The sequence below is a fragment of the Crinia signifera genome, chromosome 2, assembly GCF_055691185.1.
Source record: "Crinia signifera chromosome 2, ASM5569118v1, whole genome shotgun sequence".
Taxonomy (NCBI): Eukaryota; Metazoa; Chordata; class Amphibia; order Anura; family Myobatrachidae; genus Crinia; species Crinia signifera.
In genome coordinates this window covers 221,156,680-221,391,522 of record NC_139218.1, presented here as the reverse complement: position 1 = coordinate 221,391,522, position 234,843 = coordinate 221,156,680, and the positions used below count along the sequence as shown (strand labels likewise).

Below are 234,843 nucleotides of genomic sequence, written 5' to 3'. Positions count from 1 at the left end.
TTCTTGGACTATTATCACTACACATTATATCTGGGTGAATGTCACATTTTGGTCTATGTAGAATATTTGACATTTGCAGTAAGTGTGGGAATGCCAAAGTGGTTGCTTGAAAAAGTGTTCTGGGAACTGCTTACTGGAAGATCATTCTCATTCTTCATTCAGAAAGATTGTTACTTGGGGGATGTTATAGTAGTCGAAAAAACAAAGATGAGAGAATGTATTTTACCTGGAACCAATGCAATGCGAATTCAGAAGTTAATGCTAGTCATATTCTGTATGCGCACACATGTTTGCAGTTTACTTGTAACTGTGAGCTTGGGCCCAAGTAATTAGTGCACCCCTCCCCCCAGAGAGCATTTGTCTGGGTGCTGAATGACACTATCAGCTATCTCGCTGGTCACTGGTTCCTGGGTAAAAGGCAATGTAGATGAAATAACGCTCCTAGCTGTTTGTAATCAAATGCAATCCATATTTTTAAAGTGGCAATCATTTATAAGGCAAAACCCACAGTTTATTTTCTTTTTTAATGATTGTTGCTTTAATAATATGGGCTGTACTTTATGTCTTGCATGAGACTTTCCAAGGTACCAATCTCCTGATCTGCAGGCATACCAGTAGTATGGTATGTGTCTGTTTCTAGAAGTGCCACAGATATGAAAGGATAGTCTCTCTCTCCCGGCATCTTCCTGTTGGCATAAGGCAGAGCATCTTAGCTAGTTCTTACAGGCTGATATGAGTCATTGTATCTTCCCATAGACCTTTCTGATGTACTCGCCACACACACAGCTTAATAGAGTGATACGAAGACATATCATTTTTAAGGACCATGGGCCAGTTACCATTCTCTGCTTTCTTATAAAGTCCATGTGTATGTACTGTCTGTATTAATACAGTAATCAGTGAGTGACTTTCCTATGTCTGTCCATGTTAGCTCAGTGAACACTGTACAACTTTGAGAGACCTTACTATCAACCCTTTAATGGAACATCCTAAAGCATATATACTAAAGCTGAGACTTGGGATCTTCCAGCTGTTAGGTATTTCTGCAGATTTAAACTCATAGATGCACACCATAATATATATAGTTTTTTGATTGTTGTTATTGAAAATATGGGGCATTTGCCATGTTTTAATGACTGCTGAGTTATTCAGGGCTAATATTAGTTGTTTGGTGGACCAACATCACAAAGTGTTTGTGTGGAAGCTTTCGTGGTTTTCTGGATGTAAATCCACATGAACAGCAGTTCCGTGCTTACCGGAGAGACATACCGTACAGTATGGAAGGCTTTCACCTCTTCTGTTACTTGTATATTACATATACAGTTGCATTATACATTGTGTGCTTCACGTTCGGCTATTTCCACCTTTTTCACCTTTCTGGCAACTGTGGGAATAATAAAGAAAAACTGTGCTGTTTTGTGTTGTAATGCCCCACTGTGTTTCATTTCTTATTTAATTGTGGGTGTCCTAACCAAAGTTACATTTACATTTAAACATGTAAACTCATAAAGCTTTAGGGAGTTGTGATCTTTCTTTATTTACTGTGTTATAATGCTGCTAAAATTCTATTTTCTGTACACCAAACTGTAGTGATTATGTGTGGCTCAGAAGTAGCTGCATTTACATAGCAGAAAAATGTCTGGCACGGCCGCAAGAGGGATTGTGGGGGGTGGGGGAATCGCTTTTTTTCTTTTTAATCCCTTTTCTCCAAAACCTTGTTAAATTAGATGAAGTGGTACATTACCTTAAAGCCTTCCCATTAATTGTGAAAGTGTGATCCATTTCCAGTAACAGGAAGCCATCATTCCACCACAAAATGGCACATTTCATTGGATGTTATTTTATTGTTCTAAACTAAAAGACTTGATGGCTATTTTTGAATCTGTCTTATCGTAGCATCCTTGTTTACAATTCTTCACAGGCACTTATGAGCAACGCTTCTTATGGTGTGGTTTCCAGGTCACATTAGAGGCGCTTCAGTTATGGAAGTGCAGAGTACAGTGATTTCACCACTGAAGTGCTCTACTGTGACTGGGAAATTTGACTGGCCATGACCTTCTATGGGACACTACACCGGTTTCTGGAAGCTGCTTATTTCTGATTTTATTATTTAATTTTGTGTTTTAAATTGATAGCCTCTCGCCAAATTACTACTATTAATGCAACATTGGTAAGCAATGAAAGCAGGACAACACTGTACAACTGTGTCAATTCTATCAAGGAGGGAGATATGCATTGCCGTGAAAATACTCCCTGTAAGGCTCCTTAAGTTGGCAGTGGATAGGCTATCTACAGTAGGACACTGACGGGCCTAGACGAGATTGCCAGCATAGTGCTAGTAGGGAGTGCTACAATTTATCACCCATCCAACCAGCCACCGCTGTAAGCTGTAACCTGGGAGGTTGTTGTGCTCTCTGTTGCCCATTTCCATCTTCAACATCACAGCTGCAGGTGATAAATGTCATTTCCCCTACGTTGGTGGCAATACTAATGGCAACTGTGAGAAACTGAAAGATGGCGCTGAATATCTTCATTATCCTACTGACCATCACTTTAAGTCACTTTCCTATCTGTCACACATCTTATCACATGGGTATAACAAAGTGACTTTCATTTTTTAATGTCTGCTATTAAAGGAATTAAGAGTGAGGGAGAATGGGATAAAATGAATTTATTTCTATGTTAAGCATTGTGATGTGTTCTGAATTATCGCTGAGGAGGAGATTTGTGAGGCTCATGCATGTAGCAACTAAAGTGGACTCTATCTTCCCTGTAAAACTTCTTTACAAATGTAATTCAGTTGTGAGGTAAGAGAAATTAATATTTATCTTACAAGAAATAAGAATCAAATACCTGTGTGTATTGCTTTTGTGTTTACAAGATGTCTCATTATTATTTTGGCTTCTATGAGTTTATCAGGTCATGTTTGTTTTTTGTTTTTTTTATAAATGTAATTGTCTTCATGTTTTGTGTACATAGTTATTCAGTATTATAGGCAAGTGCATTATTTCTGTCATTTACAATGTGTTGGTGCTCATTTGAGAAAAAATAAAGTTTTCAAATATTAAAAATAAAGAAGAAGTTGAAACTCATTTGTAAACCGATGTGGTGCAATCAGAAATGTGTGTAAGGGCAAATATGAAGATTAATTTAGTACAGTGGTCCCCTGCCTTGCATAGTATAGTATGTTATAGTACACTTGTCTCACAGATGATACTTTTTGTATGACCACTGGGTATTTCACTGAAGTGAGTTGTCCTTCTGATCAGGTATGTCTGAGAGTACAGCAGGCAATCCTCTGCTGAGGGAACACTGTGGCAGAACCAAAGATATAAACTCTAGTGCCCCCTACACACTTTTACTAAGTTTGTCAGTCACTTAGAAAATGCCCCTACATCGGTGTGTGTGTGTGTGTGTAGGGGCTATAGCGACAGCAATGTATGTTGCTATCGCTGGATGAGATTTGCGGTCAGTGTGCACAAATTTCGCTGATCGTCAGTGTTCTCCACTGAAGAACAGCTCGCACTGTGTGCGGAGCCGGCTTAGTGTAGCCAGAAAGCCCTACACACATCTGCATGTGTGTAGGGCCTATTTGTCATGTGATCAGACAGCTGCAGGCAGGAGCAAAGCATGGCAAATTACCCCAGTTTTTCTACTGCTCTGTAATAGGACAATGGGAATTACTAAAACATACAGTGGATATGTTTTTATGTTCTTTTTCCTTTTCTATAAAATAGAGTTCATACATTTCATGTGGCATTATAATGGCATCTACACAATACATAGAGCATTCTACTGACCACTATATAATGCAAATAACATATACTAAACCTAGTGCCCATATGAGAGATGCTGAAAACAAGGTGACTTACAGAGGCTTCAACCTATAGTTACCAAGCATCAATCCAGTGATAAAGACAAAGATGGAAAGTTGGTGCTACCTGAGAATGCCTGTCTTCAGATGGGAAGTTCCCTCAAAGATCCTTCTAATGAGACTGAATCCTGATAAAACAGAGGTCCTTATGATTGGACCTCAACATCAAAGGACAAGACTGCAGCATAGCCACCCAACTGGACTGACACTTGGAGGTACAGAATTACAAAACTCTGTTCATGTGTGGAATCTTGGCATGATGCTGGATGGTGGCTTGACACTTAAACATCGGATATCAGCCACAATTAAATCCTCATTCTTTCATCTGAGGAACATAGCCAGAATCAAACACTCCCAGCAAAAGAACTGCAGCGATTACAGCTTTTACAAAATGCAGCTGCCAGGCTAGTAACCAAACAGCCCCATTATAGCCACATGACTCCCATTCTCTGCTCCCTTCACTGGCTGCCCATAAAATGGCGAATCGTTGCAACTTACTGGGGGAAATTTACTAAGATGTGTATTTTACTTCACATGTGATGTTGCTATGGGCAACCAATCAGATCCGGTCTACTATCTTCTAGAGGGTGGTAAATAAATAAGAAGTAGATTCTGATTGGTTGCCCATAGCAACATCACATGTGAAGTAGAATATTTCCCCCACTGAGTTTCAAAGCCCTACATGACAAAGGCCTAAGGTACCTGAAGCAGCTTCTGATTCCATACTACCCCACCCGATTACTGCGATCTGTATATGAAAGACTTTTAGCAGTACCTAGGATCATCTGGGGGTTGAGGTTTTAGCCATGCAGCTTCGACTTTATGGAACTCGCTTCCCTGCACAGTTCGAGAGGCCCCCACTCTAAAGTGCTTCAAAAACAGACTGAAGACTTTCCGGGTTTACTCAAGTATTTCCTTCATTCCCTTACTGTAAGTATTGTTTATGAAAAGCTTTTCTGTACTTCATTGTTTCTGTATTACATTCATTCTGTTAAGCGCCTTGAGTCCCACTGGAGAAAGAGAGCGCTATATAAGTCAAGTTGTTATTATTATTATTATTATTAGTGTATTTCATTTATGATGCTTAGCACAGACAAAAAAAGGATATGTTAATGATGATAATTGCCCATATAGAGTTCATGTCAGTAGGGTTGCATGGGATAATATTAGAAAAGCCTCTCTATATAATAGACAACAGAATTCTTAACTACTGGGGACTCCTGACATTTTGGGGAGGAGCAGGGGGCTACTCCATCTAACCCCATGTCCTAGTAAAATGGGCATGGAGATTAATAATGTGAATTGTGCAGTGGTGGAACCTGTGGGTGGTTAGCCCCAGGGCCGGATTAACAATGGGCCTGATGGAGCTACAGCTCCAGGCCCACTCTCCAAATAACATGGGACCCGCTAATTCCGACCCCCACCCAGTTCCAACGGCTGCCAGTTCCCCCTCCGGCATCACAGAAGCTCAAGGTTGATCTCAGTTGAACCCAAATCGCTGGGCCTTTCATCTGCAACATAGCCCTGGGTGACAGGGAGAGGCAGAATGTGACGGGAAAAACAGTGAGTGAGGAACAGGATGACAGGGCAGCTTTCTCATAGAATAATAAAGTAAATATTCCTATCCCACCATCATTCAGCCATTAGCAGCATCTCTGAGCTTCTACTGGAGATGCTCAGGCCATACCTTTAAAAGGCTGTAATAGATCTTCTGTTACGGGATAATTCTCTGGTAATACTGTATAATAACAACACAATTTAAACACAAAATCGTGTGTAGTAGAGTTAAATGTGCTAGTGATACGTGCCTGCCTTGAGTATACTTCTATCTGAGGCCTACTGTATGTGTCCTTAAAGGGTCAGGATGCCACATCGTTATTCTTTTTCAAGATGAACCTTATTTTTTATTACCTATAATTCATTTACATTTTCCCTATTATGTTTTCGTAGTAAGGAGTAGTGGTACTGTATTAAAATACATATTAAAAAAGATTTACCCATTAACACAATATTAGCATACAGTAGCTTTCTGGGTACTTATGTAATATCTGGGCTCCCGTTTTTCTTATGAGACCACATCCCCTCCCGGGGCTCGCTTTGCTCGCCACGCTTCGGGCACGGTGGCTCGCTGCGCTCGCCACACTATATAAAATCAACTCCATGCGTAGTTGGATAGTAGGGGTATCAAAAAATGGGGTGCATTTAACATGGAAGCCCAGATAATACATAAGTACCGCTTTCTGGATTTTATATGCTGGTATTCAGAAATGGCTTTTCGTATAAAACTGTGGCTAATTACAGTTGACTAAAATGTCCCTTTGTGTAGCTGGTCAGTGTAAAAAGCACAGACACGCTTTCTGGCCACAGGGTGTGTATAATAAAATGTCCTGAAATTTCTCTAATTGCAACCTATTATATAAGTGCCCAAAAATCTGAGAGTAAACTTAATGTATGATTAATAGAAATAAATATGTTTTCACTCATGAGATCAGCATATCCATATTGGGTCAGCTTAACCCTTTGAGTGCCAACATCTCTGTGAGAGATGCACAAAATATCCACTAAAAATGCCAGCATCACTCACATTTGTTATATAAATTCAAATAAAAATGTTGTGTAAAAATAGATATTTCCTATATAAGGTAAACATTACAGGTCATTATGATGAATGAAAATGTTTGCTTGGCAATTTTAATTCCTCTCTTGACAAATTCACTTGGCACTCAAAGTGTTAAGATGGTAACACATTTAACGCCCCTTTTTTTATAAAATATTTATGGAGTATATGTAGATTATATATAGAGTTATGAGATTGACCAGATTTATATATTTGTGTTTTACATTTTTTGGGGGGGGTCTACTTCTAGGAAAAATGCTGGGCCTGCTGTAGAGTCACACATAAAGCTACTTATACCCCTTTCACATTGCACAAATAACCCTGGTCCAACCCGGGTCGACATGCTGTGTGAAGGGGCCTTTTCAAATGACTCCAGTCCAGCAATCCAGCATTCCAATAGGGTTAAAAGAAAGGTGAATTCTTGGTTGCTATGCACTGTAAGTGTGTAACCTGGGTTGTGCGACTCTGGTCCCGTTCACACTATGGGGAGGAAGCAGCAACAGCTACAAGTGCTGCCTCCTCTCCCACCCCCCGATCATACTCCACCCCCCTTTCAGACATCCGCTTCTTGCCGGGTCGCATGGCCGCAAATTCACGCTGCGGGAGATTGTTTATAGATTGTGCATGCATTCGGCCTGTTGTACGCATGTGCGAGGCCATCCTAATTGCTAGCCGTTTGGAAGTTTTAACTGAGACATTTACAGGGAGTGCTAAGTTAAAATGCACGTGTGCCAGAAAAAATGCTAGGCATGTCTAGGAAAATGCAGGTGTGCCCAAGCATTTTAAGGGAGGGTGTGTGATGTACAGTAAGGCCAGATATGCCTGTATTGTCTCTGGTTACTCTGAGCCTGCAATGATTGCTGATTGCAGGCATGAAGAAATCAACAAGTCCTCTAAGCAATTCACATGCCCCGCTAGTACAACCGTAATTAAGGTGATTGGCCAAGTACATACCTCCCAACTTTTGACCTGAAGAAATAGGGACACTCGCGCGGCTTCGCAGCGCGAGCGTCCGAAAAGGGGGCATGGCGTATGCAAATGAGGGCGTGGCTTATGCTAATTAGCCGCGACCTCATTTTCATAAGAGAATAGACGCGTCTATTCTACTAGATTGGGGGGTCTCCCAACTGCCAGCCCCCGCAGCGGGACAATGCCTGCCGCGGGTGGGACAGCGGGACAGGACCCGAAAATCGGGACTGTCCCGCTGTAATCGTGACAGTTGGGAGGTATGCAAGTACTTAAAGCATTTCACAAGCTCCATCAGTACAACTGGAAGCATGGCGATTGCCCATCATGTGTACATCTTCTCTGCTGGCACATGCCAAACACCTAAGTGGTCCATACAGTGCTAGACTTTGTGATTTTCAACATGTATCCCTCAGGGAGAGGGCAGCCAGTTCTGTTAGGCAGGTGGGCGGGGCCATAGCCGGGAAGGAAAAAGAGCCGGTTCGGGGGCATGGCCACACAGATGCTGCCCTGTTGGGGGAGTGCATACAGCGTTGCACCGCCGCTCGCCGTGCAATGGTAGGCAACCCTGGTATCCCTATTGGAGAGACATTATATCATGTTGTCTGATCCTGCAAGCCCTGTGTAATGATTGAGAGGATGACCAAACAACTATGGCAAAATGTCCTCTGAAGTTCAAACTGTTTATCTTAATTTCTATACCCCAGCAGCATATGGTACCTCTCTAAGCAAGACAAGTACTGTAGCTGGATATATTTTGGGTTTATTTCTCCAGCTGTCAGTGATGTGTCTACAAAATACATTGGAAGGTTTAATACTTTAGTTTAAAAAAAAAAAGGGAAATTTTTTTTTTTCCAGACCCGTGAATAGTGACAAAGTCAGAAGCTACAAAGTCTTGATTCCCTTTACAGATGTGTCCTCATACACTGGCTTTAGCTTAGCGAAATATCCCCTCTTGGCCATGCCAGATCATGGGCCACGTTGAGCGTTTTTCTCACTTAAAATGTGCATCTTACTTGCACACATGAAACTGGAACACAAAACTACTTTGCTAGGTTATACTGATCACTGTAATACTTCTACATCTGTGTGCAACGGAGTCTGAATTTGTATATGAGGTGCTACGAAGCAGCAACCACAACTTTATCTCACACCGAGGCCCTGATTCTAATCCATTCAGTCCCCTGCGCGTTCCATGGTTGTGCCCTGCACATGCGTATTATCAGATATGCGCATGTGCAGGGCTTCTGTGCGAGCACTCTTCAGTCCAGAACCCACAAATATAAGTCAGTCTCCATTGACTTATATTTGCGAGCCCTGTAGAAATCATTGAATGATTTCTCCAGCAGCGGGCAAATGCGAGGGGATATAGCGGCAGGGGGGTGGGGGTGCGACATCTGCACGGTAAGATCAGAATCAGGGCCCAAGTCCAGTTCTTCATCTGTGACTTGCACAAGTTTAATACCAAAGGGGGTTATTCAGACCTGATCGCTGGGCTGCGAATTTGCAGGCCGGACAGTTATAGAATGACTGCACATGTGTATGGATAGCAGCAGGCATGCAGAAGTCCAAATCCAGGGTCTTTTTTTATTCGCAAGCTGTGACCAGAAGACAGCGTTTGGAGGTGTCAGCAGGCCGTTCACTGGGCATGCCAGGGAAGATGCAGTCATGCCCAAGCATTTTCAGGGAAGGCGTGTGACGTCTGCTCCAGGCCCCGATCAGCCTGTTTCTATTGCACCGGCCGAGTAGGATCTGGGTTATGCACAGACTGCACACACTGGAAATATCATTAGACAAGAGGAGTATACTTCTTCTTTTTTTTTTTTTGCAAATTTCCAGCAGCTCTTCTCCCCGTAGTGGAGGAATGTCTGTGTTAATGTAAAGAAACCAGTACTGCAACAAAACTTAAGGCGTCTAATGCATTATTGAGATGAACCTTTTCTTTCAACTTAAACCTTGATTACCCCTAGCAGTAAATCACACGGACACATGACCTGAAATAACTCACACGGACACGTGACCTGAAATAACGACACGGACAACCACTGCATAAGTTTAAAAAGGTAAAGGGTATTTATTGTGGTATGACCCTATTGAAAGGGATGGCCTAGAGAGCGCTTGACGACCAGCCAGTCATAAAGTTAGCAATGGCGGCGACTGCAACGCCCCAACTTGTAACTGGGGCGAAGAAACCGCCCCCATTGAATTCAAAGCCAGCCTGCGCTGTGACTGTCTTGCCGCCCCTCCTAGGGCCTAATGAGGACAGTTCTAAAAGTGTCCTGCGTCCCCCCTCGGGGGCAGAACTCACCAGCCTTCCTGGCAGAGGGTGGCAATATCTCACAGTGACCACCTGTACTTCAAACTGGACTGCTGATCGAGAGCGCCCTCCCGCCAATTAAATTAAAATTGATGAGAGCCAAATTTGGTTGACGGCCAAAGGCCATGCGGTAGGATAGCACAAGGGAGGGAGGGTGGGAATCCAGACTCAAGAGGAAGATGGATGCCTGACTACCTCTTATATACCTCCACCTAAGCTACCGCCCCTTCTACACCTGATTGGCTACCCCATCTACACAGCACTTCTATGGGTAAGTGACACTCTGATTTCTATCTTTGTCATACCATCCCAAAATGCACCGACTCTTATATTCCCTCATGCCTAGGCAGCCCTCGCTCTCTCTAAGGCGTCTAATGCATTATTGAGATGAACCTTTTCTTTCAACTTAAACCTTGATTACCCCTAGCAGTAAATCACACGGACACATGACCTGAAATAACTCACACGGACACGTGACCTGAAATAACGACACGGACAACCACTGCATAAGTTTAAAAAGGTAAAGGGTATTTATTGTGGTATGACCCTATTGAAAGGGATGGCCTAGAGAGCGCTTGACGACCAGCCAGTCCTAAAGTTAGCAATGGCGGCGACTGCAACGCCCCAACTTGTAACTGGGGCGAAGAAACCGCCCCCATTGAATTCAAAGCCAGCCTGCGCTGTGACTGTCTTGCCGCCCCTCCTAGGGCCTAATGAGGACAGTTCTAAAAGTGTCCTGCGTCCCCCCTCGGGGGCAGAACTCACCAGCCTTCCTGGCAGAGGGTGGCAATACCTCACAGTGACCACCTGTACTTCAAACTGGACTGCTGATCGAGAGCGCCCTCCCGCCACAGCTGGGTTCAAAAATTGCCACTTAAAGACAATTACTGTAGAACCCAAGCCCGCCAAACCAATCAATAACTTAGTCAACCAGAGTAACACAAACCTAATCCCCTATCTACAACAACTGAAACAAGTCTTGAAGTAGAACGGCCATGCCTGATTCCGACAAGTGTACACCATCCCTTCTGTAGAAGGATGGGGTCTCCAGGGCTAAAGAGGGGTGTCTAACCGCTGTGCCTCCCATGGACGTGACCGCTTTGGAGACCGCAAAGTTGACCTTGCGTCTGATCTTCTCTAATGACTTGGGGTTTCAGCAGCCCCTCCAGTTGAAACGAGGCACTATGTCGGACCAAACTATCCGCAATCCAGGCCAAAGGCCTACCAGAGTCTTAAGATCAGCCTCGATCCTTAAAATAAGGCCTATGCTGGTTCCCCGGCCTAAGTCGTTACCTCCTAGGTGTATCACCAACACATCCGGGCGACCCCAGCGACGCTCTTTATCAGACAATAATGGTAAAAGACCATCCCACCGGAGACCCCTGACACCAAACCAATGTACTGACTTCGCCCCTAGCTCTGCCCGGGCCCTGACAGCTAACTGATGGTTGGATGCCCAGAAAATGTATGAATGCCCGACGAACCAGACAGTGGCATGAGTCGTTGAAGTGGGGGGGAAGGGCTGAAAAAGAAAACCCTAACCGGTTAGCATTCAAACTTAAACTGTATAATGCACAACGTAGGGTTAGACATATAATGCACAACATGAATTAGTACACTAGAATCCAAGTGAAGGGGAAAACCTTAAAAAACTTCCGGTGGACTTGAGGGGGGGAAGCCAATTGTAATTAGCCCACTATCGGAGGAAAAAGTAAAAAATTCCCTTCACACCGTCGATTCCGTAACGCTGCCGTTACAAAACCGATTGTAAACATAGTTTTTGGATCCAGCGCCGAAGGCGCGTGCTAAACCTTATCTAAACGTATATAAGATTTATAAGCGGAGGACTTCCAGCAGCCGAGTTGCTGAATGGCATTCACTGGAAGGCCCTCCGCTGCTGCGTTGGTGGCCGCACCAATACGGAACGAATGCGTCCCGTAGTCGGCGACCTTCAAACCCAACGCAGCCACACAGCGCTTAAACACAGCAGTGAATTGAAAGCGCGTCAAGGGTGATGCATTAGCGTGCGCGAAGAACTGTGCCGGTGATGCCGGCCTCAGAGGCAAATATGCCGCGGCAAGGTGCACAGGGCATATGTCCTCTTCTGTCTGGGACCTCAGGGTGACCCAGCGGCCCTTGCCCAACTGATCGGTCTTGGACCGGCGGATTTTGCAAAGGACTAAACCTTCCTGGAAGACCATGTCTTCATACCGCAAACCGGAATCAGTGGCACTCTTATTGGCCGCTACAAGCTCGCTCACCCTGAAGGCCCCAAAGAACGCAAATGAGAACGCCGCTCGAAAGAGTGACGCCTCCTCTGCGCTGTCCGCCACGCTCTGCACGCAGTTAATTAACTGCCTGAGCATACGCGGGTCGATTGGCTTGCGCGAATCTGCTGCTACAGGGCGTTCTTTAGCCCAACCACGCAAGGCCTTAGTCAACACAAAGGACTTGGTGGGATCACGTACCCCGCGCAATTTGGCGTGGAAGGATATCCCCGCTAGGGCTGATGACATGGCGGATTTAGACCTGCCAGCTTTGTAATGGCCCCATACGAACGCCAGCAAACGGTCATCGACCGACTTACCGCTGTTCGCCGGGGACTCCTGAAACGCCTCCCAGTCTTGCTGTGCCGCAGCGTACGCCCTACGGGTGGAGGGGGCCAGGGATCGCAATGCTAGCCCCATCATGTCTGCTCTACAATCTGCCACACAGAACATGGACAAGTAAGACCAAGGGGGGATGCGTTGGGTGCCAACTCGCGAAACTTTGCGAAGTTGAACCGAGACAACGCATCAGCTATACAGTTATCTACCCCCGGGACGTGACGCGCCATGAAATGTATGTTATGCTGCAGGCAGTGCAGCACTAAATGCCGCAACAGACGTAGGGCTTGGGGTGACGAGGTGCGCTGGTTGTTAATAGCGTGTACCACACCCAGGTTATTGCACCAGAACACGATTGTCTGGTTCGCTAACCTCTGTGCCCATAATCCCACTGCCACTATTATTGGAAAGAGTTCCAATAAGAGTAAGTTGGCAGTGAAACCTCTGTCGACCCATGACTGAGGCCATGGTGCGGCGCACCACTCCCCCTGGAAAAATGCCCCGAAACCTGTGGACCCTGCAGCGTCTGTGAATAGCTGAAGCCTGGCGTTTGGCGCCGGTTCAGAGGGCCAGAGCAGTTCCCGGTTAAAGTTCACCAGGAATGATGCCCAGACGACCATGTCGTCTCTGATTTCCCTGGACAACCTGACCATGTGGTGTGGGTCCCGTGTCCCTGCTGTGGCCCTCTCCAACTTTCGGCAAAACACCCTGCCCATCGGTATGACCCTGCATGCGAAATTAAGGGAGCCCAGGAGTGACTGTACCTGCCGCAGCTGCGCTTTTTTACGCGGCAAGCATTCCCTTATGAGCCCCAGCAATTTGCCGACTTTGTCCGCCGGGAGGCGACAACAGCCGGCCGCTGTATCGATCTCGATGCCGAGATACGAAATCACGCATGTGGGCCCCTCCGTCTTGTCCGCCGCGATGGGCACCCCAAGGGTTTGGAACACCCGAATCGCCTCGGACAACACAAAAGCGCAAGTGTCTCCGCCTCCAGGTCCCACAAAGAGAAAATCGTCCAGGTAATGTGCCACCCCGGGGCACCCTGAGGTTTCCTGGACGCACCAATGTAGGAAAGTGCTGAATTTCTCAAAGTATGAGCAGGAGACGGAGCAACCCATGGGCAGACATTTATCGAGGAAAATCCCCCCGTCTAAGCGGAAACCCATAAATCTAAAGGATTTAGGGTGTAACGGTAGGAGTCGGAAAGCAGGCTCAATGTCCAGCTTTGCCATTAGGGCGCCCCTGCCGAACCCCCGAACTAATGCCAGCACCTCATCAAATAGCTGGTATTTGACGCTGCACAACGCATCGGGGATGGCATCGTTAATGGATGCCCCATGGGGGTGAGACAGATGCTGTATAAGTCGATATTTCCCCGGAATTTTCTTGGGCACCACGCCTAACGGCGAGAAGCACAAGTCACGCACCGGGTCAGAAGCGAATGGGCCAACCATTCTGCCCAACGCCACTTCGGCCTGTACTTTCTGTCTCACCACCTCGGGGAACTCCATTGCAGATTTAAGGTTCCTGTGGGACACTACCCTGACATCCTCTGGGATAGGCAAACTAAAACCGTAACGAAAACCGTTTAACAAAAATCCGGCATCCTCCCTATTTGGGTAGGAACGCAACAGCAGCTCTAACTGCTCTATGACTATGGGGGAGGGGGCTTTACTTAGCGCCAGCGCTGTGCTCGCCCCCCGTGCCTGACTTACAGGACCTGGCCGGGTGGTTGGCTCCACAATTGCGGCATTCGTGGCGAAAACGGCATTTCGCACCCCTGTCGCACTGGAGTCATTGAATGCGAAACACCTGCCTTTGGCGGCGGGTTTGGCCGCCTTCTTCCCCCCAAGAAAGGGCTTCTTGTGTGTTGCCTCTGCCCCTGTGTGGCCCTTCCCAATGACCTCCAACCAGATTTCCACGTGCTTAAGGCCCATGGGCATTACTCGGGTGCCGTCGTGGGTCAGACGAAACTTGTAGTCATAGTCCCTCCACGCCGAGCCCTTGTAAGCTATGAACGTCTCGTTCACCAAATAAATGTACCTAAGGACATTATTGTGTTCCTCAGGCCTGGTGTCAAGGTAACATGACCCAAAAATGAGGAAGCCCTTTAGCCAGTTGTGAAAGCTCCTGTAAGGGTTTTCCCCTGCCCCAGCAGCTTTCCTGGCCTTTTCGTGTTCCTCCTTCATTTCGGTCGTCAACATGAAGACGTCCACGAATTTCCCCTTGGCTATTTTGCCTTTTATACCCTTGCGCAAGCCGCGAGATACCGCTGTGTTGCTGCAGTGCACCATGTCAGTGGGGGGCTGTGTTTTCTCTGCGGGTTTGGCCTTAGGGGCCTGTTTGCTACCACCCACCTTTTTAGCCACTGCACGCGCAACTAACCGGGCTAGCTTACGGGGGCGCCTACCGGTATCTGACCCATCACTGCTACCAGATGACTGGCCAGATGTGGAACAATCAGAATCAGCATTGTCGTCATCATGCTCACCATCACCCGGTATGTCGTCTGCCCCAAGAGACCCGGCAGCCTGAGATGTTCCCGCAGCGGCTCCTGCGGGGGCCGATGTTGCTTCAGCTGCGGAAGCCAGCGTCGTGCGTGTCGTTCGCCGTTCTTGTTCGGCTTCAAGGACGCCATCTCTGGAGGGACGTGCTGCCTCTGGCACCGCAGTCTGCTGGACGGCCGACACCTCGGGAGAAGCAAAAAGGGTTAGTGAGGCATCTGGGACACTGGGCAATACTCCCCCCCTACTGTGCTGGGCGACCACGGCGGACGTAACGGTGGCGCTGCCCGCCGCCTGGGCCCGGTATGAGAAACCCTGTGTGAAATTACCGTATGGGCCTGGCGGGTACTGCGGGGGGAATTGTTGTTGGCCTGGCCAAAGTAGGTGGGGTAATGCCCCGCCGTACCGTGGCCCTGGAAAAATTGCGGACCTGGGCCCGCCGCTTGGGGGTACCCCCAATGCGGCTGGAAGGCCTGCTGCGTGCCGGGGCCCTGAGCCGACTGCGCCGGGTAGGGCCATTGAGGTGTAAACTGTTGTCCCCCCGGCGGAAAAACCGGTGGGAAACGGGAAAATGACCCGGGGTACGGCCCCTGCGTTGCGTCCCCGCCGTGTGCGGCCCCTTGAGCTGGGGGCCATGGCCCCCCTTGCCCAGGGGGTGGCAGCTGGTGAAGCTGCTGCATGGGCCCCAACAGGGGAGCCCCGGAGGATGAGGGGCCCTGGCCATGTGCTAAACCCCCCATATGGAAACTAATGGGTCCTTGTGTTAACATGGACCCTATGTGGCCAGCAGGTGGTGCCAGAGCACTGTGAGAGGCTCTGAGGCCCCCAGTGCTGTTATCCTGCCCTCCCCCCTGCCTGGGCGTCCTGGCTCCCCCATGTATGAGGGGCCAACCAGACTCAGACCCAGGCGTGGATGGGTGAATGGAAGCCGCCGGAGTGGAGCTCCTACGCGGCGTGAGGTGACCCCCTGACCCCGCTCGCGGCTCATAACCCGCCGCGAGCAGGGAGGGGAACAATTCCGCGCTGCTCGCGCGAGGGGTAGCGGGCGGGGGCGCGGGGACGGGAGGCTGTGCACACCCCGCCCGGCGTCTGTGTCCGGACCAGGGTTAGATCCAGCGGCGAGCCAGGCGGGGAGCCGCCATAGACGCTCGCCGCTGACTGAGATGAATTAGATGCAGCCGCGGCTGCAGGGGAAGGGGAGCGGGTAGGGTCCCGCTGTACCACCAATGAGCCGGCGCTAGGCCGTGCCTCACGGGCGGTGACCCTTGCTGCTGCGGCAGACAGGGGCCTCGCTGACTCGGCGAGCCAGCGGGGAGGGGGTGCCTGACGCTGTGAGCGGCGCATGGCTAGAGTTTATTAACAATGCAGGCAAAATATTAAGCAAAAAATACTTAGCTTCCTATTTCTTTCCCTGCAGGTCGACTGTCCCTGATCCTGAAGAAAATCCAGACTCAAGAGGAAGATGGATGCCTGACTACCTCTTATATACCTTCACCTAAGCTACCGCCCCTTCTACACCTGATTGGCTACCCCATCTACACAGCACTTCTATGGGTAAGTGACACTCTGATTTCTATCTTTGTCATACCATCCCAAAATGCACCGACTCTTATATTCCCTCATGCCTAGGCAGCCCTCGCTCTCTCTTCTGGCTGTAGAACACTGTCACTGACTTAAAAGCAAAGCAATTTAAAATTGGAAGCTCTAGCAAAATGACCCTGACATATGATATTAATGTCCATCATTATTTCAATCTGGAGTAAGATCAGGAAAGACAAGGCAAGGGTTATAGCAAATTTTCAGGACTGGCTGGAAGGGCATGGTTTCCAAAATGTATAGTAATCTGATGAATGAACAATTATACATGGGAAATAAGAAACAATGCTAAACAACCATCATTTGGCAGTATTATAATTATTATTGGACTTTAAAATCCATCTGTTAAAGGTGATGCTCTATCAGGTCCTGTGAAATGGTAAGCAAGTCAGGGAGCATCTGAACCTGCCCGTGGTGGCCATCTTACTGCCTCCATGTTAGAACTGCAGCCTGTATCAGCCACCAAGTCAGCTTGGTTCCAAACCCTGCTGTCCACCACTTCCCTGAAGCCACTCTGACTGTTTAAACACCAGAGATCCCCTCTACTAAGCACTAAGGTTGACATGCATTGGGTCGACCACTGAAGATTGACATGAGCCAAGGTCGACACATAGGAAGGTCGAAATGGGCTTAGGTCGACAGGTCATTAGGTCGTCACAAGTATTAGGTCAACAGTCAAAAGGTTGACCTGTGTCTTTCATGTTTTTTTGTGCCAACAGGTGGTATTTCATGCCCTACCATCCACTAGGGCTTGGTGGGAGATTAGAATAGTGTGCTGAGCGTAGCAAGGCACTGTCCCCGAAGCATTGCAAGCGCACCAGGACATTCTAAAGGCACGGACCGGGAAGCCACTCGTAAGACGGGCACTGTGAGCAGCAACTGCTGTAATTAGGACATCAAAGCACGCCACACAGATTTAGTGTTAGCGGGCAATAGACCCTTTTGCTGATAAAGTGTCAGATTGTGCAGCTAGCGCTGTCTTAAAGACACTGACCAGGAGGTTGCACTGCGACAGGGATACAGTGTGAATTTGTCACAGTCAGCGGAGTAACTATAGCACCGCAGCCCCCGCCACCGCGGGGGGCGCTGTGCATGTGGGGGCGCCAGGGGCTGCGGTGCTATAGTTAAACCCCCCCAATCCCCCGCAGACTTACCTATCGCGCTGGTCCCGGCGACTCCGTTCTTCTGCTGAGGACTACCACAAAATGGCCGCCCCCATATAGCACACAGTTCTCTGAAACTGTCTGCTGTATGGGGGCGGCCATTTTCTGGTGGTCCTCAGCAGAAGAACGGAGCCGCCGGGACCAGAGCGATAGGTAAGGCTGTGGGGGATTGAGGGGGGGGGGTTTCATGGGCGGTGGCGGGGGTAGGGGTGCTTAGCGGGGCGGCGGCGGGCGCCCAAAACGTAGCTACGCCACTGGTCACAGTGATGAACACACTACTGCATGCCATTCCGATTTAGTGATAACGTGCAAGAGACTCCTATGCTGATACAGGAACATATAGTAACATAGTAATTAAGGCTGAAAAAAGACGTCCATTGAGTTCAACCTATTTGACTTGTAATTACTGACTTGAGTAAGTCATACCTACAGGATTCCCTTGGTGGCCAAAAACATATCCAGTTTTGATTTTAAATTCATTAACAGTAGTTGCTTTAACCACCCCTCTTCTTAATTCAGTTTGGAATTTATTTTCCTCGAGCCTCAATACATGCCCGCGTGTCCTAAGTATAGGCCTGTAGGTAAACAAATCATCTCACAGTAACATATGATTCCGAATCCTGTATTTGAACATACTAATCATATCACCTCTCAACCTCCGTTTCTCCAGTGAAAACATATTCAGCCTGATTAACCTATCTTTGTATTCTAGTGATTCAAGACCTTTTACTAGCTTAGTCACCCTTATCTGTACCTGTTCCAATTAATTGATGTCCTTTTTAAGGTGCGGTGCCCATAACGGAACACAGTATTCCAAGTGTGGTCTCACCAATGCCTTGTAAAGAGGCAATATCACATTGGCATCCCTTGAATACATTCCCTTTTAATGCATGCCAGTGTCCAGTTTGCTTTTGCTGCTGCACTTGAGCAGTGTGCGCTATTACCCAATTTTTAATCTATGATGACTTCCAAGTCCTTCTCTACAGCAGAATTTCCTATAATAACTCCATTTAGCCTAAAAAGTAACTTGTTCATTTTTGTTCCCATATTGAATTACAGGTACTTGTTTCCTAGCACGGCGCCCATCGCATACCGTACTTAGTGGTGTGCGATGCGATGCGATATTCCCGTTAAATTAACAGGAGTGCTAATACAATGAAATATCGCATAGCATTGCATGCCAGTAAATGGCATGTGATGCGATTTTTAATTGTACAAGCACCCTGATGGGTGCTTACAATGTTAAATGCACCCTCATTGTCAACGCCACCGCCACTATCAATGCCAACCCGAAGCGTGGCGACGCAGCGAGCTCGGGAGGGGCGGCGTACGCGTCCTCTGACCTTTTCATACCCTCCCTATCCACGTCAGCATGGAGTTGATTTTAGATAGTGTGGCGAGCGCAGCGAGCAGATGCGGAATATGAGCCCCGCGAGGGGACACGGAATACATGTAAAGTAATCCGTGTCCGCTCGCCACGCTTCGGCCTCGGTGGCTCACTGCGCTCGCCACACTATCTAAAATCAACTCCACGCCAACGTGGATAGTGGGGGTATGAAAAGATTGGGGGTGCATTTAACATTATAAGCACCCATCAGGGTGCTTGTACAATTAAAAATCGCGTTGCATGCCGCTATACTGCATGCAATGCAATTGTATAAGATGCACTTCGATCAAAATCGGGGGCGCCGTGCTAGGAAACAAGTACCGAATTACTTTACATTTATCAATGTTAAACTGCATTCTCCAACTTTCTGCCCACCTTTCCAGTTTAATTAAGTCACTGTGTAGTGTATATCTGCATCCTCTCCTGAGTAAGTTTCCTTACTCAATTTCGTATCATCTGCAAATTTAGCAATTTTACTCACTATATCACTTTCTATATCATTAATGAATATATTAAACAAGGTGGGTCACAATATTGAACCTTGCTGGACTCCACTTTGGACCTTACCCAGCTGGAATTTATGCCATTTACCACCACTTTCTGTCCCCGATTGTTATCTCCTAAACCTAAATTATCTAGTTTTATTAATAACCTTTTATGAGGCACCATGTGAAAAGCTTTCGCGAAATCAAGCAGTATTACGGACTTCCTCATAGAAGCTAATTAAATTAGTCTGACATGACTAATGACATGATCTATTTTTGAAGGACCCATGCTGAGCCTTACTTATCACCTTCTCCTGTTCTAAGAAATTTTGGAGACTATTGCTGTGTACACACTGATACAATCTGCATAAGATCCAGATAAGATTTTGACTATATAGTCAAAATCTCATCTGGATCTCATGCAGATTGTATGGGTTTTATCCCAAGCGATCCAGATGCAATCAAGATGCGCGCTCCCATATCTTAACCAGAAAGTCTTGGCTGCCCTGTCTATATAGTGCAGATCTGCACTATATAGTCTAAATTGAATGCAGATAGTGTAAATTGTATGCAGATAGTCTAAATTGTAATCGAATCTGGATCTTATGCAGATTGTACTAGTGTGTACACAGCATTACTCTTATTATTCTTTCTATTATTTTCCCCACAATGGATGTAAGGCTGATCGGTGTATATCGGCCAAATAGTTTACTGTTTTAAAATCCACAATGTATTCATAAAACTTATTTTTAAAAATCTCAGAGACCACGTCCATCTTAACTCCCACACCGAAGCATTTCAACTGCAGTAGGGTCTTTATAAAGCTACTGGGGTTGAAACGAGATGGTGTTTGAGCTTAACACTGTTCCTGTTCATAAAGATTTACAGTGTATTGGAGATTTAACCATTTGTTTATGAATTACAGATGCAGAGCAAAAAAGAGAGCTCACAAAAGAGATTTTTAACATTTTTTTAAACACCTATCTTTCTGTATTAATGCCTATTTCTCTATAGATTGTAGACTTGCGAGCAGGGCATTCCTATAGTTTTGACTGTATGTCCAGTTTGTTTTATCACTGTTTCAAAAAGCGGGACCTAAATGTGACCACTGCTCTTCCAACAGAGCTACAGTATGTGGCATACCCACTGATGCTATAGAATTAATTGGATCTATCCCAGGTGCCCCGCTAACACCTTCCATAGTGGCTTCCAGGGTGGCTCCTACCTGGTACCACTCAGCCTGTGCTGCAGCAAGCAACAGCGCATCTGGCGCTGTTTTAGACTGTGAGATTGGACCCACCGATGAACACAGATTTTGCATGCTGCAGGTGGCTGAATCTTGTGAGTCTGACCCTGAACCCCTGGATGTTGTCACTCAACGTAGCTGGATCCCTGAAAATTCACTGTGGGCTCTGGTCCTTGGAGACTGAGAGTGCTCTCTATATAATACTGTAAATTGTGTGTATGAGATAGATTAGATGTATTATTTATTACATTTCTTATATCGAACACAGCGCTTTACAGAGAATAGTTGAACACTCACATCAGTCCCTGCTCCAGTGGAGCTTACAATCTATATTCCCTACCACATATACACATACACACAGATATTCTAGGGTTCATTTTGTTAGGAGCCAATTAACCTAAAAGTATATTTTTGGATTGTGGGAGGAAACCGGAGTACCCGGAGGAAACCCACACAAGCACGGGAGAATATACAAACTCCGCACAGTTAGAGCCATGGTGGGAATCGATCCCATGTCCTCAGTGCGGTGAGGCAGTAATGCTAACCATTACAGATAAATAGATAGATTTATTTTTAAAAGGGCCATCAAAGAGGAAATTACGCCTCTGGGGAAGTGTTTTTACTTTACACCATTTTGGTGATAATAGCTATTATAAAACAGATCCTATTATTATTTAGAATTTCCGAAAAGCCCATTTAAAAAAATGTAAAGCTTAAAATTTGTTGTCACTAGAAATTTTACTTTATTAACTATTTACAATGACGAAGGTTGTTTTTCATAGTTTATCTATTTCTTTCCTTTAACCTTTCTGCAAATGAGTATGGCATTTTATAGGGGAATGAAGAACAACACTTGAATAATTGATAAGCTTATTGACTATGCCAGTAAGAAAGCAGCAAGAAACGCTTATATTAGCTGTGCGTGCATAGTGATTACAGAGACTGTGTCTAATAATAACCTCTAATGGACACTGAGATTCTATAAAGAGATTAAACCTTTTATCACAATGCATAAATGCTGGTGATGATGGCAATTACAAAGGACATAGATATGCACTATTCTACAGCAAGGGGTTTAACAAGGACATGCAAATGCTTGCCAGGCTTTCTGGACCATAGGGCAGACTTATTGTTTTTTAATACAAACCCCATCAATAAAATACAGGTAGAACATATTATAGGGCCCCTTTACCCCAAATGGTCACCCATGGGTAGGTAAGATTCCTCTGCGGCAGGGCAACGCCATTGTTGGCATTGGGCTAATAATAATTCCATCTGCATACTGTGTTAGACCACACTGTCAAATTCCACAAAGCATAGCCTTGAAGATATCTGGAAGTGATGCCAAGTATCTACATGTGAGTGTGAGCAGCACACCCAACCACCTGCCACTGTGTGCGGTCAATAATTGGGTCCATGTCACAGTTCTATAAAACATAATGTTAAAAGCAAACAAGGGGGGAGGGGGAGAGTGAAAAAATCACTTAGTAGCACTGGTTGTTCTCACTGGGGGATCGGATCCACCTTTAGTACATGTATGTAATTTGAGTATGGCTGCTGCCACCTTTACAGAGAGATTGTGAATCTATGTGAAGAAAGCAGAAATGTGGTGTATGTGGAGATAATATCCCCACCAGGTGGCGCTGCCACACTCAATAAGATTAATGCCAAGACTTAGTTGGAAAGATACAAATAATCTTTTTCTTTTAATAAAAGACCATAATACACATCAATAAAAATTGCGCATTCTACCTACAAATATTACACTCAAAAAGGACATACAACATAAAACATATAAGGCATGGGCTGGCTATGAGGCTTGTGGCTGCATATATAGTATCAATATGAGGCAATAATAACCTTTTTGAATGAGCAAATATTTACCAGTCCTACTTGGAATCAAAACTCTTGCTGTAATGGGTGCAGGTGACCAGGTCCTATATCTGAGCCTTTGCTGCTGCTATGACACAGTGTGATGTTCACTCCCTGCTCTGGAAGGTCAGCTCCAGGTACTGGTTTCACCCCAAACAATGTCCAGATCCCCAGTGGGATATTTGTATTCCAAAGGATGCAGGTAACTGGATGTCTAAGTGGCTAGAGCGGGCTCCAAAACGCGTTTCTCCGCCTTCCTTTCTACTCTGCGGCTTCCTCAGCTGGATCAGCTATGCAGCCACAAGCCTCATAGCCAGCCCATGCCTTATATGTTTTATGTTGTATGTCTTGTATGTCCTTTTTGAGTGTAATATTTGTATGTAGAATGCGCAATTTTTATTGATGTGTATTATGGTCTTGTATTAAAAGAAAAAGATTATTTGTATCTTTCCGACTAATCTTGGCATTAATCTTATTGAGTGTGGCAGCGCCACCTGGTGGGGATAATATCTCCACATACACCACATTTCTTCTATAAAACATGCCCAGCTTGGAAATTATTTTGAAATAAACATGAATGAAACCTGATGTAACCTGGAAAGCTGCAGGCAAACTTTTCAGACAGTATTCATCTTAGGAAGCCTATATCAGCATTCAGTCCATTGGCACACTGAATATGTTCTAAGGCAGGGGTGGCCAAACCGGTCCTTGAGATCTACCAACGGTCCACGTTTTCCACATCACTTAGCTACCGCACTGCTGTAGTTATTACTAACTGTCACATTCTCCAACCTGCTGCATTCATTCCTACTATAGATCCACAGGTTGCCTGAAAAACATGAACTGTTGGTAGATCTTGAGTACAGGTTTGGCCACCACTGTTCTAAGATGACGTGGGAGCCCTAGCTGCACAAGACCCCTCTACTGCATAGCTGTCATGGATTAAGGCACTTGGGCATTTTCTGCATGGAGTTTAAATCAAGCCATGATATGTTTAAGAGATTTAACAGAGGGAAGTACCATATGGAGGCACTTTTGGAAAACGAAGAAAGCGCAAAACTTATTTAGACATGCAAAACATTATTTGTATACAGTGCCAGATTAAGCCTTCAGGGGCCCTGGGCACTTTAGACAGGGGGCCCACTTGCACTTGTCAAGGCAGTAAAGGCAGTATAAACTTGGTCAATGGGTAACTGCAGGGGATATATATATATATATATAAAGAAAGAAAGAAATACAAGTCCTTTAGTATATAAAGATATAGTCCATAATGTTATCCACCATGTGTGCAGTTTCTTTCAGGGATCCTACCAGAGATCCAAGGGTAGACACTTGCAAAAAATGAGAGAGAAACGCACCAATGAGCCAAATATAAACAACACTTTTACTTGTTTTTATGCTCACATACATGGGGGTTTAAAATCATATGCTTGCCAGCCACATCAGAATACTAATCTCTGCACAAGATGACCCACGGTACATCCAGGGGAAGAAGCCACTCAGCCACCGACCAAGACCACGGACTCAGCGCTCACTGCTCACAGGACACAGCCACACGTGCAGGATTCTCCGGTGGACAAAAGACGTCACTACGTCGGACCAAGTAAGCCACGCCCAACGCGTTTCGTCACTGGGAAGGACTTCGTCAGGGGGTGTATATATATATATATATACACATACATACGTACCACATGAAAAGCCAGTGTTTGTCCCTCTGCACCTTACTCTGTAGGAGGCCTCACAGTCCCAGTGCTGCCTCTGAATAAAAACCCTCCAATGACTAGGCTGCCGCTGCTGTTCTCCATGGGCCTGAGAAGCGTGTAATGAGCTGCACCAATCAGAGCTCAGCACAAACGTCTCAGCCACTACACTCTGGTGCAAAGTATCATGGGACTTAGTCAACTCCCAGTGATGCACTGCACACTTGTGCAATCAGTGTGCCTTGGCTCCCGATGCTCAGCACCATTAATCATTGTCACATTAGCAGATAGGTGAAGCTGCAGTACTACCCCACTCCCATGCACAAAACATTTAGCTAAAAATAAATGTTTTTTTGAAAAATTCATGCCAACCACAGGGGGCCCCTAGCTAGAGGGGTACTGACCCCTTGTGCCCCCTTGTGCCCCCATTATAATCCGGCCCTGTTTGTATCCCTTTCCTGGTCGCTCTCCCTCTATCCTCACTCATATCTCCAACTGTCTCTCTGCTGTCTACTCTTGGATGACCCAGCGCTTTTTTAGACTTAAAATATCAAAGACTAAGCTGTCCTCTTCCCACCCTCCTGCATAAAACCTGACCATCTCTCATCCTAACCTACTGTTTATGCTCACTTATTTCCCTTCTGTGTCACCCCTGTCTGTCTAACCCTCCCTTTAGAATGTAAGCTCTCACGAGCAGGGCCCTCTCTCCTCATGTGCCTTTCTTAGAATATTTAAACCACTGCCACCCTGATGATTGCTTCAGTGTACTTGTCCTAAACTGTCTTGTGCTGTAATTCAGTATAAAGGAGAGGGTTTCTATACCTGCGCACTGAATCTATCCTTGTGTATTTCTTAGGACTAGCAGCTGCACTTTAAACGGATGACTGGGTCCGTTTATTGTTTACAGGATAAAGAGAATTGGTTTTAGTGCCTCGCTCTGTCACTGAAATTGTAACAATGGTCTGATAAAAATATAAAGTGGTTTATTTAATTGACATGTATATATATAGCAGGATGATTGCTCTTTTCAGTATATTGTCCAGTCGCTGGTGGCTGGAAGAATATACTCCTTCAAGTGCAATGATCATTTACAAATACAATGAAATAATTGACAATACACAGTGGCGCATGTAAGATGTGCCTAGAACCGACAAAACAAATTAGTATAGAAATTTAAAAAAGGAGAAAAATAGTGGTAATAAATGCAAAAAAGGCGGGGGTTGTGCACAAATAGATTAAAGCATGGATTGTGTGTCCAATATGTTGCGTGGTGTGTACACTCAGAAGCGATGTGTACACAATATTGTCTCGGTTTCAGGAAAAAATCCTGAGTTTTGGTATGGTGAAATGGTGCAGCGGCGTCCCGCTATTTGTAATCCTGTTAAGGTGGTTAGTTCCGTACAATATTGATGGTACCTGTGCGCACTATGTTTTCGTGTTCGGGAGCGGTCCTCTCTTGTGGAGGTGGCTAGGGAGCCCTGGGTCCCGGACAGGGGGTGCTACGTCCGTGTCCCGTTCAGCACCGGCTGCTCCGTGCAGAGCACGGCTGACCGAGCTACAGGAGTCACAGAGGCTGCTTCCTGTCTTGGAGGGGTGTCACGGCTCACCGTTTCAGGACGCTTAGCTATCCTTTGCGGTGACCGTTCGCCTCGTGGACAGGACCCTGCTGGTTCAACCCGCTCTCCCTCCTGTAGATACTCACCGCTGCCGTTCAACTGGCTCTGTGTCAGTCTTGCTCCGGCTTCTGCTGCGTGGCGGCGTGTGCACTAACCACCTAAACAGGATTACAAATAGCGGGACGCCTCTGCACCATTTCACCATACCAAAACTCAGGGTTTTTTCCTGAAACCGAGACAATATTGTGTACACATCGCTTCTGAGTGTACACACCATATTGGACACACAATCCATGCTCCAATCTATTTGTGCACAACCCCCCCCCCCCCCTTTTTTTTGCATTTATTACCACTATTTTTCTCCTTTTTTTAATTTCTATACTAATTTGTTTTGTCGGTTCTAGGCACATCTTACATGCGCCACTGTGTATTGTCAATTATTTCATTGTATTTGTAAATGATCATTGCACTTGCACTTGAAGGAGTATATTCTTTCAGCCACCAGCGACTGGACAATATACTGAAAAGAGCAATCATCCTGCTATATAGATACATGTCAATTAAATAAACCACTTTATATTTTTATCAGACCATTGTTACAATTTCAGTGACAGAGCGCGGCACTAAAACCAATTCTCTTTGTGCTGTAATTCGTTATGTGTTTTTGCTCATAACTATGCTTTGTAAAGCGCTGCGTAATATGTATGCGCTATATAAGAAACTGTTAATAGATAAATAAATATAGTTAAGGAAGTTTTCCTATCTTCTGTCTTTTCCTATAATTCTCAATTTACTTATGTTAAATCTGAAGCTAATTTTTCTCTTGGGCCATGTCCAGGAGGGTTGGCTACAGTCCTTTAATAATATCTGCAATTGTTGTCACCGGACCATGAAAAAAAAATATTTTAAAGCCTTTACCTTTAACATGCTTGTCTATCATTTCCTTTCTGATTTCCTTAGACAAAACTTTGCTTTCTCTGGAGCATGTTCAGTGTGGTGCACATGGTGATACCAAACAGCAGAGTCACTATTTATAGACTGAATGACTGTTTACAAGAATAAAGATGTGTGATGCTTATTCAAGAAAGCAATTAGTTTAAAATATCACTATAATGCTGCTTTCCCACTGCCGTACCGTTTAAAGAACCGGTATTTTAAAACGGTATTTAAAACAGTATTAGCATTCACATTGCACTAGATTACCGTTTTAAATACCGTTTAAGTACAATTCACATCGCAGTGAAACATTTAATGTGCTGAAGTAAAGAAAAGAGTGCCTGTCTCTTTAAATGGCCTTTTTATGGTTAAAAAGGCCCACACCTATGAAGTTTTTTAGTGTATAAAAGGAGGGGGCGGTGCCTGGACGGATCAGTGCAGCAATCATGGCGGACAGAGCACATGTCTCTTTGGATTTTGTGATTGTTTCTGCTGTAATGCTGATTGATTCAGCATGTCAGCGGATTTTGCAGCTCCTCACATTCTACAGTTTGATTAACAGCAATTTGAGGAGGGATAGGAGGCTTTATTATTTGACTGAAAGTTGGAGGAACCTGCATCAGTTTTTGAATGATATTTTCCTTTCACGGCGGGAATACCATCGCAGGAGGAGGTGCTACATGTCTGCGATGATGAACACCATCATTGGCCTCGGTGTGTCGACACAAAGAAGTTTGTGGACCCATCCACGTCCAAGTGGTGAGGTGTTCATGCACATGGTGATGAACTTTCAGGATGTGCAGTGGAAGGCGCACTTCCGGATGTATCCTGACACCTTTCTTTTTCTGCTGGAACTGCTGACACCGGCCCTCACTAGATCTGCCACCAATTTTCGACGACCGATAAAGCCCAGCAGAAGGCTTGCCATCGCTTTGTGGTGGTACGCCACTCCAGGAGAGTATCAGTCAATTTCATACCTGTTTTGGGTTGGAATTTCCACAGTGTGCAAGATCGTGCACGAAGTGACCCGCGCTTTGCTGGACATTTTGTATGCACGATTCATTCAGTTACCTAAAGGCGCACGGTTGGATGAGACTATTCAAGGTTTTCTCCAGCGTGGATATCCTCAATGTGCCAGAGCTATCGATGGGACACATATCCCCATAATTGCACCGCATGATAGTCCGGCTGATTATCATAATCGGAAGGGGTGGCATTCTATCATATTACAAGCTGTGGTCGATCACAAGTATTGGTAAGCCTTTCTTTTCTTGGTGTGGAGGAGGGGTGTATTGAACTGTTCTTGTGTTTAAAAAGAAGGGAGGCCTAGCAACTCCTCCGGGAACACAATGCTCTGTTCCTGATTTTCCCTGGTAATGTACAGTTGCCATCACCTGTGGTTAAACAGTACTTTGCTCAACCTAGCTCCCCACAGGTGCAGGCATTCATGTATTACCAGGGATGTCCAGGAACAGAACAATTTTCAGAGGGTTATGAAAGCCATTTTGTGTAAATTCTCAATATATTTTGCTTCAGCTTCACCGATGTATTCATTGGATGGCCCGGGAGAGCCCATGATGCACGTGTGCTGGCAAACTCTGACCTGTATCGGCTTGCAGAGGAGAAACAAGGTGGCTGGCTGTTTCCAAGAGAGGTAGGTACTATGTTATGTTGGTACAGTGTGTTCAAATTTTCTGCTACAAAAGTCTCCTTTTATTTCCTGGGTATGATTTCACTCACCTGTGTTTTATAAGTATGATTTATGCCAGGCATGTCCAAACTGTGGCCCTCCTGCTGTTGTGAAACTAAACATCCCAGCATGCCTTGCCACAGAATTACTATTACTGAATATATGAAATATACCAAAACATGCTTGGATGTGTAGTTTCAAAAAAGATGGCGGACCACAGTTTGGACATGCCGGAAGTAAGCGATCAGAATATTCCTTGTAAAGTGCTTAAATCTTTACTTTTTATCGCCAGCCAATTATAATTTAACTAAGGTGAAATAACTTCCAAGATTTTTTTAGAAAGTGACAGTTAGGAGCAACCTGTAACAACTTGAACATGCAAATTTTAAACCTTTTCTCTTTGCCTTTAGAAGTCCACATATCTGGATGGGGTTGAAATACCGGCTCACCTAATTGGAGACACAGCCTACCCCTTAAAAAGATAGCTCATGAAAGGGTATACTCAACATGGTATCCTGACACCGAACCAAGTACAGTATACTCACACCCTGAGTTCAGCCCGGATGGTAGTTGAAAATGCCTTCGGACGGCTAAAAGGCCGGTGGCGCTGTTTGCTGAAGCGCAATGATGTAGACCTGGAGAACATGCCAAAAATTGTAGCAGCCTGCTGCATTTTACATAATCTCTGTGAGATCAGGAGGGATGAATTCCTTCCCGAGTGGGCAAATCTGGATGTGTTACTTTACCCTGTGCCAGATTCTGAAAGTTACAGGGGTGAACGTTCATCAAATGCAGACTAGATGAGGTCAGCTATAACCTTCCCGCTTTGCTCCTTTGAAAAGTTTTTGCCCATGTTTGTTATGTATATTTTATATTTCAATAAAAAGCAGTTACGTTTTTGTTCATTCACTGTTTTATAATTAGGAATGTATATGAAATAAAGCACCAAACATGTCATGGAAAACATTCAACAAATTCACAAAACATTACCTAAAGGTAAATACTGTATAGGTTTTAACGGAATTAGCCTAATGTAGTGTAACTTGGTCCCTCAGGGGTGGTAGTATCACCATCACATGGAGGATGCCTTTTTTTCCGGGGGGGGAATGGGGTGGGTTTGGGGAGGGTTGTAATGTGTTGGAGCAACACATTCAGGCTGGGGTAGGTGATGTTGAGGGTAGGATGGTGGCGCATGGCTATATTGCGCATAAGGGTGAAATGGTGGAGGCTGGCTCTGGTCACGGAAGGACGGATGGCCATACTGGTTGTATGGTATGGGGCCATTGAATGTGAGCGATCAGGTGCAGGCAGAAATCGCTCAAACATGGCAACTTGAAAGGACTGCATCTCACGGAACATACAAATTTGAAATTCCTCGTTTCTGCATTGTGCAGCGATAGTGTCCTCATTCAATTGGGCCAGAAAGGACTGATTTAAGTCCTGCTGAGCCTGCAAATACTTTTCTAGCCGGGCCTCCTCCCGTGCTGCCATGGCAGCATCCATAGCTTCCAGCCTTTCAGCCAGGACTGAAGTCCTCACCTTCGCTGCCTGCTCTGTGCGATTAGGGTGCCTTCTTCTTGCGGGCACATTGTATACTGTGGGCACAATAGAAGCACAAATATTTCAAATTTTCAACTTTATTATGCCTAAGGCCCAAAATAAATGTACACAATAGGGAAAAAAAGAATATATGGCAGCAGGGCCGTTTCTAGACAATTTAGCTCCTAGGGCGAAGAAAAAAAATGCGCCCCCCCCCCCCCAATACATAACATGGGATAATAGAAATTACGCGCGCCGTAGGCGCGCACCGAAATAGGGGGTGTGGCTTAATTTTAAAAGGGGTGTGGCTTAATGTGAGGCGTGGTCTAGCAGGAAAACAATTACCTTATATCACACTTTTGCAACCTGCATGACCAGACATTGGTTGCTGCAGGAATTGTTATTGTCCTCCCGCACTTAGGTTGGCCGGCTGAAGGCCACACACAGTGACCTAGTACGCCTCACAGATCAAGGCCAAACAATGACAGGCTACTTAAATAATTATACACTATTTATCCGTGATGCCAATTACACATTACGCCGTACACTGTGATGACGATTACATATTACGCCGCACACCATGATGACAATTACACATTACACCGCACACCAAGATGCCCATTAGACCCCACGCTGTGATGGCAATTACACAATACTCCACACATCGTAATGCCCATTACACAATATGCCCCATGTGCCGCTGCCGCACAACTGATGCCGTTTACTAATATGCCCCCACAGTGCCAGATATGCCCCCACAGTGCCAGATATGCCCCCACAGCGCCACACATATGCCCCCACAGTGCCACACATATGCCCCCACAGTGACACAAATATATGCCCCCACAGTGCTACACATATGCCCCCACAGTGACACAAATATATGCCCCCACAGTGCTACACATATGCCCCCACAGTGCCACAAATATATGCCCCCAGTGCCACAAATATATGCCCCCAGTGACAGAAATATATGCCCCCACAGTGCCACACATATGCCCCGTGACAGAAATATATGCCCCCACAGTGCCACACATATGCAACCAGTGACAGAAATATATGCCCCCACAGTGCCACAAATATATGCCCCCACAGTGCTACACATATGCCCCCACAGTGCCACAAATATATGCCCCCAGTGCCACAAATATATGCCCCCAGTGACAGAAATATATGCCCCCACAGTGCCACACATATGCCCCGTGACAGAAATATATGCCCCCACAGTGCCACACATATGCAACCAGTGACAGAAATATATGCCCCCACAGTGCCACAAATATATGCCCCCACAGTGCCACACATGCCCCCACAGTGCCACAAATATATGCCCCCACAGTGCCACAAATATATGCCCCCACAGTGCTACACATATGCCCCCACAGTGCCACAAATATATGCCCCCACAGTGCTACACATATGCCCCCACAGTGCCACAAATATATGCCCCCACAGTGCCAAACTCACTTTTTCGTTTTCCATGCTGCTTCCTAGGGGAGGGGAGCGCATCCTGCCTCTCTCCTTCCCCTTCAGTGTGTGTACCTGAGCTGAGCCGTCAGCCATTCATATCTCGCGCCCGAGATCTGATTGGCTGACAGCGGCAGCCCAGTGACTTGAGCGAGGGGACGGAGAGACGCACGATGCGTTCCCCTCCCCTCTCCAACGTGTAGTCGGGCCGGCCGGGGAGACAGCGGCGGCGGCTGCGGCGGCTACGGTAGCTGCGGCTGCGGCGGCTACAGGGTTTTGGGGGGGGGGGTTGGGGGGAGACTGCCGGGCGCCCTGGCTGTTTCAGAGGCGGACAAGCCGTGCGGCGCCCCGGGCTGCTGCACGGCTTGTCCGCCTCTAGAAACGGCCCTGTATGGCAGCCAAATCCAAACTATGGGCCTCCATCTGTTGGGAAACTACACATCCCAGGATGATTTGGTATAGTTTATATATTCACTAGTAATTCTGCAGCAAGGCATACTGGCACTTGTAGTTATACAGCAGGAGGGCCATATTTTTGACATGCATGAACTATGGCCTTCCCTGGTAATCCAACCACACCCATCATCCAAAATCACAACTTTGCAAATAAACACTTAAAAATAGAGACCTGCACAGCAAATCCACCGTGAAATTAGTGGGGGATTTTTTGGAACAACATGTGCCGACATTTGTGGCATGGTACATGTGTCAATCTATACACCTGTTGACTTTCCGGTATATTGAAGTAATGACTAATGACCATGTTATTTTTAAATTAGCAGTAACAAGCAGTTGTACTTACTATTCCCACGCAATGGAGAAGGCTCAGTAGTTGGGGACATACGTGTGTGCCCTTCTTGGGTATCTGCCACGTCAACATCCACGGTCTGTGGCCGATCTATTTCAGGTGTCTCGTGAACATCAGGATGATGCAGATCATCATCATACAGCGATATTGAGGCAGTCGGAACGTCTGCTTCCACAGGAGCAGGTGTGGGGGTTTCGGGTACACACACCTCTGTGCATTCAGACGCTGTCTGCGTGCTTTCTGCGGGTGTGCATTCTTCCGCTGCTGCGGGACGTTTTTCTGTCGCTGATAAGCTTGATGACAGTGACAGCGGGGTGGTAAGCGCAGAATGGCCAAACAGCGACATGCATTGGTCAAAAAAACGCCAATCCATACGTCCTGCCCCACTATGGTTGCAGTTGTAGTCCGCAACCTTATGGAATTGGCGCTTAAGGGCCTTAAGCTTGTTTATGATTTGCGCTGTTGTACGGACAAATCCAGCTGCTGACAACATTTGCGCAATATTTTTATACAGGACTGCGTCCTTGACAGTACCCGTTATCTGACGCGCAATCTTCTCCTCACCTCGAATCCTCAACAGCTCCCTGACCTCTTCCTCACTCCAATTGGACATGGTATCCAGAAACCGTTAAATTATCACACAAATAGCCAAAGCAACACACCAAAAATGTCTTCTCTCTTCTACAATTTTCTCCCCACAAACTTCCTGGTTGACAAACTTCCTGGAGTGTCAGAACACAGGCAACAGCCTATCAGAGGTCTGCAGCCTGTTTTTATCACTAAATACCGTTTAAGTGGCATTCCCATTACCAAAAAAACGGCTTTGAACCGTGTAGGACTCTGCTTTTGAAACGTGTTGAAATACCGGTTAACTGTAAACGGTAAATCAACTCTGGCGCTTTCCCACTGCAGCCTTAAACGATAAATAGTAAGGAAAAAACTGCAATATACCGTTTTAGACCTGCAGTGGGAAAGGGGCATAATCCATTTACTTATTATATTATTTTTGAGTGTTACCAACAAATCTGTTCAGGAAATTTTAGAACATCTAAAATCAATAATTTATATTTATTCCCAGTGTCTTTGCCTTCATCTATTACACAGCAGAGGCATGCACGTTTACGTGAGACAATTTATTTTACTGTAACACTTTTAAGGAGGATCAAAGCATTGTTTCAGTGAGCTGTAAGTGTACCAACAGACTGTCCACATCTGTATATACTTTATTTTAATATAAAAATAGTTTTCATTATTTTAGTTCTGTTGTCTTCATTTAATGTTTTAAGTTAAAAGTATGAATATTGTGGAAGTTGTTTGATACTACACATACACAGGGCTGCCATCAGGGGGGTGCTCTTGGTACAGCTGAGACAATCAGGTGAGACAATCGGAGTTCGCGTACCGGCAGAAGCTCTGATTGGCTGCCAGGCCGTGAGTCCCGATTGGTTTACAAAGTCAGCGCCATATTTTAAATGCCTGCCAGCGCCTGGAGGTGAAGAAGCCTGCGCTCCTGGAGAAGTGGGCTTCATTCAGCGCAGGCAGCACAGCAGAATGGGGGGTGGGGAACCTGTGCTTTGCTCTGCCCCCCAGCCTCCCCCCCCCCCAAGCAGAGTCGGGCAGCCCTGCACATACATAATTTCCTGCATTTTACAGACATTGTACTTTGTTATTGTTAAAGAAGTTTCAGATTCTTTATTTAATATTGTAAGTCAAAAAAATTCCAAACAACAGCATAAAATGCCAGGCTACTCCCCAAAATGTTGTCAAAATAGTTTTTGTAGCTTTATCTGAAAACTATGCATTTATATTTATGTACTTAGAGAAACATTGGAGCTGATAGTGTACACACCCACATGACTCTGACCACACACACACAGCACTGATCATAACACAACCCATTTTCACAGTATGCCCATGACCATTTTCAGCTCCAGGCCCTTGTTGTACTTAATCCAGCCCTGGGACCCGGGACATTGTTCTGGTTTACAAGGGCCTCGGATAGCTGATGGGAGATGTTCTGTCTTACCAAAATGTAAATGGTCAACAACATGCCATGCACAGTTCAACTATCAATCATAGGTGAACTTCTTACTTTCCACAAGTGTGAATGCAGTGTCAACTGGGAAATCAAGTGCAAAGGTAATCTGGAGTGGAGTGACTATCTCTGTGGCACCAATACATGTCTGATATTATTTGTTTCATAAGTAGCTGTGCGACCCTTCAGTGACAGACACATGCACAGTACCAGAATATTGCTCAGCATCGTCCACAGCGTTCTGACCCAGTCCAACAGTTTCAGAGAAAGCTGTGTATCTGAAAAAATAATTAGATAGATAGATGAACAATTAAAAATATGCAAGGTGCGTCAAGAGACCCGGACAGTCATCATACAACCTTGCCGGCTGTGTGGTTGCTGGGCAATGACCTCAGCACACTTCACAGTCGACGGTTACCACGACAACCCGGCCGCGTCTCACACACCTGAGCGTATAATGATCACAAAGGTTTTTTTAGTGCACGCAGATATATCAGAATTTGGTTCTTCCACTGAGTCTAATGTGGTGCATAAAAAGCCTGGATGTTACCGCTGTCCAAATTGCTCTACATGTCGGTACCTTGTTGCCAAAAATATGTTTAATCATCCACATTCTTTAACGCAGTATAAGATCCTTGTGGACTTTACTATGTCGGAAAGACATCCAGAAAATTTAAAGAACGGATGGCGGCCCATTGGTTAAAGTGGCGCTGATGGGCAAGCCCAATGACCAACCAGTGGCAGCTCATTTTAGAGATAAGAAACATCAAATTTGCACTTTAAGATACCAAATAATCGATCACGTACCGCCCTCACCTCGCAGGGGTGATCGCAATAAAAAACTCCTACGTCTCGAAACTGCGTGGATATATAGGCTGGGAACAGTCGCCCCAAAGGGGCTTGATGAACAAATTATGTGGAATTCTGTGCTGTAAATATGCTCTGACAGTTCATAAAAAACTCATAAAAAAGCCAGTAATTTGTAATAAAGAAGGTACTTGCAGTTTGTTTTTAGTTATGTATATATTCACCTGTGTGTTTGTTTTGTATATATTGTGTATTTTTTGTACCAATTATGTATGTATTTTAGTATGTACATGTATTAGTGTCGTAAAAGAATATATAAAGTCTTGATTATGACAGATGTGTGTGGATACCAGCCCGATCCATGATACGCTCAGGTGTGTGAGAGACGGCCAAGTTGTCGTGGTAACCGTCGACTTTGAAGTTTGCTGAGGTCATTGCCCAGCGACCAGGGTTGTATGATGACTGTCTGGGTCTCTTGACGCACCTGAACAGGTGAGTCGATGGGGCGTGACTCATGTCAGCTACATAAGGCCAGTGTTTTCACGCATGTACTGTATGTCCTTTCCTCCTGACGACGGAGCGTGGAGCTCCGAAAACATTTGAGGCTCAATAAATTTTGTTTTGCAAAGTTCCTGGAGTGCCATGTGCATATTTCACCTACCTGCGGGAACGTGGACTGTGACCAGTATCTGAACCTTCACAAAGGCACACAGGTGGCTGTATATGCTGAGGAGAGTGCCGATCCATCCCTACAGACTGCAATTTGGTGTTTATCATCTAAAGGGATAAGGCAACCCGCTGCTTTGCTGTGGATATAAAACTAATGAACTGACTACACGTGTGGCATTATGAATACTGCAAGTTCCTATCAACCTGGCGATTTGAACATTGAATCTGCTTTATTGGAGTTTCCCAAAGGAGAAACCCTAACCTTCTCTGTGGAAGAGGCAACACAGATTTTGTTTGCTGTGGATTTGGACAGTGAAGTGGTGAGTGACGATGAATTATACCATCGTTTGCTTAAACTTTGTAAAAGAGAAATAGACTTTTTGCTCCATGGCCAATCCCTCTCAGACTATTTCAGACAAAAACTCATACCCCGTCGGTTTAGGGTACGGAATGTCCCAACTATTGGCCGCCCAGATTTCTGTCGACGCTGGGTGGCTGTTTTGAATAAATGCAGCCTTGATCTTATGTTACTAGTTATCGAGAATTGAATTGAATTGAAGATCACCAAGGATAAAATTCAAATTATCCATGACGAGTATAAACCATTGCTGAATGACCGTGAACATGATAAATTATGGACTAAACTTAATCAACAGTGTGAATCATACAAACTTGAGTTGATGAAGTTTAAAAAATCAAAACTAATAGTGGTACAACAAGATTACGAGTATAATAATGTGTACCGCTTGTTAACTGGGTCTGAAAGATCACGTCAGCAGCAGCAACCCTCGTACCAAAAGAGACGAACTTGGAGATACAAACATGACAAGCACAGTGCTACTGTATCATCATCACAAAGTGACAGTGACATTCTAATACCTGAATCTGATGAAGCAAGCACCTCTGATCGTCCCCCTTTAGGTACAGTCACACGGGGCAGGGGAGGAAGAAAAAAACAAAGAACCAGGAGAGGCGTCCAATGTGAGAGGATCTTTAAGAGCACACACCAAAGCAAAGAATTAATTTACAACTTATCGTCACGACCTTTAACTCCAAAAGGGACAGTGGTATTGAATAAAGGGCTATCATTTATACCAACTAACAAACATAGAGACTTTGATTGGCAATTGGATAATCACCGCATTGGCCGCAACATGAGATTGCGGGAACATTTTCAAGATATGCCAGCGACAGAAGATTCCCCTTCGGTGATTATGGACTTTGTGAAACGCCAACATCTTTCATCTTTTGATCCAGTGAGTCACAACCCGTCTATTAAGACCTTTAATCGGTTACTGAATGATTCCATGCATAAGTATACAGCAGCTGATAAATCGACCCATTGTAATTTAACTCAAAGTGAACAGAGAGCACTCAAATGCCTAAGTGATGATAGGAGTATCACTATCCGCCCCGCTGACAAGGGGGGCGGTATCAGGGCCGGTGCAAGGTTTCTTGGCACCCTAGGCAAAACTTTGGCTTACTCTCCCCCCCACCCCCCACCCCATCCCACACACACACACACACACACACACAATTTCCCAGTCAGTCAGGTGAAAGTGTTGTCTCATACATTTTCCTACCGCATGACTGTATTGAGAGGAAGGAAGTGTCTCTCAAAAGGTTCTGTAACTATTTGATGGGCACACTTAGGGCCTTATTTTGGTTCATTCTTTCTGACAAAATCCTTCTTAGATGGACAAAACCATGTGCACTGCAGGGGGGGCAGATGTAACATGTGCAGAGAGAATTAGATTTGGGTGAGTAATTTTGTTTCTGTGAAGGGAAAATACTGATTGCTTTATTTTTACACTGCAATATAGATCTCACTTTGAAGTAAAACCCCACCCAAATCTAATTCTCTCTGCACAAGTAACACCTGCCCCACCTGCAGTGCACATGGTTTTGCCCATCTAAGAAGGATTTTGTCAGAAAGAATGAACCAAAATAAGGCCCCTAGTGACACCCCTTTCCAGATCTTGGAGCCCTATGCAGCTGAGTATCTCGTTCTATTTCATTCTGCCTCTGATACATATATAGATATCTATATAGTGCATCTCTCATATTCCTTCACAGTTTAGTCTCTCTTAAAATAAATACTATCTCCTTTTAGTTCTGCCACACACACACCTATATCCGTTTCTATTCCCACATGTCTCACACACACACACACACACACACACACACATACTTCCTCTCACATACAGTACATACATACAGATACACTGCATCCATACATACAGTATATCTATTATTAATATGGTCCTGTTAGGAAGGGCGGGTTAGGATAAAAATACTCAATGGGGTCTGGAAGTATCTGACCGTCATTGTGCTGTGTATCGGGTTTCGTACCCAACCATTGCGCACTAGCATACTTAGCATGCCAGTGAAGTAGTTGAATATTAAATATATGCATAATAAAAGAAACTGGATAAAAAAATATGCTACAAAATAAAATAACAAAGTCCTTAAAAAAGTTTTTTGGGGGTGATCGTAGTAGGAACTGGGTAGGGGTAGTTATAGTGGCACATGGAAGCTGTGGAAGGTGGTGGGGTGAGGGTGGTAGTAGTAAAGACTGGGGGGGGTAGACATAGTGGCACATGGCAGCTGGTGGAGTTGGTGGGGGTGAGGGAGGTAGTAAGGAATGTAGTGGCACATGGCAGCTGGTAGAGTTGGTGGGGGTGAGGCAGGGCCAGTGTAAGGCTTCTCAGCACTCTAGGCAAAACTTCAACCTACTCCCCCTCCCCAAAAAATCTTTTTTTAGATCATGTGGTCATCCAATCCCCATGCCCAACCCCCCCCCCCCCCCCCCAAGTCCCCTGCTTTTCCTGGAGGTCCTCTGCACTCTCCTCTTTGCAACCCACAACAGAGTACAAGGAGGAGTATGACTCAAGGGAAAGTATAGAGGTGAGGTCCACAACCGCCACCTGCATTTAGTTCAACAAGGATCATCATAGACACCACTGATTTCTTGCTAGGCAGACTCGGTGGCGCCCCCCAGATCCCGGCACCCTAGGCAGCTGCCTAAAGCTGCCTAGTGGTAGAGCCGGCCCTGGGATAGGGTCATTAGGTCAACAGGGTCATTAGGTCGACAGTGAAAAAGTCAACATGGTTTAAAAAATAAATAAATTTTCAAGCGTCGACACAGTCAACATAGCATTGCGTCCTCTCGCATGGCTCACTGCACTCGCCATGCTTCGGGCACGGGGCCTCGCTAGGCTCGGCACACTATTTTATTCTTTCACCACGCCCTAGTGGATGGTAGGGCATGAAATACCACCTGTCGGCACATGTCGACTCATAAAACAGTCAAATAACCCCATGTCGACCGTTTGCCTGTCGACCTTCCCAATGTCGACCTAATGACCCTGTCGACCTAATGACCCTGTCGACCTAAGTCATATCGACCTTCAGTCATGTCGACCTAAATGCAGGTCGACCTTAATGCAGGTCGACCTAGTGGTGTAGACCTAATGCTTGTAGACCTAAATGCTGTAGACAAAATGACCGTATCCCATTAAACTGCACCAGCACTTTTCTTAATAAATTTGGAGCCTTATGTGTGCTACCTACCTTCCTGCGACTGTATAGAATAGACTCACCCCTAAGGGGGTAATCCAGATTTGGGACACTGGAGTGCCGGGGACGATATTGTGTGTGCGTGTGTATGTATGTATATATGTGTGTTTGTGTGTGTGTGTGTGTGTGTGTATATATATATGTATATATATATATATATATATATATATATATATATATATATATATATATATATAACCCCAATAGTGTTATTATTAGGCGCCTGGATCCTGCCTCCTGTGTGCCCCTGCTCCGAGGCATCCAAATAACCATGCGGCCCGCAGGATGGACAGCGCGACCCCCGTCTGTGGTAAGCCTCTGCGCGCTGACACATCTGCCCCAATGTCAGCTGATGGGAGATGAAGAGATACATATCCTTACATAATTTAGGAGTCCTATCTGTTGTGCATATATACTGATAACTTCAAATAAGCAATCCGGAGATAGCAATATTGCAGTTGTGTGCAGCACTCCCTTATTGTGGGCTCTTCCACCTGTCCGATTCTGAAAGCATATGAAGAAACAGGAGGCGCACAATAGTGTAGTATGTTTTAAGATAAAAAAAGGTAAAAAGTTTACTTCAGCATGAATAAAAACACTCACAAATATAATGCGTGTTAAAAGATTAACAAAAACAGATTCAATTGGGTAACAGTGGCAAGTCACCAGTTCCAAACGCCGCGAAGCTCCGGCATCCGATTTCTGACGTCAGCACGCTCGGCTCGGCTCTCCTGTCCGCTCCACTCTGATATATATATCCTATAAAGCAGTGGTCAGGGAACACGTTTCTCATTACCCCACACATTTCCCCACGGCTGAATGAAGCCGCTGACAAGAGAGGCGGGGAAACGCGTCATCAACACACTGCCGTCGCCACTAACCACGAGAGCCTGGGAGAAGAACGCCGGAGCAGGGAGTCCTAGAGAAGGCTGCACCATCGGTAAGACCAGCAGCCGGGGACCCGCTCCAGGCACGCACATTCTCACCACGAGTGGATTACAAATGCAAGTAGTGGAGCCAAAAGGCACAAGGCACAGTATTACGTTTACAGCATCTCTTGAGTGTACAGTATGTGCGCTTGCAGCACACTGCCCTAACAGTAACCTTAAGTGACCAGGGGGTCCTGCTTGATTAAGCACAGGTGTGACTGACTAACACATTTGAGAGCTGTAGTGTACTAACCCTGCATAACTGTGTGATTGGGCAAAACCTTTCCCTAACCAAAAGGATCAATTAAAAGCATACACCGTGTGCACCACACACAGTTCTAACAACTACTAACTATCCAGCCTCTGGGTTATTGCTAAAGCCCAAACTGGGCACATATTGGCTTATCCAGCCATATTATAAGTCAAGCATGCTGTACTTATGATATAGATGGGATGCGGTCATCTATTAGAATGAACTTAGGTCTACAGTCATTAGGTCGACCCCACTAGGTCGACTGGCAGGAAGGTCGACCTGACTTAAGGTCGACATGGGCCAAGGTCGACATGACTTAAGGTCGAATTTGCATAAAGGTCGACATGAGGAAGGTCGACTGGTCATAAGGTCGACATGGGGTTTTTCACTGGTTTTTGAGCCGACGTGACGACAGGCGGTATTTCATGCCCTACCATCCACTAGGGCGTGGAGGAGGTTATTAAAGCTGTGGCGAGCGAAGCGAGCCACCGTGCCCGAAGCATCGCGAGCGAAGCGAGGGTCCGATTCGCATTGCCAACTGTGTCCATGTCGACTGTGTCAACATTCGGACCAAAAAACAGTGAATATCCCATGTCGACATTATGACCAGTCGACCTTCCTCATGTTGACCTTTATGCAAATTCGACCTTAAGTCATGTCGACCTTGGCCCATGTCGACCTTAAGTCAGGTCGACATTCCTGCCAGTCGACCTTGGCCCATGTCGACCTTAAGTCAGGTCGACCTTCCTGCCAGTCGACCTTCCTGCCAGTCGACCTAGTGGGGTCAACCTAATGACTGTAGACCTAAGTTCATTCTGACAGATGTACCGTTTCCCTTTCATATGATCCTTTTGAGAATTGTGACACCCTGTCACTGCAGGGTGATGCTTGGTAAACATGTATGAAAGTTACCCTTACTAGTAGGATTTAATCTAATGTTACCCTGAGCTCATGCGTGGAGTTGAAGCTACCCTGTTTCCCTGATAATAAGACCTACCCCAATAATAAGCCCTACCCTTATTTCTGGACAACGGTCCAAAATAAGCCCTACCCCGAAAATAAGCCCTAGCTTAATCCCCATTTTGCCCAGTCCCTGTGCTAAACTCCCAGCTCTGCTAATGCCCCCCCCCCCACCCGCCCGCATGAAATGGATGCTGCTGCTACGGTAGCAGCCCTGGTACTGCTGAAGCCTCTGCTCGCATCAGCGGTCCCAGGGATGCATTGTGCATGTGACGTCACTGCGCACCTCAAGGACTGAGTGGCGTCTGTTCACAGATGGGAGCGGAGTGACTGAGCGGCTGCGGAGGAAAGGCTGAGTGGCTGAAAAATGCAGAAGGAAAGGAAATCGGCAGTTGTGCTTAAAGTATAAGGAGATTGAGGGGCATGATGTAGCTAAAAGAAGGACTGAGGAGCTAAAATAAGCCCTAACCCAAAAATAAGCCCTTTGGTGTTTTTGGACTGAAAAAAAAAATAAGACAGTGTCTTATTATCGGGGAAACACGGTATCGGTGGCATTAACAGCATTGTCGGTTTTCTGGAGGCCGGTGTTCTGCCCATGAGTACAGATTCTGGGGATTCTGGCACCGGAATTTAAATTGCTGGCACCCCAAACAGAGGTATGTTAACCAAAAATCCAGATTACGTTATGGAACCCAAAACAATATAAAATTATTTGACATTTGTTCTGCCTCCCATCCTTTTTACGTTGGACAAACACACGCACAACTTGATTTGCTTATTATTAGTTTATTTGTCAGTGTTAATAAACCAGATACAGTACACGTGCTTTTGTATAAATATACCGTATATAGATTACTGTGGGAACATAACTGAAAATTCCACTAGGTGGCGCTCCTCCACTTGGTTTCCGATACAAACCTTCTGCACACGGTGGACGACTGTCTGCCACTGCCGAAGAGATCTTCCTGGCTGCGGGTCCTGGTTTTGGGCAAAAAGCTTCAGTCACGGGAAGTAGCTGTTATATGTGATTAAACCAGAGCATGGATTATGTAGAAGGGGATATTTTTCGGAAATGTAGCAAAGAGTAGTAGTGTCACTAATATATGTTAGCATCACATGACGCTACTGATTGGTGGTTCTATTCATCGAGTTCGTGACAGGCAAGATGGCGTCCCCCAGTCCAGGATGTTCTAGGTAAGAAAAGTTACAGACAGTAATGCTAAGTGTATAGGGAGTAGGGACTAGTCACTAGCATGGAGATGCATGTCAGGGTTACCAGCTTACAGTCACTTACTAGTACATGTAATAGTATAATAATAATATCGATTACTAGAAACTTGTGGTGAATTTACATCTCACAAATCATTCAAAAACATAAACAAGCTGTGTAATTGTACTGTGACTTTTTTGTTACATTTGCATATATCAGAAGTGAATCTTTAGAAGTAGTGATTGATTAGACACATTAAACAGATATCACTATTACAGGTTATTTGTTGGAGTGTAGTAGATAGTGTAGTTCACAGCTACTGTACATGTGTGTTTTAATCTTTGTTCAATATAAATTATATGGTAGGCATTTAAAATTGTGGATGTGCCACTTTTTTGCTTTCAACAGCTTGGATCTAAAATGAAACACTGGTTCAACCTGGCTCGCAGTGCAGTGTGAATGGGTAAGCTGGGTTTATCGAACCCAGCACTAGTTCACTGCATTGGGAGGGACGGCACTTTGAGATGATCTCATCTCCAAGCCCTAGTTGGGGTACTTAAAGGTGAGAGGGCGGCCTGCTGTGCTCCTGCTAGACCGTCCCAATTATCCCTCCCCTTGAAATCATACTCTGAGACAAGTTTTGGGATTAAATCATTGGCCACAGTTTTATTCACAATCCTTAACCAACGTTTTGCAGGGTGAGGACAGAGAGCGGTGGGCAAGGTGCAAGAGCCTATCAATGCCGATCATTGATTCGCGCTGGGGCGTGCCACATACCTACGCGGTAGGCCCTCGGCAAAGCCCCCTCCCGTTCCTGGGAGCCAGCCCCTGCAGATCACTCTCGCCTGGCGCGCAGCCGATGGCCCGCCGTCGAAAGCTGGAGCCTGGCGTGCGGCCCCCACGCCGAGGGTGAATCTGCCACCTCAGCTGGTTCCCCTCCTCCGCCTGCCTTGCGCACCGCCTCTTCACGCCCTGCAACATACATTAATGCAACCACTGTGACATAATACATAACTCATATCAAATATCATTACAATACATCCCTGTAACAGCTTTGCCATAGCACATAAGTCATACAAAATACTGTTACAATACTTCACTGCAACTAATGCGACATAGCACATAACACATACAAAAAAACGTTACAACAAATCACTGCAACAATTGCGACATAGCACATAACTCGCAAAGAGTACTGTTACATATCGACCTGACATGTCTAAGCTTCCTCACGCACTTATGCCATAAAAAAGGGTGGGTGGGTGGGATCGTGTTCTGATGATGTGTGCTCAGCCTCCCCCCTGCCCCAGTCTTTTAAACCCCTTCCTGGCAGTTCCCTCCCCCTGGTGCTTCATTGGCTGCCCTTGTCCCCCAAGTGTGAAAGGAGGCGGGGATACCATCCCGACCCCCCCCCCCCTTTGTTGTGCCAGGTCACCAGTAGCGCGGCCTGCCCCTCCCCCTTATGCCGCGTCGGCGCCATACCGGCACCTGTGCTCCTTTAAAGGTGAGAGGGCGGCCTGCTGTGCTCCTGCTAGACCGTCCCAATTATCCCTCCCCTTGAAATCATACTCTGAGACAAGTTTTGGGATTAAATCATTGGCCACAGTTTTATTCACAATCCTTAACCAACGTTTTGCAGGGTGAGGACAGAGAGCGGTGGGCAAGGTGCAAGAGCCTATCAATGCCGATCATTGATTCGTGCTGGGGCGTGCCACATACCTACGCGGTAGGCCCTCGGCAACGCTCCCTCCCGTTCCTGGGAGCCAGCCCCTGCAGATCACTCTCGCCTGGCGCGCAGCCGATGGCCCGCCGTCGAAAGCTGGAGCCTGGCGTGCGGCCCCCACGCCGAGGGTGAATCTGCCACCTCAGCTGGTTCCCCTCCTCCGCCTGCCTTGCGCACCGCCTCTTCCCGCCACTGAGGTTTCCGGGTATTGCCCGGGCACCGAAAAACCCCCACCCTGCACAAACGCCCTTCCCTCACACTCCCTGCGCTTCCCGGAGTGCGTTGTTAACCAGTCGATGCCAATGCCCTCCATCCGCCTCATACATGCCCTTGATCGTCGGGTTGATATCTGCATGTTGGATAACCCCCCTTCACACGCTTGGCTACTGCCACCTTTACCTTCTTCCTGGTCCTTCCAATGGCTCCTCCTTTCTTTGCCTCGCGCCATACCATCCTGTGGATGCTGCTGGACGACCGTACCCTAACCCTAAGTCGGTGCTGATCGTTCTTACCAGGTCAAGGGATCTGGCATCCCCTAACTCATTACCTCCCCGATGACCAACTATCGTGTCCGGCGTGCCGGCCATCCCCTTGCCCAGTGGCAATGTCTCCCTGGGCCCGTTCCACCTCATCCCCCTCTGCCAGAACCAAAACATTCGTCCTTCGCTCCTTGGCAGCCCTAGCTGCCTGCCGTAAGGCCTGGCCGCAGCCCTGACTTCGGCCCAGTGAACGTAGGAGTGGCCGACAATCCATATTTGTTTTAGGTTTGCATTCCCTGCGGAGGGGGAAGAGTTAATTAGCTGTCAGCTTGTTGGCGACCAGCTTGGCATAAATCTTATAACGATCCGATTTGCACCTGCCCGGCGCTCTGCTCCCAGCACCTGCGCAGCCTTCACTAGCCACGGAAGTGGCCGCCCCAATCCTCAATGAATGGGAGCTAAACCTACCTGTCGGCCACCGCCTGCCGCTACGCCCTTCTTCAGGATAGCTGAAAACTGGTATTTGGTTAGCGGTGACCCGTTCTGCGTGCGCAAGGAAATTCCCCTTGCTCGCTGTCCTCATACCTACAAAGGCCCTAACCACTGCTACCAGGCACGTTGCCGGGTCCGCGTGACGGTTAAGCTGGACCCATTTACCCTTGCCCTCCTGATCCGTCTTTGACCTGTGAATCTTGCACAGCGCCGCCTGCTCAGTTACTGCCACATTTCTATGCTGCGGGCCCTCTCCTGTTGACAACCTCGTTCCCGCCACTACTAAAAGCCATTGCGAATGCCGCCCTGAACAGGGCTGCTTCCCTCTGGCCCTGGCAGACAGTTGTAATCTGGTCCCACAAAATCCACAACCTTTCTATTGTGATGGGTTGCCTTGCGTCCGGCCTCTACGCCTCCATTCTGGCCCAGCCCCTCCTGGTCATATGCACTGCGAATGACTTCGCCCTGTCGACCCTGCCACTGAGCTTGTCGAAACAAGATGCCTGCCAGCAAGGCGCCTAGCCGGGATTTTGAGGCCTGCTCCTGCCTGAGCTTGGTCAAGAAAGCCAACAGCTGCTGCTGCGCGCTGAGTCTCTCGGCACCTACCGTAACCTGGCAATCCTTCCAGCAATTCCATGCCACCTTGTATGCTTCCCAAGTCCTTGGTGCCGGTGACCGCTCCGCCTGGCTAGCTAACTCGGCTTGCCTATCTGCCAGAGGCATGAAGGGCATGTTAGACCTGCTCTGACAGCTTCCCCGTTCTGCCGCGACAGCGTGTCCGCTATCACGCTCTTTCCCCTGGCACATGCTTTTCCCTGAATGTAATATTGTGGTGACAGCATGTCCGCTATCACGTTCTTTTCCCCTGGCACATGCTTTGCCCTGAATGTAATGTTGTGGCGCAGGCATTTCACAACCAATCTCCTAACCCGCCTGACTACTGGTGATGATGACGCCCGCTGGCTGTTTACTGCCTGCACTACCCCCAGGTAGCCGCACCATAATTGAATTTGCCTGTTGGCCAGCCTCTCTCCCCAGATTGTCACTGCTACCACTACTGGGAATAGCCCCAGAGCTGCAAGGTTCCTGGTGAGACCTGCTTCCCTCCGCGTTGGTGGCCGCCACTGGGCACACCATTCTCCCTGCCAGTATGCCCCAAAGCCTGTGGCTCATGCGGCATCCGTAAATAAATGCATTGCGCGATTGGGCCGCATAGGCTCTGGCCACATATGCACCCTGTTTAGGCATTGGAGGAATTCCTCCCATACTAGCAAATCTCTGCACTTCCTTGTTGATGTGCAGAAAGTGATTTTTCCTTGCTATGCCCACAGCGGGCTTGCTCCCGCCGTTGCTTAAATATCCTGCCCATCGGGATCAACCTGCAAGCAAAATTGATGCTTCCCAACAATGATTGGAGCTGCCCCGGTGCAACCGTTCTTGCTCCGGCACAATACCTGACCCCTCTAACCAGCTTTCCCACTTCAGGCAATCTGCACTCCTGCTTGGCCAAATCAATCCCTATCCCCACGTAAGACAGAACTGCTTTGGGCCCTTGCGTTTTCCTGGAGCAATGGGCACGCTGAATTCCTTCAGCATTCCCTCCACAAGAGGTTGCACTATGGCGAGATGGGTGGCCCTGCCACCACGCAATCATCCAGGTAGTGCGCAATTGCCGCTGACCCGGTTCTCTCTTTCCAGCACCACTGCCGGCATGAACTAACTGCTTCAAATATGCGCAAGATATAGCGCATCCCCTCGGATGACATTTGTCTATAAGATGTACCCATCAAAACTTAGCCCCTGTGACAAAAAACTCTCGGGGCGCAGGGGCAGCAGCCTAATGGCTGACTCCATGTCAAACCTTGTCATAAGCGCCCCCCCTGCCTTGCGCTCGGACTATCCTGACGGGTGAGTCGAACGACTGGTATTGCACTGAGCACTCGTCCCTGTCCAAGGGCATCGTTTACCGATGCCCCTTCCGGATAAGACAGGTGCTGAATGAGCCTGAATTTACCAGGTGCCCTTTTGGGAACCAGTCCTAACCATGAGCTAACTATTCCTGCCAATGAGGGGGTTCCGAATGGCCCTTTCATCCTGCCTAAAGCCTGTTCTTTGATGCTGTTGTCCCTTACCGCCCCCGGCTGCTCCCCAATAGATTTCAGGGTTTCTTGAGCTGCCGGAGGGTGTCACATTCCTGGTTATAGGTATCCTAACCCCCCCCTGCTCCCATCCCAGATCCAGCATAGCCTTTGTGTGGCTGTTATCACCCTGGGGGGTGGTGGGACACCGCCTCCCCCCTCTCCCCTGGCCCATCAGAGCTACTTCCTGCAATAACACCTAACTGGCATGGTGGAGGCTACTAACCTGCCCTCCGGCCGTATAACAAAGGAATTCCTATGGAAAATGTCCATTCTGCCTCATTGCACACGACAATCCATAGCCAATGCCCGTAAAATCATTTTTACAGCGGCTAACTTATGCCCCTTTTGCGTGCCATAAGGCCCTGTCTTTTAATATAGATTGCCTGTATGTTGGTTTGTTGTCCCTCCGTGTAGGGGGGGGGGGGGGGGCTGAGAAGAATGCCACCCCCCCTTTCCTCCCCTGTACCGGGACGTGTGCCTTCTGCAAACCGCCCTAGGCACCCTTACAACACACCCACATCATTGCTAACATCCTGGTTCTTATAATGCATAACTCTCTAGCATAGCTCAACATTCTAAGTCCCTTGCATGTTACCTAGCATTGCTAACAGTCATGCTCCCCTTCTTGGCATATTACATCCTGGATAGCGCATATTGGCGTCCTATTATTACTATTATCATCCTTTATCTATGTACACACACACATATATATAGATATATATATATATCTATATATACACACACACACAGGGTTCCACAGCACCCGGTTACGGAGTACGCATAATCAAACAGGGAAACAGTAACTACTAGATAGCATTGCTAACCTCTGGATAATGTCTATACATATCATGGCATAGTACATAGTATTGCTAACATTCTGTATACTGTCTACCTCGGCATACTACATGCTATTCAGGTTATCAACATTTGTTTTACCAATCCTGTGCGTCGTCCGCTTTTCTCCCGCGTCGACCATGGTGACCTTCTTCTCATGCCCCCCGCTATCTGCGCCGCACAATGCGCAAGGAGGTGACATCAATGAGCAAATGGGTTCTGGCTGAGACGACGTGAAATGCTGAAGCCATGCCGACCATAGCGGTGCCCGTCAATTGCTTTCCTTGCCTGCTCCCTGCAGCCCGATGGCCTGCCGACATCTTCTCGGCCTGATGCCTGTGCTCCCTCCCTGTGGGCATTAGGCCCTCTGTGGTGATCCGCGGGCATCACCCTGGCCACAGCCTCATGGTATCCCCTTGCCCGGCTCCTGCCGCCACACCCAGGCGGACTCTGATGCTTTCCTCTGTATCTCCTCCATCCGTGCTGATAAACATGCTCGCCCTGATGAAAAGCTTGCTCCTCTTCTGAGCGACTAGCGCGGCTGCAGCAGACCCTTACTGCTGCACCGTGGTGCTAGCTGCTCCATGCTGGTGCTGACAATACTACCTGCTTGATTCCTGATATTCCTCCTTGCTGTTGGGCACTTTGATGTGCTGCGGCCACTAGGGGGAGCCCCTCCCAGCCGAGCTACTCTGTGCTGCTGCTCTCCTCCCCCACTTCCTCAAAGAATTTGCTGCAGCTGCTCCCTTTGTCCTGCTGGACTCCTCCCCCACTTCCTACTCGTGCTCATGCTGGCTGTGGGATTAGGCCCTGGAAGCTGTAAGGAGGATGGCTGGATGCTGCTGCTGTAATCCCTCAGACGATGCGGATAGGCTTCCCCGTGTCTCCCGGCGACGACGTTGCTGGTGCAGATCTCCCGGCAGCTGTGGGGCATGATGACACAGACTGCTAACGCTCAGCTCCACTCCCTGGGTAGCTGCTGATGGCGCTGGGGATTTCCACTACTGCCTCTGCCTCCTGGCTATGCCTGTGCCGTGCCCCTGTGCTTCTGTTCCGCTGGTTGTGGCTTCTCCTCTTGTGCTGTATGGATGCCGGCTGTATGCTGCTGCTGCTCCGCTTGCCGCCTCTCCTCTCGAGCCGTATGGATGCCGGCTGTATGCTGCCTCTGTTGCTGATGCACCTCAGACCCTTTGGGCAGTTTTCCAGCAGCTGTGAGGCAGGCTGACTCCGACTGCTAACGCCCTGCTCTGGTCCCTGGCTGATAGATCTCCCACTCGGTGCTCGAAACAAGGTAAGGAGGCCTTGTCCTATGTCCTCTCTGCGGCCTGTGCTTCAGTTTTAAGCTGCTGGGGGGAAGTCTACAACCCTGCTCTGATCGTGTTCTGATGATGTGTGCTCAGCCTCCCCCCTGCCCCAGTCTTTTAAACCCCTTCCTGGCAGTTCCCTCCCCCTGGTGCTTCATTGGCTGCCCTTGTCCCCCAAGTGTGAAAGGAGGCGGGGATACCATCCCGACCCCCCCCCCCCCTTTGTTGTGCCAGGTCACCAGTAGCGCGGCCTGCCCCTCCCCCTTATGCCGCGTCGGCGCCATACCGGCACCTGTGCTCCCTATTGGTGCTAATGTCACGAACCAAGCTATAAACTGGATCGGGCCGCTAGTCTGAAAGGGAATTCACATGTACAAAATCCTGGATGCCACCTGGCAGAGCAGTGTGATAGGGGTATAGGAAATGCCTTCTGATTACAGTTATTGAATAAGTATCATACAGATTGTATATGATTCAGGGTTGCCGACTTTCTTATTCTCTTCTCCGGGAGAAGCCCGGAGAGGAGAGATTCAGTAGCCGCTCAGGGGGCGGGGCTTAAGCGTGACATCACTAAGCCCCGCCCCCATGCTGTTAAACCAGCTAATTCAGTGATCTCAGTGGAGGAAGCCGGGCTAAAATTACGCGATTGTGTCATTTTAGCTCCGCCCCCTCCTCCGAGACCCGAGGATTGCGGCATTTTAATGCCGCGATCCGGGGGACATCGGGGGTCCCCCCTGAATCCGGGAGGGTTGCCCACCCTTCCGGGGGGCCGGGAGGGAGCCCCGATTTTCGGGAGACTCCCGGAAATTCCGGGAGGGTCGGCAACCCTGATATGATTGTACATTGAATATTTCCGGCTTATTCCCTGAAAACACTAGTTTTCATGGGTTAGCTGTAAATGTTACTCTCTGATACCAATACTCTCTGATACCTGCTGTGATCCCTCCTGTCCCTAGGTTTCTATGGGGGATTCTGCCGAATGTACCAATATTGGGCAGCATTGTGTCTCAGAGCTACCGCCATTCTAAGATGGCGGGCCAGTGTGGTTAGTGCAGGTCAGCACTGACCTGCACTAACCACAACATGCATATACCCCGGTACCTAGCTGAGCATTCCTTTCTGAGCTCCTCTTCCTGCATCTGATGGAGCATACATCCCGCCTATAGAATCGCATATTGCAATGCGAACTAGGCAATTGATCCCTCCCACATTGCATTGTATATGTGATTCTGTGGTAAAAGGGCACAACAGTCTGTCTGGCCTAGTCTATAGCAGCTCATTCTCTCCCTATGACATACAGCAGAACTGATGTTTCAATGGAAAAACGAATACTGTTATTAAACCGTTTATGGCTTAATGGTTTGGCTTAAAAACCCAAACATTGTCCAAGGAGAGCGGGATATCAGAAATGGATTTTAGGAGGAGTAGTATCTTAGACCAGAAAGGGGACATAGAAGGGCTGGTCCACCAGATATAGAAAGGTGTTCCCCTTTGGCCACAGTTACGTGAGCATACAGGAGTAGGGGAGCGAAACATTTTGGAAGCCACACTGGGGCCACTTTCCCTTTATTTATAATCCCATATATTGTAATATAAGCTGTAATGCTGCCCATACACGCCCCGATATGGGCGTGCGTTCCGTGCTTAACAAGCACGGATCACATTGCATTGCATTGCCTGTGCATGCGTTGTGGATGCAATGTGATGAAAACAAAGTACAAAAAGTATCTACAAGCACATACTTTTTGTACTGTGCGATGAGGTGCCGCGGGAGCGCGCACCTCAAAGCACAGAACGCACAGCCCGCATTGCAGCGTGTATGGGCTGCTGAAGAAGCAAATCTTTAGGCAGATGGATAAGGGATGAGAGCATAATGCACATTTTCTATAGACGTTTTGCATATTTATTATCAGCTACTAGGTGAAGAATTGTCTTTCCTTTTAAGACTATAAATAATAGGAGTTGTGCCAAGTAAAGTGTAGGAAAATAACGTCTGCCAGCTGTAGCTCACTTCAGCTCATTTGTCAGTGGGCAGGCGGTTTAATATTGGTGCTTTCATGATTTTCTTTCTCCTAATCTGACTCATGAGGTGAAGGTTTGTTTAATGACTGCACACTCTATACCTGTGGGCAACTGCATTGTGTATCACAGTCCTCTGAAAGGACTGGCTGCTTATAGAGTGTTACATACAATGTGTGTTTGGATCTAATAAATTACACGTGGGCTATTGTACTGTTGTACTCTAATGCTGATTAAATGTTACTTTCTGTGTTACAGAATATAAACCAGTGAAATGGACCCTAAAGATAGAGCCCGCAAAAGTAAGAATGGAGAGACGTCTGACGTGCCCAAACTCCCAATTCGTAAATGCAAGGATAAGCTTGTTGATGCTGCCAGGGAGCACTCCTTCCTTATTGTCACTGGAGACACAGGCAGCGGGAAGACTACCCAGCTGCCGCAGTATCTCTACAAAGCAGGTACATTCCTCTTTAACTTTAACATTTCGGATAGTACTTTAATGTTCATTCTAGCACCCGCCATGTTTGAAAACCCATGCAGTTCCTCTTCCGCGCCTGGGGTGTCGCTGTCTGCTGTGGTGTTTCTAGTACAGGTCTGGTTTGCATATCAGTGCTAATATACAGACCACACTGTGCTAGAAGCACTACAGCAGACAGCGATACCCCAGGCAGGGGCATTTTGTCTCTAGCAGATTTTTTTTTTTTTTTTTTTTAATGGCGTCACACAGACCTGGTTACCAGGATATATTCATATGTTTTTATGTTGCAGATAGTTTGACTTGTCTGTGTATTCTCATATTAATGGAGATATTGACTTTCAGAAACTGAATTTTTAGCAAATACTTTTGTTTCATCAATAGGGAAAGAGTCAAACGTTTCAATAAATGCACATTGGTTTTGAGGTGCAATGGGAATATGGGTGAACTAGCTGTAGAATGTTACTTTTTAATTAATGGAAAATGTCATATTTGGATCTGCTACATTTTACGGGCACCATGCCTGTTACCCAGTGGTGTGTTTTTGCATTAGTATTTTGTACTTTGGACAGAGAGCAGACGTGCCTTGGTGAGCTCCCCACTAGGCCCAGTTTCTAATATTATCTGGGTCTTTTGATCATTAGGTGTGCCCCACCTGCTATCCCACTTCCAGTCCTCCATATGTGTTCCTGCCCCTCTAGACTACATTTTTGGTCTACTTGTAATTTATAATCCTTTCCCATCTGATGTATCTTGTGTTCTCAGTCCTCCCATCCCGTTCTTCCACCTACTTTTTCCATTTACTACTCTTTGTTTGTCTCCACCTTCGTCCCACCTTCAATTTCACGCTCCCTCTATTTCTTCCCATCTTCCCTTCTAAACTTGACTCTGTAACCTGCCTTAGTTTGTGCCATTATCTCCTCCCTACATCTTCTGCTGGGCTCTATTTGGCAATGCCTGTTCCCACATTGCTCCCCTGTACATCATATCGCTTTGCTCATATCGCTTTGCTTTGCTCCTGCAAACATGTAATGCTCCCCTGAATTATTAAGAATTCCCCATTGATGTTTTTTCTCTCACTCTACTCTGCTATGCCTCCAAACAACAAGTCTACACTAATAAATAGGGGGATTATTGACCACAGTCCTCTGTATATAGTATATAGTCAATTGTTGCGTCTGTGTAGGGAGCACCGTTATGTAACTCTGCTCAGTTCTCAAAATGTGGCTACTCTGGATTTCTTAGACAAGGAAGCCACCAACTCTGAAATTCTATCCGGAATATACATTTTTCTTTCCAAAATAGAGAAAAAGGAGGCACTCCTGGCTGAATCCAGGTATGTACTTTTTTTTTTTTTTTTTGGCCGCTTACGACATCCATGTGGTACCCAGTGATTTTGTGGCAAAATTCCCAATATATCCCATGCAGGAATGTAAAATGTAAATAAAAGTTCTCACCCACTTTTCTGCCATTTACATCTCTGACCTTATCTCCCTTTACACTCTTGCCTCGCTTTCCACACCACCTTTCCTGCCAACTGGTTACTGCCACCCCTGTAATGCCCATTGCACTTTATGCTACACACTGTGATGCCCATTACTCATTATGATGCCAGGACTCAAATGTTTTCTAAAGCACGGACAACAAGGAAAGTGCGTACCGAAGGCGCGTGCAAAAAAAAATTCAATGTAATGCCGATTACTCATCACACACCCATTACATAGTATACCACATGCCGGGAGCATTAATGGCAGGTGAATGGGGAAGCTGGGGTGACGCAGATAGTGGCTGACTGGGGAAGCTGGGGTGACTGAGATAGCAGATGACTGGGGAAGCTGGGGTGACTGGGAAGCTGGGGTGACGCAGATAGTGGGTGAGTGGGGAATCTGGGGTGACGGAGATAGCGGGTGACAGAGATAGCAGGTGACTGGGGAAGCTGGGGTGACGGAGATAGCAGGTAGCTGGGGTGACGCAGAGAGCGGGTGACTGGGAAGCTGGGGTGATGCAGATAGTGGGTGACTGGGGAAGCTGGGGTGACGGAGATAGCGGTAGACTGGGGAAGCTGAGGTGACGGAGATAACGGGTGACTGGGGAAGCTGGGGTGATGGAGATAGCGGGTGACTGGGGAAGCTGGGGGGATGCAGATAGGTGACTGGAGAAGCTGGGGTGACACAGCAGCGTCATCATACCCCCGCCCCCCCCTCCTGCAGCAGCATCATCATCATCACCTCCCCCTGCACATCATCACCATCACCTCCCCCTGCAGCATCACCCCAGGTCTGGCAGTGTCACATTACCCCAGCGTCCGGCAGCCCAGGCAGGGTATGGGAAGTCGCCGGCGGGGTCCCTCCAGCGCATGGGATGTAACCGGTGGCGTCCCTGCAGTGGATGGGAACTACCGCTACATCACCCCGGGGTGATGTGACCGAGCCCAGACTGTATCTGTCTCTCCCGCCGCCCGCGCTAACCCCCTGGTGCCGCCTCTTAGCCGCAGACTGCACCTGCTGGCTCTCCTCCCATCACCCAGACAGTGGGCGGAAGAGCTGCAGCTGCTGCTGCCAGGGCTGCCCGAATCCTGGACATTGTATAGTCCAGGACAGCCACCCATCCGGACTCCGGCCTAAATTACCAGGCGGTAATCCTGGACGGGAGGTAACACTAGCAAGAACTTGTTGTACTGCAAGTGGGGCAGATGTAACATGTAGAAAGATTTAGATTTGGCTGGGGTAGGGGTGTGGACACGACATCAATATTTTCCAGCATTCCCCCCTTATTTCTCCCTTCTGTTATTTTCCGTATAATTAAATAGTCTTCATTTGTCATTTATTTGGGGAAATTGTTGTCCTCATATTAGATTTGGGTGGGTTGTGTTCAAACTCTAATCTAAATTGCAGTATAAAAATAAAGCTGTCTAACATTTGTGGGCTACATGCAAAAGCAGACAGTACTACCCTGTACAGAAAAAAATTGCATTTAAACATTGTTTGTTTGTTTTTGTTTGTTGCTTTACTTAAAAAACTTGAATCTGGCCCACTGTGTTTTGAAGAGTTATACCCCTTTTTCATCAAAATCCTCCAACCCAGTGTTTGGAATACAGTTCCAAACCAGATTAGACCTGAGACGACCCCTTTCACACTGCGGGGCCATCCCGGGTTATACCCGGGTAAGCACTGTTCACACTGGGCATGGGTTGTAGATGATAGTATTTCCTTGCGCTGGAAAAGTGTGTCTCCCATACTATGAACAGGTTACCTTTGCAGCTCTCCTTGGTCTTTCCTATGTAAAACCCTGCTAGATACCAGGGATTCCTTCCCAGGTATCTAGCAGGATTTTCCACTGACAAAATCCCATGTTGTTGTGTGGTCATATGCAATAACCCAGGATTTTATACTCCGTTAAAAAGAGTATGATCAGTTTTCTAGTTATAGATTGTAACCAGTTAGCACTTTAATACAAATCTGGGTACTTGTTTCCTAGCACGACGCCCACGATTTTAATCTTATTACATCGTTTGATCGCATCGCATGCGACGCGATCAAAATTATGATTTAATTGTACATGCTATATGCACCCCGATTCTTAATGCCACCGCCACTATTAACCCCAACCCGAAGCGTGGCGAGTGCAGCAAGCCCGCGAGGCGCGGCAGTACGCGTCCACCGACCTTTTCATACCCCCACTATCCACGTCGTGGAGTTGATTTTATATAGTGTGGCGAGCCACCGAGCCTGAAGCGTGGCGAGCGTATGCAGATAATTTCACATGTATTCCGCTTCCCCTCGCGGGGCTCGCTGCGCTCGCCACGCTTTGGGCTCGGTGGCTCGCTGCGCTCGCTACACTAAATAAAATCAACTCCACGCAGACGTGGATAGTGGGGGTATGAGAAGGTCGGAGGACGCGTACCGCTGTCCCTTGCGCTCTCGCTGCGCTCGACACGCTTCAGGTTGGCGTTAATAGTGGTGGTGGCGTTAACAATGGGGGTGCATATAACATACTAATCACCCATCAGGGTGCATGTACAATTAAATCATAATTTTTATCGCATGCCATTTTAAAATTGTACAGTGCGGCTCTTAGGACCAGAAAATCGAGTCCCATTGCATACCACTAATTAAGGCATGCGATGGTATGCGATGGGCGCCGTACTAGGAAACCCAAATCTGTTTTTTTTCTTTTTATCAGAAAAGAACTGTAACAATGCTTTTTAATCCTGTTGCCAAGGATACACAGTATAGGAATATGTCACACAAACTTGTGCTACCTGTCATCTAAAATTGGCTGTTTTTCTGTTACCTTTTTTTTTTTTTTTTTTACACTTAATGATTTGTAATTGCTTTATTTTCCCACTGTGTATTAAAGTGCATATTTTTTTTTAAATACAAATCATAAAGAGGGCTTTATTACTATGTGGAAAGGTGTTAAAAGGCAGGGGTTACCAAACATATTATAAAAGTTAACCATTTCTGATACAAATGTCTTTTTCTATCTACTCGCTGTTGAAAGCACAATTTGAGGGCTCTTTTTGCACTATACATATACAACACAAGGTGAACAAAACCGAGAGTGAGCAAATCACTTGTGCCTGAATTTGCTTGAACAAACATTGATTTTTATTTTTTGGTGCAGTGTTTGGGCATGGTTAATTGTGCTTTGCTACTATACATTACTAGATTTTTGTTTCAAACCGTCAGATTGGACAGATGATCTTAAAGCGCATAGCCAACATATTAGTGTATCAACTCAAAGATAGATGGTTTTTAATTGGGTCATTGATAATTTATTCTCAAATTCTCTCTTATTTGCTATTATGTTTATCTGAATTATTCATTTTACCCCTCATAGTCCCTTTCTCTGTCATTTCTGTCATTTTGTATATACAGGTTGAGTATCCCTTATCCAAAATGCTCGGGACCAGAAGAATTTTGGATAATGGATTATTCCTTATTTCAGAATATTTTTATATTTCAATGATGTATCTTGAGGTATGTTGTGCACACACATCAAACACCTGAAATACACACAAATATATTTTATTTGTGCATAAAACAAGGTTTCAAAACATGAAACAAAGGCCCTTTTTCTGGTTGACTCGCAAGGCTGCGAATTCGCAGCCTTGCAAGTCCACCAAACCCCGCCCCCCGAATGCCCGGCCGCCCGCCCCCTCTCACAGCGTGGGTTCACCCGCACTGGCTGCAAATGGATGTTTAACATAAAAATCCATTCGCATGCTGCAGGGAACACCCACATCTTTCGATGGTCGGATGTAGAAGGTACACTCATATAAAAGTGACTTTCAAGTCACTTACATATGCGTGCATGCTTGGACGGAAATGGGCGGGCAGCTGACATCCGATGATGTCAGCTGCCCATCCCCGCGTCACGGCCTCATTACCATGAGAACATCCAGAATTTCATGGGACTCCCATGAAATTCTGGGTGTTCCCATATGGTAATGGGGCTGCCCGGCACCCCCGCCCTTCTCCGCGCCCCGCTCACTGTGTAGGGTGCGTGCACCCAGCGAACAGAATGTTCGCCGTGGGTGCACGCACTCTGCGTCTGCACATTTACTGAAGAAATCTGCAAGCGCAGACGCACAACATCGCTCCTCCGTGCAAATGCACAGAGGACCAAATAAACCAGAATAGCCCCCAAAGTTTTTGTGTACTATCCCAGGTACTGAATTTAAATGCCAATCATTTTCTTGTACATTACATACAGTATTTAGGGTACTTGTGTAGTTTCACGGCGCCCGATATATCGGCATATATATATATATCAGATGCGATATCGGCCGATCAGATGTGATTTTTGACCTGTTCATAACCCCACTATCCACTACGCATGGAGTTGATTTTATATAGTGTGGCGAGTGCAGTAATCCGCGTCCCCTCACGGGGCTCGCCACGCTTCGGGCTCCGTGGCTCGCTGCGCTCGCCACACTCTATAAAATCAACTCCATGCGTAGTGGATAGTGGGGTTATAAACAGGTCAAAAATCGCTTCGGATTGCATCCGATATATTAGCCGATATCGCATCCGATATATCGCACCCGATATATTGGGCGCCGTGAAACGACACAAGTACCGTATTTAGTGCCAGTTACTTATCATGCCCTCAGTAGTGCTGTTACAGATGTCCCCAGTAGTGCTTCCACTTTCTGGAATTTATGGTTTTCGGAATAATTTGGATAAGGGATACTCAACTGTATTTCATTTTTAATGAAGTTTGTGCACACAATTACATGCCAGCCAGTGACAGCTATTGGTAGGAATAGCAAACAAGCAAAATAAACTAATGATGATTAAAATTTAATTTGAAGGGTTTGCAGATCATGGCATGATTGGTATCACCCAGCCTCGCAGGGTAGCCACAATATCAGTGGCACAGAGGGTGGCAGAAGAAATGGATTGCTCACTGGGGAGTACAGTGGGTTACCAAGTGCGCTTTGATGACTGCACATCGCAGGTAGGAAACGATTGTTCTCCGAATCTTCTTGTAACAAGTTGTAAAGATGTGTTCTAGTTGCAGTTCTAAATAATGTTTTTCAAACTGTCTCTCTGGTACCACTTTGTAACTATATTATGTGAAATAGAATTATTGTTCAGTTTTTGACATCTAGACCTAATAAAATGATTGTAGCATATTTTATATATTAATAATTTTTTTTAATGAATACCACAAAAATATTATTTTATTTTGTTTTTTATTGTGACGTTATAAGATGTAAACAAAAAGGTGCTCTTAAGCATCTGAATTGACTGCTCTATTATTAAAGCCTTTCTGCTCACAGTCACTGTATATATGTCTGTAGCAGGCTGGCTGTAAAATAGAGGTATAATGCTGATTGCTTTACATGTGATGAGTGTAAATCTAGAGAGCACAATAAGCATACAGGAGGGGGCAGGTGCAGATATTTTGGGTAATAACTTCTGTGGGTTATATAATTCTCCTATGAAATGTACTCGATGAGGCAGCCATGTTGGGCACACTATGTAGGATTACCCTGGGTGTAGTAGGTCATGCCCAGAAGAAATGACACAAAATGTGTGTTCACAGCATTCTAACAGGAGTAGGGGCCCAACATAATCAAAAGGTCCAAATATTTTTCATCCCATCCACGAGCATACCAGATGAGGCAGCCATGTTGAATTAAGTAGGTTATACTGTTGGAGATGAGCCATACAAGGACCCAAGGTACTTATGGTAAATCTGACGTGTGTAAATTGTATGATATCTCTGTATGAGTAGAGCCACATGAAGGGTACCCGGCCTACAGAGGAACCATCTGGGGTGCACTACATAGTTGCTGCTGGCAGGAAGTACAACCAGTGGATACAGCACACAGACATAGAAAGCAGACTCCGTTATCAGCAAAGTAATACATAGTGTTAGCCTGCTTGTGGAGAGGTTGTATCTTTACGCATTCAACTTATTTGCGTAAAACTTCCCTACTAACTGCTAATATCCTGCAATCCCTAATAGACTTTGGGGGTGATTCAGATTGTTTGCAAAAGCAAACTTGATCTTTAATGGACAAAACCATGTGCACTGCAGGTGGGGCTGATGTAACATGTGCAGAGAGAGTTACATTTGGATGAGTTATTTTGCTGCCATTTAGATTTCAGTGTGAACATTTCACCCAAATGTAACTCTCACTCTGCACATGTTATATCTGCCCCACCTGCAGTGCACATGGTTTTGTCCCATGTATGTGCTGTGGAAAGTTTTGCGTTTGGCAGTGTAATGAGATTCCTTAGTTTTTTGCTTTTGTGGGCAGTAGGGTTTCACCTCTCACTGACTCAACCAGATGGAACAGTTGGTGTCTCCACGTGGAAGATGCAAAATGACAGCCACAGGCAGTTCCCTGTGCTCTGTGATTTAACCTGCTCCCATTGTCATACGCCATATGCCAATAACTGGGGTCATAGCTCGGGTCTGCATATCACAGGGATGAAGACAATGAAGGGCACGGTGGGCGGCAGGGACTGCAGCACAGTTCACAGGTGGTGGACTGCAGCTGGTGTAAACAGCAGCCAGCGGGAGCAGAGTGGTGTAGTGTCTGGGGCTAAGATTCTGCTGGGGAGCAAGAGTTTCTAGAACTGAATTGAAGGCACAGGGCAATTGGTGGAGCAGCGCACCACAGAGTTTGTATCCTTGGGGGGGGGGGGGGGGGTCTCCCTGGGTGAGATATTGAGTGGTCTAGGAAATGGTAAACTGGACCCAGGGAGAGAGCCTTCTGACACATCTGCTCAAGTCAAAACTGCCACAGAAATGCAGGATACCCCAACATGCCAAAACCAATCTCTTGACATTGCCTAGGTCTGGGGTAGCCAACCCTAGTCCTCGAGAGCTACCAACAGTGCATGTTTTGCAGGTCACCTCACAGAATCGCAAGTGAGCTAATTAGCTCCATCTGTTTATCTTTTAAAATGTGTCAGTGATTAATGAGTGCAGCTGTGCAGCAGCTAGGTTGTCTGGAAAATGTGAACTGTTGGTAGCTCTCGAGGGCTAGGGTTGGCTACCACTGGCCTAGGTGATATCACCATCGAAGAGCCCTGGAACACGATCAGTAGTCAGCGGTGATATTTGTTTCTTTTACTGTGTATCTGAATGTATAAGCGCTTCAAAGAGTGTCATTCAATCATTGTCTCCTTGTATAAAACAATGATTTAATAGAAATACTAAAAAAAAATATGTAACCGACCTTGAAATTGCAGGTATTTGTTATCTAGATACCAACTTCTTGCAAATTTCTTGTCATTTCATTATTAAAATAAAAAATAGATGCAAAACTGCAATATTTGAGTTATGGGATACATACTGTCCAGCTGTCGCGGCTGGAGGGGAGGGGTGCACAATTCCTCATTCTGCCGGTGTCTAGGTTGTGAATTCAGGGAAATTCGGCATGTTTTAAAGCCTCAATTTGCGTTTTCCTACCAAATATTTCGCCATGCAAATTTTTGGCTGATACCCCTAATGTATAGCTGATCATCGATGTTTGCATAATGGATTGCCGCTTGGAAACAGCAGAACGGGGAATCAGGCCCTAGATGTATGACCTGTGTTACAGCTCTGTGAACAACAATGTCATTGACACATTTGGAAAATAGCCCACAGAAATATATAAAAGTTTGTTTGCAACCTAAATGTAATCATATATTCTGTATATATATTTCCATAGAAAACTGAGATGATGTACCTGACGGATGGCTGCTTGCTGAGACACACTCTGACTGATCCCAACCTTATTAAATTCAGCACCATCGTTTTAGATGAAGCCCATGAACGAAGTTTAAGCACTGTAAGTAAATATTCGGTGTACAATAAGTTGGACAGGAAATTATGCTTAACCCTTTAGGCAGTATTCAATGAGGATTTTCGGCACGTGCAGCGAATCCTGTTTAGGATTTGCTGCACAGTCGCCGTGTTCTGAAGGGCTGGAGCATTCGCTGCCACTCCTCCCGGTCACTGTATTCAATGGAGCAGGGGCTCGCTGCCCCTGATGGCGAATTTTTACCCTATGGCGAACACCGCAGGGAGCAGGGGGGGGCGGCAGGCAAGGAGATGGAAGCCTCCCTGCCTGCGCCGGACACTGTGGGGCAGAAGCAGGGGACTGGGGTAGGGAGCCGCTGGCAGGGGACTGGGGTAGGGAGCCGCTGCACTGCTTCCGCTCGGAGTAGTGAGCGGCTCTCTGCTGGCTCTTATGTGTTAAAAAAAAATATATGTGTGTGTATATGTATATGTATATATATATATATATATATATATATATATATATATATATATATATATATATATATATATATATATATATATATATATATATATATATATATATATATATATATATATATATGTACTGGATTCAGTATTGAATCCCGGCGTTCAGAATCCCGACGCCGGAATCCCGACAGCCGAAATGCCGACAAGGGGGGGACGTGGATCGCCCCCCCTTGCGGGCTCGCTACGCTCGCCACGCAGCGGGCCCGGTGCCTCGCTACGCTCGGCACACTAATTTATTCTCCCTCTAGGGGTGTCGTGGACACCCCAGGAGGGAGAAAGTGTCAGCATTTCGGATTCTGAACGCCGGGATCCCGACCGCCGGGATCTTAACTGCATCCTATATATATATATATATATATATATATATATATATATATATATATATATATATATATATATATATATATATATATATATATATATATATATATATATATATATATATATATATATATATACACAACAGATGCGGGCACTCCAAACGACCTCCAATATAATACAGTATACAGCTGGTTAATTGCGGTGCCCGCCAATACGCAGTACTGAGACTGCTGAATATAGTGTCCAGGGGGATGGCGGCACTCACTTATACGTATACGTGAGTGCCGCCATCCCCCTGGACACTATATATATATATATATATATATATATATATATATATATATATATATATATATATATATTATATTCATGTGCAGTAAGTACATGAAAACAAATAGCATGCCCCTTCACAGAAAAAAAATACTGACTTTTTTTTTTTTTACACCAAATAATAAAAAAAACACCTTTATTTTAAAAGATCACAGTTCAGTTCACCGTAAAAAAATGGTGATTGCTTCATTGTGACACACATGGTGACACACAAATCACTTAGAAAGCAATTCGCCATCTGCTCATTGAACACACTCATGGCGAATCACATTGAAGAACCACAGCTAATTACGGCAACTATCAGACGGCGAATTGCCCGTCATTCACTGTTCGCCGTCAGTGACTAGTGCATGTTGAATAGGGCGAATCAGTTTTTCAGTAAAAAGTTTCGCCTTAGAGCACGAAAATAGCACACATTCGCCGTAGAACATGGCAAATCAGCCTCATTGAATACTGTCCTTTGGGTGCCAATGTTGCTGTGAGAGATTTCCTATGCTATTAATGACATATATGTTTTACTGAAATCCTCTCAGTTGCAGGCAATGGAATCTATGCACAATATTTATTTTGGTTATAAGTATAGACTAGAAATGCCTACAAATCCAAATACTTCAGACTGACATTTAAGTGTTGTGGATGCTGGTCTTATGGTCTGAGGCTGCATGACTAAAAATGGCTTTATCAGTTTACAGTTGTTTGAGTAATAATCAACACAAAATGTAAAAGGTTTTTAATGAAATGTGACGATTGAAAAAAAAAAAAAAAACTGTGAAGAACATGTGTTTTTCATCAAGGCTGTGAACACAAGTACTCCTCTTATTTGCTGAGGGACATTTGTTCTCCAAGGAGCCGTGTATTGAGATGCCCTCATAATCCCTTAATTTTAATCCCATTAAGCATGTGTCCAATTCCTTTCCTAGTATAAGAGATGTCAAAATGTTTCATGAGGTATTTTTTTTTAAAGTTTTCTGATTTACGTTGTGATGGCAATTTTTATTAAATGATCTTTTTATTAAATGATATTCTCACCCAAAATGCAAAATAATTAATTCATAACTGGCATGTACTAGGGTTGTGTGGTAAAAAATAAATAAATACTAGGTGCCCCACCACAGTAGTTCTGATGTTAGTGTAGCAAACAGCAGATGGTGGCTGTTTTTGTGGCCAAGGCTGGTCATGTAGTTAACGCAGCAGTGCCCATTTACTGGTACAACAACCAATTCTTACCTCAAGTGCTGGAAGACATTTCCAGGTGCCATCCTAGAATTTACGCATTTAATGCCCTTCTCCATAATAACAGTGCAAAAAAGTGGTAGATTTTCTGGCCCATGAACGCCTCTAGAAGCTTGGTCATCCAATATAGCCAGACCTGGCCCCCAGCATACTGTTCATGTTCCCAGAAATAATGCGTAGAATGTGTGAGATTAATTTTGAGTTACCAGAAGCTGCAGTGGAGACCTTCATCCAGCACGTAGAAGACCTACATGTACCTACTTCAGACTGGTCCAGCTGTTTCACCAAGTGTGAGCGCATGTAACTTTGCTTAGACGACTCTGGCGAAAACTTGGAACAAACTGTAATGTTCCTTTTTGTAAATATAATGCTTTTTGTGCATACAGAAATTTATTGCGCAACACACGTACCAACTAATAATGAATAATTACCGATAAATCCTGATCAGCATTTTTATGGACTCATTTCAATTCTTGAGAACCCCTATGAAAATCACTTCTGCTAAATGGGTAGAAATTTTGTTTCCTACACAGTCAGCTATTTAATGCACTATTAATGGTGGTTTCAAAGGTTCCTCATCCTAATAATTATGGAAAATTATATTCCGAAAGAACAAAAAAAGGGTAATTTTAGTTTAGTCAGTGAAATGATGAATTTAAACTCACTTCAATTTCTTCACCATTTATGTAGCACAAACACATATTCTGCAGTGATTTTACAGAGAATGTTTAGCAATTCACACCAATTTATGCCCCAGTAAAATAAATGCTCTATATTGCCGACCACATAACACAATAGGTTTAATCTATCGATCTAATTCATTAACCTGCCAGTGTATATTTTTGTTGTTGTAGGAGATAACCAGAGATACTAGAGGAACCCCCCACACCAGCACAGTTATGGTGCACACACAATTTCAGGGCATCTGGCTAGATCGCTTAGAAAATGCCACTACATCGCTACGTGTGTAGGGGCCATAGCAATATAGAACACTGGCCCTGACAGTTGGCTAAGCACACCATGCTGACACATCGCTGTGCAGAGATGTGTGCTGAGCAATCTTCTTGAGTGATCTACATTGCTCAGATCACTCAGCTATGTTGCCCCATGTTTAGGCCCTTAAGATTTTCCTTGAACTCCGAAATACCTGATTTTACGAATGCTCCCAAGCACCTGAACTCTACCTACACGCCCAAACACCCTAATCCATGAGCATCCAAACACCTGAGCGCCCAAACTCTGCTGAGTGCACAAACGCGCCTGACCACCCGATCACGGGAAGTCTGCTCAACACTCCCGAATCCCTTACCTCCGAAACACCCCCGAACACCTGAATCACTGAGCGTTTAAAATCACCCAAGCCCAAATACCCCACTGCGCAAATGCTCCCAAGTGCCTGAATATGTGAGCATTCAAACACACCTGAGCAACTGAGCACCCAAACTCCCAAATACCTGAGAGCTGCATATTCTGATCTTCCCTGCAGCAGGTAATATCAAAAGATCCAGCTAAAGATACGGGACCTTGGGGGGGAATCTAACCCAGGACCTCATTGCTATAAGGCAGTAATTCTAACCATTACATCAACTGTAAAGCTGTAATAACCACAGGAAAATAATTCCTACACACATTGTTTTGCTGTTTGCCAGAGACACTGGCGTAAATACCGATGATGCATGGAGATGTAGCTGCTATCGGGCCTGAGCTGTTTCCAGGGCCTGGCTGTTCCAAAACACCGGGTTCTGCTTCAACTCACTTGCCGGAGAAAGTGGCCGTTTGTTTAAAGTGCACCTGCAGCAGCCATCATGCCCGCCCACTGCAGCTGCAGCGATTTTACGGGCAGTGGACAACTTTCCATAGCATGACGCTATGGAAAGCCATCCACTCTGTTGCTCATCTGCTGGTGATACCAGCAGATGAGCGTCCGGGCCAGCAATGATGCAGGAACGCGCATCAACGCTCACTGCTCATCGCTGCCCCATACACACTGGGTGGCTTTCGAGCTGAAAGCAGCTCAGATGACTAAACTGAGCTGCTTTCAGCTCAATGTCACCCAGTGTGTATAGACCTGTACAGATCAATTACTATACTGATATATATATATACAGGAGATGAACAGGAGGGAAACAGGAGAACAAAGAACACTTCGTCCTCCATCTGCAACCCCAGCAATCAACATACTGCAGTGAGTTACCTGCCTCATCATCACCTACAGTCTGCACAACCTGGACACTGATCTCCATGCTGAACTAAATGCTGTCACACACTGCCTCTGTCTCACTTATACATTAACTATACTTCCTGTAGGCTCTCCACACTTCCAGTACATCATCTTCTCACTACTCATTCTAGGCCACTCCAATCTCACTCTATATCACTACTCTGACCAACTTTACACAGAAATATGGCTCCTAGATCCAGTCCCATACCAGTCCTTGCTGCCAGGTCTCGCCCCCTCTCAACTTCCACACCTTTCACACGCACCCACAACCCACACAACCTAATTACTATCTCACCTGTCCCCTCCCTTCCTTTCTCCTGTGCTCTCTGGAATGCTAGATCAGTCTGCAACAAGCTCCCAATTATCCACGACCTCTTTATCTCCCACTTTTTTAACCTTCTTGCCATCACTGAAACCTGGCTGTCCGCATCTGACACTACCTCCCCTGCTGCCCTCTCTTATGGAGGCCTCTCCTTCACACACTCGGTCAGACCGGATGGCCGCCAGGGTGGAGGAGTGGGCATCCTCCTCTCCCCCAACTGCACCTTCCGCGCCATCCCACCTGAGCCCTCCCTCACATTCTCCACCTTTGAGGTACACACTATCCGCCTCTTCTACCCCATTCACCTCCTTGTGGCTGTAATCTACCGCTCCCCTGGCCCCTGCTCCCCTTTCCTTGATAACTTTGCTGCGTGGCTTCCACACTTTCTTGCCTCTGACCTCCCCTCTATCATCCTCGGTGACTTTAACATTCCTATTGACATCAATAATGCTGCCTCCTCTAACCTTCTTGACCTTACCACCTCCTTTGGACTTTCTCAATGGACCTCCACCCCCACTCATAATCTCGGACACTCCCTTGACCTAGTCTTCACCCACCATTGTAATCTCTCTGATTTCTCTAATTCTTCCTTCCCACTCTCTGACCACAATCTGCTCTCTTTCACCCTCTCATCCTCCACTCTCCCCTCATTGCCCAGACCCACAGTCACCAGACGTAACCTCGGATCTCTTGACCCCACTGTCCTGTCTTCCCTGGAGACTTTCCTCTCTCCTCTCTCAACCATGACTTGCCCCAACCAGGCTGCCTCTTTCTATTATTCTTCTCTCACCTCTGCTCTCGACTCTGTAGCCCCCCTCCACACTGTTCCCCTTCGACGCTCTAAACCACAACCCTGGCACAACAAAATAACTAGATTCTTGCAAAAATGTGCACGCTCTGCTGAACGCCTCTGGAGAAAATCTCACTCTCTGGAAGACTTCCTCCATTTCAAGTTTATTCTCTCCTCCTACAGCGCTGCTCTCTCCTATACCAAACAATCTTTCTTCAAATCTCTCATCTCTTCCCATTCCTCCAATCCCCAACGTCTCTTTGATACTTTCAACACTCTACTTCGCCCTGCACCACCCCTCCTCCCTTCATCCCTCACTGCCACTGACTTTGCCTCCTTCTTCCTCTCTAAAATTGAGGTAATCCGACATGATATCTCCTTCCATACCCCCTCTGCAGCCCACCCACCCCAATCATCCTCCCCTACCAACTACCCCACTCTGTCATCCTTCTGCCCTACTACAGCTGAGGAAGTCCGCTTACTCATCTCATCCTCTCCCCCCTCTACCTGTCCCTTGGACCCTCTCCCCTCCCGTCTCCTCAGTTCCCTCTCCCCCACTGGCTGCTCCCACCTTGCTCACCTCTTTAACCTATCTCTTTCTACTGGCATCTTTCCCTCACCCTTCAAACACGCTCTGGTCTCGCCTATTCTTAAAAAACCTAACCTGGACCCTTTATCTCCCACAAGCTACCGCCCTATCTCTCTTCTCCCATTTGCCTCTAAAATACTAGAACCGCTGGTTTACAGGCGTCTCACAAGCTACCTGTCTGACCACTCCATCCTAGATCCCCTTCAATCTGGCTTTCGCCCACTTCACTCCACTGAGACTGCCCTAGTGAAAGTCACCAATGACCTGCTGTCAGCCAAATCCAAGGGTCACTTCTCCCTGCTTATCCTTTTGGACCTATCTGCTGCCTTTGACACTGTGGATCACCCTCTCCTCCTCCACACACTCCAAAACATTGGCCTCTCTGGCACAGTCTTCAACTGGTTTTCCTCTTACCTCTTCAACCGTTCCTTCTCAGTCTCTGCCTCTGGCTCTACCTCACCACCTTCTATCCTTCCTGTTGGGGTCCCTCAGGGTTCCGTCCTTGGCCCCATTCTGTTCTCTCTGTACACCTCCTCTCTGGGTGCACTCATTAACTCCTTTGGCTTCCAATATCACCTCTATGCAGATGACACCCAAATCTACCTCTCCTCTCCTGATCTGTCCCCCACTGTTTTCTCTCAAGTTTCCAACTGCCTCGCTGCCATCTCTACCTGGATGTCTGAGCGATTTCTGAAGCTGAATATGGACAAAACCGAACTTATTATCTTTCCCCCACCCAGAGCTATGCCCCCTACTAATATCTCTATCACTGTTAACAACACCATCATCTCCCCTGTTCCCCAACTCCGCTGCCTGGGTGTCACACTTGACTCCTCCCTCTCCTTTGCACCCCACATCCAAGCCCTGGCCCATTCTTGCCGGTTCCAGTTACGCAACATTGCTCGCATCAGGCCCTTTCTCTCACAGAGTGCAACTAAGCTGATCATACACTCATTAGTCATCTCACGGCTTGACTACTGTAATGCTCTTCTCACTGGCCTCGCTCAATCCCAACTAGCTCCTCTCCAATCTGTCCTCAATGCTGCAGCCAGGCTTATCTTCCTCTCCCGCCGCTCTAACTCTGCTAATCCCCTTCAACAAAATCTGCACTGGCTTCCATTCCCCTACAGAATCCTCTTCAAACACCTCACACTCACATACAGGGCCATCTCTAATTCCATTGCTCCATATATCTCTAACCTCATCTCCATTCATACACCCTCCCGCCCTCTACGGTCAGCTGACGACTGTCGTCTCTCCTCCACCCTGATCACTGCTTCCCATGCTAGAGTACAGGACTTTGCCCGTGCTGCACCCCTTCAGTGGAACGCACTCCCTCGCTCCATTAGACTCTCCCCGACCTTGCAAAGCTTCAAACGGGCACTGAAAACTCACCTATTCATCAAAGCGTACCCTTCCACTGCATAAACCAGCTGGTTCTCCGACCCCTTGCCTGTTTCCTGTTTACATCCTGCTATCTAACCACCACCCCCTCGCTTGCACCTCTTGTAATCTGTCTGTCTCCCCTTCCTACTAGATTGTAAGCTCCTCCGAGTAGGGCTCTCTTCCCTCCTGTTGTCAAAGCCCACTTCTCTTCACATTTCACTCACAGCTCTCCTTTACTCCAACACTCAGTGACCATCTTCATACTCATCTCCATCATTGGCCTCAAGCCTCTAGTTGTATGTTGATTGGGTCCTCACTACTTACATTTAAGCTGTAATGTGTATTGAACTGTGGTGCTCTTTATTTGTACTGTATTTTTGTTATTTATTCAATGTTATGCCAAGTTTTGTCTCCCTGTATTGTTCCTTTGTACGGCGCTGCGAAACACTTGTGGCGCCTTATAAATAAAATTATAATAATAATAATAATAATACTGAATATACACACTGTGCTGCACAAACCCATGAAGTTTAAAACTATTATGTCAAAGAAATTAGTTCAATATTATTCTCTCTCTCTCTATCTATCTATCTATCTATCTATCTATATATATATATATATATATATATATATATACATATATATATATATATATATATATATATATATATATATATATATATATATATATATTACAGTATATAACTTTGCAAGTGATTCTTAGTTTCTCTTTTATCAAGGATATTTTATTTGGTCTTCTGAGAAAGCAGTTTCTGAAGTCACGTTCTACAGCAAGGAAGCACCCTCTCCGAGTTATAGTGATGTCTGCTACTCTGGACATTGATCGACTCTCTGAATTCTTTGGCAATTGTCCAGTAGTCACAATCCCAGGGAAGATCTTTCCAGTCTCTGTGAAATTCCACAACTTGATTGGTCCAAGAGACAAAGACAGCAGTGCTTATGTTACGGAGGTATGTGCTGCATTTGTGCACCAGATTAACTGGTAATACTAAATTAATGTCCCCCTCAGGACGTCCTGAAGTTATTTACTGTTTATAATACTGTATATTAGAAAAATATCTGCAACCTGTGCTTGTCTCAAAGATTAAGCCATGCACGTGTAAGTACACACGGCCGGTACAGTGAAACTGCGAATGGCTTATTAAATCAATTATGGTTCCTTTGATCGCTCGACCCCGTTACTTGGATAACTGTAGTAATTCTAGAGCTAATACATGCTGACGAGCGCTGACCCCCAGGGATGCGTGCATTTATCAGTGGTGTAATGAGGAGGCCGGAGCCAGGGAGGACCAATATTCGTTTTTCCATCTGATTGAACATTTCATTCCATACTCATCTCTGGTGAGGAGGATTGTAATGTTATATGTTGGTTCCACCTGGTAAAGGCTCCTGTTTTTACTATTTTATCCTGTTTTGGATTTTATATGCTTGTGGAAATAAATTTCTGGAAGAAAATCCTGGCATCCTGGTTCGGGGGAATCTTTGCTCCAAAGAAACTGTTACGGGAACATAGGGACCAGCACCCAGGTCAGTAACACCAGTCATTGGCTTCTGGAGTGATAGATGACCATTGAATAATACCCCTTTTAGAAATACTACCTGGGAATTACCCTGCATTTTGACTGCTGGGTCATTTTCCCGGGTGCAGCCTGCACCCATTCACACTTATAGCAGCAAATTACCGGGTGAAGCAGTTCTACCCAGTAATTTGCTGAAAAACCTGGGTTTTTCTTATGTCTGAAAGGGTCAACCCGGGTCTTAAATCCCGGGTCCTCAACCCAGGTAAAAATAAGGGTCGGAGACCTGGGTTTTAACACCGGGGTTGACCCTTTCAGACATACCAAAATCCCGGGTTGATGCGTGTTCATGTGCAAAAACCTGGGATTTTGCCGTATGTCTGCATGGGGTATAAGAGGCTAAAGAAATAAAGAAAACGCTATGTGTACATAGGGACCCATCACTAAGGTCTGTGTGGTCCAGTTTGTTTCTACGTGAACCCTTAGAAAAAACTCTGTGGATGTCAAGGAGGACCGAGCATAAAGAAGGAAAAGTACTCTCTTTTGTTTGGGGGCACTCTTTTAAATTGTCAAAATATATTTCAAGTTTTTTTGGGATAAAATGTAACTTTTAATGGTTCTATTAAAATAATTTTGACAGACAGACAAACAGCATTAAACATTGAAAGTAAACTGTTGAGTAATAATAATTTTATAGAATCAATTTGTATTCAACTGTTATTATAGACCACACTGGTTGTCTGATAGGAGAACACAGTGATCAGACAGTAACGGCTTATATTTGAATGTCAGCCTGTGTCTGAGTCAAGGTTTACTGTGCCTATCTTTGTGGTGGGGAAGTCGGATAGCGAAATATAATTCACAGTTTGTAAGACCAGGAAGAAATTGTTCTACACTGGTGCAGTCCGGGTATTTTCAAAAATGACATAAGCAGTGTTGCTAAATAAATATGTATTATAAATTTATAATTTTTGCAACTGCTGCTTTTATGACCGTTAAAGACACAGAACCGTGACTTGGTATTTTGTTGCAAAGGTAACCGCTAGGAAAGGGGGTGTCAGATATAGATATGCGTACAGGAAAAAGTGACACTCACAGTTGAAAAGATTGCGGAAGCTACTGCTGAATCTCTCAACCGTCCTGGTTCTCGGAAAGTCAGTAAGCGTTCGGCAATATTATTTCTGTATGAACAGTGTCATAGTTTAGAGAAAATGGGGTATCTGCTTTCTCCAGTTAGTAGCGCAAGTACCTTGTTGTATTGAATACAGTGCAGGGTTAAATGCTATCTATACTTGGTTGGAGATGAGAGTACCCCTAGGGGTTGGGATTGTGTTAGTGGGATATAGTATGTCAGGCGTCTTACTCTTGAGGTCCAGGAGGAGGCTATGCACAAATGGACTTTCATTTGGTAGAATTGATCAGCGCCTGGTTCCTGTCCTTCTTCTGTATATTTGCATATTTCTGTGCAGTATCTACTTGATGCTCAAATATATGAAAAAATGTATCTTCCTCCAATCTCTGAAAAGATTGGCTAAGCTTCTGGAGTTCTTTATTTCATCTTCCCATTCTTTTCTTAACCATGTATTTCTGCAGGCAAGCTGCCCCTATTGAGCCATGTGCATATTTTGCCTGATTCATGTGTGTAAGGGCAAAACCATGTTGCACTATAGGTTGGGCAGATGTAACGTGCACATAGAGTAAGATGGGTGTGTACTCTAAATTGCTGTGTAAAAATAAAATTTTGGGGTACATGCTGGAAAAAGACCACAGCAAATGTATCCCCCTCAAGTTATTCAATTAGCCACTTAACCCAACACTTATGGGGATGAAGCAAAATCCCTAAGCAGCACCAGCAGACCTGTTTCTCAGCTGATAACACATGGGTCCAGGAACATAATGCAGATCCCATGTGTTATCACCTCATAAAAAGTAATTTACCATATGTTAATTTTGGCCTGTAATTGGATAGCCCAATAGTACTAATGGGCCAAAAAAAGACTGTTTTCACTGTGAACTACACTACCACTTGTAATAGGAAACCCCCCCTAATTTTGAAAGAAACAAATAGATGGCAGGATTTAAGTACTGTATTGGGATAATGCTGATGCACAAGTTTGTGAACTGTTTTGTGCAGATTCAAAAAAATACACTGTCTTTTTTGCTATATTCATTTGAAAGTGAGAAAAGAAGATATTCCTTCTGTATCATATATGGCTTTTTTTAATGAAAACATTCATCATGCTTATTTCCTGGTTGTATTTGAGCGTGTGCATATCTAGCATAGCCTTGGGCACTGTCGGATTTGGGGATGAAGGGACCTCCGGGGGAATGCAGTGGTAGAGGTCCATGCTTAGGGGTGCGGTAATTCTACAGAGGGGGTGTGACCAACCACCACAGATGTTTGGGTAACTATTGGAGATTGCATGGTCTGGGCCCCTTGATAAAAAATGTATAGTAAATACTTGCGGGTGCATTCATGATAATGGGCCTTATTCTAGTTCACTCTTTCTGACAAAACCCTTCTTAGATGGACAAAACCATGTGCACTGCAGGGGGGCAGCTGCAGAGAGAATTATATTTGGGTGAGTTATTTTGTTTCTGTGCAGGGTAAATAATGGCTGCTTTATTTGAACACTGCAATATAGATCTCACTTTGAAGTAAAACCTACCCAAATCTAATTCTCTCTGCACAAGTAACATCTGCCCCACCTGCAGTGCACATGGTTTTGTCCATCTAAGAAGGATTTTGTCAGAGTGAACTAGAATAAGGCCCAATGTACCAGACTGATAACAGCAATGCAGTATTAATGAGTACCCTGTAGTAGTACTGTTCAGTATAAGGTAATGTGCATAATTTATAAAACAAGTCCATAGTCTAGAAGAGTGGGTTTAGCCCCAGGCATTGGAGCCAACTGGGAGTTCCTGTGGGCCCTGGTCTTGGAACCATGGTGGGTGCAAATTTTCTATGTGCCGTAGGCAAAGAATATCCCTAAAGTTGGCCATACATCAGAACGATTTCAGGCCCGAATGTACGATTTTTGTGCGATGCATTGTGTGATTTTTTTTTTTTTTGTTGTGTGTACATCATGAGGTTTTTAGGTACAATGAGCGGTCCCATGGGTCGTGAGGTCAATCCTCTGATCTAAGGCCCCCCATACATTTGTCCGACTTGTCATAAGGACAAGTCGGACCCGATTGTCCCAGCAGCTCCCCGGGAGGGATTACATGCGATGGCGCTTCATGTGCCAAGTTTTGCATGTGATAAATCGCATGCAACTCCCAGGGAGCTGCAGGGACAATGGGAGCGGATGACCGCAGCGGGGATATGCCCGCGACCAGAGAGCGGGCGGGGGGGGGGGGGGCGCAGGGAGCCGGACAAAAAGCCGCTGGGCAGGGAGCAGGGGGGAGGGGGGGGCGGCGCAGAGTACCAGGGAGTACCAGGGAGCCGGGTAGCAGCAGCGCGAGTGGTGGGAGCAGCAGTGCACTCCTAAAAAAACAGAAAAAGTCCATACAAACTCATAGAAAACCATTGATTGGTGAGAGGTCTCAGCCAATCAATGGCTTCCTATGCGTTTGTATGGGCTTTTTTTTTGGAAGTGCTCTGCTGCTGCTCTAGCCACTCGCGCTGCCGCTGCAGCATCTTCTCCTGCCCGGCTCCCTGCACCTGATCCCTCCTCCTGGCTCTGGTAGGTCGCCCGTTGCGGGGGAGCACGGCTCCGGGCAGCACATAAGATTTAGCAATTCTTATGTGCTGCCCGTCCGACCTCCCGAATCCAATCCGATGCGCACAGGGCCGCGCATCGGGTCAGAGGGGATGTCTCCATATGCGATTTGGGACGATTTCACGGCCCGATTCATCCGAATCGGGAAAAATCGTGCCCAAATCACATAATGTATGGGGGCCTTTATTGTGCTGCGCATAAGATCTGATGATGATGCTACTAATTTTTGTTGGAAGTGCGTTCAAATGTGTTAGGGAATATAGGTTGTAAGCTCCACTGGGGCTCATGTGAATGTTCAAATATACTCTGTGCAGGGAGCAGGGGGGGGGGGGCGGCGCAGAGTACCAGGGAGCCCGGGTAGCAGCAGCGCGAGTGGCGGGAGCAGCAGTGGCGGGAGCAGCAGTGCACTCCTAAAAAAACAGAAAAAGTCCATACAAACGCATAGAAAAACATTGATTGGTGAGAGGTCTCAGCCAATCAATGGATTCCTATGCGTTTGGATGGGCTTTTTTTTGGAAGTGCTCTGCTGCTGCTCTAGCCACTCGCGCTGCAGCATCTTCTCCTGCCCGGCTCCCTGGTACTCTGCGCGACACCCCCCCCCCCTGCTCTCGCTGCGGCAGCGGCTTCCTCCGCCCGGCTCCCTGCACCTGATCCCTCCTCCTGGCTCTGGGAGGTCCCCCGTTGCGGGGGAGCACGGCTCCGGGCAGCACATAATATTTAGCAAATCTTATGTGCTGCCCGTCCGACCTCCCGACTCCAATCCGATGCGCACAGGGCCGCGCATCGGGTCAGAGGGGATGTCTCCATATGCGATTTGGGACGATTTCACGGTCCGATTCATCCGAATCTGGAAAAATCGTGCCCAAATCGCATAATGTATGGGGGCCTTTAATGTGCTGCGCATAAGATCTGATGATGCTACTAATTTTTGTTGGAAGTGCGTTCAAATGTGGTAGGGAATATAGGTTGTAAGCTCCACATGTGAATGTTCAAATATACTCTGTAAAGCGCTGCGGAATATGTGTGCTCTATATAAATAACTGGTAAATAAAAAAATAAAATATGTGAGTTGTGGGATTTCATCTTTATAACTGCTGTTTTAAAATTACCAGAGAACTCGTGCAAATCCTGCAAGCTGTGCTATTGTGGAACCTATAACGTAACCCCTATAAAAATGTATTAATCTGCCCTTGCTGTCCTCATACTAACTTTATGTAGGTGTCATTTAAGTGGAATTTTAATTCTATGAAGGTTTTGTCATTTCAATCAGAAAAATCTTGTTTTTGCTTATGTAAATGTCAAAATAGTGTAATTGGTTACATGGTTGTTCAAGTTAATTCTTTCGTTTGATCTGGATGCTGCATTTTGCATTAAACGGTTTGACATTTATTTTGGTAGTAAAAGGAGCCAAACCTTGTAATAGGTACAGCTGTCTAGGAGATGATTTTGTTTGTAACTCAACCACTATATTTTTGATTGCTCAATATTTATTAATTCTGTAGAAATTGGTAGGGCTCCTAGGAAGAGTGATTCACAGATAAGTCAGAGGAAAATCAGCCCATTGTATTGGAACAAGTCAACTCTGCCTCAGCCCAAGATTATCCTAACCTATTTATCTGCATTAAAAACTAGGCCAGAAATATTGCTGTAGGATTGAAAAGTGACCCGGGGGCTACTTTATATGTCATAAGCATGTATTAAAATTTTGATGGTTAAGACGTTCTCTCTGCAGAAAATTAAAGCATAATGGGGAAAACTGACATCCTTCAAGGGTTCCCCTACCCATGACCCATTTATTAACAGTGTACAGGGCTCTATAAAAGAAATTAATGTATAAAATGAAAAGTTGTAAATTACATAACAGAACAGAGGTGGGGCTCTGTCAAGTACTGTCAAACGTTTTGTATGTTTGTAAAATTAGCAACCAATTAATCGAATTTTGGAGACTGAATCAAGGACACGACAGCTGTTATAGCCATTTAAATATCCCTCATCAAATGACAACCAGCCACAAAGCGCAGTTGGTGATCCGTGAGCAGGCCCAGCAGTATAGTCTTGACTGGTTTGGTCATCATTTTTACAAGTTTTTCAAATTGGTGCAAAACCTCCTGTTCCTGGAATTTCAATGGACAATATATCACGTTCGGTTTAAGACAATTGGGGGAGGTGAACCTCTTCTTAAAAAGACGATTGATTTACAGGATCCACAGACTGAGCTTGACAAACATTTATTATTTATTTAATATTCTCTAATAATCCATGTCTTATATAGTGCAGCAAATTCAGTTGTGCTTTACAATTGGAAACAGTATTTACTGACAGTCAAAAAGGTAGGAGGGCCCTGCTCGCAATCTTACTATGATTCTCATTTTAGGTTTAGAACAAGGTCAAGATGTGCTTAGAAATGGTGATAGGAGAGTGAGTTATAGGGTGCATTATAGATGGAATTTGGGTACATGTTTTCCAAGGGCAGACATTTTTTGGCAGCCACAGAAATTGCTAAACCTCCTCCACTCTACTCAACATCCTCTACTCAAGCAAAAATGGTTGCTCTATACCGGTCTGAGTGGCCCACCCACCTGCCTGGCTGCTTTGCCAGGAGTCTAGTACAGGGGAATTCTCACGAGAGGTCGGTATTTCTTGCGAGATTCCTCTTAATCAACAGCAGCCGGAGACAGTCAGTACTATTCAGTGGCAGCCGCCGGAGCGTGGGACGGCTACAGCAGGGCAGTTTGTTAGAGAAATTTTTACATATGGCCCCGAAGGATTTTTTTCCACATACAAACGGCCCTTGGCACAAAAAAGGTTCCCCGCCACTGCTCTATACAGTAGTGTATTTACCACAATGCAGCAAAAGTAGCTATTCCAGTGGACCTGCCGACAAGGCTGTAAATGGGGCCTTTCCAGTAGACTGCATGTCTCTGCCCAAATTCTCCAATAGCTGGGCTGACAACTGAATAATCACAGCAGACGGTCTATGATTAGCCAGCGGCTGGGTTCTGGCTCCAGTGCACACCAGGACTTCAGTCCTGCTGTATTGTGCCTGTGACCCTTCATGATGTGTGACAACAGGTGCACAACAGTAAATTTACTAAGATGGAAGTAAAATCTGATTGGTTGCTATGGGCATCCTCCCATCTTATTAAATTTAACCCACAGAGAGAGGAGCTGGGATGCACCCCATGAGAGCATGGGGTCTTCCAGGTTATTTTTATTACAGTACTAGTTACCAAACAACATAAAAGTAATGCCAGCAGTTGTGTGCGCCCAAATGAAGCAACACATGAATTGCTCTGTTGGCTGCCATGTAGGTGCAGCTGGTGCTTGCAACACTTTTATCACCCCATCATAGAGGTGGATAGCTGCCTTAGCTTTTTATATATAGGATTTTGTATAACATCCTCCTACTTCTGGCGGGGGGTGCGGTGAGGTTGGACAGTTTTATTTTAAGTACATTGTATCTTTAGCCTGTTACAATTATGGGTAAAGAAGGGACACACTACTTGTGATATATCAATATACTACAGGTTGAGTATCCCTTATCCAAAATGCTCGGAACAAGGAGAATTTTGGATAACTGATTATTCTGTATTTTGGAATATTTTAATATTTCAATTTTGTATTTTGAAGTATCTTGCATTTATGCTGTATAAACGAATCAACCACATGAAATACACACAAATATATTTTGTTTGTGCATAAAACAAGGTTTCAAAAAAATGAAACAAAGTTTGTGTAATATCTCAGGCACTGAATTTGAATGCCAAGCAATCATTGTCTTGCACATATTTAGTGCCATTTACATATCATGCCCCCAGTAACATAGAAACATAGAAACATAGAATTTGACGGCAGATAAGAACCACTTGGCCCATCTAGTCTGCCCCTTTTTTTAAACATGTTACCTCAAACCATATTTGATCCTTATTTTTTTGTAAGGATATCAATATGCTTATCCCAAGCATGTTTAAATTGTACTACTGTATTTGCGTCTACCACCTCTGTTGGGAGGCTATTCCACTTATCTACTACTCTTTCTGTGAAAAAATTCTTCCTCGCATTTCCCCTGAATCTTCCTGCCTCTAGTTTCAGTGCATGTCCTCGTGTTCTGCTGCTCCTCTTCCTGTGAAGAATGTCTCCCACCTGTACCTTGTTAAAGCCCTTGATATATTTGAAAGTTTCTATCATGTCCCCCCTTTCCCTTCTCTGCTCTAAAGTATACATATTAAGATCTTTTAGTCTTTCCTGGTACGTTTTGTGATGTAGGCCATGCACCATTTTAGTTGCTCTTCTTTATACAGTCTCTAATGTATTTATATCCTTCTGGAGATATGGCCTCCAGAACTGAACACAATACTCTAGGTGAGGTCGTACCAATGACCTATACAGTGGCATTATTACTTCTTTCTTTCTACTGCTGATACCTCTCCCTATGCAAACAAGCATCTGACTTGCCTTCTTCATTGCTTTGTTACATTGCCTACCTGCTTTTAAGTCCCCTGAAATAGTGACACCTAGATCCCTCTCTTCCTCAGTAGTTTCCATTATAGTGCCATTTATACTATATTGAGTCTTTGGATTTCTGAGACCTAAGTGCATCATTTTGCATTTTTTGGCATTAAACTGTAGTTGCCATTCTCTTGACCATTTCTCTAGTCTGCCTAGATCCTCAATCATTTGTTTTACCCCTCCTGGTGTGTCTACCCTGTTGCATACCTTTGTGTCAGTAGTGCTGTTACAAATGCTCCCAGTAGGTTTTTAGCAAAGTAAATAATTTTTTTCCCCACTTTTTGGAATGTATGGTTTTTGGAATCATTTGGATAAGGGATACTCAGTAGACGCCTGCTTCAATCAGTGGTGCACTTATATATAATCAGGGCTGCCGAGAGGGGGGGCAGCGTACTATTTACCCGGGCCCAGGGTTGCCCTGGTCTAACCCCCCCCCACACACACACACACACACACATACCTTCCCCCTCCTAGGCAGCAGCAGCACACACCTACAGCATGTGCAGGCTCAGCATGAGTATCTCACTGACAGTAGGTGTCTGCTGCTGCTACTGAGGTGGGGGGGGGGGGGCGGGGTGAGGGATGACTTTAGAGTGTTTTTTTTTCACCGACCGTAAACATTTTGGGGGCGTGACAATTAGGCCACACCCCAAAAATTTTACTGGGCCCAACATACCTCTTCGCTGCTCTGTATATAATCAATACAGTCACTTGACGGGTGTTATAAAATGCGGATACAAAATGTGATCAGCGAGTGAGGAGGAATAATAGTGTTTTAGGAGATGGGGCGGTACTTATGTAATATCTGGGCTCCCGTTTTTCTTATGAGACCACGTCCCCTCGCGGGGCACGGTGCGCTCTCCACGCTACGGGCACGGTGGCTCGCTGCGCTCGCCACACTATATAAAATCAACTCCATGCGTAGTTGGATAGTAGGGGTATGCAAAAATGGGGTGCATTTAACATGGGAGCCCAGATAATACATAAGTACCGATGGGGCTTGCTACAATCAGTAAGCTTGTGTCACTCATATACACTTCAGTCAGTGTATATATTTTTTTCAATTTTTGGAATGTATGGTTTTCGGAATAATTTGGATAAGGGATACTCAACCTGTACCATATAGGAGATGCCTGCTTCAATCAGTGGTGCACTGGAGAGGGGGGGGGGGGAGGAGCGTACTATTTACCCGGGCCCAGGGTTGCCCTATATAAAGTAAACATTACAGGTCATTATAATTAATCAAAATGTTTGCTTGGTAATTTTCACACCTACTTTGACAAATTCACTTGGCACTCAAAGGGTTACGAATATTTTGCCTGACATTTTTAATTTCACATCCTGTGGAGATAAATCTGTAAATATTGGGCTTGTGATAATCTAAGCTTTAATACAGGCATTTTACTTTTTTGCAGACCGTGAAAGTCACACTACAAATACATTTAAATGAGCCTGCTGGGGATATTCTTGTTTTTCTCACTGGTAAGATGTGTTCTTCAACCTACACAAGTCAGACAATTCTATGTATACAAAAGTATATTGTTTGCTGAGTAAAACATTTTCAACTAAGCAGTGTGAGTGGGCGGCCAGATAACATTCACCCTGTTCTTGCATAACTAATGCTAGCCGCACATTCTTCAGTTATTGATTCCATCAGCCAACCTTCGGCAGTGTATTGCCACAACAAAGAAGTAATAATTGGTATATAGGAAATGCAGAATCGTCCTATTTAACCGACTGGCTGATAGCATTCATTATCCTGGCCATAATCTGGCAGTGTATGGCAACAATATTTGATGTTGACAGCATGTTAGATCAATGTTCTGTTGTTCTGACAGGCATGTTATCTAAAGGTATGCTCCCAGCATTTGTCTGCTATTATCAAAACGTAAGGGCGAGTAGCATGCTTTGACAGGATTAGCTTTATAAAGGTTTACGCTAGATAGTTCTTTTGCTTTATTACAGGCCAGTCCGAGATTGAGAAGGCCTGCAATGTACTGTTTCACAAAGCTGAACAGATAGACTATCGTGATGATGTGTACGACTCTGCTGTGGAAGGCCTGCTCATCCTGCCACTGTATGGTTCTATGCCAACAGGTAATTGGATTGTTCTGTTGATGGAGTTCAACATTTGTTTTATACTCTTGGTTAGGAGAAAACTTCCCTAAATTAAGAGTTATTAATTGTCTGATTAAAATAACTGGTTTCTATTCTAGTGATATGTGTTTTTTCTAAATATTTAAAATACTATGAAGCGGTTTCTCTGAATAACTACTCTATTGCCTCGAAATACATTTTAGACACAATTTCCCTACTCTTGCCTTACATTGGATATTTCTTCTCCGGTATCCCTATCCGCATTAGTAGAAACTCTGTAGACTTACGGAAAGGTAAGTTTAGACCTCATGGGACCCTAGGCAAGACACTGGTTTTGGACTCGCCTCAAACAATCCATAGCACTATATTTGCTGCTGTTTGTAGAGGGCATTGATAGATACAGTACCTTGGCGCATCCACAGTCTACAGATAAATGTGCAGATGCATGAACATCTGCATTGCGTATAAATGTGCATCGGGCTCTTGGTCTTTTGGAAGAAGGCTTAATTACCTGTGTCACATTTAATGTAATCTGACTGCCACATACAGAGGATGAAACCATTTTGTGTGTCCAAATATTTTTTATCCTATCAAAGTGACTTTGGGAGTGTAGGCAGGTCCATGTGGTGTCATGATGTCACACGGTAGTAGCGCAGTGCTCCTCTGAGAGCATTTTGGATGGCCAGGATATCTTTATGTGGGGAGTCTTGGGACCCGCTGGGCTGTAGGTGGGTTCCTAGTTGCTTTGTGGAAAATCCACCTCTACACTCACCTTTTACTGAATCATTTGTTCCTGAAGTACCTGTATAGAAAATTCATATTTTCCCTTCATGTCCTGTATTTTTTGCAGGTCAGCAGAAAAGAATATTCTTTCCTCCCCCAGCAGGCATCAGAAAGTGTATTGTAGCCACAAATATCGCTGCAACATCCGTTACTATTGATGGAATACGGTATGTAATTTTACAGTGTATAGATTTTCAACTTTAAATTCTGATTTGTGTTTCCCAAAGCATAATACCTGGATCAGAATATTGTTTTAGAGCATTTCATGCTTTTGGAGTTTGTGGTATCTTATAAATCAGAGCTGCCCAATCCAGTCCTCCAAATCTACCAACAGTTCATGTTTTCCAGGCCAACTAGCTGGTGTACAGGTACACTCATTACTGTCACATTTTCAAGCATGCTGCATTCATTCCTAACCAACTACATATTCACAGCTGTTGGTAGATCTTGGGGACCAGTTTAACCAGTTATAAATGAGAGATGTTACCGTAATTGTTATTGGAATACTGCAAGCTTAATACCTTTTTAAGCCACATGTCACATGCTAAACCGTTGACCAACACCAGACTTAATATCACAATATATGTTTACAACAGTCTCAATTTTTTTTCCAGGTATATTGTAGACAGTGGATTTGTGAAACAGTTGAACCATAATCCCAGAGCAGGCCTAGATGTTTTAGAAATTGTACCTATTTCAAAGTAAGTTAGAGTTAAAGAAAATGATCTTTTTTCCCACAATTAGCAATCTATCTATATTAACATTTGCTTTCATTTCCTTTGCTTAAGAAGTGAAGCCGTGCAGAGAACTGGAAGGGCTGGCAGGACGGCTGCTGGGAAATGTCACCGGATTTACAGTGAGGAATTTTGGGATAAATGCATGCTTGACCACATGATCCCTGAGATTAAACGAACCAGTCTTACATCTGTCATTCTGACCCTTAAATGCCTAGGGGTAAATGATGTAATCAGGTAATCCAGAGCTTCTTTAATTACATTACCTATATGTGTGCATTTTTTTTTTTTTTGTTTATCGCCTTCTTTTTAACCCTTTGCGTGCCGACGTTGCCTTGAGCGATCCTCCTGTTCTTTTAGTATAAATAAATACAAATACAGCTAAGTCAATTAATTGAAGTCTAGTTAAAAATTGCACCCAAAAAAGAACAATCCCTGTGAGTGAAGCTGGCATTTTTAATGAATCTTTTGAGGATCTCTCAGCAACATTGGCAAAGGGTATAATAAAAAGATTTGCTTGGCAATTTTAACACTTATTTTGACAAATTCCCTTGGCATTCAAAGGGTTGGTTGGTGCAAGGTTTGGTAACACGACGGAAGGTGGCGTATGAGAACTCACCAACCTGTATAAACTGTAGAGATGTTGGCAGGAGGTCATTCTGAAATACTGAAAATGCCTCGGCTGGCACCAACAACCTTTTCTGGCTGAAAGTCACGGAAATCACATGTTTAGTTATTCTGGTATTTTTAGTTTGTTGTGAGTTGCAACAAGATTTACTTGTTAGATAATTGCATTTATGAGCAGGTATTCTGGTATAACTATAAAAGTTGCTACTGAGTGCAGATATTCAAGCACTGCAAGGATTGGGCTTACTCGCTATAGGGCATCTTTAAGTGCTTTAGTAGGTGAAGGACTCAGTTTTGCAAAATAAGTATTGTAATATGTGGTGCGACATGACCTGTGGCAATACTGCAATCTCTCTCCGATGACTCAACAGACCGCTAAGTATATGAAGCGGCAGTGGAGTCCAGCTTTAGTTAGCTCATATCAATTAGACAGCAGACAAGCTCACACATCAAATGAGAAGATGCGATTGCAGTGGTGACAATTATTAACTCCCCTTGTCTGTGTCTTGTATATGAGGAAGCAGCCTCCTAGGTGCTGCTTTTGGGTAAGATTGGTGTATTATTTGTAGTTCATAATTCCTGGCCAGTTCTTTTATATATTCAACCTTAACTCTTCTCTACTTTAAAGTAGCTTGTGTATGTGTGATGCACTTGGAACTGGAGAGCTGCAGCAAATCTCAGGAGCCTACAAACATGATTCTGGATAGCAACATTGGGGTTGCATGGCTGCAATTTCGCAATTCCGGGTACTAATGAAACAACTGTGAATGCCTACGGCTAGTAGTAGGCACGCACAAAGCCTTTCTGTAATAAAAATCCTGATACTCTTTTTTTTTTTATCACTGGCTGTACACAAGTTGTATGTCAGGAAGGCGGCGTTTGGGGGTGGTAACCAGGCAGTTTCTGTGAGTGCCCAGGCATTTGAAGGAAAGCCACGCTCCAGCCCCAAACAGCCTATTTCTATCGCACCAGCCGAGTAAGTCCTGAGCTGCAGACTGTACACACTGGAAAAATATTATATGGTGAGTGGATTTGCTCAGGATTATCGCAGCCTTGCACAGAGCTTGTTCAGATTAAACAAATTGGGATTATTTACACTAGACGTTTAAGGGGGGACATACTTAATATGTACAAATATATCAGGGGCCTGTATAGGGAACTGTCAAGCGCCCTTTTTACTACAAGGAAGGACTCTAGGACACGAGTTCAGAATAAAAGAAAAAAGATTTCGCTCTCTTAGAAGGAAACATTTTTTCACGGTCAGGGCAGCCAAACTATGGAACTCTCTGCCTGGTGAGGTGGTGTCGGCAGACACCATAAATACGTTTAAAATAAGGTTAGACAAACATTTATTGGCTAAAAACATCCAGGGGTACAAATAAAAATAACAATCTGTCTTTAAAATATCAGTATTCACTACATAAAGCAAGGGTTACGCTAACAAACCAAGGTTGAACTACTGTAGATGGACACAAGTCTTTTTTTCAGCCTCAACTACTACGTAACAGAACTGGATTTCAGTCTGGCTGGATAGTGTATACCTGTTCGCAGGGCTCTGCAATTTATCAGCCCAATGATCAGGTCTGAATAACCCCCATTGTTCTGGACAGCTTACTGGAGCCAAAGGCTCCATTTTATCCCTCTTGATCACTTGTGACTGGCTATGGGAATCGGCGGGCAAATCCAGAGTCTGTGTTTGGAGGAATAGTGGTCCGTTGATCACTGCCAACATGGCAGCACCTGGGGTAATGGGGTACACTTTGGCAGCAGCACTCTTTTAAGAGCCTGATGTCCTGATGCAGAGATGGATGAAATTACAGAGCTGCACACAAGCAGCTTTGTAATTCGTTCGACCAAAATGAAAATACAGCAGGAGAGGTATGTGATAGAGACACCATCTGCATTTACAACCAGAGTGCAAAGTCCAAAAATGCTGCCTTATATTACCATCACTACCATCAGCTGTATTTGGCCAGGCTGCGAAAGCTGAGGCAACCTGGAAGCTTAAAAAGCCAGAAAATCGGCTTCCAGCCACGCAGACCTTGGCTTTGTCCATCCTTCCAGGGTACTCTTGTGTATCAATGCTTTTTCCCTGTAGATTGTAAGATTTGCAAGCAGGGCCTTCCTAACTCTATGAATGTCTGTTATTTCTCTGTTTTGTTCTATCACTTTTGTTTCCGATTGTAAAGCTCAACGGAATTTGCTGCACTGTACAAGAAACTGTTAATAAACAAATACTGTGTAGTTATGTTTGGCATCTTCTCTGCCTGTACTGTATATTGCATTTAAAATGAGAAGTAATTTGTTATTCCTCCCACAATGCTAATAAAGATGAATTCTTATTTACTATAGAAGTACAAATACATCTGGTCATTAAGGAGTTAATCATCTCCCAGGGACTACGCTCTGTCAGATAGTTTGCAAACCAAGAAACAAAAAAAAACATTCACTTATGTACAGGCGAAATCCAATTATGACTTCTTACCACCTTTTAATTTAGCTTTTCTTCAGGCCCAACATTATACCAATAAGGTAATAACTTTTTTAAGTGCCGCTGATTGGGATAACCAACTTGATAAAGCTCTTTTAAATGTGAGTTACTCTAGAAAAGCCATAACTTACTTTAATCAAATACTGGGGCAGATGTATTCAGCCTTAACAAGAGATAACTGCAAGGGTGATAGAGACAAATGTCCAGCCAATCAGCTCCTTACTGACTTTTTTCAAACACAGCCTGTAACATGGCAGTTAGAAGGGGAGTGGCTGGAAGTTTATCTCTCCTTATCACCCTTGCATTTATCTCTTGTTAAGGCTTAATACATCTGCCCCAATGAGAGCGCCTTGCTATACTGGTCAATTCCAAACGGGTATCACTAGGTTGTGGGCACACTTCCCCAACCTAGAGGAAAATACTATTTTAAAAACCTTATTATATTCTATTAAAACAATATCGGCCACATCTAAAGACCCCCACACACTAGAACAATTTTTTGGCCGATTGTCCGATTTCCGACCAATCATCTGATATATTGGACGATCGTTCGGAAATCGGACAATCGGCCAAAAAATTGGGTACTTGTGTACTTTCACGGCTCCCATCGCATGCCATTGCATGCCAAATGTAGTGGCATGCGATGGGATGCGATTTTTGCCGTTTTTTATCTTTTTTTTTTTATTAAACAAATCGCATGCGATCGCAGTACGTGTCCTACGACCTTTTCATACCCCCACTATCCACGTCGGCGTGGAGTTGAGAATAGAAAGTGTGGCGAGCGTAGTGAGCCACCAAGCCCGAAGCGTGGCGAGCGCACGCGGACACCTGTGAAGCCCGCGAGGGGACGCGTATACCTGTGAAGGTATCCGTGTCCCCTCGCGGGGCTCGCCACGCTTCAGGCTCGGTGGCTCGCTGCGCTCGCCACACTTTCTATTCTCAACTCCACGCCGAGGTGGATAGTGGGGGTATGAAAAGGTTGTAGGACGCGTACTGCCGCCCCTCGCAAGCGATTTTTTTTCCTGTACGATGGACATCGTGTGAGCCGTGATTGTACACAAGTACCAGAAATTGTTCTAGTGTGTGGGTAGAGACATGTTGTTTTTCAAAATACTTTATAGGGGATATTTATATTCTCATTGTTGTAGTTTAATGGGTTTAATTAATTCTTCAGCATGCCCTAAATGCAATCATTCTGATGCAAATTTATACCACTGTTTATGGGAATGTACAGCTATTCAAAGGTTTTAGATAACAGTGAGACAGTTTGCAGTGGATCATCTGGTAAATTATTTACTGCTAACGCCAGAATGGGCCGTTTTGGGATTTTTGCAAGCTACTCCAAAAATTTCAGTTAGCTGTAAGAAGTTGTTGTACCTTTCTTCGGGAGCGAGGAAGTGTATATTACAGCAGTGGATGTCTGCCACACCTCCTTCACTTTCATGTTTAAGGAGAAATTGTCTCAAATATTCAAACTGGAATGGACTGAAACAACTCTCCATAAGGAAACTCAAACAAATCTTTTTTTCTGAGGTGTGGGAAAGTTACACATTACCAACAGAAACTAAACAACAAATACATAAGTGCTTCCGTACGACTCTCTGGTATGAGACCATTTGTAAGACCCACCAATTCTTCAATAGTGACTTGGGGTCGACATCTCAGACACGCACGGTATTCCCCTCCCTCCTCCATCTTTGAAAATCCATGCAGTTCCTCTTCCCTGCCTGGGGTGTCGCTGTCTGCTGTGGTGTTTCTCACACAGGTCTGATTTGCATATCAGTGCTGATATACAGACCACCCTGTGCTAGAAGCACTACAGCAGACAGCGACACCCCAGGCAAGGAAGAGGAACTGCATGGGTTTTCGAAGACGGCGGGTTGTAGAATAAACACTAGAAAATGTTTGCAATATACAATGCCATTCAATTATATGTTGTATTTCACTCTTTGCAATAATAAAAAAAAAAAAAAATGGAGTTAACCATAATTTTGTTTTCTCAGAATTATACTAATTATTATGTGACACTATTGAGTTTCTTTGATGACAGCTGTGTAATATATTTACCCTGATTGTAACCCACAGGTTCCCATACTTGGATCCACCAGAAGAGAAGTTCATTTTAGAAGCACTGAAGAAACTATATCAGTGCAGTGCCATTGACAGGTATTTTTAATTTTATTAAATGAATGTCATTTGATAACTGGCATTGAGATAATGGGCCTAATTCAGAGCAGACTGTAGGACAAATTTGTTCTCATAATGAGCAAATTTAAATTGCAGAGAGAGAGTTAAGCCCTGTACACATGCATCGATTTTTCCCGATTCCTAAACAAAATCAAATGGTTTTTGTGTCATTTTCGATCTACATTCAATTCGATGCGCGCTCCTGTTTTCACAAAATCAAACAGAAAAATCTACTGTGCAGCCAAGGAAATATCGAATTCGATCTAGTAAATCCAATGTGTACAATGTACCATGAATGTATATCGAATTCGATATCTAATGCAAAATTACAGATCTAATGCCAAAACGAATGGAAAGATCTAATGCCAGATCTAATAGAAAATCGAATCTAACATCGAATCAAAAGCAAATCGATGTGTTGTGTACAGGGCTATAGATTCTGGTGAATTATTTTGTTCCTTCACACAGTAAATACTGGCTGCTTTAATTTTACATTGCAATTTAGATTTAAATTTGAACTCACCCCACCCAAATCTAACTTTCTCTACACATGTTACATTTGCCCCACCTGCAGTGCACATGGTTTTTCCCATTTTGAGAACAAATGTATCCTGCAATCAGGTCGGAAATAGTCTCAATGTCCCGTATTGTCACATCTGTTGCAGTACATGAGACATATAATTGTGTTATTGTCATCACTTTTGTTGTCACGTTTCCTAATGCAAACATGAAATATTACTACAGATATTCCTTTCTATTGCACATCTGATATTGAATTGGCCTAGAGAGCACCACTTTCGAAATCAGTATGCAGGCTAAGCATAATACATGTTGCTTCTTTAACCCAGAGAGTGTACTTTTTCCTGCTGCTTTTTCCTTTATTGTGCTTTACCCTCTGTTTTGCACCTTCAATCACAAATCATTTTGTTGCAAAATAATAGGTGTAAAGTTGCAGATTAATCATAAACTTGGGGCAGGTCACTTATATCGGACCTGTTTAACCTGTATCATGTAGCTTTTCCACAACTTTGCTAGTCTGTGGCATGATAAAAGAACTATTTGGCGCTATTTGTGGATGGGTGTATCTGGACACATCTGTACTGTTATATATTGACCACCCATTGACAAGTTTGTCCCTTTTCCATTTTGTATATCAAGAGAATGACCGTTTCACCTTCTTTATATATTGTATAACACCTAGACTATATGACAGAGATGCCCCTTTATAAAGTTAACCCTTTGAGTGCCAACGTTGCTTTGAGAGGTGTGCAAAATATCCGGTAAAAATGCCAGGGTCAACGTCGAGGAAAATGAATCACTTTAGTTGTTCTTACCTGCAAAATGATCTGAAGTTAATTAATTGAACTTATGTTAAACATTGTGCCAAATAAAGAACATCACTGGCATTATTAGCGGATATTTTGCACATCTCTCACAGTAACATTGGCACTCAAAGGGTTAACATAATGGAGTAGCACAGATCTGGTCTCCTCAAACAAACGCTCAGTTGGGGTTATTGGGATGTACAGAACCACAGTACTATGGGGGTTATACAGACCTGATCCGCTGAGCTGCTAATTTGCAGCTCCCTGCGATGAGGTAATTGCCGCCCAGCCAGAGTGAAATCTTGCCCTGTGCAAGCCTTTAAAATTATTGTACATGGCTCAGAGCTGACCTCGCACGACTTCTCTTCAAACGCCTGGGCACGCCTGTGTCTTCCTGTGTGGTGGCTAGTTACCACTGCCAAATACCGGCTTTCTGTCAATCAATTTGCATATGGCCAGCTATAAAACAAAGTAGCAGGATTTTATGGCATCCAGCATCCATACTACTAGCCGGACACATGTGCAGTCATTCAATTATCGTCTGGCCTGCAAATATACAGCTGTACGATCAGGCCTGAAATATGTGCCCTTCTGAAAATGAAATCTGACCCTTGTGTTTGTGTTAATGGCCTGGTATTCTATGACAGATACTTAGCAATGCATTCCATACGGCACATACGATAAATGGGATGACATCGCTTTTGTAGTTTATGTATTTATTAACCATTTCTTATGTAGCGCACACACATTTCACAGCGCTTTACAGAGAATATTTGAACATTCACATTTAGATAAAGGTTTTTTTCTTGTTCCATTAATAATTACTTAATTTATTCTGACTGTGAAGTCCCTGACCTATTTCCCATGGAGCTTATTTTTTGTATCACAATTTTCTGTAAAATGTTGCTGTTAAAATAGAAATGTGTTTTCTATGTTACTGTGTGGTCAGCCTGCAGCAGAAATATACAGCTTTCTGGTTAGCAAGATTCAGAAAAAAATAACCATGAAGTTCAGAAGTTTCATCAAATATAATTGTGTTCATTCAGACTGACATTTAGCTGTAAGGGAAATGTATGTATTTGAGGGGTGAATTTATGAAGCTTGGAGAAGTGTTATCTATCCCCATAAAGAACGTTATGAGCAAGGTGATAATGGTTCAGCCAATCAGCTACAATATGTAAATTGACAGGTAAGAGCTGATTTGCTGAACCATTATCACCTTGCTCATAACGTTCTTTATGGGGATAGATAACACTTCTACAAGCTTCATAAATTTACCCCTCAGTCTGCAGCCTCTCTAACTTGAAACAGAGAGCAGAGCTAGTATTTAGTATAAAAGGGTTAGTAAGTAACATCATTGTCATAATAGGGGGACGTTCTGGACTCCTCAGAGAGCAGGGTTTCCAGCAACCACCCTTGCATGTCTGTAGATGCTGTGTACACACAGTGAGTTTTTTTGACCATAGTTCAAATCGAAACAAAATCGAATAGGCATCGAATGTTCTTTGCCACATTCAATGCAGTGCTAGTAGAGACTGACTTTTATTTGCGGCTGCCGGGATGAAAACAGGGCGAGCAGCTGACGTCATATGACTTCAGCCGGGCGCCCCCGGCACATTTCGGCCCGCCTGTATTTCCAACCCCGACACCCAACCCCCAACCCCATCGCCGCCCACTCTACACTATACAAGTCACCGAAGTCGTTCGCAAAGGGTGCACATGTGCATAAAAGACCATGCGCAGTCCCCCAACCTTCGGAACGGGGCCGAATTCACCCTTTTTCGGGAGGGACTTAGAATCACCACATCTGATGGATTTTTTGTTACTAAAGCACATGCATCTTTTTTTTTTTTTTTTACGATTTTCGATTTGATTTTGCTTATAGAAGCAGAATCGAATCCTAAACTAAATTGAATGGTTTTTGTGTCAGTTTCGATCTACATTCGATTCGATGCAGGCTCCTGTTTTACACAAAATAGAAAAGAAAAATCTACTGTGCAACCAAGGAAATATCAAATTCTATCTAGTAAATCGAATGTGTACAATGTACCATGAATGTATATCGAATTCGATATCTAATGCAAAAGTACAGATCTAATGCCAAATCGAATGGAAAGATCTAATGCCAGATCTAATAGAAAATCTAATCTAACATCAAATCAAAAGCAAGTCGATGTGTGTGTACAGGGCTTGAGATGTATTCTTTGAAAAACTGTGATCACGAATCATAGTAAATTTACTCCTTACTGTGTTTCCCACCCTACCTTGAAATTCTAAAAAGATGACCAGGACAGCCACATTGCTGGAGTGGCAGTAAATATAATATTTAGCTGCATAATTAATTTCCTCTCATTTTCGTTGTCATATGTCCGCGAGCTCCCCAAAAGGGGTCGTGGCCTCATGGGATGATGCATCCCACCCCCCACAGTGGGACAGTCGCCGAAAAATGGGACAGTTCGGAGGTTTGTGCATCATATATAGCATTTTCAAAAAGTACTGTTAAACTGTATGTGTTTTCTACCATTTATTCTTGTTGCTATGGTTCTGTTGTGATATTTGTTACCAGTTTGGATCTAAAGTCTTATACTTATAATTCTCATAGATATCTCGGAAAAATAAGATATTTTTGCTGTATATTATTTATATTTTTTAAGTATATCTTCTACCTGGAAGTGACTAAAAAAAAGTGATAACAAAAGTGTCAAATGGGTGTGCATTTAAGCGAGAACGACCAGCAGGGGGAGTATGCCACCAGCACAGTATAAATACAAATCTAAAACCCTTAAGGGCCGCATTTATCAAGTAATATTTGCGGCTAAATCCCCGAAAACACACGTTTTCGGTTGTTTACCACAAATATTAAGTAACCCCCTAATTTATTTATTTATTAGCAGTTTCTTATATAGCGAACACAGATTCCGCAGCACTTTACAGAGATTATTTTGACCATTCACATCAGTCCCTGCCCCAGTGGAGCTTACAATCTATATTCCCTGCCACATGTACATGCACACACACACAGACATTCTAGGGTTAATCTAATGTACCAAAGGGGGACCGCAGCAGGAATCTCCGATCCCTGCTACGATCCCCCCTGCAGCGCAGCCCGCCGCATCCCCCATAGGTTTCTATGGGGGATGCGAAGCTGCCCGATGTATCAACATCGGGCAGCCCGGCTTCGCAGCACCCCTGGGCTATCGCCATTCTGATATGGTGATAGCCCATTGTAGCCTATGGCTACACATCACACTGCCTGAGCGGCAGTGTGGTTAGCGGGGTCGCAGGAGGGTCAGCGCATAACCGCGCATGCGCAGACCCCCCCCCCCCGACCTCTGCGTCAGGGCTTTGCAGGGACGGGCTAAATACCGGCGGTATGCGATGTCACCGCTTCGGCATGATAAATGCGCCCCTAGATGTGATAAATGTACCCCTAGATGTGATAAATGAAGCACCTTTATGAGCCCACTTACTTTATACACCATCAGTTGACATCAGTGTACAAGGTCCATGGAATTGTCGTAATGCCATAATCATTTAGTCTCTGGGGATCTTTGCAAACTCATTTGTGGGTATTAATTAACCATTTCTGAGCATCCTAATTTGAACTCCATATTGGAAACTACATCACAGATTACTCCTAAGCATATACTATTAATCTGTTTCAGAATATAGCAGGCCAGACCTTGCTTATGTTGCTAAGGAAATGCACTACCATTCAAAAGTTTGGGGTGACTTAGTCAATTTTGTGTTTTTATATGAAAACTGACTTCTATTTGTAGAGACAATAGGCTACAAAAATAGTTTTTTATTTCAAATGATAATTTTGTCTTTCAAACTTTGCTTTCGTCAAAGAATGCTCTTTTTGCAGCAATTAAAGTATTGCAGACCTTTGACATTCTAGCTGTTAATTTGTAATTGGTAATCTGAAGAAATTTCGCCCCATGCTTTACCCCTCCCACAAGTTGGATTGGCTTGATGGGCACTTCTTGCTTACCATATGGTCAAGCTGCTCCCACAACATCTCAATAGGGTTGAGATCTGGTGACTGCGCTGGCCACTCCATTACAGACTGAATACCAGCTGCCTGCTTCTTCCCTAAATAGTTATTGCACAATTTGGAGGTGTGCTTTGGGTCATTGTCTCGTTGGAGGAGAAAATGGGCATGGTGGAGGAGGCATGGTGTTGCAAAATGGAGTGATAGCCTTCCTTATTCAAAATACCTTTTACCTTGTGCAAATCTCCCACTTAACAGCACCAAAGCCACCGCAGACCTCCACCATGCTTGACAGATGGCATCAGGCAGTCTTCCAGCATATTTTCATTTGTTCTGCATCTCAAAAATGTTCTTATGTGTGATCTAAACATCAAACTTCGTTTCATCTGTCCAGAACACAATTTTCCAATCTTCCTCTGGCCAATAAAAGGAAAATATTAATATGGGCAAAAGGACACAGACATTGGACAGTCTCAGGTTTGGCTTTTTCTTTGCCACTTTGCCTAGAAGCCCATCCTCTTCACTGTAGACGTTGACACTAGCATTTTGCAGGCACCATTTAATGAAGCTGCCAGTTGAGGGACTGTGAGGCATCTATTTCCTAAAATAGAGACTCTAATGTACTTGTCTTCTTGCTCAGTTGTGCAATGGGGCCTGCCAACTCTGAAGGTAATAGTAGACACCGTTATAAGAAATGTTGTTTTTCACATGAAATAGCCTTCATTTCTCCTTCATACTTCATGGCAGCCATTACATTGGGTTCATCCCTCTCTCCTCTCCAATTAGACAGGTAGTTTTTTCCCCAGGATCCAGCCCCTCCTCTATATAATCTGGCACCTCCCCATAGACCATAGTCTTTTTCCTGTCTCCTTCTGTCTGTGACAGGTAGTTAGTTAGTATTATCTTTGTTGTTTTTAGAGCGAAACCCGGGAGGCTGGTTATGCTACCGGGGACCTGGGCGGTCAGGCTGGCGGTGCCTTAAGCCTATGTATGTCCAGGGCCGGTGGCAAGGACGTGACCTGGTAGCCCATGGCGTTCCTTCCCCGTCCCCTCCCCGCTATGGTGGTCGGCGCGCGTTAAGGAGTAGTCACCTGGAAGTCAGGTGTCTGGCCGTCTTCTGCTGCGGACTCCCGGTGGTCCGGTTGGTGCATACACCGGCATATACATAGCGGGTCACGCTGGGCAGACTCCCTCGGCAGTTCCGACTTCGGGCTGCGCATAGGGGCGCGCGCCACTTCCGGCGGATGCACGCGGCGTGCGGGTCACGGCCGCGTGCGTTCCAGCTACCCGGAAGTACGCGTTAGTCTGGCTACTTCCGACAGGGAGGGGGAGACGCCGGCTGCGCGTGCAGCATTCATTTAAAAGCGCCTGGTCGGTGTTACAGGCGCGGGACTGTGTTTTTGACCAGGAGTTTAACCATGGAGGATGCCTCTCAAAAAAACGTTACACCGCCGCCCAGGTAAGTCCTCTCATAGAGGACACGTTATTCATATCGTTTTGTCTAGTCAGATAGTTAGTATCTTTTCTTGTTTTGTAGTGTGCCTTCAGTGCCCAAGAAGAAAGTGGCTAAGACTAAGAATACTAAAGTCTGTCCAGGATGTGATAGAGCTTTTGTCGGAGAGACTGTGCTGTGTTTAGAGTGTCTAACAAAAAAGGATGTTGGAATGAATATATCAGCACAATTAGCTGAGATGAGAGACTGGATGAAGAAAAATTTTATTTCTAAAGAGGAATATACGGGGAATAAGAGGTCCCGGTCGCAGACTAGCCTTGATAAAGATGACGGGGATGTGTCTGTGCATGATGATGTGGACAAGGAGGAGTCTGGTGGCTCGTCAGCAGAGTCAGGCGAAGTGTTGGAGGACGAGCGTCTGTTTAATGTGGAGTTGGTAGAAGCAGTGCTAAAGAATCTTTATAGGACACTTAACTATAAGCAGCCTGTAAAGTCTGAGTTTGATGCATTGTTTGAGGATCGATCCAAAAAGGGGAGATCGTTTCCAGTACATAAAGTAGTGAAGGACATCCTAGCTAAGGAGTGGCAGGGTGTCGACAAGAGAGTTGGGTCGACTAAAAGAATTCAAAAAATGTTTCCTATTGAGGATGAAGAATTCATTAAATGGTGTAATATACCTAAAGTCGACGCAGCAGTGTCAGAAGTGACGACCCGTACTACTATTCCCCTTGAGGATGGGGCGTCACTGAAGGACGCAATGGATAAAAAAATGGAAAGTGCTCTAAAGAGATTACATATTTCCTCCTCAGTCTCGCTAAAATCTGGAGTGGCCATGGCCTCGCTCTCTCGGGCACTCAGGATTTAGTGTTCGGCCTTACAGGAAGACATACAGGAAAAGGTTTCCCGTGATCAAATCTGTAAAAGTCTTACCCAGATTCAGCTGGCGGTGGACTATATGTGTGAGGCCTCTTTAGATGGTCTAGATTTTGCAGCGAAATCCCTGTCTTCAGGGGTGGTGGCCCGTAGGGCCTTGTGGCTTAAGTCATGGGCGGCAGATTCCCATTCAAAGAACAAACTAGCGACATTGCCTTATGAGGGTGCTTTCCTTTTCGGCAGTCGTTTGGATCAAATGATTCAAAGAATGTCAGGTGGTAAATCAGTGAGATTGCCACAGGATAGAAGAGGAAGGTTTTCCTCTTTTTCTTCTAGACAGGCGTATAGACAGGCCAAGTCCTACAGGCCAGGCAGGTCTGTCCGGGACAGATACGCTCAAGGGACATCCAGAGCCTTTTTTCGTCAATACGTCAAGAAAAAAGGTGAAAGTTCTGGAACCACACAGAAGCAGTGACGGTGGTCCCATGGTGGAGCAGGCCCAGGTAGCTGGAAGGCTGTTGGGTTTCGCTCGCATCTGGGAACAAACCGTCCGAGACAGATGGGTTCTGGAGGTAGTCAAGACTGGCTATCGGCTGGAATTCATGTCAAGGCCAAGTATGGCAAAATTTTGGGTTTCAGAGCTCCCAGTTTCGAAGATAGAAAGGGAAGCTCTAAATTTGAGTTTAGAAGGACTCATCACATCAGGAGCAGTGGTGAAAGTCCCGGAAGAAGAGAAAGGGGCCGGTTTTTATTCCCGTCTCTTCATAGTCAGCAAAAGTTCTGGAGGTTACAGAACTATATTAGATTTAAGAAGATTAAATCTGCGCATAAAGAAGAGAAAGTTCCACATGGAGACCACAAAGTCTATTCTGATGGGATTAAGAAAGAACGATTATATGGTCTCCATCGATCTAAAAGACGCCTACTTCCATATTCCCATTTCCCCAGACGACAGAAAATATCTGAGATTCTGCATAGGTCACGATCATTACCAGTTCACCTGTCTGCCCTTCGGCCTCACCTCTTCACCAAGAGTTTTTACCAAGGTTCTAGTGGTATTGATAGAAGAACTGAGAAAAAAGAAAGTCATGATATGGGCATATCTAGACGATCTATTGATTGTGGCACCATCAGAAGAAGAGGTGATCACAGCAAGAGACTACACCATTCAGTTTCTTCAGGAACACGGGTGGCTGGTGAATTGGGAGAAGAGCTGTCTGAGGCCAACACAGAGTCTTCAGTTTCTGGGGGTTCTGGTGGATACTGTACGGTTCCAAATGTCCTTATCCACAAAGAGATGCGAGAAAATCCAACAATTAATCTCTACGATATACGAGGAGGATCGCATACCACTCAGGTCAGCAATGAGCCTGTTGGGTATGATGGCATCTACGGTGGACATAGTCCCATGGGCCAGATGGAGGATGAGGCCTCTGCAGTGGTCCCTTCTGGGTTACACAAAAAGGCTGGTACCGCTGGAAAGAAAAATAAAAATCTCAGAGCCAGTGAAAGAATCTCTAGTTTGGTGGGAATCCGATCAGCTAATACCAAGGAAGTCCTCACTAGCAAGCCCCCTTTACAGTGTGATCACCACAGACGCCAGCGCCATGGGTTGGGGGGCTCATGGTCTGGGCAAAACGTGCCAAGGGCTATGGTCCCCTCGCGAGTCAGAGTTTTCCTCCAATCACAAGGAACTAAGAGCCGTGTGGAAAGCAATAGAGTTCTTCAGCGAAGATATCAGGGGTGCGCACCTGCGCATTTTCTCGGACAACGCTACTACCGTCTCCTATGTCAACAGACAAGGAGGTACACGGAGTCACGTGCTCTTAGAAGAGGTTCGAAACATCATGTGTTGGGCCGAGGAGAATCTGCTGTCAATATCAGCGCTCCATGTGCTGGGGGAGGACAATCAGCTCGCAGACTATTTGAGCCGCACAAGCGTGGTTCCGGGTGAATGGGAACTGAAGGATTCAGTTTTTCAGAGAATAGTGGAGCAGTTCGGTCAACCAGAGGTGGATCTCATGGCTTCAGCAGTCAACAAGAAGCTTCCACAATTCTACTCCCGATACCCAACTTGGGGGTCAAGCGGAGTGGACGCCCTATCTCAGAGATGGGAGTTTCACCTGGGGTATGTGTTTCCTCCAATTTCTCTCATTCACAGGACATTGTGGAAGGTCAGAACGGAGGGGGTCCAAGTCATATCCATTCTGCCCTACTGGCCCAGGAGGGCTTGGTTCCCCATGTTAGAGAGCATGGCGATTGCGGGCCCAGTATTTCTTCCAGTGACTCAAGATTTGCTCAGGCAGGGCCCAGTCAATTGTCAAGAGCCTCACAAATTGAATTTAGTGGCCTGGAAATTGAAAGGCGACAGTTGAGAGACAAAAATTTATCTCCAGAGGTCATTGAGGTGCTTCTCCAAGCAAGGAAGAAGATATCATCATAAATCTACTACAGAATATGGCGGGTGTTCGCAACATGGTCCAAGGACAGGTTCAGTTTTCCTAAAGCAAACATCCCCCAAGTGTTACAGTTCCTTTGTGATGGGCTTAACAAGGGGCTTTCGGTTTCTACGCTCAAGGTCCAGATATCGGCGCTGAGTGTACTACTAGACAAGAAACTAGCAGAGCATAGTTTAATTAAGAGATTTTGTCAAGCTATCAAGAAAATCCGGCCTAGGGTTAGGTCAATAATCCCCCAGTGGGATCTTAATTTAGTCTTGAATGGACTTATGGAGGCTCCGTTTGAGCCGTTGGACAGAGCGAAGTTAAAGTTTCTAACATGGAAGATGTTGTTTTTTTTTTTTTTTTTTTTATTAATTTTTATTTGCATATAAAAAGACATAATACAGAATACATATACATATATACATACAATACCAAACATATTCAAGACAAACAATACAAATACGACATTGAGCATATGCCTAAAATCGGGAGATCCGCATCAGCCCTTTCGTGACATATATTATTGCCCATCTTCCTGAGCACAGAGTTGGCCGTGCCTCAACCATGATACGACCCTGTTTTTCTACATGCTCAACAAACAAACAACAATGCAGGTCCTAGTTCTTAATACCAATCGGATATTCACGAAATATCTAAAGTTCTTCCCCCTTGTCTACATGTGCATCTCGCCCCCAGAATACTCTATCTCTCTTCTATGTAACCTCTCTAGTTGTTTATCCTCCCTATTTTAACCTATTCACTTGGAGAAATGGTCATTTCCTACCCCACTCTTTTTCTAAATTCAACTCTTTCTATTCTTTAGTGACTAAATTGTGTTTTCTATATAAATTTTCCACTTGTGCCATATCTTATCAAATTTCCATAAACTTTTCCTACTTGTGTAAATGTGTCTTTCATGATTGAACGTGTAATTAACTAGTGCTCTCCACTCATCACACCCTGGTCCTATTTTTGACAACCATTTCCTCGCTATAATCACCTTAGCCAAGGAACACATATTAATTATAAATAATTTAGTGTATTTATCAATACTTATTCCATTAAACATATTCAATAAACACCCCCCAGGCGTGAGAGCCTGTTCTGTAATTCCTAGATCCACCAGGGTCTCTATCACTCCCACCCAAAATTCCTGTATGACCCTGCAGTTCCATATTAAGTGAAAAAACGTACCCGGTGCTATATTACATTTAGGACACACATCTTCCTTGAGGGCACCAAATTTCATCAGCCTCCCAGTGGAGAAGTACGACCTGTGTAAAATAAATAATTGTATCTGCTGTGTTTTAATAGAGTTGGTTGCTTTTGAGAGTGATACAAGGGTGGAGTCCCATTCTTCCTGACCTATTTCCCCCAGATCTCCTTCCCATTTAATTTTTAGGCTCCTCAAGCCATCCTCATGTTTCTTTTGTAATAGTATATTGTATACCCTGGAGATTTTCCTTGACCTATCCCCACCTGCCAAAATTACTTTTACCGGTGACTCCCCAAATTCTAAAGATCTACCCCCATTCTGGGTCTGAAGTACGTTTTTCAACTGTAAATATCTAAATATATGTGTGGAGGATAATGAGAACTCCCCTTTCAGCTGTTCAAACTGTTTAATTTCATTCCTCTCATATACCTGACTTAGGGATCTAATACCCACTCTAGCCCAGAACTTTAATATTTGTGATGTCTCCGCTCCTTCCAAATTAATCTCCTTAATTAAGGGGTATTCTATATCTATTTCTCTAAAGTTATACAATTTATTCACGTCTCGCCACACTTTAATTGCTTGATTCACCATCGTGAAACTCTGATCTACCTTTCCCCCTATTACCAATCTTTGTACTGGGGATAGTCCCCCGCCGCTATATCGGACCAGGTCTTTCAGCCCTTCTCCAATCGTATTATCTGTGAACCAATCGGCCAATGATCTTATTTGACAGGCAAGGTAATACAATTTAAGGTCTGGCAAGGCCATTCCACCATCCCCCTTTTTCCTTGTCATATTTGAAAAATTAATTTTTGGACGTTGATTTTTCCAAATAAAAGATCCCATCATGCTATTGACCTTCCTAAAAAAATCACTAGATATATAGTGGGGAGATTGCTGGAAAACGTAAAGAAATTTTGGGAGGGCAATCATTTTAAGTAGGTTAACCCTACCCATACTTGTTAAAGGGAGTTTACTCCATCTGCTGGAAAACGTAAAGAAATTTTGGGAGGGCAATCATTTTAAGTAGGTTAACCCTACCTATACTTGTTAAAGGGAGTTTACTCCATCGCTTTATCCTATCTCCCAAATCTTGTACCAGTGTGCCTAGATTTAGCTCCTCAAAGTCCTTAGGATCGGGTGTAATCCATATTCCCAAGTACCTAAAGGAGTTCACTACTTTGAGTGGTGATCTTATATCTGCGTCCCCAGGGCGCAAGGGCAAAATACTGGACTTCCCCCAGTTTACCTGAAAACCTGAGAACTTCCCAAATTCTTCTATTATATTCAAAGCCATTGGAACTCCCCTACAACCATCCTTCAAAAATAATAACACGTCGTCCGCATATAATGCCAGTACATCCCTACCGCCCCCTCGTCTAAATCCTTCATTGGCCAGATAACTCCGTATTAGACAGGCCAGCGGCTCTATCACCAGGGCAAACAAACTGGGCGAAAGGGGGCACCCCTGTCTAGTGCCTCTACTTATCGTGAATGAATTAGCTATATAGTTGTTTATTGATATTCTGGCTTCTGGCCTTTGATATAGCAATTGCACCCATTTAATGAAATTAGGTCCGATACCAACTCTCTCCAAGACCCCCCATAGAAACTCCACCACATCAAAAGCCTTGGTTGCATCTAATGATACAATTACCGGGCAGTGGTCGTCTGTATGTGGGGCCTGTAGATGAATAAAGACCTTTTTCAGATTCCCAGATGTATCTTTCCCTGGCATGAAGCCGGACTGATCCTCATGTATAATTTGACTTATTAACTTATTTAATCTTTTAGCCAGAATTTTAGCCAGTATTTTTGCTTCTACTGATATTAAAGATATCGGCCTATAAGATTCCATTGCCTCTGAATTTTTCCCCGCTTTGAGAAGAACTATGATCTTGGTTTCAAGCATCGATCTTGGAAGGTTATTCTCTAGAAAACTCGAATTTAAGATCTCCAAAAAGATGGGTGCTACAATGTCTAGGTATTTTTTGTATATCTCTCCCGGTAGGCCATCCAGGCCTGGGGATTTACCGTTAGGGAGGTCCAATATGGCCTCTTTTATTTCATACAAGGTAATTGGTGCTTCTAACTCTTTTTTACCAACTACTGATAAACTAGGCATATCTATTTTTCCTAGGAAGGCCCTAATTTCTTCTTCTTTACCCTGGATTTTAGTAGTATAGATTGAGCTAAAATATTCAGTAAAAGCCTCGGCGATCTGTCGGTTGGTGTGGACTATCTCTCCTTTCCCATTACTCACCCTCATAATTACATTGGATGGGCTATCAGCTTGAGCTAAATAAGCCAGAAAAGATCCCGATTTGTCTGCGCTGGCGTAGTTTGACAAGGATCTATACTGGAGACATTTTGCATTTACTGATTCTAATAATTCTACCCATTTTTTTTTGGCCTCTATCCAGTTTATTTTATTTTGTTCTGTATTATTGTGCACGTATATTTCTTCCATCTCCAGGCACTCTCTCTCTAATTCCAATATTTTATTATTACTATTTCTTTTCTGGTCTATTAACCGTTTTTTTAGAGTGCCCCTGATATGTGCCTTTAAAGCCTCCCATACATAACCGTTCGTAGTGGTTCCTTTATTTATGGCCCAAAATTCCCGCAAATCTCTGCAAAAGGTATCCTCATTTCCCAGGTCATTTAACCTTCTGGCATCGAACCTCCAGAATCGATTCCCTCCGTCTTCCTCGTCCAAGAGGTCCAATACCAGAGGGGAATGATCTGACACCCCCCTTGCTTTATACTCCACCCCCCCAACCCTCGACATTAATTTCCTTGTTACCCAAATCATATCGATCCGAGAGAATGATTGGAACTGAGGAGTATAGCAAGAGAACTGCTTAGCATATGGATTTCTCTCCCGCCAAGCATCTACCCATCCCAAGTCATTTATAAATTTTCCTAGGCCCATATTGCCCCTTTTCGCCACCTTCTTCCCGCTACTCCATCTATCGCAGTCGATATTCAAAACATTATTAAAATCTTCCACACATAACACTGGTAGGTCTGGGGAAAGGGAAATAAATTCCAATGCCTCTTTCAACACATCGAATGAGAAAGGAGGTGGGATATAGATCGTCAAGAGATAAACATGAAATACGCCAATGACACATTCCATAAAGATGTATCTCCCAACTGAATCAATTTTGATCCTTTTGCAAATGAATGGCAGGGATTTCCTGAATAAAATTGAGACTCCTCTGAAGTTAGATGTAAATGATGAGTGGTAACTCGTCCCCACCCATATTTTGTTTAATGATTTCACCTTATTACCCACCAGGTGGGTCTCGGCAAGACATATAATATCTGCATTTGACTTTTTAATTTGGTTCAGCACTAAAGTTCTCTTTATCCTATCATTAATTCCTCTTACGTTCCAAAAGAGTAACCTAACCATCCCAGCCATTCATTTGATATATATCATCGGATCCCATTAATACAAAAAGAAACAGTAAATAGCACATATTCTATTAGAAGCGAGTTGCCCCATTGCAAACTCCATATAAATATTTCCATTGATTCCGTGACCTCTGTGTTAAGACCTTCAAGACCCGCAATACAAACACTTATACATACAGTATAACAATCCCCCCCCCCCCCTCCTCCCCCCTCCCTGTATACCCCACACCCTCCGGTATACCTATCCCCATAACCAATAACCCACTATCCCCTAGGAAGCTTTAACACACTAAGGCCACCAACGTGCGGCCTGCTCCCTGAACTTTAGTTGACGCTATTAATAATTGTTCTGTTGTCATCTGGGTATCCCCTGATGCCCACTTATCCACCCATTTTGCGGCTTCATTGGGTGTCTGGAAGAGGAAAGTCTGACCATCAAAGATCACCCGCAATTTTGCTGGGTAGAGCATTGAGTACTTTACTCCTCGGTTTCGCAACTGTTTTTTTATGTCCAGAAACTTTGCTCTGTTTTTCTGGACTTCTATTGCCAGGTCGGGGAAGATGGAAATTCTCGCCCCTTCATGCTCTAATGATTCTAAATTCCTTGCCAGCCGAAGGATGGCATCCCGGTCTTGGAAGTTTAGGAGTTTTATTATTAGAGTACGAGGCGGTGCCCCAGGGGGGGGACTTCTGAAGGGGACTCTGTGTGCTCTCTCAATAGCGAATGATTTGGAGAATTTCTCCATTCCAAACTTATCCGCACACCAGTGCTCCATGAATTTAATCGCATCTTGTCCCTCCACCCTTTCGGGGAACCCAATAAATCTTAAGTTATTTCTCCTTAATCTTCCTTCCATATCCGTCATTTTTGACCTCATCTCCTTCACTTGTTCCACAACCGAATCAATTTTTGCCACCAGGAGTACATTACTGTCCTCGATTTTTGAAATGCGACTTTCTGCCTCTGTTATTCTTCCTTTAACCTCCTTAATCTCTTGCCTTGCCAGTGCTACATCAGCTTGTATTTCACTAATTTTCTCCATCAGGCGATCTTCACTGCCCTTAATGGCTTCCATTATTTGCTGGAGGGAGATTTCTGGGGGTGGCTGGGGAGCGCCACTTTTAACTGGTGTGGTAACAGGGGTGTTTGTGGGGGTGTTGGTATTCTGGGATCTGGCATAACGCTCCAGTCGGGCCGCCGCCGCTGTTGCGTTACCTGTTTTCCCCATTGTGGCTTTAGGGTAGGCAAGGGATATTTATAGAGACACTGTTCAGTTATATAATTCTGATAAGGCTAGATATTAGCCCAGATTCGTCAGATATATATGCAGCCAGAAAGAAAAACCTCTTCACCTATTACACCACCACAGCAAATTTCCTCTATGGCCCTTTTACTCCACAGTCCAGCACAAACCCCTGCCAAACACAAGTCACTTGCAGAGTTATCCTACCACATAGGGTCAGCCAAATATATTCCTCTTGCCTCCACTCCGTTTGCGCTGAACCCCTTCTCCTCTCCAGCACCCACCACACCTCACCCTGTACCTGATACTGTTATTCTCCTTGTTCTCCTTGCTGCCAGGATAAGCTGTCGCTCTTCTTCCCCCAGCTACCTCTTTCTCCTTGGTGGTTCCTTTACTTGTGGCCGCTGGTACAAACACCGACCTCGTGGCAGATTACTCCGCTTACATCCGGAGCCTCCTTCACTTCCGTGCTTCAGCGTCCTCTGGGCAGTCTCCTTCTCCCCTGTGTAATAGCCGCCGTACGACCAGCGTCGCCACTCAGCCGTCAGCGCATTCAACGCGGCGCTTCACAGAGATGCAGGGACGGAGGTCTGCTGCAGCTGCCGGTATTACGCTCTCGGCTTCCTTGCTCCCTCTCGCCCACCGGTCAGCCTCGCTTGCTCGTGCGGGTCAGCAGGTATGTAGTGCCTTGCAGCCCAACGGACACACAGAATCCTCTTGCCGCCACTAGTGCCCCATCGACGGCCAAAACGCCAGGCGCCAGCACTCAGGGGATTTCAGGATGGAAGTTCAGGGAGCTGCTCACCACACACCTCTACTCCCGCGCTGCCGTGGCCACGCCTCCAGGTGGAAGATGTTATTTTTAGTTGCAATAACTTCAGCAAAAAGAGTGGGAGAGATTCATGCTCTGTGCATTAAAGAACAATATTTAAAGATTTTCCCGGATCGGGTGGTGCTGAGGACCAGACCGTCCTTTCTACCCAAGGTGGTTTCCTCGTTTAATTTAAGTCAAGAAATTGTTTTGCCTTGTTTTTTTCAAGATCCTCTGACGAAGAAAGAGGAAAAGTTGCATACATTAGATGTCTTGAGAGCCATCAAGATATATCTACACAGGACAACGGGGTTCAGGAAGTCAGAAGCATTATTCGTGATTCCCCAGGGGGCAAAGAAAGGGTTGGCTCCGTCAAAACAATCAATGTCAAGGTGGCTAAAAGAAGTAATTGCATTCACTTACAGAAAGGTTGGTCGTGAAGTTCCTGAGGGTATTAAGGCTCACTCAACAAGGGCAATGGCGGTTTCTTGGGCTAGAGAGGCCAAAGTTTCTGCTAAGGAGATTTGTCAAGCAGCCACCTGGTCTTCCTTGCATACCTTCTCTAAGCATTATGCATTGGATGTCGCAAGCCCTAGTTTCGGAAGTGAAATTCTTAAGCAAGTCTTGGCTTGAGGTATAGTATAACCCACCCTACTGCTTTGGTACATCCCAATGTAATGGCTGCCATGAAGTATGAAGGAGAAAGCAAGGATTATACTCACGATAATACCTTTTCTTCGGAATACTTCATGGCAGCCCAAATATTTGTTGGCCCTCCCTATTTGTGTTTTTTCCCTAGGATCAGGACGGAGACAGTCAAAGACTATGGTCTATGGGGAGGTGCCAGATTATATAGAGGAGGGGCTGGATCCTGGGGAAAAAAACTACCTGTCTAATTGGAGAGGAGAGAGGGATGAACCCAATGTAATGGCTGCCATGAAGTATTCCGAAGAAAAGGTATTATCGTGAGTATAATCCTTGCTTTTGAAGAACAAGAATAAACTGTCGAGTTTCACATGAAAGTTCTCTTTTTCTGGCCATTTTGAGAGTATAATCGAACCCACAAATATGATGTTCCAGATACTCCACTAGCTCTAAGTAAGTTTAGAACTTCTCTAACGAGCAAACCCGTTTTTATCTGTGCTAACTTAATTGCACAAGGGTTTTCTAATCATTCATTAGTCTTGTAATGCGATTAGAAAACACAATGAATCATTAGAACACTGAAGTGATGGTTGCTGGGAATGGGCCTCTATACACCTATGTAGATATTTGTTTAGAAACCACATGTATGCAGCTAGTATAGTCATTTACCACATTAACAATTTATAGAGTCTATTTCTGATTAATGTAAGGATATCTTCATTGAAAAAAAAACACAGTGCTTTTCTTAAAAATAAGGACATTTTTAAGTGACCAAAATGTTTGAAAGGTAGTGTAGGCTAGGAGCCAATTAATTGCAAGGTAACCTATTATTTGCATACAGTAGATGTATACATTGATTGTCCGTTTCTGCCCTATTCTCAGCATCTGTACTACTATTCCTGCCTTCACACACATATTACTTCCCTTTTTCCAATGTCCACTTTCTCTACTCAGGGAGAACTATAATAGTAATAACCCTGCTTCAGTCTTTTTATTGCTGTGTAAAATGTAGACCCACACAGTGCACATAGGTACAATATGTTCTTGTATGTAATAACTCTGAGCATTTCAACCATGCAAGGTCCATATACAAAGAGGCATTGCACCCATGTCTGGATCACGGCACTGGCGTTGTCAAGTTGACATACTCAATATGGAAATAGTGAGTTTCTACATAATGGCCCTTATTTTGATTCACTCGCAAAGGCAAATTCCTTCTCGAATGGACAAAACCATGTGCACTGCAGGTGGGGCAAAGGTAACATGTGCAGAGACAGTTAGATTTGTGTGAGTTCTTTTTTCTCTCTCTTCTTTTTCTTTCTTTTTTCTTTTTTTCTTCTGTTTTTCTAAAAACAGAAGAAAAAAGAAAGAGAAGAAAAAAAAAAAAAAGAAACCGCTACGTGCCTGTACATCGCCCTACTTTACCGTGAGTGGGGGCACGCCCATACATTTATCTCCTCCATATTGTTTTTCCTCAAACTGGAATAGGGTCATTGTAATCATTGATCCCTTCTTTCTTTTTATTTATTATTGAGAATACTCTTGAAAAGTGTGAAGATACATGAAGATAAAGACCTTCAGACTCACCTCATTCAAGTATTGCGCCAGAGACTTGGAAATCACTATTGCTGTATGTTTGGTATTTGAAGGGTTATTGGGTGATAACCAGGGGAAAGTACAGTTCTTAGGCAGCAGTGCGCCATTTCAGGTCATATCCTAAACCTTGTTTGCAGTAATATCAAATGCCCGCCCAGCTGCGATGTCAGGACAAGACATTGGGTGGACAATCGGTATGTGTATATGTTTACCTGAATAAACCACTTGCATTGCGGGAGTACTGGCCTACCTTCATGTCTGCCTAATGTGTATACACCATACTTGTGAGAGAGTGAGTGTGTCCACATGCTTGCGCAAATAAGTTTTTCATCTGTCATTACTTCTCATCATGCTCTGAGTATAATGAGGGCAATCCTTGCTGCTGTTCATTTCAACACAGATGTACCTTTTTTTTTTTTTTTTTTTAAATCATGCGTTTTACTTGTTTTATTCTTATAATGATTGACCAGAAAGAAGTGTTGGTTAAGGAAGCTGGCACCTGTATGTGTTTTAAAATAAGGTTATGAAGTACAAGCTCGGAAAACTCAAAGTAGAAAATACAAAACATTACTACAAACCACAAGCTATCAGTTCTAAACTTGACAAAGTTTTCCTTGTTAAAATCTATACCTATCGCAAAGAGCTGCAAATTATCAAAGCCTTGCAAAATAGCAGATGCATATTTATTTTGATTGATGTTGAATACTGAAACTGATATAAATCTTCAGAAAAATGTCCTCCATAATGGTGAGCAAGTGATGCAGAACATTACTATGTTAGCAATTATCACTAATGATTATCTCTGCTGTGAAGCTGCATAGATGGGAGGGACAAGGGCGGTCATCATCAGCTTCATACCTTTAGTTACTCATTACCAACAAATAATGAGAGATTACTATTATTTATTAAGCTCTCACAGTAATGAATGTGCCAGATAAATCAGTGCGACCGTCCTACATATTCCCCAGACAGTACCTTTCAAATGAAATGCTCAAAAGCAGTAATGTTTTCGCCGATCAGCAGCACTAAGCTGTGCTAACATTAAATGAAAATAATGTCCTATTTTTTTGAAGATGTTGTAGAAGTTAGTGGGTAACTACATAGAGGAAATTCCATTGTTGATATGGAGTTATTAATGAACAATAGTTGCACAAAATTCTGAATATGTATGCATTTCACAGTTTGAGTTGGCCGTATCTCAGTCCTATCTCATCTGAATGAACTTTAGTGGGTTATGGGTTGATCGCACATAGGAAAACTATCCTGGGGCCATTTTGTTATCTGTACACATCTCCCCCTATTTCCCCCTCTGCTCTCCCCTTCTCTTTTTTTTTCCACATTAGCCCGTTTGTACCCTTCTCTTCTACCCCTTGCTCAGCCTCTATCCCTCCCATTACCTACCTTTTTGTTCTATTATTCCTACCCTATTTTCCTGTTTTCTTTTCACTTTTTCCTCCACCTTTTTGTCTAGCCCACTACTAGTTCTTCCCCCACTTTTGTCCCCCCTTTTGCTTTCCCCTTGTTTTTTACCATGCCTAAATAGGCAGGATATCCATTATTTATATATATATATATATATATATATATATATATATATATATATTCACAGCATGAACTAGATAACAGATAGGGGGACATATCACAGCCTTAGCCGGGGCCTTAATAAAGGTTCCAGGTGCCCTAGGCTAATACTTGTGATGCTGCTAAACACGCATGAATGGGGACTCGCCATTCATAGTGCCCATGTGCAACGACAGTTATACAACTGGCATGTATGATCTAATGCTTGTGGCGTGTGAAACAGACTTTGGCTTTAGGCTGCCCAGCTGGCACTCTAACACAATGTACATAAAGTGATGGTTCCATTAGTCACCTTAGGAACTTTACCCCCCCCCAGTACTTCGGGGCAGGCGATAAATTAGGCCTTCATGTTATTCCTTGGTTGTCACCTGAAAGGCGCTCCCCTAGTCCTGGCACTCTAGGCTGCAGCCTACTCAGCCTATTGGTTAATCAGGAACTGCAATTAGCTGCACTTCTAAATATACATCCTATTTTGCAAATGTATATATTTATGTGTATATGAATGTATGTTTACATGCTAATTGCTAAGATGTGATAAACTTGTTGAAAGATCTATTTTTTTAAATGTATGTTTTTATTTTTAAAAAGAAGTGGCAGTGTTACCAAACTGGGGCACTTCATCGTCGAATTTCCGTTATCTCCCAATCTGGCTTGTGCTGTGATTAAAGCGACATCTCTTGGGTGTGAGGATCTTCTGCTTCCTGTGGCAGCCATGTTGTCTGTTGAACATGTGCTTATGCAACCAGGTAAATTGCAGTTTCCATACTGTACATCTTTATTAATTTATGCATTTAAAATTTTGTAGAACATTGAAAAGCAAAATGGATCACTTTGACTATGCCATACATAACATGATATTTGAATACTCCCCCATTTACCTATTCAGATAAAAACGAAATAATTAATGGTTTAAAAAAAAAAGTTAATTTCTTCCAATTCCTTCTGTGATACCTGTGGGACCCCACTTCACACTGTCCCTGAATAATTCAATAATTTTATAAAGCACGGTGGTTGAAATTTAAGAGTGGAAAAGTTATGTCTGGTATTGACAGTTTAACAGTGTGTATGCTCATCCAGGATGTAACAATTATCAGATACAATGTTTATATTCCTGGGGCTCACTATGCAGTAGCGATAAGCGCCTGAACACGGGTGTGATCCCGTTTCAGCGCTACCGCTGGCTGGCTGGAGCCGCTAGTTCCACAGCCTGTGTGCTGGTCCTGAAGAAGCTTTTGCGAAAGCGTACGCTTGACTGTATTTTGATCTGTTTAGGCCGGTGGCGACACAGGGTATCCGTAGCACACGGTTCCCTGTAGTACAGTGACACGGATTCTAGCGCAAGAGCCGTGTACACTCCTGTCTGATCTGACACGCAAGAGCGAGTTAGTGCACGGCAGCACACCTCAGACACAGCTCTGTGGTCAGCACACAGGCTGTGGAACTAGTGGCTCCAGCCAGCCAGTGGTAGCGCTGAAATGGGATCACACCCGTGTTCAGGCGCTTATCGCTACTGCATAGTGAGCGTATCTGATAATTGTTACATCCTGGATGAGCATACACACTGTAAAACTGTCAATACCAGACATAACTTTTCCACTCTTAAATTTCAACCACCGTGCTTTATAAAATTATAAAATTATTCAATGACAGTGTGAAGTGGGGTCCCACTAGGTGAGGATATATTATATCCTTTTTAAATCACTCAATGTTGTCCTATGTGTTTTTCGTGTTTTTTTATATCTTCGCAACTATTTTAATGAAACCAATAAAAGTCATGTTTTATTATTAAATTCTCTTTTGGTGCACCAACCAAAGACACCCTTTCTCTGTCCTCCCCAATATATTCATTCTGTGTCTATGGTAGCACACCCTCGCATATCAAAATATTGAATACTAATAGTGCACAAAGAGGGTCCACCCGCATAATAAGTTTGTGATTTCTGTGCGACTGGCACAGCTCTCCCCAATCTCCATCTGTGATACCTGTTTGAAGGTCCAATCTCGTTGTACATTGCCATGCATGGGCATTGTCTGGGTGCTTCAGCTTAACTTAAGGTAAATAGTGTTATAAAAAGCCTGGGAGGCTTTGAGAAAAGGCCTTTTTTTTTTTTTTTTGTGTTTTTCATCTGCAGTTAGATAAACATATCTGATTAATTTTCTTGTTTTGTTAAGATGCCCATACACGGTGTGTTGTACGCTCCCGTGGGCATCTCATCGCACAGTACAAAAAGTACCGTATATACTTGAGTATAAGTTGACCTGAATATAAGCCGAGGCACCTAATTTTACAACAAAAAACTGGGAAAACTTATTGACTCGTGGGACCCTCACTTGAGTATAAGCCGAGGGGGGCTTTTTCAGCATAAAAAATGTTCTGAAAAAGTAGGCTTATACTCGAGTATATATGGTATGTGCTGCACATACTTTTTGTACTGCCTTCAGATCGAATTGCATGCAAATTACATGCAAAACATATGCAATGCGATCAATTTGTACTTGGTATATAAGAAAGTTGGGTTGAGCAGATGGTGCTGGTGGTATTTCCTGAGTTTGGGTTCTTGTTATGAATTGCATTGTGTTACCTTGATGCATCCAGGGATGGAGTTCCTGTTGGAAGGAGAAATGGTTTAGAGTTTTGTGTTATACAGTTCTCCTACCTTCCCCTGTAAATGTATTTAAAGGTTTTGAAATGATAAAATAGATTAGATTTTTTTTTTTTTTTTTAAACAATGAATTTTTATTTGAATTTTTTCTTTTACAGAGAAAAAAAAAAAGAACAAAAACAATTATACATTTTAGCAGGTAGTTCCATTATTTCTAATGGTAGCATCAAATGAGGTTAATATAGGAACATCTGAAATAAGGAATACAAATGGATAATTTTTAACATACAATAAAATACATTAAAATACAGTTAGGTACAGTTAGCAGAGTCCAGGGGTGGGGGAGGAGTTGAAGGAGTACCAGGGGGACCATATCTTGTGAAAGGTAGTTATGGAGTCATTTTGTAAACACGTGATGTATTCCATTGAGGCTACAAAGTTGATTCGGGAATGGAGAGCTGTCTTAGACGGTATCTCAGCTCTCTTCCAGTGTCTGGCAATCAGGGTTTTTGCGGCATTACAAATGTGGACAATAAGCTTGTCCTGGGGTTTACTGACATTTGGGGACGGGGCGTTCAGTAATGCAACTGTGGCTGAAGGTGAGAGGGGCGTGTCGAGTAAGCGAGATATCCGTGATCATACTGTCATCCAGAAGGTCTTAATTATTGGGCATTCCCACCAGATGTGAGAAAACGTGCCCACTTGGCCACAATTTCTCCAGCATAGATCAGATGTTGAGGGAAACATGGCGTGCAGCCGAGTTGGGACCAGGTACCAGCGGGTATAAACCTTATAGCATGTTTCCTTGATAGCAACGCTAATGGAGGCCTTGGCGGTCCTAGATCGGATAATAGGCCAGTCTTCTTCAGCTATGGAGTTTGGGAAGTCCTTTTCCCATGCTATTTCGTGTGGTTCTCGGTTTGTAGGGACAGAGGCCAGAACATTGTTATACAAGAAAGAAATATTGCCCCCTCTGCCTACTGAGTGCGAACATAGACGTTCGATTGGTGTCAGTGTGCGTATTCTGCTAGATGGGTATTGGGAAGTAACAAAACTTAGGATCTGTAATCCTTGGAAGTGTGTCATAGCGGGGGTCGAGCTTGACAACCGTAATTGGGCAAGGGCAGAGTTGGGCGATTAATCTTTGACATGTTTGAATCTAGTGATGTGCAGATCACGCCAGGGTTTGGCCAGTATTTTGTCACAACCCGTAGGGAAAAGGGGATGGTCCCATATAGGGGACATAGGTGAGGGGTGTGGGGCTAGTTTCATCTGAGAACGGAGTTTGTCCCACAGTGTCAGCGTAAATCAGATGGTTGGGGTCTCATAGGCCGAGGCTGGTCTCATCGATCTCGGGAGCCAGACTATCTCATCAACCCGGCCTACCTGGAGCAGGGCGTTTTCAAGGTCGACCCATTTTCTGCATCCGGGTTCTGAGTGCCATAAAATTATCTGGTTTATTTGAGCCGCGTGATAATACAATCGGAGATTTGGGAGGCCAAGGCCTCCATCTGATGCCGTTCTGGCTAGCGTGGTTCTGCGGATACGGGGTTTACCATTTGCCCAAATAAAATGGTTGCATAGTGTTTGGAGGGAATTTAAGGCCGTGTATGGTACAGCTAAAAAGGTAAAGTAATCTTGGGAGGACATTCATTTTAATCACATTGATCCTTCCTATCCATGAGATATAAAGTGGCTGCCAGCGTGCAATGTCTGTGGTCAAAGTGCGGATCATGGGGGCGTAGTTAGCTTGGTATAGAAGGGAGTAGGATTTAGTGATATATATGCCTAAATATTTAATCGCCTGGGGGCGCCATGTAAAGGGAAAGGAGGCTTTCAGTGTGGAGAGAAGTTGGGGGGGGATACATATGGCCATAGCTTCAGATTTTGTGCTGTTATTTTTATATCCCGAAAGGGAACCGTATGCGATGAGTTCTGACTGCAAGTTAGGTAGGGATATCAGGGAATTAGTCAGGGTGAGGAGGATATCGTCAGCAAAAAGTGACAGTTTATATTGATGTCCCCGTACCTCAATTCCCCGTATATCAGGGTTCATTCTAATTCTAGCAGCCAAAGGCTCTATACATAAGGCAAAGAGGAGGGGGGACAGGGGGCAGCCTTGTCTTGTCCCATTCCCAAGGTTAAACCTCGGGGATTGGAGGCTATTGGTCATGACGGTAGATGTCGGGCATAAATATAGGGATTTGATTGCTTGTAAAAAATTTCCGGTTATGCCTGCAGAGGCTAAAGTAGTGAACATAAAAGGCCATAATATGCGGTCAAATGCCTTTTCGGCATCTAAGGCTAGTACAATTGAAGGGGTCTTATGTGTGTTGGAATGGTGGATCAGGTTAATGGTGCGTCTAGTGTTGTCGGAAGCTTGACGGTGAGGAATAAAACCTACTTGATCCGGGTGTATTAGTGAGGGTAGAAGCCCACTCAGTCGGGTGGCTAGAATCTTTGCAAACAATTTGAGGTCAGTATTAATCAAGGAGATGGGGCGATAGCTGGCGCAGAGAGAAGGATCTTTACCTGGTTTGGGAATTACAATTATTTTGGATGTGGCGGAGTCAGGATGAAATGGGGCACCATGTAGGATTGAATTAAATAGCTTGACAAGCTGGGGGGAAAGATGCCGAGCGAATGTTTTATAATAAGCCATTGTGAAGCCGTCAGGGCCAGGGGCCTTTGACGACTTCTGTGATTTGAGGGCCGCGGCAAGTTCCTCCTCAGTGTTGTCCCTCCCCAGTGACTGAGCAGTGGGTTCAGAGATCTTAGGGAGGTCACAGGAGTCTAGATATTTTTGAATGTCCTGGGTGTGAGAGGAGACATCAGGCGGGGCATCCAGGTTATATAAAGCTCTATAGTATTTAGCGAATACCTCGTTAATTTTTTTAGGGTTATATAAAGTGGTGCCTGACGAGTCCTTAATTGAAGCGATGGTCTGGGATGCCTGTTTGGACCGTAACCGACGAGCTAGGAGAGATTGGGCCTTGTTACTCTTGTCATAGAATTTTTGGTTCGCCCATCTGAGGCTCCTCTCAACCCTTTCAGCTAATATAATTTGCAATTCGGCACGTTTAAGGGAGAGTCTGGACAGTGTGTGTCTAGATAGTGTTCTCTTATGTTCTCTGTCTAGTGCTGCAATTTCAGTATTCAATGAAGTAATCAGCATTTCCTGGGATTTTTTTCGACGGGAGGCAAATTGGATCATGTGTCCCCTAATCACAGATTTGTGTGCTTCCCACGTTGTGGGAAATGGCATATCATCGGTGGAATTGAAACTGAAATATTCTTGAAGGTGGCCAATGATTGCCTCGTGAAATTGGGGGAGCTTCAAGAGCATTTCGTTTAACCTCCAGGAGGGTCTACCCGAGGTGGCCTCCAAGAGTCCAAAGGATGCTTCTAGAATGGAATGGTCTGACCAAGAGTTGGGGGAAATCGTTGAATGAGTTGCTACTTGGGAAAGGGAGGCGCAGCCTAGAAACATATCAATGCGTGAGTAGGAGGCATGAGGATTGGAATAAAAAGTATAATCCCTGGTAGTAGGGTTAAGGGATCTCCATACATCAAAAAGGCCAGCCTCGGCCATGTGTTTTTGAAGGGCTGCCGAGCCGGGAATTGGAGTGGAGTCATTTAGATGACCCGATTTGTCTAGGGATGGGTGTATGACTGTGTTGAAGTCTTCGCCTACCAACGTTTTACCTGACCGAAATTCAGAAAGGATTCTAAAAAAAGTATTAAAAAACCTTGCGTGTCCTGTGTTGGGGGCATAAATATTGGCCAAGGTGATTGTCTCGTGGCCTAGTTTGCCCTTTAGAATCAAGTATCGTCCCTCCGAGTCAGTTTTACATTCTGAGACTATAAATGGGAAGGATGAGTGGAGCAGTATGGCCACCCCGTTGCGCTTAGAGGCATTGTTCGAGTAAAATACATTTGGATACCTTTTTGTGACTAGGGAGGGGTGTTGGTCAGCCCGTAGGTGGGTCTCTTGCAGGAATATGCAGTCTCCATGGAGACGCTGGAGAGATTGAAACCAATGCGTGCATTTCTGGGGGGTGTTTAGGCCCTTAGTATTAATAGAGAGGCATTTAAAAGGCATGGCAGCTGTCAGTGGTGGTGATAGAGGGTGGGGGAATTTGGGACTTGACTCTGCAACAAACGTGAAAAGACTAACAAAAACAAAACAAATTAACATGTGGCTTGGGAAAAGTAGCAGGAGACGCCACTAGGGATGGCGGTCTGCTACTATACCTGAGCTCCAACTGAAATAGGGAGCTCTGTGTTGGGATGCAACAGTCGGGTAGCTAAACCCGAGGTACAGGGTAAATTATACAGTATAAGAGGAAATAATCCCTAAAGGTGGGGGTAGTAAGACCTGGCGGGGGGCCAGCAATCTCCACCCGGAACAAAAAATGTGACATAACATATAGCGAGTGGATAAAAATATAGTTCTAAATTCCTAGCCCTAATATCTGGACCAAGCTGTAATAAATTGTCATTATGCTAAAGCCTTACTTAGGGCTAGTGTTAAACAAATTAAAACAAAAGTAACGACTAGACATAGTACTATGAAGTACGGAAAACATTAGTATGAGGATATATACGACCATATGAAGGGTCCATCAAGGGGGAGAGTCTCGTAGAGCAGGACCAGAGGATTCTCCAGCAGAGTGTAATTTAAGTGTGCGGAGAAGATCCTTTCCCTCTTCAATCGATTGTATCGAGTAGGGTTTACCTCTGACGTCTACCGTGAGACGGAAAGGGAACCCCCACTTATATTTGTAGCCGTGTTCTCTCAGGAGTGTCGTTACAGTGCGAAGGTCCCTTCGTTTGGCGATGGTGGAAGGTGCCAAGTCCTGAAAGATCTGGAGCTTTGATCCCTCGAATAGTATAAATGAGGATGATCTGCTGGCCATTGTGATCATGTTTTTCGTCTTGAAGGAGAGGAATTTGATGATAACATCCCTAGGGGGCTCAGTGTCCTTAGGTTTGGGCCGTAGGGCACGGTGAGCCCTCTCAAGCTGAAAAAGGGAGGTGGCTTCCGAGGGAAGGAGGTGAGCAAAAAGTCGGATCAGGAAAGGTTCTAGGTCCTTTGGAGACACTGTTTCTGGTATGTTACGGATTCGGAGGTTGTTTCTTCTCTCCCTGTTTTCCAAATCTTCATTCTTTTCCCGCAGGAGGTCAAGTTCGTTGTAATAATAGTTTAGGTCTTTGGAGAAGTTTTCTTGTTCCGCCTGTACTTTGGCGGCGTTAGATTCAAGCGAGGTGGTGCGGGAGGACAGGTCAGTCAGGTCTGCCCTAAGCTCGCCAACCGCCTTCTGGAGAGCAGTAGTGAACGAGTCTTTAAGGTCTACAATGAGATCCTGCAGGTTCTTGATATCTCCCCTAGTGGCGGGTGCTGAGGCTTGATCCATCTTGGGGGAACAGGAAGGTCCTTTAGGGAGTGAGGGTGATGATTGATTATCCTGACGGAGAAAGTGATGAGATATTTTTTTGCGGAGCTTTCTTTTTAGTTTTTGATGTGGAACGGCTCATAGTATCATAGGTCAGGGATTGCGGTCAGTATTTGTACAAGCATCCACTGCTCTAACTGTAGGTTCGTGGGTGGAGAACGCTGTGTTTAGTGAAGCATAATTGGGCAGAGGTCGGCGAAGTAGAGGATAATTTTTGTTAGGTTATAGGAAGATTGGAGGGCTCGTGAGGGAGGCCCCCGCCCTCTGTCAATACTGTGAAATCAGACGGTTTAACGGCAAGTGAGTAGTGGTCTCCTGTCTGGATTACTGGTCCCGTCTAGGGGTTTTAAGAGTGTAGGAGACCTCTCATCCCAGTGCGTGGGCCGATATATCCCTGGGGTACACTGCCAATGTTATATGTAGGGTCCCAGCAGCTGGCCGAGAGCGCCACCCACGGACCAGCCTGTGAGTGGGAGCACACAAATGGGTTATCGGTCTTCCTGGAGAATAGGCTTTCACTGTAGGGTTAAACAAATGATTCTAAAGGCAGTATAACAGAGGGTGCCCCTGAAGACACCCCTCCAGCGGGACAGGAGGCACAAAGACACTGGGGTGCAGTGATATGGGAGCAGGTAGTAGGTGGGCACAGTCAGGCCTATGTGAGACCCAGTCTCTGTAACGTCAGGACAGAGGACACTGGACAGATATGCTATATCGCAGTTTCACCTTATTTAAGATGGCCACCGGCTCCACAGAACTGTGCTGGAGTCCAACCTCCTCCTCACTCTGTAAGGCTCGCTCTGGGGAGATGGGGGTGCTGTTGGTGGTCCAGGGGGCCTGCGCTGGTGTGGGGGTGCGTGTGCACACTTTGTGGGGCTTCTTACCCGTTCTGGGGGCGATCGCGGGTGCCGCGATCGCTCTGGAGCCCGAATCCCGGCCTGGTGAAGAAATTTAGTCCTCGGCTTCCGGCCGGCGGTAGGCCGCAATCTGCAGGAGCAGTTAAAACTGCTCCCCGACTCCGCAGCGCACACCGCCCGGCTTCACCGGGTGTAGGGAAGATGGTTCTGCCCTGCTATGGGCGCCGATGTGGCCGCAAATAGGGCCCCGCAGTGCCAGTTAGTGGGAGCTGTGGGAAGACTGGTCTGTACAGTTCCCCGGCCAGGACACGCCCCCCAGATTAGATTTTTTATTATTTGGTGAATGTATCCATTACCACAGTAGACCTGTTGTCATGTACATTGGCTCTCTGTTTGCCCCACTAAATAATTAGGTAATGACTGGGATTTAAAGGGAGACCATTTAACAGCTGGGAAAAAGAATTTGGCCAATGTAGTGGTGTGCGCCTTTAACCCCTTCAGTGGCAATCCCGAGAATTTTCCGGGCTGTGCCTCAATCTTGCAAGCCTTGAAAATTCTCGGAATTGCCACAGTTTAGAGCCGGGCACTCGGCTCCCTCCCCTCTGCCATGCCTCCTAATCCCTCCTCCTCCCCCTCCCCTCCAGCGTTTCTATAGAAGACTCCGGCTGCGGCTTATGACAAGCCAGCTGCCGGGAGCAGGGACGGGGCACTGGGGCGCAGGGCCGGGTAGCGGCTAATTGACATTTCAGCGTCGCTGCCCGGACCTGGGGGGGCAGTGGTGGGTTTTTTTTAGGGAGCGCTCTCCATAAAAAACTCGCCCAGAGGGGAGCGCTCCCTAAAAAAAAAAAAAACACCACTGAAGGGGTTAATGCTCTAAATTTTGTTACAGTGTTTGGCTGGATAACACTGTAGCATAACATTTTGTATGCAGATACAGTCGCAATTACATACAGAATATAGTTATGCTGCATTTCCTTTTAATCGGATATATATGAATATTATGCATTATACAGGGAAAAAGTGCAAAAATTATATGTACAGTTCATGAGCCATTTTGAGAGAGCAAAGTATACTTTGTTATTTTTAAGGTTCAAAATCATTTTAGAATAGATTTTGTTACAAATGTTCTGTAATTGTGCACTTGTAAGTGATTTTGAACATAAGGGAATACAACTCACCCCAAAAACAGCTCTAACTATGTCCGACTTTATAGAGCAGTCTTGTGTCTAACTTTCTAACTCAGACTCTGTTCTATGTGTAACATGGCCAAAACATCAGGATCTGACTATTTACCAGCTACTCTTATTTGGAACACAAAGCATCTGACTTTTAATAAACTTAGGCTGCTGTTACATTAGTTGATTTGACAGAATATATGACTGTTGCGGAAGAATAAGGCACTTCACAAAATTGGACCAAAAAAATCTCCTACATCCCATTCAAAATAATAAAAATAGAGAAAATGAGCTTGTAAAAGTGTTCTTTTGGGGTAGTTTAATTGATTTTGCCGGTTAGTTAATTAGTGGCCACCCAATAAATAATTTCAATTGTTGCTTCATTTGGGCCCAAATGACAAGGAGTACACGTTTCTGAGGTGGCATTTCTAATTTTTAGTTATTATAGAAAGAAAAATGAACCACTTGTTAAATGTGTAGTATTGTCTGCAGTATTTGTTCGGAAGTACAACATTTTACCAGGGGATTCAAAAATGTATAGGTCAGATATTGTGCATAAATAGTAATTTATTTTATATACTCAAGAGTCTGTAAGTTTGATCTTTAGAACTGGAGACCTTTGACTTTTATTTTGTCTATGTTGCATCAAAAGTGCCTGTTTGTCAAGCAATATATTAACCATAGTTAAAGTGTTTCTCTGTAGTTCGATGTCAGTTAAATTGTCTTTTACATTCTTACAGCAGCGTTGTAATTTCTTCAGGAGGAATCGATGATTAGCTATATCCTACATCTCTGACTCTAGATCCAGAGATCGTTTATGAACCATGGGCTTGACTCCGAGATGGATGCAGTTCAAAGATCATTTTATGCAGTGTTGCTTTGTTCTAGCTGACTAATGCAGGCAATTTAATATATCTCCTGCAAAAGGCTCATTTATACTGCAAATTGTAGTCCCCATTGTTACGATCGGGGACTACAGTCTGACCCCCTATGTACCAAACTCTAAGAAGGAAAACCGTTTGGCGTTTGTGCCTGCTGATTTACACCACCTCCCAGAGGTGGATTTAGACCTCTTGTGGCTCAAAGCAAGACACCAACTTGGCGCCTTCTTCCTCATACAATTCATAACACTATATCCTGTTCTCACAACCTCTGGTTGTGACTGCTGTGTTCCAATTCATGTTTCCACCAAGGGGACCTGGGCCATATAAGTCACATGATGTGCTGACCTTGTTTGTGAAGTTTGAAAGTGTAGGCCGTGCATGGGCCCATGATGGCAACTCTGTATTCAAACCCTGTCGGTGGGACCCGCCAGGCCTTAGCCAGATGACTATGTTACCATGACTGCACCTCCACTTCTCCAGATAGTGTAAAAAGGTTTATTCCTTTGGCTAAGGATATTACAGTCCATCAGGATATTACAGTCCCTCTCCAGCTACTTGTGATCAGCTCCAAAACAGGTGTAATATTCACAGAAAGTGTGAAAGACTCCTCCAATATCCTTGGGATGTAACTTGAGACAGCAGTTATTGGTACTGGTGTCCCTGCAAGTTACATTTTAGTACATTATTTATACATATGCCCCTTAATCAGAGGGCAACACCACCCTGCTGGGGTCATTGTACTCATTGTTATTGGATTTACAGCTTCTCTAAACCATTTCCAATGCGGTGATCGCCCTGAGTGAAAAAATATTGGGTACAGTACTTGTTTAGTTTCACAGCGTCATCATCTCAGTCGCAGCAGCATCTGTGTCCCCTTGCGGGGCTCGCTTCGCTCGCCACGCTATCTAAAATCAACTCCATGCCAACGTGGATAGTGGGATTATAAACCAATTCACGTTGGCATGGACTTTATTTCTAAACATACAGGAAAGGGGAGGGGGAGTAGGAGTCCCTCATATTTTAAGAACGATCCCTTCATATGTCAAAATGTGGTTCCTTCACAGCCTTTAGTTTGTAAAAATGCACTATATTATATACGTGTATTTCGCGATAACTGTCAAGGTATTATTTAGTATATCAGGTTTAAGGTTAAAATAACCAGAATCCATTGGGTTTTTGAATGTTTAGCTGGATACACACTATAAGATTCTTTCCAATTTGGCTGGATGGAATACAAATCTGGTACTGTCTGGTAACAAATTTACAATTAAACATTTGCTCCCAACGGTTGAAAATGGACAAAAACAGTCACTATTTGCATAAATTGGTGAAATAAAAATGTTTTAACCATTTTGTCTGACTGACCATTGTTGTCTGTTTTACATGTTTGGTAGCAAACAGTCAATTGTCATTTTCTCCCAGAAATTACCAGATTTATATTGCAACCAGTCAGATTGGAAAGAATCTTTTAGCGTGTATTCAGCTTTTTAGGTTGCCATTGCCGGCATTCTGACAGTTGGGATTTCAACTGCTGGAATATCGATACCATCACCATACACACTGTGTAATGCACATGCAGTGCCAAAATATTGTACATCTCTGTATTGCATTGTGTGTGACTCAGTATCAGGCCATATGTTTTATTTTCTGATTATTATGCCACAGCAGAATTAATTAATTAGTTATAGAGATTGCTGCAGGACCCTCTTTCCCTTTTATCTGTTATTTCCCAGTCTTGTTTTATTACTGGATTGTAAAGTGCACCAGATTATGGTGGTGCTATATAAGTGATGGAAATAAATAGAAGTGCTACTAAATAACTGCTGTCTTTTTTTTTTTTCTTGTCTAGGAGCATCTCAGAAACAGAAGGAAATAGAACAAAGTCATGAAGAGTTATCCCAGATGGCTGGAGGAAACAATGACTTTGCTACCCTGCTTTACATTTTTGAACAGTGCAAATCTGAGTAAGTTCCGTCAAAGATCCTCAGTGGTAGATTTATTAAGCTCGGTGAAGTGATGAAGTGTCTGGTTTTTATCACCGGCCAATCAGCTCCTACCTGTCATTTTTCAAACCAAGCCTGTATCTTCACAGTTAGGAGCTGATTGGCCTGTGATAAAAAAAAAAAACAGACACTTTATCACTTCACCGAGCTTAATAAATCTGCCCCTCACTTCTCCAGTGAATCTCCTTTTAGTGCCTGATGAGATGGCCTTTTGCCACATAGGTAGAAATTTGCAGACATTTGGTCTGCAGAAACCTGTCTTTTTTGCCTTGCACTTTAAATTAATACATGTGCATCGTAAACCTGGACTATGTAAACACCCACTACTGTTTCCCTTCGCTGATGCTGTTTTTCCATGTCCGTATTGCCTTTGAACGGTTACTTGTGGATCAGTAGCAAGTTATTACTTAGCACCCTTACTCATGGAGCATGGATAGCTGCATGTGTCTGAACAGTCACCGTTCATACATTGCCTTGCATATCGAAGCACTATCTTTTATATAGCAGCGCCAATATAGACAAGGGCGCTGATACCACTTCTGCCGCTTAATACTGCTACTCACTGGTCACTGAGGGTTCTGACAAACACTCCCCTATTACTGAGATAGACTAGAGCAGTCCAACTTTTTTTTAATCTGATCATATGCATTTTTTTATTTTATTTTTATTGCTACACCTTTGTCAAAGCTATTGCTTTCAGTACTTATTTATTTATTAGCAGTTTCTTATATAGCGCATACATATTCCCCAGCGCTTTACAGAGAATATTCGAACATTCACATCAGTCCCTGCCCCAGTGGAGCTTACAATCTATATTCCCTACCACATGTACACGCACACAGACATTCTAGGGTTGATCTTGTTAGGAGCCAATTAACCTACCAGTATATTTTTGGATTGTGGGAGGAAATCGGAGGGTACATGGAAGAAACCATTTCTAAATAAAACCCACATAATAGCACATCTGCGGTTTGCCAGAACATATCAGTGACATCACTAAAATGGGAGATTAGGTTATGGGGTCAATGTCTCGCAAACAAAAATATTTGGCCTCAATTTAAAATGTTGTGTGGTGCAAACATGATGCTGTTCTTTCCTTAGCAAACACCATCCTAAGTGGGATATTCAATCTCCGGCGAGCACCTCCCATCGGGGAGATGCCCGCCGGGCCCTATTCAATGCTGTCTTCCCCGACAGCATTGAGCAGGTTATCTCGGCAGAACGAGCCCGACATCACTAGCTGTCGGGCTCGTGCTGCCGAGAACAGCCGGGAAGTGACGAGCTGCCGGCTGCAGCTCGCCTCTTCCCGGCCGCAACTCGCGGCCACGCCCCCTTTTCGCTCCCCGGCAGGCGGGACATTGAATCCCGCCTGCGTGTTCTCGGTCGAGCTGACCGAGAACGGGACTGTGTCACGGCGGTCGAGCAAGTTCGACTGCCATGACCCTGACATTGAATACCCCCCTTAGTGTGGAAGTGGCAGCATTATGTTGTAGAGATACCTTTCCTAGGCATTGTGTTAATTGGAGTGAAATACAGGGAGATTCTGCAAGACAACTGCTTCAGTCTCCTAGAAAACTAAAGGTGTTAGAGTTCACCTTTCGACAGAACAATGATCCACAAGGCCAAAGCTGCACTGGCATGGCGAAACATATTCGGAAAATATCACTCCCAAACTGTGTGCAAGCCTGGTAGAAACTTAAGGTCGATACACACTTTTTGGCCAGTGTGTACGACGAGAGATGTAATGAAAACAGCTGGTCGATAAATCGCTCAGTGCATACACACTTTCCATAGTAGGCAGTCGGTGATGATGCGGGCACATGCATACCTCCCAACATTTGCCCTCTTTGAAGCAGGACACTCACACCTCTAAAAAGGAGGTGTGACCTATGTAAAAGGAGGTGTCGCCTTGCAGGATGCCACAAGCCACGCCCCTGTTTTCCATCACTACGGTAGCATGGCCATAGGCGTGCGCACATTGAGTGTTAAGGGTACACAGGCACCCTCTAATGCTGTGCCCCCACCCCCACACTTATTGCTGCTAGTAATACCAGCCATACCTTTTACCAAAGACTTTTGCTTCCTAGACCTGTATTCCATTAAAATAAGCGACCATCAATCAATTATGTGTGTTTTGTATTGTTAATTGTAGTACACCATTGTCATATCACTACATATCTGTGTCATCCAGATATGTTTGTGACTTTATTTGCATGTATTGTTACACAGAGTAATTAGAAGATTAAAACTGGAATAGGCAGGATATAATGGCGTGGCTGAGAGGCGTTTTATATTGTAGTGAGTGCACGCCTAATTGGCGGTGTTAGACAGACCCAATGGCGGTGTAAGACATGCCCAATAGGTGGTGCTAGGCACACTGCTGTTACAGTGCACCCCCTAATAAAATGTGCTGCGCACGCCTATGGGCATGGCCAATGATGTGAAGCTGCTGGCCCTGCTCCCAGACCCTCTGCATCTCTGAATAGACACTGTGTGCATGCGCACAGAGTCTGTTACCGGCAGGCAGGGGGGACTCCCAACCTCCCCCACCCCACCGCGGGACACTGCCGGCCCCGGGAGGGACACGGGGACGTTCCAAAAAAAGGGGACAGTTGGCAGCAGCTCTCATACACGCTACTTGATTTTGAGCTCTAAGTTTCTCAAAACTGAAAAAAGTGAGCTTCTTATTGCTCAAAATCGAAAGCTGTTATTGGAGCAATAGGAAGACAACAACTTGTACAGACAACATGGTTTATTATTATTATTATTATTATTATTATTTTTTTAACTAAATTTTTTACTTTCACATTTCAGAAAATAAAATATTTTTTAAAGTATGGAATATAAAATGTTGGGCTACCTACTGTTAAAATTTGTACAATACGGTTATTCTGTAGGGAAAAATTAGACCTAATTAAAACATTTTTCTTTGACAGTGACAATCCTGCTTCCTGGTGTCACAAACACTCTGTTCACTGGAGAGCTGTAAAATCTGCGTTCAGTGTGGAAAAGCAGCTTAAAGATATCACAAATAAGTTGAAACAGGTTTGTACCTTCATTTCTTTCACTTGCCGATTTAATAATGTAAAACAATATATTAAAAAATGTACTAAAATATTTAAAATGTGTGTTTGAGTGAAAGAAAGGCAATTGAAAAAAAAATTCCATCCATTTTCTTTTCAAGCAGAGTTGGGATTATTTTTACTTTTTTTATTGTGTGGCTTGTGTTACATGTTTTTGCATAGTTGGGTGTTTGCAAGTTGTATTCTAACATGGGTATAAAATAAAATAAAAGCTGAAGGCACATTTTCATCACAGTGCCTTCAGTGTACATTTAAGTCTAAAGGCCCATACACACTTAAAGATTTTCATTTCAAAAGACTTTGCCAAAATCTCTGAAAGATATATCTTTCACCAAAGTAGTTCGTACACACTGAGCTATTTTCACCAAAGAGCGAGAGATTTTCAGGCGGCGAAAGACTTTGATGAAAATCTTTCATTAAAAAAGGATAATTACATAATGGGCGGGGTTTGAATTCCAAGGGTGGGAGCAGGGGCCCTTTAATTTCAGTGCATTTCTGTTTTTGGGGCCTGATTCAGAACTGATTGCTGGGCTGGGTATATTCGGAGCCCAGCGATCAGGTAAACGCCACCCCGGCTGTTACTGCTATAATATACATTGGTGGGCCGTGGTATATATAGCCGGCAAGATAGCTGGCACTCAGCTCTGTAGGATAATGCGCCCCTTGCCCTCAGTGGTGTCCGGTGATGACCGGGCAGATAAATAGTAGATGTACAGCGGCACTGGGGTCTTCAAATAACTCAGACAAGACGTTGCCACATATGTTAACGTTGTCTGAGTTATTTGAAGACCCCAGTGCCGCTGTACATTTATTATATATATATCATTTTTTATTTATTTATTTATTAGGGAAGCCTTGCATTGGTGGCAGTGGTTATATATATATATATATATATATATATATATATATATATATATATATATATTGCAACGAATAGGCACTCTGGACACTTTCAACATTTAGTCAAATAGAAAATAAGACACAGCTCACACTAGCTGCAGTTGTCAACGTTTCGGGTTACTACCCTTTATCAAGACATAAAAGAAATACAGAGTGGTACTTACATATATAGCCTGTGGCTGTGACAAAAACCCGTGCTGTACAATTAACTCTAACACGCTGCAGCAGGGAGCCGGGTGACGTCATAGATGCGACTGGGCGTCGACGGGTCCGGACTCCCACTAGTGGGCGTGTCAGAGGGTGTGAGTTACCATCACCTAGGTGATACAAAAATAACAAATACATTTAAAATTTTCAGACAGTGGCAGGATAACAGTATCATGTGTATAACAAAGCTCTAATGACTCACTTTAAACGGACTCATCAATGATTATACTTATGTAGCTAGAACATATTATGAAGACAAAGTAAGTGGTCCGTGGTATAGAGATAAACTATAAATTAAATAGAGACACTAACGGAGGGAAAAGCAGTATGACACAAACTGACTGGGAGCAATTACAATGTTGCTCAGGCTGAGGTGAATGATGGGCTTAATTGGAATCACCTCAGCCTGAGCAACATTGTAATTGCTCCCAGTCAGTTTGTGTCATACTGCTTTTCCCTCCGTTAGTGTCTCTATTTAATTTATAGTTTATCTCTATACCACGGACCACTTACTTTGTCTTCATAATATGTTCTAGCTACATAAGTATAATCATTGATGAGTCCGTTTAAAGTGAGTCATTAGAGCTTTGTTATACACATGATACTGTTATCCTGCCACTGTCTGAAAATTTTAAATGTATTTGTTATTTTTGTATCACCTAGGTGATGGTAACTCACACCCTCTGACACGCCCACTAGTGGGAGTCCAGACCCGTCGACGCCCAGTCGCATCTATGACGTCACCCGGCTCCCTGCTGCAGCGTGTTAGAGTTAATTGTACAGCACGGGTTTTTGTCACAGCCACAGGCTATATATGTAAGTACCACTCTGTATTTCTTTTATGTCTTGATAAAGGGTAGTAACCCGAAACGTTGACAACTGCAGCTAGTGTGAGCTGTGTCTTATTTTCTATTTGACTAAATGTTGAAAGTGTCCAGAGTGCCTATTCGTTGCAGCATATACCTCCCCCCCAAAGGGACAGAGAGCACCGGACCACAGAGACCTTTAACAAGGAGAGTGCCAGGCTATTATCCATATATATATATATATATATATATATATATATATATATATATATATATATATATATATATATATATATATATATATATATATATATATATATATATATATATATATAGAATATTTGTAAGGAGGGCACTCACCAATTCGCAGTTAAAACTTCATATTTATTCAAACCTTTAAAATATTGAACATCAGGTTGTTGTCAACGTTTCGGTCCGCATTTCAGACCTTCTTCAAGACAGGTGGATTGATGAGAATACCTTTAAATACCTTACAGTGGATGCACCCGTATGTCCGATATTGTACACGCTCCCGAAGGTACACAAGTCTTTAAGTGCACCTCCGGGGCGTCCTATAATATCGGCCATCGGTTCAGTTCTGCAACCCTTGGCAGTGTTTGTTGACACCTTTTTACAGCCTTGTGTGAGGAAGATGGGGAGTTATGTACAGGACACCCCTGACTTTCTTAAAAAAATTAAAGCATTGGGCCCGGTACCTGAGGAAGCAATACTGGTGTCATTGGATGTGTCCTCTTTGTACACCGTAATCCCCCACGAAGGGGGTTTATCATCCCTAAGAGAAGCGTTGAGTGAGGATCCCCCTGGCCGCCCCCCGGTAGAGTTCCTGTTAGAACTGGCTACATTAGTGTTGACTAAGAACCATTTTGGTTATGGAGGGGGATACTACTATCAGAACCGTGGGACGGCCATGGGGTCCAATCTCGCGCCGGCATATGCAAATTTGTATATGCACCGCTACGAGCATAAATTCATCCTGTCTCGATATCATACTCAGATAGCTAGTTATATGAGATATATTGATGACGTTTTTATTGTATGGGTGGGTACTCTGGTGGAGCTAAACGAGATGATCCAGTATCTCAACCTACTGGACTCCCCAATCAGATTCACATCACATATTGATATGAAAGAATTAAATTTTCTTGATGTCACAATATATAAACAAGTGGATGGTTTAGGATATAAGCTCTATCGTAAGGACACGGACCGCAATGTACTTTTATATGCCACTAGTCACCACTCCGAGAAATTGAAAGAGGGGCTGCCAATTTCGCAATACCTTCGGGTACTCCGCAATAATTCAGATCCAGAGACAGCAGAAGATCAATTAGTGGAGATGACCAATAGATTTTTGGCCCGAGGCTATAAACAAGAGATAGTGGATCGGTGCTTGAATAAAGCCAGAGAGAGATTCCATGAGAACACCAAGAAAGCTCCCTTCGATGAGAGAAGGATGATTTATTCTACTACCTATAATACAGCCTCGCATAGGTTGAAAAAAATCAATCCAAAAATCGTGGCCTATCATTATAAGGGATCCATCTTTGGGTGCTATCAGCAAGATACCACCTATGATCTCATATAAAAGAGGTCCAAATCTCAAGCAGATGCTGATGAGACCCACAATGATACCGGCTCGAGAAACAAAAAATTGGATCCAAACGGGTAAGAAGGGGTGTTTCCATTGTGCGGATTGTATAACGTGCAGATCTATGATGGTTGGATCAACATTTGCACATCCCCATACCAACCAGAGAATAACGATACAGCATAGAGTATCCTGCCAGTCCACGTATATTGTATATTTCTTACTATGCCCATGCGGGTTTTACTACGTTGGTCTCACAACGAGGACATTTCGTGAAAGAATGGCCAACCACAGACGGTCAATTAGGGAGGCAATTGAAAAGAAAGGCTCAGACAAGCCAGTGGCCCGCCATTTTTTAGCAAAGGGTCACACAGTGGCAAGTTTGAAGAGTATGATCATCGACCATATTCCTGCCCCAGGACGTGGGGGTGATAGGGAGAAGCTCCTGAAACAAAGGGAGCTAAAATGGATACAGCGACTTGACACGTGTTCACCAAAGGGACTCAATGAACATTTACCCTACAGTGTGTTTCTGTGAACTGGGATGGCGTTTAAAGTGCGACGAGGAAGTTACCATATTCAGTGACTTGGGACACTCATGCCGTATATGCTGGACACTAAAGGATTTTCTACATAAAAAGTTTTTCTAAATAATATATTTTTCATATATAATTTTTCTTGATTGATCCCCCCCTCTAACTTTTTTTGTAGGTAGACACAATGGAGCAGGGAGAGCTAAATAATATAGTTTTTTTGCTCTCTTGAACAATTTTCTTCATTCTTTGGGTTAATATACCCATGGGGTGACTCTTTTTGTCTTTGTAATGTTTATATATTGTGTGTCTTTATTGAACTGTTTTGTATATATGCAGCTGGGACCATGGTGAACTATATACCTTTGCCATAGAATAGCATCAATGGACAGGATATATATTTTCCATGATAACACCATTAGGAACAAGCAATAGTATATGAGATCGATTTCTCTCTATAATTATGTCATTCATTATTGCCAAAACTGTAGTGTCTAAAACTTTTATACTAGGAGGTACCACTACTATCATGACTGATTTAGTGCCTTTCATAATCGTGGACTGTTGCTAGGCAACGCCTTATTTACTGGTGTCCCCCCTTGACGATGAAATACAACAGGGCTGGACCAGCCCGTTGCCTAGTTACCGATGTATCCATTGAGGGTGAAAAGTATAGGCCCAGTATGTTGCTGGGAGACCGCTGTACACAAAGTACAGGCGGCCTCCTGTTTCGAGTAGACTCGCGTCATCACTGTGTGACGCGATTGTCTGACTCGACGTACGGGGACGCAGTGTGTTGCTGGGAGACCGCTGTACACACAGTACAAGCGGCTTCCGGGTTTGAACAGACTCGCGGCAGTTTCTTGTGACGCGATCATCGGAGTATATGTGCGGGGATTTATCATAACATCCATATTTGTGCTGACTTAAGATGGAGTAAGTAGTTTGAGTGGAGCGCTGGTTATTTGATTGTGGGCAAAATGAGTTAATAATACACACATACATGCTGTTGGCTAATAACGGAAACAAAATGGCGGTGCGTTCCACTGATTTGGAACGCACGCCAGTATGTACTATTCGATGTAACAACGCTAGTCTGTCATTTAACAGACTAAGATTAAGTGATGTGATTTTCGGAGAGTTAGCCATCAGATACCTATTGGGGATTTGTTTTGAACAAGTTTGTTTCTAAAGATTTTAACCTAATTAGGTTAAATGACTGCCCATTGGTCATAATAAGGCATTTCCTGAGTGGGTGGGTATATAAGTTCACCATGGAACCAGTAATAATTAGGTCTCTATTGGAGTAAGATCTCTTGCTGCATGTGTCTGTCTTGAAGAAGGTCTGAAATGCGGACCGAAACGTTGACAACAACCTGATGTTCAATATTTTAAAGGTTTGAATAAATATGAAGTTTTAACTGCGAATTGGTGAGTGCCCTCCTTACAAATATTCTATGTGATGGTCCAGTGCCTTGGAGTGAGCACTACCTGGATGAACTATTGTCTGGAGTGCGGATTTCTATGTATATATATATATATATATATATATATATATATATATATATATATATATATATATATATATATAAATAGGGAAGCCTTTCATTGGTGGCAGTGGAGCTGCGTCAGCATGGGAACACTGTGGAGCGGGCGGCTGGAAGCACTTTGCCGCGTTCCGACACTCCGAGTCAGAGGGAGCTGCTGCGGGCGGGTGAGCGTCTTTTTCCCCCTGCTCCGTCTCCGTGCTGCGAGCAGGGGGACGGGAAGGGGGGAGAGCAGGGGGAGGCGGCGGGGCGGCGGTACATGGGCTGAAAGTGGATAATCTTTCAGCCCGTGCTGCGTACACACTCAGCGATGATGGATAAAAAAACATCCATCATCGCTGGCATGCTGGTAAAACCAGCCGACGTGGGTCCTCGCTAGCGATGATGCGGGAGCGCGCATCATCGCTAGTAAGCAATCTGTGGGGCATACACACTAGGCGATTTTCAGCTGAAAATCGCTCAAAACGGCTGTTTTGAACGATTTTCATGTGAAAATCGTCAAGTGTGTATGGGCCTTAAAAGTAAATTGGTATTTTAAGGGGATGTAGCCATAATCTCAATTTAGAGTCTACAGTTATAAAGATGACTTTGAACATGTTGGCATTTACGGACCGGCAGCAGTGGCAGAGGGGAAAAAAGAACATTCAAAAGAATGGGTGGCCACTGTTTGATTGAGAGAGCTCTCTCAGCCAATCAGCGTCCGCCCATTCATTTAGGTTTTTTTTTTTAATTCTCCCACCCCCAGCTGCTGCAGCTCACCGGTAGTCTTTCCGTGCAATAAATCCTAATTATCCACGTGTACATTTGCATAGCCTCTTATTCCAAAGACACAACCTCTCTTAATTTTACCAGTACCAAATTTGTTGGCCTCTTTTCCAACTTCCTACAATTTCTAAAAAACTATGCATGTATGACAATTAAGTAAATGCCGTATGACAAACAAACAAGCATGAAAGAATTCTCAGAATTATACAGGAGCATGCATACACAAGCACACATAATTTTAGAAATTAAAACACATAATAGCCATCAGTTTTCTACACAAGCTAGGCATTTTTCTACCAATTTAAAATGGTAAGGTTATAGCTTCTCTGTATTCTGATCTGCATCGGTAGCAATCTTTCCTGGCTGTCAATCCGAGCATTCTTGTACCAGCTGCACCCTGATTGCAGCACAGGCTTCAAAGTGGACGAAATAGCATTTGGTTGAAATGTAAAAGCATCAGCACAAATTTATTTTGTTTTCCTCATTGACAATTATGTGCTCTGCAAATGTGGCTCATTCTATTGTTAGGTGTAGATAAATGTAATTATAATATTGTTTTTAATAGATTACTCCTTGTTCTGCAAAGAAATGTTGGCAAAAAGTTGCAAAAAATGTCAGTTTTTCACATAACCAATAATTGGTACCAACCATGGCCTTGTGAAGCGCATTTATTTGTACTATGGAAAAAAATGGTATGCTACAGTTCAGTGAACATTGGGGCAGATGTATTAAGCCTTAACAAGAGATAAATACAAGTGTGATAAGAAGAGATAAACGTCCAGCCAATCAGCTCCTTACTGACTTTTTTCAAACACAGCCTGTAACATGGCAGTTGGCAGGTGATTGGCTGGATGTTTATCTCTTTTTATCACACTTGCATTTATCTCTTGTTAAGGCTTAATACATCTGCCCCAGTATGAGATAAGGACTGTATTGTCAATTTGGTCTGTACACACTATGGGGTTATTCATAGACTAGTCGAAAAAAAAACAACAAACACATTTTGCCATTTTTAGATAAAATTTAAATTCAACTTATTCAATCACGTGACAATTTTTCATAAATTTTTTTCCCTGTGTTTTCGGCAAAATTACATTCATTTTCAAGAGGTTTTTTTTGTCAATACAGTTTTTACTTAAAAAAACAAACAAACTGTGGATCTGCATCAGCAAAAAATTACTAAAAACCTTCTGCAAAAATGGCCGCAAATGAATACGTGGTGTAAAATGGACAATTGGTAGACTCGCTGCAAATACCAGAATTATCATTCTTTTAGAGAACGTGTAATAGTAAGAATTATTGTTATTATTCATTATGTGCAATCATTTTGAACTGAATAGATGTTTTTAGTACTATTTAATTTGCATGTATTAATTTAGATGAAAGATTTCCCAGTAGAAACAACTGCTCCTGGTCCTAGTGATGAGATGCTGAAGCAATGTCTTTGTGCCGGTTTTTTCTCCAACGTCGCCAGAAGGTAAGGCCTGCACATTTTGCTGTACAACACTGCACACTAGTCTGCGCCTCAGGGCCTCTAAGTGATGAGATACTATTTGACTAAATTCTCTACTAATATTTCTGGAATCTAGTCATTTTGCAGCATGTACCATGATGCCTTTTTTTTTCCTTTTAAATATATTAAAATGAGAATTTTTATATTTTTTCTTCTAATTATTGCTGTCATAGTTGAGTGAAAAAGATGATGTGCAGTAAATCTGATCATGCACAATACCAAGGCCCAGAAACTTCCATTTTCCATAGTTGTAGGTAATGTTATCTGTAACAGGGTGTTAGCACCCGGAAGTACAGCACTGCCCAGCATGTCGTCTGGTCACCCTGGGCAGCTGTAGAGGCTGCAGGACGCATGTCTGGAGCACCCAAAGGGGGCATGGATCATAGGATAGACCAGAACTACTGTAGGTCGACATGGGTAAGGTCAGGTCATCAGGGTCATTAGGTCGACATGGGGAAGGTCAACATAGGGTTTTTCACTTTTTTGTGACGAATTTCAGGACAGACAACATGGACACTGAAACGTAGCACTCGCTGCGCTCGCCATGCTTCGGGCATGGTGCCTCTCTATGCTCCGCGCACTATTTTATTCTCCCACCAGGCCCTAGTGGATGGTAATGCATGAAATACCTCCTGTCGGTTCAAAAAGAAAGTGAGAAACCCAATGTTGACCTTCCCCATGTCAACCTTTTGCTTGTGTTGACCTAATGACCCTGTCGACCTAACTCATGTCGACCTAGTGGTGTCCACCTAATGCTTGTTGAACTAGTGACCATATTCCCCCAAAGCGACTTTTTAATACATTTAAATCACTTCTTTACCCTCCTTCACCCACCCCACCTGCCAATATCCGTGCGCAAGAGCTTGCTTCCTTCTTCAAGGAAAAAAATGCTAAAATCCAAGATGAAATTGCATGCTCTTCTTTAGCCAGTGACTTGCTTACTTCCTTTCCTGAGTCCTTTGCCACTTTCTCCTTATTTGACCCCACAAGTGAGGATGAAGTATCCACACTCTCCTCATCCTCCTACTTCACTAACTCTCCTCTTGATCCTATACACTTACAAGTCAGTAAAGCTCTGTCCCCTGTGCTTATCCCAAGCTTAACTAAAATCTGTAACCTCTCTCTCTCTCTACTGGTATCTTTAATTCTCTGTTCAAGCATGCATATATTACTCCCATTCTAAAACAAAACACAATTCTGATCCAAACGGTCTCACTAACTACTGTCCTATCTCTCAGCTCCCATGCCTCTCCAAGCTGCTTGTGAGACTTGCCCACAGTCACTCACCTCACACAGGGGCAGATGTATTAAGCCTGGAGGAGAGATAAACTGGAGATAAAGTGGAGATAACTTGGAAGCGTTAACGCCAATCAGCTGTGTTTGAAATATGACAGGTGGGATCTGATTGGCTGGTGCGTTATCTCCTTCCACTTTATCTCCAGTTTATCTCTTCACCAGGCTTAATACATCTGCCCCACACTGTCTTACCTCCTAGAACTTATTGGACCTGCTTCAGTCAGGCTTTCGCTCTCAACATTCCACAGACTACACCGACTTATTTCAAAATATATCCCCACCTGACCTGTCTGCTCTGCACAAGATCTGCGTCTCTCATCCACACTCATTACTTGCTCCCACTTACACTTGCAGCCTCCAAACTTTCAAGCGTTCCCTGAAAACGCAGGGGGGGTGTTAGTGGTGCCAGTGTGCATGCTCAGAGAGAGAGATGAGGAGAGCAGAGAGAGAGAGCAGATAGAGGGTGGGAATGGGATTAAAAATAGGCCCTGGCATTGAAAGTACGCAGGCCTACCTTGGCGTTAATAGTCGAAAAAGTGGGTGGGGCCACTCAAAAGGGGGTGTAATCTTGAGTGTAGTGTACCACACCATATACCACTTCTACACCTTATGCAACAAAATAGTAGACCTCCTCATACCCGCCTCTTACACATGATGCAACACCGATTGAGCCAAAATTCACATAAGGCTACACAGATTACGCCAATATGTCCATTACGTATTATGCCAAACACCATAATGCCAATTACATGCTCATTGCCATGTGGGATTCCATGCTTGTTGCCATGTGGGAAATTTTTTTTTTTTTGTCCCGGCCAATGATGCTTATGCAGAAAGGAATAGTGGGTCCTGGACTCCTGGTGAGTGTGTGTGCGGTGTGGGGGTGGGCACACTGGCACCCAGTATTGGTGCAGCATAGTGGGCACAGGGGGCACCCAGTATTGGTGCAGCATAGTGGGCACCCAGTATTTGTGCAGCATAGCGGGCACAGGGGCAGAGAACAGATGGATTGCTGGATCAGTGCTGTTAGCAGTGAATAGCTGGAGTAGCCACAAGTGCCCCTTTGTTCCCTCCTGCTGCAGGTGGGTGGCTTATAGCTAAACGTTATCTTTCCCCCGCAGCGGTGTCCGGCTCCATTAGAGGCTGCACAGTGCAATGCCCCAGCAGGTGGCACATTCTAATGGTGTGACTATACAGCAATGTTTCGTATGGTCGCCTACATGGTGTACAGGCAGCATTGCTTCTGTCTGCTAATGATAACAGTCCCCACAGAGGAAACTAGTTATTTTGTCAATGCAGTGAGGGGTGTGGAGGTGCAGGGGGTGAGGAGTGAGAGGTGTGGAGGGCAGGGTGTGGAGAATGAGGGGTGTAAGGGGCACAGTGTGTGGGGAGTTAGGGGTGTGGGGGCGCAGGGTGAGGGGTTCAGGCTGTGGGGGGATGCAGGGGCCGCGCACAGTAGTAGAATTTTTGCCTAGGGCTGGGGACGGGTGCTAATGAATCTTCCACATGCCCTGCCTGTGCTAGTGTCTTCACAGCTGGGCAGAGAGCAGAGAGCTGCCCGGCTGTATTGTCAAGATCAAGAGGACACTGCAGCAGCCCTAGGTCCCGTCCTCCTGACTCCCGGCTATTTTAAAACTTGCGCTGCTGCAGCTGCCTGCCGGGTCCGCAAGCCAATCGTAGCTCGCTTGCGGTCCGACAGCCAATCAGGAGTGGTGTCTCCTGATTGGCTGCCGGACCGCAAACGAGGTCCGATTGGCTTGCAGACCTGACAGGCAGTTTTAAAATAACCGGGAGTCAGGAGGACGGGACCTAGGGCTGCTGCAGTGTCCTCTTGATCTTGACAATACAGCCGGGCAGCTCTCAGCTCTCTGCCTGGCTGTAAATGCTCTCCGGCGGTGGGAGTTAAAGTTAAAAAAAAAAAAAAGTGTCAGAAATAACAGGGGGGGCGCGTGCTGAACTGGATAATCCCCCACTGTGTAGCACACACTGCAGGTGTCCTTGTGTTGCATCCAGTGGGACTGACATCAAAGTTCCTGCCAGTGGTTGCCTAATGTAGCAACATGGATTTGTACCTTTGATATTGACCCTAATGTACTGTCCCGTCTTTGTCTTACTATATACAGTCACACATAGTTACAGTTATCACTGTGGTAATAGTAGTGACCTAAACAACTTGAAAATGAGCATTTTTATAATTTTCTCCAGGGTCACTTAATAAGTCCCGAATCTGGCCCTGTAGTTTCTTCACTTACATGTATTTTACTAAAACCCTGCACATCACTCTAGTAAGAATCGTAGAAGTGTAAAAATCACTATTAGAAAATCGCTACCCTAGATATGCAATCTCATCACATTTCTGCGATGCAGTCACATTGCAGGGAGGGACATTGTATGCTGGGCGGCCCCCACAGTATGCGAGAGACACCAGTTGCAGTTTTGCTTTTTAAGGAAAACTGCAATTGATACTGAATCAGGCCTCTGTGTTCATGTCGATAGATATAATACTAAACGTTAGTCTTGAAACAACACATTATATAGAAATTCTCAATCCCTTAATCCACTAAAACCTCTACACACAAACAGTGGACAGACTATGGCTATATGTACTAGTATGTGTACTCCCTAATCCTCTTTGTACGTCTCACTCCCTTAAACACTGCTTTTTATGCAGAAGAGGAAACATCTGTGCACTTGCAAACACTGCAGAAACATCTGTAATCACTAACAACCATTGGCCTGTAATCGTTTGGTTCATCTTGTATTCTACCCCATTTTACTTGTTTGCTGCACTATGCCATGTAACATGTACTGTGCTCACACTTTTCCTCAACATCAAAATTGCTCATTTGAATGATATCCCAAACACACTTTGCCTGTGTCTTTTCCAATGAAAGCAATTTATGAAACTTTTAGTTAAAGGTTTCGGTACTCTTTACCTAGCACGGCGCCCGCGATTACAATCGCGGGCGTCGGGGGTAAAAAATCGCGGGCATCGCGGGTAAATCAAAAACGGGTGCGACGCGATGCCCGCGATGCCCGCGATTTTCCCATAGGGATCAATGTTAAAAGTCAGATTGGTCGCGATTTTAGCGTTAATTGGCTCAATGCCCGCGATTTTTACATAGGAAACAATGTTAAATGGGCCACAGAGCCCTAATAGTCCCCCTGAAGTGTGAAATGGCCCCCACAATTTTTAACGCCACCCCACGATCAACATGAACCCGAAGCGTGGCGAGCGCAGCGAGCCCGCGAGGGGCGGCGGTACGCGTCCTCCGACCTTTTCATACCCCCACTATCCACGTCGGCGTGGAGTTGAGAATAGAATAGTGTGGCGAGCGCAGCGAGCCACCGCGCCCGAAGCGTGGCGAGGGGACGCGGATACCTTCACAGTTATACGCGTCCCCTCACGGGCTTCACAGGTGTCCGTGGCGACGCGGACACCTGTGAAGCCCGCGAGGGGACGCGTTTACCTGTGAAGGTATCCGCGTCCCCTCGCGGGGCTCGCTGCGCTCGCCACGCTTCGGGCTCGGTGGCTCGCTGCGCTCGCCACACTATTCTATTCTCAACTCCACGCCGACGTGGATAGTGGGGGTATGAAAAGGTCGGAGGACGCGTACCGCCGCCCCTCGCGGGCTCGCTGCGCTCGCCACGCTTCGGGTTCACGTTGATCGTGGGGTGGCGTTAAAAATTGTGGGGGCCATTTCACACTTCAGGGGGACTATTAGGGCTCTGTGGCCCATTTAACGTTGATTACTATGTAAAAATCGCGACCAATCTGATTTTTAACATTGATCCCTATGGGAAAATCGCGGGCATCGCATCGCACCCGTTTTTTAGTGCATGCGATGGTCGCGATGGGCGCCGTGCTAGGTAAAGAGTACCAAGGTTTCATTTGCATTTGTGCTGTTCCTATAGGTCTTTTGGAAGAACATTCTGCACAATGGATGGGAATGGCAGTGTGGTGCACATACACCCTTCATCAGCTGTAAGTATTTTTAATAATAGATACTCATCTCTCATTGTTTAGACTGTTTTGGGTTTCCTATCCCTAATATAATATACAAGTGAAACAAGCATTTGCTAATACTGTGATGCATCTCTCATACAAACGTTATCTAAAGTATTCAATGATCCATCCGTGACTTCCTCCACCCTTGACCCATCCGATCCCGCCACCTCCACTACCTCTCTCCTTCTGCAGCTAATTCCAATCTTGCCCAACTCCTCAATCTCTCCTTATAAGGCATTGTGCTCTCCACATTCAAGCATCGATTTGTCTCCCCATTCTTAAAAAAACCTACCCATGATCTGAACACTCTCTCCAAATACTGACCCATCTCACTTCTACCCTTCAAACTACCTCCAACCTCCTTAAGCACGTTGCTTTTTTTTACTGCACCTGTGTGTTTTCATTGTAAGATGGATCTTTTATCAGAGAAACTACTTGGATAGCCTAATTTAAAAAAAATGGCGAAAATTAGCGGAAAACTTCTGGGGTTTTTTTTCGCTGCCAAGGTTTTGTTGGGGGGTAATTCATATCCCCCTTAGTTTGAAACTACTTATGGAGAACATTATCAATACATTAAAATAATATACATTTCTTGATTACTATGTAACCATTTTGTAAGTAAGTACAGGTTGAGTATCCCGTATCCGTTATCCAAATTATTCCGAAAACCATACATTCCAGAAAGTGAAAAAAAAAAATTTTTTTTGCTAAAAACTCACTGGGGACATTTGTAACCGCACTACTGGTGACATGATATGTAACTGGCACTATATAGGTGCAAGAAAATGATTGCTTGGCATTCAAATTCAATATCTGAGATAGTACACACATTTTGTTTCATGTTTTGAAACCTTGTTTTTTGAACAAATAAAATATATTTGTGTGTATTTTATGTTGTGATAAAATATATTTGTGTGTATTTTATGTGTTTATACAGCAAACATGCAAGATACTTCAAAATACATAATTGAAATATTAAAATATTCCGAAATACGGAATAATCCGTTATCCAAAATTCTCCTGGTCCCGAGCATTTTGGATACGGGATACTCAACCTGTATGTCCAAATTAGCCAAATTAATACTTCAACAAAAAATGTATTTTAAAAAATCACTTAAATAAACATCACATTAAATAAAACTTCCAAATGTATATTAATTTAGCTGATGTTTATTTTAAAAAGATAAAACTTTTGAAAACAAATAGGGTGCTCATTACCCTTTCAGTGCCAACATCTCTGTTGCTAACATTTGTTATATACATTCAAATAAAAATGTTGTGTAAAAAAAATATTAGATTTCTAATATGGGGTATTCAATTAGATCTTTCACACAAAAAGAAAAAACTTTTTGCATAAAACACATGTTTAGTGAAGTTTTCACCTCTGCAGCCCCAAAAAGCTGGCTCTTATATGGAATTTTTCTTCACCTGTCTGAGGCAGGTAAACAAAATCCCCATGCTGGTTTATCAGGGCTAGTAGGATAGCCCCTTGTGAATCAATTAATCACAGTCAATGTCCAGGGGTAATTGGATACCCCCCTCTCTTTGGACTGGTAAAAAAAATGAATTACTGTACACAAAAGCAAAATCTCTTTAATGGGCAAAACCACATGCACTACATGTGCAGAGAGAGCTACATTTGGGTGAGGTTTGTTCATACTGAAATCTATATTGTGTAAAAATAAAGCAGCACAGAAACAAAATAACTCACCAAATCTAACTCTCTGCACATGTTACATCAGCCCCACCTGCAATGCACATGGTTTTGTCCATTAAAGGAGGAGTTTGCTTTTGCGAGCCAACCTGAATCGCTCCTTCTGCTCCTGGCTGCCTTAAAGCCTGAACTGCAACTGGTTTGAATCAGTAACAGAACCTGTGTATATAAGGGTCCAAGTATTAAGCTGACAAGCTGCTCTCAGCCAAGGAGTTGAGTGGCCTGTCACAGTAAGGGAAGGGATACGACACCTCTGGTGAGAGCGGCGTGTCGGCTTTTTCCAGCCCCATTGGCAATGAGCATGTAGCTCCCCCTGGGCAACTAGCATGCATTACCCCCTGGGCAATGAACATGTAACTCCCCCTGGGCAATGAGCATGCAACTCCCCCTGGGCAATGAGCATGCAACTCCCCCTGGGCAACGAGCATGCAATTCCCTCTGGGCCACGAGCATGCAATACCCCCGGGGCAATCTCCTACATCATGCCGCACGTTCCGGTCCCCTACATACCAGTACTTTCCATCCCATTCCCCGACATCACAAAACACATCCCATCCTCTACATCACACTGCACATCCCCAACCTCACATTACAAATATTTGAAATTATGAAATATTTTGCAGCATGAGGACACCTTACACAACATAGCACATGTGACAGAGTCACAAAAGCAATGCCGTAATGGCCCTTACCTTGATCCTCTGCAGGTAGGAGGCTGGCACATGTCCCTGCTGCAGGCTAGCCATTACCAATGCTGTTTACACCATTCCAGAATCATAAAGCTCTCCTCAGTCCTGAACTACTATATCAAATTAATACAAGGCTCAATTCTCATTTTGACTCCTCTCCTGAGTGACTGTGAAAGAGGCCATTTAAAGGGGGGTATGTAATCCAGGATCACGGCTGTCGATCCCTCCGGACAGACGTGATCCTGGCCCATTTGCGGTCTGATTGACTCCCGCCTGTCGTTCTGAAGTCGATGTCCCACCTGACAATCAGCGCAAAGGGTGCATGGCCGTGAAAACGGCCGTGGATTGTCGATCTGCGGGCGGGATTGCGACAATCCACGGCCGTTATCGGCAGAATGGGCCCAACAGCTACTAGAGTAGGGCCCGTTCTGCCGTGATTCCACTTCAATGATGTCGCTAAAGACAGCATTGAATAGGGAGCCACCGCTATTTCCCCTGTCGGAAATAGTGGCGGCAGATTGCATACCCCCCAAAGTGTCCAAGACAACAAATAATGAGTCATACGCTGTTAGCAATAATTAAGCTGATCCTGTGTTGAAACTGATGTTCTAAATTTTTTGTAAATGTATTTCTATTTATAAGCTATTTGGACATGAAGCCAACATGGAGTGGATATTGTTCCACAATGTCTTGGTGACATCGAAGACATTTGTCAGGACTGTGTGTCCCATCCGCTATGAATGGGTTAAAGATTTACTACCAAAGCTACATGATATAAATGCCTATGAGCTCAGCAGTGTGGCCAGAGAAGAGGTGACTGAAGAGGAAATGGCTAAATGGGAATCTAGGGAACAAGCAAAGCAGCACAAAGGTGAGATTACGTCTGTGTAATCTATAACTATTTTATATACTGTATATCAATGTATGTATCGCTGTGTAAGAGAAACTGCCCTAACACAATGTACACATAAGAGCAGGGGCGTCACTCAAAATGGTAACACCCGGTGCAGTGGATCTAATGTCTGTGTGTCAATAAAAATAGTGAGTGGCCTCATGACCTTAACCCCCATTTCATCACTCTGGGTGTCACATGGGATGCAGTCAATTTACCAAGGGATGTTTGACCGACGGTCAATATACCGACACAGACAATATACCGATATTCATCATACCAGCATGTTCAATTGACAGACATAGGGCTGTATTCAATGACAAATATTCTCTGTGCATGGCGAGAGATTTTTTCTCTCGCCATGCACTCGCCCTGTTCCGGAGGGCTCGCTGCCACTCCTGCTCCCACTATTCAATGTGGTTAAGACTCGCCGCCACTCGCGGCGAGTCTTAACCCCTGCTGCGGACGAGCGTCCGCGGCAGGGAGCTGGCAGGGAGCCGGGGGACGGTGGCAGCCAGGGAGATTAAAGTCTCCCTGGCTGCCCCAGAACATATGTGGAGGGGAGGAGGGCTTCCCGGGACCCAGGCAGCACAAGCTGCCTCCCCCTATAGCCAGTAGGGGACCCAGTATTCACTGCACCCAATCGTGCATATGTAATGATCGGGTGCAGTAAAAATATGAATATCTAATGAGCGGCTCGAGAGCTCCGGCCCCCTGCTGGCTGCTCTGTGTAAAAAAAAAAAAAAAAATTACAAAAATATTTTTTTTTTATTACATATATATTCATGTGCTATAAGCACATGAATAAAAATAACATGCCCCTTTACAGAAAAAAAATCCTGATTTTTTTTTTTTTGACACCAAAAAAAAAAAAACATTTAGTTTAAAAGTTCACATTCCAGTTCTCCATGAAAAGATGGAGAATTGCTACACGGAGAGACACGGCGAAAATCACTAAAAAGACGGCGAAAATATCACATTGAATAGGGTGGTTCACTTTTGGAGAGCAAAATGCTCCTTCCAACCCGAAAATAGCACAAACTCGCCATAAAACAAGGCAAATTTTTCTCATTGAATACTGGCCTTAGTCATAATACCGACATTTAACATGTAGACAGACAGGTCAACATGTCGACATGAGTTTTCAAGCAATTTTTGCCCAAACACAGGCATTTTCATACTTTACCATCCCAGTGGACCTTAATGGGAATTTAACAGCGAGGCACTGTGCCCGAAATATGGTGAGCTCAGTGTTGGCATGTTAAATGGCTGTAGTTTGACCATGTTGGTCAGTTGAACATGTCAATATAATGAATGTCCGTATATTGACCGTGTTGGCATTTTGACTGTCGGTAAAAGGGTGTTGTTATAATGACCGTCGGTCAAACGCCCATCGGTAAATTATACTGAAGCCATCCTAGAGATGTGGGCTGCAGCGGGAGTTCAGTGTGACTACAGTGACAGGAGCCGGGTGCTGCACATAAAGCCACAGTGCTGCACGCGGCTCCTGTCACTGAAGAGGAGTTGGCACTTTGGTTTCACCCCTTGCCGGATGACATCTGGGTGTGGTCTGCACCCTCATTATGACACCACTTGGTAAAGGCCCTAATGCTTATTCACTTGCTGTCCGCTCCATTGTCAGTTTATTGTGTAACCAATTCCAAATTCAAGCAGTCTGGTCCCAGGCCTTGTGCCTCTTTTGTCCCGTATTTCTCAGCTCTCACATGCAGGACTCTTTTGATCCCGTTTTATTTGTGTGCGAAGCCTTTTTCACGCCATTCCCAGGACAGCATACCCAGGCAGCTATGGAAAGATGATTCACTTAACCCCTTCCTCGCTACCCCCTCCCCCTCATGTTTTTTCAATATTAACACTACATGGTTACTGACAGCAAAATCATTTAATAAGTGATCAGAGCAACCCAGGGAAAGACTTGATAAATAAGTTACCAGCAAGTCTCATGTTTGGAACATCATTCCCATGGCAGCACATCCAGATAAGATCATCAAAATGAAAAACTTGGAAGAGGCAATGGATTAAAAAGAAAAAGTTGCTAGAATTTAGTTTGAAAGAACATCAAAATGAGGTATGATTGCTTGTCTGTGCGGCACTACCTTTCCTGCGCAGGCGGGCCAGATGAACACTGGGGCAGAAAATGGGCGCACAGTTTATTTACACCTGTGGGACAGGATGTTGTTCCTTCAGTCACCTTCAGGAGCATCCACGCATTGTGTAATGCCTGCAGGATGGTGCTAAGTTGGTCCAGCAATTGCGACAATGACACACTTCCGGTAGCGGGTTATTTAAACCCTGGCTTTTTTTCTCATACTCCCACCTTGTGAAAGACACCCTTTGGTGCTAAAACATGTCAGCAAAGCATTTGGGGTATACGAGGGCCAAGGATAGGTCACAGTATTTTGGAGATCATCACCTTTCCCACATTGTTCCACATGGCACTTTTTAACCTTTTTATTACCATTTATACTATAAATAAATGCTTTGACATACGACACCATGGAAAGTTTATTTGTTTCGTATTGTATATGTTGATTACATTTGGAGAAACCGTAAATAAACCTTGATATGCCTCCAAAACACTTGTTTGTGTAAGTAATCCTGTAAGCATTATTCCAGATCCCCATACCTCTATGTATGTGCCATTTATGGTGGTGGGAACCCTGTTCCCAAAGATAACTTTATGTGGGGCAGATGTATTAAGCCTTAACGAGATAAATGCAAGGGTGATAAAGAGAGATAAACATCCAGCCAATCAGCTCCTTACTGACTTTTTTCAAACACAGCCTGTAACATAACAGTTAGCAGGTGATTGGCTGGACGTTTATCTCTCCTTATCACCCTTGCATTTATCTCTTGTTAAGGCTTAATACATCTGCCCCTATATGTTTTAACCACTTCTGTTTGCATGTAAGCATTACTTGTATTATACTCACAGGAGACGCTTCTTGTTAAATTCTGTTTTTATTTTTATATATGCACTTTTCTCTGCAATTGCACTTTTTTCCATGTAGCCCACATCTGATGAAATGGCCGGTGTGGCCATGAAACATTGATGTTAATGGAGCCTCATGTAATGTACACCACTTGTACCTGAATATGTATCTTTTTCAAATCCGTGGAGTGCCGACTTACTCTATTGCTTAGGCAAAGAACTGTTGTGATGTCTACTATGTCAGTCACCCCAGACGCTAACATGGTTATATCCTGGTTCCGACATGTTTAATACATGAGGATTCAGGAATTTTGGGAACCAGCATTTAGGAAGATCCCTTTCTGGTCCTACCATTCCAACATACAAATCTGTGAGAGAACACCTTGGCGCTGGACTTTTTTTTTTGGTTGATATTTATTCCGATTATATTGTACCCACAAGTTGTAATACTTGTTAGATACACCTGTTCAGCAGCCGAGTGATTGCGCCATTTTGTCTTGGCATAACTTTGTGCTCTGACATTACTAGCAACATACCTGTGGTGCTGGGCACACCCCAAGTGCCACACAATAGGCCCTTCATAAACTTCAGCCCAGGCACACATGGACCTTTTATCTATAGCTATCGACTTAACCCTTTGAGTACCAAGTCAATTTGTCAAAATAGGTGTGAAAATTGCCAAGAAAACATATTTATTCATCATCGTGACCTGTGATATTTACCATTTAGATAGGAAATAGAATGTTTTTTTACACAACTTTTTTATTTGAATTTATATAACAAATGTGAGTGACGCCGACATTTTTAGTGGCTTTTTGCACAACTCTCACAGAGATGTTGGCTCTCAGAGGGATAAGGACCATACACACTGGGTGATTTTGAGCTGAAAGCTGTTTTCTTTAACAGTTGGTCCTGCATTCAGCTCAAAAAAGTCGCCCAGTGTGTGGCCCAGCAATGAGCGGTGATCGCTTATGCGTGCGCCTGCATCATCGCCACCGCTGTGCTATGGAAATTCGCCCACCCAGGGAAAATCGCTTGGACAGGAAAAAAATCGCTCAATGTGTATGCACTGAGCAATTTTCAGCCCAGCGATTTTCTGCTTCATTACTGTGCATATAAGCTGGGCAAAAATGCCCAGTGTGTATGCAGCTTTAGTGCAATGTGTTCCTACTTTTTGGATTCCTCCTCTCTACGGAGACTGTTGGTCTCCAGTGCTGCCATTTGAATCCCTTCTGCTTTTTATCGAATTTGCTTGAAACACATTTAAATTCTATAAAAGTAGGATGTACAATATACCTTTTATTCCCCCGTCCATAACACCTACTCCAGAATTGACCTGCTTTTATGTGATAAGTGGACTTTACAACAATCTAAAAACATAACTATCCTCCCCATCACCTGGTCAGATCATGCCCCTTTATCTTGGAAATGGAGACTGCATAGCCACAGTGTGCCCCCCCCCCCCCCCCCCCCCGGCCGTGGCGTCTCTCGCCCCACCTTCTATCAGAGCCAATATCCAAGAAAATTATCTCTGATAATATCACCTCCTATTTTTCCTCCAACTCCCCCCATGATACATCCATCCCGAACCATTGGTGTGCCTTTAAGGCAGTCACCCGAGGTGCGGCTATCCAGGCTGGCGCAACCCTTAAAAAACAAAATGCCCAGAAGCAGCTGTTATCTGTTTCTGCCCATGTCTTTTTATGCTTTGTATTTTATGTCTAACATATGTACTCTGCCAATTTGATTGTATGTTTGCAGAACTCCCCCCCTCCCCCCACACTTGTACCTCCTATCCCCCCTACCCTTTCTCTTTTTTTCTGTACCCCCCCCTATAATTGCATTCAATAAAAATATTGATGTTAAAAAAAAAAGTAGGATGTACAGTAGGGATGCCAAAAGCAGTAAGGCGGGTGGAAGCGGTACAGCAGCCTGCTGTTCAGCGTGACCTTTGACATCACGTCATGCTGCCTACAACCATGGGGTCATGTGCAGCCAGACTGTGACTGAGCCATATATTCAAGTTGCGCAGCGCTGCCTGGCATTTAAAAAGTAAATCAGGGAATCCCTGAATTGAAGGCTACATTCCTGTCTACATTCCTGTGTTAAATTCCCTTTGAATCTAGGCCAAAATCCCATATAATATATCCATATAATATACAGTAGTGGTACAGTATTCAAATTATAATTTACAGTAACGTGACTTAAAATATCCTTATAATTTACAGGATGTGATACAATTTTCAATATATAATTTACAATTGAGTATATATTATAGTACATACATTTCCCCCTTCACTTTAATTATAATGACTCCTAATTGAAATGTTTCTAGTATTGTAGCCTTTTGTTTATATTGGAGGAATAGAGGAAGTGAGCAACTTGGTGGATTATAGTGATTTGTAATGTGGGACACTGTTAGGGTGGGTACATACCAGAATGACAGCCAATTAGTCCCAATGTTCAGATCTCATTCCCGTCGCACATTACACGCAGGGCTGCCATCAGAAATTGTGGGGCCCAGAACTGACAAAATAGGAAAGCCCCCCCCCCCCCCCCCAACCACCACCTATTGTTACACAAAAAAATTTAGTCAGATATTATAGCCACACCCCTCTAGTCGGCGCCTCATGGATGGCGCACAACATAAAAACAAAAAAACTAAAAGAGACCTGCCACATATTTTATAAAGGTACGTTGTACCATGCTTAAAAAAGGGTGTACCTTGCCCTTAGTAATAATGCTACCTATACACATAATGTGACCAGTAGCAGCAGTTACGCAACAAAACTCTTTGGTGTCATGTGCCAGAATATGAATTGATGCAACCCCCTCCAGGATTACACAACCGTAATGTCCATTGCACACTGAAATGCCCATTACATAATATACATCACACTGTAATTCCTATTACATATTAAGCCACACACCGTACAGCCCATAACACATTATGCCACACACCGTAATGTGCATTACACGTTATGCCCCACCTTGCAATGTCCATTACAAATGATGCCCCACACTGTAATGCCTATTAGACAATATGCCACACGCTGTAATGTCCATTACATAATATGACAAACACATTGCAATTCGCTGTTGGCTGGTTCCAGTGTGTCAGATCCTTGAAGAAGCATCCTAGCGACGTGAAAAACGTTGGGTCGTTTAAAAAGAATCCTCAGAGAAGAGAAGACCTGTCAGACGTTTGCCCGCTATATCTACAAGCTGCCGAAGAGACGGTGACGTCACCCGCCGAAGCTCCGACACGCTGGAACCAGCCAACAGCGCATTGCTGCTGCATCACCCGGCTGCACACGGAAGCTCCGAAAACGCACTCCAGGTACTTTAGACAGAGTTAGCATAGTACAGGTCAAACCTCTGGGACTTTCAAAACACCTTAAAAGGGGCTGTAAAACATTATCGCCATTTTTTTGTTCAATTTGTTTATTTATTTTTATTATTTTTTCTATTTGTATTATTTTGCATTCTATTCTCCTTTTTCTCTATTCTGTTGTACTTGTCTACACTATATCTCAATCCCCCCCCTCTCCATTAACCCCCAATCAAGCGCTGGTCTACCTTTTGCCCCTCCATAAGCAAATCTCCATAATACTATCAGTTCCTACATACTTGTCTTGTTCTCTGCCCAGCTTGGCATGGTGTTCATTCTTCAGGAGCAATGGGTGGAACATGGTACCCCATAGCAAAGCTTTGGATATGACCCTGTGATGCCACACCTATCTTCTGGACCTTCCATCAGAAGATTCAAGTCACAGCTTCACTCCTGTATATGGTCAGATTAAGTTTCCCGTGTTCTCCTGGGGATGGTGACCAGGGAATTCCAGACTCTGAAACAGCAGTAATTCCACTATTGTCTTGAGCCTCCATCTGGGATATCATCCTAGCTTGCCTCATGGATATTACTCAATACTTCTAAAGTCACGATGAAAGTCCAACATATTCCCTCCACTCTGCTAGCCAGCAAGGTTATAGACAGCAATACTAAGAACTTTTCTAGATGTCCCAGGAATGGATTCTGGTACTTGTGTATTATCACGGCTCCCATCTCATCCCATCTCATTGCATATCATAAGGCTTATGATGGTATGCAATGAGATGAGATGTGCTGCGATGGGACCCGATCTTATACAATTTAAAATTGTATACCATTGTATATGGCATACGATGAGATGAGATTTTAAATTGTATAAGCACACTAATGGGTGCTTTCAATGTTAATTGGCCCCCCTATAAGATTTTTAATTGTATAAGCACCCTAATGGGTGCTTACAATGTTAAATGCACCCCCACACCACCACCACTATCAACGCCAACCCGAAGCGTGGCGAGCGCAGCGGTACGCGTCCTCCGACCTTTTTATACCCCCACTATCCATGTCGGCGTGGAGTTGACTTTATATAGTGTGGCGAGCGCAGCGAGGGGACGCGTAATACATGTAAAGTAAAACGCGGCCCCTCGCGGGGAACGCTGCGCTCGCCACGCTTCGGGCTCGCTGCGCTCGCCACACTATATAAAATCAACTCCACGCCGACATGGATAGTGGGAGTATGAAAAGGTTGGAGGACGTGTACCGCCGCCCATCGCGGGCTCGCTGCGCTCGCCACGCTTCGGGTTGGCGTTGATAGTGGGGGTGCATTTAAAATTGTAAGCACCCATTAGGGTGCTTATACAATTAAAAATCTTATAGGGGGGCCAATTAACATTGAAAGCAACCATTAGTGTGCTTATACAATTTAAAATCTCATCTCCTCTCATCTCATTGTATGCCATTGTATGCCATATACAATGGTATACAATTTTAAATTGTATAAGATGCCATAAGATGGAAATCGTGGGAGCCGTGATAATACACAAGTACCTGGATTCTTAAATTAAAAATGCATGGACCCCAAAGCAAAAGTAAAATTTGCAAATGTTTTACATTTTTGTAATTTTTTTTTTTATTTTTTTACATTGTTTTACATTTTTTACATTAGTTTTTTACATTTGCTTAAGAGAGGTGTGCATATACCTAAGCAAATATTTGAATAAGTGCAAATGTGGACAAAGTATATAATTGGCTTATCTGTTAGTTAAACAGTTTGTATTTAAATATTTTTTTTTTTAGAATATATAAGTAAACATTTGTTTTAATGTAGTTGGAGGACAGAGTGGCACGCAGGGCTGCCACTACATATTGTGGGGCCCAGGACAGCCCAGACAGGCCGGGACCCCCCCCCCCCCCCCCCCCCCAAAAAAAAAAAACATTGGTGGGCAGTGGTTATCCCCCCGCCCCCGGGCCTTTTAACTTACTGTCGGTGCCTTAAGGCTGGGTCTGGCAGCTCCTCTCTCCTCTGTCACGCGCGGCTCCTCTGTCACTCAACTCTGCTGTCCGGGAGGTAGTGGGGACACCCGCTGCCTTCTCTCCCCTCTACGCGGCTGGGCACCAGAACATACTCCCGCCATCCATTCCTGCACCCCCACTGTTACAGCTGCAGCGGGCTCGTCTTCACAGCCGGCTCTCTCCTGCGGTCCACTCCTCCCCTCCACTTCCTGGGGACCTCTGACCCTGTCGCACCTGGCCTCTCTTTGCACCGTCCTGATCACCAATCCCCACCAGGCTTTCTCTCTCCTGCCCGGGTGAGTCCCACCTCCTCCCTTCCAGCGTCCGCAGTGATGGGGGAGCCGGGCGGTGGACGGGCGGGTGGGTGACTGCTGCTGGATAAAGTTGCCTGGGCCCCCAGAGCTGGCGGGGCCCGGGACTCAAGTACACCCAGACCCCCCCTGTCGGCAGCCCTGGTGGCACATACTATAATCCATTATTTCTATGTTCATTAAGAGTTATTACAGTACTTAAAAGACCCTCAAAATTGATGGCTTCTGCAATGTACTTTCACTTTGAGCTGTGACGGTTTTTAGCCTACAAACTTTCCTCTGTCTTCCCTGCTCCCTCTCTCCATATCCAGCAAGGTGGAAACAGATCAGTGTCCCTGCAAAAATATATTTTATTTTTTGTTATGACATCTTTTAGCACACAATGGAGTAATTTGGGCCATCAAGTGACATCTAGTGGCCAGTGACGGTACTTCACATCTTAGAGGAGTAGTTAGCCTTTTATATAGATATGTGGATAGTTCAACAACCGGCATGGTTCCATGCAATACAGCATGTACATAGGTGTCAAATGGATAGTGTGAGTAGGCAGGGGTCTGTATTTAGTGATATTTAATGATGTATATAGTATTGTGACATGCAACCAAAGTCCTTACACGGCCAGGTATGATAAAGAATAGGAGTGCATGCTCCCAAGAAACATATACAGAACACAGTCCAGCACTTACAGAATGTATATGTTCAGGGTGACGTAACATGCCGAAAAAGTGTTATATTTCATGGTCAATGGTAAGGAGCAATCCAGGTAGAATCATAGCATAAGAATATTGGGTCAGTAACCGCAGTCCAATAAGGAAATCTATCCCTCACAGAAAGCATTGAGTAGGACTTGTAGATGGGCAGTTATTAAACCACAATTTCACAAATGAGGAGAATATATTATGCATATCAGCCATTATAGTTTACGGTAAACACCCTTGCTTTAGTTATCACTGTGATTAAGACGACTGCCTATTAGTTACAGTGATAGAAAATTTCTACACGCCCTTATTGAAATTACAGTCTTTTGCAATGTAATACTGGAAGTCAATATAAATCACATGAGACCTTAATATGACCTTAAAACCAGTAGAAAATCTTTTTTCATGGATGATGATAGTATATAAGAGTAACGGACAGTCCGTTGGAATACTTTTATAAGCAGTTGACCTGATAGTATGTTGTTCACCCTCTTGCCTGCTAAACCCCCATAAATTATGAATGCTCTACTTTAAATAGTGAATTCTTTATGATGTAATCTACTTTTAGTATTAAGTGATCTGATGTAATCATTCATTTTTTATTCTATAAGTAAAACACAAGTTGTGTTTTCTTCCCAGATATATTTGAAGCCTCACTGAAAAAATTGCAGAAGAGAAACGATGAACAGTCTATATCTGATGCGAGAGCCCGCTTCCTGCATCGTAAGCAACAGAAATGTCATCATGCAGGTGACCAGCCACTGGAAAGTAGCTGACAGACACTCTATATTCTCTTGGAGAAATATTATGTACAGAATATACAGTAAGCAATAGTTGGCAAAAGAGCATTTGATCAGTGTATTAAAAAAAAAGGGTAATGGCTTGTTTTCTTTATTAGTTTGTTTTATTTTGAATAAATACTGGATTTCGGGTAAAATATAATACTTGTAAAAATCTTCTTATTGTGATACATATAGTGTATCATGGACACGTGATTTTTGTCTATAATCATGGGATCATTGATTACTGCCTACTCTTATTATATTAGTGTTTGGCAGAATTCCCCATGTACACAACTGCTGCACATTTCAATTTCAGGTATTCAATTGGGTGTGCGGTAAAAAATCTTGCGTACCTCGCAACCAGTATTGGATTAATGTGGGTGTGCATGCTCCCAATACCCACGGTATCCAGTTTACCAAAAGAATGGTTGCAGAATTTTCAGCATTGAAAATCGTTTGGCTTGTGAACGTAAAAAGAAAAATGATACTCCCATGCCTGGTGGTTTCCATGTCTCTCGGTGGTCTTCCCTCCATGTTCTCAGTGGGGCAGTGTTATCACTAGGGGGGGGTACAGGTCGGACACAAGGGGTGACACTACAGTGCTGACCAGCTCAGAGACAAGAGACAGGTGCTGCACTGTAATGCTGCTTTCAGACTGCATAACTGGCTTTGACCCTGTATTTGAAAACGTTTCGAAAAATGGGTTTGCCAGGTAAAACCCCTTTCACACCGCATCTCTTAAACGGTATATTACCGTTTAAGTGCCGTTTTTTTTTACTTGGCAGACCTTCCCCCCCCCCCCCCCCCCCCGCGTACCTTGACAGCCAGCCGGCATACCTCGCTGTTGACAGGGGAGCCGGGATCTGATGCTGCAGCAGGGAGGACATGAGCACCTGGGCCAGCAGCGCTGCGGGGGGTGGGGGCGCCCCCGGCGCACAGGGCCAGGACCACAGCCAGCACACCCACTCCGGCAGCCGCAGCACGGCCACCCGCCACCCGCAGCCGCCTGGAGCGGATCTCCTGGCGCAGATTCTGTGTCATGCTGCCCCACACTGCCCATGTGCCCTCCAGAGGTAGATGACGGCGGCAAAGAGCGGGGCGCAGTACACCAGCACCAGGTACACAGTCACATCAGCGCCCGGACCTTCACACGTACCAGCCAGACAGGCGCGCCCCCCCCCCGTGTGCCTGGCTCGGATATGCAGCAGTGAGGGATCCAGCCCGCCGTCCTGCACAGCAGCCAGCCCCCTGGCAGCACGGAGCCAGTGTAGGCGGCGGTCCGGAGAAGAGCAGCAGCAGTAGGTCTGTGCACTCAGGTTGAGTAGCAGTGGGTATACAAAGGGGGAGAGGTCCCGGCAGCGGCTACTCCTTTCAGACCGCACAGATTTAAAACGGTTAAAAATCGGCAAAATACCGTTTTTTTTGTGCGGTCCGAAAGGGGCATTAAGATTACCTGGCTCCTGTCACATTGTAGGAGCTTGCAGTGCAGTGTAACTGGTCCTCTGGTTCAGCCCAGCAGCTCTGGCCCCCTACAGTGACAAAAAACTAGTTCTGGCCATGCCTCCATTTCCCATGTGCCCAGCTTTGCAGCGCAAACTATGTTTAGCTGCACAGGGTAAAGGTAGGGGTCCTGCTGCACTGGGGAGGTGTTTGTTCTCCCGAGGCTCTCATTGTGGTTGGCTCTCAAAACAGCGTAATTTAGCGGCTTTGCGAGTCTTGTAGCGCCACCCGTCGTTCGCCCGGATACCTTCCCTTCCTTAATTTACATACACATCCATTCGCAGCCTTGCGTGGGTGGCTGACCATATGAATTATTTCAGAAGCACTCGCTAATCTAAGTCACTCTGGTGACTTAAGGTGGCCATACACACGCAGATTTATCTTCAGATCTGTCTGGTTGGAACAAAAACATGGTTATGAATGAGAGCAAATGACAGTTGACCATTTGCTTGGAAATGCTGGAAAACTGCCAATCTGTCACTCATCACCATAACCATGTTTTTGGTCCAACCAGCCAGATCTGAAGATAAATCTTACTAGTGTATGGGCACCTTAAGATTAACAGCACCCTGCTCCGTGAACAGGGCGGGCAGCTGACATCCGGTGACGTCAGATGCCCGCTTATGGAAGCCAGGTAGCCACCCCCGTTCGCATGGGGACACGTCCGTTGGTATGCACAGGAAACACTGGGCATTTGCATGTGAACGTCCCCTGCCCACCTCCTGTATTCCCACTCCGCTGCAAGCGCGTCAGAGACTATGCAAGTCTCTGAGGGCGCCCAGCACAAAATACCTGCATATACGCTTATGCGCATGCGCAGATCTTCCCCATTGGCCACCGTTATGGATTTGCAATAGGGCAAATCGATTAGAATCGCTTAGCATATATAGTCCAGATTCTGTTGCTGTATGAAGTGCACACCAGTACAGAAGTTGAGTAATTACTTACTAATTAATCTAATTCAAAACTTCAAATAGCTAACTTAGTGCTCAGGGTGGCTGCCAGAGCTTCCTGGTGATTTTTCCTTAAAATATATATATATATATATATATATATATATATATATATATATATATATATATATATATCACCTCCAGGGACCAGCACATACAGGTTTATACATCAGCAGATAAAGCAGACTCAGTACACTGAGTTAGTGCAAGCTTTCGGGCTTTATTACCCCCTTCGTCAGGCAGCAGTACTGACCCCCTGCCACATGCCGTTTCCCCCTCACTATGTTTTTGGAGTGAGGGGGAAACAGTGTGCGGCCGCTAAAACAGCGAGGTTCGCGGCTAAATGCCTCGGGCTCCCTGCATTATCCACAAGCCTCACTGTTTGGGGAATCCTCACTGTCCACCGACAGCGAGGATTTCCCTCCCATGTTAAATAGGGCGAGCAGCCAGTGCAGGGGTTAAACAGCGAGGAACACTTGTTTATGGCGATCCCCGCCGTTTAACCCCCTCACGGCCACATTGAATACACCCCAGTATTGGAGTATGGGAGTTATCAATCAGTGTAAACAGTGCTTACATATACACATTATTATCTCTTTCAGCATTACATATATAAAAAATAAGTGCCACTCCTAGAACTTGTTTGAAAATTGTGTGATAACTATAGCAAAGTCCAAACACATGCATTTTCCCAGCAGCCTAGCAGTCACATATATTAAGTCAACTGTACAATGCGGAAGCAGGAAACAACATCTTTGTACATAATGTTATGTCTACACATATATAGGATCATGCAAAGTGTGGCCAGCTCAGGGCTTGGGACTTGCTAGATTGTGAGAACAATTAGAAAGCATTGCGTCAGAATTGTATAAATAAGTACAATATTCCTACATGGAAACTGTTCATTTAAATAAATACTCTGTATATAAGGAACAATTTTGCATACCATTTTAAAACCACATGGGTCCAGACAATCCCTTATGTATTAGTGCCAAACAAATGTTTTTTTTTTTCAACAAATGTATATTTACAGGTTTTATAGCTTGTATTAACTGTTATTTTTATATAATACAAATTAAAAAAAAGTTGTCTCCTTTGAATCTTTGCACTTATGTTAAATATTTTTTTTTTGACAAAAAATGTATATGTTTTATTTAAAGTAACATAATATATTCTTTAAAAAAAATTGACAACTATTACTGCTATGTATACTAGAAAAACTATAGAAAAACCAATTGAATCCATTCATACAAATATTTGATAGTAACGTTCGGGATCCTATCCCTAACCGCCCTCTCCCACAGCCTAACCCTAGACATCCCCTTCCGCATCCTAATCCTAATTTACCCCTTATGCAGCCTAACCCCACCCCTACAGCCTAATCCTAACCCTCTGCGTTGTGCCTAACCCTAATTGTCCCCTCTTGCAGGATTCTGCATGTCGGTATTGTGACTGTCTGGATCCTGACCGTTTCCAACACTCCACCAGATAGGAATATTCCATATTGAATTTAAAATTATGCAAAAATAGCTGGATTTCTTTCATTTAGGTTTGTCTAATGGTGCCCACACATGCACCGATCCCGGGGGTGCGCGCTCCCGCGGCACCTCATCGCACAGTACAAAAAGTATGTGCTGCACATACTTTTTGTACTAGCTTTTTATCGCATCGCATGCGCAAGGCATACGATGCGATGCTATGTGTGCTAGTTAAGCACAGAACGCACGCCGGGATCGATGCGTCTGTGGGCACCTTTAGAGTGGAGGAGATCTGGATGCTACGAATGCCACAAAGGTTTATTGGTCAATTCAGACACAACATTTAGGGACTAGGAAAACAATGAAACACTACATAGCCAGGATGCTTTTTGACGTTTCAGCCTTTACTTCAGCTTTTATCAAAACAGTTTACATGAAATAACAGTGTACACTCCCCTCTATAAATAGAGCAGAACCATGAGTTTGTGCTAGGACAGCGGCCATTGCTCTCTGCCCATCTCCAGCAGGTAGGCATGACGTCACTGACCGAGACTGTTGCCGTGGTAACCGGTCAGCAGTGTGTGATTCTGTGTAAATGAATAAAGTTAAATTGAAAAAAATTAGCTTAATGTAAAAAAAAGCTTATACACCTAATAATTTTATCTAAGTGGACCATATATATATACTAAGTGTAGTACTAACGTACTGGGTAATACCGCTGACTGTGCCACAAACTCATGATAACACTTCACAAAAAAAATGAACAGGGTGAAAAACATAATGCTGCGGAGTACCTATTTAAAGTGACAGTGCATATATCAATTAAAAAAAAAAAAATTATACCATACATAAGAAAACACTTAGAGGGGGACTTTAGCACAGTGAACTAAGCAAAAAAAAAAAGTAATTGGACTGTAGTGTAAAAAATTGATGTAAGCTTCTACACTCTAAGTCACAACTAAATACAAATTTAACACTCTATAGCCTGCCAGTGTAAATCGCTTGACTACCTTGTCAATAAGATTCAATTACAAACGCACCAGTCGGTAAGCAATTAAAGAGTATATATTATAAAAAGCAGTGTAGGCTCAGTTGCTCATTTAAACCCTTAGGGGCCAGAGTATCTAATTTAAAAATCCATCTGGCCTCGAGTTGCAACAGCTTCTTACCCCTATCACCTCCACTAGGTAAAGTGGGTACCTGGTCAATGATCGTATAACTGTTGATAGAGCATGTTGCTGTAGTGCAAAGTGGCGAGCGAGCAGTTGGTTGGTCTCTTGTTCCCTTTTTGATGGCTGCTCGTATAGCCGAGCGATGGTTCGCCATCCTTTCCTCAAAGGGCCGCTCCATTTTACCCACATATACTAAAGAACAGGGGCAAAAAATGATGTACACTACGAAGTTAGATGTACATGACAAATTTAATTTGATAGGGATTCTTATCCCGGAATGAGGGTGGGGGAACTTTGTGCCCTGCCTGCATAAAGCTACACGTTGTGCAATTTGGGTTTTTGGTGCAACCCTTTTTCCCTTTACCTAGGAACATGGTTGGAGATTTTTTTCCCTAAATTTGTGATGTCTGTCCTAACAAGTAGATCCTTCAAGTTTCGACCTCTCTTATAGGCCGGCATCAGTGAGATCGTTTCCATACACCAACACACAAAAATGGATTAAGACTTAGCCAGCGCTTGGAGTTTTGATCAATACCAGGGTTCCTCCCATATAGCATGTAGAGAAAATGGGAAAGAAATGGTACATACAATAGTGAAGTACGTTTAAAACAATACAACACACTTTAATAATAAGAACACATCATTTTTAAAAAACAGCTAGTGCTAAAAATGGCATTAAAAAATGCAGACTTTCTCATAAACTTCAATGAGTCCTTAAATGAATGGAGGATTGTAATTACCGGATCACTATGGAACTGACAATGAAGCAGTTCCACAATCGCATGAGATATCACACATCAGGGTTAATGCTGCTGGGCACTTCTGAGTGGGTCTCCTCCGGTCCTCCAAATCCTTAAGTGGCTTCTGTGCAGGTCACCAACGCGTTTCTTCCTTTACAGGACTTTATCCAGGTGTCCTGATCCTTGCACACAAGCTGTTTAAATACTGTCCTGATTCCCGCGCCTCAGCTGGACTTCTAATCAGAGCGCAAAACTACAAGTCCCACAATCCTCTGCTGAGGCGCGGGCTTCCTGTAGACCCGTTCTAGCGGGCGTCCAGGGTATCCAAGGCAACACCAGCCTCTGACGCAGCAGAGCGCTGGTTGCCGCGATGTCATATCCGGTATCAGTGTAACCTAGCTATTCGTGCGGTATCCCAGCTTGTTGTTCTATGCCGGGTGTGTTTGCCAATACGTCACTTCCGGCTTCTATTGTTGTGGGGGCAGATCTTTTCCTCTCTCCCACGTCATCCTGCACTCCTTCCTGGTTTAGTATTTTGTATATCCAGGTTGCTAGGCGACCAGTCTCCGGACTTCATAGCCAAAATAATGGTATATCTATGTCACAAAAATAAGATTAGTTAACCGGAAAAATAGAAGATGTGAGACATAGTAATAGATAGAAAGACTTATAGAAACCATTTAATCTCGAAATCAGAGTTGAGTCCATTGGGGATAAGGGTGTTCAATTCATATATGGTTTGCATTTCTGCTTTTGCCAATTGCTTGGCCAGACCCCGCTGTCTCCAACTCTCTTTTATTTGTCTGAGACCACAGAATCTGACAATTCCTGAGGTGCAACTGCCATGTTTCACTCTAAAATGCTCTGACAGTGCATGTGTGGTCATCCCTTTTCTTATATTCCTCAGGGCCTGACTTAATGATTGGCCACAATTTCTTGGCCTTCTTGACCGCATAAATAAGTTTATTTTTATGTTTTGGAACCGGACTTTTTGGGCGTAGGAGATCACCTCTTGATTTTGTCAGTGCTTTATTGTATTGTGACTGTAAAGTATTGATGTCATAACCCCTTGCTAGAAATTTAATCATCATAGAATCCAGTTCTAATTTGGCTTCTGCGGGGTTACTGACTATGCGTAATACTCTTAAAAACTGGCTTTAAGGGAGCGACAACTTGCTATGTATAGGGTGGGCACTACTGGCCAGTACTAAGTTGTTTCTGTCGGTGGGTTTATGATATAGCCCAGTTTGTATCCCCCCTGGACCTTTGGAAATTGTCACATCCAAGAAATTGGTTGCGTCTTGATTGATGGCATATGTAAATTTGACAGGACTATTAGTAAGATTGTGTGTGTCGATCAAAAGACTGAATTCACTTGATGTACCGGTCCACAAGATCAAGATATCGTCTATATATCTGTGGTTACTCAGGATGTAGGCGGCTAATAGAATCATTCGGAGGAGAGGCACGGAAGATGAAACCTCTCTGCGTCTCTCCTCAGTCCGTTTTGGGTACCGTCCGGAATAGCCAGCGTTTGTTATTTTCTGTAGACCTAGACTACGTCGGACAGAAGAGGACAGATCTGCGCCGGAGGAACTAGGTAAGTTGGATTTCCTTCCACAGGTACCCCTATGGATTTCTTCGGATCCTGGACCCCGGACTCTGCAGCCCTGGACTTTGAAGGCCTGGACCCAGGGACCTACCGACTGGAACAAGATAAGTAAGTATCAGTATGTGTGGGCTTTGGATGTATTAAAGTGGAACTACAAGTGCCAGCAGGCCCTTTAATATCCCGCATGCTGGGACTTGTGGTTCTCCAAGTCCCAGCTTGCAGGGGAGGCTTGCTGGGACTCATAGTTCCACAGTATTAAACAATAGTTTATTCTATTTTTTTTTTACACTTAATCAGCCCGGTGACCACCGCTTCAGCCTGGTCAGGTAAGTCCTGGAGGGGGGACCCCTTTATTGGGGGGGTCCCCACTCCCCCAGGGCCCCTGGCCAGGCTGACTGGTCGGTAGGGTGAAGGCTTTGGCCGAGGGGACTTGTATAAAAAGTCTCCCCCCGGCTGTGGCATGACCCTGCTGGCTGGTTTGGCCTGGGGATGGTTCTTAAAATATGGGGGACCCCTACTCATTTTGTCCCCCATATTTTGGGAACCAGCCCTGGACCTGGAGCCTGGGGCTGGTTTTAAAAAAATCAGGGAACCCCTATTTGCCGGGTTTCCTGATTTTTTATTACCAGCCCCGGCTCTTTCAGCCTGGTGCTGGTTACGGCTGTGGGGGGGACCCCACGCCGTTTTTTCTATTTATTTATTTTTCTCTTTTTTACACACTGAAGCCTGCACTGATCTGACTGATCCGTGCAGGCTAAAGCCAAATACGACAGGAAAATAAAGTGTATTTTCCTGCCGTATTTGGCACGTCATTCGCGGGCGTTTTACGCCAATTAGCGGCCGTATTTTCAATGCGGCCGCTTAGTAAATCAGGAATCACCATTCTTTTGAATGGTTATTTCTGTCGTATTCATTTGATGGTGTATTCATTCGTATTTGTAAATACAAATATGAATGTCCCATCAATATGAATAGTATTATTATTATAGTAAATGCCAAAAATACGTGTACGCCCCCCCAAAAAATCATATTTTTGTATGAAAATATGATTATTTTTTTTACAAATTCATCTTCGTAAATTTCCCCCTGTATGTGTACCGAGTTTGGTGTGAATTGCTCCAGGCATTCCAGAGTTATGCTGGAACGGACATACATACATACATACATACATTTATTTTTATATTTTTGAATTAGTTTTGGATTATCTCTGGAACAATAGCCCTACTACCATTTTTTTCGAGCCTCAACCCATAATCACATCTATCATCCACACCACCCACATGAATTAAAGATACACAACACTTTGTATCAAGTATACTAACATCCGGCAGTTCCATATTAGCTCTGGGTTTTGGGTTTCTAGATCATGTATGTTTAATGTGTTTTTTTTTTTTTTTTAAATAGATGTCTTGTTACAGTACGTACTCTGGATGGATAAGTCTAAAGCCATGCTTGCACGTCGGAATTGGTACGTCAGTACCTCCAAAAGTGAATGTAAATGATGAACCAGGATGCCAGAATAAAGTTTGCTTGTAGTAGCAAGTAATCTCTGCGACAGCAGTGCTAAAGACCTAAAAGTACCAGGACTGTGTTGACATTTTTTCTAAAACAGATCCCAACCACTCCTAAGGATTTCCTTGTTATGTTGGTCCACTTTCAAGCTATCTGCATTGTGAGATCAGGCATCTGTTATGTATGGTGGTCTCCAACAATGAGCCAGAAGGTGCCCATACACGTAATAATTACCCGGTACTTTTTGTGCTAAAATAGCATCGTTGTGCATGGGATGCGATGCTATTTTAGCACAAAAAAGTACCGGGTAATTGGTACGTGTATGGGCACCTTTATTCAGATCTGAGGGGACAGCTGCAATCAGTTATATATTGCCCACCGAATTGATGTGAACATTTGCAAAAATGTTGCACCCAGGTGATTTCTTGCAAATCCATTCACAAGCCGCTCAACATCAAATACATTTTTCCACTTTGTGCAGTCCCAGGACTTACTCGGCGGCTGGGATGGAAACAGGCTGATCGAAGCAGGAGCAGACATCGCACACCCTCCCCCCAAATACCTAGGCATGCCTGCGTTTTTTTCTTGCACTCCCATAAAACGGACAGTTACCACCAAACGCCGGCTTCCTGTCAATCACCCTGCCAAAAAAGTAGCTGGATTGCACTGCAGGGAGGCTTTGTGCATGTGCACTGCGTCCCAGATGCATGTGCAGTCTAGCGATAATCACCCGGACGGCTATTTAATAGCCATGCAAACAGGACTGAATCAGGCCCAATATCTTGTTTTTTTAAGATGGATACACACTATCTGATTTAGAATGATATGCACAATCATTAACGATATTATTGTGCATATTGCTCAGTGTGTACCTACTATATTGTTGCTTCCGCGGATCATTAATGATAAGCCTGATCGTCTGAACATGCAGTCAGTGACTGCATGTTAGGTGGGGATCCCTGTGACGACACTGAATTATATCTTTATTTATATCATTCAGTGTTTACCAGCAGGTCGTTCGTTATCACTGCACCAGCAATATAGTTAACGATATCGGCAGTGCAGCATATCGTACAGTTTGTACGATCCTTAAATAAGGCTGCAGAATATCTATAATGCCGTGTTCACACTACGAATGTGAACAACGCGGCTTTTATCCGGCATTTTAATGCAGGGAGCTGCGGTACCGGACCCCGTTCTCACTGCTAAGGCAAATTCCAGGGTGAAGCAGTTCTACCCGGTAATTTGCCTATTAACACATGTTTTTTTGAAGTGTGAACGGGTCAACCCGTGTCTGCATACCCAGAACTCAAACACGGGTAAAAAGAAATAAAAAGAAGGGTTGCAGACCTGGGAATTTTGACACGGGTTGACCCGTTCACACTGAAAAAAATCCTGTGTTAAAAAGCAAATTACCGGGTCGACATGCCAGACACAGGAATTTGACTAGCAGTTAGAACAGGGTATAATCAAATACAATATAACTGAAGATGCTGAACTAATGATCTCCTTATTATGTACTGTGTAGCGGGCTCCGAGCTGCCCATGCTCATTACAGTTGGTACACTAGTACCTAAATAATGTGAATGTTAGTGGGAGCTATGGGGGTTATTCAGACCACTCGTTGTGGGCGGAATTTGCTACCTCATCTGATGTTTCACATTCGCCGGGGCATTCCCTCAATAGTGGGTGTGAAGGGGTCAGGCATGGGACAGAAGCAGGGGAACGGCAAGCGCTATATGGGCATGCCCATATAAATGTTGTGCGTACCCCTGCATACAGAAGCCTGCCCAAGCCTGCTTGGGGTGGCCGGCTGACGTCACATGACATTAATGCCCGCCCCAAATTCGCCGGGAAGGGTATGCTACAAAAGTCTGTCCAGTCCATCGAATGATTTGTGTATTGATTCTCTGTGATTGATCAACAAAGATACATTTGAATTCTATATACAGTATTAGTAGGGATATACATAAGTGTATGTGTGTGTACATGCATGCAGAGGCATCACAAATAGAATGCGGGCTGTACCCAGGTGTCACTATTTGAGGGAGTGACGCCACAATTCCAGCTTCTCCTTAGTAACAGGAGCTGGGTGCTGCCAGGTAATACTATTCTGATTACTGTTTCCCCCAGAGTCCTCCAGGGGCAGCCCAACATGCCACCAAAGTCACGTAGTTAGGAGGAAGGGAGCTTCCAATATGGTCATGCTCCCCATAGCAATGCAAATAGGGGCTTCAGCGAGGCAACCTCTCTTTTTATATGGAGGCCAAACTGGGTGTCACCAAACCTGGTGCCGACACTGTGTGTGTGTAATATGAGTGTGTGTTAGGATTGTCTGGGGGTGTACTTGGGTTTAACCCTTGCTGTGACTGGCAGGACTGCAAGATATTGATTACAGCCTGATTTGTACTCCTGTGGCCAAGGTGGTGAAGCCACAGCAGTACCTGAACCTGACCCTACCTCTCTCACTATACCCCGAGTCGGCTGGCACCTGCACTGGTCTTAGACTTCACCACTAATAGCCACCTTCCCAGGGCAGACTAGCTCCACCATGTACTCAGATGCCACCTGGTCTTTTGTGGTGAAACAAAGTCCCAACCGAGTCAGGGTACTAGTAAGAGGATAAACTGACAAAAAAATATATATATATAACTAGGCTCTGCACATATACAAACATAAGAGTATGCAACCTTGAAACAGGAGCTGAACACAGGATTGGCGGGCCTTACCGCTATAATGCTAATCCATCGCAATAAACCAAACAAAACCATGACCAAGGTATTGAGGATAAATTGGCAACCTACCTGCCTAAGCGACACCGTCACCAGACTAGACCAATGCCTCTGGCATCTGCCGGGAGACAAACAAACAAGAAAAATACACAAGACAAGTCAGCATGCGATTAGGCCTGCAGCCCTACGGCATCCATGACTGTCTCAGAACAAGAGCTATGGCTCCAGCTGGCGCTTTGAGAATACCAACCACAGATAGTAATGAAAGGTGCCACTTCCACCACAATGTGTGGGGAAGCTACTGGAACTCACAGAAGCTGGACACAGACAAGATCTGTGCTAGGAACTCTGAATTTGGAAATGAACAGGAACCAGGAATATACTTAGAGCCTTATTCTGCTTGGTGCGTTGGGAACGTACGCCGTCGGATCGGGGGTTTTTTTTGTTCTGCGCATGCGTATCTTTCGCAATGCGCAGGCGGGCCGACTTCACACCGCTCAGGGAGGGGTCTCTCCGTGCGAAAAAACATGTCCGTAAGAGCACAGTCATTGTGGGCGGCGTGTTGAGGGGAGCGGCCGAAATCATGAGGAAAACTGGGCGTACACGGGGGTGTGCACCAAAAATGTACGGTGCTACAACCGCTCGATCGGCGAACGCACCGTGCATTTCGGACAGAAAACAGGCGGACGCCAACGATACCTCCAGGACACCCCTAGAGATACCGTATGAGAGCGGACGCCTGGGTCTGCTAATTAACGCTGATTACGACACAAACTCATACACCTGAATGCTGCAGCCTATTAAGTGAAAACCATTATTTCACTACCTGCAAGCCACACACAGCCCACAAACACATTGGAAGCATATCTTTGAACACTTCTCTACATGTAAAGGTTGGTTTAATTTTAGTCAAAGGTTAAGATATCCAAGAGAGGATATCAGAAAGAAACTCCCGGGTGGGGCACTGCCTTCTATTGCAATTGGATTACTGTTAATACAAGCTTTAATGGTTAAAACATGGCCCTAATTAGGGGTCAAGTGAAAGCAAAAAACAAAAGAAGAAGAAAAACAGAGAGCACTAATGGACAAAGTACATGAAAAATTGGTGAAATATTATTCAAATATTGTCTGTCTAGGGATTCAATGGAAATAATATTCCAATCAGTAATAATATGTATATATATTAATGTGGAATCCTAACGACAATAAAAATCCTCAAATACCAATGAATATTAATAATAAATATCAAGAAGATAAATGGTTAGGTAGCTTTCCTGTGTGTGACAGAGTTATCTCAGCTCATAGATATGAAGGAGAGCAGTTTTGTGAAAAAGTGGGGTCAACAACAGCACGGTGGAGAATGTGGAAATCTGTGACAGTGTAAACAGGCTATGAATTTGGATAGAGCTATGGGAGATGGTTGCCACAAGTTCTCTCAGTATACTGATTCAACAGTCTTTTGTTAGTTATGACAATTCCTCTCACTGTACATTAGCATGGGCATGCAATCCGCAGAAGGTACGGGTAACTATAGGTGATGTTAATTGCACGGTATTAGCGTGAAGTCAACAGAGGTATAAATACTGAAATTTTAGATCCCGGTGCAAGAATTCATCAACGTCACAGATACTATGTTCCTTGTGCTGTACAATAACCACATGAATTGAATGGTAATCCAATAATGCCGCAGAGGATAATACACTACTTGCGCTGTATAATGTTGACACGAAGTCGACAGAGGGTGTGGATAGCTATAATTGTAAGGTCTATACAGAGGTTCACCAGTGTGACTGATAATTTGGTTTCTATGCTACACAGCAGCTCTTAGATTCGACAGTGGTTGCTTGGTGCTGGTAGGTGATGTCCAGCAGATAATAGCTAGTAATACTAGCACCGGTCCTTATTGCGTGCTATCATGGCTGTAGGTGATGTGAGGTTAGCATAATACAATATTGAGCACAGAGTCCACGGAAGGTGTGAATAACTGTGATTATAAATTTCAGTGCAAAAGTTCATCAATTCCACAGATAATCTGTTTTCTAGCACTTGTACAGTAACACACCAATTCAATAAAGGTTAATTAATGCCCCAGGGGCTGACACACTCACGTAACCTTGAGCCCGCAGAGATCGCTGTAATAGAACCACTTGGTCTTAGTAGATGCAGGTACATAGAATGGGGGCACGGCAACCAGGGAGACACAGGTGTAGGTGGGAGAGACGTGTGCCTCTGTGTCCCGTGGGCGTTAGGATCCCGGGGGTATCTGTCCAAGGGAAAGCCGGTACAGTGTGCTTTGGAAGCACTATAGTCCAAATATCAGTGAGGACCGGCAAAGTGCAGCCAGATGACTATGGCTGCGCTGTATCTGCTCTGAGCAGGTGCGTGGTGAAAAGTTCTTCCACAGGGCAGCAGCCGGCGATCTGTTAGGGCAAGGTTGTCAGTCTGGTGTCCGTCCGTCCGGAGGCGGGTGAAGTCTGTATGCTCAGCCGTTCGATAACCGGCAGTGTGTGTTAGGAGGTGAGCCGTCAGCCCCTGATGTTATCCGGAGTCAGTAGACGCTGTGCTCCGTAGTTGGTCCCAGTCAGTTGACAAACAGATCAAAATCATACACTATTTCAATTGTGACACCAAAAACCTGGTCTACTGCCTAGAATGCCAATGTAATCTTAGATATGTGGGCATGACCACACGCCCTTTCAAACAGAGGATTCTAGAGCATGTGGGAAACATACGAAATGCCAGTGCAGACCTTAACAAATTTAAGAAACTGACATCTGTGGCTCGTCACTACCATAAATTCCATGGAGGATCTCCAAAAGATCTTAAAGCCTTTGTAGAAAGTCAAGTTTTTTTTTTCTTTTTTGGCCCGTCGTTTGTGTGGTTCCCGCTGTGCACAAGCGGGACCACTACTACCTCATCTACCAGCTTTATAGCTTTCCTGTGACTGACTGTGATTGATCTCTTACGGAGCACAGCTTCCACGGACTCCGGATACTGTCAGGGGCTGACAGCTCACCTCCTCCAACACACTGCCGGTTATCGTACGGCTGAATATACAGCTCTTACCCGCCTCAGGACGGACGCTGCCTCATCCACCAACCAGACAGCCCTTTTGTGACTGACTGGGACCAACTACGGAGCACAGCGTCTACTGACTCCGGATAACATCAGGGGCTGACGGCTCACCTCCTAACACACACTGCCGGTTATCGAACGGCTGAGCATACAGACTTCACCCGCCTCCGGACGGACGGACACCAGACTGACAACCTTGCCCTAACAGATCGCCGGCTGCTGCCCTGTGGAAGAACTTTTCACCACGCACCTGCTCAGAGCAGATACAGCGCAGCCATAGTCATCTGGCTGCACTTTGCCGGTCCTCACTGATATTTGGACTATAGTGCTTCCAAAGCACACTGTACCGGCTTTCCCTTGGACAGATACCCCCGGGATCCTAACGCCCACGGGACACAGAGGCACACGTCTCTCCCACCTACACCTGTGTCTCCCTGGTTGCCGTGCCCCCATTCTATGTACCTGCATCTACTAAGACCAAGTGGTTCTATTACAGCGATCTCTGCGGGCTCAAGGTTACGTGAGTGTGTCAGCCCCTGGGGCATTAATTAACCTTTATTGAATTGGTGTGTTACTGTACAAGTGCTAGAAAACAGATTATCTGTGGAATTGATGAACTTTTGCACTGAAATTTATAATCACAGTTATTCACACCTTCCGTGGACTCTGTGCTCAATATTGTATTATGCTAACCTCACATCACCTACAGCCATGATAGCACGCAATAAGGACCGGTGCTAGTATTACTAGCTATTATCTGCTGGACATCACCTACCAGCACCAAGCAACCACTGTCGAATCTAAGAGCTGCTGTGTAGCATAGAAACCAAATTATCAGTCACACTGGTGAACCTCTGTATAGACCTTACAATTATAGCTATCCACACCCTCTGTCGACTTCGTGTCAACATTATACAGCGCAAGTAGTGTATTATCCTCTGCGGCATTATTGGATTACCATTCAATTCATGTGGTTATTGTACAGCACAAGGAACATAGTATCTGTGACGTTGATGAATTCTTGCACCGGGATCTAAAATTTCAGTATTTATACCTCTGTTGACTTCACGCTAATACCGTGCAATTAACATCACCTATAGTTACCCGTACCTTCTGCGGATTGCATGCCCATGCTAATGTACAGTGAGAGGAATTGTCATAACTAACAAAAGACTGTTGAATCAGTATACTGAGAGAACTTGTGGCAACCATCTCCCATAGCTCTATCCAAATTCATAGCCTGTTTACACTGTCACAGATTTCCACATTCTCCACCGTGCTGTTGTTGACCCCACTTTTTCACAAAACTGCTCTCCTTCATATCTATGAGCTGAGATAACTCTGTCACACACAGGAAAGCTACCTAACCATTTATCTTCTTGATATTTATTATTAATATTCATTGGTATTTGAGGATTTTTATTGTCGTTAGGATTCCACATTAATATATATACATATTATTACTGATTGGAATATTATTTCCATTGAATCCCTAGACAGACAATATTTGAATAATATTTCACCAATTTTTCATGTACTTTGTCCATTAGTGCTCTCTGTTTTTCTTCTTCTTTTGTTTTTTGCTTTCACTTGACCCCTAATTAGGGCCATGTTTTAACCATTAAAGCTTGTATTAACAGTAATCCAATTGCAATAGAAGGCAGTGCCCCACCCGGGAGTTTCTTTCTGATATCCTCTCTTGGATATCTTAACCTTTGACTACTATTACCCTACTCCCCGGGAGCACCTCCGCTAGTTTATTATATAAATGTAAGTTCATTACACTGATCGGAGTAGCCTTCTTACCCTCCGTCATTATAGTCCAGTGCCCTTAGCCTCTCCCCTCCCCCTTTTCCCTTCTTCTTGGTTTAATTTTAGGTAAGATTCATTTTAACACCTGCTTATATATGCCAAGGTAGTTAGTTTATAACCATTTACACACATTCAGTAAGTGTTTTTATATACTTTAAACATGTGTCGACTTTTTCACTGTAACACCAACATAACTTTTTGTAAAAGTAACAGCAATGTGGGGACACATAGTTAGTGATTAAAATGCAACATTAGAACATAATAAATATACATGTAAGGAGGGTTAAAATGTATTTTTATTAGGGTGCTCATTAAGGTAGGCAATTGAGATAATAGAAAACAATAATTGAATAACAATTAGAATAATTCATTTAATTGGCTTAATCATAGTTGAAAGGCTAGATTAGCAGGGCCATATATGTGAAGGGTATGCCACCGTGCACGGACGTACGCTCACTCTCACGATCGGTGACATACGCTGAGTTTAACATTGAAAACAGGCGAGACCCGTCCGTGCACGGTGGCGTACGCTCAGATAGCCGCAAGATGTTGGTGGGAAACCGGCCGAGAGACATCCGTAAATGGTGGCGTACGCTCTGTTGTACGCCAGTTATCAGTGTCTAAGAGGAGATCCGTCCGTGTACGGTGGCGTACGCTCAAGTGTACGCCACTCCCCTTTGTCGGTGTTTGTGACCGTCCATATGCGGATGTTTTGTGGGCGGACTTACGCTCACCGTCCGCGTATGGGAAACGTACGGTGAAACGGACCGTACGTACGTTTGGCCGACCGAACCAGAATAAGGCCCTTAGTGTATAACAGGACTAAACAGATCATATGGGACTAAGACAGGACTGTACAGGACTGTAACAAGACTATAAGCATCAGGTTCTCAGTACAGGAAGCATACCTAAATACCCAGTGGATTAGGAGGCAGCCACACCTAAAGGCTAAGGTATGCATGGAAACAAAACAAGATGGATCAGCCAAAGCCTGGAGTACTGATCCCGTGAGTACATAGAAACTCCACAAAGATAATAGTGACTGCTTTGTTAACACCGACCCGTCTGAGGCGGCTCGAAACAGTGAAGTACAATTTGTTGACATGTTCTGCATGTTGATATAATGGGGGGTATTCAATGTCCAGATTTGTATCGTAGTCAAAAGATCCAGTAATACCTATTCAATGCATTTTCAACTAAAACATGGATCAGTGAGAAATTTGCCATTCCACTTGTTTTATAACCGTGACAATTTTCTGACAGTCAGAAAAATGGCACTTGAATTGAATAGGTCTCATGTATAATCGTATGTCGTTTCCTAAACCACAAAGGTTAATTAGGTCAAGTGTGGGGTCTGACCTAATTAACCTTTGTGGCTAAGGAAACCATAAAGTTCCAATGCATATTTAGAGCGGGAAATCCCTGTCCTGAATAGAAACAGAGCTCCACATGACTGACAGGTCAGCGGAGCTCAGCCAATCAGAGGAGCACTGCTGCTGTAGTGCTCCCTGATTAACTGCTGGGTTACTGGAGTCACACGAGGACCCGGCATTTAGGGAAAGGAAGCCCCTGTGTATACAGGGGCTTCCTTCAGTCCGTTTTGGCTGAGACTGAATCCTGATAAAGCAGAGGTCCTTATGATAGGGCCTCAACATCAAAGGACAAGACTGCAGCATACCCACTGATCTGGATGACATTTGGGGTACAGAATTATAAAATTGTAATCATGTGCAAAATCCTGGCGTGATGCTGGATGGTGGCTTGACAGTTAAACATAGGGTGACCAACTCATCCCTTTAATCCGGGATACATATTAATTACACATATTCTGTAGCTGGCTTTCACCTGGTTTTAAACTGCCACACCTCAAGACTCCATTTCACCTGGTTTTAAACTGCCACAGAACCTGTGTAATTAATATGTGTCCCGGATTAAAGGGATGAGTTGGTCACCCTAGTTAAACATCAGATATCAGCCACAATCAAATCCTCGTTCTTTCATCTTAGGGACAGTGGCGTAAATAAGCCTCCGCAGCCCCAGCGGCCGTGGGGGGGAGCAGGTTCCACAGGGGCGCAGGAGCCTCGCAGCCCCCTCCGCACCTCCCCCCCCCCCTGCAGTAAGCAGTCGGACTAGTCGGAACAGAGACACAGCATAGCAACAATCGTGTTGTGGCCAGCCACCAATGGAGCTGCAGTCCCGGGTGATCCCTCCCCTCCTGTGTCACGACCTCACCTCCTCCTCATGATTCACTTCCTCTCTCCTCACAGTCCGACTCCACTCCTCACGGGCAGCTTCTGTTCCCTCCCAGTCCCTCCTGCAGCCTGCACCCATTACAGCAGCTGGCAGCGGCGTAACTATAGCACCGCAGGGGGGCGCTGTGCATGTGGGGGCGCCGGGGGCTGCGGTGCTATAGTTACCCCCCCCCCAATCCCCCGCAGACTTACCTATCTCGCTGGTCCTGGCGGCTCCGTTCTTCTGCTGAGGACCACCACAAAATGGCCGTCCCCATATAGCACACAGTTCTCTGAAACTGTCTGCTGTATGGGGGCGGGCATTTTGTGGTGGTCCTCAGCAGAAGAAGAACGGAGCTGCCGGGACCAGCGCTATAGGTAAGGCTGCAGGGGATTGGGGGGGGGGTTTGCATGGGCGGCGGGGGATTGGGGGGGGGGTTTGCATGGGCGGCGGGGGATTGGGGGTGCTTGGTGGGGCGGCGGCGGGGGGGGCAACCAAAACTTAGTTACGCCACTGGCAGCTGGGTGAGTGCTTTGGAGGGACGAAGGGATGGGTGGGGATATCTTATCTGCTAAAGGCTGACACACAGAAGAAGAATAAATGTCAGTGTTGTTTACATGTGTGTATGGGGGGGGGGTTATTGTGTGCGTGTGTGTAAAAATATATGTGTAACTGTGTGTAATACGTGTGTGTGTGTATGGGGGGTTTGCTGCTATTTTTATTTAATGTGTGTGTGTGTAAAAATACATGTGTCAGTGTTCCATACATGTGTGTGTGTGTGTTTATGTAGGAGGGGATGGCTGCTTTTTTCTTTATTGTCTGTGTTTGTTTAAGTTTATCTGCATGTCAATGTGTATGTAAAATAAATAAATACACACACATATATATATATATATATATATATATATATATATATATATATATATATATATGGGGGGGGGGTCATAGATAGCCACTGCTGCTTGGGGAGTGCACCTGTGCACAGACACAGCAGCTCCTCCTCACATGGACCTTTGCGGAGTCTGACTTCGTCATGTCTGACAGGCACCTTACTTCCCTGCTTCCCCACCACAAAGCAGCGAGTACAGGGGTGTACAATGAGCATTTAAAAAGTAAGTTGTGTGTTTTTTTGGCATACTGTACAGTGTTATATATATATACTGTATCCTCCATCCTGATGAAGGGGGTAATCTACCCAAAATGTTGATGTGTTTCACAATATAGTTATGCTATTTGCAAGTTTTGGAGTGCCGCCTCTTCATTGATTACATATATGATATGTTGCATAATGTGTAATCGGTAGTATGGAGGGGGGGGGGGGGGCGCCAGAAAATATTTTTTATATTTATAGTTACACCACTGCTTAGGAACCTAGCCAGAATCAAATACTTAATTCCCTCTGAAGATCTGCCAAAAGTCATACATGTCATGCAGCTCTGACTTTATGGAACTCACTCAGGGGCGGATTGGGTTAGAAATCCAGCATGGGAAAAAATTTTTAGCAGCCCTAATAGGGGTCTGCTGAGAGGTGGGGAGAGTGACAGCAGCGACTTGGAAGGCGATCAATGGAGATCCAGCAGTAGCAGGAGAGCAGGGCCACCCCAAATGTGTGACCATCGGGGATCAAACGGCAGCAGGAGAGCCGGGCCACCCCAAGTAGGGATGGGAGGGGACGGGACCAGCAGCACCCAGCATCCAACAGAGCTGCCTCTTGTATGTGCAGCAGAGTCAGGCCACACGGGATGGGGGGGGGTTGTTAGGCTGCAGGAAGGGAGTTTTAGCGAGGAGAGGGATGGTAAATATATTTACCTGACCCTGCCAGGATACCTAACTTTAGGATTCAGTATTCTGCGCACCAACATCCTGACTGCTGGTCATTACACAAGTTGAAGCTCTCCTTCCCAGCTTTATCTTGTGTAATGACCAGTCGTTAGGATGTTGGTGGGCAGAGCACTGACTCCAGCATAAGGAGGAGTGAAGGATGGTCATAGTGGATGGTGGGTTGAGGGAGCGGTGAAGTTGGCATAGGGTGGGGTGGGCACAGCGGATTGTGAGTTGAGGGGGGCACCAGGTGGGGTGAGGTGGGCACATAGAGGGGTGAGGGGGTACAAGGAAATTGTGAGGGTGGAGGGGGTCACAGGGAGTGGTAGGGGTATGTCAGGTCACCCTGGAGGGGGAGGGGCTGTAGCAGATGCACATCACTGGAAACACACAGGAACCCATAAAACGACACACCTTGATCCCCTACAATATACATGAGCATAAATGTGCGCTACTCACCACTGTGCATGGCACAGATCAGGCGGCAGTGAAGAGAGCAACAGCAGGCAGGACCAACGTCTGGAGGTAAAGCAGGACACTGAATGGCCAGTCCGCAGTGTTTGATCAGTTTCCGCTGCTCCTGGCTAACAGCACCCGCAAAAGTGCAGCAACTGGGCACACACCAGCCGCTGGGTGCTTGGGAAGTAGACTGAACATATTAGACACTGGGTTCTTAAGGGGGGGACTGCACACATTAGCAGTAGGGTGCCTCCTGAGGGGAAATGCACAGCAGTGTCTGGGAGGGGATGCGCAGAGGCTGAACACACTAGAGCGGCTGGAGGGGCGGGCGATCGCACACACCATCCGCCAGGTGCCTGAGTGAGAACGCACACACCAGTGGGTTCTGGAGGGGATGCGCTGGAACTGCACAAACTAGAGCGGAGCGGGCGAGTGAGCGCACACACCATCCAAAACGTGCCTGAGGGCGGATGCACACACCAGCGGGGTTGGGGAGGGGATGCGCAGGGACAGCACACACAGCGGCTGGGTGCCTGAGGAAGGGCTCAATCAGCCGCAATCAATGAGTGCCAGTTGCGGGAGTGGGCAAACAGGGCTGCCCTTCCTGTTGTTGATCCCCAGCATGGAAATAACTCCTCAGTTTCCTGCAGTGCTGGGGATCACACGAGCATCCTCACACACCAGTCTCAGAGAACCACGGGAGCAGCTGCGTGTGACTGTGCATGCGCAGCAGCTCTCCCGCAACCATTTTGATTTCTGTCAAAGCTGCGGCCATATTTGTTCAGGGCCAAATGCTGCGGTGGCTAGCTGCAGAGATGGCAGTTGCGTGGTCCTCGGCCCAGCCAGGGGAGAGTGGCCGCTTCATGCTTTTTATGGGCCAGCCCACCAGAAAAGGGCCCGGTTTTCTGCCAAGCCAATCCGCCCCTGGCCTCACGTCTCTGTACAGTTCAAGAGGCCCCCACTCTAGAATCCTTCAAAAACAGACTGAAGACTTTCCTGTATACTCAAGCATTTCCTGAATTCCCTTAAGTATTGTTTATAAAAAGATTTCTGTACTTCAGTGTTCCTGTACTGTATTACATTAAATCTGCTAAGCACCTTGAATCCTATTGGAGAAAGGGCACTATATATATAAATTATTATTATTATGATTGTTATCATTATGGTACCAGTTTTTTTGTGATTTATTTGTTTTAACCCCTCCTTGAAAAAGGGCCATATGATAGGCTCGAAACGCGTTGGTAGGAGGAATAGTGTCTGAACACTTTGGGGTTTCCAGTGTCTTTTTTCCTTCTGATAGACACCCACTCTCGTCTCGAACCCGGGTGAGTGAGAGTTGGCGGACCGGTTTCCTTTAGACCCCCTCAGTGCACGGACCTTTTTTATTGCTTTTTTGCAATTTTACAGTTTTTATTGTGATAATTTTTTGGAGCTTGTATACTTGATGTGACCCGAATAAAAGTGTTTTTTTATCGATCTGGATCCGAATAATTGGGCTATCCCCCGACTGACCGGTGTGAAAGAAACCTTTTGAGGACCATAGGGCACAGACATAAGGTGAGCTCTGATCTGCTTAGAGTGAGAGAGTCTAGATAGAGACCGGTGAAAAGAAACCTTTACGTGCCCATAGGGCTTCATAGAGAGGTCAGTTGCAGAGGGTCAACCCCTCTTATGTGATTTATTGCCCTATCGACATTCATATTTTGGAGCGACGTCTACTGAGTTCCAGCTTGGGGAGACAAGTTACCAGCAGTATAGGACAGCGCAAGAGTATTCATCGTTTTGCTTGGAGATTGTGTTTTGGGATTGGTAATCCCTGGTGTATACCTTGCTGCAGTCTTGTGGCGCAGATTATTTAAACTATTTGTTGTATTTTAAGCAATATTGTTGCTGAAGCAATATCAGCAACATCGGAAAAATACATAATAGAGCCCTGACATGCCGTTTCGGTAGGTTAGTACCTTTCTCAAAGGGCATCAAATGCATAATGGTACAAAGCACCTATAAATACCATAAACATCACCTGAAAGTGATGAATGTAATTGCAAACCAGCATTCCCCTGTAGTATGCTCACCAAGACACATGGCGCTGGCATCCCGGAAGTGACCACGGGAGCCGGAAACCAGTGTATCAGTCTAATCGAGCAGGGGGAAGACACACAGGTTCCCCGTCCCGGAGGTGTGCGCCGTGACCGTGGAGGTGCGGCACATGTGAGATTGCTAGACAAATAAATAAGGAAACAACATATTTCCAACCTGGATAATCTATATATATATATATATATAAATACTCCCACTGAACAGTCACTACCTCTAATAGCAGATATTTGACTAGAGCTGTAAATTATGTTTATACCAAGTGACACAAGTAATAGATATATCTCACTACTATAACGTTACCAATTGTAAAAAAAAGTGACAAAAATGTAATTAAACATGCAAATACATTGTTGTGGGCGTGCCCCAGGGTGCTTGATTTCTGGGAAAAGGTCTGGAATAATATACGTTTAACGGTACCCTCTCTCCCTGCATCTACCCCCCCCCCCTGTGCATGTTTGCTCTGGATTTGGATGAGGCATGCTCTCCTGCTATATATAAATATGTACTATGCTTGATTGCTCTGGCTAAGACAATTGTAGCGCGGAATTGGTGTGCCGTATCTGCCCCTAACATCCAGCACTGGAGCGCCCTAGTCAACCAAGTATCAGAGCACAAACGTTTTCTCTTTCAACAACGAGAGTCTCTCCCGAAATATCATGCTAAATGGGATAGTTGGAACGACTCTGCTCTGGCCCTTGGCCCTCCCCCTGATCTGGTTGATGAATAAGTGGCCCCATCTTGATATTCACCTGGCTCCCCCTTGCCCCCCCTGCCGGTCCGGACTCACTGAGGTGGGACCCCGCCGGCCTGGGTGCGTCGTACCTCATCTTGGACATGGCCCCCCCCCCCCTCCCCGCAACTTTATGCTCGCTGACTGATCATCCAAATGTAATAAATTTTTCTTTACTTACTGCTCTAGATAACCAAGTCATTTAGCAACAGACTGCTTGTCAAATAAGAGACCAAGACACAAATTGTTGTTGTTAGGTTAATTTACAATGTATGCTCTTTTTTTTCTTTTCTTTTCTTTTCTTTATTGTAATTGCTTTATTGAAATATTCAAGTACAAAGTGCATAATGCCCTACTTCCTTCTAGTGCTCTCGAATGCTAAAGATATGTATAATACAACGGATATCCTACTGGACCATGCTACTGAGATTTTAGCACTGTACTACAATACATTGTCATGCTTGTTATTTCTTTCTTTTCTGTATGTATGTTAAATGAAAAATTAATAAAAGACATACATGATTTAAAAAAAAAACATGCAAATACATAACATACATTACAGACAAACGGACACAAAAGTATAATAGAGAATTATGTAGTAAATAACACCTAGAGTGTTAGATATATCGCTGTCCCATATAGTATAATAAGGTATATTGTCTAGTGGTCTCGCTTGTGCCGCGTTTCCGTGGTCACCGCGTACACTTCTGGGTACTCCAAGGATACACCAGGTGAAGTCTTTGCTGATTTATTGAAATTACGCAAGAGACTTGTAGAGTTGTAGTTACCCTCTCACAATATCATAAGAAAGGTCTAATCCATAGAGGGTTTAGGATCAAAAACCAACTGACAATTGGTTGTTCCAACAAAGATTTCTGTAAATTAAAAATTATGTTTATTATTTCATTCTGTTTCTATCTTTTACACAGAGAAGCCTGCACGGATCTGACTGATCTGTGTAGGAATAAGCCAAATACGCCTGGAAAATGAGGAGTATTTGGCAGTCGTGTTTTTTTGCTAAATTATGGACTGAATTCAGTATGAATTATAGTAAATGAGCACACACCACCATAGAACTCATGGCCATATAGGGCCGAATTCTGTCAATGGTGTATTCATTCTACACCAGAATTTGTCTGAGCTTGCCGTTTATAAATATGGCAAATCAGCCAAATTCGGTGGAAAGTAAATTAGCAGATGCTAATTTACCAGCCATATTTGACATCGAATGAGTCCGAATATTAATATATTATATAAATATATATATATATAATATTAAAATTACGTATTACTTTCAACTCATTGCTTTTTGTTTTCCAAAACATAAGTCTAGATCTACTTTGTAACAATTTCAATTTGATTTTATTCCCACAGATTCCTCTCTACGTTGCTTTTTATCACACCCACCCTATTGTTTATTTTAATATTTCTGCATACACAATAACATTTCCAGAATATTCCTCTGAACAGCACTATCGTATTTATACTTATAATCTTATCTGTGCTGTTCTTTGGCATACATTTCCACCAATGTAACTGCACTCTATCTACTGTACATACCAAAACACTCTCAACAGTTTACCCTTGAGTACCTACTTTTGAGCTTAACCTTTGCTACTTGTAGCTGTATTTGTATTTGAATTTCTCTTTTCCTACTATTTTAATTTCACAATGTGTCCTCACTCCCACTCAATACCCATCCTCACCTCAAAAACCTGCCAATCATCCATAACTCCCCTCTTTCCTCTCCACTGTGCCCTATGGAATTACAGATCCATTCCTAATAAACTGCCAACTATACATTCCATTTTAAAATGTCCTGCCACACTACTCCACTATCTACTGCCTGGCACCCACTCTCAATGCTACCGTTGCCTCCAGAATGTGCCCACTTCTGGACCTCCACTCTTGTCCACAATCCTTTGGGCCTTGTCCTATCTGTATCCTCCACCCACTCAACTGAACCACTTTACTGCTGCAAATATCATCTTCTGCTCCCTGATACTGGTAAAATCTCATGATATTACTTATATATTGACCTCACTACTCTTTTAATACCACGTTTTATGCCACTGTGTTTTATTCTAATAATCTTATATTTTCTTCCTGTAACCTCCACTGTATTCTATACCTCTATTATCTGCAGACCTTGTCAGCAGCAACCTAGGCAGTGTATCCTTGATAGTGGCCTTAAGTGGTTCCTACCAGGGGCGCCGATTTCCGTTTTCTTCAGCGGGTGCTCCCAACACCCGCCAACACCCCCCTCCCCCCCAAAAAAAAACAGCCTCCACCACCCCGGACTCACCCGCTGCTCGGTGTCGGGGTCCGGGAGCAGCAGCGTATATGCTGTCAGCAGCAGGGTCCCTGTGGAAGATGGGAACTAGCAGCGGTATTAATACCGCTACTAGTTCCCACCCTCCACAGGGACTCCCGCTGATGACAGCATATCCGCTGCTGGGACCCCGCTGCCGTGGCCCGTGCCGTGGGTGCTACTCACCTTCCGTGGGTGCTCGGGCCCCGGAGCACCCATGGTTTCGGCGCCTATGGTTCCTACATGGGCAGATTTTACCATACGTTGCTCTTTTCATTCAGGATATATCATATTACAAATTTTGTATACAGGGTATATCATATCACACACACATCGGTTTTCCCATTTATGGTCATTATATGGCTTATATCGGTGGTTCTCAACCTCGGTCCTCAGTGCACATTTTCCAGGTCACCCGACAGGTGCACCGGTGCACTCATTATTCACTGACATTTTAAAAGATCACAGGTGGAGCTAATTATTTCACCTGTGATTCTGTGTGGAGACCTGGAAAATGTGCAATGTTAGGTGGTACTGAGAACCGAGGTTGAGAACCACTGGCTTATACAGTATCCTACAGTGTAACCTTTGTAATGCACACAACATGTCTGCCTCCTCTGATACATTCATAGATGGGATGAAAAAATGCATGGATCTGGTGGTTAAGTTTTTGGATGAAATATTGTCTAGTACAGTGGTAGCAAAATCCAGTTCTCGAGAGCTGTTACCAACAGTTCACATTTTCCAGACAACCTAGCCTAGCTGCTGCACAGGTGCACTCATTACTCACTAACACATTTTAAAAGATCCACAGGTGGAGCTAATTACTTCACTTGTGATTCTGTGAGATCGGGAAAACATTAATGCTGTGTACACACGGGGGCGATAGGGGATGAAATCGCTGGGAATATGGTCGCTTGCCAGTGATTGGAGTGTGCACCAGCGATAAATCGCCGGGTGCGCGCTCCCGTTTTCAGCCCCTGAATGGTCGCTGGTCGGAGGAGCATGCTCCTCCGACCAGCGACATCCCCTGCCTCTTTACCCAGCAGTGTTTAAATTTTCATCTGCGATCATCTCTGGTCGCAGATGAAAACGGGACATGGGGCAATATGATTGCTGAGCAATATATTGCTAGCAAAATATTGCCAGCGATCATATTGCCCTGTGTGTACACAGCATAACTGTTAGTAGCTCTCGAGGACTGGAGTTTGCTACCCCAGGTCTAGTGTTTACCCAGCTTAAGCTTATCCAGAATCATTGGGCAGCATGGATGGTGTAATGGTTAGCATTACTGCCTCGCAGCACTGAGGTCATGGGTTCAATACCCACCATGGCCCTAACTGTGCAGAGTTTATATATTCTCACTGTGTTTGTGTGGGTTTCTTCTGGGTACTCTGGTTTCATCCCACAATCCAAAAATATACTGATAGGTTAATTGGTTCCCAACTAAATTAACACTAGAATGAATGTGTATGCGTGTACATGTGGTAGGGAATATAGATTGTAAGCTCCATGGGGGCAGGGACTGAATGAATGTTCAATTGTACTCTGTAAAGTGCTGCGGAATATGTGTGCGCTATATAAGAAACTGTTAATAAATAAAATTAAATTGCTCAAAGGCTGCAGGTAATGCTAGTAAATCTGCTTCTGAAGAGGGAGATCCTGGCCTTGGCGTACCTCAAAAAATGGGGCGAGCACACCATAATTTTCGAGAGTGCTCTATGTCCCCCCCAAACCACAAAGGCTGTCAACGAGGTTACAGCTATAGTAAGCCATCCGTGTGACCATTCAGGACCCAAACTGTACATAAACAAAGGGTTCTGCCTATGTGAAAGTAAACCAGCAGTGATGTATGTAAACGACCTCATGTGTGCTGTAGAGTGTCTGGCACTTAGGGCCTGATTCTGGTGGACTCGGTAAGCTGCAAAACTTGCAGCTTACCAAGTCCCAGAGTGCCCGCCCTCGTAACCATGCGAGGGGATGTGTCATGAAGACACATCCCCTTGCATGTGCCCGCAGCCCAAAAAAATTATTTGATGGTCTGCGACCATCAAATGATTTCTCCAGGGCTTGCAAATATAAGTTAGTGGAGACTGACATATTTGCGGGCTTCCTGACGAAGACAGGGCGGGCGGCTGATGTCATGTGACCCATCAGCCGCCCACCCCCAGCACACCGCGTCATGCCACCATTTACATGCTATTGCCCAACCTTTGCATGGGAACACCCATGAAACACTGGAAGTTTCCATGTTGGATTGCCGCCAACACCCTGTCCCGTGCTGCGGGGGGGCTCGCACAGAAGTCCTGCACATGCACATAACTAATTATGCGCATGGCACAAACACCGTTCCCCATGCAAATGGCCGGGGGACCAAATGGACCTGAAGGAGAGCCTTAGCACAGAAAAAGTTGCTTAACGCAGCTAATCCCACACATCAGAAAGGGGCAATTCAATTGGTAGTGCAAAATAACTGAAGAGCTCTTTAGAAGCTCCACAAACAATGATATTGCTCCCAATAAAACTGCATATTGTTCTTTTGGATATTGCTATATATTTTTTTTTTTTTTTAGTCGTTAGCTCTTACCCAGTAAGAGCTAACCCATTGGCAATTCAATGTTTCTGGAATTTTAATGACATTAGCCAAGGTAAAAAAAATTAAAATAAATTTTACATCAAATATATCTAATTATTGAGCACAGGCATATTCCTTTATACCGTGTATAACCAACGCAAAATTGAGTTTTTAGGAATTCCAGTTTTTCTATGAGTAACATAAATGATTTAATTTAATACGGATATTTTTTTGCCATGGTTTTTGGTAGATTTTCAGTGGACCAAGCTTGGCTATAGAATGCCATAAAAATAATGCTACTAATTCTTAATTAAACTACTAGACACATATGCTAGTTTATTATTTACAACATATAGTGAATGAATGACAGCAATGGTAGATAGCTACTGTTATTTTGCAGGGTCACTATGGCCCTTATTCTGGTTGGTGCGGCCGGAGCCGCATATGCGGCTCCGACCGTGCAGGCGAATCCCCGCCTTCCATACGGATCGCCACGGCCGTCCGTACGCGGATATGTGGCGATCCGCATGAAATTGGACGGGGATACGCCTCCTCCATGGTGGGAGCAGCCCCTGCATTCGATGGTCGCCGAACATCGAATGCAGGGCCGCACGCTCCACCAGGTCCCGCAACACAAGACCACATGGACACTTGTCCGTGTGAAATCTTGTATGGGGGCGGGCAGCTGACATCCGGCGATGTCAGATGCCCGCCCTGTACCCACGCGTCACGGCCTCATTACCATGCATACGCCCCGCGTTTGCATGGGAACGCCCATGAAACGCGGGGCGTATGCATAGGGTAATGAGGATAAGTAGCCCCTCACGCCCCTCTACGCCCCCTGTGCGGCGTATAGAGAATCCTTGCGGCGAAATCGCCTGCACATGCGCAGAGTGACCTCTGCACATGCGCAGAAGATAAACATCGGCGGCCCGTACGCAAGCGGGAATATCCGCACCAACCAGAATAAGGGCCTATGTTATAGTGAAGATGCTTAATGCTGGCATGTTATACCCATGTCCAAGGAAACTAGAATTGGCACATGTCCTGCATTGCAATATTTCAACTCCATGCCCAGGAGCCAATAGTAGCATTTGTACCAAATAACAAGAATTGATAAAATTGTACTGTAGGTAGTGGGGCCATATAGGCTGATGGAGCCACAGACACAATGTGGGGGATTGAAGTTGGGGTGCTATCAATCATGGACTCAATGAATTACAGGTTCTGTGACTGCTTAAATCTAGGTGAAATGTAGCGTTAATCCAGATGTGCCCCTAGCCTAGTGTCACTGCTGTGAGGCCGGGGCCGGGCACATCGCTGACTGCTGCTGTTGCGTGAGAGGTACTACTACTACTACGCCGCGGCCAGTGACAGCAGCCAGTGACAGACAGGCTCAGCATCGCCGCTACCGTCATGTGACCACGAAGCTAAAGTACAGAACTTCCGGAAATGATGTCACGGCAGCGAGTCGCATGATGTGGCAAAATTGGGAAAAAAAGAGGGGAGAAGGAACCCGGATGCTGTGCATAAACACCCATAGGTGCCTGCTGCCAAGCCTGAGGCTTCCCTGTATTTAGCCCCTATATCACCTCATAGTCCAGCGCCCAGGACGTTGCTGTTACTAATGCTAAGCCGTCGGCCAAATATAGTATCGCACCTATAGTGGTATCCATCCGCCGGGCGTTGGGGGGTTCGATAGGAAGGGCGGAGTACGGGTGGTATCCGTGCGCGCGGAGGGGGCGGGGCGCAGAGTGAGGGTGAAGCTGTCGTTCCGGATTGCAGAGGCAGCTTCCCCGTTTCCGCCATTGCGGCTCCTGCCCGAGATACAGCCCCAGCAGCCGGAAGACGCGCAGCCACAGACAGGCGGCACAGCAGGAGAGCGATCCATCTGTTCACCGTCCCCTGAGCGAGAGAGGCCACAGACCGGGTAGAAGGGAGAGAGCGAGAGACGGCAGTAGCAGCATCATCCACCACCACCGCTATGGCTCAGATACTTCCCATCCGCTTCCAGGAGCACCTGCAGGTACAGAGGGACAGGCCGCCTCTGCGCCATTGTGGGGTCGATGTGTGCGGCGAAGAGGGGCAGTTTATCGGCTGTAATCTGTTAATGTACTTCCCTGTGCCGGCAGGAGCACTAGGCCGGGAGAATGAATTAACCTCCTACCCGGTTTTCCATTCATCACCTATCCTTCACCCCATCACCACCCTCCCCACATACATGTCACCCTGTCCCCTTTCCTTGTGACCTCCGGGCCGAGCTGCCATGTCACCTTCCTGTGAGCAGGTAGTTGTGCCCTCCTGCAGTTGCTAAACTTCTAGTGACATTTAATTAAAAGCTAGAAAGCCTGGTGTAAATGGTGACCTGATCCCGGCTAGAGGTTAGTCGGTAACCTTGACCTCTGTGTGGCTCCTCTCTGTGTGGCCTCTGCTGCCGACACATATTAATTTAGAATTTCCCCCTGTATTCCTGATGTGCTCCCTGCAGGCCTGAAACCCTTTCATAGCTTAGGTCATAAACTGAAGGCGGAAGAGATCCTTGCGTGTTACTAAGTAGGTGTATACAGCAGGTGTATGGGAGAATTCATGCATGGGGAACAGGGAGTGTCACTGTGACAGGCATTGTGTAATTTACGTGCAGTGACGAATGAATGAGCATATACCCATATCGTAGAGAGCAAAGATCTTTTATAGCTAGGTAATTGTACATATGGGTGTTTGCACTACTTTAGCAGTGGTTCATTTTAAACTGTGTAATATCTTCTGTGTTCTATGTAGTGGTATGTTGACAGCGTGTTTTGCAAAGCATTTGCTGTATTACAATGTTCTAAAATATATTGCATGAAATGCAATGTAATCAGCAAATCTAGTTCACACAAATTGCAGGTGCAGCTGCATTCACCAGTCTCCTCTACTTTGACATATAAGTGAGCTTATAACTTTGAGCTTCACTGGAAAGCACTTATATATACACTTGCTATACTGGTATCTGTGACTAAAAATACCACTCCAGTTTAATGAGAATTTTTTTTGCTGGTGCTAAAATGCTTTTGACTTGGAACATGGTTTTGATATAATTGTTCTGGTTATTTTTTTGTGGAATTTTTGATGGAATAAACCAGTGGTTCTCAAACTGTGGGTCCTGACCCCAAAGTGGGTCCCGACCTGCTCAGCATGGGGTCACGATTCCATGTTGCTGACCATCAGACTGATGACTTTTCTGGAAAATCTGTCGAATTGTCTTTTATTTTAGACTCCTCCAATTGTTTTGAGCCTCTACAATGCTACTGCGCCATGCATGTCCTGTCTGCTGACTACACATGTGATGTGATAACCTTCTGCAGTAACTTGCTGGGGTCCCTGTAATAATTTTCATTGTCTGATGGGGTCCCAGCGCAAAACAGTTTGAGGTCCCCTGGAATAAACCAATGGTTCCCAAAAGCTGTCATCAAGGCACCCTAACAGTCTAGGTTTAATGGATATCCCTGCTTGTGCACATTTGATATAATTAAACTGAATGAAGTATTAGGTCCTAAGCATGGATATTCTTAAAACCTGAACGAATTCAGTATTGAATCCCAGCGGTCGGGATCCCGGCGTTCAGAATCCCGACGCCGGAATCCCGACAGCCGAAATGCCGACAAGGGGGGGACGTGGATCGCCCCCCCTTGCGGGCTCGCTGCGCTCGCCACGCAGCGGGCCCGGTGCCTCGCTACGCTCGGCACACTCATTTATTCTCCCTCCAGGGGTGTCGTGGACACCCCAGGAGGGAGAATGTGTCGGCATTTCGGCGGTCGGGATTCCGGCGTCGGGATTCTGAACGCCGGGATCCCGACCGCCGGGATTTTAACTGCATCCCACCTGAACTGGTGCGGTGCCTTGAGGAATGTGTTTTGGAACCACTGGTATAAACTGTGAATTCCCAGAATGTTCCCAGCAGCATAAAAGGATTGGAATGATGGGTTACAGTGGAGCAGAGTGGCCCTTTATTTCTGTAAAATACCTTCCCACTTCATGCTGGGAGGTACTTGTGATCCTGGTTGAGTTGTATGCAATGTTGCATGCAGTTAAGCGATATTTAATTTTTGTACTTTATTAAAAAAATGTATGACTCTACTGGTCATGCATCCATAGTCCATGTGTTCTAAAGTGCATGGTCTAGAAATGTCATGAAAATGTATTAATGGGTCCTGGGAGGTTGCTTTGTAGATGCATCGGAGTGCCGCAGTCATGTCACTGAAGTTGTTGCAAACTCAGACATGTAATCACTACTCATACTTGCACTGGAGGCTGCACTCTGGGTGCTCCTGACCATCATGTTATCCCTGACATGTAAGGCTGACAGAAGACATAACTTGTGAGGGCACTGCTGCCATATGCAATTTTCTAATGCTGGATCCCTTTGCTGCCAATGTCACTGGGTACATACAATGTCAAGTGTGTGTACCCAGCTTTACGAAAGGGAAGGATTTGTTGGACTATACAGTCAGAAGGTACACAGATGTTGCTTCATCCGACTCAGGCCCAACAGTGTCATTAAATGACCAAATCAGCACTTGACCTAATGTTGCGGTTCATTATTATTCTAATTGATGCGCTAATAGGTTGGAGATGGCCAGTACTCGTGGGAGATTAGTCGCAAGTATTGGCATGTTCTGACGGAAATGCCTCCCTCGATTCTGTTTGCGACCTGTTAGGGCACAAAATAGCATTGCTGCCCTAGTTTTGTCAGATTTTCATTAGTTGGCATTAGCAACGCTCGGAATAGAATAGCGCCGGGAAAGTTTCACATAGTTTTCAAAATAATCGATCTTTAATTCAGGCATGTCCAAACTGTGGCCCTCCAGCTTTTGTGAAACCACACATCCCAGCATTCCTTGACATAGTTTTAGCATTCACAACACAAATGGAGTTTTTATTTATTAGCAGTTTCTTATATAGCGCACACATATTCCACAGCGCTTTACAGAGAATATTTGACCATTCACATCAGTCCCTGCCCCAGTGGAGATACAATCTATATTCCCTACCACATGTACACGCACACACTGACATTCTAGGGTTAATTTTTTGGGGAGCCAATTAATCTACCAGTATATTTTTGGATTGTGGGAGGAAACCAGAGTACCCGGAGGAAACCCACACAAATACAGGGAGAATATACAAACTCCACACAGTTAGGGCCATGGTGGGTATTGAACCCATGACCTCAGTGCTGTGAGGCAGTAATGCTAACAATTACACCATCCGTACTTCAATGTGATAGTCCTGCGCAATAGGTTTTAAGCAGCTAGTAGAAAGTTCAATCCAGAAGGTACGGCGTCCCCCCCGCCGATAGACAAATGGATAGGAAGGTGAGTATCAGAGTTACAAATCGTATGAATCCCACCACCAGCGCTAATCGGAAGATATCTACCACACACCCCTTTGGGGTAATGGGCGTCTCCTCTTCTCCAAAATGGACTGCTTAATGGATATGTATGTTCCTCCCTCAATATGGATGATGTATTCCATGGAGTTGGAGGCCCGGCATATGTAATTAAGAAAAAATGGCATATAGTAGAACACCATTTTTATTAGACAAAATACATTAAAAGATAAAACAATGGTGTCCCAAAAGAAAAGGGGCATGTGGTAGATATCTTCCGTATAGCGCTGGTTGTGGGATTCATCCGCTTTGTATCTCTGATACTCGCCTTCCTATAGTATTAGCATTCTCTAATGGCAAAACTGTGGCATGGCATGATGGGACTTGTAGTTTTACAACAGCTGGAGGGCCACGGTTTGGTCATGTCTGTTTTAGATTGAGTCTACATTATAATTTTACATTTTTGTAAAACAAACAAGTTTTTTGCAGCTTTTTAGAGAACCTACTTGGGAGAAACAAAAATGTTACTCTTTCTAGTTCACTCTTTCTGACATTCTTCTTATGCTGTGTACACACGGGGGCGATAGGGGATGAAATAGCTGGGAATATGGTCGCTGTCGACCATATTGCCAGTGATGGGAGTGTGCCCTGGCGATAAATTGCCTGGTGCACGCTCCCGTTTTCTGCCCCATTCTAATCGCTGGTCGCAGGAGCTTGCTCCTGCGACCAGCTGATTACCTCTGTGGCACCGCCGGCTGAGGTTCCTTTTCATCAGCGACCATCTCTGGTCGCTGATGAAAAGGAGAAACTGAGCAATATATTGCTCAGCCATATATTGCTAGCGATATAGGGCTGAGCAATATATCTCCCCCGTGTGTACGAGGCTTAAGATGGACAAAACCATGTGCACTGCAGGTGGGGTAGATTTTACTTGTGCAGAGAGAATTAGATTTGGGTGGGGTATTACTTCAAAGTGAGATCTATATTGCAGTGTAAAAATAAAGGGTACAGTACTTGTTTCATAGCACGGCGCCAGCCATAAAAATTGTATCCATTGGGACCTAAAAAATCGCGTCCATCGCATGCAACCAAATAGCATGCGATCAGCGCGATTTTTACATTGGAACCAATGTAAAATGGTCCCTGAGACCCGATTTTACATTAGCCCCAATGTTAAATGCCCCAGACCCCAATTTTCATTGTATCCCCACCCTGATGGGTCAAATGCCCCCCCATTGTTAACGCCACCCCACGATTAATGCCAATCCATCCTCCGACCTTTTCATACCCCCACTATCCACGTCGGCGTGGAGTTGATTTTATATAGTGTGGCGAGCCACCGAGCCCGAAGCGTGGCGAGCGCAGCGCATAACTTCACAGGTATTACGCGTCCCCTCACGGAGCTCGCCACACTTCGGGCTCTCTGCGCACGCCACACTATATAAAATCAACTCCACGCCGACGTGGATAGTGGGGGTATGAAAAGGTCGGAGGACGTGTACCGCCACCCCTCGCGGGCTCGCTGCGCTCGCCATGCTTCGGGTTGGCGTTCATCGTGGGGTGGCGTTAACGATGGAGGGCATTTTACATACAAATTAACCATCATTGTTCCCTATGTAAAATCGGGTCCATCGCATCGGTCTACAATGGACCCGATTTTACATAGGAATTTAACATTGAATACAATGCATTCAATGTTAAATCGCGTCGGTCGCATCGCATACCTTAAGTTAAGGCATGCGATGGACGCGATTTTTTAATTGTCGGGGAAAAGGCTAAAATAGCCCTAAAATCGCGTTGGTCGCGTCCATCGCATACCTTAACTTAAGGTATGCGATGACCCACGACGGGCGCCGTGCTAGGAAACAAGTACCAAATAAAGCAGTCAGTATTTACCCTGCACAGAAACAAAATAACTCACCCACCCCTCTGGCCATCTAATATCTTAGCATAGGGCCATGGTTCAACAGGGTGTTCCCGATAAGCAGTAACCATGCTGAAATCTAGTGGTCCAGGGAGGCAGACTGATTCATGTCCTGGTTGCACGATTAGCAAAACACTGTACTCAATGTCTAATATTTCTCCCAAACTTCTGCATTGGGGTTGCTATGGAAACCTTTGACATCACCAGGGATTTCCTCAATGAGGAGCTAACCTGATCAAGGACATTCTTGCGTCCCAGCAATAGAAGAAGAAAAAAATCATCCATACGTGTTTTACAATGATATGCTGAAGGTGACACCTGAAAGATCTTACTGCACTGCTTAAAGAAAATACTTGTATATTAAAGTACTACTATTGAGAAGGATGGGGATTAAGTTAATCTGTTAAAGTGGAAAACCCACTAGTTTAAGCCAATCAGTCTGGGCTCTCTGCAGCGGCGATGTTATCTTGTTATATTTTTGCACTGCATCTCCTGTAATATTATCAAGTTTTACATTGTTTCTACAAGGTTTATTTTTTGCTTAAAAGTTGGTGTAATATTATCTTAAAATGATGCCCTTTATTATAAGGAAGAAAGTGAAGACTAGCTATATCATTAAGAAGTCCAATTCATATGTAGGATTGCTTCATTGGGTGCCATCTTGTGGTGGCCACAGAGAGAAACGATTGAATGCTTGTCTTCTGTTATGCTTAACCAGTTGAGTGCCACTGCCAACATTGCTGTGAGATATCCACTAAAAATGGCAGCCTCGCTTACAGCGTGTTTTTTTTTTTTGTATAAATAAATACAAATACAGCCAAGTCTAATAATTGTAGTTTGGTAAAATATTGTACCCAAAAAAAGATCAGTTGCTGTGAGCGACGCTGGCATCTTTAGCTGATATTTTGCAGATCTCTCACAGCAACGTTGGCACTCAAACTGTGAAATAAGCCTTCTAGTGTTTGGTCGGCTCCTAATTGACTGCATTAATTTGTCCACCTCTGTCCCTGTTTGTCATTTCTATAAAAATCTTTGTTTTTCCTGTTTCTAAAGTAAAAAAAAACAAAAAACATTTAAAGTAATAAATGGTCAGTAATATGTAACATTTTTACCTCAAAAGCTGTGAGGGAACTAACCCTTTTAACTGTTCTGTTAATTATCACCTTATTGTTTTCTGTTCAAACATATGCCAAAGCTAAAGGAGGCTGCATCGGATTTCACTGCTCCTCAATCATTGGCAGAAGATCCTGTGGCCATCCAAGCCACAGGATGTGTGAACAGTATATGTATACACTGTCCATGTTATGTTTGTACTCTGCACTGCACTCAGTCATAGGTTTAGATCAAGGGTGAACCCGTCACTAGAATAATTAAACAGCCAAACAGGTGTACTGTTTGCACAGAGCAGCAGCACACTGAACTCTCACAGGAGGTCCCGCTCCCACCACTTACTGCACCCTAGAGCAGGAAGTTCTCTCCAGGACTGCTGAAGTGACTGGTCCTCGCTCCTCTGCTTCAGGCTCGCTGCGCTCGCCACACTATATAAAGTCAACTTCACGCTGGCGTGGATAGTAGGGGTATGAAAAGGTCGGAGGACGCGTACCGCCTCCCCTCGCGGGCTTGCAGCGCTCACCACGCTTCGGTTTGGCGTTGATAGTGGGGGTTGTGTTTGGGTGCATTTAACATTGTAAGTACCCATTAGGGTGCTTATACAATTAAAAATCGTATAGGGGCTTATACAATTTAAAATCGCATCGCATATGGCATGCAATGCGATGTCATACAACTTAATTTCCTCTACCTCCCCATGGCAGCCGAACACATGGGTTTCCTCCCTTATAGGTAGACATCTGGAAAGGAAAAGAAAAGACACTGCCCCTATATAAGGTCCGCCCCCTAAGGCTCTGTGTCTTTTTTTTTCCTTTCCAGGTGGACAGGAGGCTTACCCTGTGAAAAGCTGCTGGTCTCCCCCACTGCCTAGTGCAGCAGGGGTTTAGACCCATGGTGAGGTAGAGGCGTCCCGCTACCTAGAGTATTTGGGAGCCTGTCTGCTAAGGCGTCCCGCTGCCTAGTGCAGTTAGGGGCGCTCTGTAAAGTTACAATTCCGTGTACTGACCGCGCTGAGATGTGCCTTTGAAGCCGGGCGGCCGGTTTACAGGGTGTCCCCTCCTGAGAGCCAGGCGGCTGGCATGCGAGGGGTCCCCCCTCTGTGGCGGCTGGATGTGGTGTTCGTCAGCCGCGTGTATGCTCTGGAGTGCCGGGGCCGCGCGAACCGGCGCTGGGTGATTACGCGGACGGACGCTGCGGCGTCTGACTTCAGCGGAGGGGCTGGATGCCGGAGAGGGCTGCGGCGGTGACTGCGGGCTGGCGTCATAAGAAGGCGCCAGGTCGGCCTAGCCCGGGGGATTAGTGTACACGCGGAGACTGTGCAACTGGGCAAAACGTGGAGGATTGCTAACGCTGCACTTCAGAAATAAGAATAGTTTCAGCAGACTGGTAAGGTCCCTATGCAGCGGCGCTGCAGGGATTTATTCTCTCCTATTTACTGTGGCTGATTATGATTGTCTCTTACAGTATTGTAGAATGGAGGAGGAGAGAAGGCAGCCATCTAAGTCAGGGTAAGCCTAGGAATTGGATGTTTTTTCTTTTTCAGTTTTTTTTTGTTTGGCTGTTGTTAAAAATAGGATATGGTAGTTGTTTCTACTTGCTACTGATGGGTACATTACTGTATGTCTAGGTCTGAGACTGGCAAGGAGAAGGCTGAGGCCAAGGCAAGACACAAGAAGCGGGCTGCCAAATGTGTCCTTTGTGATAAAGACCTGTCAGATAAATGCACAGGGTCTGTATGTGATAAATGTAAAAGGCCGCCTATGTTGGGGCCGGATCAAATGAAGGACCTGGTGTCCATGTTAAGAACTTCCCTGGCCGATACCTTTGTCACAAAGGATGACCTAGCAAAGATGCCCCTTAAAAGGCCCAGGGAGGTGTTGTCAGAGGATTCGGATGGTTCAGAGGGCCCGGCGGTAGGGCATGATGACGACGTGGAGGAAGGAGAAGTCGTACAGGAGAAGCCAGATCTAGGCTTTAATCCAGACCTGCTGGAAAACTTGCTGGGCTTAATCAATAAGTCTCTAAACATAGAAGACCCTCCAGAGGAGGGCAAGTTGCAGGACTTGTTATTTAAGGACAAGAAAAAAAGGGCCAAAGCCTTTCCCTTGTCTGAAGCATTGAAGGAGGTAGTTGAAGAGGAATGGGCCAACCCTGACAAAAAGGTAGCAGCCCCGGTCAGGGTGGCAAAGATGTACCCCTTTGAGAATAAGCTCATTAAGCATTGGGAGGTTGCGCCCAAGGTGGACGCTGCAATTGCGAGAATATCTAGAAAAACTACTCATCCGTTAGAAGATGCCAATATCTTTAAAGATAGTATGGAGAGAAAAATGGAGATTACCCTGAGGAAACAACATGTGACATCAGGGGCGGCAATTAAAGCCTCCTCGGCAATTGCAGTGACTTCTAGGGTTCTGAGGTCATGGTGTCAGGATCTCGAATCCGATTTACTGGATGGCATCAAAAGGGCCGAATTGCTTAAAGTAGTGCAGAACATGCTAGTGGCTATTGAATTTGTCTGCGACGCATCTTTAGATGCAGTAAGGTTATCAGCGAGAGCTAACACAAGTACAGCGGTAGCAAGGAGGGCCCTATGGCTGAAGTCCTGGGCGGCTGATGCCCAGTCCAAGAACAAATTGGTCTCTTTGCCTTTTCATGGTGAATATCTCTTTGGTGCCAAACTTGATGATATTATCTCTAAACTTTCTGGCGGGAAATCAGTGTGGCTCCCGCAGGACAAAACAACAAGGAAACCCTTCAATAGGTTCCAGCGTTTTCAAACCCCCGACCTCAAGAGGCCAGAACCTATAGGCCAGATGGTACTTGTTTCCTATCTGGGCGCCCACTAAGTTAATTGCGCACCATGCTATTCTCCGTAGTGAAATCTGATCGCATCGCATCGTACACATACACGATATTGAACGATGCGATCCGATTCGATTTCCCATAGGAAACAATGTTAAATGGATCAATTTACCCAAATCAGCATAGGGAAGAATGGTAAATGGGCCAGAAACCCCCAAAAAACCCACAGAGCAGTGGAATGTCCCCCCAAAAGTAGTTGACGCCACCCCGCCATCAACGTGAACCCGAAGCGTGGCGAGCGCAGCGAGCCCGCGAGGGGCGGCGGTACGCGTCCTCCGACCTTTTCATGCCCTACTATCCACTAGGGCGTGGAGTGAGAATAGAATAGTGTGGCGAGCGGACGCGGATACCTTCACAGGTAAACGCGTCCCTTCGCGGGCTTCCCAGGTGTCCGCGTCGCCATGGACACCTGGGAAGCCCGCGAGGGGACGCGTATAACTGTGAAGGTATCCGCGTCCCCTCGCGGGGCTCGCTGCGCTCGCCACACTATTCTATTCTCACTCCACGCCCTAGTGGATAGTAGGGCATAAAAAGGTCGGAGGACGCGTACCGCCGCCCCTCGCGGGCTCGCTGCGCTCGCCACGCTTCGGGTTCACGTTGATGGCGGGGTGGCGTCAACTACTTTTGGGGGGACATTTCAATGTTCAGGGGTGTTTTTGGCCCATTTACTATTGTTCCTATTATAATTTGGCTAAATTGAGCCATTTCACATTGTTTGCTATGGGAAATCGCATCGCATCGTTCAATATCGTGTATGTGTACGATGCGATGCGATCCGATTTCAATACGGTGCCGTACGTAGAAAACCTGGGCGCCCAGATAGGAAACAAGTACCCAAATAGAAGGCCTTGGTTCGGGAACAGAGGTTCCTTTCAAGGTCAGCGAAGCAGAGGGCAGATTTGGATTTCGTAACCTGTCCCAATGACGCCAGGTACAGGGTCGGTGGCAGGCTATTGAAATACCAGCAGGCTTGGCTCCGATCTACGCAGGACAGGTGGGTGCAGGAGATAGTTTCCAGCGGGTATCGAATAGAGTTCGTCAAACCGCTGGGAAACTGGCAAGAAGTTTCTCCAATGCCAAAGTGCCCGCAAGAAAGAAAAGCTTTATTAGACAGCTTAAAGACAATGATGGCTCAGGGAGTGGTGGTGAGGGTCCCGGAGGACCAAGAAGGCCGGGGGTGGCAGTCCCGGTTCTTCGTAGTAAAAAAAGCCTCGGGGGGCTTCAAGACCATTCTGGACCTGAGGAGGCTGAACTCATTCGTACATGCAAAAAAATTCAAGATGGAGTCGATCCGGTCCATCCTACCGGACATAAGGCAAGGTTCTTTCCTCCCCACCATAGACTTAAAGGACACTTACCTGCATATACCCATATATGCAGATCACCAGAAGTTCCTAAGATTTTGCCTCGGGGAATCACATATCAGTTAACAGCGCTCCCATTCGGACTCTCCACGTCCCCAAGAACTTTCACGAAGGTACTAATAGTGCTTATTGCCAATCTCAGGCAAGAAGGGATAGCAATCTGGGCATACCTAGACGACCTTCTGATAATGGCCAGTACAAAAGAGCTAGCCCTGAGACATACACAGAGAGTGATCCAGTACTTAGAAAAGCACGGCTGGATCATAAACGTGGAGAAGAGCCAACTGAGACCGTCAAGGTCAGTAAAGTACCTAGGGGTCATGATAGACACCGGGTCAATGAGAATTACCTTGACGGAGGAGAGAATAGAGAAGTTAAGAAAGGAGGTCAGAAGTCTTCTGGCAAAACAAGCAGTAAAATCAACAGACTGCATGAGGATTCTAGGTCTAATGGCAGCGGCTCAGGATACGGTCGGTTGGTCAAGATTCCATACAAGGTCCCTGCAAAACTGCTTCCTGTCCCAATGGGACGGGGACGGAAAGAACCTGAATCAAAAAATCATCCTGTCAAGGGGCGCATTGGCAGACCTCAGATGGTGGTCGGACACAAGCAAATTCCGCCGAGGGAGGTCCTTCCTAGAGGAAAATCAGGTGGTTCTCACAACCGATGCCAGCCGTACAGGCTGGGGAGCGGTCTATGCATGGGAAGCAGCTCAAGGAGTAGGGAGAGGTGCAACCAAGAGGCTACACTCCAATCTTAAGGAAATGAGGGCAGTCACCTTGGCCTGCATGCATTTTCAACATCGACTATACCAAAAAAATCTGCTAGTCAGGTCGGACAACCAAGTTGTCGTGGCTTATATAAACAAACAGGGAGGCACATGAAGCAGAAGCCTCATGAAAGAAGTGGCAGAACTACTGCAATGGGCCGAGAGATGGACAAAGAGTCTGAAGGCAGTGTTTATAGCTGGAGAGGAATCAACAAGCAGACTCTCTGAGCCGGGTGCTGCTAAGGCCAGGGGAATGGGAGCTGTCTCAGGAGGTCTTCGACAGGATAGTCTACAGATGGGGTCTACCGTCAGTGGACACTGGGAGCCTCGAGCATGGCAAGTAGACGCTCTGTCGGCATCGTGGGGGAGAGGTCTACTGTACGCCTTTCCACCATTCCCTGTGATTCCTCGGATTCTCAGCAAACTACAGAGAGAACAGGCCACTGTAATAATGATCCTACCGTTCTGGCCGAGGAGATCCTGGTTCCCCAGGGTAACAAGGATGGCGGTGGAAGCCCCATGGTTTCTGCCTCAGGAACAAGACCTGCTGAGGCAAGGAAAGTTCGTCCAACCACAGCCAGAGCACTGGAGATTAGCGGCGTGACTACTGAGACCAGAACCTTGAGGGGTGAGGGGTTCTCAGTTAGAGTTGTGAACACACTGCTTAAAGCCAGAAAAAACTCAACATCAAAGACCTACTATAGGATCTGGGAGGCATATGTGCGGTTCTGTAGAAGTAAAAACAGAAACCATACGGACATTTCTACGGTTCTAGAATTTCTTCAAGGGGGGTTGGATAAAGGATTATCTGTAAGCTCCCTAAAGGTACAGATCTCAGCAATTAGTGCTATGCTGGATTCCAGGATAGCGGAAAACCATTATGTACAGAGGTTTGTGCAGGCCATTAAAAAGATCAGGCCTGTCTTTCACAACCCTATTGCGCCCTGGGATCTCAATATGGTACTGAATGCTCTAACAGACGAGCCTTTGGACAAGGTACCCATGAAATTCCTGACGGCGAAAGTGGCTTTCCTGGTGGCCATCACATCGGCCAGGAGGGTGTCAGAGCTTCAGGCACTCTGGGCCGAGGAGCCATTCCTAAATTTCTTCGAGGAAAAGGTGGTGTTGAGGACAAATCCTCACTTTCTGCCTAAAGTGGTGTCCCAATTCCACATGAATCAAGAAATTGTTCTACCCTCTTTCTGCAACAAACCAGCTAACGCCAAGGAAGCCAAGCTTCATAAACTGGATGGTCAGCAGGGCCTTGAAAATTTACCTTCAAAGGGTGGAATCTGTGAGAAAAACCAAAAGGCTGTTCATAATATCAGAGGGTAGGAACAAAGGAATGGAAGCCTCAAAAGCCACCATTGCAAGGTGGATCAAGAACTGTATTGCGGAGGCATATAAGTAAGAGGAGTGGAACTCCCGAAAGGCTTAAAGGCGCATTCCACCAGAGCTGTCGCTTCATCTTGGGCCGAGAAAGAGGCGGTCTCATTAGACGAATTGTGTAAGACAGCCTGTTGGGCGTCGGCTCATACGTTTACCAAACATCATAGGGTATGTGTTCTAGTGATGCCAAGGTGGGCAGAAGGATCCTTAGTGCAGTTATTTAAAAAAAAAAAAAGAAATTGAGAGGAGGCTGAAGCTCGGCAAGAGAACTGAGTGGAGGGCCTGAATACGGAGTGAAGTTAACTCTGTGGAGTATCCTTTTTCTGGTTTTCCTTTATTTATCTTCTCTGCTATTTGTTAGTATATCACTGCTTTATTGTATATTCTGATTTAGTTGGATATTTTGTTGCCCACCCAGTGATTAAACTGCTAGGGTATTACCCATGTGTTCGGCTGCCATGGGGAGGTAGAGGAAAGTACGGATTCTTACCGGTTAATACGCTTTCCTCTACTCCTCCATGGCAGCGTATTTCTCGCCACTTGTGGGACAGTATATATTAACATTCAATTACTGTAAGATATTTGTTAGTTTATTTATGCTATGAGGTAATAGTGTGTAAGCTTGATAATTGAAAGACACAGAGCCTTAGGGGGCGGACCTTATATAGGGGCAGTGTCTTTTCTTTTCCTTTCCAGATGTCTACCTATAAGGGAGGAAACCCATGTGTTCGGCTGCCATGGAGGAGTAGAGGAAAGCGTATTAACCGGTAAGAATCCGTACTATCGTGGGCGCCGTGGTAGGAAACGAGTACCATTTTGACTATATAATCAAAATCACATAGCATGTAGTGCAAATCGCACCGTGCTATGCAGCAGCCGATTCGATATTGATGCGTGGCCCCGTGTCATCGGAATCGAATATAGAAATAGATTGTACAGCACAGTCCATTTCTACTCAGAACGAGGGACAATGCAGCATGACCCCATCACTGCCAGTCGATGTCTGGTACCGGTGGCCGTCAATAATGAATCGCTATCTAAGGCCGCTGTATCGACCCGTGTGGACACTCCATTACAGTGCATTTTATTTCCAGTTTGTCTAACAGAAACACAAATGAATTAATTAGTACCTCCTGTGGATCTTTTGAAATGTCAGCCAGTAACAAATACACCTGTGCTCCAGCCGGGAGACCTTCAAAACATTAACTGTTAAACTGCATATATACTTTGCATTAAAGGCAAAAAAAACTAAATTGTTAACCTTTTTTCTTGAACTCCCTGGAGCTACAGTATAATCTATATAGTACATACACACTGAACGATTTCAAACTATACCACTGACCACCTTTTATGAAAAACTTACCTATCGTTCATTAACACTGAACGATATGCACCTAGTTATAAACCACAATATTAAATTTTACAGAGTGTACAGACAAGAAAGGGGATCAATAACAACCAGGAGCGTGCATCGCTATTGTTAACTTTCAAAAACACTGAACAATATGCACAATAATAGAGTTAACTAGTGTTCATTCTAGCACCCACTATCTTTGGAAATCCATGCAGTTCCGCTTCCCTGCCTGGGGTGTTGCTATCTGCTGTGGTGCTTCTAGCACAGTGTGGTCTGTATATAAGCACTGATATACAAACCAGACCTGTGCTAGAAACACCACAACAGACAGGGACACCCCAGGCAGTTAACAGGTACTGCATGGGTTTTCAAAGACAACAGGTGCTAAAATGAACACTAGCATTAACTATATTGTTCATATGCATACTGTCTGCCTTTATCACATATAACTTATAGGACTATAGATATCTCTGAGGACTTCAGTTGAGAATACAAGAAAAATAAAAGCTATGGTTTGTATAGTGCACCTCAAGATAACATTAAAATATAACTTTTATTAATATTAAAGACTGCGAAGTATAAAATAGTGAAAGAAATAGAAGAAAATATTGTGTTTAAAAATAAGGTGGTGAAAAAGGCAATGCACTGTATAATGTCTGAGTATTTAACCCTTTGGGCAGTATTCAATGATAAATTACGAGATGTGCAGCGAATCCTGTTTAGCATTCGCTGTACATTTGCAGGGTTCCGAAGGGCTGGAGAATTCACTGCCAGCCCTCCCTCTCACACTATTCAATGCCGTAGGGCAGTGGTTCCCAAACTGTGTGCCTAGGCTCTCTGGGGTGCCTCAGGACACTTGCAGGGGTGCCTTGGGTTGGTGTATCTATTCATATTATTTATGGGCAATGTAACAGGCAAAACCAGTGCTTGTGGCTGCCAATCATAATATATGGGGACAAACAGGAGCAAATCCTGTCCCTCACCAGATAACTGTGACATATAAACACAATGCACTTAATTTAATATATTTTTTTCTAAATTTCTCAATAAGAAACATTTGGCCTAGGGGTACCTTGAAAACATTTTGATGCTCTAGGTTGCCATGATTCAAAAAAGTTTGGAAACCACTGCCGTAGGGGCTCACTGCCCCTGACTGATTTTTAGGGAGCCAGGGGACGGCGGCAGGCAGGGAGATGGAAGCCTCCCTGCCTGCGCCAGAATGTGTAGGGGGAGGGAGTGCTCCGGGGGCACAGGCAGCAGTAGCTGATTCACTGGTTACGCTCGTACATATGTAACAAGCGGGACCAGTGTGAAGTGAATTTTTAATGAGCGAGTCCCGGCTCCCTGCTGGCGAATGTGTAAAAAAATCAAAAATTAAGTATATATCCATGTGCTGCATATTCATGAATAAAAATGGCATGCCCCTTCACAGAAAAAAAAATAGATTTTTTTTGACACAAAAAAAAAGCCTTTATTTTAAAAGATCACTTTCCCGTTCACCTTAAAGAGATGTCTAATGCAAAACGGTGAATCATGGCGAAAATCATGCTGAAAGCAGTTCTCCATCCTAGCATTGAATACTCTCTTGTCGAATCCCAGTGAAAACCCCATTGAAATACACCAGCGAATTGCAGCGAGCATGAAATGAAGAACTGGCCAGCATTCACTGTTCGCTTTCGGCGAACATTGAATAGGGTGAATCAGATTTTCCGTGCAAAAGATTCACCGCAAGGAGTAAAAATTGGATTTTGCGCGCCCTAGACTTGACTTTAGGCTGGTTTAGCCACTAAATCTGGCACTAATGGGTACACATGCTGCGTGTACTCAACAATTACCATGATATGGTATGCAGAACCGCTAAACCAGCATAAAGGGCGTCCAAAATCCCAGTATAAATGGGTGCACGCATGTGACATACATGCCCAAGGGGTATATATATTCCTGTACTCTTTAGAATGTCTTTCTGCTTCTGTCACATCATTTTAAAGAAGATAAGGTATGCTTTGGTTTGGTACAGGTTAATCTTCGTTTCATCTGTCCAAAGAATGCTGCTCCAGAAAAGAGCTGGTTTCTATTAGATGTGTGGTGAAGCCTAATTTGTCCTTTCTATTTTTGATGCTTATGAACTGTTTGTGCCTTGTGGTGAAATTCTCTGTATTTGCTATTGTGAAGCCTTCTCTTTATAGTATACTTTGATAATGATCCTACCTCCTGGACAGTGTTCTTCACTTGCCTGGATGTTGGGAAGTGTTTTTTTTTTTCTTCTTTACCGTAAGGATCCTGCTTTCATCATTCCTAGATGTTCAGGCCTTTTTCTGGTGCTGAGCATACCATTTTTTTTTCTTCTTCTCAGTGTATATATCAAACAGGTTGATTTTTATTTATTTTTTTGCCTGGTAAATGATTGCCGCTTTTAAAAATATGGTCATTCTTTACAGACATTATGTACTTTCAGCATTACTTGTACCCCTCAGAAAACTCCAGTCCTTTATTTCTGCTTAAATAACTAACAAAGGCCCAGACCTGTCTATTAAAGATCTTCTGAGTTCGTTGTCCAATTACTTTTCGTCTCTTGAAAAATATATATATATTTTAAAAAAAAAATTACTTTGAATACCTCAAATTATGGGGGTACTCAATATTGTGACGTCGGGAAGTGTTCCAACAGTTGGTTTGGTTGAAAACTGCTGCAGATTAGACAATCCATCAGCAGTTTGACCATGCATATTCAACTTTTAGAAAGCCGAAACTGACCGGCTGACATGTAGCATTGAATAGATGTGTGCCAATATTTGCAACTGTCCGAAATATCGGCACACATTAAATAACCCCCTAAAGCTCACTCTGCACTTTAAAATTAATAATTGTATAACCCGAAGGTAAATATGTTTTGGTAAACAAATTTGGGGCCATCCAATTGTGTGAGATGTTAACGGCTTCATGAAGGAGGTTCGGCAGCTATTAAATTGTCTGCACTGTTAAGCCTGGACAAAGGGCTATTTCACATGCACCTGCCAGGCGGCGAATCCTCACACAGCCAAGAAGCCGTGCCGCACAAGGAAGTTTAGAATGGTGGGGATGGCCACAGCCCGGCAACCATCCCTTCCAGTGCTGAGATCCGACTGCAACCGGGCGGGCCGTGGCCGTCCAGTGTGAATGGACACAATCGTGTCCATTATTAACTACTGTGTGCGGCATGGCTTTTGGCCGTGCGGGGATTTGCTGCCCGGCAGGAGCTGGAGTGTGTGAAATAGCCCAAAGGGTTTATTCTCCCACGTTTTGCGCAAACAGCACTGCAGCAGGATATGAAGTTGGAAAATGTCTGTTACCACGACTAAACACTCTGTTTGAAGCACGGAAACTGGCATCTCCCAGCTAAGTGCAGGCTGTGATGTTGACAATTGAGTAGCTCTGGGACCGCTTTCCCAGCACTATTAACATTATGCTGATTTGAATCTCCCCATTCTTTCAGTTTCCAAATATATATGAACCTAACTGTACGGTTTGGATCAGTCTAAAGTGCATGCAACTGTAAAGCAAAATAAGTTCAAGAGCTCCCAATGAACATCCTATCCATTGGATGTGTTCATGGAGGGGGAAACGTTGCATAGGATAATTTGGCATTAGAAAGCATGGTGCAGAATGTGACCACTCCCGAAACGATATGAGTGTTCCACAGATAGATCTCGCTCCAGAGTATTAAGCAATTTATGGCGACGCCTTTCATGAAATCACAAAGGTATCACTCCTGTGGTACTGCTCTCCTAATATAGGGGCAGATTTATTAATCCTGGTGAAGTGATAGTGACCAGTGAGAACGCACCATCCAATCAGCCCCCAACTGACATGGTTCATTATCACCAGTCACTTCACCATACATCTGCACCATATTCACTTACAATGCAGTGTAAAGAAAACATATACAGTATGTCTCATTGACCGTCCTCAATTTGTGGAGTATTCAAATGTTTAATCTCACCCAATCTCCTGCTTAAGATTGCCTGGTGATATTCAATTGATATTATTTTTATTGCGCATATCACGCTCATTATACGACCAAACTAATGGGCGCAATGCGAAGATTCCCATTTGAGCGACCCCAGGGATGGCAAGCTGAAATGTTAGCATGCCTACCTCCCTAAACAATTGAATGTCATCAACTGGAGCAAAGGGATGCATGGAAGGGTGATAAAAACGGAATGCCGGGCTATGGGCCTGATTCTTACCTGATCACTCATCTCCAATGTTGCTAATGAATGTGAGTAGATAGGCGCCGCCCAGACAAAATATAAAACCCACCTGTGATAATCTGGGAGTGAATTGCGAATGGGTCGCTATCCATATGCAATTCCCTAACCATAGAATGATTTTTCCAGTAGGTGCAAATGAGTAAGTCTGATCCTTCCATGACAGACAGGCTTATCCAGGCCACTGCTGACCACCCATGCCCTTACTTAAAACGCCTGGGCCCTCCTGCGTTTTTTCTGATGCTAACAGAAAACGTCTGGTTACCACGCCCAAACGCGGGCTCCCCGACAGGCAAATTGCGAAAAGATTGCTATTCGATCTGAAGGCTATTTCTGTCGCTCTTTGGGCTCTCGCATGTGCGCCATCATCCGTGCGCATACACAGTCATTCAGTAATTAAACGGATTGTGAATTTGCATTTATCAACTCTGAATAACCCCCTATATATCTAAGCTGTTCGTATGCTTTTTGCTTTCATGAACCCATTCAATGGAGAGGATATTCATCTGCAACATGTATTACCCTGAACAGCATTGTGCGCTTGGGACTGATCCAACTCTTATATGCTTTGTATTTTGGAATTTTATTGGTAAATTCCTGTGGTCTGTAGAATTCCTATTTCATTTTGTTGGAACCTAGAATCTTGGACCTATTTCTGGTATTCAGTCAGTCCTAACAAAACACTGTTTATAGCTACCAGATACGTTTTGTCAGAAATGAAAGTGATTGAAACTATAAAGGACACCGAAGCTGCAGTCAGTTTGTATATAGCAGGAAAGAAACCCCATAATCCCTCAGCACACCAATAAGAAACCAATCATTTTTTTTTATACTAAAAAATTAAATAAAAAATGCTTATTACAATTGTATGTTACTTAATAGGACTTGTTAGTACCGCATGTTAGCGTTCAGTACAAAAACCTAAGAATGTGACCCACATATGAATTGGTTAAAGTTGTTGGCAAAAGCACTGTAATGTGGCTTGTTGTCCTCTATCTGAAAATGTGTGTAATGCTGGCCATACTCCGTCAGATCAAACTCTGTAGGTCCGTTGGCCATTGTGTATCAGCGATATGTCTGTGTTCGTCATTTGCAGATATATTACTGCCCAATATATCTAAATATCTATTGACGTATTGTGCTGTGTGATGCACCAACCATCCATACTCCCGCTGCAGGAGTCTGTGGTGAATAATCGCTCAATGAGACCGGTGCATCCAAATGTGCCAGCCAAGTTGTGATTTTAGTCACGACTGTTCAGATAGTGTGTATGGAGAGCGCGCAAGGCTAGGTATACACTAGTAGATATATTTGCTTCTGCGGCAGTTGTTCGGGTGGTCTGTGCCTACATGCAGCATGATGCCCTGACCTATATCAAGATGTATCAGGCATCTGGCTGTGTTGAACAGCTGTTGCAAAATGCCTTTGAAAGACATATAGCTGGTACACACTGGATGATATACCAGCTGTTGAATTGAAAAGCCAGTGTGTACCCATAGTAAAGTCCAATACACTAGATGTTCTAATAAAAGATATTGCTCGGTACTTATGTATTATCTGGACTCCCATGTTAAATGCACCCCATTTTTTCATACCCCTACTATCCAACTACGCATGGAGTTGATTTTATATAGTGTGGCGAGCGCAGCGAGCCACCTTGCCCGAAGCGTGGCGAGCGGACACGGTCTCATAAGAAAACCGGGAGCCCAGATATTACATAAGTACCTATTGCTCATAGGTCTCTTCTGAGAAATCTCTTTAACTATATTGCCTAGAGTGCACTGAGTATTGTCAACCGTGCATAGTTATCGATCCCCTCCCTTGTCTGAACATATACAGATGAGGGAAGTCCTTGTTGGTGATGGCCAAGCTGCAGCATGGCTGGGTCACCGCTGCCGCCAACATCGATGTTAGCAGGGATTGGCTAATGTGCATGGGGCTTTTATTTTAATTTTTTTGCACTGTCCCAATGCTCTGCCAACTGTTTTTGCTTTGTGGTGTGAGTATAACTGCAGCATGAGCCACTTGCCTTTCCGTTCTTTATCAATTTAAGCTTGTGAACTTTCTGTGCAGGCAGAAGCCACACTGCAATAACAGAAATGCAAGTCCACAATTAAGTGCAAGTGAGGTGGTCGGTGTGTGTTTTTTTTTTTAACTCTGGGAAATCCGTTGAGAACAATGGCTAACATCCTGTTGTTGGGTATTCAAGTTAAAAAATGCAGCCTGATCAGCAGTTACAGTATATGTCCTTCCTCGCAAAGAACCACGGTATGCCTGAATCAGCTGTTGATTGTCGCCCCCCCCCCCCCCCCCCCCTAAAAAAAAAAAAAATGTCTCGTTCATGTCAGCATATTTTTATGTATTCTAAGCTTTTCCATGTGTAAAGTGTACTGTATATGAATATAATGCAACTTTATTTTTTTGGTTCTCCATTATGTGAGAAACTCCTTTGGCAATGATTATGAGCTGAGCAAGAATCCTGTCTTTTGTCCTCGACTGCTCTCTGGCTCACTCACACATGAATTAAATGGCCAAATCTCTAGGATGACAGGTGGCAGATGTTGGCAAGAGTTCCATGTTTCATTTGTGGTACCTGTATAATTACAAATGACCCTGTATTAAACAAATATCACATTTATAGATTCAGTGTTGGGAGTCAATTAGATTTTTTGGTGGAAAACCTAAAATCACTTATTTCCCTTAAAAAAACGAGGCAGTGCACAAAGCTTTAACAGTGTTTTCACTATTCCGTCCGTTGACCTATGATGGTCAAGTTAATAAAATGTAGCATTGGTAACTCTTAAGGTGCTCACACACTAGAATGATTGGGTTTTTTTTGCCGATTTCTGATAAATTGGCCGATATCGTCCTGTGTTTACCGATAATCGGTGGAAATTTGGCGGATATCGGTCCGATGCACGCTCCCGAGGATCTTTTGCTAAATCTTCTGATTTTACATGCTGCACAAAAGATCAGAAGATTTAACAAAAGATCCATAGGAACGCACACGGGATCTTAAAAAAAAAAATCTTTGGTAAAGATGTGCGCTTGCCTGAAATCTTCTGTCCAGGACAGACCAAAGATTTCAAGGCTAATTTATGCGCACATCTTAAGATCGCAGATCTTTCTAGTGTGTGGGCACCTTTACTGTGGCATCCATAGCCATGCTCCTATGTTTAAAGTCACTATCTGTGACTTTAAACATAGGAGCTTACAAATGGCTTTACCTAGGGAAGTGCAAGCCAGTCTTTCTGGTTGGTTTCTATAAAAGTCAGTGCTGTGCCACTGCAACCTCTAGGATTATTGTATTAGCAGGCCAATTACATACTATTTACCCATGTACTTATCCTAATTTGCATTTGTACTCTAAAGGCCCCCATACACTATGCGATTTGGTCCCGATTCCACCCGATTCAGATGGATCGGGCAGTGAAATCGGGCCAAATCGCAGGTATAGACACCCGGTCCGACCCAATGCGCGGTCCCGTGCGCATCGGGTCAGAGTCGGGAGGTCGGACTGGCTGCACATAAGATTTGCTTAATCTTATGTGCAGCCGGGCAGGGGACACAGGCGGCGGATGCTGGCGAGGGAGATGGGCAGGGGGAGCCGGAGCAGGGAGCTGTCAATGCTCCGTCCGGTGGAGGGAGCAGGGGGGGGACGGAGGACGCTTCTAGTAGCGCAGAGGCAGCGGACTCTGCGGGGGACACAGGCGGCAGTAACGTAGAGGCAGGCAGGGGGAGCCGGGAGCTGTCAGCGCTGGAGAAAAAAGCCCATGCAATGAATGGGCAGACTGTGATTGGCTGAGCGCTCTCTCAGCCAATTGCTGACTGGCTGAGAGAGCGCTCAGCCAATCACAGGCCGCCCATTCATTGTATGGGCTTTTTTTTTTCTCCAGCGCTGACAGCTCCCGGTTCCCCCTGCCTGCCTCTACGTTACTGCCGCCTGTGTCCCCCGCAGCGTCCGCTGCCTCTGGGCTACTAGCAGCGCCCCCCAGCCACCTCGCAGCGTCCACCACCCGCCACCTGGATGTCCCTTGCCCCCCTGCTCCCTCCACCTTGTAGCTCCCCGGAAGTTGCAAATGATACATTGCATGCAATGTATCATTTGCAAAACTTGGTACATCAGTGCCTAATCATGTGACCCCCTCCCGGGGAGCTGCAGGGGGAAATCAGGTCCGACTTGTCCTTAGGACAAGTCGGACTAATGTATGGGGTCCTTAAAGGTGCCCACACACTAGAAAGATCTGCGATCGTAAGATGTACGCATAAATTAGCCTTGAAATCTTTTTTCCGTCCTGGACAAAAGATTTCAGGCAAGTGCACATCTTTTCCAAAGATTTTTCTTAACCCCTTCCTGACAGAGCCAGTTTTTGCGTTCCTGACAGAGCCCTTTTTTTCAAATCTGACATGTCTCACTTAAGTGGGGATAACTTTTTTTTGCTTTTACTTATCCCAGTGATTTTGTTTTTTCGTGACACATTGTACTTCAAGTTAGTGGTAAATTTGGGTCGATGCAGTCTGTGTTTTTTTGTGAAAAATACCAAAATGTCGTAAAAAAATGGAAAATTTTGCAATTTGCAAAATGTTAAATTTTCTGCTTGTGAGACAAATAATCATACCACTCAAAATAGTTAATAACTAACAAAGACCATATGTCTACTTTATGTTGACATCATTATTTCAACTTCCTTTTAATTTTTTGGGACACTAGGAGGCTTACAATATGAATAGCAAATTCTCAAATTTTCAAGAAAATTTCAAACACTGATTTTTTTAGGGACCAGTTCAGTTCTGATGTGACTTTGAGGGACTTGTATGTGAGACACCCCCATAAATGATGCCATTTCAAAAACTGCACCCCTCACAGTATTCAAAACAGCATTTTGGAAGTTTGTTAACCCTTTAGGTGTTTCACAGGAATTAAAACAAAGTGTAGGTGAAATTTCAAAATTTCTTTTTTTTTGCAGATTTGCAATTTTAATACATTTTTCTAAGGAACACAGTACATTTTACTAGAGAAATGTGACTGAAAATTGATTCCCCCAATTCTTTTGTTTTCATAAATATCCTATATGTGGCCCTAGTGTGCACGGTGACCAAACCACAGGCTTCATAATAGAAGGAGCACCTACTTGATTTTGGAGCCTCCTTTTTATGAGATTATTTTTTAGGCACCATGTAGGTTTCTAGGCACCATAAGATGCTAAAAGTTAGGAACCCCCCCCCACAAGTGACCCCATTTTGCAAACTACACCCCTCAGGGAATTCATCTAGGGGTATAGTGTACATTTCAAACCCCCAGGGGTTTCACCAATTGTGGTACAACTGGGCAGTGAAAATGAAAAATTATTTTTTTTACACAAAAATGCAGTTCTGGCTCCAAATTTGTCATTTTCAGAAGGTATGAAGGAGAAAAAGCACCCCAAAATCTGTGCCCCAATTTCTCCCGAGTACGGCAATGCCTCACATGTGACCAAAAAATACCAGTTGGGTGCATGGCAGGACTCAGAAGGGAAGGAGTGATTTTTGGATTTTGCAGCTCAGATTCTGGTGGAATTTTGGTGGGTGCTATGTCGCATTAGCAAGACCCCCAAAGCACCAATACAGTGGGAACCCCCCCACAAGTGACCCCATTTTGCAAACTACACCCCTCAGGGAATTCATCTAGGGGTATAGTGTACATTTCAAACCCCCAGGGGTTTCACCAATTTTGATACAAGTGGGCAGTGAAAATGAAAAATTACATTTTTTTTACACAAAAATGCAGTTCTGGCTCCAAATTTGTCATTTTCAGAAGGTATGAAGGAGACAAAGCACCCCAAAATCTGTGCCCCAATTTCTCCCGAGTACGGCAATGCCTCACATGTGACCAAAAAATACCAGTTGGGTGCATGGCAGGACTCAGAAGGGAAGGAGTGATTTTTGGATTTTGCAGCACAGATTCTGGTGGAATGAATGGTGGGTGCTATGTTGCACCAATACAGTGGAACCCCCCCACAAGTCACCCCATTTTGCAAAGTACACCCCTCAGGGAATTCATCTAGGGGTATAGTGTACATTTCAAACCCCCAGGGGTTTCAACAATTTTGATACAAGTGGGCAGTGAAAATGAAAAATTACATTTTTTTACACAAAAATGCAGTTCTGGCTCAAAATTTTTCATTTTCAGAAGGTATGAAGGAGAAAAAGCACCCCAAAATATGTGCCCCAATTTCTCCCGAGTACGGCAATGCCTCACATGTGACCAAAAAATACCAGTTGGGTGCATGGCAGGACTCAGAACGGAAGGAGTGATTTTTGGATTTTGCGGCTCAGATTCTGGTGGAATTTTGGTGGGTGCTATGTCGCATTAGCAAGACCCCCCAAGCACCAATACAGTGGAACCCCCCCACAAGTGACCCCATTTTGCAAACTACACCCCTCAGGGAATTCATCTAGGGGTATAGTGTACATTTCAAACCCCCAGGGGTTTCACCAATTTTGATACAAGTGGGCAGTGAAAATGAAAAATTACATTTTTTACACAAAAATGCAGTTCTGGCTCAAAATTTTTAATTTTCAGAAGGTATGAAGGAGAAAAAGCACCCCAAAATCTGTGCCCCAATTTCTCCCGAGTACGGCAATGCCTCACATGTGACCAAAAAATACCAGTTGGGTGCATGGCAGGACTCAGAAGGGAAGGAGTGATTTTTGGATTTTGCAGCTCAGATTCTGGTGGAATTTTGGTGGGTGCTATGTCGCATTAGCAAGACCCCCCAAGCACCAATACAGTGGAACCCCCCCACAAGTGACCCCATTTTGCAAACTACACCCCTCAGGGAATTCATCTAGGGGTATAGTGTACATTTCAAACCCCCAGGGGTTTCACCACTTTTGATACAAGTGGGCAGTGAAAATGAAAAATTACATTTTTTACACAAAAATGCAGTTCTGGCTCAAAATTTTTCATTTTCAGAAGGTATGAAGGAGAAAAAGCACCCCAAAATCTGTGCCCCAATTTCTCCCGAGTACGGCAATGCCTCACATGTGACCAAAAAATACCAGTTGGGTGCATGGCAGGACTCAGAAGGGAAGGAGTGATTTTTGGATTTTGCAGCTCAGATTCTGGTGGAATTTTGGTGGGTGCTATGTCGCATTAGCAAGACCCCCAAAGCACCAATACAGTGGAACCCCCCCACAAGTGACCCCATTTTGCAAACTACACCCCTCAGGGAATTCATCTAGGGGTATAGTGTACATTTCAAACCCCCAGGGGTTTCACCAATTTTGATACAAGTGGGCAGTGAAAATGAAAAATTACATTTTTGTACACAAAAATGCAGTTCTGGCTCAAAATTTTTCATTTTCAGAAGGTATGAAGGAGAAAAAGCACCCCAAAATCTGTGCCCCAATTTCTCCCGAGTACGGCAATGCCTCACATGTGACCAAAAAATACCAGTTGGGTGCATGGCAGGACTCAGAACGGAAGGAGTGATTTTTGGATTTTGCGGCTCAGATTCTGGTGGAATGAATGGTGGGTGCTATGTTGCACCAATACAGTGGAACCCCCCCACAAGTCACTCCATTTTGCAAAGTACACCCCTCAGGGAATTCATCTAGGGGTATAGTGTACATTTCAAACCCCCAGGGGTTTCACCAATTTTGATACAAGTGGGCAGTGAAAATGAAAAATTACATTTTTTTACACAAAAATGCAGTTCTGGCTCAAAATTTTTCATTTTCAGAAGGTATGAAGGAGAAAAAGCACCCCAAAATATGTGCCCCAATTTCTCCCGAGTACGGCAATGCCTCACATGTGACCAAAAAATACCAGTTGGGTGCATGGCAGGACTCAGAACGGAAGGAGTGATTTTTGGATTTTGCGGCTCAGATTCTGGTGGAATTTTGGTGGGTGCTATGTCGCATTAGCAAGACCCCCCAAGCACCAATACAGTGGAACCCCCCCACAAGTGACCCCATTTTGCAAACTACACCCCTCAGGGAATTCATCTAGGGGTATAGTGTACATTTCAAACCCCCAGGGGTTTCACCAATTTTGATACAAGTGGGCAGTGAAAATGAAAAATTACATTTTTTACACAAAAATGCAGTTCTGGCTCAAAATTTTTCATTTTCAGAAGGTATGAAGGAGAAAAAGCACCCCAAAATCTGTGCCCCAATTTCTCCCGAGTACGGCAATGCCTCACATGTGACCAAAAAATACCAGTTGGGTGCATGGCAGGACTCAGAAGGGAAGGAGTGATTTTTGGATTTTGCAGCACAGATTCTGGTGGAATGAATGGTGGGTGCTATGTTGCACCAATACAGTGGAACCCCCCCACAAGTGACCCCATTTTGCAAACTACACCCCTCAGGGAATTCATCTAGGGGTATAGTGTACATTTCAAACCCCCAGGGGTTTCACCAATTTTGATACAAGTGGGCAGTGAAATTTTTTTACACAAAAATGCAGTTCTGGCTCAAAATTTTTCATTTTCAGAAGGTATGAAGGAGAAAAAGCACCCCAAAATCTGTGCCCCAATTTCTCCCGAGTACGTCAATGCCTCATGTGTGACCAAAAAGTTGCAGGACTCAGAAGGGAAGGAGTGATATTTGGATTTTGCAGCACAAATTCTGGTGGAATGATGGTGGGTGCTATGTCGCATTAGCAAGACCCCCAAAGCACCAATACAGTGGAACCCCCCCACAAGTGACCCCATTTTGCAAACTACACCCCTCAGGGAATTCATCTAGGGGTATAGTGTACATTTCAAACCCCCAGGGGTTTCACCAATTTTGATACAAGTGGGCAGTGAAAATGAAAAATTACATTTTTTTACACAAAAATGCAGTTCTGGCTCAAAATTTTTCATTTTCAGAAGGTATGAAGGAGAAAAAGCACCCCAAAATCTGTGCCCCAATTTCTCCCGAGTACGGCAATGCCTCACATGTGACCAAAAAATACCAGTTGGGTGCATGGCAGGACTCAGAAGGGAAGGAGTGATTTTTGGATTTTGCGGCTCCGATTCTGGTGGAATTTTGGTGGGTGGTATGTGGCATTAGCAAGACCCCCGAAGCACGGTGAAATTATGAACCTAATAATCCATAGATGTGTGGTATATTTTAAAACACTCCTTTATACATAGGCCGGGTTTGTCGGGGCAAGTGTCACACTGGAAAATAGTTTGCTTTCTTATTCCCTTTTTATAGCAAACTTTGCACCTTTTTTGTGTCCTGCCCTTTTTTCCAGTGGAGGGGATTTCATCAGGAAAATGCTGCCCTGGTACAATACGGGGGCCAGTACTAGAAGTACTGGGGCCCTCAGCCTGCTGGTTCCCAAATATTAGGCCCTTTATGACTTCCTCTTGAAAGTGCATAAATGTCCCCCTCTGGCCGGTAGAACGGAATAGCACGTAAGCGTTATACAGTGCCATCTGGATGATATACACGGCCAGCTTCTTGTACCAGATTTTTGTTTTCCGCAGGGCACTGTACGGCTTCAGTACCTGATCTGAAAGATCCACTCCGCCCATGTACCTATTGTAATCCAGGATACAATTAGGTTTTGAGGTGTGGGTACTGGTACCTCGTACAGGGACGGAGGTGGTACTGTCTCCGTGAATTGTTGTCAGTATAAGGACATCCCTCTTGTCCTTATATTTGACCAACAACATATTTTCGGTGCATATTCCCCTGCTTTCACCCCTTCTCATTACTTGGGCAATGTGCGTTTTTGGGAGGCCTCTTTGGTTCTTGCGCACAGTACCGCAAGCTGCTGTACCTCTTGAACCAAGGGCCTTAAACAGGGGGATGCTGGTGTAAAAGTTATCCACATAGAGGTGATAACCTTTATCCAGGAAGGGGTGCACTAAATCCCAGACAATTTTTCCACTAACACCTACGAGGGAGGGGGGGGCATTCTGGCGGTTCAATTCTTGAATCCTTCCCTTCATATACCCTAAACCTGTGGGTGTACCCTGAGGTGCTTTCACACAACTTATACATTTTTATGCCATACCTTGCCCTCTTACTGGGAAGGTACTGGCGGAATTTAACCCTTCCTTTAAAATGTATAAGGGACTCGTCTATGCAAATGAATTTATCTGGGATGTACATGTCTTCAAATTTGGCACTGAAATGATCAATGACCGGCCTGACTTTGAATAGCCGGTCAAAGGTGGGATCATCTCTGGGTGGGCACTGTGCATTATCGTTGTAATGCAAAAATTTAAGGATCGTCTCAAATCGAGCCCGGGGCATGGCCATACGGTAAAATGGGGTGCTGTACAGAACATCTGTACTCCAATATTGCCTAATTTCTGGCTTTTTTTACTATGCCCATATGAAACACCAGACCCCAAAACGTCATCATCTCTACTGCATCTACAGGGGTCCACCTAGCAAATGATGACGTGGGGTTTTGAGCAATAAACTGCTGGGCATATAAATTAGTTTGGTCCACCATTAAATTTATAAAATCATCAGAGAAAAATAATTTGAAAAAGTCAATTTCTCTGAGACCTGTGGAATCAAATTGGATTCCTGGCATGGCCAAAAACTCAGGAACCTGGGGCTCAAAATTGTCTGGTGGTGGGGTCCATACGAGATCAATTATTGGGGGGGGGGTCTCAGCTGCTCTACGGGGGCGTCTTTGAGGGGGTCCCTCATCACCAGAGGAGGAAGAGGAGCTTAAGGCGAATCCTTCAAATTCCCCGCTTGCATCACTGGCTGTGTCAGTCAGAAGCAAGCAGGGCATATGCCTCCTCCGCTGAATACATTCTTCTGGATGACTGGGATGACATTTGGGATGACATTTGGGATGCCATTTTTATTTTTGTGTTACTGGTAGTGAAATGTTTCAACACGTGTATAGTGTAGGGGGGGGGTACAAACTTTATTTCAACCCGGGGGGTATGTAGTGTGTAGTGTGTATGTAGTGTGCAGAAAAAAAAAATACTTTATACCCAAAAAAAAAATGGAGGGGTTAAAAAAAAAAAAAATTGAAGGGGTTAAAAAAAAAATTGAAGGGGTTAAAAAAAAAAAATTGAAGGGGTTAAAAAAAAAAATTGAAGGGGTTAAAAAAAAAAAAAAAGGTCCTGCGCCAAAAATTGAGCACAGATGTTGGTCAGTAACGTCCGTCACTGAACAGCGCTGAAAGGCAACAGGAATTTGATCAAAAAAAAAAAAAAAAATAGATCAACCCTGTGCCGAAAAAGATGATCAGTGATGTACGTCACTGATCCGCGCACAGCGGCCACAGGACACCCACAAAATCACAGTGTGTGTAAAAAAAAAAATTAAAAAAAGACCCCACAGCACACACAAAAAAAAAAAAAGGTGATCAGTGATGCGACACTGATTACCAGTGAGGGGCAGCAGGTGCAACTGACAGTGCAACTGGCAGGTATATATATAAAAAAAAAAAAAACCTCTGCACCCCTAAAAAGTTGCTGATCACCTCAGATATAGTGATCAGCACAAAAGGCGGGGGCAGCAGACACAAAATTTAGCACTCTCTATCACTCTCTGTCGCTATCTCTCTCTATCTCTCTATCTCTCACTATCTAACACTCTATGACACTGCAGCAGCAGCAGTGACAGGTATATATATATATAAAAATACCCTGCGCCCCCAAAAAGTTGCTGATCAGTTAATTTATACTGATCAGCACAAAAGGGGGGGCAGCAGTCAGTTATATAAAAAATATATAGCACAATCTGTCACTATCTCTATATCTCTCTATCTATCTATAACTATCACACTGCAGCAGCACAAAATATAGCACTCTCTGTCACTAGGCCTCTCTATCTCTCTCTATCTCTCTCTATCTCTCTCTATCTCTCTCTCTATAACTATATCACACTGCAGCAGCACAAAATACAGCACTCTCTGACACTATCTGACACTATCTCTCTCTATCTCTCTCTATCTCTCTCTATCTAACTAACGCTATTACACTGCAGCAGCACAAGTTCACAGGAAGTCACAAGTAACAGGATCCAGGAAGCATCCAGCACACTACAAGCACAGATGAAGCAGCCAAGATATTTGCAAGGATCAGGTAAGTATTTTGCAAGGTTCTGGTCAGTATATCGCGGCAGATTGGCACGGTGACCGCACTGCACGCAATTCCAGACCGGAATGGCGTCTGCAGTGCAGTCACCGTTAGTTTAAACCCCCCTCCATGGCTGTGATTGGTCCGTCGGTCCGACGGACCAATCACGGCCTTTGGGGGCGGGCGGGGTGAGGTGGGGTGACACCAGTGTCACCCTTACACCCCGCGGTGATTGGTGCTGTACTTTACAGCACCAATCACCTCCGATCGCGTGTCACCGGCGAACGTTATTCGCCGGTGACACAGAAAACGCTGTAATTGGCTGTTCACACTGAACAGCCAATCACAGCGATCGCCGACGGGGGGGCGGCATCGCAGCCCCCCCTGGGCATGCAGGGACATGTCTGCTGTCAGGGACAGCAGACATGTTGAAACTGTCACCGCGTCTATAGACGCGGTGACAGTTAAATGCCATGACGTACATTTACGCCATGTGTCGGGAAGTACTTCCCGACCATGACGTAAATGTACGTCAATTGTCGGGAAGGGGTTAAGATCCCGTGTGAGTTCCTATGGATCTTTTGTGCAGCACGTAAGATCAGAAGATTCAGCTAAAGATCCACGGGAGCGAGCATTGGACCAAAATCGGCTGATTTTCGACCGATTATCGGTAAACATCGGACGATATATCGGCCGATTTATCGGAAATCGGCCAAATGGCCCAAAAATCGTTCTAGTGTAATCACTTTTTTTTTGCTTATCTATGTATTGTCAGGCACAGCGGAGACCTTGTGTGGCCATATAAATAAACGATAACTGTTTCACTATAGAGCATACATACTGTGTAATCTTGCAAAAGATTTCAAGTGTCCACATCCAGTAGTATGCTGCTGTTGGCAATATATACAGATCTTCCGGTACTTACGTATTAGCAGGGCGCCCATTACGTTGTTTGCGTAGTGGTGTATTGAGAATACCAATACACCACTATGCTGGCTACGTAAATGAAGCAAATTACGTAAACTACATAATTTACGTAACTGGAGCTGTGCTAATACATAATGGATCATATACCCACTATCCACGTCATACCCCCATTATCCATGTGGGTGTGGAGTTAAATTTATAAAGTGTGGCGAGCGGACGCGGTTATGCGTTCTCGCGGGGCTCGCCATGCTTCGGGCTCGGTGGCTCGCTGCACTCGCCACACTTTATAAAGGTAACCCCACACCGATAATGGGGGTATGACGTGGATAGGTGGGTATATGATTGTGTTAGTGTGTGTGACTGTGTAGTGCATTATACTTACCTGAATTATGTCCCCGGCGCCAGCGTTCCAGCTCCTCCGGAACTCTGCTTCCCGTCCACCACGACAGTCCCCACAATGTACGCAATTAGTGTAGGGGAGCTGGGAAACCATGTGATGCTCCCCCAGCAGCATTACACTGAATGACAGCCATTGCTGCCATGACACGTCTGCGTTTCCTCCGGCCGCCCGCCGGGATCTCCCCCCTCTGTGCGGACACAGATGAAGCTCCGGCGGCTGCCCTTCAACCCGCCGGGATGTCCCCCCTCCGGCCGCCGAAGCTATCTCACCCCTCCGCCTGCCCAAGTTACGCCGCCCGCCGTAAGTAAGTTACGTATTAGCCGGGCGCACGGTAATGGCTACGCTGACAACGTAGCCGGGCGCCCGGCTAATACAGAAATACCAATTTATAAATGATTTACCATGTATTTAATCCCATTTTAATGGCAATAAAAAAAAAAAAATGTATGCTAAAACGTTCTACATGTATATAATGTGTTGTCATATTTTCTGCTTTATTTTTGGAGAGTCAATGCTGGTTGTGATATTTGCCTTGGTATTAAAGGAGTTTTTTACTTTAGTTACCTATTAATGGTCTTTTAGAGGTTATCCTGTCATTCTCCACAGTGTGTGGCCCTGTTGTGAAACTGCACATCCCAGCATGCCTTGCCATAGTTTTTGCATTATTCCCTAATAGCAAAACTGTGGCAAGGCATTATGGAACTTGTAGTTTAAAAACTGCTGGAGGGCCATAGTTTGGCCATGCCTGCCTTAAGAGCTTGCAGAATCATGAGTGAAGTAATGTGTTTGTATTTTATACATGTGTGCACCAGTTAGGTGGTCTGGAGGACTGGTGTAAGCTCCTTTTTATAGATAGCCAAAATCCATGGTTAAGAGCAGGGGTGCTCTTAACACTTTCAGGTTCAATGTCTAGTCAGGCTCAACAGCCCTAGCGCTAGTAGCAGATCCGATGGTGAGCCACTTTAAAGTAGGAACATTAACATCGTTCAACATTTAATGTAGACCATTTTGAATAAAATAAAAATTTACAATATAAACCAGACTGTTTGAATTGCAAAAAAAAAACAAAATTGGACTGCAAAGTGTTAACCATGGATTTTGGCAATCTATATAGGAGTTGATTTATCATTGATTATTCATTTTCGGACAGTCCTATAAGAAGCAGTTAATATTAAACAACTTCTCTTTACACCTCAGGGGCATGTGACCCATCTGTCTGTAATCTGCTGTGCTGCAGGTTTATTTTAATTCTAGTTAGGCATTTTTACTGATAAGTGGAGATATGAATGAAATAATGTTGAACAGTCGCACCCTGTCATCTAATATCATACAAGTGCAGAAGGTCTACAAGAACATTTGTGGATATGACCGTTGGTAGTAAAGAAAACGCTTTGCAGTTCTAAAGGTGCGATGATCGAACCCGTTATGGGCTGGATCACATTGCAACACATGCGTTATGCATGCAATCTGATCCGAGGGCAGTACAAAAAGTATGTGCAGCACATACTTTTTGTACTGTGCAACGAGATGCCCGTGGGAGCGCGCATCGCACGGTGCTATCGCCATCTTAAAATATTCTTCTGGGTTTAAAATCTGGGTTTCTGGGTTTGAAATCGAAATTTTAGCATGCTCTTTTTCATAAGCCTAAATCTAGCAAATACTATTCTTTCCTTGAATGTACTAAAGCTCCATACACACTAGGCGATATTTCTAACAATATCGCTCATGAAAGGAACATTTGAGCGATATTATTCATAATAGTTTAGTGTGGACACTAAATATTGTTAATGATGCACGCTCCCACACGTCGTTAACCCTGAGTGAAATCTACTGAACATGCAGGTCGGTTTGGTAATGTAGCCAAATGACCTGCATGTTCAGTGTTTACGGGCAATATCGTCCGACCATGGCCAATATGGTCATTGCCGCGGTAGTGCAGTGTGTATGGGGATTTAGTCTTGCCAAAATGTTTCCATTTAATATTGTGTACCTAATCTGTATAAAATCTTTAGTAGTTTTGCGTCTGAACTAGTTTAATTCATGTAATTTGCAGTGGCTTATACTAGAGTTTAGGTACTCGTGGTCTTTATGCTTTAAGACAAGCACTTCAATAGTGTAACAAGTATAATAAAGTATTCTTTTTTTCTTCCATCTTCTCTATTAGCTCCAAAACCTGGGTATTAACCCAGCTAACATCGGCTTCAGTACCCTAACCATGGAATCTGACAAGTTCATCTGCATCAGAGAGAAGGTTGGAGAGCAAGCCCAAGTAGTGATCATTGATCTGAATGACCCCACCAATCCTATCCGTAGGCCCATATCGGCTGATAATGCCATCATGAATCCAGCAAGTAAAGTCATTGCTTTAAAAGGTATTTTCCTCATTACTACTTGCTATTCTGTGTTTTGAAAATACAAACCTCTGGTAAATGTATATTGCATACTATAGCTAACGTTTATAGCCAGGCCCAAATCAAATAAAGAATTGTTAGCTCCTGCTACGGGCTGAGATTTTTAATCGCAATAAACTGAATCACTTCCTGCTCCTGAGATCTAAAAAGTGAAAATGCTTTTGTAAAGCTTATTTAGTTCTCAGCCTTTAAAGTATATAGTAACTTTTTGGTTTCTTTACCTGCATGTATTACTATATAAGTGGGAACAAAGGTTTAGCCATTCTCACTTTAGTGCCATTAAGAGAAAACTGAATGCCAAGTTATTAGTCTTGGTATGGATTCTTTGTATGTTCTTTGATGAACTACATTTATGCAGTTAAAACAGATTCTGTTCCCTGCTCTTTAGGTAGAACATCTTGTTTATAGAGCTAACAAGAATAATTGTAACTTTAGTTTCCATTAGGAATAGAGATCTTCTAAACAATCATTGATGAGCTAACCTTGCCACTTTGCTTTAGCACCTGTGGTGCTATGGGATCCAATTGTTACTCCATGCACATAACTGCCCCTATTATTTTCATAGTCACGTCTTAAACCTTGTGTTCTATATGTCTAACATGCCATGAACACGTTCAATGAACAGAATGGTTATAAGTTGGTTACAACTAGCTAAAAGTCCTTTTAAAGTACATTAAGGGGGTGAATTTTATACAAACAGCCAGGGTAATTCCATTTTAGCCTACGATCAGCTCACAGGCTGCAGTTAACGTGGATTTCTGTTTGAGCCTGAGAATACTCAAATAAAAATCTGTGATAAATGTCTGATTGCAGGTGCAGCTAAGCTGTTAACCATTAGCTGTGGGTTTTATGGGTTAACATGCAAGGCTGTAATTGAATTGCGATGACTACCCTTCCCACTGTGAGGTAAAGGACTGCATTTAATTGAATTCATTACAAAAAGGGGGGTGTTCAATGCCGTGGGTGAGCGGCAACAGCGAGCAGGCTACCTGCTCGCTGTCACCACTCACCCTGTCAGTATTCAACGCACCCGCCCCCCCCCCCCCCCCCCCCCCCCCCATACGGCAATTCCCCCTCGCTCGGTTTTTTGAGCCAGGGGGAATTGGCACATCCGGCTCCAGTCGCGCGGCTAAATACAGAGAGTTTTCTGCATTAGCCGCGGGTCTCGCTGTTTGGGGGAATCCTCGCCATCCTGTGACAGCAAGGATTTCCCCAGAACGTTGAATAGGGTGAGGGGGTTAAACAGCGAGGATCGCTGGTTTTCTGCAATCCTCGCTGTTTAACCCCCTCGCCGGACGCATTCAATACCTGCCAAAGTATAAGTAGTCACGTGTGGTTCCGCATCTGCTAGTGGTGAGTTACCCTGTGCTCACTGGAGAAAGTGCCGGTCTTAAGCCAAACTCATTTACAACATGACCATTTTCACAGACACAGAATACTATTCCGTATCATCAAGAGGTTTTAGTACCATAGATTTAAAAAAATATTTAGAGAAAAAGTGTTTGTATTTACTGTTAGAGTTTTAATTGCAGTGTTTTTTTCTTTTTCTTTTAAGGTTTTTATTTTTTTATTTTCTTTCTGGCAGTGATTAAAATTTGATATTTTTAATGTTGCATTATTCTTTTGTTGTTTGTCACATTTTTAATGCTTCTTGTGTGTATGCAGATGGTGAGTTATTTCAAATTAGATTATATAAGTCATTATCCTGTTTATATACAAGCTTCTGTTTCTGTATGATTATCTTTGGTTCATGGTACTCCACAATAAATGTAGGTATAAAAAAAATACATTGATTCATCACTTAGCTGATGCTGCTGAAGTATCCCTAGCTGTCTATTACTACGTTCTCCTCTGACTGGTTCTCAATTATGGGTAGTTATTTGAGCTGGTCAACTAAGCATTTGGCGTAATAGTGGGATTTTCAGTATGCCGTGTAAAAACAGCAAGCATCATTTTTAAAACTGTAGTAGTCTTTCTTCCAATAAAAACAGAATCAGAAACATGTAGGCTTTTTATTGGCAGGACTATGGCTTTTACAATGTCTAATTCTTAATGTTTCCCTTGTGCTTTACATTCTCCCCTTATGTGCTTTACATATTGTTTGGGATATAACCATAATAATATGGCTATTGTTCAAACACCTCCCCTTTACTAAGGTAAAGAAATACATGTACACTTCAGTTTTACCAGGAACTGGTGTGATAATGTTGGCAGCAGCAAAGTTTGATGGATCACCTGCTACTTCCCCTTTGTCAATGTTCTCTCTGTCAAATGCGAGACTAGTTAAACAATGTATTCTTTTGGTTCCTTAAGGGCTCATACACATCTGCCAGAAAAAATCCAAACCTTTTAAAAGCATAGGCACCCTTTTCATCTGCCCTCGCTTTTAGCAGCGCATTTGAATCGTGTTCTCAAAGCTTTCCTGAACCCTAGTGTACCGAGTACGTAATCCGCTCCCTTCCATAGACACCTGTTTATATTGTACGGAGCATTACACTTCAGGACACTACAGGTAGAGCTGAATTTGAAGCAGAGTCCTTGTCAGAATCTAGATCTGTTCAGATCTAGATCTGTTCAGATCTATTTCTGGTACTTTTTTTATTTTTTTTTAAGTTATTGGTACTAAAGTGCATTCATTAGCTTTATGAACACCCGTTAAATGCATAAAGTGCCTGTGTGTACAAGTCCTAAAGGCCCAAAAATAGTTTCTTTGCTCAATTGTATATTACAGGAAATTCATATATTTGGGGGGGGGGGTTTGTCTGTTTTTTTTTTTTTTTTTTTGTGCTCTTTGTATATTATATGAGCAATCACTTGGAGTTTTGTCTCCCTCCTTTTTACCGTCTCCATTCTGCTCCATTATTTTGGGGTCATCTGAGCCTGACCATGTTCCAGTTATGTCACAGTGCCTCAAAGTGCCTACAGTCCACTATACCATGCACCTCATGGTCCTATAAATGGTTTACCATGGAATAATAGTGGCAGAGGACCTTGATAAAATAAGTTCATGGGTCACAGAAAATACTGCAAAATAGACTTACATGCTAGCTAGACCTATTGCAATGTCCTCAGCAGCAGTGGGCAACTTGCTTAATGCCACAGCAAGTACCACAAAGCAACTGTAGTGCCAAATAATAATCTGATGAAATAATTCATACCTTTATAGATTATGTTGTGGGATGACCATTATCAAGCTGCCTGTGTGGTCATTATTCAGCCAAGTTTACAGACATCCATTACACCGAAAATAATTAGAAATTTGCCAGTGTGTTGGCAGGTTGTACAATAATCCTGTTGCTTACATGTTGGCAGTGCACTAGTCTTCCATACCTTTTGTGATCATGCCAATTGCTCAAGGTCTTCACAGTTTAGCTAAAAATAGATGGAGTTTCTGTTTCGGCCAAATTCTGTGAGATAATGTAGTAGGTTTGAGTACATATATAATACACAGCACCAAATGTTTGGGATCTGTATTTGGTGTATTCCCCCCCCCCCTCCCGGGTGCATATTTGTATTTATATAGTGGTGATCTTACAGCCACTCATGTAGTTTACTGTGCAGCTCAGTGACAAAATGCACTCTGTGTTCCTGAAGGCATTGGTGCAGTAATTAAATTTTTGTTAAATTAAAACTAAACAGCATCAGTACAGAAAGAAATGCAAACACAAGACCAGTACTATAATCCCAATCAGGGAGGAAAGCTAGCACAGCATAATTGGAATATATATTAAATTGTTCTATGAAATATAATTACAGTAACAAATTTGCATCTTTTAATGCAACCCTGCCAACTCATTTAAATATTCACGACATTTTAGCTTGCGGGACATTTTCCAAATAAAGTCCCGATAGCCTTCTCTTACCATTTGATGGTGCCATCTTATGCAGGTGCAGCCATCATGGCCTGCAGAACCATGCGCTTACCCATAACAACGAGTGCATTTGCTCCAAAGTAGGCATGCGATGTCACAGTATACCATTTGCATTGTGGGATTGCACTTTTGCATGTTTGTAAATGGCTCTTAATGTCTTTTGTATACTTCTGGTTATTTTGACTTTTTTTCTTTCTGGTGTTCTTATGTTTATTTTGACAATTCTGTAAGTGTTAATTGTCTTAAAGAAGAAATCAAATGTACAGGTGGTTGTTTTTTTTGTTGTTGTTTTTTTTTTAAATCCACTTTTGTGTTTGCTTTCCCTTTTTGTAAGTACTGCTGAAGCAGGTGGTTATTTGCATTCCCTTTTGCAGTCTACCCAGGATATATATATATATATATATATATATATATATATATATATACATTTTATATTCAGTGGCCTCAAAAAAAATAAATTGATATTTTACAGGTTTCTAAACTGACAAATGTAACATCTTAGTGATGAATCTACCTAAACTGCTAACAAATATTACATCAACTAAAGTTGCTTTTTTTTCCCACAAATGTCTTTGCCTTAACAAGAATGTACATCAGGATTGGTGTGGTATAGGGTTCCGACAGTCGGGATCCCGACAGTCATTAGCTTGACGTCGGGATCCCGACTGGCCGCACTCAGACAGCATGGCGAGCGCAACAAAGCCCCTTGCGGGGTCGCTACGCTCACCATGCTGCGGGCACGGTGGCTCGCTACGCTCGCAACCTATTCTATTCTCCATCTATGGGGGTCGTGGACCCCCACGAGGGAGAATAGCCGATGGCCGTCGGGAACCCGTATGTCTGTGTTTTAACTTTCGGGATCCCGACTTTCGTGACCCCATCAGGATATCCAATTCATCTTTATGATGAATAAACACAGCTTTAGGGGGGTATTCAATGTCATTCGAGCTCCCGCAGCCACCTCCCGACGGGGGAGATGGCTGCGGGGCCCTATTCAATGCTGTCTTCCCCGACAGCATTGAACAGGGTTTCTCCGCAGAACGAGCCCGACATCACAAGCTGTCGGGCTCGTTCTGCCGAGAAAAGCCGGAAATAGGCGAGCTCCCGGCCGGAGCTCGTCAACTCGCAACCACGCCCCCTTCTCGCCGCTCGGCTGCCGGGACATTGACCCGACTGCCGAACTCCAGGCAAGTTGACCGAGAACGGGACAGGGGCACGGCTGTCGCGCTAGCTGGACAGCCGTGCCCCTGACATTGAATACCCCCCTTAGCCTTCTAACTTGTTTGAGAAGCTCAGTTTGTGTATTTAACTACTTTTATGTCCACACTAAGGACACAGCACCGTGTAGAGGTTGTGAGGTTGCAATAAACCCCAATTTTTCTAGACCCTTTTTTTTTCTTTAATGAATGTTTAACTTTTGTCTAGCTTCTCCATTTTTTCAAATTCGATAGTTGCTTGAAAAACCTGATTATCATATTTAATATGTTCCATATTTATGTTATACAACAGGTGTATATTTCATATTTGCAAAGGCTAAGACCAGTGTTTAGTGAGGCCATTATTAAGAATGAGAGTAAACAAGCCATATGATTTGTGTATCCCTTAATGGTCATTTTGAGATACACACTGAAAATAGCAATGCTATTGTGAGGGTTCAATACCACTACTTACCATTATCTGTACAGCAGGAATTCAGAAATGTTATACTTAAGTCATGCCCTGGTTTCTGCATTGGTGCTGGTTTTGTGCACTTTGGACCTTATTCTGGTTGACTATTTTCGCAGCCTTACGATTCAACCAGAATAAGGTCCACCAAATGGCGCCTGCCCAGGTCCTCCACAGGCAAGTGAATGGATGTTTTGAATAAACATTCATTTGCAGCTTGTGTGCGGGGAGGAAATCATTCGATGGTCGCAGGCATCTGACATCCACTCATGTCAGCTGCCTGCCCCCTGCACCCGCGTCATTTCTGAATTTCCACGGGAACACCCATGAAACGCTGGGCGTTCCCATGTGTGCGACTGCTCGCCGCCTGCAGTGCTGTGTGCAAGCGGCCGTCGAATAATCAATTCGCCCTGGCTGTTCGCACAAAGAGGCTTCACATGCCCGTAACTGTTTATGTGCATGCGCAGTCACACACGATCGCTCCTCTGCGCGAACACACCAGAATAAGGTCCATTGTTCAAAGTGTCAAAGGTGGGTATTAAGTCCAAGATTTCAGCTGCCGCTGAACTGCTTCAGGGAGGTAGGGGGGGCACTGCTGTCCGACTCCACAAGGGGATTGCGGGTAACTTCTCCCTTCGGAGAAGTCACCCTAGTGTTTGGGCACCTTAAGACTCTCTCAATTCACTTGTTAGCTTAATCACATGAATAACTGTTATTTCAGTACCTGGGTCACAATCGCTTAAATGGTCAAGGGATATGGAGCATCTGATTGAATTTTTTTTTTATTATATACATACAGTTAACATTTAAGCTCAAAGCTTAAACAGGTTAGCATGTAAGTCTGCTCCACAACTAGGAAATGTAATTAATCCTGCTCATCCAATTGAAATGTTCTTAGTCTCTTCCGATTTTGCATGGCAGGGCATTTTTTTTTTTTTTTAAGGATAAATATTTATTTGCTGTATTCTTTTGGGGTGCCAATGTTTTGCCTAGGCTTTTTATAGCCTTTGCCCATGCCTTCCTGTCGCAATAACTAAATACAACCCTATCCTGGATAATCCTTATGCAGCCTCTAATTAAATTTTAAATACACTTCCACTGTTTGGCCAAAATAGTATTTCTCCGTTCTGCAGATTCATTCAAGTAGGTGGTGTGTTTACACACTGTAACTTGAATGGGTCTGGCATGTATCAAGTATTTTGATTAAACATAGTTCCCAAGTTTTTTCTAAGTATTTTAGCCGTGCATTTGTCTAACACGCCCCAATAGACTGCTGTCTGTAGTTTTAGTTAGTTCATTTTTACTTTTAGATGCAAATAATTTAGCCACTAGTGGTGCTGATGTCTTTCTAGTATTAGTGATGTGTACCTGTGAGTTATCTTTAGACTTAGGGAAACAAATATGTTCATGCACCATTTAAGGGCCACCGAGGAGGGTAATGCCAGGAACTTGTAGGAAATAAACAAAATGTACACCACGATTACAAAATAACTCCTGAACAGTTAAAACGGATGGTTATGTAATAGTGTATACATTTTTTTTTGTTCTAAGATGGCTATGGTTCATTAACATATGAGTTTAATTCCAAATTGGTATATTTTAAGTAGGTAAGTGTTTATAGATACATCTTTAAAATGACTGCCATCTTTTTAATTCTTTTTGAAGCAGTCTCTGTGGAGAATGCTCCAGCTCACTGTAAGTATATCCTGTAGATTATGTAGATGTGCAATACTGACTTGTGTGAGGTACACTGAACATGCTCTTTATCCATGAGCAGCAGACAAAGTGGAACCTGGGGAGGTTTGTGCTATTCCAGGTATGGAGAAGGGAGGTGGACTTTAAATGATCAGCACAGCATTTATTTGCACTTCTGCTTGTTCTCATGCTTTGTGTGTTATAAACAATCCTGTTAAAGCCTTTTAATACTCTTTTTCTTCTAATCTGCCTTTCAGATTCAGGAAAAGGATGTGTGAATTCTATTCTTAGATGGGTTTTAATCGGCTAAATTGAAAGCGGGGCTTTGGAACTTCTCATTTTTTATTTGAATTAAAAAAAAATTGCTTTCTTAGACAAATCTTGGCCTTTTTTTTAGGCACAACTGCTTACTGATGTGCTGTACAGTTCAAAAGGACAGAATGCTGTTTTGAATACAAATAACATGATTTCTATGTATTTGTATGTAACAAATCAACAATATTTGATAAGTTGAGCGCCAAACATTTTAAGGAGTGCAGCATTGTAGCGAACAATGACATGCTGAGGTCATTGTATATTATACACAAGTGTTACCTAACATATCCTATGTCCTTACCAAATGATTACACCAACCTGTGTGCACCCTTCAGTAAAGCAAAATACCAGTCTATGCCCCTCACAAAATTATTTTAATAACTGTTAGTACCCACAAGAAATAATACACCACACTGCATGGATGACACTAGTCTCTACTACAGGTTGAGTATCCCTTATCCCAGTGGTTCCCAAACTCCAGGGTTCCGTGATTCCAAAAAGTTTGGAAACCCCTGCCTTAACCAAAATGCTCGGGACCAGAAGAATTTTGGATAACTGCTTATTCTATATTTTGGAATATTTTCATATTTCAATGCTGTATCTTGCATTTATGTTGTACAAACACATCAATCATATGAAATACACAAATATATTTTATTTCAAAACCTGAAACGGTACTTGTTTCCTAGCACCCGAAGCGTGGCGAGGGTCAGCGGTGCGTGTCCTCTTACCTTTTCATACCCCCACTATCCACGTTGGCGTGGAGTTCATTTTATATAGTGTAGCGAGCCACCGTGCCCGAAGCGTGGCGAGCACAGTGAAAAGTAATGCGCATCCCCTCACGGGGCTCGTTGCGCTCGCCACGCTTCGGGCTCAGTGGCTTGCTGCGCTCGCCACACTATATAAAGTCAACTCCACGCCGACGTGGATAGTGGGGGTATGAAAAGGTCGGAGGACGCGTACCGCCGCCCCTCGCGGGCTCGCTGCGCTCACCACATGCGATGCAATCGACCCGATTTTTTTTCCGACACAATTTCATACAATTGAAATCGGTGGCGCCGTGCTAGGAAACAAGTACCCATGAAACATAGTTGGTGAACTTTCTCACGAACTGAATGTGAAAGCCAAGCAGTAATTCTCTTGCACATATTTAGTGGCAGTTACATATCGTGTCCCTAGTAGTGCTTTTTCACATTCTGGATACTATGGTTTTCTGAATAATTTGGATAAAGGATATTTGGATAAGGGATACTCCACCTGTACCAAGAAAGATTTTACTCCCCATCCTGAGGTGTCCACACACAATCACCGACTAACATTCCAATAAGAAGAATATTCCATGTCTGTTGCTGCTTCCTATATTGCCCATGCTCCTGGCAGGAACCATGTCTATTAGAGTCCTGCTCCTTTTTCCTGCGGACAGGTCTACGCTCTCATAATGTTACTAGTGTTTCTTTCCATGGTAGCTTTGGCTGCAGTAATCATTATATCACTGAGGGATCCTGTACATGCTGTGACCAAATAGATTGGGCTATCATCCAGAGTCTGCCTCTCATTGTAGGAAATTATGGTTCCTTCATGCACGGGGGGATTTCAAATTGCTTAAATCTGTGCCCTGCTCTATGCTCTTCTCGCTAGGTGGTCTGGGAGCAGGTTCTGGGTCCATTTAACCAATCTTTCAGCATAATAATTTACCAGAGTCACAGTTCCTATTTCTTTCAGATGCAGAGTAACTGAACATGTCTAGTGGAAATAAAAATACAGCACCAGATATGTAACTAGAACTTTGTGGGCCTCATAGCAAAATCTTGAAAGGACCCCCTCACCGTTGTAATGACATTGCCTTAGGGAGAAAGCGTGAGGGAAGTGTCAGGGGGTGTCAGGGAAAGAGAAACAGTGAGAGAGCGTGCAGGAAGTCAAGGAGTTAGAGAAAGGGCTTCATGCAGAGAGAGAGGCTGACAGAGGATGCCAGGGAGTGAGTTGGGTATAGACAGATTGCCAGAGCATGCATGGACTGACAATCAGAGTACCATAAAGGGAAAATGGACACAGATGGATGGACTGCCTTAGGTGGATAGACTGGGGGTGGGTGGGTGGGGGGGGGGGGCATAGATGGGCAGAACAGCATATTGGGGCATAGATGGACTGGGTGGGCAGAGAGGGACAGAGCAGTGTATGGGAACATAGGTGTACAGGGGGAGGAGAGCTCTCAGTAACAGAGACTGTCTGGCGCTCTTGAACATGATCAGTCAGCTGCTTCTGGGTCTTGTTTATTAATCCCCAAGCGGCTAGGGGTAGTGGATCCAATGTGGCACCTACTATATATAAAAGAAAATAGTGTGATTTGCCTTCTTGGCCTCGGGTGGGGCCCCCTAAGTGGCCGGGCTCCGTTAGTGGTTGCACCCTCTATAGGTACGCCACTGTACACGGTTTGTATATATGCATGTCTATTGTCCATTTGTGGGTCTCCAAAACACTGCCATCTGTTTGCCACGAGTGAAACTACATCTTTCTCTCGCACACATGCACAACCACAGAGGTAATCACAAGGTAGCAGACTAGCTACAAGGTAGCAGACTAGCTGTCAAAGCACTTGCTACTAGTATTGAATAAATATATTATATCTATATATATATGACTGGGGGCACTCCAATCATTTAAACAGTAGAATTCGGTGCCTGGTCCATAATAGTAATACAGTACACTTCCACCCCCCCCCCCCCCACCCCACTGCAGGAGGAGTCCAAACCGACACACGAGTAGTGAAGAAAAAAGATGTGGTTTATTCCATAAGTACAGGAGTTATACTGGTAATACCACTAAACTTAATGGTGCAAATGATAAGTTAAAACTTCAACATTTTTTTTTTATTTTATTTATATATTTTTATTGAAGCACCAAATGCAACAGATACAGAATAAGAAAATACAATTAAATTCAAAAGTGACAAAGGATGTGAAATACATCGGACATTGTCTCACAATTGAAAGCATATCATACAAGGTTTCATACGGTTTCAGGAAATATTAACAATATCCAGTATGCATACTTTTTTTTTTTGCAGTTTTTACTAGCAAAATTATTTGTTAGAATTTGTAATAAACTAAATGAAAATCTTGGCACTTTTACCCCCATTAGGAATATTACTAGTAGTTAGATATTAAAGTAACTTGCAGTGGTTTTGGCTGTGGCAAATTGCAGTCCTAATTTGGCGGATCCAGACTAGACCCTTTTTAGTGCATTATCTTTATTTCCACTAGACTATAGTTTCTGTAGCAGTTGGACACCATTTATTACAGCAGCTTTGGGTACACTAGGCATCACCAGTGTGGACCACTTTCTGTTCTGCAATGGAAGTTAATGCGGGTTAAGTACCTTTTGCCCATAATATTTTACATTTGTTAGAGCTATAGTAAGTGATGAGCTTGTCTAATGTAATGTGAAACGTTTCTATGTACTAGCGGCAGAAATGTACTTTCATGTCAAGTAAGAATTGTTTTATAGTGGGTTTTTGAAGTGTCTTTGTTTTTAATTTAGAGCACTGTGAAACATTTGAAGATTGTTATTTTAATCAGTGTGTTCTCATTCTTACTACATTATTTAACAGTGCTCTGCATTGTGCCTGAGCGATATAAATATGAAATAACTGCATTTTATAGTTAACTGAAATGTTTTGTTAATTGACTTCTGGATAATAGATCTCTAACATGTAATTAGTAAGGAGCTGCAATAATCTAACTTTGGTCAAGAGACCAATACAAGTCATTGTTGCATTATAAGCCTTTAGGTTTCTCATTCCGAAATGTTTTAGATACTCCCTATCTGTGTACTCCTCCCCCTGCAGTGGGGTTTAAAAATAACATTAAATCTTCAGGTGATCATTTTAATTTTTTTTTTGTTTACTCTTTTAGCTTTTTGTAGAAATTCTTTCCTTTTTTATGAATTTCTGCCATATTATGCTTGATGGGAAAATACCGGATGGGAAAATACCAGTTATGTCTTACAGCTACCATGGCTTCCAGCCGGAAAATGGTTTGTATTACTAATGTAGTGGGAAAAATTAAATAACTTTAATTGCTTGTGTTTGCAGCTGGGAAAACCCTTCAGATCTTTAACATTGAAATGAAAAGTAAAATGAAGGCTCACACCATGACTGATGATGTCACCTTTTGGAAGTGGATCTCTTTGAACACTGTTGCTTTAGTAACGGACAATGCTGTCTATCATTGGAGCATGGAAGGGGAATCGCAGCCGGTAAAGATGTTTGACCGACATTCCAGCTTGGCAGGATGCCAGATTATTAATTACCGAACAGATGCAAAACAGAAGTGGCTGCTTCTAACTGGCATTTCTGCACAGGTAGGATGTGTGTGTGTAGATGGTATTGCTCTCCAGATAGTTATTTGTTTTAGGTACCTCGTCACTTCTAGTATTTATGAAAAATAGTAAATAAGTCTAATATGTTTATTTCTGGGTGGATGAAAGGATTGCATAGAAAAGCCACTTGCAGCAGCTAAATTCTAGGTTACATGACAGCAGCCTCCCTGCTAGGATGATTCATCTTCTGATGCAGGGAGGGATGTGGGTGTTACAACACTGAGCTAGCAGTTGCAAAATGTAATCCATTTTTTTTTTATGCAGTAAGAGAACTGATTGCCCAAGTCTAAATAGGAATTGATGAGAGCACAACAAAACATGATTAAATGTCACAATTTTGCTACATTTTACCTATAAGGGCAAAGACCTACACTAGCTTGTACATTGGGCTACAATGTGTATAGCTCCCTTGGTGATTCCTTTTACAGTTTTACACTTTACTATGAAAATCTGTTCCCATTTGTACGGATTATGGATTTATACCAAATCTGGACTTTTTTCTTCTTAGTATTTATCTATGCCCTGACGGCAAAATCTACTTTGATTACATCTATTTAATACTGTAAACCTCAGCTTTTAGTTTGATATTCTTTTATCATGTATTTTTTGACCTGCTTCAATTGACCCCCAAAAATAAAAATCTCTCTTCTCAGCAAAACCGTGTTGTTGGCGCAATGCAGCTTTACTCTGTGGATAGGAAAGTGTCTCAGCCTATTGAGGGTCATGCAGCAAGCTTTGCTCAGTTCAAAATGGAGGGGAATGCTGAAGAATCAACCTTGTTCTGTTTTGCAGTAAGAGGTCAAGCTGGTGGCAAGGTAAGTTTATTCAAGTCATTGGAAAGATTTGTGCTGGTCTTTAGTAACCAGTTCTAAAAAATATATACATAAATAAAAAGTTAATCATTCTGACTAGGTTTATTATTGCAGCTCTATTTTGATCCATTACAGCTAATCTTTGGAACAATTATGTTTTGTGGGGCAGATGTATTAAGCCTTAAAAAGAGGGTGTCAGAGTGATAAACATTCAACCACTCCTAACTGGCATTTTTCAAGCATAGCTTATAACATGACGGCTTCTGATTTGCCAGGAACCTACCAGGTGGCAGGATCACATATGATTCTTTTTGATTATCATGTGTCACATGGGATCCCAGCCAAGCATGCCTGGCTGCAATGCGACAGATCCTACGTGCAATCCAGTAGCTCTGAAGCGTTGAACCTCATGTCACATACATTTAATTTAGACTGTTTATGCAATTTATCGTAACAACCGCATAAAAAGTGACCAATTTGACTACAATAGTATCCGGACTTCCAGAAAGGTTTTGCACTAGATTTTGAAACATAATGGCTATGGAGATTTCCAATAAGAGCATTGGTAATGTCTGGTACTGAAAGAAGGAAGTAACAGCCAGTGTTTTATAATGTATTTTTTTTTTTTTTGATTGTCTGCACTTTTGAAGATAGGCAGTGTCATAGTAAAACAGGAAAAAAGGCCTCTAAAAACTGTTGACATAATGTTGAAACCACACAATTCTCTAGAAATTTAGTATATAATTTATCATAAATTATCCCCATTAACTGGATCAAAGGTGTCCAGGCCAAACCAAATAATCCCAGATCAGTATTTCTCTATTCTGCCTTCTACTAAACACAATTGTAGGTAACACTGCCCAACAGTGAACTGTGATTCTTCACTCAGGAGTCCAGTTTATAAGGATTTGATTAGTTGCTAATTTGTTAATAGGCAATTAGCAGTTTATCAAATATGTTAATTAACATTGTAATGCTGTGTACACATGGGGTAGATATATTGCTCAGCCATATATTGCTGAGCAATATATTGCTCAGTTTCTACTTTACATCAGCGACCAGAGATGGTCGCTGATGAAAAAGAAACTGCCGGGGGGAGCCCGGCAGTGGTAATCAGCTAGTCACAGGAGCATGTTCCTGCGACCAGCGATCACCACAGTGGCAAAAACGGGAGCGCGCACCCGGCGATATATCAGCGACCATATTTCCCGCGATTTTGAACAAAATCGCCCCTGTGTGTACGCACCTTAAGAGTTTATAGGGCAGATGTTTGTTTTATATTCAGAAAAATTATTAGGCTCGTATTTTTTTTGTTAATGTTTGTTGTATTAAAGCGGAGTGATACATTCTATATTTCGAATTTGACAGCTATATATTTCCATTGACATTATAGGCGAATGAGAGGAGCAATGGAAAAGTCGCAGTCTGCAATAGTTATGATAAAGCTCACCCTAGGCGCTCTAACTTTAAAAAGGGAAAGGCTGCTTAATTACTTACCATCCTTGCTATTTAGTCTTCTAGACTAAAAACACATTTGACAAAGATCCTGAGGAGGTTTTATATTGGGATATCTGTTTGTTACAAAGTTGTCCTAATGTAATAATTTCTATAGGTGTGTGTATATGTATGTGTGTGACTATCATTATATATGTGTATTTAATAGACTGTTTCTGTGTAAATAAAGTTATTTGGCTTCTAATTGTACTTTAAAAAAAAAAAAAATTATGCCTTCTAGCTGCATATCATAGAAGTTGGAACGCCACCCACTGGGAACCAGCCTTTTCCAAAAAAAGCTGTAGATGTCTTTTTTCCACCCGAAGCCCAGAATGACTTTCCTGTAGCAATGCAGGTATGTTCTTTTGTGAGCTCTGTATATAAAATGTTATAAAGTAGGTGGTCCTTCAACATACTAAACAGTTTTCTGTAATACAAGAAAAAATTAAAACTGGTCACGGCATAAGCCAATATCTAAACAGATAACCCATTTAAATGCATACTTCTAAACTTGTATGCACGCTTCACATGTCTGCATGAAGTCAGCCATTTTGCGGACCACTGTGAATGAATCTAGCCAACTGTGAGCAGCCCATGTGCAGGCTGATGCAGTCACACACCTAAAACAAAATATACAGCTGCAACTTCTTTTCCTAATAAACCATGCAGTGTGAGATGTCCCGTGTGAGTGAGCCACTTGTTCCCTTGCAACTGACTTTTTTTCCCCCTGGAATTGCGTCTTCAACATTGTGACTAAAACGCACTTGTATATTGTATGTCTGGTCCTCTTCCCATATGAGCACCCATACCATAGTGTTTTTGCACATCAGGAGGCTGTGAGCTGGTGTCATGCCCCCATGTGCAACTGTTCCACAGAATGAACAGTGTTTCAGTATGGTGATTGTTGTCCTTTTTTATACTAATGCTATATTTATATCGCCTTGTAGATCAGTGGAAAGCATGATGTTGTTTTTTTGATTACAAAATATGGATATATTCACCTCTATGACCTTGAAACGGGCACTTGCATCTACATGAACAGGATTAGTGGAGAAACCATATTTGTGACTGCACCTCATGAAGCCACAGCAGGAATTATTGGCGTGAACAGAAAAGGACAGGTAAAACTGCTATATCCAATGATGGTGACAATTTGGCAATGGCGAGAGCTTGTTAAAAAATATATTTATTTATTTATTGTTTGTATCCCTATTCACTAACATATATATTCTCATTTCCTTGCTTGTGATCCATTTTAGTTGTGATTATTTGAAACCTAGTTTCATTTGTTGCTCCACCCCTCTAATACTCTTGTTTGCATGCAGTCCCACGCGTGGGGCATTAAATACTACAATAGTAATTCCCAACCCCAGACATTAAGGCACATATGAACGGTCCAGGTTTTAAGATCAGCTATTCTTTGGTTCAGGTTGCTTAATTCCTTGGTTATTTTTATTTAGTCATATGCACCTGTACTGTTGTGCATTGAGGACAGAGTCTGGGAAATAATGTATTATTACAGCCTTCCAATACATTGCTTGGAAGTATAGTAACATTATTGGCAAAATGCCTCCTTCTAAACTTATAGTTTAGTAGTCAATTGTTTAAAAGTCTGTTTTTAGCGTGTAATTTGGGATAAATCACTAGGTGAGCGCTCCCGGACCAGCCCTTAATGGTCACAGGAGCATGCTCCTTCGATTATGGCTAAAAATCACTGATGAAATCGGTGCGCTGAGCAATATTAAGCTACCAAATGTCACCATGTGTACACACCTTAAGAGTAGGGTAAACAATAGGCAACCCAGAGATCTTTTCTAATGACTACATTTGTGTAATGTTAGCAATGAAATTTATTTTCTAGGTTCTTTCTGTTTGTGTAGAAGAGGAAAACATAATACCATACATCACCAACGTTCTGCAGAATCCCGATCTTGCACTGCGCATGGCTGTCCGTAATAACCTTGCAGGAGCTGAAGAGCTGTTTGCCCGCAAATTTAATGCTCTTTTTGCACAGGGGAATTATTCTGAGGCGGCTAAGGTGGCTGCAAATGCACCGAAGGTAAGACCTTGTTCAATTTAAACTGCTGCTGGTTAGTGGGAAATAAGGAAAAACTTGAATTGAATGGGTTTGCAGAGCCCACACGTTTGAATAGTCTATTTCTGCCTGAACTCAAATGAGTGTACACTAATTGGGCCCTAAATTAGCAAAATTTTGCTAAAAGTAAAAAAAATTGACGACACAAACGGACACACCACCACCTTTTTTCATGTCCTTTTTCCTGTCCATCTTGTATAAGTTGACCTTTTTTTACTGTCAACCAAACCTGAAAAAGAAGTGTATTCTAAGAACAGCACTTGACAAAATTACGTAAGATTTCTGTATATGGACTTTTTATTTTATATACAGTTCCAGAGGATTTCTGATCATTTTGCAGATTTTTTATTTTTTTTGATATGCAGTTCCATTATTTTTTTACACATTAAGGGGGGTATTCAATGTACCGCCACTATTTCCGATGGGGAAAATAGCAGCGGCTCCCTATTAAATGCTTTCTTTAGCGACAGCATTGATGCGAGTTCTTGGGAGAACAGGCACAACTTCAGATGCGGTCTGGCCCATTCTGCTGATAATGGCCGTGGGTTGTCACGATCCCAGCCGCAGATTGCCAATCCACTGCAGTTTTCGCAGCCGCGCCCCCTTTGCGCCGTTCGGCAGGCAGGACATTGAATCCCACCTGTTGTTCAGCTGTCGGGCTGACCGCAAACGGCCAGGATTGCGGCTGTCTGCAGGGATCGAAAGCAGTGATCCTAGATTGAATACCCCCCTAATTAGTGATTAGTACTTTTTATGATCTTGTTTCTTTGTTTACTGCATTTGACTGTGTTTATTTTTTTTAGGGTATTCTTCGTACACCAGACACAATACGTCGCTTTCAAAGTGTACCTGCACAGCCAGGTCAGACCTCACCACTGCTGCAATACTTTGGCATTCTGTTGGATCAGGGTCAGCTAAACAAATACGAGTCTCTGGAATTATGCAGGCCTGTACTTCAACAGGGTCGCAAGCAACTACTAGAGAAATGGCTCAAAGAAGACAAGGTATGGCAAAGCAATATATTTTTATTTTGCAATTGACTGTCTATTCAGAGTTTATCAAGGCAGCATATTCCAAATAAAGATAACCAAACGCAAACCCTTAATTTAACATGCTTTAAATGTAAAGTAATAGCTTGAAGGTTGATTAATTAAGTGACCTTAGATGTTAGTATGTTTTTCTGTTCATCAGAGCTCTTCTAGCATTTTCAGAAATGCATGATGTGATTGGAACTCATTCCCCACCCTGTGATTTATCAGTGAGAGCAGAACAAAGTGCCTTATTTACAGCTAACTTGTGCTTTCAGTTACATCTGATCTGGGAACACACTTGTACAGTCAAAATTCAAATATCATTTACTTACATTACACTTGAGATTGAAAGTCCTGATCAACATGCAGATTTGTGAGCACACACCGTTACAATATGCATCCCACAATCCTCTATCAAAATTATCTGGTGAACGTTTTGCACTTGCACAAAGGCTGTGCTGGAGGAGCCTTGTCCAAAGGGTTGTTAGTCATGCAACCTTTTATTTGACTTTGTACCATAACAGCTGACAAATATAAGGATTTCCCATAAAATTAGATATTCATTCGATTAAACATGATCGCAAGTGTGTACATGCTTTTAAAATAAGAACGAATGGTCTGGAAATTTAATGATGTCCGATTTGTCTTGATGTGTGCTTTGATTAAGGAGAAACTTTTTAGCATTTTTATCCCTTTTAAAATAAAATGCTGAAAACTAAAGACTAATAGACTATAAGGGTGATCTCGTATTACCTGCAATTGATAATCTTTATTGATTGCAAGTAAGCCTTGCTCGGTCTATTCCACGAGCCCCGGTAAGACAGCACGAGCTGCGACTTCTCTGGGATTATCATAACCTGCATCAATCAGAAGAAGCAGACTGCTTTTAAGTGAAAATGGGTCTACGAGAGAAACACAGGTTTCATCTATTACTGTCAGCACAGATCTAGTTCTTTATCCATTAATAATATATTCCCTGGAAAGTGTTGATTACAGGATGACCTGCTACAATAATTAACATACTAGATTTTTGTTTCCTCGAACAGCTGGAATGTTCTGAAGAACTGGGAGATCTTGTGAAGTCTGTTGACCCTACATTAGCTTTGAGCGTCTACCTTAGGGCTAATGTGCCCAACAAAGTTATCCAGTGCTTTGCAGAGACTGGGCAGGTTCAGAAGATTGTGCTGTATGCTAAGAAGGTGTGTTCCCTACTGTAGCTGGTATGCAAAAATGAATTGTAGGAAGATGTATTTCCATAGTACTGTGCAGTCAGTGTTGTTTCCATTTAGTACTGACCTATATTTATCTATTTCCA

General features: G+C 44.3%; 2 protein-coding genes across 3 annotated transcripts in view; both read left to right on the top strand.

The window, feature by feature from the left end:
- Positions 1 to 42,504: 42,504 nt before the first annotated feature.
- DHX40 (DEAH-box helicase 40) lies at positions 42,505 to 154,751 on the top strand. Its single transcript, XM_083173771.1, has 18 exons — positions 42,505 to 42,818; positions 52,085 to 52,284; positions 58,621 to 58,766; positions 61,483 to 61,602; positions 70,017 to 70,247; positions 80,461 to 80,527; positions 81,011 to 81,142; positions 81,993 to 82,092; positions 82,540 to 82,626; positions 82,714 to 82,896; positions 87,863 to 87,943; positions 109,161 to 109,318; positions 121,397 to 121,511; positions 124,487 to 124,595; positions 132,380 to 132,477; positions 137,725 to 137,794; positions 140,864 to 141,092; positions 151,056 to 154,751. Exons 2-18 carry the CDS (start codon positions 52,101 to 52,103, stop codon positions 151,190 to 151,192), a joined length of 2,247 nt encoding a protein of 748 aa, XP_083029897.1. The 5' UTR covers positions 42,505 to 42,818; positions 52,085 to 52,100; the 3' UTR covers positions 151,193 to 154,751.
- Positions 154,752 to 181,495: 26,744 nt separating this feature from the next.
- Positions 181,496 to 234,843, top strand: part of CLTC (clathrin heavy chain) — a 103,215-nt gene continuing 49,867 nt past the window's right edge. Inside the window, exons 1-9 of one of the 2 annotated variants that reach the window (XM_083173769.1) lie at positions 181,496 to 182,038; positions 215,926 to 216,133; positions 227,810 to 228,078; positions 228,750 to 228,911; positions 230,644 to 230,757; positions 231,350 to 231,523; positions 232,264 to 232,461; positions 233,301 to 233,501; positions 234,575 to 234,727. In XM_083173769.1, the coding sequence (XP_083029895.1) occupies positions 181,997 to 182,038; positions 215,926 to 216,133; positions 227,810 to 228,078; positions 228,750 to 228,911; positions 230,644 to 230,757; positions 231,350 to 231,523; positions 232,264 to 232,461; positions 233,301 to 233,501; positions 234,575 to 234,727 (1,521 nt within the window). In that variant the 5' untranslated portion in view covers positions 181,496 to 181,996. The remainder of the gene's footprint in view (positions 182,039 to 215,925; positions 216,134 to 227,809; positions 228,079 to 228,749; positions 228,912 to 230,643; positions 230,758 to 231,349; positions 231,524 to 232,263; positions 232,462 to 233,300; positions 233,502 to 234,574; positions 234,728 to 234,843) is intronic. The other variant, XM_083173770.1, reaches the window with a different exon arrangement.

Coding starts and splice junctions, on each gene's coding strand:
- DHX40 (XM_083173771.1), top strand. CDS start 52,101: ATGGACCCTAAAGATAGAGCCCGCAAAAGTAAGAATGGAGAGACGTCT. Junction 109,319..121,396: donor ACATGTGCTTATGCAACCAG/GTAAATTGCAGT, acceptor TTTCTTGTCTAG/GAGCATCTCAGAAACAGAAG. Junction 124,596..132,379: donor TCACAAATAAGTTGAAACAG/GTTTGTACCTTC, acceptor GTATTAATTTAG/ATGAAAGATTTCCCAGTAGA.